The 220290-nt window shown below is 43.6% G+C and overlaps 2 protein-coding genes and 1 long non-coding RNA gene across 21 annotated transcripts; 1 reads left to right on the forward strand and 2 right to left on the reverse strand.

Annotated features, from left to right (window-relative positions):
* Positions 1-7235: 7235 nt before the first annotated feature.
* DNAH3 (dynein axonemal heavy chain 3) lies at positions 7236-186953 on the forward strand. 2 transcript variants are annotated; one of them, XM_051847854.3, is made up of 61 exons: positions 7236-7653; positions 12845-12949; positions 13446-13668; positions 17749-17821; positions 18492-18666; positions 20918-21107; positions 24106-24301; positions 30066-30191; positions 31754-31949; positions 34982-35161; positions 40044-40180; positions 43368-43473; positions 43672-43850; positions 49577-49761; positions 51005-51128; positions 57077-57230; positions 57952-58096; positions 60874-61085; positions 65843-65934; positions 71104-71218; positions 74673-74789; positions 75772-75951; positions 77659-77795; positions 81045-81246; positions 83128-83220; positions 84479-84589; positions 87346-87460; positions 89578-89776; positions 93764-93872; positions 94098-94211; positions 95755-95931; positions 98309-98400; positions 100425-100644; positions 101446-101580; positions 103940-104051; positions 106436-106677; positions 111660-111760; positions 114111-114216; positions 115477-115606; positions 119491-119736; positions 134993-135096; positions 136030-136324; positions 137864-138043; positions 140252-140375; positions 140466-140622; positions 140850-140993; positions 141727-142393; positions 145903-146068; positions 147749-147965; positions 151236-151418; positions 157016-157214; positions 159688-161829; positions 168332-168557; positions 172803-173047; positions 174590-174706; positions 178513-178667; positions 179951-180118; positions 182041-182183; positions 184235-184439; positions 185120-185257; positions 186574-186953. In XM_051847854.3, exons 1-61 carry the CDS (start codon positions 7624-7626, stop codon positions 186925-186927), a joined length of 12210 nt encoding a protein of 4069 aa, XP_051703814.3. In that variant the 5' UTR covers positions 7236-7623; the 3' UTR covers positions 186928-186953. The 2 variants fall into 2 exon arrangements, 1 of the variants encoding a protein (XP_051703814.3); XR_016226146.1 differs by lacking the exon at positions 184235-184439 and having other exon boundaries at positions 186574-186710.
* Positions 186954-190701: 3748 nt separating this feature from the next.
* Positions 190702-219204, reverse strand: LYRM1 (LYR motif containing 1). Of its 18 annotated transcripts, XM_089321591.1 has the most exons (7): positions 218718-218855; positions 217754-217882; positions 217362-217581; positions 214416-214467; positions 198344-198502; positions 193569-193661; positions 190702-191649 (listed from the first exon to the last, which is right to left on the reverse strand). In XM_089321591.1, exons 5-7 carry the CDS (start codon positions 198500-198502, stop codon positions 191533-191535), a joined length of 369 nt encoding a protein of 122 aa, XP_089177717.1. In that variant the 5' UTR covers positions 214416-214467; positions 217362-217581; positions 217754-217882; positions 218718-218855; the 3' UTR covers positions 190702-191532. The 18 variants fall into 18 exon arrangements, with proteins under 18 accessions (XP_089177717.1, XP_089177714.1, XP_089177721.1 ...); XM_089321588.1 differs by lacking the exons at positions 214416-214467; positions 218718-218855 and adding an exon at positions 219088-219204; XM_089321595.1 differs by lacking the exons at positions 217362-217581; positions 218718-218855 and adding an exon at positions 219012-219105.
* Positions 212011-213200, reverse strand: LOC149120599 (uncharacterized). The gene is made up of 2 exons (XR_016226159.1): positions 213069-213200; positions 212011-212067 (listed from the first exon to the last, which is right to left on the reverse strand). It is a non-coding gene; the product is annotated as an uncharacterized LOC149120599 (long non-coding RNA).
* Positions 219205-220290: the final 1086 nt, after the last annotated feature.

The raw sequence follows: 220290 nt of genomic DNA on the forward strand, positions 1-220290 counted from the left end.
CGGCCAGGGCTTGGAGTGAGAGTGCCCGGATCACCTCAGAGTGATGCTGAGGATGGGTTTTCGAAGGAACTTAGGGTTTCGCCTCCTAAATTCGCAGACTCGGCTCTTCTAGAAGCATCTGTGGCGCTGAAGACACAGGTGCAGGTGATGAGGTACCACCTTGGCTGGAAGTCTTTAGTCGTTACCCTCAGGGTCAAAGGTTATGAGTCACAGAGCCTTAGAGATGGATTTGATTAGTTTTTTTAAGTTGTTTGACAGGCAGAGTGACAAGGAGAGAACGACATAGACACATCTTCCAACTGCTGGTTCACTCCCTAAATGCGGGCAACAGCCAGGGCTAAGGCAGGCGCCAGGAAGTCCATCGCAGCCCTAAGTGCATGGGCCATTGTGGCCTGCCTTCCAGGCACGGTAGCAGGAATGCTGACTTGGCAGTGCGGAGTAGCCAGGACTCTCTCCCAGGTGGGATGCAGGTGTCCCAAACAGCAACTTAAACCGCTGGGCCACAGCGCCCACTGCTGGCATCTCCCTTGTACTTATGGTAAAGTTGTGAGCCAGAGCTACAGCACAGATAAACCCAAATCCCTCAGTTCTAAGGATCCAAATACGAGCAGGAACTCAGGTTTCCTGGCCCAAATCCACAACCTATTAGAGCAGACTTTCTCAACAGCAGGGTTGTTGACATTTTGGGGTGGTAGTTCTGTTTCTGGACTGTCCTGTGTGTTGTGGGATATTTAATAACAACCCTGGCCTCTACCCATTTCATACCAGTAACAAACCCCCTCCCAGAAGTGGTAACAGAATGTCCCCAAATATTGCCAAATGCACCCTTGGGAACACAGTTGGCCCCTGTTGAGAACCACTACCAAAGGGCATACTGGGAAAGACCATAGACTGGAGGTTCAACAGCCTTGGACTGTGGTCCCAGGACTGACTCTTAATCTGTGACCTGGGCTGAGCTACCTCTCTGAGCCATGGCTTCTTCTGTAAAATGGGGCCAGAGAGGCTTCCATGGTGGTGCAGTGGGTTAAGCTGACCCCTGTGACACCAGCATCCATATAAGCCCTGGTTCAAGTCCCAGCTGCTCCACTTCTGATCCAGCTCCCTGATAATGCACCTGAGGAAATAGTGGAAGATGGCCCAAGTACTTGGAATTCTGCCACCCACATTGGAGTTTTAGGCTTCTGGCTTTGGCTTCACTATTGTAGTCATTTGGGGAGTGAACCAGCAGATGGAAGCTCTCTTACTCTCTCTAACTCTGCCTTTCAAATAAGTAAATCTTTAAAACCAAACAAAACCTGGGACAGAGATAGGCCCAAGGGTTGGTCTCCAACTGCACAATTGTTGGGCACTTTCCATGTGCATGGGCCTTGTTGACTTACCTCTCCTCTGCAATCTGTGTCCATAGCAACCTGGAGAAAAACTCTATGCAAAGAGCAACAGTCACTGGACCATAATGAAGACTGATGCAATATTGGCTGTAAAGAAGTTATAACTTATATGGTACATAATAGGAGTTTAAGAACATTTGTTGCTATTATTAATTCTGCAACCCAATAATCCTGGAAATAATCAGGCTGGTGGATAGAGAAGTAAGCTTGGGGATAATGATAATGGTGATGATGAGGATGAAGGTGAGGAGGAGGAGGAGGAGAAGGGGGAGGATAAACTGAGGGCTTCTACTCTAACTCCTCCACACCTCCACACACACACAGGGAGCTAAGTGGAGAAAGGAGAGCATAGCCGGTGCCGCGGCTCAATAGGCTAATCCTCCACCTAGCGGCACCGGGACACCGGGTTCTAGTCCTGGTTGGGGCGCCGGATTCTGTCCCGGTTGCCCCTCTTCCAGGCCAGCTCTCTGCTGTGGCCAGGGAGTGCAGTGGAGGATGGCCCAAGTGCATGGGCCCTGCACCCCATGGGAGACCAGGAGAAGCACCTGGCTCCTGCCTTCGGATCAGTGCGGTGCGCCGGCCGCAGCGCACCAGCCATGGCGGCCATTGGAGGGTGAACCAACAGCAAAAAGGAAGACCTTTCTCTCTGTCTCTCTCTCTCACTATCCACTTTGCCTGTCAAAAAAAAAATTTTAAGAAAAAAAAAAAAAGAAAGGAGAGCATAAACGGACAAGTCTCCCTAAATTCTTAAGCTTCAGGCAGTATTATTTGGCTTCATGCATTTTCTTGGCTACAATTATAATGGGTCTCTTTCACTTCCCCTGCCCCCAAGGGAAAACATTTGTTTTTATTCTTGTTTCTGCCTTAGTATGACACACTGCAGCCATCATTCCTGGAATAGATGTTTCTTTGGGAAGCCAAATCGCCTGGGATTTTTGTTTAAGAGTGCCATCTAGGGGTGCTCTGTGAATCTTCCAATTTCTCCCATCTGTGAATCCTCTAATTCCTCCCACCTCTGGCATTTTTGTAGGACCAGTCAGGTTTTGTTTCTCCTTATGTGTTGACTGCCTCTTCCACTAGTAATATTCCAGGACTGCCAAGATCCTTAGAATCTCTCCTTAGCATCAGGACTTGGCTCTCAATGTACATTTGATAAGTTGATAAAAATAAGTCCACATAAATACTCTCCTGTGCCTTCCCACAACTACTTGCTGCAGTGGACTAAATGCCCCAGCCCCGCCCCCTCACCCCAAACTCTCATGTTGAAATCCTAAGGGAAGTATTTGTCACAGTGATTAAGATTAAGATACTTGTCAGAATACCAGCCTCCTGTAGGAGAGTGCCTAGATTCAAACTGGCTCTGCTCCCAATCTCACCTTCCTGTTAATGTGCAGCCTGGGAGGCTGTAGGACACCCAGCTAGAAGCTCTTTGCTTCAGCCCTGGGTTTTCAGCCCTAGCATTTGAGGAATGAACCAGCAGATGGAGACCTCTCTCTCCCTGTCTCTCTCTCTTTCTCCCTGTCTCTCTCCCTCTCTCTCCTTCTCTCTCCCTTTCTCTCCCTCTCTCTCCCCCTGTCGCTCCCTCCCCTTGTCCCTCTGTCTTTCAAAGTAATTAAATAAAGAAGAAATTCTAATGCCCAATTTGATAGTATTAAAAGGTGAGCCTTTGGGAGATGATTAGGTCATACAAATGGAGCCCTTATAAATGAGATCAGTGCCCATCTCGAAGGGAATTAGAGGTCCCTTCAGCCTCCTTTCTATCAGAAAAGGATGCAAGGAGAAGTTGGCAGTCTAGAACCCAGAAGAGTCCTCACTGGAACCCTACTATGCTGGCACCCTGATCTTAGACTGCCAGCCTCCAAAGCTGAGAAATGAATGTCTGTGGTCACCCAGGTTGTGGTACTTTGGTATAGCAGCCCCAACGGACTAAGATATTTGCGCCAGTTAAGCAATAATTTTAGGCTTCAGAAAAGATTTTCCAAGAGCATTGGGCTGTGAATTAAAAATATGTAAACTTCCCAGGAAGAGATAGAGACCCTAAAGTGTTAATGCTATAGAGATGGGGACAGCCTAGAACCTAGATGACCTTTCGCCTCCCCATCTTGCCAGCTGTAGGAAATAAACATGTAGCACACTTAGTCAAATATCAGTTTCAAGTACACAATTGATAGCTTTTTAGTGGAACTACGTCCAAATGTTGGGTGGGTTATACTTATACTAAAAGTTCTTTTACTTGAAAAAGTGTTTATCTGCAATTCTAATTTAACAGGGCATCCTGTATTTTATCTGGCAACCCTAGGCACTTGTAGTTGAGGGTGTTATAGAACTTGTAGTATACATCTTGTATTGGGAATTACCACATGAAGTTAAATCAGATGACAATACTGGTGTAGATGAGGTGGCTGGGGGCGGGGGGTGGGGTGGCACTTTCAGTCTCTTCTGCCAGGAATTTTATTTACTTTTCATCTTTCTCAAACTACACTTATGTAGGGTTTTGATGAAAGCTACAGAACAAATTCCACAAACAGGTTCAAGTTCCAGCTTTGCTGTTGACGTAACTGAGTGACCATAGACAGGTTATTTAGTGTTTTGTTTCCTCAACCATAAAACTTGGAATAATTATAATTATCTTTAGGGTTGTTGATGTGATTCAGAGATGTGATGTTCATTCGCTAAGAGCTTAGCACTACTGCTAATCAACAGAAGCCAGTAGTGTGGATTTGATGTTTTTGAACACAGATAAACTTAAAGGACACTAAATTTCAGATGGGGGCTCACACACAAAGTCACAGGGCTCCATGGCACTTACCTAGCCCATTCTAGTTCTTCAGCTCATTGAATTAATCACTTTTTTTTTTTTTTTTACAGAAAATGAGGTTTCACACCCAATAAAGCAAGCCTGAAAATAACCCTATTTCTGTCTAAAAGTCTCAAGCCCATGCCCTGGCTCATGTATTCCAAAATGTATACACTTTATGGGAGAGTGTGATAGTGTTAAGTGATGACAAGGCTCAGGGTTATTGTGACAGTGTGGATCAATTACAAGGAAAGGGTAAGAAAAGGGAGAAATAGAAGTACTCGGTGCTGTGCCAGTACTCTTCACCAAATATCTGAAGTGTTTGTGTTCTGAGCAGGGGCTCGGTGGTTTCCACAAAGCAACTGGACACAGTGTCTTCAGAAAAGAATTCAGATTGTATCGAAGCTACTTATGAGGCAGGTCAACTTGGGAATGTCATCTCTCTCAGTTTGGGTTTTCTTATTCATAAAATGGAGACATCATGGAGTTTGGGGAAAATTAAATTAAAAAAAAAAAACAGATATGCAAGCAAGGAACCTAAAAACAGTAAGTCAAGCTTTGTTTTGAGACGGCTCTGAAAGCAGCCATGTAATGTTTGCTTTGAACGTTGGAGCAGCAGCTACTATCATCCCTTGTGTGTGAGTACTTGTGTATGTGAATATGAGTGCTTGAATTGCTGTGTTTCTAATAATACTGATATTAGCCACAACATTTACAGAGTGCCTGCTGTGTCAGTTCACCAAACTATCCCAGGGTCCCCAGATGTAGCACTTGGTGGTGTTAAAACGCAGAAGGACATCTGCCATTCTATGAATCTGCTGTGTATCCCGCTTCCCATATTGGATGGTTCTCTCCTTAATTCTATCAGTTAGTATTAGCAGACACTAGTCTTGTTTATGTGATCTCTTTGACTCTTAGTCCTATCATTATGATCAATTGTGAGCTGAAATTGATCACTTGGACTAGTGAGATGGCATTGGTACATGCCACCTTGATGGGATTGAATTGGAATCCTCTGGCATGTTTCTAACTCTACCATTTGGGGCAAGTCAGCTTGAGCATGTTCCAAATTGTACATCTCCTCCCTCTCTTATTCCCACTCTTATATTTAACAGAGATCACTTTTCAGTTAAATTTAAACACCTAAGAATAATTGTGTGTTAGTTACAGAGTTCAACCAATAGTATTAAGTAGGATAAAAAAAAACTAAAAGGGATAAAGTATTAAGTTGTTCATCAACAGTCAGGACAAGGGCTGATCAAGTCACTGTTTCTCATAGTGTCCATTTCACTTCAACAGGTTTCCTTTTTGGTGCTCGGTTAGTTGTCACCCATCAGGGAGAACATATGAAATTTGTCCCTCTGGGACTGGCTTATTTCACTCAGCATGATGTTTTCCAGATTCCTCCATTTTGTTGTAAATGACCAGATTTCATTGTTTTTTATTGCTGTATAGTACAGCACTCTGGCCTCAGAATCAGCCCTTAAGGCATTCGGATCTGGCTGAAGAGTATATGAGAAAAACACTTATTTTTTTTTTTAAATTTTTTTTTGACAGGCAGAGTGGACAGTGAGAGAGAGAGACAGAGAGAAAGGTCTTCCTTTGCCGTTGGTTCACCCTCCAATGGCCGCCGCGGCCGGCGCGCTGCGACCGGCGCACTGCGCTGATCCGATGGCAGGAGCCAGGAGCCAGGTGCTTTTCCTGGTCTCCCATGGGGTGCAGGGCCCAAGCACCTGGGCCATCCTCCACTGCACTCCCTGGCCACAGCAGAGAGCTGGCCTGGAAGAGGGGCAACCGGGACAGAATCCGGCGCCCCAACCAGGACTAGAACCCGGTGTGCCGGCGCCGCTAGGCGGAGGATTAGCCTAGTGAGCCGCAGCGCCGGCCTGAGAAAAACACTTAAATGAAAGATCTCTGCGAGTGAGATCCCAGTAGAAAGAACGTGCCATCAAAGAAGGAGGTACCTTTCTCTGAAGGGAGGAGAGAACTTCCACTTTGAGTATGACCTTGTCTAAATAAGATCGGAGTCAGCAAACTCAAAAGGCTTCCATAGCCTTGGAAACTCATGACAAGAGCCTAGGGTGATTACTGATGCCATAAACAAGAGTGTCAGTTAGTTAAGTCAACAACAGGAGTCACTGTGCACTTACTCTTCATGTAGGATCTCTGTCCTTAATGTGTTGTTCAATATGAATTAATGCTATAACTAGTACTCAAACAGTATTTTACACTTTGTGTTTCTGTGTGGGTACAAACTGTTGAAATCTTTACTTAATATACACTAAATTGATCTTCTGTATATAAAGAGAATTGAAAATGAATCTTGATGTGAATGAAATGGGAGAGGGAGTGGGAGATGGGAGGGTTGCGGGTGGGAGGGAAGTTAAGGGGGGGGGGAGCCGTTGTAATCCATAAACTGTACTTTGGAAATTTATGTTTATTAAATAAAAGTTTAAAAAAAAACAGAAGGTTCCAGAAAGACTGGGATGAATTGTTAGTCATCCTTCTAGCATGTGCAGATTGCTGTGTAAGTATTGTCTTATTAAATCTTCAGAGACCAGCCCAGTGAGTTAGGTACTCACATTATTACAGATGGACTTGGAGAGATGCAGCAACTTGCCTAAAGGCATACAGCTAATTAATGGGAAGAGCAGGATCTGAAGCCAGAACTCCGAATTCTTGATCCCAAGAACTTCACCATCACACCCTGTGCTTTTAGACCTTTCTGGAGGCTCCATTTCTTGCTGCTATTGCAGAACTCCCTCCCATCTACCTTTCTATTGAAAACACTTCCTGCTGCCCAGCTGGATCTCCAGAAAAGGCAGACACCCAGACATGGAGCTAGGTCAAGCCCGGTCTTGTACGAAGGCTTAGCAGAAGTCCCTCCTCTCCTTAGCGACAGACGCTGAAGCTTGGTTACTGGCCCTGGGGGTACAACCTCCATCAGTGTTAAAACGGTCCAGGGAGGAGGAAGAAGAATGTAGGTTGCTGGGGGTTTGTTTAGAGTAGTGATTTCTCCCTGGTCTCTATATGGACCTGTAACTCTGCTTCAATTTTTCCTCTGCAGTGAACTCCACCCTGTGTGTTCCTGGAAAAGTTCCAAGCAAGGAGCCACACAAGGGAAAAGAAGAGGGACCATTGCTGGAAGAGTAGAAACCAGGGCAAAAAGCCTTCAAAATCCCAGTGCTGTGCCTTCTTTCTCCAGTTTCCCTTTCTCTCGTCTTCTAACACGGTTACTCCTCAGAGGACTGATGTCTATGACCTCATAGATGCAGCCCTGCGAACAGAACTTTCAGAAAGTTCCGTCATTGGTGTCATTCTCTTTGTGCTATAAGGAAATGTGAATTTCAGAGCAACTGGATAGGAGAGGATCCTGTTCCTGGAGAAGCTGAGAACTCAACATTTATTTTTTCCATAGGCACAATTAGAGTGGACACCATGAGCGACAGGAATTGCTCAATTCAGAAGGTAGGTGTGAGATTTATGGCGGACATGTCTATTTTTTTTTTTTTTTTGCCTGTATTTTCAACATGTAGGGAATAAGAGCACATATGGGAAAGGGGATTCTTTGATCACAGAGCAATTAACATGTTAAATTCCATTGACTGAGCAGGTATGTTAATCACATTTTTATGATGTGTGTTTTGAAATGTGATTTTTTTGCTGAAGTAGACTTTTAGGCATCTTCAAGTTTTGCTGTTAAAAATTCAGGAAGAGACACCTATTTGCTCTTTTTCCTTCTCTTCTGAGGCCATTCGGCCAAATATTCCAACCAACAAGTCCCAACTCTGGCTGCACACCAGAATATTCTGGAAATATCTTTAAAACATAGTTTTTTTTAAAAAAGATTTATTTTATTTATTTGAAAGACAGTTACAGAGAGAGGTAGAAACAGAGAGGTCTTCCATCTGCTGGTTCACTCCCCAGATGGTCGCAACAGCCAGAGCTTCACCAACCCGAAGCCAGGAGCCAGGAACTTCTTCCAGGTCTCCCAAGCAGGTGCAGGGGTCCAGGGACTTGGGCCATCTTCTACTGCTATCCCAGGCCATAGCAGAGAGCTGGATGGGAAGAGGAGCAGCCGGGACTAGAACTGGCGCCCATATGGGATGCTGGCGCTTCAGGCCAAGGCTTTAACCTGCTGCACCACAGCGCCGGCCCCCAAAACATAAGAGTTTTAGCCCCACCACAAAATATTTTTGATCCAAAAGATTTGAAGTGAAGCACTAGAATTTATATTTCAAACTAAGACCCAAGTGATTCTGGTGTAGGAGGTCCTCAGACAAGTATTTGGGATCTGCCTCCATGAATATGCAGACATCGCATGTAATAAAAAGTAAGTAGCCCATTCTACTCAATCTAGTACCATTCTACTCAATCTAGCCATAATAATCCTAATTGTAAAAACCAAAATCCACTAGATTACCATATAGAGAAATGCCCAGATGAGCACTTTACATTGAAATTTTATCAAATTAAAGTGGATTTGTTGATCATAACCAGGCTCATGCCCTAAAGTGAAAACTCCTTGTAATTTACTAAAGAGAAAACTTAGGGCCGGCGCCGCGGCTCACTAGGCTAATCCTCCGCCTAGCGGCGCCGGCACACCGGGTTCTAGTCCCGGTCGGGGCGCCGGATTCTGTCCCAGTTGCCCCTCTTCCAGGCCAGCCCTCTGCTGTGGCCAGGGAGTGCAGTGGAGGATGGCCCAGGTGCTTGGGCCCTGCACCCCATGGGAGACCAGGAAAAGCTCCTGGCTCCTGGCTCCTGCCATCGGATCAGCACGGTGCGCCAGCCGCAGCGCGCCGGCCACGGCGGCCATTGGAGGGTGAACCAATGGCAAAGGAAGACCTTTCTCTCTGTCTCTCTCTCTCACTGTCCACTCTGCCTGTCAAAAAAAAAAAAAAAAGAGAAAACTTAAACTTTAGTATTTTTTTTTTTGACAGGCAGAGTGGACAGTGAGAGTGAGAGACAGAGAGAAAGGTCTTCCTTTGCCATTGGTTCACCCTCCAATGGCCACCGCGGCCAGCGCACTGCGGCTGGCGCACCGCACTGATCCGAAGGCAGGAGCCAGGTGCTTCTCTTGGTCTCCCATAGGGTGCAGGGCCCAAGCACTTGGGCCATCCTCCACTGCACTCCCAGGCCACAGCAGAGAGCTGGCCTGGAAGAGGGGCAACCGGGACAGAATCCGGTGCCCCACCAGGACTAGAACCCAGTGTGCCGGCGCCGCAAGGCGGAGGATTAGCCTAGTGAGCCGCAGCGCCGGCTAAACTTTAGTATTTTTAACAAACCATTTTTCATTGCCAAGTGGACCTTACAAAAATCTTCATCTCCTCCCCTTGAAGGTGCCTCAGAGAATTCTTTGCCTGGTCAACAGAACTCCCTTTGCTGTGTCCTAGGATTGGTTTCTAGATCTGCCGGCCTTATGTGTGACTCAGGTGTTCTTGTCCCACGGACTGAGATGTTTTCTGCTTTTAGAATATGACTCTGTAGGCCAACGCTGCAGCTCACTAGGCTAATCCTCCGCCTTGCGGCGCCAGCACACCAGGTTCTAGTCCTGGTCGGGGTGCCGGATTCTGTCCCGGTTGCCCCTCTTCCAGGCCAGCTCTCTGTTATGGCCCGGGAGTGCAGTGGAGGATGGCCCAAGTCCTTGGGCCCTGCACCCCATGGGAGACCAGGAGAAGCACCTGGCTCCTGCCTTCGGATCAGCGCAGTGCGCCAGCCGCAGTGCACCGGCCGTGGCGGCCATTGGAGGGTGAACCAACAGCAAAAGGAAGACCTTTCTCTCTCTCTCTCTCACTGTCCACTCTGCCTGTCAAAAAAAAAAAAAAAAAAAAGAATATGACTCTGAATATTCAATGACTCAGTCTGTACCTCTGAACTACTTCAAAATTTTATTTATTTCTGCTGAGTTTCTGCTTCTCCTCATTGTGAACCACACAATTCTCATGGTTTTCTTTCTTTGTTATCCCAAGAATGAATTATCTGTTTGCATGATGTGGTGTGTCTGTTGTCTAGTCTGAGTGCTGTTACTGACTCAGCTGTCCTGCGTATAGCCCTTCAATAATCTTTTTCACTGTGAGGAGGCACAGTGCAATTCAGTCTGGCTCATTTCCCCCCAAAAAATCTAAGAGCTCAAATAATCAGAAAGTCCAAGTTGGAACCAGGCGTCCAATCGATGCCATTGAGGGTCTGTCTGTCTCCTTCTTGTGGCTCTGCTTTCATCTATGTTGGCTTTATTATAAGGCAGACTTTCCCCTCCGTAAGGCAAAGGTAGATGTTGGGAATACCAGTCATAAACATTCTCACAGTGACTAGTAAAAAGGGAGTGCCTCTTCCACACTAGGTCTAGAGAAAATGTTAGGGAACACTGTATCAACCCAGCTGGGGTCACTTACTTATCCCTGAACCAGTCAATCCTGTGTATGTAAGAATGGAGTATTCTTAATTGGTCAGGCCTGTTGCACATGCCTTGCCCTGGAGCCATGAGCTGTGATCCTCCACACATTACAACATAGATCACAATTGAAACAGAGCCAGTTCTGTCCATTGGGGTTAAATTCTTTTTTTTTTTTTTTTTTTTTTTTTTTTTTTTTTTTTTTGTGGGAAGAATAACTTCCCAGTTGGTATGAGGGCTGAAAATCAGGTTCACCCAACACTAAGCAGAAACATGAATGCCAAGATCCCTCCCAAGTAATGTTAATATTGTCCTTGACTGCTGAAGGTCAGGGTTCCACTCTCATTCTTATTGTAACTCACTCAGGATGTTTGAAGTTTGTGGTATTTGCTTGTTGCTTTTTTTTTTTTTTTTTTTTTTTTTTTTTGACAGGCAGAGTGGACAGTGAGAGAGAGAGACAGAGAGAGAAAGGTCTTCCTTTGCCGCTGGTTCACCCTCCAATGGCCGCCGCTGCAGCCGGCGCACCGCGCTGATCCTGGCAGGAGCCAGGAGCCAGGTGCTTTTCCTGGTCTCCCATGGGGTGCAGGGCCCAAGCACCTGGGCCATCCTCCACTGCACTCCCTGGCCATAGCAGAGAGCTGGCCTGGAAGAGGGGCAACCGGGACAGAATCCGGTGCCCCAACCGGGACTAGAACCCGGTGTGCCGGCGCCGCAAGGTGGAGGATTAGCCTATTGAGCCACGGCGCCGGCTCGCTTGTTGCTTTTTTAATGAAGATTTTTTATTTGAAACAGATTTAAAAGCTAGGCCAAAGGAAAGATTTTCTATTGACCACATAACATTCTTGCTTCCAAAGATGAAATACTGACAGCCTTAACTTTCAGTTTGTGAGCTCAGGCATTCCTATAGTTAATAAAGTGCCGTGAGTGAATCTGATTGGCCAAAACTTCTGAGAACCACTAACTTAGGCCATGAGATCAGCGAACCATTCTGTGTTTAAAAATCCCAGGCTGAGTATATATCTTTATGTGTTTACCTGTTTATGTTTAGTTTTAAGATCCACAACCTTCCTAAAGTGATTTTCCGTGTGACATTTGCTATTTCCAAAGTGTCGGCAGGATGCAGAGTAATATATATTTAGAAGCTACTGACTTAGAAAACAAATTGGCCTATTATGCGACTGGGAGGTTTTCCTACCTTCTCTGAATCTTGATTTCTTAAGCTAGAATATAGGCATAAGAAAATCTCATAATGTTGTGCCTGGCCCTTAGTAATTTGAAATAATGATAAATATTATTGCTGTTATTGTTATCTGATGAAGTAGATGTTCCAAGGGAGATAGTGGAGGTTAACTTGAGTCAGCAGTGAGGGGTTGGTGGGGCATGGGAGCTGGCACACTGCGAAAAGCTGAGTCATGTATCTGTCTTCCACCCCCACACCCACCAATTATTTTGAATGATTTTTTTCAAATAAATTGATGCAATAATGTTTCATCTTATGAGTTAAGACCAAAATCATTGCCAAAGGCGAAAGTCACAGAGAACCAAATTGCCCTTGAGAATCCCTCAAACCTTTGAAGTGCTGTACAGCAACACGTCTCAGGCCAGTGGTTGCTCCATCACAGTGCCAAGTAGTTGTCCTACATATAAGGGCTGAATCTTAAGACAAAAACACACATGATACCCTTCAACGCTGTAGTTGCTTTCAGCTCTGTTCAGGAGAAGTGGAAAGGCGCTCAGTGACTGAGGCTTGCTGTGGAAGATACAAGTTCACTCCCAAGTATATACTCCTTGAATGGAATAGTGGATTTAAATATCCACACTGTTTAAATGATGATTTTCCTTTTCACATGAAGCACAGAGAGTTGCTTATGTGTATTAAACACACATAAAATACAGTCAGTGCTGCTACCTGGTCAAATTTCTGTTCTATATGTGAGATGAAAGAGTCCATTTTTAAAAGTCAACCTCTTTTAATGACACCTTAAGATAGAGTGCCTGAGGATGCCCTCAGAATCTGAACACTTCCCAGTGAGAGGTGAATATCTGAGTTTGCTCATAGATGGGAAGCCAAGCAGAAGATGCTGAAGAAGAGGCAAACTGATGTTTAAAAAATGAACCATATATAATGGATGGGAAGAGAAGGGTGTTTTGTGGGGAACCCTCTGTACCTAAAACGTTTTGGGGGGAGCTCTTTAATCCTAACCAACTTCAAAGGCTTGAAAATATTTCCTAATTTCTGAGGATTGGCTTTCTTCCCATATCACACAGTTCACCAGAAGTGACTCAATACATCACATGAGCCACTCCCAGATGAGACCAGAGCTGCCCCCTCTGCCTGCTTCTGCTAATGAAGAACCCTCTGAACTCTATCAGGTATGTTTACCTGGCTGTCAGCTCTTCTCTTGAGGGTGACAAGGCAGAGAATGCACCTTGCCTCTCTAGGTATTCAACAGGTACTCGTGGCTAGTGGAGGACTGACGTCAGATTTGATAAAAGAAATTAGTTGCTTTGGTCATTTCTGTTACCAGGAGAGGCTGCAGCAAGTATGGGAGAAAGATCTATCTCTCATACAAAAGTGAGTTAGAATCTGGCCTTCCTGCTCACCTGCTGTGTTATCTAAACTCTGTGAACTTCAGCATCTTAATCGTAAAGTGAAGGTAAATATACCTACTTTATAGCCATGCTCATAAGGAATAAAGGCAAGGCTCAAAAAGTTATTTTTCATGCCCGCTGTTTCCCCTGACATCAGAAATTATGCTCACAGTAGTCAGAGAAGTGCAACTGATGTCCATTCAGAAGGTATTTCCACCGAGTGTGTAGGAAGTAGAGGTGTCCCTTGTCATGTTTCACTGTGCATTTCCTCCCTTAGACCATCATGTCACACAGCTTTTACCCTCCCTTGATGCAACGTACATCATGGACTCTGGCTGTGCCCTTCAAGGAGCAGCATCACCACCGTGGACCCAGTGACTCCATTGGCAACAACTACTCCTTGATGGCCCAAGACCTAAAGCTGAAAGACCTGCAGAAGATCTACCAGCCAGCTACCATCAGTGTCCCTAGGGTCAACACTGACCACCAGCTACCATCAGGTACTTGTGGCAGTGTACAATACCTGTGCAGAAGTGGGCTTTGGTGTGAAACTTTCTAACTCTGTGTTCTATTTGGATCGCAGCTAACTTTGGGATAATTTCATTGAGCTTTATTCTCTTCATCTATGCAATGGCAATGATTGTAGTATCTAACATTTATGGACAACTTACATACACCAAGCACAGTTTTGTGTACTTGTGCTATTGATTACTACACGACAAATTGCTCGCATAACTTTGTGGCTTAAAACAACTACTGTCTATCTTACAGTTTCTATGGGGCAGGAATTTGGACATTTGGGTTGTTTATGCTTAGGTTTTGTCACAAGCCTATAATCAAGGTGTCAACCAAGGCCACAGTCATATAAAGGCAACTAAGGAAACCTCTTCCAGACTTACTGAAAACCTCAGGTCCTTGCTGGCTGTTGGCCATAGATACCAGCTGCTTGTCATAAGGGCCTTTCCATAGGGCAGTTCACAGCATAGCTTCTGGCTTCCCTTATGGCAAGTGAGGGAAAGAGCAGGTAAGAGAAAGCCAGCAAGAAAGAATCCACTATGACTTTTGGAATTTAATATTAGAGGGATTAAGTGTCAAAGGGATCACATAAACAAGACTAGTGTCTGCTAATACTAACTGATAGAATAAAAAAAAGGGAGAGAATGATCCAACATGGGAAGCGGGATACACAGCAGACTCATAGAATGGCAGATGTCCTAAACAGCACTCTGGCCTCAGAATCAGCCCTTAAGGCATTTGGATCTGGCTAAAAAGCCCATGAGAGTATTTCAGGCATGGAAAGCCAAGACACTCTGGCAAAAAAAAAAAAAAAAAAAAAAAAAAAAACAACAACAACAACAACAAAAAAAAAACCCACCAAACCTAAATGAAAGATCTCTGTGAATGAGATCCCAGTGGAAAGAACAGGTCATCAAAGAAGGAGGTACCTTTCTCTGAAGGGAGGAGAGAACTTCCACTTTGACTATGACCTTGTCTAAATATGATCAGAGTCAGCGAACTCGAAAGGCCTCCATAGCCTTGGAAACTCAGGACAAGAGCCTAGGGTGATTACTGATGCCATAAACAAGAGTGTCAGTTTGTTAAGTCAGCAACAGGAGTCACTGTGCACTTACTCCTCATGTAGGATCTCTGTCCTTAATGTGCTGTACATTGTGATTTAATGCTATAACTAGTACTCAAACAGTATTTTACACTTTGTGTTTCTGTGTGGGTGCAAACTCTTGAAAGCTTTACTTACTATATGCTAAATTGATCTTCTGTATATAAAGATAATTGAAAGTGAATCTTGATGTGAATGGAAGAGGAGAGGGAGCAGGAGATGGGAGGGTTGTGGGTGGGAGGGAAGTTATGGGAGGGGTGGAAATCCATTGTAATCAATATTCTGTACTTTGGAAATTTATATTCATTAAATAAAAGTTTTTAAAAAAAATCAAAAAATATTAGAGGGGACACCTATCACTTCTGCCATATTCTGTTAGAATCGAATCACTGATCTAGCCAACATTCAAGGGAAGGAGGTTCCACAGAGGCATAATACCAGAAGTACTCTTAGAAACTGCTCTCCATGGTATCTTACATATACTGATGTACTTAATCCCACCAAGTTCATGTATGTATCAGGGCATGCTTTTGTAATTCTTCTTAGACATATTTTGGAAACCCTTAATCTCTCTCAAGCTCATTTTCATGTTTCATTCCTCTCTCTACTATATTTGGGTAAATTCCTCAATTACATCTTCTGGTTCACTAAGTTCTCTTCAGTTTTTTCAGTCTTGAATTTATCATGTCTAGTAAGTCTTATTTTTTTTTTTTTTAGTTTCAGATTTTCTATTGAATTCTACTTGTAGTCTCCTGCTCCCCCGTCCCCCCGACCTATTGCTTAGTCTGTTCTATGATCATAGTCCTTTCATCACACTTGGAGGATTTATGTTTCTCGTGGTTCTTGGCAATGCTATTTGTTTATTAAATACACGCATGGTCTCTAATATGTTATCTTCGCATGTTCCAATTTCAAGGATATACATCAAACATTCCCCAAATGCCCAAGATCATGATGTCCAGGAACTTATGTTTGAAAGTCAGAGTTACACAGAGAGAGGTGAGGCAGAGAGAGAGAAAGAAAGAGAGAGATCTTCCATCCGATGGTTCACTCCCCAATTGGCCATAATGGCTAGAGCTGTGCCAATCCGAAGCCAGGAGCCAGGCGCTTCTTCCAGGTCTCCCATGCTGGTGCAGGGGCCCAAGGACTTGGGCCATCTTCTACTGCTTTCCCAGGCCATAGCAGAGAGCTGGATGGGAAGTGGAGCAGCCAGGTCTCCAAACAGCGCCCATAGGGGATGCCAGCGCTTCAGGCCAGGGCTTTAACCTGCTGCTCCACAGTGCCAGCCCCCCTACTTCACTTTGAATCCAGCTACCTGCTAATACTCTTGGGAAGCAGCAAATGATGGCTCAGGTACTTGAGTCCCTAACAACCAGACAGGAGACCTAAATGCAGTTCTTGGTTCATGGCTTTGGCCTGACCCAGCCCCAGCTCCTGACTTCTACCTGCTTCTGCACCTAGGAGCTGAATTTATGACTTTCATTTCACACTACTTGTTTTTGAATCATATAGAAGGACATTTTGTTGAACAGTGAATACAGTGTCCTTTTATTTTTTAATGAGTATTTTGTCTGTTATTATTCTTTTTCGAGTATTTTGAGAACATGTAAATATGAACTCAAAATACATCTTAGCTTGGAGTGTTCAACTCACTTGATTCTCCCAAAGTATCGATTTTATATTAGTATGTCTTTAATACTTCTCTATTACTTATTAATTCCTCAGACTAGAGACTATAGCAAGTAAAGGTTAGTAGCTAGTCTAATAACATAGTTTTTATATTTTTATTGAATTTATTTGTAGTTACCTTCTATTTATTGCAAGTGATACTGGTTTTTCCATTTGGACTAGTCATGTGAAATTCCTTCCTTTAACAGCGGCAGCCATTTGGCATAGTGGTTATACCTGTTGGGGTACCTGTGTCCTGTATTGGAGTGTCTGGGATCAATACCTGGCTCCTGACTCCATCTTCCTACTAATGCAGACCCTGGAAGGTAGCAGTGATGACTCAAGTGATTGGGTTCTTGCCACCCAAGTGGGAGACCTGAATTAAGTTCCTGGATCCTGGCTTTGGCACAGGCCCAGCCCTAACTATTGCCAGTATTTGAACAGTGAACCAGTGGGTTCTGTGCATATGTGTGTGTCTTTCTGTCTCTCTCTGTCTCTTTGTCTTTCTGTGTGTCTCTCTGCCTCTCAAATAAATAATTTAAAAAATTTTTATTTTAATAAGAAACACACTAAGTTTAAAAGCCTGAGTCTATTTAATAAGAAATATTAAACAATAATATAACCACTAGTAGTTAGAAAATAGAGTATACAGTGCTGGGAAGTGAAATGACCAGGCAGTTAATACTTGTCCAGTGTATAGATGAAGAGAAGCTAGATTCATCCCCATTTTACAGTTGGGGAAGCCGAGGCCCAGCGTGATGGATTGGGGTCACACAGGTGATTAGTAATAGAAATGGGACTAGAGCCTGCACCTTCTTTTTTTTTTTTTTTTTTTTTTTTTTTTTTTTGACAGGCAGAGTGGACAGTGAGAGAGAGAGACAGAGAGAAAGGTCTTCCTTTTGCCGTTGGTTCACCCTCCAATGGCCGCCGCGGCCGGCGCACCGCGCTGATCCAATGGCAGGAGCCAGGTACTTATCCTGGTCTCCCATGGGGTGCAGGGCCCAAGCACTTGGGCCATCCTCCACTGCCTTCCCGGGCCACAGCAGAGAGCTGGCCTGGAAGAGGGGCAACCGAGACAGAATCCAGTGCCCCGACCGGGACTAGAACCCGGTGTGCCGGTGCCGCAAGACAGAGGATTAGCCTAGTGAGCTGCGGCGCCGGCCGAGCCTGCATCTTCTGCCTCATCTCACCACACCGTCTTTGGTCCCTGGCTTATTCCAAAAGTCACACGCCTGTGGACAGAATGGCCCAAGGCCTCTGCCAATCACTGATGCCTTCCTTCTCTATTTTCCAGCAAGTAAAAGCCCATCAGAGCCCATCAAGAAGAAAATGAAGTTTTCTTCCAGAGACAAAGAGGATTCCATTGGGTAAGATGTCACTGTGGGGATCAGAGAATCTGGGGACTTAGGATGAACCAACTCATTGAAGCTTGTGCTGCTGCTCGGCACCAAAGCAGTCACATACCCAGTGACTCATGGTTTTTCCACCAGTTGCTTAAACCTCCAAATGTTAGGCTCTAAACATAAATTAACTGGGCATGTGTTTGTCGCCCTGATAAGATAGCACTTGGGATGCCTTGCATCCCATATCAGAATGCCTGGGTTCATGTCTTGGCTCCCTTCCTAATTCCAGCCTCCTGCTCATGCATGCCCTGGGAGGCAGTGGTGATGGCTCGAGTGCTTGGGTCCCTGCCACCCAAATGGGAGACCCAGTTGAGTTCAGGTTCCAGGCCCAGCTCTAGCTGCTTATTGCAGGCATTTCGTGGAGTGAACAATGGATGGAGGACTTTTGTCTTTTTGTCTGTGTTTCTCTGCCTTTTAAATTAAAATAAGTAAATAAAAACACTCTTTAAAAATAACCAACTGAGCAAAGCCAGTACTAACACACACATGAGTTGTTGAGTATTAAGGGCATCTTTGAAGTATACACTCATACTGATAGATGACACAAGGCTGCTATTATAGAACCGCACTTCCTGGGTTGAAGAAAGTAGGCCTGACACCAAGCACCAATGGCTGAACTGTGTCTGCTTTTCAGGATCAGCTTGGCCTGCAGCACCTCCACCTCACTACCCATGAAGAAGGAAGTGGAACAATCTTTGACCCTCCCAGGAAGCAGACCTATGAGTCCAGAACAACAAATCAATGTGATGTTACAGCAGGAGATGGAAATAGAAAGTAAGGAAAGCAAACCATCTGAACTAGATCTGGAGGTAAGTTCTTGTTGGACCTTTTCTCTCAGTTTTTTAAGTCTTTCTCTTGGCATCTCAGTGAATCTACAACAGGAAAGAATAGCAGAGTCACCTGGGGAATGTTTTTAAAATACCAAAATCTGGACCCCATGACAGACTATGGAATGGAGGGTGTGCATGTTTGTGTGTGTGTGTGGGGGGGGGTGTACAGCAATGATGCCTAAGGGAGTTGGGTTTCTGCCATCTATGTGGGAGACCTGGATTGAGCTCCTGGCTCCAGCCTGGATCAGTCCTGGCTATTCCAGGCATTTGGGGAGTAAAACAGCCAAAGGGATAACACTCGCCCTGGCTCTGCCTCTGCCTCTGGCTCTGCCTCTGGCTCTGCCTCTGGCTCTGGTTCTTGTGCTTTCTTTCACTCTCTCCCTTCATTCCTCCCTCTCAGTCTTGCAAATAAGTTTTTTAAAAATTCTTTTAAACTCATGGAGACTGAGTATATGCAATTGGCAAAATTCCAGGCTAACCCCTCTTGCTATCAGACCCCATTCAAGAGCAAGGATTATTCTCATTGTCTAAACGTAGAAGTGGGGGTGTAGACTAATAAAGAGATCTTGTGGCTTGTAGCTGTCAGAGGAGGAAAATATCCCCGAAGCCTGAGTGAGACCTGTGTTAGTTCTTCTACTCCAGCCATGGGCTTTTGAGTTCAGAAAACAACATAAACACACCAGCTCAACAAAAATGGCCAGTTTGATCCAGTGACCTCAGCAAGCTTATTTATTTAGGGTTTTGCCTTGAAGCTGCTGAATGGCTCAGTGGCTTTGAGAACAAATCACTACAGCTGGGTGAGAAGCACAACATGTAGGAAAAGGGTTTCAAATCAGCTTTGACTTTCATTGCCAATGACCAGTGGGCAGATGAGACTGCTGCCAATACTTGCAGCTCACCTCTTTCCAAGTTAATGGAAGCAGCTTATTATAGGTGCTCCTTATGACGATGGCATTGCATTCCGACAAACCGATTGTACACTGAAAATAGCCCAAGTAAAACATATGCATTGAATCCACTTAACCGACAGAACATCCTAGCTTTGCCACACAGCCCACTGTAGAGGGGTGACTGGGAGCTGTGGCTGCTGTCCTGGCCAGCACTGTGAGAAAGCAATGTACTGCACAATGCTAGCTGGGCAAAAGACAAAAATTCAAAACTCAAAGTTTCTACTGAATGTGTACTGCTTTTGCACCATTATAAAGTAAAAAAAAAGAATCATAAATGGAGCCATCTTAAGTCAGAGACTGTCTTTTTAGGATAGAATTGCCAAAGTTCTCTGATTTTAAGAACTGTTTGGGTGTCATGTAGGGAGTAAAATTCTTGTTAAAATATAGATTCCCAGCCTGTTCCTCATGCAGATAGGTTTTATCACACATCTCCTCCAGGTGGTTCTTATCTTCATGCAAATTTGAAAATTTCTGTGTAGCTGTTTAGAGCAGAGATATTTTGTTATCAGCCAGACCTGGCCGAAGCCCTAGTTTTGTCTCAATGCTAGTGGCTTTTCCCAGGCCATTAGCAGGGAGCTGGGTTGGAAATGAAAAACCTAAGACTTGAACAGGCACTCATATGGGATACTGGTGTTGTAGGAGGCAGCTTTACCTGCTATACCACAATGCCAGCCCCAGGGGCATGGATTATTTTTAATATTTATTCATTTTCATTTATTTGAGAGAGCGAGAGAGAAATAGAAATCTTTCATCTTCTGGTTCACTCCCCAAAGGCCTAGAAGAGCTGGGGCTGAGCTAGGAACCCAGAATGTGGTCTGTGACTCCCTTGTGGGTGGCAAGGACCTAAGTACTTGAGCCATCACCTGCTGCCTCTCAGGATGCCCACTAGCAGATGGCTGGATTATTTGAGTCCACTTCAGGAGCTTGTCATTTCCCTTAATAAAAGTCATCAGACATACTGCCTTCATCCTTGGCTTCCATACTCATCCCACTGTTCCTAGCTGCAAATCCTTTGACAAATCCTTCCTAATATGTCTCTGTCTTCTGTTGAATCCTCTGGAGTCATGGGCAAAACTTGCCAGTGATGTCATTGCAGCGAAATCTGTAAGTGTGAAAAGCAACGGGCCCAGAAAGTGTGATTGTAGCAAGTGAAGGGTGAGGATGGGTGCTGTATGAACAGGCTCTCTTGGCACCTAATGGGTGGGACTGGTGGCCACAGTTGCCCAATCACAATTTTTTTTTTCTTTTTCTTTTTTTTCCTGGTGGTTTGTTAATGGAAGAGATACTATTACTACTTGAACAATGGAATACGAAAAGACATGATTGCCCCTGAGGAAGACAAAGTGATGGTTCGGATTTCAAAGCTGATTTCTAACTCACTGCTAACAAGTCCCTTCCTAGAACCCTTGCTTGTTGCACTCGTGGATGAGAAGGAAAATGACTATTATGGTAGCCTCATGAAAAGCATTGGTAAGGTTGAGCATAAATGGGGTTGGAGGTTTCTATGGGAAGGATGTCTTCTTTCTTTCCATTGTATCAGTTGCCACGTTGGTTCCACTAAATATGCCAAAACTCATCTAACATTTAATTCAAATGCCCCCACCATTAATGTCTACAACAGCACTTTCCTCACTTTAACGTGTACCCACATCATCTGGGGAACTTGTTAAATGCAGGTTCTGATTCAATAGATCTGAATGTAAGGCAGGGCCAAGATTCTATGTTTCTTTTTTTTTTTTTTAAGATTTTGGCTAAGATCAAGTATAGTATTTATTTATTTGAAAGAGTTGCACAGAAAGAGGAGAAGCAGAGAGAGATAGAGAGGTCTTCCATCTGATGGTTCACTCCCCAATTGGCCACAACAGCTGGCACTGTGCCGATCCAAAGCCAGGATCCAGGAGCTTTTTCCAGGTCTCCCCATGCGGGTGCAGGGGCCCAAGGACTTGGGCCATCTTCTACCGCTTTCCCAAGGCCATAGCAGAGAGCTGGATGGGAAGAGGAGCAGCGGGGACTAGAACTGGCACCCATATGGGATGCTGGTGCTTCAGGTCAGGGCGTTAACCCACTGTGCCATAGCATCGGCCCTGATTCTATGTTTCTTACAAGTTCTCAGGTGATGCAGATGTGACTGATCTTGGAGCAATGCTGTGTGTTAGCAATAGCTTACTCAAGCTTCATAAACTAACTCAAGGAGCAGGCACATGGCCTAGTGCATCCCATATCAGAGTACTTGGGTTCAACTCCCAGCTCTGGCTCCTGATTCCCGCTTCCTGCTAATGCAGATCTTGGGAAGCAGTGGTGATGGCTCAAGTGGTTGGCTTTCTGCCACCCACCAGTGAGACCTGGACTGAGTTCACAGCTCTCTTGTTTAGCCCTAGCCCACCCCAGCCGTTGCAAACATTTAGGGAATAAACCAGTCAATGGGAGTTCTCTCTCTCTCTCTCTGCTTCTCAAATAAGTGAATAAAAATTATAAATAAAATCTAGCTCAAACCAAATATTTTTGCCTGTCACTACATTCCACAGTGGTCACTCCATCCTCTGCATTCATTGCACTCGCTTGTCTCTACTTTCAATTCATCCTGCTTTAAAACTTTTCCCTTGCCTTTCTTTCTTTTTTTTTAAGATTTATTTTATTTATTTGAAAGACAGAGTTTCAGAGAGAGGTAGACAGAGAGAGAGAGGTCTTCCATCCGCTGATTCAGTCCCCAGATGGCTGCAACATCCAGAGCTGTGCCAATCCGAAGCCAGGAGCCAGGAGCTTCTTCCGGGTCTCCCACGCGAGTGCAGGGGCCTAAGGACTTTGGCCATCTTCTACTGCTTTCTCAGGCCATAGCAGAGAGCTGGATGGGAAGAGGAGCAGCCAGGACTAGAACCAGCGCCCATATGGGATGGTGGTGCTTCAGGCCAGGGTGTTAACCTGCTGCGCCACAGTGCCGGCCCCATCTTCCTTTCATCTTTAGCCTAGTGTCTTGTGCACACAGTAGGTCATTGGAAAATATTTGATGACTGGTCAGTAATATGAGAAACACATCAAAGAGCAGGGGTAATCCTACTAGTTACTCATGTTGCTATTCTGTGTGGACAACAGATAGCTCTAGTACATTGTCTAATTATCTTTATTTTTCTAACTAGCTTCTAATGGTGTCAGTGTATTGGCTTCTTGTATACCAAGGCTCCTAAAAATAAACATCTAAGATCCTTTCAATTCCAGTTCCAATTTATTTTTCCAATATTTTCACCTTTAACTTCACTACTGTACCTGAGCTTTCTGCTGGTACACAGCTCACAGCTCTCCATAAGCATGTCATACAAAGTGATGGCACTGCACCTCCTTACATGCTTTCCCTCTGCCACTGATGCTCTTCCCTTCTTTTTCTAACAAACTCCTACTCATTCTTTATGACCCAAAACAAATGTTACTTCCTCCATGAAGCGTTTACTACTCTTTCTCTCCTTAGCATGTAGAATATTTGGCCTCTAAATTTTCTTCCATAAGTATCTGGTGAAGTCTGTTGTGTTAATTTTTTTAAGATAGATTGATTTCTTATTTATTTGACAGGCTGAGTTACAGAGGGGGGTGTGGGAAAGAGAGAGAGACCTTCCATCTACTGAGTTACTCCCCAAATGGACAAAATGGCCAGAACTGGGCCAGGCTGAAACCAGGAGCCAAGAGCCTCATCTGGTGCAGGGGCCCATGTACTTGGGCCATCTTCCAGCAGGGAGCTGGATCAAAGTGGAACAGCCAGGACATGAACTGGTGGTTGCCGGCATCAAAGGCAACAGTTTAAACTGCTATGCCACAACACTGGCCTCTGTTGTATTGATATTTTTATGTAACTATTTTGGTGTGAGAAATTAATGACTTATTAAGGTATCAGAAAATACCAGTTCACTGTCAAGCATGGTGCTAGCTATCCTAACATGACTCAACTCCAGGTCCTAAGTGCCTAGAATATCTTCAAAAGAAAACACATACAACAATTGGGTTACACCCAGGATTGGCCATAATTGAAGGGGCATTTTTCAGTGCAAATGGACAGAGGATGATTTACATTTTAAATGTTTTATTTTGGGTGGGTATTTTTTTTCAGATTGTTGTGAAATTTTATTTTAGTCAGAGAGAAAGGGAAACAAACAAGATCTCCCATCCACTCTTTCACTTCTTAAATGCCCACAATATCCAGGGCTTGGCCAGTCCAAAGCCAAGGGCCAAGAACTCAATCCAGTTTGAGCAGAGACTCAATTACTTAAGCCATCACCTGCTGACTCCCAGGGTGCACACTAGCAGGAAGCTGGAATGGTAGTGGAGCTGGGAGTTGAACCAAGGTACTCAGATACGGGATATGGACACCCCAAGCAGTGTCTTAATTGCTGTGCCAGATACCAGTCCCATGTTTTAGGTGTTGAAGCTAAGAGCACCTTGAGATCCATGCTTAATAACAGGGTATTTTCCCTCTTGGTTCTAGTTGATTACATCCTCATGGACCCAATGGAGAGAAAAAGGCTCTTCATCGACAGTGTCCCCCGCATGTTTCCTCAAAGAGTTATCCGGGCCCCTGTGCCCTGGCACAGTGCCTACAGGAATGCCAAAAAGTGGAATGAGGAGCACCTGCACACAGTGAACCCCATGATGCTGAGCCTGAAAGACCTGTGGTTTACAGAGTAAGTGCCTCCCCTCCCCTTTCTTTGTTTGCATGTAAGACAGCCTGTCATACTGGGCACAGTGGGAACAGCCTTGACTTTGCAGTGAAATCAGAACAAAAATTCTAGATTGTGGAGAGGTTTTTGTTGTTGTTGTTTTTGTTTGTTTTTAATGGACCCCTCAAGAAAGAGTGTAGATCCTGGTGGGAAAATGAAGACATCAGACTTCACAGAAACACCAAGTTAATGAAATGATGAGCTGTTGCCATCTGGGTTGTTCTTTGGAAAATTAGAGGCAGATATGTTTACTTAATTTTGATTGGCTGAACTTATCAGTAGCTCGTATATTTTGTTTGAGGAGGACATCTAGCTTTGAACGTGTTTAGTCTTAAGGAAGCCTTGTTGCTTGGAGAGCAATCTTGTTTTTCTTATAATTTTCTCATTGTTTTGCTTTTATTTTAAAAAGGAGTTGAAGATTAAGTCAACCTAGGGCAAAGCTCACTGATAAGAAATAGGTGCATTTCCTTCCTTGAACTGAATTCAGTTTTTGAAAGCATCAGAGGTGCCAGTCAGGATACTGAAAAACTAAAAAAGTCATTTTCCAACTGGGCAGAAATGTATAGAGTGATATAGAATGAGCCCTGAAACTAGACTTCTTGGATTCTGGTTCTTGCTGTTACTAATTATGTTAGGTGGGATAAGTTAATCCCTCGGTGATCTTGTTTCTTTATATTCAAATGTGAATATTACAAGGGTATTTCAGAACAATCATAGGATTGTAGCTTAAAAATACATTTTTTAAAGATGTATTTATTTATGTGGGAGACAGGGTTACAGACAGAGAGGTGGGGAGACAGAGAGGTCTTCCATCTGCCGGTTCATTCCCCAAATGACCACAATGGCCAGAGCTGAGCCAATCCGAAGCCAAGAGCCAGGAGCTTCTTCTGGGTCTCCCATTCTAGTGCAGGTGCTCAAGCATTTGGGCCATCTTCCTCTGCTTTCCCAGGCCATTCGCAGGGAGCTGGATTCCTGCCCATATGGGATGCCAGCACTGCAGGCAGAGGTTTAACATACTCTGCCACAGTGCCATTCTCTAAAAATACATTTATTATGCTGAAAAAAAATTTTTAAGATTTAATTTTTTTTGAAAAGCAGAATTACAGTGAAAGAAGGGGAGGCAAAGAAAGGGGGAGAGAGAGATATCTTTCATCTGCTGGTTCACTCCCCCAGATGGCTGTAACAGCTAGGACTGGGCCAGTCCAAGTCCAGTGGGTGCAGGGCCCCAGGCACTTGGGCCATCCTTGGCTGCTTTCCCAGGTGCATTAGCAGGAAGCTGGATTGGAAGTAGAACAACCAGGATTAGAACTGGTGTCCATATGGGATGCTGGCACTGCAGGCAGTGGTTCAACCTGCTGTGCCATATCGCCAGCCCCTGAAAAACAAATTTTGAAATCCATACATAGTTTTTACATAATATACATTGTCCATGAACTCTTTGGAGACTCCTTATAACAATGCCTACCTCATGGAATTGTTTGGGTAAAGTGTTTAGAACCGTGTCTCGAATACAGTACTTGTTCAATAAAGGAAGGTATTACTTTAAATATAACCATGTTGGGACTGGCGCTGTGGCTCAGCAGGTTAAGCTGCTGCCTGGAGTGCAACCATCCCATATGGGATGGTTTGAGTCCTGGCTACTCCACCTTATCCAGCTCCCTGCTAATGCACCTGGGAAAGCAACAGAAGATGGCCCAAGTACTTGATTCCCTGCCACCCATGTGGGAGACCTGGAAGAAGTTCCTGGCTCCTGGCTTCAGCTGGCCCATTCCTGGTCTTTGCAGCAGATGAAAAATCTCTGCCTCTCTTTCCCTCTCTCAGTGTAACTCTGACTTTCAAATAAATAAATAAATCTTTAAAAATAAATAAATAAATACAACCATGTTTATGGACTTGAAAAAAAATTAACATGGAAATCAATGAGGGAATCTGTGTTAGAGTTAGTAAAATTGCCAGAAGCTCAGTGCTGAGCAGATAACAGATAAGCATGTGCTCTTGAGTTTAATTTGATCATGCAGCAGTGCAAATTAATGAATGGATAGCTTCTACTGAGAAGATTCATACCATTTGCTGTTCACGCTTTCCTGAGAAGGTTATTCAGGCAAGAGAGGCATGAGGGTGAACCAAAATCATTTAGAAGGTTTTTATCAGCTGAACACAAAAATACAAATGAGAAAGATTCATTAAGGAAAAACATGCATATCAAGAAATATTATGTGAATTGCATATCAAGAAATTCTTAGATCTGAAGAAATTCTTAGATCTTAGTGGTCAGTTAAGGGTAGTTAATTCAGAAGCTAGAATGAGGGTTGTGGTCTGAGGAAAGAGGAGAAACCTAGTCTGGCAAGTGTAGGAATTTTGTTAGGATTTGACTGAAGATGAGTAAGAATTATCAGGCGATGATAAGGGTTAGCTTCTAAGATTGCCTGCGAAACATGGACCGCAAGTGAGGTCCTCAGGGTTCTGTCCTTTCCTAGCAATGCTTTGTTCCTGGCCACATAACATAGAGGCTTAGTTCACCACCTCCACCAAAAAGAACTGGAAATTTAGGCTGCGGGAATTTTGGAAGATGAGAAAAATGTCCTGCAAGGTCATTAAAGTAGATGATGAAAATGAGATAAGAACTTAGACAACCTAAGAAATTGGGCCAAAATCTAGTTTGGGAAGTGATTAGTCAGTGAGTGTTGATTTAAAAGAGGACTTTATAAATAAATGAAATAAACTTCAGGAAGAACATTGGTGGACCTGTGTGCTAAAAGAGGCCTTGGGTAGTGTGGCAAAGAGGACAACATCCATTGATTTGGGAAGAACAGGCGAAGGTGAGAGCATCATAGGAAAGCAGAAGGAGTTTCATCCATTCATTCAACAAATATATATATATATAAACATTTAAAGATTTATTTATTTGAAAGTCAGAGTTACACAGAGAAGGAGAGGCAGAGAGAGAGAGAGAGAGAGAGACAGAGAGAGGTCTTCCATCTGCTGGTTCACTCCCCAATTGGCTGCAACTGCAGGAACTGTGCTGATCCAAAGCCAGGAGCTTCTTCTGGGTCTTCCTATGTGGGTAAAAGGGCATAAAGACTTGGGCCATCTTCTACTGCTTTCCCAGGCCATAGCAGAGAGCTGGATTGGAAGAGGAGCAGCCGGGACTCGAACTTGTGCCCACATGGGGTGCCAGCACTGCAGGCTGGGGCTTTAACCCACTGTGCCACAGTGCCGGCCCCAGAGCTGCTTTCATAAAGACCTTGGGCCGAGCTGCCCCATGGGCCCCTAAAGACAGGCATCAGCATGAGTTGGAGAAGTGTTGCATGAACAAGATGCAGGCAGCCCTTTTCTAGCTCTGTTTCCTTTTGCAGGATTGCCAAGTTGCCCAACTCCTCAGGGCACTCACTATTCATGTAGAATACAATAGGGATAGTACCCTTCATAATTGACCAGTACAACAACACTGCAAAGCCACATCCTTGGTTGATCAACATTTAGCTGCTAAACCCAAAGGGTAAATAGGAGGGGGAAAGAAGTGGAGTGGCCTTGAAGGGAGCTACTTGTTATTTCCTGCTCTTTGCTGTCCATCCCTACTATCCTACCCAGACACCCTGGAATTTTCAACCTCAGTAATAATTGGTGATGTTACTCATGTGAAAGAGGTAGAAATGAATGTATGTAAAGTCCAAATGTTCTTCTCTTTCTTGGCTTCCAAATGTTTCATAAAGATACTTACTTTTTCATTCATTCATTTAAAAAAAATAGATGTCTCCTGGTATGTGCTAAGCATTTAGTGCAGCGGATTCAGCAGTGAGTTCATTTTTGAGGGGGAAAACAGACAAAATTAACCCAATAGATAAGTAAGTTATATGTATGTTAGGAGGTGACAGGTGCTATGGAAAGAAAAATTAACCAGAGTCATGGGGATAGGGGGTGTGGCTTGTATGGGGGTAGAGTGGGCATGCCACCCCATAAAGTACTTTCATCTGAATCCCACCCTCTGCCTCTCCTGAGATGGACGCAGACTAACACTAGAATTCATTGCCTGGCAAGCAGCACACTCACTCATTCTGGCACCTTGGGCAGGGCACTGCCTGCACAACCATACGACAGCCATGGGTAACTTTCACTGTGAAGTTCCTATTTTATCAAAGTCTTGAAAGTGAGGAAGTTAGCCCTACGGACACAGGTTGGGGGTAGGGGTAGGGGGTGAATACTGTAGGCAGCAGGAACAGCCTGGGCAAAGGATCCAGACAGCAGCATACTGTTCTCGGAGCAGTAATGAGGTATATCTGGAGCAGAGAGAGCTGGGTAGTGGGAGAAGACGTCAGAGAGGAGATGGGGAGGAAGAAGAACAAGAGTTAAGGCACAGGCTGCAGAGGGCCTTGTAGGCTCCAGATAGGACTCTGACTTTTACTCTGCAATGGGAAGTCATTGGAAGGTGTCCAACACAATGGTATGATCTGACATTTTTTTTTTTTTTTTGACAGGCAGAGTGGACAGTGAGAGAGAGAGACAGAGAGAAAGGTCTTCCTTTGCCGTTGGTTCACCCTCCAATGGCCGCCGCGGCCGGTGCACTGCGGCCGGCACACCGTGCTGATCCGATGGCAGGAGCCAGGAGCCAGGTGCTTTTCCTGGTCTCCCATGGGGTGCAGGGCCCAAGCACCTGGGCCATCCTCCACTGCACTCCCGGGCCATAGCAGAGAGCTGGCCTGGAAGAGGGGCAACCGGGACAGAATCCGGCGCCCCAACCAGGACTAGAACCCGGTGTGCCGGCGCCGCTAGGCGGAGGATTAGCCTAGTGAACCGCGGCGCCGGCCCAATCTGACATATTTTTAAAAGATCCCCCTGATCATGAGGAGGACTCTCATTGCTTCTCACTGGCTAAACCTCCTTCACCTTCATGGTGATTTGAGGACCGAAAGAAGCAGGTGCATTTTGGTTCAGACCAAAGCAGTCCTCCACATTGTCTTGTGAGGCTCACCCAGAGGCCACACTGAGGTCTGGGTGAAACCTACTTGACAGTGAAAGATGGTGTTTTGCATGGCCCTTTCCTCTGTATCTTTAATGTTGTGAAGTACTTTGATTTGTCCATTTAATACCCAGAATTCTCAGCTAGCCAAATACCAGTCATTGCCAAAGTCTTGCTCCCCAAAGGGATTATCCAAATTGAGGTGTGCAGGAAGGGTCAGTAAACACCTACTGAGTTGATTGATTTATCTCCTCTTTGCAAGAGTTCTTTTGTCATGACACAGTAGGTTAAGCCAGAGCCTGCAACACCAATATTCCATATCAGAGCTCTACTTCAAAACCTGGCTGCTCTGCTTCCCATCAGCTCCCTGCAAATACACCTGGGAAAGTAGCAAAGATGGCCCAAGTACTTAGGCCTCTGCCACCAATGTGGGAGACCCAGATAGAGATTCAGGTTCCTGGTTTCAGCCTGGCCCAGATACGGCCATTGCGCCCATTTGGGGAATGAACCTGCAGATGAAGGATCCTTCCCTCTCTCTGTCCCTCCCTCTCACTCTGTAATTCTGCCTTTCAAATAAATAAAATACATATATTTTTTTAAAAGTTATTTTGGACTAAGCCATTCCTTCCTCAGACTTGTAGCTTGTCAGACATAATAGTTTTACTCAACTTTCTTCTCACTGAAAAAGGAAAACATATGCCCTCTGAAACTGCCCTACAAAATTCATTAGTGGTTATTTCTCATATTAGGATTTTTCCTCTCTTTTGGCAGATTTCAAGATCTCAGGTTTGTTCGAACAGCAGAATTACTGGCAGGAAAATTACCTCTGCAGCCTGATGAGTATTGGATCGCAATCCAGAACCACTGCCAGGAGGCACACCAAATTCTTCTCAACAAGTCAGTATCTGACCTCAGAAATGAGGCTGTGTCACAGTGTCATAAACACTGAGAACTGGCCGGCGCCGCGGCTCACTAGGCTAATGGCGCCGGCACACTGGGTTCTAGTCCCAGTCGGGGCGCCGGATTCTGTCCCGGTTGCCCCTCTTCCAGGCCAGCTCTCTGTTATGGCCCGGGAGTGCAGCGGAGGATGGCCCAAGTCCTTGGGCCCTGCACCTGCATGGGAGACCAGGAAAAGCACCTGGCTCCTAGCTTCGGATCAGCGCAATGCGCCGGCTGCAGCATGCCGGCCGCGGCGGCCATTGGAAGGTGAACCAAGGGCAAAAGGAAGACCTTTCTCTCTGTCTCTCTCTCACTGTCCACTCTGCCTGTCAAAACTTAAAAAAAAAAAAAAAAGACTGAAAACTCTCCAGAATGAAAACTGGTTCTCCGCCTGAGAGTGGCGCATAGTTTGTTGACTTGTGACTGCTAGCCTTCTCTGTCTTCTTCCTTCTGCATTCCCAAGCCCCTAAAGTCTAATGCCCAACTCACCCCTCGTCTCTAGGCTTCTCTGCCTCTTTGAAATGCCCTCATTGCCCTTCTTTGTGAGAGTACCATCCTCATTACCACCCTCTGGGATTCTGTCAGCCTTGATGCTGGGATGCAGGACAGTACATTTGAGTGACTTGTATTTGGATGGTCCAAATAAACAGCCTCAAATTTCCAAGGTTTTCAGATGCTTAAATAATTCCTTTCTCCTTTGTAAATGCTCTCAGGACTATATCTAGAGCCAGAGTAATTCCTTTATTTAAAATGGTAATGATAATAAGACCTACTAATGGGTTTTTATTGTCAGTAAAAAATGTGTATAATAGTTGGCACATATTAGCTGCTCAGTAAATGTCATACTTACTACCTCTGTAGCAATGACTCTCGCCAGCTATGACTATTACTATTACCTCTGCAGCTATGCCTATTAATAGTAATTCTCTGATTGCCAGAGACTCTCCAGCAGTTAGAGACAAGTCATGGTAGGATGAAATGGCCAATGGTTTCCTGTGGGAACTGGAAATTGGGGGGCATGGGAGGAAAGGAACAATGAGGCATCCGTTTCTTCTCTTAGTTGTCTAATTTCTACTCTCAACTTCTAAGCAGCCCCTGCCATATTAGAATTTCTCTTCCTAAATTTACTTCCTTGTCTCCTGTTTCTCTCTTTTCCCCTACAAAGTCTGAATCAGAGACCAGGAACTTGCCAGAAAGAAGTTGGGTGAAACATTCCCAGTTTCTTATGCCCCTTCACCCCAGTCTCTAATTATACTGAAGAAATTGTAGGCTCTTTAAGCAGAACATGCCATCAATACTCCCTGTCTTTTTGAATGAACAATCTCTCAATTCACATCTTACTGCTTTCTTCCCAGGAATGGGGTGTTGGCCGGTGATGTGGCCAGTATATGGGAGTCTCAGTGTGCAAGGCTGCTTAGTGGGAAGCAAGCTCATCTGCCTCATCACAGCAAGTGGACAGATGGCTGAGAGGGCCCCTCAGGACTTAGAAAGCTTACACAGATGCCTTTCTGTCTTCACAGGTGGATCCCCGCCTGTGCCCAGCTTTTTATCTCCCAGAAGAAACAGTGGGCCCATTTCGCTCCCAAAAGTGATTACGACTCCTCTCGAAACATTGAGGAATATTTTGCCTCTGTTGCATCCTTCATGTCCCTCCAGCTCAGGGAGTTGGTCATTAAATCCCTTGAGGACCTCGTTTCCTTTTTCATGATACACAAGGTATGGAGGGGAACCACAGTCAGCACTTTTGAAGAATGACCTAGTTAGTACTAGAATATCATCATGTGTATTCTCAGCTGTGAGCCAGGCCAAAGGTTAAAATCTTGACTTGCACACATCAGGTAATTATTAGTTTATACATATGATTTCTTTAAGTAGACAGCAAGCTTTCATGAGAAAATCACCCACTGTTACATTGGTAAAAATCTACATAAGTGGAGAAATTGTTAGGATTTTTAAAAAATTACCTAAAATGGAATCCATACCTCTTACAGTATATACAATAAAAAGATCACTTTTTCATATTCTGTGCTATAGGAATGAGTTGAAAAGGTTTCTTATCAATCTTTGCTTTGATGTTTAGAATGTTCTGTGTATTCATTGAAAATAATTGACTTTTTTGTCTTTTTGAAAGGGGCACCACTAAAGAAAGGCAGCTTTGTTGATCTAATAATTTTTTCATAAAATTACTTCAGTGTGAAGATATAGTAAAAGCTTAAAACACTAGTCCTAGTTTTCAAACCATCATAGTGTCCTCTAAATTTATAAAGCCTAGGGATCAAGGAGTTTATCCTTTGTCCATATTTTACCTTAGAAAGACTGACAAAAATTAAAAATTGATTGTAAAAGGTTAAAATATAAAGCATTTTTTTCAAATGAAGTAAATATGAACATCAAACAGCTGACTCTTTGCTCAAAAACATATAGAAAACAATGCTGCTGAGTTTTGACTGCAGTGTTAGCACTCCAGAGAGGACCACCGTACAGATGGCACTGTAATTAACTACTTTGCTAAACAGAAAAAACCCAGACATGGAAACAAATGTCACTAAAAGTTTCCATTCAAAAGGAAGAGTAAAGTCTTTATATTTCTGAAAGTGGGGGAAATTTGCAGATACTTGTTACACTGTAAATGTTCAACAAATGTCTATCACTCATCCTTAAACATATCTAGAAAACTCTAAAATCAGTTACTTACACAAGTCCTTTTTTTTTTTTTTTTTTTTGACAGGCAGAGTGGACAGTGAGAGAGAGAGACAGAGAAAGGTCTTCCTTTTTGCCATTGGTTCACCTTCCAATGGCCACCGCAGCCAGTGCACTGTAGCCGGCGCACCGCGCTGATCCGAAGCCAGGAGCCAGGTGCTTTTCCTGGTCTCCCATGGGGTGCAGGGCCCAAGGACTTGGGCCATCCTCCGCTGCACTCCCGGGCCATAGCAGAGAGCTGGCCTGGAAGAGGGGCAACCGGGACAGAATCCGGCGCCCCGACCGGGACTAGAACCCGGTGTGCCGGCACCGCAGGCAGAGGATTAGCCTATTGAGCCGTGGCGCCGGCCTAGACAAGTCCTTTATAGCTGCCCTATGGCAATTTCATTAGGCACTCTAGTTTATGAAAGATATCTTGTGTTACCTGCTTTTATAGGGAATTAGAAATACCTCTACATCAATTTTTTGTGGTAGGAAGGTTGACATTTTGAACGTCTGAATGCACATGCTCATAAGCAACTCCACCTGAGGGCCACAGGTAACTGTTTACAATTTTGTGTTCAGTCAACATGCTTATTGCACACATGCTGTGTGCTAAATGCTGCCATGGATATTTCTGGGGAGAAAGATGAGTCAGACATTGATCCTGCCCTCAAGTATAGTGTATAATGGAGAAAATTAGGTGCACATATAAATCCCTGCAAGACAGAAAGGAAGGAGAGGGAAATATGAGAGTGCAGAAGTAGAGGGATTCCCAGGGAAAAAGAATATTTTGAGCAAAATTTTGAAGGATGGGAAGGAATTAGAAGTTAAGGTGTGAGGCTGGCATTGTAGCATATAGCATGTAAAGCCACCACCTGCAATGCCTGGCATTCCATTTGGGCACTGATTCAAGACCCAGCTGCTCCAATTCTGATCCAGCATCCCTGCTGATGCACCTGGGAAAGCAGCAGAAGATGGCCCAAGAACTTGGGCCTCTGCACCCCTGCTCGTGGCTTCATATCAGCCCAGCTCTGGCCATTGCGGCCATTTGGGGAATGAACCAGCAGATGTAAGACATTCTCCACCCCCCACCTTTTTTTAAAAAAATATTTATTTCTGTATTTGAAAGTCAGAGTTACAGAGAGAGAGAGAGAGAGAGAGAGAGAGAGAGAGAGGTCTTCCATCTGATGGTTCACTCCCCAATTGGCTGCAACGGCCGGAGCTGTGCCAATCCAAATCCAGGAGCCAGGAGCTTCTTCCAGGTCTTCCACGCGGGTGCAGGGACCCAAGGACTTGGGCCATCTTCTACTGCTTTCCCGGGCCACAGCAGAGAGCTGGATTGGAAGTGGAGCAGCCAGGACTTACTTTCTCCCCCCCCCCCTTTACTCTCTCCCTTTACCTATCTCTCCTTGTAAACTCTCTCTTTCAAATAAATAAATAAACCTTTTTTAAAAAAAGAAGAAATTAAGCCGGCGCCGCGGCTCAATAGGCTAATCCTCCGCCTAGCGGCGCCGGCACACCGGGTTCTAGTCCCGGTCGGGGCGCCGGATTCTGTCCCGGTTGCCCCTCTTCCAGGCCAGCCCTCTGCTGTGGCCAGGGAGTGCAGTGGAGGATGGCCCAGGTGCTTGGGCCCTGCACCCCATGGGAGACCAGGAAAAGCACCTGGCTCCTGGCTCCTGCCATCGGATCAGCGCGGTGCGCCGGCCGCAGCGCGCCGGCCGCGGCGGCCATTGGAGGGTGAACCAACGGCAAAGGAAGACCTTTCTCTCTGTCTCTCTCTCTCACTGTCCACTCTGCCTGTCAAAAAAAAAAAAAAAAAAAAAAAAAAGAAGAAATTAAAGTGTGTCAACTACCAAGGAAAATAAATAATAAAGGCTTCGGAAAGGGAGAGAGCATTAGTCCAGAGTGGGCTATACTACTGCAGTCCATATTTTAAACTTGAACAAAACGTGGTAACCTTCATTTTCTTTTCATGGTGCTCATATGGCCCTATAAATGTATACAGTTCACTCTTTTGATTTTGGAAGGCCCAATTTTGAGATTGTCCTACCTTGTGTCTCCTGAAGGATGGGAATGATTTCAGTGAGCCCTACCAAGAGATGGAGTTCTTTATACCTCAGCTAATCATGATCAAACTTGAAGTCAGTGAGCCCAATATTATCTTTAACCCATCATTTGATGACTGCTGGGAGTTAATACATAACTCTTTCTTGGAGATTATTGACAACTCTAATGGGATTCCCAAGGTATAGTATTCACTTAATCATCCATTCATCTTTTTGTTCACTTACTATATAAATATATTTAAATAGTTGTGTGTACAAGATACAGTCAATGTGATATTCAGTTAGGGGAGTTTCACTTTGGGGATAGACTCTTTTTTTAAAGATGTATTTTGTTTATTTGAAAGACAGAGTTACAGAGAGAGGCAGAGACAGAGAGAGAGGTCTTCCATCCACTGGTTCACTCCCCAGATGGCCACAACAGCCAGAGCTGCGCTAACCCAAAGCCAGGAGCCAATAGCTTCTTCCAAGTCTCCCATGTGGGTGCAGGGGCCCAAGGATTTGGGCCATCCTCCACTGCTATACCAGGCCACAGCAGAGAGCTGGATGGGAAGAGGGGAAGCTGGGACTAGAACCAGCGCCCATATGGGATGCCAGCACTTCAGGCCAGGGCTTTATCCCACTGCGCCACAGTGCCAGCCCCAGGAATATATTCTTATATCCCCTTGAACTCAGAAAGATGATTAGGGTAATAAAGAAATCTCTGTGCATCCCAGAATTGTACTTCTAACAAAGGCATTAAGAGTTACTGCATGCATCCCTCTGTGATGCCAACTACAATGTGTCCCATGCTATACCCAGTGTGGGTTAATAATTCATTATGGCTTGGTGACCATGAAATTGCCACGGATTTTTATAAAATTATGTCTGATTGTGTTTATTTCCTTGTTTTAGTCACTCTAGATTTCTAGAGGAGAGAACAAATCTCTCCTTCCTGGCCTAGGCCCTTTCCAGGGCAGAGTTACTAACCAGATTCCAAATACTTGTTAGCAAACTTTCACTGCTAGGCAGGGTCATCCCTGTGGATGTGGCATTTCTTAGCTCTTCTGAGTCTCTCTGGATGGTTGATGTGGCAAGAAGGTGAGTGTCGGCCGGAGCCGCGGCTCACTAGGCTAATCCTCCGCCTTGCGGCGCCAGCACACCAGGTTCTAGTCCCGGTTGGGGCGCCGGATTCTGTCCCGGTTGCCCCTCTTCCAGGCCAGCTCTCTGCTGTGGCCCGGGAGTGCAGTGGAGGATGGCCCAGGTGCTTGGGCCCTGCACCCCATGGGAGACCAGGAAAAGCACCTGGCTCCCGGCTCCTGCCATCGGATCAGCGCGGTGCGCTGGCCGCAGTGCGCCGGCCGCGGCGGCCATTGGAGGTGAACCAATGCCAAAGGAAGACCTTTCTCTCTGTCTCTCTCTCTCACTGTCCACTCTGCCTGTCAAAAAATAAAATAAATAAAATAAAAAAAAGAAGGTGAGTGTCCAGTTCCATATGGAGAAGGGACCTGTGAGTCATTCAGGTTCTCTCTCTTCCTCTCTCTCTCTGTGTATATGTATTTCTCTCCCACCCCACCCCTATGCCTCTCTCAATGTTAGAAATACCTGGATGCTCTTGAGCATTGCATTCTTCATTTTTTTAAATTTTTTTATTTGACAGAGTTATAGACAATGAGAGAGAGAGACAGAGAGAAAGGTCTTCCTTTTGTTGGTTCACCCCACAAATGGCCGCTATGGCCAGAGCACTGCACCAATCCAAAGCCAGGAGCCAGGTGCTTCTTCCTGGTCTCCCATACTGGTGCAGGGGCCCAAGCACTTGGGCCATCCTCCACTGCCCTCCTGGGCCACAGCAGAGAGCTGGACTGGAAGAGGAGCAACCGGCACTAGAACCCAACGTCCATATGGGATGCCGACACCGCAGGCAGAGGATTAGCAAAGTGAGCCACGGCACTGGCCCTCTTGAGCATTCTTCTTTTTGTAACCCTATACCCAGAGGATTCTAAGAGATCAAGATAAAATTGGAGATTATGGGGAAACATGAGAAGTCAAATACTCCAGTTGATTTCACCAGAGAAACTTGTAGTTGGGATTTTGAACCCAAGCAAAACCATGTGGTATGTGGGTAGGGAAAAAACAGTGGGCAGTTCTGCAACCACAACATCCCTAGGAAGGAAATGACAGAGAAAATCTTATAATGGAAAAGGATAAACATGAGGCTTGGAGATAGACAGATGAAGCAACAACATTGGAGTTCTCCTTCACTGCTATTGATAGGCAATGTTTGCAAGCAGCTGGGGTAGGAGAGCCCAGGACTCCTGTGACTGCTTCCTCGAACAGCCCAGCAGGGGCTGGTCCTAGATTTATTGGATTATAATCCCAAGAAGGCATTCTTACAGGTCACAATTTTTCCCTAGGCCCAGGTGAATACCAATGACTTCATCAGAGTATGAGAAAAAACAACACAGGCTGAGTTCTCCATCTACTGATCTCCACACTAGCTCCCTGCTTGAGCCCCTCAGGTTACTTTATTTCTGAACTGAGTAGTGAAACCTCAAAAGAATGCTTCTTCCAGTTGAATATCTAACATCGAGCCGCAGATGGATAGTACTCCCATCCCTTTGCATTATTCATAATTAAACATGAATCGTAGAAGTTAGGGGAGAAAGTCAGCAAGAGACTTTTGAAAATGAATAGCATTCAAGGTACAGAAGGAAGGTTTGTTTGTCAGCGTTACTAAAGGAAACCAAAGGGGGCCAATGCTGTGGCATAGCTGGTAAAGCCACCTTCTGTAGTGCTAGCATTCCATATGGGCACCAGTTCAAGTTCCAGCTGCTCTGCTTCCAATGCAGCTCCCTACTAAAAGCTTGGGAAAAGCAGCGGAAGGCGTCCCATGTGTTTGGGCCCCTGCAACACACATGTGGGACCTTAAAGAAGCTCCTGGCTCCTGTCTTTGGCCTGGGTCATTGTGGCCATTTGGGGAGTGAACCAGTGGATGGAAGATATCTCTCTCTCTCACTCTGTAACTCTGGCTTTCAAATAAATAAACAAATCTTAAAAAAAAAAAAAGGAAACCAAAGTAAGTATTAAAAATAATTTGCCTTAGCAGTTTTATCCAGTAAAACAGTACTGACTGAATACTGAACATGAACACCGAATACTGAAAATAAGTGACTGAGACGCAGAAATAAAATGGAGTTAGATGAAATAAGGGAAAGGTTTCATAAAACTGGAAACACAATGAGTAAAATTTAAATCAACATTTTCAGTCATGTCAGTGCATTACTTTAATAATCAGGAGAAAAACATACATTACTACAGAAAAGGGCTACCAGGGCCCCTGTCTCTGTCCTGCTGGGAGAATTCTTTCACTCTGAGTGCCAGGGAAGGCAACAGTTAGAGAAGGGCACAATCTGGAGCTTTCAGGGTGATGACAAGACCAAGAAGTCCAGGATCAGAGTCTCAGGGAAATAAGGAGAAAGTAACATTTACCTGGAAAGGACATGATTGTTCCTATTTCAGTTTCACACATTGTGCTTTAAGGCATCAGAGAACATCCAGGTTGAAAGGTAAATGAAAGGTGTTTCTTCCTCTTTAAACAGAAGACTTCTTCCCAAGAGATAATCTGTTGTCCTGCTCACACGTGCTCTGTTGCATGGCCTGGGGCCTCCAGTTGTTTCTTCCTAAACCATTTCATCCCTGTGACTGACCAGTGCCAGTCCCTCCATCTCTCTGCCTTCAGCTACTGTCTGCAGCATAGCCGCAACAAAGAAACTGCACCTCCACTGGCTTAAAAATCTTTGCATTGGCCCAATAGGATACAGATCATTTGCAGTGGCTTTTCCCCCTTTCTGAATTAATGTGTTCTCATCAGAGGTACACAATTCATTTAATGCAGTAAAGCATTCTCAAGGTCTTTTCTGAAATCTGTCACTAAAAAGTTCCTCAGCAGAGAGGGCAATGGAAGACACCAGGTCCCTGGTAGTGACTGTGCGGCCTGCATAAGTCATACAAAGAACATTCTCGGACACACATTTAGGAGTTGGAGAGTTCAGCTCTTGGGAAAGATACACTTAGTGCCTCATGATTGTAAAGCTGTAGCTTTTTATTTCTTCATGAACTGAGAGAATAACTTAGTGTATCTCTTCGTTTTTGCATACGACAAAATGGAGGTTCACAGCAAAGTTCCTTCAGGTTGCATGGTCATTTAGTGGCAGAGTCAGAATTAGAACCTATATCTCCAATGACTGTTCATTAGAGAGGAAGGGGGGGCGGGAACCACTGTACTGAAAGTTTCCCTTGCAGGTGTTCTCCCTGCAAGTCCCAAAATCTGAGGATGCCCAAGTCCCATACATAAAATGGCATAGTACTTATGTATAGTCCACCTACATCTTCCTGTACATGTTAAATCATTTCTAGATTACTTATAATACCCAACACAATACAAATGCTGTATACATAATTGTTATGTAGTATTGTTTAGGGAATAATGATTTTTTAAAAAGTCTTTGCATGTTCTGTACAGAAGTAGGTTTTTTTTCCCAAATATTTTTTGCCATTGATTGAATCCACATGTGGTACATATATGGAAGGCCAACTGCATTGATTTACTTATACAATAAGCATTTACTAAGTGCCACACTCTAGCCTGGGCTCTACAGATGCAATAGTAAAGAAGTAAAAAAAAGAAATCCAGGCCCTCACGGTTTTATATTCTGTGATACACCTAAAACAGTGCTTTACACATTCACTTAATTAAAATTGTGATGAGCATTACGTACAAAAAGTTGATAAGGTAAGATTTGAACTGGGAAACCTAGTATACACTGGGGGACTAGGCGAACTCTCTAAGGAATAGTGACTCAGAAGGAGTAGGGGTTTGAAAGATGAATAATTCAGGCAAGAAGGAAAGAAGAAAGAATTGAGGGAGAGGGAAGAACAGGGTGTTTTCAGCTCCATCCAAGAGGAAACAGAGTTAAAATGCAGCTGATGTCCCTGGAAATGAATCCATTGAAGGAAATTTTTTGCGGTGTTGTGCTATCTCCTGTCTTATGTCTTGTGGCCAAACATGGTGGTTTCTCCTTTTCAGGTAGAATCTATCCTGTTCCCAGAGCTGAAAGGATATAATTTGATCCTTGGAACCATCAACTCTGAAGAAGAACTTGTTTCTAATTTTATGGATCAAACTTATGAGGTGTTTAAGAAAAATAAAGTTGGCCCTCACAAGTAAGTGGGTTCCACCATTACTTTATTGTTAGCTAGCCTTAAGGATTGTTTTACAGGTGTTTTCTTTTGTTTTTTGTTTTGTTTTGTTTTAAGGCAGAGTTACAGAGAGAGAATCTTCCATCTGCTGGGTCACCCCCAAAATGGCTGCAGAGATAGGCCAGTCTGAAGCCAGGAGCCAGGAGCTTCTTTTGGCTCTTCCACATGGGTGCAGGGGCCCAAGCACTTGGACCATTTTCCACTGTTTCCTAGGTACATCAGTAGGGAGCTGGAAAAGAAGTGGAGCAGCTGGGACTTGAACTGGTGCCCTAGGGATACAGGCATTGCAGGCAGTGGCTTTACCCACTATGCCACAATGCCAGCCCCTGTAATATAATTAACTGTCATCAAATGAGCAACCTTTGTTCCCACGCACCCAAAACGTAGACATAATAAGAATAACCAATAAAATGAGAATTATTGTTTTCTCCCATTTTCAGATGAAGAAATTGAAACTTTCCCAGTGTTACATAGCAGGTAAATCAGAAACTCAGCATTCAAATTTAATGATGGATCCATAGCCATTATCAAAGCTGTGGGGCCACATGAGTTTTGGGAGCATTTCTGGATTTTTGAAAAGTTCCATAGTGTATATATTATATATGAAGGTACTTCAAAAAGTTTGTGAGAAAATAGAATTAAAGGATGAATTTAGGAAACAAATCAGTTAAGATGCCATTGGGGCCGGCGCCGCAGCTCACTAGGCTAATCCTCCGCCTTGTGGCGCCGGCACACCGGGTTCTAGTCCCGGTCGGGGCGCCGGATACTGTCCCGGTTGCCCCTCTTCCAGGCCAGCTCTCTGCTGTGGCCAGGGAGTGCAGTGGAGGATGGCCCAAGTGCTTGGGCCCTGCACCCCATGGGAGACCAGGAGGAAGTACCTGGCTCCTGCCATCGGATCAGCGCGGTGCGCCGTCCGCAGCATGCCGGCCACGGCGGCCATTGGAGGGAAGGAAGACCTCTCTCTCTCTCTGTCTCTCTCTCTCACTGTCCACTCTGCCTGTCAAAAAAACAAACAAAAAAAAGGTGCCATTGGGGGCACCCGCATCCCATATGGAAGTGCGTGGGTTCAAATTCTGGCTCCACTTTGATTCCAGCTTTGTGGTAATACACACCATGGGAGGCAGCAAGTGATGGTTCAGTTTGTTGGGTCCTTATTGGCCGTGTGAGAGACATAAATTGAATTCCCAGCTCCTGGCTTCAGCCTGGCTCAGTCCCAACTTTTGGGGAGTGAACCAGCAGATAGGATATCTCTCTCTCTCTCTCTCTCTCTCTCTCTCTCACACACACACACACACACACATTCGCACTCTCACTTTCTGTGCCTTTCAATAAACAAATTTTTTAGGAAGATAAGTTCATTTTGGTTAAAAATTTTTTTGAAATCCATTTGTAGCTTTTTCTTTTTTTTAATTTTTTATTTAGTAAATATAAATTTTTGAAGTACAGTTAATGGATTACAATGGCTTTTTCATAACACATTTTCCATGAACTTTATGAAGACCACTCATTCTGGGACAGGCATTGTGATTTAACAGTTAATCTGCCACTTAGGATGCCCCCATCTCATTATCAAAGATCAGAGTGCCCGGATTCCAGTCCCACTGCTGCTTCTGATCAAGTTTCCTGCTGATCCATATGCTGGGATACAGCAGGTGACAGGCCAAGTACTTGGGTTTCTAGCACCACCTGGAGACCGTGATTGTCCTGGCTCCTGTTTTTGGGCTGGCTCAGCCCTTGTTGTTCAGGGCATTTGGAGAGTGATCCCTCAGATGGAAGACTTTGTCTGTCTGTCTGTCTATCTATCTATCTATTCACATCAATAGCCTCACATCAAGTTAGGCCAGCTTTTGCTTTGAAATGAATTTCTGTTTTTAGAGCTTTTTTGATTTATGGATTAAAGAGAAAGAATTGAAGACCAGTTATGTGAATCTATAGGCCATGCCTGTTAATCATCACAATGTAGACCATCTCACAGTTGCCCATGTAAGCGACCACTAGTAGGGTAACCATGTGATGTGGCTTTGAACCAAAGCCTTTTAAGAGCAAAAAGGGTGTTATTAACAATTATCATGGGATAACAGGTATAAACCTGAACTGTTCCAGGAAAACCAAGACATATGGTCACCCTAACCCAAAGTTTCTTGACTGTAGCTCTATTGATATTTTTAACCACCAAATTCTGTATTGTGCAGGGCTTTCCTATGTATGGTAGGATGTTTAGCCGCATCCCCTACCCACTAGATGTCAGTAGGAACCGTCCCTCACTCCCAAACCCATCCTTCCCAGCCTCCCACCCCCACCACCAGGTACAATACCAAAAATATCTCCAGAAAGGGCAAATGTGCACCTGGAGGCAAATTACCCTCAATTGAGAGCAACAGCTAACCTGGTCTGAAAATTATGGCCTCAAATTTGCAAGCCCTGCCCTTGTGAATTTGATTGGGGGCTTCTATTTGAAAATTCTGTTTTCTTTATTCATGAAATCATATGCATACTCCTTGTCTTTCTGGACCAACAGTTCCATGGATTTTTCTTTGCATCTCAGTTTCAGAATCTGAAGTTCTGGCCAACTCTTACAAGTGTAGCATTGGGCCCCATTGAGTTAATTTGCATACTTAGCATTGTCTTTATTTTAATTTAAGCTTATTTTAGGTTAGATCATCCCAAACACTCCCTCCAATTTTTGGAAAATCTGCCCAGCCATTTTTGCATGATCTGATAGCAGAGAAACTTAATTTTATTTAATACATTGTAAGCTCATTAATTCCAAATTCTCATGTTAAAATCAGAATTTTTGAGCTGGAATGAAGGATAGGAACTATTTATTTTGTACATTTATTTTATGTCAGCATAGTATTCATTGCTTTATATATACATTATAAAGATTTACAAAATCCTATCAAGTATTAATTACAATCTCTACTTAAAATTGAAGACAGTGATCTTTAAAAAAGTGAAATATCTTGTTTAAGTTCAGGGAGCTAAGAAGTGGCAAACTGGAATTGGCAAAATTTCTGAATTCAGTGGACCTTTAGCTACATTATATTTCTCTTTACTGGTTTAAGCTAATTGTTAAATGCTGTTATCTCTCCATGTGCCACTCTGACTCATCTAATTTGTGTGTTTAATTTTATGCTCTTCTATATGGAAGATATTTAAATGTATACAAAAAATACAGTGACTTACTGGATAACACAGCAGAGCAAGACATCACTGCATTCCTGCAAGAAAATCATGAAATTGAGGATTTTGTAACGGTAGGCAATACCACTTGATATTTCTCACCTTGGTGACATGTGCTACACCCACCCTAATGAGTAGTCAGTGTGTTTCATTAGAGAACATGTGATACTTACCATTGGTGTAGAGTTGGTGGTAGGGGGAGGTCAAGGCTGGGGACAAATGGGTAGAGGCTCAGAGGCAAGTCAAGGTACTAAATGTGCTTCTTTCTACAGAGTATCAATGGCATAAAAAAGCGGAGAGGTGAAATTGCCTCCATGCATGTTACTGTGCCTTTAGCCATGTTCTGCCTTGATGCCATGACCCTAAATTATGATCTCTGTGAGCGAGCCCAGAATCTGAAAGACCGTCTGATTCAGTTCCAAGTGGATGTAAACCGGGAGACCAATACCAGGTATCATAATTCTGTGCACAGACAGCAATGATATTTGGTGCCAGTGGGGGAATGGAAAGTGACCAAAATTTGTGCCTTCTGGCAGTAACTGGACTGAAATTCTAGTTCAACTTTTTTTCTGCCCCAAAGTGAGGGTAATATAAAGTTCAAGTTAGAAGACCTACAGTGAGGAGAAAACTCTGTGGAGTCTGGAGAAGAAAAGAAAGCATCCTTTGGCAGTTTCTGTCTGATCCTGCAGCCTTTGCTTTCCCACAGGCAACTTTAGGACAATGCAAGCTGCTTCCTAGGCTTGGCAGTTCATGGTCACAGGCCCTTCTCACAGTTCATCTAGAATATATTCTGAAACACAGGGTACTTACAGGTACCCCTTAGACTCACTGCAGGGCAGACTTCTGTTGTGTAGATCTTGGGATTGTGCTATTCAACCATAAACTCTATGGTAAATCAAGACATTTGTGGTTGTGAGGGAGAAAAACCCAAACAAACTTGCTTAGGTAAAAATAGGGAATTGGGGACTCACATGTTGTAAAGTTCAGGAATTTCTAACTTCAGGGTCTAAACATTTGAATTAGTGCATAATTCCCCTTTGTCAGCTCATCTTTCCTTTGTGTTGGCTCCATTGTCAGACTGGCTGTCTCCGGTTTGTAGGCCCAAGCAACACCAGGCTTTCTGCCTCCCAGAGGGGTGGAAGTTTCATTTTCTCCAACAGCCTCACAGAACTCATTACCCTTGAGACTTTGGACTGACTTGGGGCATTTATGTACTGTTGAACCAAATACTGTGCAAAGAGGGTGGCTTCAATCTGGCTGCTCTTCCCATCCCTGAACAGGGTGTCAACCCCATCTACACCCCATGCACTGAGAAATAAGAAGGGGGAATGAGAGCTCAGAGATGGACACAGAAATTATCTGCTACAATGCCTTTGTTTGAATGTTATAAAATAGTTAATCCGTGTTATCCTAATTTACTTCCTCAGAATACTTTATAGTTGTCCTGTATCCTTGAGGGATTAGTTCCAGGACCCTGCACAGAGACCAATATTCACAGATGCTCAAGTCCTTTAGATAAATGGGAGAAGTATTGGGATAAGACCTATCCACATCCTCCTAGATATACTTTTAGTTCTCTCTAGATTACTTAGACTACCTCATACAATGTACATTTATGTAAATAGTGGTTAAACTGTGTTGTTTAGGGAATAATGACAAGGGGAAAATTCTGCATATGTTCTGTACACATACAATGTTTTTTTCAAATATTTTCTGTCCAAGGTGAGTTAAATCCATAGATGCAGAACTCACGGAGTGCTGACTGTATGGACCAATGATTTAGAAATAGTGACCACTGTTATTTTATGTCATATCATGAACTGTTCATACATACACACATATATCCTTTTAGCATTATAAGGTTTATAAAATACATATCAGAAACATGCCAGCAAGTTAATGGCCATTTTAGCTACCATTTCCCTGGCACATTATAGCCCAGGCACTATATAAGCCTCCTGCATACTATAGATTTAATCAATCCTCTTGACAGCTCTAAGAGGTGGGGTTGTTGCTCTCCCCATTGTGTTGGTGAGAAAACTGACAGTCCAACAAGTAAGGCAGCAAGTGACCACCCATGGATTAATCTAGTGTCCATGTTTCCATCATCATGCTCAGCTTCCTGACTGAGTGATGAAGTGGTCTTTTCCTGGGTTTGGAGCCAGAAGACTTGGTTTTGAATCCAAGATCCTCTATTTACTAGAGTAGGACCCCTGGCTTTACCTCTTGGATCTTCAATTTCTCAGTAAAGGTTTGGGGGCAGCACAGTGAAAGGTTTTCAGCCTTCATAGTACTAAAACACTTTCTTGGGAAAGTTTTAGCCATCAGGTTTTTTTTTTTTTTTTTTTTTTTTTTTTTTTTTTTTTAAGCAATAGTCCATTTGTTCCTGTAAAATCAAAGCAACTTGGTGTCTTTTTTTTTTTAAGATTTGATTTATTTATTTGAAAGTTAAAGTTACAGACAGTGAGAGGGAGAGACAGAGAGAAAGGTCTTCCGTCCACTGGTTCACTCCCCAAGTGGCTGCAACGGCTAGAGCTGCGCCGACCCGAAGCCAGGAACCAAGAACTTCCTCCAGTCTCCCACACAGGTGCAGGGGCCCAAGGACTTGGGCCATCTTCTACTGCTATCCCAGGCCATAGCAGAGAGATGGATCAGAAGAGGAGCAGCCGGGACTAGAACCGGCACCCATATGGGATGCCAGCACCACAGGCAGAGGATTAACCTACTGCGCCACAGTGCCAGCCCCGCAACTTGGTGTCTTAATTGATCAATACATTCATCTTTATCAAAATAAGTGTATAACTTTGCTTTATTATAAGTGAAAATAATGACCCATGGACCCATGGATTTCAAAGAATGCAGAAACTCCAGGCTGATGGCCTATTTCTGAAATGTTTTTCTTCTTTAAAAATAGTGACTTTGATTCACTTTATCTTCTCATCAGCCTGAGTGATAAATAAGATCTCTTACATAATAGAAGAGAAAGTGATGCCCAAAAAGAAATCTAACTTGCTCAAGTGAGTTTAAGGCTTCTGCTGCTGAGCCCTATCCTTTCCATTTTACTACCATGTAACTGCTGAGCAGGTACTGTCCTGTTTGCAAAGAATGGATACGCCCCAGAATGGAATGTTCTGGGCGTAAGGGCAGGGGTGGTGTTACCTTGGAGTGCATCAGTGAGAAAATGGATGCGCAATCCATATCCACCATAGGTACATTTCTTGAGAAAAAATTGAAGGCCCTGAGGACCTATCCCTTTTGTCTGGCTGCTGCAGGGTGAGACGTTTTATCAAAACAATAACAATGGGGTAGAGAGGCCGCAGGTCAATATAGACTTATTTGTCTCCCCTATGCCAGAAGAAAGGCTTATGGGATCCTTGGCCTTTTATATTTTAAGTAGCTATCAATACATGTATAAAGCTGGGTTGTCCTCAGTTTGTCCCTGGATATTGTTAAGGTATTATGTTGGTCAGATTCCTGATATCATTGACCCATATGCATGATCTTTAAGAGGTCTAGGAGTTGGTACATCTGTTCCCAACCTTTTGGACTCTTTCAATAATAGCCAGTGGCCACATGCTACTTATTATGCATTCTTTTTTAAAAAAATTTATTTATTTATTTATTTGAAAGACAGAGTTAGTGGGAGAGACAGAGAGATCTTCCATCCAGTTCACTCACAAATAGCCACAACAGCTGGGGCTGTGCCAGGCCAGATCTAGGAGCCAGGAATTTCTTCCAGATCTCCCACATGGGTGGCAGGGGCTCAGCCTCTCGGGCCATCTTTGCTGCTTTCCCAGGCCATGAGCAAGGAGCTAGATCAGAAGTGAGGCAGCTAGGACTGAACCGGTGCCCATGTGGGATGCTGGCAACACAGGCAGCAGCTTAATGAGCTATGCCACAATGCCAGCCACTGATTACGCACTCTTACACAAAACAGAAGAAGGATGGATTCTGCTCAGATAGGAACCTATTAGACTTAGAGTTCTACCTGTATTATAGTAGGCCAGACTGCAACAAATAGATCAAACCCATCATGACTGGAACACAACAGAAGTTTCTTTCTTTCTCTGGGTAGTTCTAAATTGGCGGGAGAGAGTCTCTTTGTGCACTCAGAAACTCAGAGGGTGACTTTATAGCTTCAGCACATTAAGGTCACTGTTAGTATTGACGTCCTAGACCATCATGAGGAGGAAAGAGCAGGGAAGAGTAGGCAAGGACAATTTTATGCCCTTTTCTCATCACTACTTCCCATTTCCCCTGGCTAAAATTCAGTCATACACTGAGGACTAAATTGTGTCCTGCCCCTTCCCCTGCCGCCCACATCATATGTTAAATCTCTAAGCACTAATATGACCATGTTTGGAGATAGGGACTATAAGGAGGTCATAACAGTTACATGTGGTCATAAGAGTGGGCCCCTAATCCTGTAGGTGCTCGTATTAAAAAACAAAACAAAAAACAAACAGACAAACAAACAAACAAAAAAAACACCAGAGCTCTCTCTCCACCTTATGAGGACACAGCAAGGTGACCATCTGCAAGCCAGGAAGAAAGCCCTCACCAAGAATCCAATTGGCTGTCACATTGACCCGGGACTTCTTGCCTTCAGCACTGAGAGAAAAGTACATTTCTGTTGGTTAAGCCTCCTATTACAGCAGCCTGAGCTGACTAATATATTACCCAACTGAAATTACACAGGAGACTGGGAAATATAATACAGCTGGGAGTCCAAGAAGTGGAGAATGCACTGAGCCCATGTAGTGCATTAGATGATTTGTCTCCACAGTTTCTGAGTTGTGTGAAAGTTCTTTCCTAAAATTCAGGTATAATCTTCAAAACTGTTTTGATAATTTTCTCCTCAGTGCAACACAATTAGTGTTGCTTCATTATGGAGAAGTTTCCAAACATTAAAGATGGAAAATTGAGGAACAAAACATTAAGAGGAGTGATTTTCATCTGTGATGTGTGGCCATCAACACGTGCTGATCAATTAATGATAACAACAAGCTGTACTAGCTGTTATTGCCAACATTTTCTGAGGGCCATCCTGTGCTAGGCATGGATGTATTGCAGATAATTCACTAATATTGGAGTTTTATTACAGTTAAGATGCTGAAGACTGCCAGTCATTTGCTTTCATAAAACTAAAGCATATTCAAATTATCCCTGTTAATAATATCAGGTTTTTTTTTTTTTTTGACAGGCAGAGTGGACAGTTAGAGAGAGAGAGACAGAGAGAAAGGTCTTCCTTTTGCCATTGGTTCATCCTCCAATGGCCACCACGGCCGGCGCGCTGCGGCCGGCGCACCGCGCTGATACAACGGCAGGAGCCAGGTACTTATCCTGGTCTCCCATGGGGTGCAGGGCCCCAGTACTTGGGCCATCCTCCACTGCACTCCTGGGCCACAGCAAAGAGGGGCAACCGAGACAGAATCCGGTGCCCCGACCGGGACTAGAACCCCGTGTGCCGGCGCCGCAAGGCGGAGGATTAGCCTAGTGAGCTGCGGCGCTGGCTAATAATATCAGTTTTCATGGCCTTGTGTTTGAGAGAAGTGAGAAAATAGATCTAGTGATCAAGAACTTGAACATAACTTTCTCTGTGCCATTGGGCTCCACCTGCAACACATAAGGAAACTTGCTGATACATTGTTGAGATGATTACAATTTAATTTGGTGTTCCACTTCAACAACAGTTTTGAGGGATTGGTGACTAGTACTCTTACTGTTGTTTTGGTCTAAATCTAGACTCTACCCTGAGAGGGATTACAATGTGTTTATTAAGAGTTCGGGCTTTAGAGTCCATTTACCCAGGTTCAGATCTTGGCTCTGATCCTGTATACAATGTTACTTCGGATAAAGTTACTAAGCCTTAATTTCTTCTATAATAAATATAGGCAATATTACTAATACTACCTAACTCTTAGAATTGTTGTGAGTTAATATATATAAAATGATAAGCATGGTACCCAGCACCTAGTAAGAGCTTAGTGCATGTCAGATATTATTGCAGTTACTACCATTATTATGCATGTAGTGTGCTTGTGAATATTACTGTCAAGGATTTACAGATAGAGAAAAGTTGGAAATTGCTGTACAAGTCTTCAAATAAGAATCATGTCTGTTTTGATGAGTCTTAAAGTCATTTGAGATAATAATGATGGCTGTTTCTTTCTCTAGCATTTGTAATCAATATAGCACAATAGCAGACAAAGTTAGTGAGATCCCCGCCAATACTGAGGAGCTGGTATTCCTCATTGAATTCTTAAAGAAATCCAGTGATGTCACCGTGTTCAAACTGAGGAGGCAACTTAGAAATGCAATTGAACGGCTGCAGTTCCTGATGGACTACGCAGACTTGCCCCGTAAGTCCCATGCCATATGTGCACACATAAATGCATATGCACAGTAATATTTTTATGTTTTATATACATGAAATACATAAAAAATATTTTATGACCATATGTCTAGGGATAAGGAGTGTTATAGGAATCCTACCACTACATATAGGAAAAGCTGCTTTTGAAATATCCCCATATGTTAGAAGTACTAATTCCATGCTTTTAACCCACAGTAATTTGAATCATACCCAGGGAATCTTGTTAGCCAAAAAGAGGACATATATGGACACCTCTATTTCTTAGATGTTTGTCTTGGCATCTTGTGTTTGGTGTTCCTAGAAAAGTCACTTCCACATGTAGAGTCATTTTTATAAAAGGGTAGATTTCACTCATCCATAATCTGAATACAGTCCCACCTTTGGAGAGACCAGGACTCCTTCCCTCATGTTCCTGCATATCTACAAAGGACAGAGCTAGTTAGTGCTCCTTGAAGGCTTACTGGACATGTTAGAGATTCTGAAGGAAAAGTTGGTAAGCTCTCCACAAGCCATTTCCCATTTGAAAACACCTGTGCATTATCTCATGCTCATAATAGATGTTGGGGGCAAGGAGCAGGGGCATTGATGGGAGGGAGAGATGGAGACTGGGAGTGGGACGTGGGCCCCCAACCATTAACCTAAACTTCATGAGATGTGCCCTTGACCATGTGTATACACACTGGACACTCTCACTGTAGACTCTGCCTCCTAGATTCACTAGGAAACTTGGGGCATTTTAATTGGCCAAAGCCATAAGATGGGTAGGGCATCTAGCATTGATCCTATTACTACCACTGAACCAAAAGGAAAACCACGACTCAGATGAAGTGACAGAGTTTGAAGGGTGGAACCAGGATATCAATCCAAGTTTCTGACTCTACCCACACCTAGCCTGGAAATGCAATAAAATGGAGCGGTTAAAACATAGTTGATTAGAGTTGTGGAGTTGGTTAGACTTGGATTTGAATTCTTCAGTGCCGCATTCTAGCAGTGTGACCTTGACCTCTTAACTGCTTTGTTTCCCATCTGTAAAAACAGAGAGAATAGTATCATCTAGCCTGGTCCTTAGTAAATGCCTGATCAGTGTTGGCTATCCTTTATGCATAGTGGGCTTCTCTAGCCTCTGCCACCCCACATGTGTTTGTACTAACCTCTTATTCTGCTGAATTAATTTCCCACGTGTTGATCTGTGATGAGCAGTCCTGCAGCAGACTGTCTGTGTTTTGCAGAAGAGGATATCAAATTGAACAGCACTCTCTTCCTCTGGCCAGACCAGATTGAAGAAATCTTTGAAAACAGCCAAAACCTGCTCCTTAGCAAGAGGGACCAGGCAGAGATGGATCTGATTAAAAGGTACAGGGAGATTCTGGGGTTTGTTTTGGAAATGAGACTTGGCTTCATTACCCATGCTGCAGGTTCCCGCTCCTGTCTAGAGACCCCCACCCAGCAATGCGTGGGCAAAAGCTGAAGACAATCAGTGGAGATGGGATTTCCTTTTGCTTCCCACTAAGGGATGTTCTATTTAAGCCTGCTTCACTGTAGTAACCCCTGCCAGTATCTCCCCTCCCTGCCTGGAATAATTGGAATTTGGCAGTGCAGAGAGGAAAAAAAGGCAAAAATAGTGGCATGTAATAAGGACTTCTGCAATAATAATAGTGATACTGTCAGCCCTACATTGGAGACCACAGATCTGTGAGATATCAGGACAGGGATAATAAAGGCATGCTAGGGGGTTTAGAAATTGCCTACTTGGCAGCTTGTCTTTTCCAGTGTGAATGGGGCTGTAACCATTTATTCCTTCATTGTTTTTTTAAGACTTTTATTTATTTATTTATTTGAAAGTCAGAATTACACACAGAGAGAAAGAGAGGCAGAAATAGAGGTCTTCCATTCATTGGTTCACTCCCTAATTGGCTGCAAAGGCCGGAACTATGCCAATCCAAGGCCAGGAGCCAAGAGCTTCTTCCGGGTCTCCCATGCGAGTGCATGGGTCCAAGGACTTGGGCCATCTTCTACTGCTTTCCCAGGCCATACCAGAGAGCTGGATCAGAAGTGGAGCAGCCAGGACTCGAACTGGCACACATATGGGATACCAGCACTGCAGGCGGAGGTTTTACCTGCTACGCCACAGCGCCAGCCCCATATTCCTTCATTGTTTATCTATTCAGTTGGTATTGGTTATGAATTTTTACCATGTTCTGTGCTATATTCTAGATATGTATTGCATTTTACTGCTAAATAAATAGAGACAGAGAAAATAGAGACATGTTAGAAAATCCTACAGTGTCAAATGAAGTGGGTCAAGTGCCATACACAATGCTAAATACACACACACACACACACACACACACACACCAGTGTGCAACACCTGATTATGGACCACTGAGTCATACCAGTTACCCTGTCGCATTCATGCATAAAACTCCCACTGCCAAATTTTAGCTGCCACAATCCCTGCAAACACTTACAAGAAAGGAAAAGGTTAGATAAAAGTGTGGCTTTCTGCACAGAATGGAAGTTTGGGATCACGGGTGAACCCTTTTAGTTGCTCTCTTAAAAATATGACCTAGGTCTGCTCCCCTAAAGATATGAAACATTGTGTATATGTGTATGTTTACCTACAACCTTGTTCTTCCAAATGGATACTGTCCACTGAGAATAGAACTTAGCCTGGGAGATGAAACTAACTTCTTTTTAAGTGAACAGACTATATTTTTGGAGTGATTCTAAATGTACAACTAAATTGAGCAGAAAGTACAAAGATTTCCAATGTACCTCCCTACACCCCCATGAAACAAACTCACAGCCTGTCCCATGGAACTCATTTTCATGCTTAATCAGGAAGAAAATCATTCTTTGTTAGCTTGATGAATGAACAGGACCAGGTTTCTTCATCATTTTGAACCTTCTTGTTCCTCATTGGGAAAAAGGGATAACATTAGCACTGTCCTTACTGTTCTGAAGGATGAAATGGGACAGGCTGAGATTGGACTTACATGATACTCAGTGTGTGGTTGACATTCCAGAACATTAAGCTTCCTTCTTTGTTCCACAATGAGAAAAATGCTTCCCAACTTGCAAACCACTGCTTTACAAGCATACTTTTAGAATATTACTGTTAAGACTCATGGGTAAGAACAGGTGCTGTTGAAGAGAGTGAAGATCAGCCCTGGGAGAAGTGGAAACAGTTGTCGCTTGTGATGAGAGAATAGTGCTGGTTTCTTCCCTCTGTTGGGTGACTCTATGCAGGATCCCATCAACTGATATCCTGAGCTCTTGACAGCAGAGGTCAGCAGAGGAGCGGCGCTAGAGAAGGCTCAGTGAGGCATCCCTGGGCTGAGTCCTCCCTCTGCTGAACACTTAAGTCTCGTGTTCATTATTATGCATTAATCCTGAGAACAGTTTATGAGGGGGGTTGAGCAATAGTCACGCATTCATCCATCTTCTGTGAAAAACAATCCTGCTTCCTCTCCAAGAAACTTGGCCTTATTTTCCCAACCCACATTAATTTTTGGCTTCAGTGCCAATTATTCTCCATTTGCTGCTCCCACCCCACCCCAATCCCCCCTCCTCCCACTCTGTCTGTGAGCCTCCAATTCCCTTATCTGTCAGATCCAGGCAGATCTCTGCCATTGGAGATTCCTGCAGGAGATTGGAGAGTAACTGGGGGGCTTTTTCTCTTTTCTCTCCCTGCACAGCCCTAGGGGCAGCCCTCTGGATGATGATGTCCAGTACATTCAGTGCAGTTCTCCTTGTCACCTCAGCCCTAGCTCTTTTAGGGCTTCTCTTATGAGTCTAATTTCTGGGTGTTTTACTATCTACTGTTTGTTCCTTTAGCCCTTAATCCATTTCTGTAAGTAGTCATTTCATTGAACTCTCTTTGAACATTAGAGTGAAATCTGCTTCCTACCAGAATTTTGACCAACCCACTGTCTTTAAACTCCTCTCTTAGACTCCAGGTGGTTCCTCAAGTACAACTCATTTATTCAACCTCATTTCCCAACTGCACACTATTATATATAATATTTATGACATGAAAGGACTTTGCAGACTCTAATGTGCTAAGCAATTACAAGAAATTAAGAACAATAATAACATTAATATTGTAAGGTATACTGAGCTTATATACCATTGCCCTCTGGGAAGAATTCAAAACTGCTTTTATCAGAGATTTCTGTATGTGAGTACAGTATGTAGAGTCTCTAAAAGAATTTTAGCGATGTGAAAAGGCAACCTGCAGCCTCTAATTGAATAGGTAACAAAAGAATAATTGGCTTTGTCCCTTCATCCCCTCATTTTATCCAACTCAATAATGGGTTCCATCATCCTGAAAGCTCCAGGGAACATACATGATAGTTAGCGTTAGGATGTGAGCTGCTCTCTGCTATCAAAGTACAACAGAAAAGCCTTCTAACCTACAATGGAAAATGACTGTTCTTAAATTTCCATAGAATGTTTGCAAAACTTGGCCATATTTTAGGACTCAAAAAATATTCTAAGGGACTTGTGTTGTGGCAAGCAAATTAAGCCACAAGCTACGACACCAGCATCCTGTATGAGCACTGGTTCAAGTCCTGGCTGCTCTACTTCCAATTCCCTTCCCTGCTAATGAGCCTAGAAAAGCAGTGGAAGATGGCCCAAATACTTGGGAAACAGATGGGGTTGCTGGCTCCTGGCTACACAGAACCAGAGGATGGAAGATTCATTTCATTTTCATTCTCTCTCTTTCTCTCTCTCTCTCTTTCTCTCCACCCTCTTCCTCTTCCTCTCTCTCTGACTCCTTTCAGTAAATACAATAAATCTTTTTAAAAATGCTAAGAAGCAGAAATTATATAATAGTGTGTATTAGTTATCTGTTGCAGGATAAGAAACCATCCCAAAACACATAGCAGCCAAAAACAAAACAGAAATGTACTATTGCGCAATTTCTGTGGGCTGAAAGCCTAGGTGCAGCTTTGCTGTATGCCTCTGATTCATGGTCTCCCTTAAAGTTGGGGTCAGAATGGGTGAGCATTCTGGGTGAGCATCTGATTCTGGTCTCACTCATGTGATTATTAGTGGAGTTCAGTTCCTCATAAGCTCTTGGCCAGAAGCTGCCCTCTCTCCCTTGCCATGTAGTCTCTCTACAGAATAGCTCACAGCATGGCAGCTGGTTTCCCCCAGAGCAAGAGAGAGCCTGAGAAAAAGAGTGAGCAAACAAGATATAAGTCAATCTATTTGTAGCCTAATCTTAGAAGTGGCATCCCATCCCTTCTATTCATTATATGGGCTAGAAGTGAGTTACTGGACCTAGCTCAAACTCAAGGGGAGCCAACTACTATGGGTATGAATATCAAGAGGTGGTGTTGTTAGGGATCAAATCGAGGCTGCCTGACACACAGTATAATGAGAAATGAAACCCAAATCAAATCACTTGCAAAATTAACTCTCTTAAATTACTTCTCAGAAAAAAAATTAAAGTTCCATTACAGAATTGACTCAGATAAGAGCCAAATTTGTGGAATGTCACTGAAGCTATTCTCCTAACAAATTCCACTATTCACTCAGTGAAAATTGATTGTTTTCTGTGTGCCCAAAACTCTGTTGAGTGGTGAAGATGCTCAAAACTCTATTGAGTGCTGAAGACACAACAAGGAATTAAGGAGACAAATTTTACGTGTGTGTGTGTGTGTGTGTGTACTTTCTAGTGAATGTAAAAAAAACACTGTGTAGTCATTATTATGTACCAGACTAAGTTCTGAACATTTTTGATGTTAACCTTGACTTTAAGTAGATACTTTTACTATCCTCAAGTGACTTACCCAAGGCCACATAGCTACTAAATGGCAAAGTGGGGATTGTATCTAGTCTGTCTAGCTCCAGAACCCATCAATTTAACACTATATTATTTTTTTTTTATTTTTTGACAGGCAGAGTGGACAGTGAGAGAGAAAAACAGAGAGAAAGGTCTTCCTTTGCCGTTGGTTCACCCTCCAATGGCTGCCGCAGCCGGCACACCACGCTGATCCGAAGGCAGGAGCCAGGTGCTCCTCCTGGTCTCCCATGGGGTGCAGGGCCCAAGCACTTGGGCCATCCTCCACTGCACTCCCTTGGCCACAGCAGAGAGCTGGCCTGGAAGAGGGGCAACCGGGACAGAATCCGGCTCCCCAACCGGGACTAGAACCCAGTGTGCCAGCGCCGCAAAACGGAGGGTTAGCCTAGTGAGCCGCGGCTCCGGCCAACACTATATTATTTGACCTTATTAGGAAGAGGGAAAGGTAACTTTGAGACCCACTAATAATATAGCTGAATGGATAAATCTCTGGAAACATCTCTCCTGATCACTGTAGCTAAAGTAGCCTTCCACTTCCATCTGCCGGTCAGTCTACCCTGTTTTATTTTCTTCAGAACATTTATTGCCATCATAAGCATATCATTTCATCTTTATCTCCTCTGTAGACTTACCCATCCATCCATCCTTCCATCCTTCCATCCCATCCCTCCCTTCAAGTTTATTGTGTACAAGCACCACAAGGGTAGAGAGCTTGAAAACATACTTCACAACTATATTCCCAATGCCTAGGGCAGTTCTTGAATGTATTAATTTATTTTATTTTTTTTTTATTTTTTATTTTTGACAGGCAGAGTGGACAGTGAGAGAGAGAGACAGAGAGAAAGGTCTTCCTTTGCCGTTGGTTCACCCTCCAATGGCCGCCGCGGCTGGCGCGTTGCGGCTGGCGCACCGCGCTGATCCGGTGGCAGGAGCCAGGAGCCAGGTGCTTCTCCTGGTCTCCCATGGGGTGCAGGGCCCAAGCACTTGGGCCATCCTCCACTGCACTCCCTGGCCACAGCAGAGAGCTGGCCTGGAAGAGGGGCAACCGGGACAGAATCTGGCACCCCGACCGGGACTAGAACCCGGTGTGCCGGCGCCGCAAGGTGGAGGATTAGCCTAGTGAGCCACGGCGCCGGCAGTTCTTGAATGTATTAAGCACTCAGTAATAAATATCTAATGGGTGATGAATAAACTATATATAAACCTGCACACAGAAACATCTGGAAATGCTTAATCACCAATAGGCTCACAGCAGCCCCATCTCTGGGAGGTGAGTTTACATGCAGTTTAACTGATTTTTTACTCTTTATTTATTTTTAAATCAAAATACAGAGAGAGAGAGGCAGAGAAAGAGAAAAGGAGAGTGAGAGATCTGTAGGTACCAGAGGATCAAAACCTTCTCAGGCTTGAAAATCAGAGAGCAATGCTGCTGTTTCAAAAGAGCACAAAATGGGAAGTCCACACATGACTAGGCTGTTTTTACTTTCAGGTGTTCAGAATTTGAGTCAAAACTTGAGGGCTACAGCAAGGAACTGGACGGTTTCAGGAAGCGTGAAGTGATGACTACGGAAGAAATGAAGAACAATGTCGAAAAGCTTAGTGAGCTTTCGAAGAACCTAAACCAGGCGCTGGTGGAATTTGAGGTTTGGGATCTTAGGATGGGTGCTTATGACTCTGTACTGATCTGTTGTGTTTTTTTTATACTTTCCTAGTAGCAGTTTCAGGTGGATAGTATTGATTGGTAGATTGATCAACCAGTTTTGTCATTGGTACTTTTAACTACTTTCCACCCACTCTCATTAGACCAGACATTTTGTTAGGCATTGAATTCACAAAGAAATTATAATAGGATAATGGCTGCATGTTTACTGAGCGTTTATTATGTGTATGACAATGTGAAAAGGGCTTCCCATGCAATATTTCACCTAAGGCTTGTAACAAACCTCTGGGGGTAGGAACAGTTGCTATTCCATTTTCCTCTATGTAAAGTATGAGAACTAAGACTTGGAGATACAAAGTAACTTTCTCCAGAGGTCATCTAGTAGGTTCTTTAGCCATTAAAATTCTTAACCTCTGAGGCAAGTTTGTGTCAGAGGCTTGTAAACAGTTAACCAGCTAAAGTGTGCATGAAAATAGAGATAGGGCTGTGGAGGGTGATGGAGTAAGTAGCAAATTATCCTATAGTTGCCACCAGCTAGGTCTCAGTTACCCTGGTGCTCATTGCTTGAGTTCATGCCTTATTTTCCTCTCTTACTCTCCAGATGAATGACTGGCTCTTTAAAGTGCTAACGGCTCTGCCCTGGTGGCTTCTACAGTTTAGGAGAATCACCAACCCAATAAACAGAATCCTCTTTTGCCTTGCAGTTGATCAATAAGGAGGAAGAACTATTGGAAAAGGAAAAGAGTACCTTCCCTCTTCTGCAAACCTTGATAACCAACAAGATGCCTTATGAGCAGCTGTGGGTAACAGCCTATGAGTTCAGCACCAAGTCAGAAGAGTGGATGAATGGTAGGCCATGGTCTCCCTCTGCTGGGACAGATGGAGATGGGGGAGGGATCGTATCCACCCAGCTAATTCTGAAACAACCTTTGTTCTTCAAGTCATGGTTGGACTTTTCACTGGATTCTGACATGCCAGATTAAGATAGTCACAGTCAAATTTTTCGGATGTGATAATGAAGGAAGGAGGAGACCAAAGAGCCAGATATGTTTCCTGAGTAAAACTGAGTTGGCAAACACCCAGATCCATGGACTGGGCCCGTAACTCAGAGAGGCAGATGGTGGAAGGGTAAGATGGCAAGTCTACCATGGCACTGCTTCAAGAAATGCCAGAGTGCCGTAGGTTTCTGTAAGCTACCTTTTACTCTAAGCTCTGGCCTCTAAAGAAGTTCTGAGGAGGTAGAATCAATAGGACTTAATCATTAATCTGATATGGGATAAGGTGCAGGGAGGAACAGGGAAGAGCCTCAGGTGACTTCCAGATTATTGGCTAAGGCAATTTGGTGGATATCTCCATTGCTAAACAAGAAAAGTGACAAATATTGGTGGTATGGGAAGGACCCATCAACTTAAGTACATTGTGTTTGATATATCTGCAGATATCCAAATGGGAATATTCCCAAATGGGAATGATTACTATGTACATTACAGATAAAGCCATGGATAGCAGCATCTGTGGAGGATAAAATCAGAGACCCTTAGGGTGGACCCTTAGCTTATTCTAGTGCATCAGGATTTTAAACAACTGTGACAGACATCTGTATTGCCAGTTTTCTGGGTATAACTTTGATTGCTTTATGAGGATGAATTTCTAAAATTGAAATGCCTAGATAAAAAAGGATGTGTTATGCAAATTAGGACTTCTAAAAATCCTTTTGTTGTTTTCCAGAAAAGTTCTAAGTTCTAGTTTATTCTTCTGGAATTGTTTTTAGAATGTCCATTTCTCCACCCTCAACAAACATAGGAAATAATAGCTTTGAAAACACTTTTGTTACAAAATGGCATCATTTTTCACTTTTAAGAAGTACTCTTTGGCCAGCACTGTGGCTCACTAGGCTAATCCTCCACCTTGCGGCACCAGCACACTGGGTTCTAGTTCCAGTCGGGGCGCCAGATTCTGTCCCGGTTGCCCCTCTTCCAGGCCAGCTCTCTGCTGTGGCCCGGGAGTGCAGTGGAGGATGCCCAGGTGTTTGGGCCCTGCACCCGCATGGGAGACCAGGAAAAGCACCTGGCTCCTGCCATCGGATCAGCGCGGTGCACCGGCCGCAGCACACTGGCCGCGGCGGCCATTGGAGGGTGAACCAACGGCAAAGGAAGACCTCTCTGTCTCTCTCTCTCACTATCCACTCTGCCTGTCAAAAAAAAAAAAAAAAAGAAAAAGAAAAAAAAAAAGTACTCTTTTGCCTTAATTACCATTGAAGTTAAATGCATATTGAGAAGGTAGAGTCCTTGTTTCATAAAAGCCTGCTAATTTGCTCTCCTATGTTTTTCTATTTGTGTGTTACTAAACTCCCTTATTTAATGTTCAGTTTTAAATATTTCAGTTGATGCTCTTAATTGTTCTAGGTACTCAATCATACCTATATGATTAGAATATTTTACCTTATTTTAAGAATCATTTTCATACCTCCTCTTTAATTTACTTTTCTGAATTGACTAGCACTTCCAAAGTAAAGCAAATAGTGATGGTAGTTGGCACATTTGTCTTATTCTTGGTTCAGTTGAAATTCTCCCAGAGGGTCACCTTTATACATTTAACTTTTTGTTAGGCTAAGAAAGTGTTTATAATTTACCAGGTGTTTTCATTAGAAATAGATAACTATTTTTTTTAATTTTTCAAATGCTTAAAATTTATATGCAGTAAAATTGACATTTTGGTTCTAGAATTTTAGTACCATATAGATTTATGCAACTATCACTACAATCAATACTTTTACACAATACTTTTATTTTCTAAGAGTTTCCTTGTACCACCCCTTTGTAGTTATCTTTTCTCTCTCTCTCTCTTCCTCTCCCTTTCCCTCTCCCTGTACATGTAATGGCCTGTACATGTAATGTTAAATTTATACGTATGCATTTCTTTTTTGGGAGCTATTATAAATGACACATTTTTAAATATCAGTCTCTAGTTGGTCCTTGCTAATATACAGACATTTGGTTAATTTTTATTTTATATTTTGTGCTGTTCCTACATTCATGGATAGCCTTGCTTGGGATATTGATCAGGTCAGCAGATTCTTTTGACTGTGAGGCTTTTTTTTTTTTTTTTTTTTTTTTTTTTTTGACAGGCAGAGTTAGACAGTGAGAGAGAGAGCGAGACAGAGAGAAAGGTCTTCCCTCCGTTGGTTCACCCCCTAAATGGCCGCTACGGCCAGTGCGCTGTGCCGATCCAAAGCCAGGAGCCAGGTGCTTCCTCCTGGTCTCCCATGCGGGTGCAGGGCCCCAGGACTTGGGCCATCCTCCACTGCACTCCCAGGCCACAGCAGAGAGCTGGACTGGAAGAGGAGCAACCGGGACAGAATCTGGCGCCCTGACCGGGACTAGAACTTTGGGTGCTGGCGCCACAGGCGGAGGATTAGCCTAATGAGCTGCGGCACCGGCCTAACTGTGAGGATTTCTTCTTATCTCCCTAAGTTTGCAGGTCTATATGAGACTTATCCAGAAAGCTTGTGCTTCTCCCAATATCCATACAATTAACACAATTCTAAATCTAGGGAATTAAAGGTATGCACAGCTATCACCTGCCTGACAGTCTGACATTCCTTCACCCCATCTTTTCTATTTCAGGACCCCTCTATTTACTGAATGCTGATGAAATCGTAGAGGACATAGGGAATATGTGGAGGACAGCATATAAATTGACCAAGACCTTAGTTGATGTGCCTGCACCCAGACGCTTAGCAGAGAACTTGAAAATGAAGATTGAAAAGTTTAAGCAGCACATTCCTATCCTCAGTATTTCTTGCAACCCAGGAATGAAAGACCGGCACTGGCAGCAGGTTCTTATCACCACCCATTCTCAGGCAGCCCAGCCCACACCTGGTTCTGGCAGCCCTTTAGAAGGCAGGGTGTATTTCAGGGTCAAGCGTCTCCTTTTTGAAAGGAGAATTTGCTGGAGGCCAAGGGATAGTAATGAGAGTTACATCCTTTGGAAGGAGGAGGATGGGTGAGAGATGGCATGAACTGCCCTCTTTGTGAACAGTTGGCCCTTTTCTTTGGGATTCCATTGAGGGAGGTTGAGTATTTGCTGATCTAGCCAATGGCCACACAGGTTCTCCTTGTCTCCTTTCCTAAGCAAATGGCTGATTGAGGTCCTAGAGGATTATAGGAGTGTTAAATTACAGTGGGAGGGTCTTGATTCATTCTCCTTGACCTAAGATACACAAAAATGAAAGTCATACCTTTCTCTGGGGGCTGCTAATAATGCCAGATGATTCTTGCGCAGGCTAACTTTGGTGTGAAGTTTCATGGTCAAACAGTCTATGTTCAGAAGCAATTTTGCACTGTTCTTTCAGCTCCCTGAGCCTGCAATTGAGAATAATAAATACTCTTGCTAAAAATAGTTGGGATTTTTATAAGCAACCATGTGTGAAGGTGATAAGTGTGGTGTGAACACTAAGCAGAAAAAAGAAAACACTGTGCTTCTAAAATAATCATCACATTCAAGGGCTAGCAATCACCTTGAAACATCCTCTCCCAGGGTGTTGCTCTGTGTGGAGGTGATGAGACTGGCTTTCCGTGGGCTGATTCTTCTCTGACTTGGCCTGGAATCCTCTCTCGCAGAACCATGTATTAGACTGAGGATGGGAAAATGAAGATTGAAAAGTTTAAGCAGCACATTCCTGTCCTCACCATTTTCTGCAACCCAGGAATGATAGACTGGCACTGAAGCAGGCTCTCTGTTTCTGGAAGGAGCCAATCTGACAATACATGTATAAACTCCAAGAGAACAGAGCCCTTAATAGTGGCTGGGACCATTCTGATTTCCCCAGGAAGACAGAGACACAGGATTTTTCTATAGGGGGAAACTACTTTCAGTTTCCCAGAAAGTCTTGAAACTCGAGACCTAAGCAAAGAGCAGAGTGCCCTAAAGGAAGACAGGGAAAGTTCATCGGAGGAGACTTCTGATTTTGAGGGCTCTGCAGAGGATAGCTATCCTCACATGGTGCTCATAGGGTTCCTCTTCCTGTGGACCTTGCTTAACTAGAACCTTGACCCACTTGAAGGGTTAAAGAGGTTGGGTGGACAGGAGGCCTCTTTTAGTGCCAGGTTTCTCTGGGACATGGCACTACGAAAAATGGCCTCACCAATTTAAAGAATGCTGCAGAAGGACTGGGAAAGCCATCCTTTCTATCTAGTACTTCCTCTGTGATAACACTATTCTTGTGTGGGCACTTGACAAATTCATGCCATTCCTAGACATTAATAATTCCCATTTAAAGACCACTTGGACAGATTGGAAAAAATCCTTCAGAGTTATGAAAAACAATAATTACAATAATAGCTACAACTTACTGAGTACCAGCTTTGCACAGTCAGCTTTACAAAGTGATTTGCAGGGAACTAACCAACCATAGATTAGACATGTACAGACTTTTATTCATGTCATTACTCACTAAACAGTATAGTATAACAAATATTTACATGACATTGACATTGTATTGAGCATTATAAAGTGATTTGAAGTATATGGTCAGATGTAAATAGGTTATCTGCAAATACTATGCCTTTTATATAAAGGACTTAAGAACCCACGGATGGGAGGGAGGTGAATCCTGGAGCTAATCTTCCACAGACACCAAGGGACTTTATTGAGTACTATGTTGCATACTTTATTTGGATTCTCTCATTTCATTTGCCTGATAACCCTGTGAAATAGGGACTATGATTAGCTCCATTTCTTAGATAGGAGAACTGAGACTTGGGGAGATTAAGTAAGTTGTCACATGGCTACTCAGTGGTAGGGAAGTGAATTAGAATCTGGGTCTGTTTGAATCAACCTAAAAAGCCGAATAGAGGACGAGAAGTATCAGATCAGAGGGAAGGAGGGAGTGAACAGTAGGGAGCAGCAAACCTTAGGTAGAAGTGGAGCAGGGACCCAGGAAGGTGACTGCTAAAGACTGAGCCCCTGAACTGGAAGCCCATTAGACTGAGTGGTTGTAAGGCAGCTCAGAAAAGTCAAAGGTCACTGGATGCTCTTAGCCCATTTCTGCCTGCATTGAAGGTTATATCACTAGACACCCCAGTGACAGCCTCAGACCCAGGGAAGTCATTCTCTGCCCTAATGCCCAATTCAAGGGATCCATTTGTCCAGAAGCTGGTTTTGACAGGGGTCTGAGAAGGATAAAACACCTACAGCTCTGAAGTCTAGAAGATAGATCTTGTAAGGTCATGTGTTGACTATGCTGAAGTTTCTGGCCATTTGCCAGAACTTAAGCAGGAAAAACCAGTGCTCTATGCTTGGGACACAGACTTTACAGCTATCAGCAAAGGGTTTGCTATTGTGGTTTCAAAAGAGCTGGAACAGGGCCACACCTGACCTTAGGAAGAGACCACGCTGGTGTGTAGCAAAGCTGACCTCTAGGACAAGGATTGTGCTGTCCAATAAAAAGGCAATGACAGCCATATGTGTAATTTTGACATTTGTAGTAGTCACATCTTTAAAAAGAAATGGGTGAAATAAATTTTACAAATAGATTTTATTGTAATAGAATGTATCCAAAATATTATCATTTATAGATGCAATCAATATGAATGTGTTAATGTTTTTAGAGTTTAAGGAATATGGTTGGTGTGTCTTTAAACTGATAGCAATCTCAATTTAGAATGGCGACATTTCAGGTGCTCAACACAAGGGGCTAAGTGGCTAGATATCGGACAGTACAGGTCTAGGCTGTTGGAATTAGAGGAGGAGATGCATTATCAATCTCTGTAATTAGCAAAAGCAATTTAAATCATAAAATTGCCAATCTCCGAGTCTTTACTATGGGCTAAGTACTATGACAAATGCTTTTTATAGCTGTTTCATTTAAGTCCAGAGTCAGTGGGTTGTTCTAGGCTGTAACTTTATGTCTAAGAGGATAAATGAGGGCCCAAAGTCACCAGGAAACAGTTGTGCAGATTGCATACTGCTCAATTCCAGGGAATGGTGTTTTTGTGCGCTGAGTATGAATTTTGCTTTCTGGAGTTATGCAGTGTATCACTTGCTCAACTCTAAACTGAAGACCTGTGAGAAATGCTAGGTTACAATAGATAAGAGCTTTGGAGTCAGAATTGGATCCAAGCCCCAATTCTGTCATTTATTAACTGAGTGGTCTTGGACAAGATGCTTAATTTTTGAGTGTGTCAGTTTCCTTCTGTGTAAAATGGAATGGTAATACATTAGTACCCTACTCATTCCATAGTGAAAATGAAATGAATGCATAAAGTTCTTCAAATAGTGCCCATCACGTGGGAAGCTCTCAGTAAATGTTATTTTTATTTTTTCCATTACCTTAGCATTCCTCCAGGTGTCCTCAGAACTCAGATGGGAAGCCATTAAGTCACCTGGTTCATTCATGCTTTCACTCCATACATACTTACAGATGCCTACTAAAGGCCAGCACCCATGCTTCTTGAACTGGCACCCTTCAATACTACAAGGGCCAGACAGAAAGAAAATTGAACAATTGGTGAGGCTTTTCATACAGTCTCATTCCCATGCAGTCCCCATTCTCCTCTTAAACACATGAGACCCTCATATTGTCTAGATCCTTCAGTCCTTGAGTTTTCAAGTCATCAGCGCCTTCACTTAGGACCTTTCTCTGGGATACTTGCATTGGAAGTGCACTGGGGGCTGTCTTTACAGCAGAGGGATGAGGATTTACAACAAGTAGAATAACTGGGTGAAAAGGAAAGCATATTAAAGGGGATGCCTTTCCTCCTTCCCTGAGTCTTCAAATCACAGAGTGTGGGTGTCTGTCTGTCTTGTGTACTCATGACCTCCTCCCTTTATTCGGATTGTGAGCCTTCTCTCATGGCTGAGGTTTTGCATAGGCCTGGGAGCACATAAGCAAACCAGACCCAATCCCAACCTTCAGAGTGTTCACAAACTGATGGGGAGACCAGTCAACCCCAGTAAACCAGATGCAATGCAGTGTGGGCTCTAGGCTGCCTCCAGCCCTAGTCTTGTACTGTCCTATTCAGTAGCCACCAGCCACACATTTCTTTTTTTTTTTTTTTTTTTTTTTTTTTTTTTTTTTGACAGGCAGAGTGGACAGTGAGAGAGAGAGACAGAGAGAGAAAGGTCTTCCTTTGCCGTTGGTTCACCCTCCAATGGCCGCCGCTGCAGCCGGCTCACCGCGCTGATCCTGGCAGGAGCCAGGATCCAGGTGCTTTTCCTGGTCTCCCATGGGGTGCAGGGCCCAAGCACCTGGGCCATCCTCCACTGCACTCCCTGGCCATAGCAGAGAGCTGGCCTGGAAGAGGGGCAACCGGGACAGAATCCGGCGCCCCAACCGGGACTAGAACCCGGTGTGCCGGCGCCGCAAGGTGGAGGATTAGCCTATTGAGCCACGGCGCCGGCTCACACATTTCTGATTAGTTACATTTGAATGAATCAAAATTTAAAAAAAATATTTTTTTAAAGAGGTCTGGTCATACAAGCAACATGTCCTGTGCTCAACAGCACAGGTGAACATTTCCATCATCATGGGAAAGTGCGATGGGACCATGATACATTAGAGAGCGAGAACTTGTTTTTCTCTTTCCTTTGCAGATAAGTGACATCGTTGGCTATGAAATAAAACCAACTGAAACTACTTGCCTCTCGAATATGCTGGAATTTGGATTTGGCAAATACATTGAAAAGTAAGACTCACCTCTTCCTCCAAAAAGTGTTTTTTGGTTAAAGTATCTGTGGATCTTCGCCACAATATGATTGCCCTCCTATCAGACTGTATTTCTCCTAGTTTAGGATGACTTGAGACTTTAACAGCCTGAAGTTGGGCAGACTAGCTACTGGGGAAGCTTTCATTTTCAGCTATAAAAGCTGATGATGGGTTGTGACTAGAAAAGTAAAGACAGGGATTTTATTTCAAAGGGAAATTAAAAAAAAAAAAATCAAGGTCTTTGAACCTGAGCTTCAAACCCAACTTTCAGTGGCTTACAGCAAAAACCCATTTAGCCTCTGTGGGCCTGTTTCCTCTTCTATAACAAACAACAAACTAGGAGTGGCCTCCTGAGCTCTAAAATTCCATTAAACCTATTTTGTCACTTTGTTTCTCCCTTGAATGCCTTTGGAGATTGTGTGTGACAAGTGGTGTTATTTGAATTGCTGTTTTTAGAACCCAGTTCTCAGGATCCTGTTTGCTTTCCCACATGTCTTTCAGGGCAGAGCATGGGGAGATGTTGTGTGGCCTGGAGTGAGACCCTCTATTAGACGACTGGGCTCAGTAATAACTGGACACATGTTTCTCAGAATGTGGTACTCAGAGCCACTGTATCAGCATCACATGGAAACTCATTAGACATTCACATTCTTTTTTTTATTATTATTTTTTATTTTGACAGGCGGAGTGGACAGTGAGAGAGAGAGAGACAGAGAGAAAGGTCTTCCTTTGCCGTTGGTTCACCCTCCAATGGCCGCCGTGGCTGGTGTGCTGCGGCCGGTGCACCGCGCTGATCCAATGGCAGGAGCCAGGTGCTTTTCCTGGTCTCCCATGGGGTGCAGGGCCCAAGCACTTGGGCCATCCTCCACTGCACTCCCAGGCCACAGCAGAGAGCTGGCCTGGAAGAGGGGCAACCGGGACAAAATCCGGCGCCCCAACCGGGACTAGAACCCGGTGTGCCGGCGCCGCAAGGCGGAGGATTAGCCTAGTGAGCCACGGCGCCAGCGACATTCACATTCTCAGGCTCCTTCCCCTCCCTCTGAATCAAATTCTGAGTGGGCAGCCCTGCAATGTGTGTTTTAACAAACCGTCCAGGAGGGCACTGTCCAAGGAGGGGGAGCCACTTGCCACATGTGGCTATTGAGCCCTTAAAATGTAGCTAGTCTGAGTTCAACATGCTGTTAAACATAAGGGTTCTTCAAATAGTTTGTGGAAAATGGAATTAAAAAGTGTTTATTTTAGTGCAAAAATTTTTTGAAATCCATACATTGTTTTTCTTTTTTTTTTTTATTCTTTTTTTTTTTTTTTTGGACAGGCAGAGTGGATAGTGAGAAAGAGAGAAAGGTCTTCCTTTGCCATTGGTTCACCCTCCAATGGCCGCCGCGGCCAGAGCACTGCAGCTGGCGCATCACGCTGATCTGAAGCCAGGAGCCAGGTGCTCCTCCTGGTCTCCCATGCGGGTGCAGGGCCCAAGCACTTGGGCCATCCTCCACTGCACTCCCAGGCCACAGCAGAGAGCTGGTCTGGAAGAGGGGCAACCGGGACAGAATCTGGTGCCCTGACCGGGACTAGAACTTGGTGTGCTGGTGCCGCAGGTGGAGGATTAGCCTATTGAGCCACAGCGCCGGCCCATACATTGTTTTTCATAATATGTATTTTGTATATACTTTTTGAAGATTCCCTCATATGCATTCATTTAAAGCTTTTTTGCACAAAATTATCCTTGTCTTTTAATTCCATTTCCACAAACTTTATGAATACCCTTATATAAAATAAGGCTAGATGCCACGGCTCACTAGGCTATTCATCCGCCTGCGGCGCCGGCACCCTGAGTTCTAGTCCCGGTTGTGGTGCCAATTCTGTCCCGGTTGCCCCTCTTCCAGTCCAGCTCTCTGCTGTGGCCCGAGAGTGCAGTGCAGGATGGCCCAAGTCCTGGGGCCCTGCACCCGCATGGGAGACCAGGAGGAAGCACCTGCCTCCTGGCTTTGGATCAGCGCAGCATGCCGGCCATGTTGGCCATTTGCGGGGTGAACCAGTGGAAGGAAGACCTTTCTCTCTGTCTCTCTCTCTCTCACTGTCTAACTCTGCCTGTCAAAAATTTAAAAAAATAAAAAATAAATAAAAGGAAAAATTATGCAAAATATCTAATGATATTTAATATTATGTTGCAATGATATTTTGCATATGAGTTAAATAAAATAAATAACAAATTAACTTTACCTGTCTCTTCTTACATTTAAAAATGTGGCTACTAAAAACTAAAGTTATGTACATGGCTCATATTGTACTTCTAATGGACAGCACTGATCCAAATGATTCTGATACACAAGACAGGCTGAGAACCCCGCCTCCACTGGGGGCAGAGCAGTGTAACATAAGGTGCTTCCTAGCACACAAATCTCTGCACCTGAGTGCCCTGATCCCCTCTGATACCAGCCTTACTGTCCCTCATTAAAGAGTAGACCTAGGGGCCAGCGCCGTGGCACATTAGGCTTATCTTCCGCCTGTAGCACTGGCATCCCATATGGGTGCCGGTTCTAGTCCTGGTTGCTCCTCTTCCAGTCCAGCTCTCTGCTGTGGTCTGGGAGGGCAGTGCAGGAATGAATGCCCAGGTGCTTGAGCCCCTGCACCCGCATGGGAGACCAGGAGGAAGCACCTGGCTCCTGGCTTCGGATCAGCGCAGCATGCCAGCCGTGATGGCCATTTGGGGAGTGAACCAATGAAAGGAAGAACTCTCTCTCTCTCTCTCTCTCTCTCTCTCTCTCTGTAATTCTACTTGTCAAAGAAATAATTTTTTTTTTAAAAATCTTAAAAAAAAAAAAAAAAGAGTAGATCTAGAGGGGTAGATGCTTGACCTAGCAATTAAAACCTTGGTTGGGACACCAGTATCCCATCTGGGTGTGCTCGGGTTCTTTTTTTTTTTTTTTTTGCCATGCAGATTTACAGACAGTGAGAGAGAGAGGGACAGAGAGAAAGGTCTTCCTTCCATCCTTCCATTGGTTCACTCCCCAAGTGGCCATAACAGACAGAGCTGCGCCAATCTGAAGCCAGGAGCCAGGTGCTTCCTCCCAGTCTCCCATACAGGTGCAGGGGCCCAAGCACTTGGGCCATCCTCCACTGCTCTCCCAGGCCACAGCAGAGAGCTGGACTGGAAAGGGAGCAACTGGGACTAGAACCAGCACCCACATGGGATGCAGACACCGCAGGTGGAGGATTAACCTAGTGCGCCACGGCACTGGCCCCCAGTGCCCGGGTTCTATTCTCAGCTGTACTTGTGACTCCAGCTTCCTCCTAATGCTTACCCTGAGAAGCAGTGGTGACAAGTCAAATATATTAGGTTCCCGCCACCCATGTGGGAGATTTGGATTGAGTTTCTAGTTTCTGGCTTTGGCCAGGTCCATCCCCAGGTCTTAAAGGCCTTTTGAGAATGTTTCTCTCTCTCTCTCTCTCTCTCTCTCTCTCTCTCAATGTGTGTATGTATAAATAAATTCTTAAATATTAAAAAAAAAAGGAGTAGGCCTAGCTACATTTCTACTAGATGCAAGTTGCAGTTGGCCTTTCATGTCTATGGGTTTCGTATCTGTGGACTCAACCAACCACATATCAAAAACATTTGAAAAAGTTGCATCTGTACTAAATGCATTTAGACTTTTTCTTGTCATTATCCCCTAAACAATACAATTTAACAACTATTTTCATAGCATTTACATTGTTTTGGGTATTATAAGTCATGTGGAGATTATTTAAAGTAAACAGGAGGAGATACATAGTTTATATGCAAATTCTAAGCCATTTGGTATAAGAGACTTGAGGATCCATGGTTTTGTACCTGTGAAAGGTCCTGGAGCCAACACATGAGTTCCGGGAGGACAACATTCAGATTGTAGCAGGCAGGTAACCTGAACTGACTGCGTGTTCGGTACTCAGCCAGGAACCTGTTACTGAGTGTAGTGTTCCCTGTCTCCCACTCACTTAGTTAACACATCTTTATCACAGCACATAGTCAATGAGCTTCTCTAGCACATTTGGGTGAGGTCAGCTCTTGAAACACTTTAAGGAGTCCCTAACTGACTAATCCCACTTCTGTGCAGTTATTTACACTTTACATCGTACCCTAGGGTTAGTCATAAGGCACATTCCAAGCATTCTGTCTTAGTAAATTGTACCAACAACTCCTTGCCATGAGCAAATGGGGACTTGAGGTCTGTCACGAGACTTGGCCGCATGGCCACCTAGCCAGTGACTGCTGGAGGCTATTTGACTGCTTGTCTTATGCTTCCCTGGGTTGGCACATGCCTGTGTTAGTCATTCCCTATATGCTTACTCACTTTGGCCATTTTCCAAGGATCACATTTAGGATGATGGCTCATGTTGCTGAAGTCTGGGCCATTGTTTGGCATTGTCTGTGCTTAGTCTACCTCCCTTTGAGGCTAATGAGGCCTCTCAGCTCTATTTAGTTGGTCCTGTTTGGCTGACCACATGTTCTTCTTAACATGCAGAGGGGAGAAGGCACATAGTGGAGGCGGAGGAAATACCAGGTGAACAATCAGAGGAACTGGTTCCAGACTTGTTCCAGCACTGCCTAGCTGTGTGGGTTTGGTCATGTCACTTGCTTCCTCTGCACTTCAGTTTCTTAATGGCAAGTGAAGACCAAACAATCTCTTCTATAGTCTAGGATACAGTGGAAGACAGGGTTGGGGCAGAGAGGGTAATCCCTGGTTTCTCTTCTAAGAACTTTGTTTTTCAATCTTTGGCCATACCTGGGTTTTAAGACCCAGAACTCTGAGTGGGAACAAGAAGAAAGAAATTGTCTTCCCCTTCTCTCCCTCCATCTCCTTATCTATGGAATGGAGGAACTTAGATGAGTGGACCCAGAGTACCAGGAAAATAGCAGGTGTTTTTGAAAGGAGGAGAGAAGGGAAGAAGGGCAAAAGCCATCATATAAATTCACAGAAATTCAAAACCTGAACTTCAGGGTGAGCAACTCTACAAAACTTGGGAGGTAGCTGGCAAATTTTAGAGCAGGACAGCACACATTTTGGTAAAATTAAGGGCTTTCCACAGTTCTCTTAAGACAGCTGAAATGCCTCCTTCAACAAGTTTTCTCTGCCTCCTGTTCATGTTGCTGTTGCTAATTTTCTCTCTTTAGATTGGAGCCCATTGGTGCAGCCGCCAGCAAAGAATATTCCCTGGAGAAAAACTTGGAGAAAATGAAGTTAGAGTGGGCTAACATGACATTCAACTTCATGAAATACAGGGACACTGTGAGTTTCAGTGCAAGCACAGCCCCCTGAAAGCAGCCCGGTGTATTGCATTGTAGACGACAGAGGTGATTCATCCAGAGTAGTAATCCCTCTTAACCAGATTGCCTCCTCCTGTCGCCTTCCTATGCCCATCATCCTTCCTCTCAGGCACCACTGGAGGACGCACTTTCAAATCAGATCAGAGCAAGAGACTTTCTCAGATGAGATGTACTGAGGAAGCCTCCCAAATTAGGATCTCCCAGAGAGGGCGCAGGCTCCTGTGCAAGGGTCCTTCATGATGTTCCTGGAAAATGTGCAACATGAAAAAGCTATACCTGGATTTCAAAACAAATTTTCGCACCAGGGTAAACTTGTCTTTTCATTCCATTTTTCCATGGACATTTTGAGGTACTCATATAATTCCAAAGCTGCTCAGAGGTCTCAGAAGCATCCCAGGGGTGAACAGTGCCTCGAGTTTCTTGAATGTTAATATGTACAGGAATCACCTGAAGACCTTTAGTTAACGTGCAGGCTCAGATTCAGCTGGGCTGAAGCAGGGCCTGACGTGCTACAGTTCTAACTCCCAGGTAGGACTGACCACGTTTTGAATAGCAAGGGTGTAGATTTCCTTCTTTTTACTGACACAGAGAACTATAGGTTTGTGCATTGTGCATGGAGATACATAAATCTAAAGTATTTGCTCAGTTGTCTCTAGGGTATGGCTTGCTTGATATGGGTCATGAGGTGGGGATGGGGGCTGCTACTCTAAGTGAGCTGTAAATTACAGAGGCAACAGGCTGATACCCACATTCTGCAGACCATTGACTTAAAAAAAATATTTGTTTATTTGGAAGTCAGAGCTGCAGAGAAGCAGAGGCAGAGAGAAAGAGGTCTTCCATCTGCTGGTTCACTCCCCAAATGGCCACAACAGCCAGAGCTGAGCTGATCCAAAGCCAGGAGCCAGGAGCTTCTGCCAGGTCTCCCATGTGGGTGTAGGGGTTCAAACACTTGGGCCTTCTTCCACTGCTTTCCCAGGCCATAGCAGAGAGCTGGATTGGAAGTGGAGCAGCCAGTCTCAAACTGGTGCCCATATATGGGATGCCAACACTGCTGGTGGCGGCTTCACCCACTATGCCACAGCGACGGCCCTGACCATTGTTTTTTTTTTATTTTTTAAAAGATTTATTTTATTTATTTATTTGAAAGAGTTACAGAGGGAGGTAGAGACAGAGAGAGAGGTCTTTTATCTGTTGGTTCACTCCCCAGATGGCTGCAACAGCCAGAGATGTGCCAATCTGATTTCAGGAGCCAGGAGCTTCTTCCTGGTCTCATGGGTGCAGGGGCCCACGGACTTGGGCCATTTTCCACTGCTTTCCCAGGCCATAGCAGAGAGCTAGATTGGAAGAGGAGCCAGGACTAGAACTGGCGCCCACAGACCATTGGTTTTTAATGTGGTGCTTCCAACACTGCTGCACGGAAGAATCACTGGGATATTTTTAAAAATCCCAATTGATTTTTCCTAGGTTATTTGTCTTTGGGGTGCCTGGGAATCTTCATTTTTAAAGAACCCATAGTTTTTCTAATATGCAATGTGATTTAAGAACCAAAACACTGAAGGCTGCCCCCATACCTCCCTCCTCCCCTGGTATACATATCCTGTTTATGGGTTCTTTCCCTGCCTTTGGTTTCAGTAGTTAGGATGCCTTGATTTCACTTGGATAAGAACTGCCAAAGAGAGAGTAGGAGGGAGGAGAACCAAGGCACTGGGGCTTATCATTAGACCCTCTCTCAGCAAGACAAAGGCACTGTGGGTCCCAGAAGCGTGATGCTGCTCCATCTGATTGGATTGGATCCTGCTGTAGAGGCCATTGGGCTGATATGAGGAGTTAAGCTAGGGAACCTAGGAACAGCTCAGTGTCACCTGGACCATCTTCAGAGTTTTTGACTGAAATAGCTATAGTCCAGGATCAATGGCAAAATGAGAGTCAAGATACCATTTATTAATAGTTGGACATACTGGGGCCAGTGCTGTGGTGCAGTGGGTTAAAGCCCTGGCCTGAAGCAATGGCATCCCATATGGGTGCAGGTTCTAGTCCCAGCTGCTCCTCTTCTGATCCAGCTCTATCCTATGGCCTGGGAAAGCAGTAGAAGATGGCAAGTCCTTGGGCCCCTGCACCCATGTGGAAGACCCAGAAGAAACTCTTGGCTCCTGGCTTTGGATTGGCACATCTCTGGCTGTTGCAGCCATCTGGGGAGTGCACCAGTGGATGGAAGACCTCTCTCTCTATCTGTACCTCTCTGTAACTCTGTCTTTCAAATAAATAAAATAAATCTTAAAAAAAAATAGTTGGACATACTTCTCAGTGCAGAGCTTTTGGTAAAAAGTAGATGAGAGAATATGTCCTCAACCCAGATGTAGACTTGGAAGAAGTATAAACAGAGCGATAAAGATCAGACTCACTACTCTTTATTAACTTGTTTGCCACAGTGATTCAAGAGGAAAGTGCCATCCACAGGGGCTGACCTTTAAGGCCCAGTAACCTCACTTAGTAATAAAATATGACCCATCATATGTATAGGACAGAGCACTGCAAACTTAACTGGTTCAGGTGGCCTTTTGTGTCGTAAGTATTTCTTCATGGTGCCCCTAAGCCAAAACAAAGACAAAATGCAAAGCAGTTTTGTTTATAAGGTAATTAAGTCCAAACAACTTAATAAATATTTTTGTTCTGTCAATCTCTCAAATGTTTAAAAAATAACGTATAAATCAAACAAAAATACTTGTATTTCACTTTTAAGTAAGTGCAATAACTTACTGTGAGTTGATTGCAATGCATGGGTCTGGGTCTACCCAGTCACACTGGCAGCTGATTCTTCCTAAGGGAGAGGAGAAGCAGCCACAGGGAAGGAAGCAGCAGTCTTCCTCCCTCTATGGACTCTACTTGCAGGTCTGCTTTTTTTTTTTTTTTTTTTTTGACAGGCAGAGTGGACAGTGAGAGAGAGAAACAGAGAGAAAGGTCTTCCTTTTGCCATTGGTTCACCCTCCAGCACCGCGCTGATCCGATGGCAGGAGCCAGGTACTTATCCTGGTCTCCCATGCGGGTGCAGGGCCCAAGGACTTGGGCCATCCTCCACTGCCTTCCCGGGCCACAGCAGAGAGCTGGCCTGGAAGAGGGGCAACCAGGATAGAATCTGCTGCCCTGACCGGGACTAGAACCCGGTGTGCCAGCGCCACAAGGCGGAGGATTAGCCTAGTGAGCCGCGGCGCCGGCCAGGTCTGCATTTGATTTCTGCCAAGGTGGACAATGAGTGTCTTCAAGGAAGAACATAGAAATCCCCCCCTCTGGCAAGAAGTAGATTCCTGTCCCACTGGGATGGAGTTTGCTGTGTGAGGTCCTCAGGGATCAATATGAAAAATAGGAGGGTGGGTATTGTGATCCTGTGGATTGAGTGTCTTTATTTGTTTGGTTTGCAGGATACAAGCATCCTGTGTGCAGTTGATGACATTCAGGTGTTACTCGATGATCACGTGATAAAGACCCAGACCATGTGTGGTTCCCCATTCATCAAACCGATAGAAACAGAATGCCGGGTAAGAGGAAAGGAGTTGAAGGTTTTGTAATTTCGGTTAGCTCTGGGTGTCTCAGAGGAAGTATCTTTGTTAACTTTATGCTGATTGGAAAAAGGTAACAGAAGACTGAAAGCAGTAACCATCCAGGTAAGCATATGGCATGCCAAGCATTTGTAATGGTCTATCAAAAAGAGAACATGAGACTTGACTACACCAGATACAAATATATTTGGAAACGGCTTCTGGGCTATAGTACTTAAGAATGTAAATGGCCTGGGGGTAGGAGTTTAGCCCCCTTTGCTCTTTGTTTGGAGAAGTGGCCTAGGCCAAGGGCACAGAGTTGTTTAATTCAAACTCTTGTTTGTTTCATTCATTGCTGTATACACTTTGCCTGCAACAGTGGTCAGAATACAGAAGGTACTCAGTAAGTTTGAGGGCTTTTCAAAAAGTTCATGGAAAATGTGCATTATTTCAGAATTCTTTGCACCAATGTCAACTTACCTTTTTTTTTTTTCCCCACAGGCAAAGTTAGATAGTGAGAGAGAGAGAGACAGAAAGAAAGGTCTTCCTTCCATTGATTCACCCCCCAAATGGCTGCCACAGCTGGCGTGCTGCGCCGATCCAAAGCTAGGAGCCAGGTGTTTCTTCCTGGTCTCCCATACGGGTGCAGGGCCCAAGCACTTGGGCCATCCTCCACTGCCTTCCCGGGCCACAGCAGAGAGCTGGACTGGAAGAGGAGCAACCAGGACAGAACCGGCACCCCAACCGGGACTAGAACCCGGAGTGCCAGCGCCGCAGGCAGAGGATTAGCCTAGTGAGCCGCAGCACCGGCTCAACTTATCTTTAAATTTCATTTTCCATGAAATTTTTGAAGTAATCTCAAATTTGTTTTTTTAGATAAAGGAAATAAATAAATAAGTGAATCTATCCATTGTTCAGTCAGTGGGCCTGTGGTACAGAGGGGGCAGCTTAATGATTCAAATATAAAATGTTAAATTCACAGAGATGGGAAGAGAAGTTAGTGCGTGTGCAGGGAAGTTTGGATGCCTGGTTGAAATGCCAGGCCACTTGGCTATACCTGGAACCAATCTTCAGTTCAGAGGACATAATAGCCCAGATGCCAGAAGAGGGCAGGAAATTTACCACTGTGGACACTTACTGGAAATTACTTATGTCCCAAGCGGTAAGTATTATTCCCAGCACATCTTGCCCACAGGAATGTGGGATGCCATAAGATGTTCCTCATTGCACGTTATTGTCATCCTTCTTGAAACTTGTAAGTAAATTGGATTGTGGCAAATTTTATATTTTTGTATCTTTCCTCTAATGGATTAAAATTTCAAACATAGAAGCATGTAATATGGAAAGTAGAAGCCTTTTAAAATCCTGCCTCTGAGAGGTAAGTATTAGTAGGTTGTTTTATTTAACTACCATTTCTAATGAGATTTAAGACTTTATTATAAGATGATGCAATAACATTTTCATAGATTGAGAATCCTTTTAGCATTCAAGTAATTGACTGCATTGTTACTCAGTTATTTAACTAATTTTTTTGGTAGCCAATATGGCTCAGACATCCAGCTAAGATCCAGAAAATAGTTGAAGATGATAAGAGTTTGATTTCTGCCTATATAGAACTAACTATCTTGTGAAGAGACAGGTTTAAATAAATAAGAGCTGTCGTAGAAATATATGCAAATAATTTTTAGCACACAGAAGAGTGATTTAGTTGTCTGAAAGTGTCAAGGTAGGCCTCCAAAGCAGGTGACATTGGAATCAAGTTTTGAGGGTTGTACAGTTCACTGGAGCATCTAAGAGGTCATATCTTTTTCTTTGTTTAATTCACGCTTGCTGAAATTGGAATACACTTAGAAAGAATTTGTCTCAATGAAATTGATCTGCTCTGCCTGTTTGTGGGAGTGAGATAAATGGGAAGTAATGCTCAGTCATGGGAGCCAGTTTTATATGAACTACGGTTCTTTGGTTGCAAGTTACAGAAACCCACTCAGGGAAGTTCAAACAAAAAGACCAAGTGAGCGTCTCATATTCCCAAGGACAGAAAGTACATACAGGGGGCTGTGGCATAACAAGCTGCGGTCGGCAATGCCAGCATCCCATATGGGTGCCAGTTTGAGTCCTGGCTGCTCTACTTTCAAACCAGCTCTCTGCTAATGCACTTGGGAAAACAGTATAAGATGACCCAAGTGCTTGGGTGTCTGCACCCACGTGGGAGACCTGGAAGAAGCTCCGGGCTCCTGGCTTCAGCCTGGCCCACCCCTAGTCATTGTGGTCACTTAGATCCACCAGATGGAAGATTCATTCTCTCTCTCTCTCTCTCTCTTTCTCTCTTTCTCCCTTTCTCTCTCTGTAAATAAATGAATAAGCCTTTAAGAAAAGGAAAGAAAAGGCATAGACCTCAGTCTCCCCAAGGACAGGTCTAGAACTCAGAAACCTCTCAGAAAGTCAGAGTTCTCTTTCCATACATGCGCTCTGTGCCCCTCTTCCCACACCTGCTTCAGTCTCTCTGCAGACTGGCTTGCTCTGCCACTCAGTCTCAAGGCTGGAAATGAGACTCACACAGCTCCAAAACATGCTTGTTCAGGAGGCCAACCCTAACTCATACAGAATGTCATTGTCTGAGTTCTAACTCCCAGAAGTTAACGTGTAATTAACTTGGTTGATTTCAGGAGCCAGAACCCCACCTTACCATACTCATAGGGACAAGATCATGTTATAGCAGCATTCACCCCGGTGGGATTAGGAGGGAAATTAGGAGGCAGTTGGCCGAGCAGGAAGCAGAGTTCTTGAATTTGTCACACAGTCATTGCAATGATTAATCTCAGAAGTAGGGAGCTCCATGATGATTCTTGCCTTTTCTGATGGAATCCAGGTGAAAGATACTCGGGTTCTGGTGGCAGCAGACCAGCCACGGATGAATGAGAAGCTTCAAGAAGCCAACCTTTTGTTGGAGGACATCCAGAAAGGGCTGAATGAGTACCTGGAGAAGAAGAGACTGTTTTTCCCCAGGTATCCATCATTGTTCTTTTATTGAGAATTACCCTCTTGGCTCATACATTAGTAGAATTACATTTTTTCATACTTAGAGTTGGCTTGGACCAATCTATTCCTTATTCTTTGCTGGTTCTCCACTCTCCCAAAAGACAGCATTCAGAGTGGGATGTATGCTTGTGGTCTATGCAAGGGTGGGGAACTTTTATTCTGACAAGGACCATCTATATATTTTTTATATCATTTGCAGGCCATACAAAATTATTAACTTAAAAAATAACCTGCTATAGATTTATTAAATTTTGAGTCCTATCTGTGGTTGCCTTGGCAGGGCCAGACCAAATGATTTCACAGGCCTTATAAGGCCCTGAAGCTGGACATTCCCCACGCTTGACAGGGAGATTGAATGGACACAGTGAATCAAACCCACATTTTGGCCAAGAAGCATTGTCTTTTCTCCTGACTAAAAAAGTGTAGTGCCCAGGATTAAGAGCCTGGTCTTGGAAGTAAACAGTCCTGGATTTTCCTCTTGTTAGTCTTGAGACTTTCCGCAAATCTGTATGAGCTTCAAGTTCTCTACTGTGAAGTTGGGATATGATAAGGGCCCCTATTTTGCATATTTGTTGTAAGTTTCTGGGAGGTGTGTTTACATTTGACTGTTTTTTCCCCATGAGAACCATTGTTCTTCTGTGTAAAAGTCAAGGTAGTTTTAGAGGGCTAGTTCCAGAAAGGAAGGTCCTCAGTCCTAAAAATCCATCATTGTCTAGTTCATTGTGGGTGGCCATTCTGTCATTTGACTTTTGATTGGTATGCAGGCTTGATGCTAATTTGATTTTCAGAAAAGTAATTTTAATGTTCCTTTACAGGGAGACAAAGTCAGTTCCCTGCTCTCCACTGACCTCTGCTTCAAGCAAAAACAAAAAGGATTTGTTTGGAATTCATAAATGTCTTTGGTGTCTGTTCAATACAGTGTTGTCCAATATAACTTTCTGCAATGATAAGAATTTTTATATGTGTGCTAAGATGGTATCCAGTAGCTCCATATGGCTATTGAGCACTTTAATGTGGCTAGCATGATTGAGAACATGAATTTCTAATTTTATTTAATATTAAATTTTTCACATAATAACCACTTGTGGCTACTGGTTTCTGTATTGGACAACACAAATTTAATACAGAAGAAAAGTAGAGAAACCTTGATTTGGAAGCACAAAATATGAGAAGAGATTAAATTTAGGAAATACATGAGATTTGGCTTCTGATCCTGTATCCACTATTATTTCTAATAAAAATAGGAGTAGTCAACACTAAAATAACATTTTTCTTATGCTAGGATACTGCTCTAAGTGCTTTATACTTAATTAACTTATTTAATTCTCACAATAATCCTATTATGTTGAAAGCATTATTATTATCATCATTTTAGAAATGAGAAAATAATTTTCCTAAAAACACAAGACTGTTAAATGGCCAACCTGGAATTCAAACACAGGAGGTTTCGATAAGATAGTCATTTAAACTCTCTAAGCTACATTTTCTCACCAAGTTAAACACACACACACACACACACACACACAGTATCTCAAATTTCATTATAAAGTTTTATTTTATAAAATAAACACTGTCAGCAAACACTTTGAAAGTTATTGTCACATAAATTAATTTTATCTTGAAAATACAGCATACTAAATAATTATTTTAATCTACATAATTGTATTAATTATTATTTTATGACCATTTAGCCTATTCATAGTAACACATGATGGAGATAGAAGAAGTGTAAGCCCATGGAGAACACCCATTTGAATTTCACTGAGAGCGAGAGAAACTGACACCCCCTAAGATATTGGTTAATCAGCCAACAGTTAATTATTGGTCTCTGCCTTCTTGCTCTACACTGCAAAGTCAGTTTGACTTGATGTGTAACAAACACTCCAAAAGTTAGAGGCTTAATAAAACAACTGTTTGTTTAGCTCACAATCCTACAGGTTGGCAGATTGGATTTGTCTCAGCTGGGTGGTTCTTCTGGCCTCGTCAGAGCTCACATGTGACTATAGTCAGCTGTAAGCAGGGGTAACAAGAACAGTTGAACCATGTATCATCACCTTCTAGAAGGCTAGCCTAGGTTTGTTCACATGGTGGTGGTCACAGGATTCCTAAGAGCAGCAGGAATGGAAACTTCAAGGCCTCTTGTTAGGCTTGAAATTCGTGCAAACTCACGCTCACTATATTCGGTTGGCGGAAGCAAGACAGAGTGAGCCCAGGTTTAAGAGATGTGAAAATAGACTCTACTCTTGATGACAGGAGCTGCAAATACTGTGACCACTTTGGTAACCCACTAGATTCAGTGAAGATTGTAGTCACGTGGTCCCTCCATTGTGGAACTTTCAGCCTGGTTGTCGCAGTAGAGGGACACATTGTCTGAAGGATTGTTGTTGCTGCTTTTAGGGCCTAACGAAAGCAGCAAAGTTGTCTTTTTATCTGTAATTTAAGAGATGGCAGAAGCCTCTACATGTAAGTAGGGTGACTAGTAATATGCCCTTTCTGGTTTCATACCTGTACTGTTTTCTGGCATACTGGGAGAGAAGGAAAGACAAGTAAATCTTTCTGTTTCCTCTTACCAGTGAGTCTCAATACTGATTGCACATTAGAAACATCTGGAATTTTTGAAAAGCTGAGTTTCCCCAGACCCAACCGCAGATCAATTACATCAGAAGGCCTGGGCACTGGAATTTTTAGACAGTCCCCCAGGTGATTCTAAAATGCTGTCAAAGTTGAGACCACTGGGGGCCAGTGTTGTGGCCCAGCAGGTTAAGCAGCTGCTTGGGACACCAACATCCCATATGAGAGTCGGTTTAAGTTCTGGCTGCTCCACTTCCAATCCAGCTCCCTGCTAATGTGCCTGGAAAAGCAGCAGAAGATGGCCCAAGTGCTTGGGCCTCTGTCATTCATGTGGGAGACCTGGAAAGAATTTCAGGCTCCTGGATTCAGCCTGGCTCAGCCATCTGGGCACTGAGCCAGTGGATAGAAGACCTCTGTTCTGTATATATGTGTCTGTCTGTCTGTAACTCTGCCTTTCATGATCTCTGACCAAAACCATCTCCACCTTCTAAACCTCAAATAAAAATAAAAACAGTGGGCCTTAGAGAAGACCCTAGGACATAGCTGATATTCACCTGGGTGCGATCTGCCTGGTAGGGATATTATCTGGTTGGAGAAAGTGCTTGGGAGAGGTTCTAGCTACCCTCTTCTTTTACTTTGAAATAGGTTCTTCTTCCTGTCAAATGACGAGCTTCTGGAGATCTTGTCTGAAACAAAGGACCCCCTCCGCGTGCAACCACACTTGAAGAAGTGCTTTGAAGGAATTGCCAAGTTGGAGTTTACAGACAATCTGGCCATTGTGGGCATGATCAGCTCGGAAAAAGAAACTGTTCCATTCATACAGAATATCTATCCAGCTAACGCCAAAGTAACTTCCCTTACACATTTTTGGTTCTTTTTTCCATACAACAGCAGAGAAAGACAGAGAGAACACTGACTAGGCATTTGGACTATATTTCTAGATGGCCTGAGTATATAACACTTGGGTCCATCAATTAACCACTGGGAAATTTGGGGAAGTCATTTAATCTTTCCGGGTCTCAGTTTATACATCTCTAAAATGGGTATTATGCTACAGGCTGCATGACATAATTAAATTTGTAGAAGGATTTCAGGCTAACTTGACATAGAAGCAGTAGCAGGAATTAGACCCAAGTAACTGGTGCTGTTTCGATCTCCTTATGTAGAGGCCATTTAAAAGTGATCCTCTCAGAACATTAGTTTCCTGTGGCACTTGTTTGTAAAGGGTCATGGAATCACTAAGATGCTGCTTACCTCAGTTTTCATAAGATGTGTCCTTATATAATGAGTAAAGTGTGAATTCCACTGAACATGAAAACACACTCAAGTAGAAACACACACTCTTGTCCCTGCTTTTTTGACTGTTTTGCCACCTACACATGTAAACGGTTCACTTGGCTAATCCTCCGCCTGCAGCACCGGCACCCCGGGTTCTAGTCCTGGTCGGGGCGCTGGTTCTGTCCCGGTTGCTCCTCTTCCAGTCCAGCTCTCTGCTGTGGCCTGGGAGGGCAGTGGAGGATGGCCCAGGTGCTTGGGTCCTGCACCCGCATGGGAGACCAGGAAGAAGCACCTGGCTCCTGGCTTCGGATCAGCACAGCGTGCCAGCCGTAACAGCCATTTAGGGGGTGAACCAATGGAAGAAAGACCTTTGTCTCTCTCTCTCTCTCTCTCTCTCTCTGTGTCTAACTCTGCCTCTAAAAAAAAAAAAAAAAAAAAAAAAAAAAAAACAAAAAAAAACACCTGTAACAACCAGAAGTCACATCACTAACCCAGATACCAGCCAGCTACCTTACATGCTCCTAACATCAGCAGCTGCTGTTACCTGAAATTCTAAAACCAAATAATTTGCTGTACATTCAAATTACCTATGGAGCTTTAAATACAAATTTTGTATTTAAACAAAATACAAAAGCCTATGTTGCATCTCACATCAATTAAATAAAAAAATGTCTGGAGGTGGGAGTCAGACATCTGTGTTTTATAAAGAGCTCCAGATGATTTCAGCACACAGCAAAGTTTGGGAGCTACTGAAATAATGCATGAATCAAACCTGTTAAAAAATTATTGAGGCCGGCGCCGCGGCTCACTAGGCTAATCCTCCGCCTAGCGGCGCCGGCACACCGGGTTCTAGTCCCGGTCGAGGCGCCGGATTCTGTCCCGGTTGCCCCTCTTCCAGGCCAGCCCTCTGCTGTGGCCAGGGAGTGCAGTGGAGGATGGCCCAGGTGCTTGGGCCCTGCACCCCATGGGAGACCAGGAAAAGCACCTGGCTCCTGGCTCCTGCCATCGGATCAGCACGGTGCGCCAGCCGCAGCGCGCCAGCCGCGGCGGCCATTGGAGGGTGAACCAACGGCAAAGGAAGACCTTTCTCTCTGTCTCTCTCTCTCACTGTCCACTCTGCCTGTCAAAAAAAAAATAAAAATAAAAATAAATAAATAAATAAATAAATAAAAAATTATTAATTGAAATGTGAGTGTTTTATTTGCTTTCAGAGAACTTCTCTGTTTCAAAAAGTGACATGAAAGAAATCCTTATTGCCCTTTAAGGAGGCATACAGTTCTTAGAATACTAGAGATCAATGTAAAGCAAATGGTTAAAGAATATTGCATGGAAGACATGCAAAGCTTTTGGCTTCCCTCTAGCCCTGTCCAGAGAGAAAACTAGGTTCTGCCCATGGACCCTCCCTGTGGGCAGTACTTAACCTACTGCCTCTCTGTGTCTTGTCCTACAGGGCATGGTTGAAAAGTGGCTGCAGCAGGTAGAGCAGATGATGCTTGCCAGTATGCGGGATGTTATTGGACTTGGAATTGAAGCATACGTCAAGGTAAACAAGAATCAGCGTACACATGTCAGGATGTTGGTTTTATGAAGGGGGCTTTGGAGAGAAGGCTAAATGGATCAGCTCAATTACCCCCTATGCTCTTTACTTATAAATCCTAGGGCAATGAACATGTTTTAGTGAAAATATTTGCAGTTAGAAGCAAGTGAAACAACACAAGAGTGTTGACTGGTATTCTTGGGTTTCTACAGGCCAGTCCTTTTTGTCAGATAAAATTGATGGCACCAGTTCTATTTAGAGCCCCTTGCTATTAAGCATTTACTTGCATCATATAGCTGCTGGATGGCACAACTCATTGAGTTCCTAAAGCTTTAGTGGAAATTGGTGTAACATACAGCCTAAGAGAAAGTAACCTGTCATAGTGAACCTTTAGTTGTGCTTTATCGAGGTTCATGCTGGCAGAACCTAACTTTAGTCCATTCTCGTATTAGCCACACATTTTCTTACCTTCAGGCTCCTCCTTCATTCCCAGGACCCCGTCTGTGCATCAAACAAAGCACATGCAATTAACACCTTCACCTAAAGTATTGGGCACTGACCCTGCTGCCCCTCATACTGCAAGTCAAAGGCCAATCCTTGTTTTCTCTGATACATTGTAAATCAAAAAAGAAAACAGCATTGCTACTGGTATGAAATTGTTTCACCCAACTGAATCTATAGTAAGAGTCAGTAGACTTTTTCTGCAAAGGGCCATATGGCATTTTCAGCTCTGCAGGGCTGCACTCCCATTACAACTAGTTATCTTTGCCCTTATAGCACAAAAGCATCACAGACAATATGTAAAATGATAGGCAGGGCTGTGCTCCAGTGACCTTTTATGTACAAAAACAAGCATGGCCAGATCTGGTCCTCATGCCATAGCTTGCCCACTCCTGACCTATATTAAAAAAAAAAAAATGGGGAGCAAGGGGCATGGCTAAGAAAACTATTGCACAGTATTGCAATAAGATGTTGCCATTAAAAATAGTAGATTTTTTTCCCTGAACATCACCTTGATTATGTTTTTTAAAAAATTGCCAAATGGAAGCATAAAAAAAGAGTTGAAAAAATTGTTAGTGATTTTGTTTTTCATAAAATTCAGAGAGGAAGACACAAATCAATAAACCTAGAGATGTCAATCCTTATAGCATCTAAGGGTGGGGAGGGTTTTGTATTTGTTGTGTGGGTGAGGTGGTGGGGCGTGTTTTCAGATAGTTTAAACCACATGTGATAATCCTACAATAATCCCCCTTGCCTTTCTCAGGTCCCTCGTAACCAGTGGGTCTTGCAGTGGCCTGGTCAAGTGGTTATCTGTGTCTCCTGCATCTTTTGGACTCAGGAGGTGTCCGAAGCCATAGTCAAAAACACCCTACCGGTAAGTGAGCCTGCCTTGGAGCTTGCAGAGGGTATCCAAGCATTGACCAGGATTTGAATGATATATCTTTAGAATAGCCATGTTTTGTTTTTGAAACAAAAATCATTTTGGCTCACGGTGTCATAGAAGCCATGATTGTCTTGAAGACAGTGAGTTTGGAATTGGGGCTGTAGTAGAATTGTATAGTGTGAGACCCTGCACAGTCCTTCCCAGATACAAATTCTAAGACTTATCAGCCTTTGCCCCCGGGGATCCACCTGGCAGACTCTCCACCAACAAAGACCTATTTGTCTTCCTATGCCAAGAGACCACCACTGTTTTCCTCCTTTCCTACATTACAGCCCCCTCCTCACCATTCCTGGTCGCAAACAAACCCGTATCCAGCCCTTTCAAGTTTTAGAAACAACACTTTTGCCCTCTGTGACTGCATCTCTGGGATAATGTATGCTGAATGATATGCCTCTGTATTCTAAAAGTGGCAGGTGTTGGTGCAGGATGATCATCAGTCCAGCTGTCCATTATTCATTTAACAAATATTTGTTTGCTCGGTACTGTGACTGCTACTAGGTGAAGGAATCAGAGAGTTGAACAATACAGACATAGTCCCTGTCCTCATGGTTTTGTAGATTAGTGGCAAGATAAAATGACTCTTACATAGAACGATTATAAGGAAAGAACAGCAATACAGAAGTGTGGAGAGCAAGGAGGGAAATGAGAGAAGGAAAGATTTCACAGAAAAGCAGTATCTTTGAGGAGACCTAAAGTATGACTAGAAATTAGCAGAGAATGGGAACCAGAGTGTTCTAGAGAGTAGAACTGGAATATGCAAAAGTCTACAGATGAAAAACATGATGCATTGCACAACTGAAGGTACTGTGGTCTGGAATAGCTGTGGAATGGGCATAATTAAGAGAGACATGGGAGCAGCCCCTCCACCAAGGGCTTTACCAATACCCCAAGGGCAATGCAGAAGCATGGAGAAATTATTTTTTTATCTGTTCCAGGGACTTTGTTATTAATAACCATAACAACCACTGTTATTCACTGGATGTTTTATTCACATCAAACATTGTACCAAGTGCTTCATAGTACTCTCTCAATCCTCAAGCATCTTTTTTTTTTTTTGTCTTTTTTTTTTTTTTTTTTTTGACAGGAAGAGTTAGACAGTGAGAGAGAGAGACAGAGAGAAAGGTCTTCCTTTTTCCGTTGGTTCACCCCTCAAGTGGCCGCCACGGCCAGCACGTTGCGGCCGGCGCGCTGTGCCCATCTGAAGCCAGGAGCCAGGTGCTTCCTCCTGGTCTCCTGTGCGGGTGCAGGGCCCAAGGACCTGGACCATCCTCCACTGCACTCCCGAGCCACAGCAGAGAGCTGGACTGGAAGAGGAGCAACCGGGACAGAACCAGTACCCCAACCAGGACTAGAACCTGGGGTGCCAGCACCACAGGCAGAGGATTAGGCTAGTGAGCTGCAGCACTGGCCATCCTCAAGGCATCTTAAAGAAGTAGCTATAATGATCTAGATTTGATAGACTCAGAAGCTTAAAATCATGTTCTCAGAACTACATAGCTAGGAAGTAAGGAAGGTGAGATTTGAATCTAGGGTGCTCTTTTTCTTTTTTTTTAAATTCATTTTAAGGACAAGTGTTTAGGCATAGCATTTAAAATACTGCTTAGCATGCATACATCCCATATCAGAATACCTGGATTCAGGTCCCACCTCTATTCCCAGTTACAGCTTCCTGCTAATGTACACCCTAGCAGGCAGCAGAGAATGACTCCAGTAGTTGGATCCCTCCCACTTGGGAGGCCCAGATTGAGTTCCTGTTTCCAGGCTTTGACCTGGCTCAGCCCCAGCTGTTGTAGGCATCTGGGGAGTAAACCAGTAGGTGGAAGATCCCTGTCTGTTTTGTTTTTTTTTTTTTTTTTTTTTTTTGTCTCTGTGTCTGTCTCTATCTATGACTTTAAAATAAATTAAATAAATAACATTTTTAATTCATGTATATTTTTAACCTCTTCATTTTTCAGTAAATCAAGCCTACAAATAATGTTACAAAAATAATACAAAGAGTTCCAGTATACCCTTCATCCAGATTCCCTAGATATTAACATGTTCTATATCCACAGTGCAATTATCCAAATCACGGAATAAACAGTGATACAATAGTATGTTCTGTTCTATAGATCGTTTAGATTGCTAATTTAAATCTAGTCAATTGCCTCACTAACACATTTTTTTTCCTAGTCTAGGATTACAAGTTGCATTTCATTTTCAGATCTAAATTGTCTCCTTTAATCGGAAAAAGTTAATTCTGGCTTATAATACAGTAAAAGTCACCCTTTTTAGGATACAGTCCTGAGTTTTACCAAATGCAAACAGTCCATGTAGGCACCATCACAAGCAAGCTATAAAATAGCTCCAGACCACCGAACATCCCCTCCTGTACCTGTCATCAACTTCTGTCCCTACTCTAAGCGTCTGGAAATTACTAGTCTCTTTTCTGCCCCTGAAGTTTTATCTTCCACAATATCATAAACCTAAAACCGTACAGTCTTCTAAATCTGGCCTTTTTCAATTAGCACAGTGCATTTGAAATTCATCTAGACAGTATTGACTGGGGGAGAGGGAGAGGAAGCTTTGAGGCATAACATGCAGGAAGGAGTCTGGCCTAGGCCACTGGGTGGTTGATGATGTCATTCCCTGAAGGGATCACCAGAGAATCCAGTTTAACCACTTCTCCCCTCCTCTACTCCTGCCAGGATTTTCTGAAAAAGAGCAACGATCAGATTGCACAGATTGTGCAGCTGGTGCGAGGGAAGCTGAGCAGTGGAGCTCGACTCACTCTCGGGGCCCTCACGGTCATCGATGTCCATGGTAAGCAGCGAGACTTGTCTTAGCGTTACTGACTGTCCAGGATGGCAGCCAGGTTTGCTTCTTTCAGTTCTCCTGGGTGGAATGATGCAGGTTTTCCTTCCTATTAGGGCAAGGCCTCTCCAACTCAGAGAAGATGGCAGAGTAAGAGGTGAAGCCAAAGCCAGCTCATGTCTCCAGCCCATTTCCCCTCTCTTCTCATCCTTATTTCCAGGAGCCCTCCAAGCAGGACTCACTGATGGCCAAAGCCATTTGTGAGAGGCACCAGGCTGGAGTGGTTTCTGTGGGTTAGCCATCTAAGATTGTTGAATATTCACTAGGTGCCAAGCTTTGCACTACATTGTTTGATTTTCATATATAGTTCATTGCTTGAGAATCTGAGGCTTAGAAAGGTAAAGGACCTGCTGAGATGCTCACAGCATGTCAGTGGCAGAGGCTCCAATGTCTGATTTCAAACCCCAGGGACTAGAAACGGATGGTGATGTGGGGAGGAGGTGATTAGATATGATGATGCCCTCCATATCTTCCTTTAGAAAAAAAAAAAAAAGAAGGAGAAAAGGAGAGGGAATAACTAGGGTCTTTGAATAAAACAAACCACCCCCACACCCTCATTCCATCATCACCATGGAAACGAGGGCTGGACCAGGCTGGTTGCCAGGTGACAGCATCTCTCCTGCTCACACACCCAGCTTCCTAAGGCATTCGTGGCATCCATTTCCCCTCAAGGTTGATGCTCATTTCAGTTGAACTTCACCTGAATAGACTGGCATAATCAGAGAGGGAGGAGAGAATGTGTTCTTCAGTTGGCCACATACCCAGCTGGTAGGAGCAATGAATACAGCCATGGTATTGCCCAGAGTACTCCAGAGTGGTTGCTTTTACAAGCACAAACATGCACACACACATACACACTAGATAGTGAAAGTGTCCCCAGTACAATCCCTTTAGATTCACTTTCCTCTTGGATCTTTCATACAGAACCTACTCTTGCTACCATCCTATAGGTTCTCTCAGTGAACCTAGAAGGGAATTAAATTCTTCAGGAGAGATATTGGTGTAATCTTGTAGGACTCCTCTCTACAGGGCTCCAGATTTTACTCTAATAAAGATGGCCTTTCTCACAGAGAGGCAGGAGACTTGCAGAAGCATCCCTTTGTCAAGTTACATTTCTAAGATCCACATTCTGAGCCTGCTGTACCAGCTCTGAGATCTCAGTAACTCTCACCCTGTGAGTTATCTAAAGAGTAATTAGTGATTTTCATAAACCTATATAACTCTCGAGCATCAGAGCTTATGCCATTGTGAGAAAATTAAATTAGGCTCATAATCCTATGAGAGAAAGGAGGAAAACTAGAAACGTATGTCTCAGCTGGTTTCTCAGGCCCCCAGATGGAGAGGATGATCTCATGATGGATTCATGGGGATGCCTTCTGCTGCAAACTGCCTGGCTGTGTCAGAACAAGGGACTGCATCCTTCTTGGATACTCTAGAGACCTGGAACAGACAAAGGGTCATACTGAGGATATGACAGCATTTGGGGTCACTATATATTGCAAAGCCCTGTAAATCAGTCTCCCAAGATTTTAGCAATGATAACAATAGCTAATATATAATATTTTATTTGTCAGACACAATATTCTGTCTTTCTTGCTCTCACTCCACCCCGTGTGTGTGTGTATAATATATGTTGATCTAATCCTTATAATCATAAGTGGGTACAATGTTATCCCCATTCTACAGATTATACAACTGAGGGACAGAAAGGTTGAGTAACTTGCCCAGAGTCCCATAGGTAGTTCATGGTGGAACCAGAGTTCAAACTGAGGCAGTCTGATTTTGGAGTATGCACATTTAATACATCTACTGTGCTGCTTGAGAGAAGACAACTCAGGAGATTCTCTGCCTGAGTCTTTGGAAGGAAGCAAAGACCAGCTCTGATAGAATTTGCTGCCTGCAGTTGGGGCGGGGCAGGATGGGTAGGCAAGCAGAGTGGTACCACTTGAAACTGTTTGGAGAGTGAGGAATGGCCTTGAAAGCACCCACTTCTAACTGAGAAGCTGGAAGAGATGGGAGAATTCTGATGGCTGTGCATGTGTATTTCTGCCTCTGTGTCCCAACAGCTCGCGATGTAGTGGCCAAGTTAGCTAAGGACAACGTCTCTGATCTGAACGATTTCCAGTGGATCTCACAGCTGCGCTACTACTGGGTGGCAAAGGACGTGCAGGTGAAGATGATAACTACAGAAGCTTTGTATGGCTATGAGTACCTGGGAAACTCCCCCCGACTGGTGATTACGCCCCTCACTGACCGCTGCTACAGGTAACTCTGAGGCTCCGAAACCTGAAGAGGGAGTAGAGAACTCCAAAGGAAAAAGATTGGGAGAATGTTAAGGCATCCTGGGGGCATTACCTTTATCCTCTTCCTTTCAGATTCTTAAGTTTTTAGAGTTTTCCCATAGTCACCATGGTCCCAAAGATGGGCTCTTGGTAGGAGTCCTAGTGTAAATCAATGCATTTGAACCAGTAAGTGTAGGATTGATATGTGACCATGAACATGACATGGGACTGAAGTAGAAAGCTCTCCAATAACAAGAATCAAGATGGTGTCTGGAACTCTCATGGCCAAGAAATAGGCAAGGGGTCAGGTCAAGGATCGAAACAAGGAGTCTCTAAGCTCTGCCAGCCCTGCTAGCTCTGCCAGCTATCTGATGAAGAGATAGGATCATCTTGTGCTCAGCAAAGTACTTTTCCATTTCCCTTGAATTCATTGCAATAGAAATATGGATTTATAAACTTGTCAATTTTGTGTGATGTTTAGATATCTTTTATATATTTGCTTATAGTGAATTTTTTTAGATTGCAAAAATAATACTCGAGAATATTTTCTCATTCACAATCCCTTGTTTTCTGGGGGCAGCGTAGCGGCATGGCAGGTAGAGCTGCAGCCTTGCTTTGCTGGCATCCCATATGGGTGCTAGCTTGTGTCCCAGCTTGTTGCTGTGGATTCGTTCTGAGAGGAGGAGCATGGTGGGAGCAAGAGGCGGGGCGTCACCACACAGGCCCCAGGAGTTGGGTGAAAGCGGGCCAGAGGCAAGCAGCCTGCAGACTCCTTTATTTCAGCCGGTACAACAGCTTAAATAGCCAAGGCAGCCAATCCAGTCAAGGGGCGGTTTATTCCTTAACCAATCACAGCCTGTTGCCAGGCAGGCTCCGTTGCCAGGTGGATTTCGAAGCCATTCCTGAGTAACTGACACTCGCTTGCCAGCAGCCATCTTGGCATGGCCTTCTCATACCACCACACTAGCTGCTCCACTTCTGATCCAGTTCCTTGCTAATGCCTGGGAAAGGCAGCAAAAGATGGCCCAAGTACTTGGGTCTCTATCACCTATGTGGGAGAACCGGGAGAAGTGCCTGGCTTCTTCCTGGCCTAGCCTGAGTCTTTGCAGCCATCTGGGGAATAAACCAGCAGATGGAAGATCTCTCTTTTCTCTGTCTCTCCCTCTCTCTCTGTAATACTGCCTTTCAATAAATAAATAAATCTTTTTAAAAAAAATCACTTGTTTCTGTGTCCTATAAGTTTAACTTTTTAAAATTTTATTTATTTGAATAAGTAAGGCAGAGAAAGAAGAGAGACAGAGACAGTGAGTTACAGACCTATAAATAGAGCTCTCCCATCAGCTGGTTCACTTCCCAAATGCCCACAATCATCAGGACTTGGCCAGGCCAAAGCCAGGATCCCAGGTCTCAGTCTGGGTCTCCCATATTCATGGCTGGGACCCAACTACTTGAGTCATCACCTTCTGGCTCCCAGGGTGTGCATCAGCAGGAAGCTGGAATCAAGAGTGGAGCCAGGACTTGAACCCCAGCACTTGGATACAGGATGTGGACATCCCAAGAGGGATGGCAAATACCTACCCCTGTGGTTTTTCATTTATGCATTCACTTATTGCACTCATTGTTCAACAGCCATTTGTTTCTTTAAATAATTTGTATTGCATATATTTATGAAATGTAATATGTTATAAGGTACACAGGTAGTTAAATAACCACTATAATGGTATAAGTTAACCTATTTATCATCTTACGTAGATAGCTATCCCACAACCCCCCAACTCCTTGTGGCAAGAGCACCTATAATCTACTCATTTAGTAAAAATCCTGAAAATGATATATTATTATTAACTGTAGGCCTCTTGAACAATCACTTCTTTTTTAAAAAAAAGATTTATTTATTTATTCGAAAGGCAGAGTCACACACAGAGAGAGAAGAAGAGTCAGAGAGCGAGAGAGAGAGAGAGAGAGAGAGGTCTTCCATCCACTGGTTCAATCCCCAATTGGCTGCAACTGCCAGAGCTGCACCATTCTGAAGCCAGGAAACAGGAGCTTCTTCCGGGTCTCCCGCACTGGTGCAGTGGCCCAGGACTTGGGCCATCTTCTACTGCTTTCGCAGGCCATAGCAGAGAGCTAGATCGGAAGTGGAGCAGCTGGACTCAAACAAGCACCCATATGGGATGCTGGCACTGCAGGCACCAGCTTTACCTGCTATGCCACAGCACCACCCTGATCAACTAATTCTTGAAGTGCACATGTCAGATGCTGTATTAGTTTGCTGAGGGATGAGGAGAAGAATCAAATATGTCTCCTGAACTCAAAGTTCAGAGTGTAGTTGGAGAAATATATTTCTTTTCCCCATTCCATCAGCACTGATAATCTTTAGAATATGGAGTTTATGAGTATTTTTTACTTTTCTTTGATTAACTTATATATGGATTTTTATATAGAGAGATTCATTTGTTCATTTTTTCTTTATAATTTTTGATTTGTCACATTCACTTCAAATGTAGATATTATATACATAACCATATATGCTATTTTTCTTAAAATCAGAGATATTAATATTACAGAATGAGGGATTTATAACAGTGATCCTAACATGGTATGATTCAGTGAAGCAATATTTGTAACTAAATACAAAATGACATGACACCCACACAATTTTTATACTCCTTCTCTCTCTATATATATATATATATATGTGTGTGTGTGTGTGTGTGTGTGTGTGTGTGTGTATAGACAGGCAGAGTGGATAGTGAGAAAGAGACAGAGAGAAAGGTCTTCCTTTTGCCCTTGGTTCACCCTCCAATGGCCGCCACGGCTGGCGCGCTGCGGCCAGCGCACCGTGCTGATCCGAAGGCAGGAGCCAGGTGCTTCTCCTGGTCTCCCATGGGGTGCAGGGCCCAAGCACTTGGGCCATCCTCCACTGCCTTCCTGGGCCACAGCAGAGAGCTGGCCTAGAAGAGGGGCAACCGGGAAAGAATCCAGCGCCTTGACCGGGACTAGAACCCGGTGTGCCGGCGCCGCTAGGTGGAGGATTAGCCTATTGAGCCGTGGCGCCGGCCAATATATATATATTAACTTCCACAAATAAGAGAAAGCGTGTGATGTTTGTCCTTCCGGGTATGGCTTATTTCACTTAGCATAATGATATCCACTTCCATCCATTTTGTTGCAAATGTCAAGATTTCATTCTTTTTTATGGTAGAGTGATATTTTATGCTAGAATAATATTCCATCATGTGTATAAATCCCACATTTTCTTTACCAGTCATCAGTCATCAGTTAATGGACCTCTAGGTTGATTCCATGCCTTTGCTGTTGTGACTTAAGCTGCTATAAATGTGAATGAAGGGGCTAGAATTGGGGTGCAGTGAATTAAGCTGCCACCTGCAACAGTAGCATCCTGTATGAGTACCAGTTTGAGTCCTCTCTGCTCCACTTCCTATCCAGCTCACTGCTAAGGCTCCTGGAAAAGCAGCAGATGATGACCCAAGTACTTGGGACCCTGTCACCCATGTGGGAAACCCAGGTGGAGTTCCAGGCTTTGAGCTTCAGCCTGGCCCAGCCCTGGCCATTGCAGCCATTTGGGGAATGGACCAGCCAATGGTTCTCTCCCACTCTCTCTCTCTCTCTCTCTCTCTCTCTCTCTCTGTCAATCCTTCCCTCTGTAACTCTGCCTTTCAAATAGATAAAATCTTTTTTTTTTAAAAAAATGGATGTACATATTCCTTTATTCAATCATTCATCCAAACACATGTTTGTGGATACACCAGGCACTGTGCTAGGCTCTGAAGTTATGATTAGTAAAACAGAATTTTTTATGATGATGTGTTGGAAAAAAATGATGATGTGTTGGTTATATGACCAGAGGAAATTTTTAACTATTTGTATGAGTCAAAGTAAATAAAAAACTAGTTTCTTTCCTGTGTGTTAGCACTCATGCACTGAGTTCCTGTTTCCTTCCCCTTAGGACGCTGATGGGAGCTTTGAAGCTGAACCTTGGGGGAGCTCCTGAGGGTCCAGCTGGGACAGGAAAGACAGAAACTACCAAAGATCTAGCCAAAGCTTTGGCCAAGCAGGTAGGGAAAAGCCATCCAACCCACTCACTCTTCCTGTCCCTCTCTGGACTCCTCTTCAGGGAAGTGAGCATGCAGTTCAAGGTGGTTTGCTGTAACAGGCAGAGTGGGGCCCCAGCACTTCCAGTAGAACAAGGAGAGAGGAGCCCTACCCATGTCTGATGTTGCAAGGTAGTTTGGATGCAATGGATCCATCCTAAAGGGTAACCACATCCTCCCTCTTTCTAGTGTGTGGTCTTCAACTGCTCAGATGGTTTGGATTACAAAGCCATGGGGAAGTTCTTCAAGGGTCTCGCCCAGGCTGGAGCATGGGCCTGCTTTGATGAATTCAACAGGATTGAGGTAACTTTGGCTTTATGTTATAGAATGGAGGGGTTGAACATGGAGGGGCCTTTTTCTGGGCTCTTAAATCCACGATGACAGGGCCTTATGTCTTCTCTATGACCCTTGTAGAGAGTTTATACTCAATGAACTAAGCAAAAAACAGGAGATGGAATACATATGTTATACACATATCCCCACCTCCCTATTCATTCACTGGTTCATGTGCTTGCTTCGGCAGTACATATCCATTCACTGGCTCATTCAAAAATTAATTGAGCAGCTCCTAAGAGGGTACTTCAAGAAGCTTCTGGGAAAATGAAATTAACAGCTGAGTTTATTTTAGAATAAAACAATTTTTTAGAATAAAACAATTTTGAAATACATGCATAGTTTTTCATGAATTCACATTCTCCATGAACTTTTTAAAGACCTCTCCTATGTGTCACTGACGCTGCATATGTTTATGATACAAATTAAGAAATAGTCAGCTTAGAAAATATTACAATAGGCTGGCGCCACGGCTCATTAGGCTAATCCTCCACCTGTGGCACCGGCACCCCAGGTTCTAGTCCTGGTCGGGGCACCAGATTCTGTCCCGGTTGCTCCTCTTCCAGTCCAGCTCTCTGCTGTGGCCCAGGAAGGCAGTGGAGGATGGCCCAAGTGTTTGGGCCCTGCACCCATATGGGAGACCAAGAGGAAGCACCTGGCTCCTGGCTTCGGATCAGCGCAGCATGCTGGCCGTGGTAGCCATTTGGGGGGAGAACCAATGCAAGGAAGACCTTTATCTCTGTCTTTCTCTCTCTCACTGTCTGACTCTGCCTATTAAAAAATATTACAATAAAACAAAGGGTAACAAAAATTAAATGAAACAAATAGAATATGGTAAAGTCTATAGCGGTAATAGAAAAGAGGCATCAGAAAAACATGGGCGATTAATTCTATTTGAGTGGGGAATGAGATCAGAAAATATAAACATGCAATTTGAACCAATAATCACTCCTACTGTGTCAAGCACTATTCCAAGTATTGAAACAAAGTACTGTAGAAATTCCTTACACATGCACACACGCATACCAATTTTGTTGTTCTTTACCAAAAATCCCAAGTCATCCATCTAAGTTTTTTTTTTTTTTTTTCAAAAGGCAGGAAAACACAAAGAGACAAACAAGGCTCCCATCTACCAGTTCATTCTCCAAATGTCCACAATAGGCAGGGCTGAGCCAGGCTGAAGCCAGGAGCCAGGAATTCAATCCAGGTCTCCCACATGGGTGACAGGAACCCAACCACCTGAGGCATCATCTGCTACCTCCCAAAATCTGCATCAGCTGGAATTGGGAACTAGAGGCAGGACTCAAACCAAGACTCTCTGACATGGGGCGTGGGCACCCCAACCTGCATCTTAACCCCTAGGCCAAATGCTCATGACCTGCTCCTAATTTTGAATGTGAAGATCTGGTTTTCAGATGATTGGGTTCTCTCTCTGATAAGTGAAGGGGATTCTGACAGAGTGGTGTGGCTGTCCCAAGTAGGAGCTCACACCAGCCAGATATTCTCTCTCCAGGTAGAAGTGCTATCTGTGGTAGCCCAGCAGATTCTCAGCATTCAACAGGCCATTATTCGGAAGCTGAAGGTGTTCATCTTTGAAGGCACCGAGCTCTCTTTGAACCCCACCTGTGCTGTCTTTATCACCATGAACCCCGGGTACGCTGGCAGGGCTGAACTGCCAGATAACCTCAAGGTAAACATCAGTTTGTGTAAATGATGAATGTATGTGACAGAATAGAAACTTCTAGAGGTGGGGATCTCCTAGAGAAACTCAACAACAGGGCCAGGTGGCATTTTTTTCAGCTGTGAGAGTAGGAGAGTATCAGTGGTGCTAAGACAGTTCTTGGCCCCAAAACACAACCACCTCTTCAGCAAGGTCTCATGGAGGAGTGGGAGAATACATACATCATGACCAGTGGCAAATAGAAAACCTGAGCACTAGAGCAGCGATCACAGTTTGAGTTGTCTGCAGAGGTGAGACAGGTGATACAAACCAGAGAAGCAAGCTCGGCACAGTGAGTGAAACCCTACTGAATGCCCTTTCTAGAGGCAGCAGCCACCTCTTAGCTCCAGTGTGCTGTACAAAGCAGGAATTGTCAGATCTCAGTTTTTCAGAAAGAAACCAGAAATTTGGATTTTTAGATCCTGACTCTACTTTAAAAAAAAATCATTGTAAGCTAAAACAAAATAAATCTGTTTATAAAAGAGCATCAGGGCCGGTGCCGTGGCTCACTAGGCTAATCCTCCACCTAGCGGCGCCGGCACACCGGGTTCTAGTCCCAGTTGGGGCACTGGATTCTTTCCCGGTTGCCCCTCTTCCAGGCCAGCTCTCTGCTGTGGCCCAGGAAGGCAGTGGAGGATGGCCCAAGTGCTTGGGCCCTGCACCCCATGGGAGACCAGGAGAAGCACCTGGCTCCTGCCTTTGGATCAGCATGGTGCGCCGGCCGCAGCGCGCTGGCCGCGGCGGCCATTGGAGGGTGAACCAACGGCAAAGGAAGACCTTTCCCTCTGTCTCTCTCTCTCACTGTCCACTCTGCCTGTCAAAAAAAAAAAAAGCATCAGATTTCAATACAGAGAACTCTGGTAAACCTGGACTGGACCACATGGAGTGCCCCCTTCATTCCTAAGCTAAATAAACCTAAACTGGATAAGCCTGAGTAGTTTCCATACAAAGACAGGCAACTACAGAGATAACAAGACTGCATGTTTGTCCCCATTGTCTATGCTGAGCTGGCCTGAGTTATAACCAGGGCAATATCTATTGACTGGCCTTTCTGCTGGTAGAAGAAAAATGCCTCTGAAAGGGAAGAGAGCCAACAAGGCCATCTTCAGGGGAAGGTGTCCCTACATGCCCTTAGCATGCTGGTTTTACAAAAGGAACAATGACCCATGGGCACAAAATCACTAGGTCTTCTCATATGGGAAGAACATCTACCACCTGAGCTTCATGAGAGAAGGACCAGAGGAAACCTTCAGGCATGCTGCTTTATTGATTAAATTCTAATTTATTGTACTATCCTCTTGGGCAGAAGTCATAAGAGAGACCCACACACACCCAATCTGCTGACATGTACACAGCACTCCATCTGCTAGAAATCCATTCTGATTAGTGCCCTGGATTCTTAGACCACTTCTTCTTTCTGAAAATGGAAGAGAATCAGGGAGATCCTTTAAGTAGCTCCCCACCCACTCCAGGTCAACATTGACCATTGAGTGCCAAAGTACAATGTGGACTTAGATTTCTCAGTTTTTACTGCCCAGTTGTAACTATCCCCTGCACCCATCCCAGCCATCACCCATATTAGATCTGCACAAACAGCTTTCATGAAGTAATGTAATACAGAAGAAGTCACCAGGGGATGGTGTCAGGAGGCCTGGACTCTGGTCCCAACTCTTCTTCTAGCTAACTGCAGGACTCTGGCAAGTCACTTCTCCTCTAGGACCTAAGATAATTACCTGATACTTGATGTTTATGGAGCACCCCATGTGTACCACATACTTTTATAAGCACTTCATCTACATGATAGCTATCTATTCTTATAACAACTCTATGAAAGGGGACAAAGTTGTTAGTCCATTTTGAAATATAGATCTGAGTTCTAAGAGAGCTCATATAACTTGGGCACAGCTGTTAGATAGCAGGACAGGAACTCAGGATCTATCTGACATCTGGATTATTTTGATACATGTCGGTTCAATGTTCCTAATTGATTTCTAATGTCCATATTGAACACTGGGAAGCTCTCATATTTGGATTATGCTATTAGATATCCTTTTTTGGCACAGGATAATGAGCTGTCATTGGAATACCAGGACCTAAAGCTTTTCAACCATTGAGAGGCCCAATGTGACAGTATGTATCTGGACAGGACCATTGGAGGGGTTAGTTGAGCAGTGGATTCAACCATTAAAAATGGGCTCTCTGCACTAACACATCCTCCAACACTCTTTTCCAGGATTGTCAGTAGAGTGGCCTGAACAAACATGCTACTTACCTTTGCCTCTATAGATTCGCCTTTCGCCAGTACTCACCGTAGTGTTCAGGTTCTGATTAGTTGTTCCTTTTCTAGGCCTTGTTCCGTACGGTGGCCATGATGGTACCAGATTATGCCCTCATTGGAGAAATCTCCCTGTACTCTATGGGGTTTCTGGACTCCAGAAGGTATGGTACATTGGTTTTCAAGTGTATGCTAAAGTCTTTTAAATAGTATTTCTTTGTGTGGTGGATTGCTCTTTGTAAGGAAAGAGGGAAATGTAAAAAACTTGCTTCCACTCCCTCTCCCCTAGCTGATCTGGGAGCACATGAGTATAGCCCTCCACTTGTTTCTGACTCCATTCCTAACTGGGATATGTCCCAGATTCCCAAGAAAGAGCCTCCTCTCTGTTCACATATGCCTGGATTTCTATTGAAAAAAGCAGCCACTGATATCTCCCTCATCCTTCACTCTAACCCATCCACACCCACATTACTAAATGGCTTGAGGCAAGATAATAAAACAAATGAAATTATTCCAAGATTGGAGAGAAAAATTTAATATAATTTACTATTAAAGTATAATCAATACAACATTTATTGGCTGCAAGTCACTGGGTTATCGCTCATTCAAGTATTACCCAGGTTTTCAACACACACACACATACACACAGGCCAATGTGCACAAAGACACACAAAATGACACATGCAAGTAATCATTGTAAAATGGCTTTTCAGTCAATTGATTTTTTTTGTCGTTGTTAAAACAGATGTCTCCACAAAGCCCTAGGTGTCCTTGTAGCTTTGGTGCCCTCATTTGTGATGTCAGGGGCTACAGACATTTTCAAAATAGAATGTGTAATCAAGGAGGTGTAATTTGTCCTTCCCATAGTAGACCTGGATTACACTGATCTGCTCACTGATTTACTTACTCAACTGGCAAATCTTTATTGAGCTGCCTCCCTCATCCCCATCTGCTAGGTGCAGATGAACAACATAAAGTCTTTGTTTTGAAAGTGAACTGATTTTGTAAAGAAAATCTCCATAAGGGGAATGCATGTAAGTATATCAGTGAGGATAACCCTGACCCCCAAATATCAATTGATTAGCATAATGTAAGTTTATCTTTGATTCTCTGCAAACCTAAAATACGTGTTTATGATCAGGGTAGGTTTCTCCCAGGTATAGTTTACAAGCCCTCATCACTCACACCTCACCTCAAGGCTTTAGCACATGACATGGAGGTTCTTTTTTTTTTTTTTTTTCTTTTGACAGGCAGAGTGGTTAGTGAGAGAGAGAGACAGAGAGAAAGGTCTTTCTTTTGCCCTTGGTTCACCCTCCAATGGCCACCACGGCTGGCGCACTGCGGCCAGCGCACCACGCTGATCCGAAGGCAGGAGCCAGGTGCTTCTCCTGGTCTCCCATGGGGTGCAAGGCCCAAGCACTTGGGCCATCCTCCACTGCCTTCCTGGGCCACAGCAGAGAGCTGGCCTGGAAGAGGGGCAACTGGGACAGAATCCGGCGCCCCGACCGGGACTAGAACCCGGTGTGCCGGCGCCACTAGGTGGAGGATTAGCCTATTGAGCCGCGGCGCCTCTTACAGAAGAGGTTTCTCCAGGCCAGCCCTGGAGTTGGTGGTATCCATCAGTCACTTCTATTTAGATTTTACTAGCTGGAACTCAGTAGTGTGGCCTGCCCTAACTGCAGGCCAGGCTGGGAAATGTGGTCCAGCTGTATGTCCAAGAAGACTAAGAAAAGACCATGTGTACGAGTCTACATGTGTTGTGTGCTTAGTACATTACATTTTAAATGTTTTTCTTTTAAATTTTAAAAGTAATGTGGACATTGAAAAGAATTTATGATGTTACAGAAATAAAAAGTGTGATTTTCCCATCAGTAACCTTTTGTCTCACTTCTAAGGATTAACATTGTTAGCAGTTTGATATATTCTTCCCAAATTTGGTTGTGTGTGCATACATATAATCATACATATATACAGGTATATAACACATACTTTCACATAGAGTACATGTTATACATACATGTGTGTGTATGTGTGTGTGTGTGCTATATTTCATCTTAACTTTCAGAATCAAGTCCATGAGCAAGCCTATTACTGAAGGGGGAGGGGACGAAGATGTTGAGAATGCCTGTTAAGTGGGATACGGTCATCCCTAGGAATCTGCAAATGTGATGTATCTTTGTTCTCCCAGTCTTGCCCAGAAGATTGTTGCGACCTACCGCCTGTGCTCGGAACAACTGTCCTCCCAGCATCACTATGACTATGGTATGCGTGCTGTCAAGTCTGTGCTCACTGCCGCAGGCAACCTGAAGCTCAAGTATCCGGAGGAGAATGAAAGTGTCTTGCTGCTCCGGGCTTTGCTTGATGTCAACCTGGCCAAGTTCTTAGCTCAAGATGTCCCTCTGTTCCAGGTATGCACTGCCTTAGCACTTCGGCTTAGGACCAAGGTTCAACTTCTGAAGATGAAATGCTTTGTTTGATACCTCTTCCACCTCCTCTTATATCTCCTGACCTTCTTTCTTCTCTAGTCACCACACCTATTATCTGATACCTTCCCTGCAAAGGTTAAGTAACTATGGTGATAGCAAACATCCCTGTCTAGTCCTAATTTTATTTTTTAAAAAAGATTTATTTATTTATTTGAAGGACCCAGACCATCTTCCACTGCTTTCCCAGGCCATATCAGAGAGCTGGATAGGAAGTGGAGCAGCAGGGACTTGAACCAGCGCCCATATGGGATGCCGGCGCTTCAGGCCAGGGCATTAACCCGTTGTGCCACAGCACCGGCCCATAGTCCTGATTTTAATAAAAAGGATTTCATGGGTAGGATAATATTTGCTGTTGGGTTTCAGTAGTTGTTCTGATCCAATTTAATTAGTTTGCTTTTTTAATTATTTTAATACCTGTCTTCCTTACTGGAATGTGAGCTCTGTGAAGAAAGAAATCAGGGCTGTCTTGTTCATTCCTAGTATGATGACTGGAAGACAGTACAGCCACATTACTTGCTGACTTCTAAAATTATTTAGGAGGGAAATCATGTTTTACAGATAGTGTTGACATTTGTAATGTTGGATGAGTTTTGGCACAGGAAAAATGAAGTGTGGAACTTTTCAAGATTTCTGCTGTCTATATAGATCTCATTTTAGGAAAATGCTGAAATCTCGTATGTGATACTTCACCCTTTCCACCTTCTCTTGAATGCTTATTAACAGGGAATTATATCAGATTTGTTTCCTGGAGTTGTTCTTCCAAAGCCAGACTACGAAGTTTTTCTGGAAGTGCTGAATGAGAACATCAAAAACATGAAACTCCAGCCAGTACCTTGGTTTATTGGGAAAATCATCCAGGTTGGTTCCATGTATCCATATGGGGATGTCTGAGTTTCACTGTTTGCTGGAGTAAGAAATGAGAAAACTTACAGCATACTTAATGTGAACTGATAACAATCAGAGGTGCCTCAGTGGAGACAGAGGTAAAACAACAACAGAAACCACTTAATAATCTGTTGTTAAGTTTCTGTTTCTAGGAGTTTAAAAGCCCAAATTTAAAATCCAGTATTTTTTCTTTGACCATCTTCCTTAGGGTTTTTATTTTTTCTTTAATTTGAGAATAAAACAGACTTTTGAACTTTGAATTACTTAGAACTTTCTCAGTTCCAAATGATGGAAGCCCAACTCAAACTTCCTTAATAAACAAAAAGGAATTTATTCACTCAACTAACTCAAGTTCAGGAATATGGTACCCTCAGATATAGCAAGATCTAGGTTTTTAGTTAATATCCTTAGCAATCTACCTCTTTTCATTTCTGAGCTCTCTTGATTCGTATTTGATTCTCGGTTGGGCCTCCCAAAAAACTCAGACTTATATTGTCCCAAATAACAATCCCATAAGTAAGATGTGTATCACTCTGTAAGCACAATTCTCAGAAGTAGCTTTGAATGGTTCTGATGAGGTCACATGACCATATCTGAACCAATTACAGAGATAAGACCTGGACCAAAACTCCTCCCCTACCTCTGCCAGAAGTGAAGATGGAGTTGGCTCCACCCAAGTGAGGTCAACCAAATGATGGCTGCCCAGAAAAATTGGGGTGCTGCTATCAACAGTCAGGAGAAAGGATATTGAGCAGGGAAACTGTGCTGATAGGTCCTCCTCTACCACCTCCATGGTCACTACCTTCATTTATACCCTCCTTATAGCTTACCTCCAAAGTGAAAAATAATGAAAATTTATCTTTAGAACATAAAAAGCTTCAGGTGTTCCTTTTCTCCGAGAGACTCACAATCTAAGGGAAGAGGGGAAAAAACATAAAATTTTACATAAACATAAATGACCAAAATATTTGCGTTTCAACTATCACAGGCTACTTGTCACAGACAGAAAGGAACAATGAGAAAACTCACGAAATGGGCTTCCCCACAACTGTTGATTCCCAAGTGTAAGGAATGAAATTATGTGGAATGTTGTTTATATATTTTTTAAAAGATTTTGGCCGGCGCCGCGGCTCAATAGGCTAATCCTCCACCTAGTGGCGCCGGCACACTGGGTTCTAGTCCCAGTCGGGGCACTGGATTCTTTCCCAGTTGCCCCTCTTCCAGACCAGCTCTCTGCTGTGCCCCGGGAATGGCAGTGGAGGATGGCCCAAGTGCTTGGGCCCTGCACCCCATGGGAGACCAGGAGAAGCACCTGGCTCCTGCCTTCGGATCAGTATGGTGCGCCGGCCGCAGCGCGACAGCTGTGGCGGCCATTGGAGGGTGAACCAACGGCAAAAAAGGAAGACCTTTCTCTCTGTCTCTCTCTCTCACTGTCTACTCTGCCTGTCAAAAAAAAAAAAAAAAAAAAAAAAAGATTTGTTTATTTTATTTGAAAGGCAGAGTTTCAGAGAGAGGGAGGGGGAGACAGGAAGATTTTCCATCTGCTGGTTCACTCCCCAAATGGCCACAATGGCTGGATCTAGGCCTGTCTGAAGCCAGAAGCCTCTTTTGGGTCTCCCACCTGGGTGCAAGGACCCAGCACTTGGGCCATCCTCCGTTGCTTTCTCAGGCACATTAGTAGGGAGCTGGATCTGAAGTAGAGCAGCCAGGACATGAACTAGTGTCCATATGGGATGCAGCACTGAAGGCGGCCCCAAGAATGTCATTTATATTTTATAGCATAGAGCCTGGCTCAGAAAGAACATTTTCATTTACTGAAAGATCTAATCAAGTTAGAGCAGCAAGGAAGCCTCAGAAAGAGTGCTTCTGATAGAAATGCAGTTTGCTAAATGACCACCATTTTCTTTTCTTTTTAAAAAGTAAATGGCAACAATGTAATGAAAAGATTAAAGGTAATGAAGTCAGAGAGCTCTCTCTCCAAATCCTGTCTCCACCACTGAAGAGTTTGGGCAAGTGACTTAACCTGTTTTGGACTCAGAGTCTCCATCTGCAAAAGGTGGATTAAACGAAACAATTTGGGCAATCACTTGATACTTAACATATAATTAGCTATAAAGAATAGTAGTTTCCATCCTTTATGTAATCTGAGACACACATGTTTATTCACCCAAAAGATACTTAAACAATAAATCACAAAAAGGACTGCATTTCACCTGAGCTAGAAGTGGGAGTGATCTCCCTCTCCCACCACTGGTTCCTCACTAGCTTCTGACTCAGTTGTGGTGTGGGGAGATTTGCAATGAATAACTTCTTGTTTGACATCTCCTCCCAGATCTACGAGATGATGCTGGTAAGACATGGCTATATGATTGTTGGTGACCCCATGGGTGGCAAGACCTCTGCTTATAAAGTGTTGGCTGCAGCTCTGGGTGATTTATATGCAGGTAAAGCTCCCCTCCTTGGCTTCCAGGGAGGACCAGACTCCCCCCTCACTTGGCTGGCTCCATGGAGATAATGCCAGGCTGTTAGTTATGCCAGCCCTGGAGCGTGATGTCAGAGCTAGAAATAGAACATGGCGCACAGATGTCTACAGGCGGAAAATGAAGGGGGGGAGGGGACTTCTGGCAAGGAATTTTATGTGCACATTCTTAAGACTGCAGGAATTTTCTCAAATACTAAACAGTGGCTTCTCCAGAGATTCCTCAATGAAACTCCTGTCATTAGCCTAAGCAAAATCATTCTAAAAGCAGTCATTTCATGCTTCTTTTCTTTTCCTTTTTTTCTTTCCATCCATTCTTCCCTTCCCTTCTTCCCTTTCCCTTTCCTGCCTCACTTTTAAGGTAGAGGACATGAACTCAAACTTTTTTATTTTATTTATTTATTTTTTTGAGAACCAATCATTCCCCAGATGCCTGGAAGGATCCCTGTCTGAAGCCAGAGCCAGAAATTCAATCCAGGTCTCCCATTTAGGTGGTACAGACCCAATTATTTAAGATATTACTGCTGTTTCCCAGGGTGCACATCAGCCAGAATTCTGGAGTCAGGACCTGGAGGTGGGTATCATATACCCAGGTATTCCAAATAGAGGATGCCAGCATTTTATTTATTTGAAAGGCAGAGAGAGGAAGAGGAAGAGAAAAGGAAAGAGCTCTTTTACCTGCTGATTCACTCCCCATATGGCTGCAACAGCCAGAACTGGGTCAGGCCAAACCCAGAATCAGGAACTCCATCTGGGTATCTTATATGGGTGGCAGGGACTTAAGTACTTGGGCTGTCTTTTGCTGTCTTCCCAGGTGCATTAGCGGGGAGGTGGACTGGAAGTGGAACAGCAGAACTCTGACTGGCACTCTGAAATGGGAGTGCTGGCATCACAAGCAACTACTTAGCATGCTGTACCACAATCCCAGCTTCTTGGGACACCAGCATCTTAACTACTAGACTGCACTTCTGAATCTGACTCAGACTTGGACTAAACTTCTCTTATCCTCTGTTTTCCCAGCTATAAAATGGGATTATTGTGAGAATTAGATGAGATTATCCAAGTAAATAACCTAGTACAGCACCTACTCAACAAGTAGAAGTATTGGTAGGAAAATAGTTAGGGGTTTTCATTGGTATAAACCCAAACTTGTGGTTTTGAAAAGTAATTCCTTATTGTGCATGCATTTACATTATTGCTTCAAGTACTTCATTTAATAACATTGGATGACTGAGTTGCTGTCGGATTTTTGAGGTTTTGTTTTGGAGACTAACTCAGCAAGCGCAGTAATAATTTTGGCATTGAATTCTAGTTGAGAAAGAATACACCCCATTGTCTTTGCCTCAGAACTCTGCAGAAGTGATTATTTAATTCATGGTTCAGGCATTCCACCTTTTCCTTATTTTGAAGGGTATATAAAAGTGTCACTGTTTTCTGCTGTTAAATACATATGCTGTGCTGTCCATAAACCTGTGTATTCCATTCGGGTCCTAGTACTTCAACAGTATGCATTCCCCAGAGGACAGTTGATAGCTTGAGCAGTTGAGGAAAAGATTTCGGAGCTAAACTAGCCCTTCAGATGAAGAAGGGTAGCCATCACTTTCCAGAACCTTTTTTTATATGTCAGCTGTCCCTCATCTCTGCCAAAGTCAGAGTTCTTAGGGTGCCTGTGAGAGCCAGACATATAAAGAAGGCTGATAATTACATCTCGCCTTTATTGCTTCAGTTCTTTTAGACCCGATCATACTTACTTAGTCTTGGATTTGACTGGTACATTTACTGTATTTGAAATCCGAGTCAGAAGAAAGTATGGTGAGAGACTAATGTATGCTGTAACTCACAGTTTAAGGCATTGTATACTACTCAGTTGTATACTACTCAGATATCCTGATCTTCATAAGGATTGAACATACATTATATAAAGACTTTCCTTATAGAATGTAATCATTAAAGGTTCGTTGGTCTTTTTTTTTTTTTTTGAAAGGCAGAGAGATAAAGATCCACTATCCACTGATTCATTTCCCAAATGCCCACAACAATCAGCACGGGGCCAGGCCAAAGCCATGAGTCAGGAACTCAGTCTGGGTCTCCCACATGGGTGGTAAAGATTCAGCCACTTTTACCACCACCTACTGCCTCACTTCTTGTGCATTAGCAGGAAGCTGGAATTGAAACAAGAGCTGGGACTTGAATCTGGGGACTCCACCGTGGGATGTAGGCATCCCAAATGGCATCTTAACCACTCTGCTGAATGCCAGCCCCAGTTGGTCTTTGGAGTGGCATTGCCTCTTGTCTGATGTTCTGATTTCACCAGAGCCTTTGTAACTGATGTTGGACCTTCTTGCCCAGCTAACCAGATGGAGGAGTTTGCTGTAGATTACAAGATCATCAACCCCAAAGCTATCACAATGGGTCAACTGTATGGGTGCTTTGACCAGGTGAGCCATGAATGGACAGATGGTGTCCTAGCCAATGCTTTCCGGGAGCAAGCATCTTCAATGTCTGATGACCGCAAGTGGATTATATTTGATGGACCAGTGGATGCTGTTTGGATTGAAAATATGAACACTGTTCTGGATGACAATAAAAAGGTAGCTATTGATGCTGATATCACTTGTATGGGAGAGGTGTAAACTCTTATTGAAGTGAGTGATTGATCAAAACTGTATATATAGATTTTTTATTAAGAATAAATGCTCCTCAAGAGAATTAACAGTTAATTCATGTATTATGTTTCTGTTTGTACTTGAAGTCAGTAGAATAAGAGCATTTATAGACAATGTTTATAGTAGTTAAAATTGTTGATGCTACTGTCAGATTGAATTCCCACCTCTACCAGTGAGCTATATTGTATAGGGCAAGAGACATAACTTCTCTGGAGACATAACTTCTCTGAATCTCAATTTTCTCATTTGTAAAAAGCAAATAATAAAAGAGTTATGGATAAATAAATGAGATAATATACCCATAGTACCTGTACTAGTCAGTTTTTCATTGCTGTAGTGAAATACCTGAGGCAACTAACTTTATAAAGAGAAATATTTATTTAGCTCACTGTTGGGGAGATTCAAGTCCAAGATTAGCTTACCCCATTGGTTCTGCTTCTGAAAGGGGCAGTGACTGGCAATGATGGAGTGTATGTGGAGAAGGGGTTATACAATGAGCTAGGAAGCAGTTATAAGCTTATATAACTTAGGCTTACATAACTAACCCTTTTGTGAGAATTACCTTCTAAGGGCATGCCTCCAGTGATGTATGGCTTCCTATCGAGCCCATCTCCTAAACATCTTAATTGAACGAAGTTTCCACACTCTTAGTACCATTAAGTTATGACTTTGGAACTCAGATTCTACATGAATTTGGAAGTCAAATCATACTCCAACAATAGCAGTACCTAATGTACAGGATGTATTTTGGTCATCCATTACTGTATATCAAAGTAAGCTAATATTTAATAGCCTAGAATAACTTTGTATTTTTCTCATGATATTTGGGCTTGGAATTTTGAAAAGACTCTGCTGGGCAGTAGGTCTCTAATTATTGTGATTTCACTTGGGGCAACTAGGACTGGAGGAGCCACATGAAGATGGCTTTGTCACTTAATGCCTGGTGGAATCATTCCTCCCTTGCCCCTTTCTTTTGTTCTCCAAATAGCATCTCATCTTCCAGGCCCCTCTACATGGATTGGGCTACTGACTTGGTGGTCTTGGGGTAGTGACACTTATGCTGTGACTGACTTCCAATAAGCAGAAAGTGGAAGGTTCCAAGAAATTAAGGGCTGCATTTGCAACTGACATAGCATCACTCTCTCTGAATTCTAATGGTCACAGAAGTCACAGAGCCTGACCAAATTCAAAGGAGTAGAAAAATAGACTCTGCCTCTAGACAGAGTCAAACAAGGCTACACTGCAAAAGCACGTAAGGGAGGGGAGATACAGTACATCAATCTTTGAAAAAATACATTTTGCCACAGTACATAAAGTAGCTAAAGAGCTTGGACTTGAACCAGGTGATCTGTTGTTGGGCATTTGTGGAGACACTCATTGGTTTCTCCCCCTCCCCCTCCTCCTCCTTATTTATTTATTTATTTATTTATTTTTTGATGTCTGCTTTCAGTGAATCTCTAGAGGCTTATAGTGAGTGTACCCAGAGAGCTCTGTTCAGTTCTCCAGGGTTAAAGACCTGCCTAAGGTGACACACCCAGGTTTGGCATGGTAAATCTCTCTCTCTCTCTCTCTCTCTCTTTTTTTTTAATCAGAAAGGAGGTTTATTTTGCTCAGCTGAGTGCCTCTCCTCAATGGAAGCCAGTGCCTGAGCACTAGCCCCAGTGGGTAGAATATTTGCTTCTGTCCCAAGGACCAACAAGGGATCTGTGCAGTCCTCATTGTAAGTTCAGATTTCCCAACAATGTCTCTCACCAGGTAACCAGGAACCCCTGAGGTTGTGGAGTCCCCCCACTGAGACTGCTCACAGTCCCAGCCACAGCGTGAGTCCTCCCACACACCCTCGGTTTTTTTTCACAGTCTCAGTACAGAAGCTTCATACAGTCACAAGCTCCTGGCCCCCTGTTAGTTCTCCCCACCCGAGTCAGGGGTCTCCACTCAGATGGTTGCTGGGTGCAGACACGAGCTGGCGCAGCTGTTACGTATCTCCAAAATGGAGATATCGGCTTGGTACAGGACATCATTGTAAAGTGATCCGGAAGAGAGAACTGTGTCCATCCCGTGCTTTGTTTTTGTTTTTATTTTTTCTCCTGTAGTTTGACTGGTACACTTTCCCCTATGGTGCTCCAAGTCGGGTTTCCTCTAGGCTCTTGCTGGCCACTTTTTCACCAGTGGCTCGGGCTGCTGCGGTCTGGTCTCACCTCCCTATCCAGCAATGGTGTATAGCTCTCTGCTGCTGGAGTTCCTAGCTGTGGGCGCCCACGCCCTCCACGTAGGTCCACCAATTCTCTCTAATTTCGGTAGAGTTTCCTCTGCTGTTTTCTCCCTGACTCCTCCCTGAGACTACACTCTCTCCACTTTTTTAAAACTGTCTTCTCCTGAGCTAGAGCAGTAAGTTCCTTCTCTACTCCACCATCTTGGAACCTGCTGAACCAGGTGATCTGAGTTCAAATCCTGCCTCTGCTGTGTAACCTCATATGTAACCTCATACTGTCAGTGCCTCAATTTAATTATCTGTAAAATGAGGATAACAGTGACACCTCACAATGTTGTTAGGAAGATTAGATAAATTAATATTTGCAAATTGTTTATACTAATTCCTGGCATATAAGAAGTGCTATGTAACTATTTGATAAGGTAAAATAAGAGAAGATCACCATTTAAATAAAGAATTCCTACACTGAGAATGCATTGTTACCAAATCAAAATATATTTTCTAACTGTGTTTAAATGTCACGAGAGTAAAAATGAGTCGTGTTCAACAATAGAAGGCATAATTACCAAAATTATATACATACACTAATGATAGCATAATTTTGATTATATATATAACATATAAAAATAGAAATAACTTTCAGTACATGATTTGGACATTATTATTTAAATTCATTGTACAAATTTATCAGTTGGGGGAGTTGGCGCTGTGTGCTAAGCCTCTGCCTGTGCCACTGGCATCCCATATGGGCACCAGTTCTAGTCCTGGCTGCTCTTCTTCCAATCCAGCTCTCTGCTGTGGCCTGAGAAAGCAGTAGAAGATGGCCCCTGAACCCATGTGAGAGACCTGAAAGAAGCTCCTGGCTCCTGGCGTCAGATCAGTCCAGCTCTGGCCATTGCAGCCATTTGGGGGGTAAACCAGTGGACAGAAGACCTAACTCTGCTTCTCAAATAAGTAAATAAAATCTTAAAAAACAACAACAACAAACACAAATGTATCAGTTGGTCTTTAAACTAGAAGTATGAAGGGTGTCAAAATCAAGGAATTTCTTACCAGTTTTTCTCAGCTCTGGGTGTATATCCAACTATAGTCCCAGATGTGATTTGTGTTTTACTTTTCTGCATACTCAGAGATGACACAGCTGGTGATGTCAGCCCCATAGCAGCTGTTTGACATTCCTGGGAATGTCTGCAGTAACCTTTTTTAAGATGGGCTCGATATAGCCCAGGTAATGTGCAGGAAATTAAAAAAAAATTTTTTTTGTTTATTTATTTGAAAGCCACGGGGAGGGAGATCTTCTATCTACTAGTTTACTCGCTAAATGCCACAAAAGCTGAAGCTGGGTAAAGCCAAAGCCAGGACCTGGGAACTTAATCTGTATCTCCCATGTGAGTGGCAGGCTCCAAAGTATTTGAGCCATCATCCTGCCTTCCAGGGTGTGCATTATTAGGAAACTAGAATCCAGCACAGAACCAGAAACTTGAACCGCACTTCAATATGGGATATAGGCATCCCAAGTTACATCTTAACACCTAAGCCAAATGCCCACTTGGGAAAAATTTAAGTCACACTTTAGGATGAATAAAGGAATTGGTAGTGTTTTCTTCTCTGAGGATCAAGGCCTCAGGACTTGTCTTATGGGTTAAACAACTCACCTGAGCCCATGTAGGCAACTAGGAAGTGGTGCCATGTCTGAGTGTATATTGCAGGGCTCTTCTTTAAGGTTGTACTACTTTCTGTGAGGACATGCTTGCTAAACACTAGGACTTCCAATGGTTTTTCATTCCATTTCAAAAAAGACTTATGGAGACATTCTTGTCACTTTAGGCATGGACTACCACATGGGGAGGGTGGAGTGGAAGGAGGGTTGAAAAGGAGTCTTTTGTGAGAGAGCTGAGCAAATAAAACAGGATGAGGACAGACAAGTTCTATGTGTTTATTTTTTTTAAGATTTATTTATTTGAAAGGCAGAATTACAGAGAGGCAGAGGCAGAGAGAGAGAGAGAGAGAGAGAGAATCTTCCATCTGCTGGTTCACTCTCCAAATGGCTGTAGCTGCGGGAGCTGGGTCAATCCAAAACCAAGAGTCTGGCGCTGCTTCCAGGTCTCCCACGTAGGTGCAGGGCCCAAGGTCTTGGGCCATCTCCTGCTGCTTTCCCAGGCACATTAGCAGGGAGCTGGATGGGAAGTAGTGCAGCTGGGACTTGAACTGGTGCTTATATGGGATGCCAGCAACGCAGGCTGCAGCTTTACCTGCTACTCCACAGCACTGGCCCCATCAAGTTCTATGCTAAACACTGAAGAAGAAATCTGGACATATAATATGTCTTATAACATCTCTTCTTCATCTAAGGTTATAATTCAGTGATTTCCTGTATTTCCTATTTAAAATTAAAATTGGACCATGAGCATTCTGCAAAACTCTCTTCTAGTTTTTTTTTCCTTTTGCCATTTTATAGACTGTATATTTTTCTTTTCATCTGTCTCCTTTCTGTAGAAGTGAACCCTAAGAGAACAAGGACTTGTGTCTGTTTTATCCCATGCACCTAACACAGTGCCTGGCACATAGTAAATGCTCAAGAAATGTTTGTGGAATGAGTTCAAACCAGCTGTGTCTCCATGGAGGCCTTTCACTTGCAGATGGAATTTGACCCCTGTGCCTGCCCCCCACCCACCCCTCTGCTCTGCCTTTGCAGCTGTGTTTAATGAGTGGCGAGATTATCCAGATGAGTCCCAAGATGAGCCTGATCTTTGAGCCAGCTGACCTGGAGCAGGCCTCCCCAGCCACAGTGAGCAGGTAAGTCAGCTTGCAGTGATGCCCTGAGAGAAGATGTGGCCCCACTACCCCTAAGCAGGAGGACAGCTGTAAAGCCCCACAAATGGGATTGAGCCTCAGCAGATCACTTATGTCATTGGCTGTTCACTTTTGTTTGTCATGAAATCAGTCTTCAATCCACAGTGCTGGTGGAAGTCTGAAATTAAACAAGCAAGTGGAAAAAAGAGTGTGATATAATCTCCTAAAGCTGAACCCATGATGCAACAATTCTGCTCCTCAGTAACTTTTACTGATGTACAATAGGAGATTTACACAAAAATATTTGTAGTAGCACAACTCACATGAACAAACACTTGGAAGCAGCCTGAATTCCATTATCAGGAGGGAATTTTCAATAAAGTATAATATACTCATAAGTTATTAAATTGGTACATAGCCCTCAAATTTTTAGAAATTAAAATGAAGGCCTGCACTGATAATGCAACTATATGGATAAAACTTAGCCAATATGTTACAGATAAAATCATAGCAATGTTCCCAAAGTGTTTAAAAGCCCATTAGTGGGCCTGCGCCACGGCTCACTAGGCTAACCCTCCTCCTGTGGCGCTGGCATCCCAGGTTCTGGTCCCAGTTGGGGCGCCGGTTCTGTCCCAGTTGCTCCTCTTCCAGTCCAGCTCTCTTCTGTGGCCCAGGAAGGCAGTGGAGGATGGCCCAAGTGCTTGGGCCCTGCACCCACATGGGAGACCAGGAGGAAGCACCTGGCTCCTGGCTTCGGATCGGTGCAGCACGCTGTAGCAGCCATTTGGGGGGTGAACCAATGGAAGGAAGATCTTTCTCTCTGTCTCTCCCACTGTCTAACTCTGCCTGTCAAAAATAAATAAATAAATAAATAAATAAATAAAATCATAGCAATGTTAAAAATAAAAGCCTTGAAACATTAGCTGTAGCATGGTTCCCTTTTAAAATTATTTTAAAAACAGATAAAATCAAAATATATACATTTTAGGAATGTATAGAGATGCTGTAAAACTCTAAAAGGAAAGAAACCAAGGAGCAGGTGAACACGAGGTTCAGGTGGGAAAGCTCAAGGGAGTAGGATAAAGAAGTCCTTATGTCAGGATCTTGGCCTCTCTCCAGATGGCGGGTTCATGGGCCCTTAAAACATTATTGAAAACAATCAACTAAGAAAGGCCAAACATGGGCTAATGATCAGGGTCCCAAGGGTAATAATTAATCCAATTCTGTGCAGCTGAGATCCATGAAGAATAAAATTTGCTCCCATTCCCAAAGGCAATGTGAGACAGTAGGAAGAGCACATGGCACCTCAAGCTGGCTTGGGTTCCTACCCTCACTGTTACCACTTAACTAGCTGTGTGGTCTCTTGTAAGTCACTTAAGCTCTCTGAGCAACAGTCTCCTCATGTCTAAAATGCAGGCCACAAAGAGGACTATTCAGAGATGAAGGCTTTCAGGGCCTCGAAACGTGCCTGGCATGCAGCAGATGCTCAATAAATGTAAGCTGGTGTCAGAAGCCAGCAAGAGAGCGTCTAGTTTTAGCAAAACAGAGAAAATAGTACTACATTAAGTGTTGTGTGTCAGTATGTGAGTATTCGTGGTAATGATATTATTTGCCATTTATTAAGAGTTTCCTGTGTGCTGGGCATGGTGCTTAATTCTCTGTTGGCAGTTTCTTGTTTAATCTTTATGTTTTTTAAGATTTACTTATTTATCTATTTGAAAGGCAGAGTTACAGAGAGGCAGAGACAGAGCCAGAGAGGTCTTCCAACCACTGATTCACTCCCCAGATGGTCACAACGGCCAGAGCTGCGCCAATCCAAAGCCAGGAGCTTCTTCCAGGTCTCCCATGTGGGTGCAGGGGCCCAAGGACTTGGGCCAGCCTCTACTGCTTTCCCAGGCCATAGCAGAGAGCTGGATTGGAAGTGGAGCAGCCAGGTCTTGAACTAGCACCCATATAGGATGCCAGCACCACAGGCAGTGGCTTTACCCGTTGCACACAGCACCGGCCCCTTCTCATTGAATCTTTACAACATCCTTATGAACTACTTGTTTTTATGTTCCTCAGTTTACAGACAAAGACACAAGTTCAGAGACAGTGAACAATCTGCCTAAGGTCATTTGGTGGCCAGTAGGATGTGGGGCTGGGATTTGAATCCAGGCCCTCCTGGTTCTCAAGATCTTGCTCTTATCACTGGTTTCCACCCTTTCCTCACAAAATCTGTGTATCTTCCCCTTGGCCTGGAGCTAGGAATGTTCCAGCCCTTTGATCACCATCACTGCCTGCATAAACTTCACCCTTCCATGCTTGGGAGCCTGGATGTGAGCCAGGCTGGTCCTCTGTTTGTGCTTCCCAGGTGTGGGATGATCTACATGGAGCCCCATCAGCTCGGCTGGAAGCCCCTGAAGGATTCCTACATGGACACCTTGCCCCACAGCCTCAATGAGGAGCACAAGGAATTGGTGAGACCCATAGTTCCCCTTCCTCTCCATCCCATCCCACCTTCCTACTCCTCAACTCAAGGCCTCTTAGGAACCTTCATTGTTCCAGGATAAAAAAGGGGGCAGAAAATTCTGTGCCTGTCTCCAGTTTTTTCTTATTTCCTAGCTGTGTGCCATTTCTCCAGCTTCTTCACTTGGTGAGGATGGTGTGATGCAGTCAATGTCTCCTTTCTGTTCCATCTGCCCCATCATTTCTTGGCTCACTAGTGGGGAATTATGGTGCTGAGGAGCATTCTTTATGTGGCTGGCTGCAATGTTACCCCTTCTCCCGTTGACTCACTGGTAGAAGTTACTTTAGAAATGGGACCAAGTTAGGAAGAGATGTTTTCCTCTTTGTCCTGCCATTTCCTATCTGTGTCCTGAACTCCACTAGAACCAATTAGAAGTACGTGCTTTGCAGCTACTATGAGTGACCATTCCCTTCTTCCCTCCCTTCAAGATGTGGGAACATCTGGGCTAGATGGGTACCTGACCACACTCTGCAACAGGAGAAGCAGAAGGGAGAGCCTGTGTTTGTGGTGCCTCTTTTCCTTTTTCATGTTATAAAATTAGAAAAGTGAGTCAGGTGATTTTTAAAAAAGTATAAATGAGGTTGGGAGTAGATACAAGTAGATAAAAGAAGTAAGGATTACCCCAAATAAATATATATGTGCATCTAGTGAGTCCCTGAAACTCAGCCCCAAATTTAGCTCTGCATTTCTTATGGCTGCATTATATAGGAATCTCTCCTTTATAAACATTTAACATTTATTTGTAAATCAGCTATTTATAATTCATAATATTTTATAGAAACAAAATTAAATATGAGGGTATGTCGAAAGTTCATGGAAGTGGAATTAAAAGATGTTTATTTTGGCACAAAAAAATTGTAAACCACACATAACTTTTTCATAATACACATTTTCCATGAACTTTTTGAAGATTCCCTGTATAGTAGCTGGGACCTACGGCTACCTCCTGCATCCTGTAACTGACCCAGAGTAACTCTAAGCCTCCCTGAGTAGCCAGCTCTGGACAATGGAATGAGAATGGGAAACTGAGACAGCTGGGCCTTTGGAACTAGCAAGGAGGAAGCTGGAACAGGAGTCATGCTGCCTGTAGGCTTTTCCCAGTGTACCTCCACTCAAAAGTAATCAACAATCTTAGCCGCATCTCCAGCCTCCTGAAATGAACTCATTTTTTGGTAATGTCTCCCAATCTCACATAGCTTTCTATTCTCAGGTCAATGACATGTTCATGTGGCTTGTCCAGCCCTGCCTAGAATTTTGTCGCCTTCAGTGTAAATTTGTAGTGCAAACATCTCCCATCCACCTTGCCTTCTCGATGATGAGACTATACTCCTCTCTGCTTGGTAAGCGCTACCCAGAATTCCCTAAGCCACATGGGGGTTGGGAGTGTCTTGGCTATTTCTTCTGCTGCTACCTCTTTGGCTCCCTTTGAGTTACAGTAGGACAGCTCTTTGGTATAGTACATGCAAGCCTTTGAAGTATAGATAGTAGAGTCTGGTGAAGAGTCTGAGTATTTAATTTTGATCTAACATGACTTTTCTGGGTTTTCTTGTGCAAATTATCCCATCTTTCCTCAGTCTAAGATTCCTAATCCACATAACAGGGATGATAATTCCTGTTCCTCTCTATGTGAAAGGCATGTCCTACAAGATTAATTTAGGTGAAACATATGAACATCCCACAAAGAATGTCCTAATACATAGAAATGTATTTGTCATAATATATTATATATAATAAAATATAATGTATATGTACATATATATATATAAGAAATTTTCACACATTATCAAATACTTTTCCATGCTGCTGGGAGAACTAACAGCAGAAAGGCTAAAGAACTGACCAAAGCTGGAAGACCTAGGTGATAAAATACAGCAGGCTCCTGGGTATCTGTTGGCAGGATGGGTGTAAGAGAACAGCCTGATGGGAAGACAAGGGATGCCAAGGGGAAGGGAGAAATGCTTGAAAGATGAACTTTATCCAGTTCTCAATTTTCCACTCAAAGTAGCAAGACTCAGAAACAACCGTATCACCTAAGGGCTCATTAAAAAAAAAGAAGCACCTGAGACCCTGTCCAAACCAACTTAGCCATAAACTGCTTTTACAGATCCTGAATGATTTATGTGCACATTAAACCTTGAGAAGCACAAGGGAAATGGTAAAGAGTTTGACATTTTTGAGCCTTCATTGACTCATCTCTTACACAAGTATAACCATATCTCTTTAAGTTTGTTACGTAAGTTAAATAAAAATGAATGTAGATAGAGAATATTCTGGGAAGATCATGGCATAGAAAGCAGCAGGAACCTGTATCCCCATCTAGACAACAATTCTACTGGCATATTACATATGCCAGTATATATATAACTATTTTGAAATTCTGGCTTAGAGGACAAATTGAGATTAATTTTTATCAGTTTCAGCGTTCAGTGTGGAAGCTGCTACTCTGTCTTGATCCCTCGTTGCAATAGAAGGCAGTTATACATGTGTTCCAGCAGCAGCTTGTACACAGCGTACAGGAGCAAGAGTGGGCAATAAGGATCTGATTACTGGTCACTGCTTCTGGTTGCAGAAGCACAAGCACAGAGACAGGCTGTCATTTCTATGCCCTTTAACCCTCAGGATTGCAAGCTCTGCCACCTCAGGCTGAAACAACTTCTGAGAAATCCAAAAGGCCAGCACCTCCCTCACCCCTTAATTTCTCTCTTTTTCTACTTTTTGGTAGATAGACATTTAATAACTAGGGCATTCAAAAATAACCACATATACAGGAGAATTTAGAAAAGCAGCACAGATGGCCAACGAAAGATACAGTGTCGTAAAGGATCTGAAGAGACTTTAAGACTGTATCTTGGCTGGTGCACCGTGGCTCACTAGGCTAATCCTCTGCCTGCGGCACCGGCACCCCAGGTTCTAGACCCAGTTGGGGCGCTGGATTCTGTCCCAGTTGCTCCTTTTCCAGTCCAGCTCTCTGCTGTGGCCTGGAAGTGCAGTGGAGGATGGCCCAGGTCCTTGGGCCCTGCACCCGCATGGGAGACCAGGAAGAAGCACCTGGCTCCTGGCTTCGGATCAGCACAACACACCAGCCGTAGTGGCCACTTGGGGGGTGAACCAATGGAAAAAGGAAGACCTTTCTCTCTGTCTCTCTCTCTCACTGTCTAACTCTGCCTGTCAAAAAAAAAAAAAAAAAAAAAAAAAGACTGTATCTGGAATCTGATTTCCATAGTTACCACTTTGAACTATTAGATTCAAATGCCCAATATGCAACAACATCAAAAACCCAAGTGCACAAAAGAAACAGAAAAGCATGCTCCATTGAAACAAAAAAATAAACTGACAGAAATTGTACTGTAGAAAGAAAGGTTCAGATAGTGGACCTACTAGACACAGACTTTAAGACAACTATCTTAAATAGGCTCAAGAACTAAAGTAAGATGTGTCAGAAGACAGTAAAATGATGTGTGAACAAAATGGAAGTGTCGATGGAAAGATTAAAAAAAAAAAAAAACTAAAAGGGAACCGAAAAGAAATTCTGGAACTAAAAGATACAATGACTGAAATAAAGAAAAAAAAATACACTAGAAGGACTTAAGGCATAGTTGAGCAGGCCAAAGGAGGAAGCAGTAAACTTGAAGACAGGACAATTAAAATTGTCAAGTCTAAGGAACGCAAAGAGATTGAAGAAAAATGAACAGAAGCTAAGGGACCTGTGGGATGGACATTCAAGCAGCCCAACATACATATTGTGGGAGTCCCAGAAGAAGGAAAAGAGAAAAGTGGCAGAGAGAATATTTGAAGAAATAAGGGTTAGGCTGCTCCATCATGTTTATAGCACTGTTGACAATAGCTAAGATATGGAATCAACCCAGGTGTCCATCATCAGATGAACAATGAAAATGTGTGTACTCTGTGTGTGTGTGTGTGTGCGTAATGGAATATTATGTGGCTACTAAAAATGAAAACCTATCATTTGCAGCAAAATGGTTTGTACTGGAGGACATATTGTTGAGTAAATAAGCCGGATACAGAAACACAAATACTACATATTCTCCCTCCTATGTGAGAGCTAAATTTAAAAAAAAAAGATCAATCTGAACATAGAATGATGATTACTGAAGTCTAGGAGAGATGAGAGGGGTAAAACAAGTTTGGATTTAAAAAAATAGAAGCTGGGTGTACTTCATTTATTGTGACAAATATACTAATATGAAATGTTAATAGGGGAAATAGAGTGAGGGCTATATGGGAACTTATTGTATTACTACCTCATTATTTATGTTTTATACATTTAGAATTAATAATAAATATATAAATAATGGCTGGAAGCCAAAATTTGATTAGGCATGAATATAAATACCCTATCCCATATCATAGTGCCTGGGTTTAAGTTTCAACTTCTGTCTCATTCCAGCTTCCTTCTAACATACACCCTACCCTACTGCTTTCCCAGGCCATAGCAGAGAGCTGAATTGGAAGTGGAGCAGCCGGGACTCGAACCGGCACCCATATGGGATGCCGGCACTGCAGGTGGTGGCTTTACCTGCTACGCCATGGCGCCGGCCCCTAATTCTACTTCTTTGATGTACCTATGGTAGATCAAAGTAGAATGCTGGTTTATAAGGAGCATGGAGGGAGGATGGAAGAGAAGGTTATTGTTAGTAGGCACAGAACTTCAGTTCTGTACAGTTGAAAGAGTTCTGGATAGGAATGGTGGTGATGGTTGCACAACAATAAGAATGTACTTAATATCACTGAACTGGAATCTGAAAATGGTCACGATTGTTGGGGCCAGCATTATGGCACAATGGTTTAAGCTGTCTGTGATGCCAGCATCCCATATGAGCACCAGTTCAAGTACCTGCTGTTCTACTTCTGAGCCAGCTCCCTGGTAAGGTGTGCTTTCCATTGCAACCATTTGGGGAATGAACCAACAGATAGAAGGTCTCTCCGGCTCATTCAATCACTCTGTCTCTCCCTGCTCTCCCTCTTTCTGTAATTCTGCCTTAAATAAATAAATGAATCTTTTTAAAAAATGGTTACAGTGGTAAATTTTGTGTTATGTGTATTTTACTACCGTAAATAAAATGCAAAAGGATCTGACAAGTGACGGGCACTCTCAATATCAGTCACCTCTCCGATCCCTTCATAGAAAAAATTAGCCAGCTCACATGTTTTCTGTCTGTGCCACTCAGTGCCTTTTCCTGAGGTTCTCTTTTCTTACTGTTAGATGAAATCAAGCATATAGAGGAGGAGGAAATGGAGTTATATGAAGGTCTCTCAAGTCAACAGATCTTTCTCTGGCTACAAGGACTGTTCCTCTTCTCGTTGGTGTGGACCATAGCAGGCACCATCAATGCTGACAGCAGAAAGAAATTTGATTTATTTTTCCGCAACCTGATCATGGGCATGGATGATAATCACCCAAGACCCAAAAGTGTCAAGATCACCAAAAACAACATCTTTCCCGATAAAGGTATTTTAGCACTTGTTTGTTTTGTTCCACTATAATAGTTTGAATGATATGTTGCAAACCCAACCAAACTGTAGACCATAGGAGCCCTTTGCAAAAGCTAAGGAATATTGTAAAGTTTTCTGGGTGGGTTCACCTTTTCACAGCAGGATGGTCCTGATGTCAAGATTTTATAAGGGACTGGCACTGTAGTATAGTGGGTAAAACTGCCACCTACAGTGCCAGCATCCACATGGCACCAGTTCGAGTCCCTGCTGCTCCACTTCCTATCTAAATCTTCGCTATGACCTGGGAAAGCAGTGGAAGATGGCCCAAGTCCTTGGCCCCTGCACCCACATGGGAGACCCGGAAGAATGTCCTGGCTCCTGGCTTTGGATCGGCTCAGTTCCAGCCGTTGCGGCCTTCTGGGAAGTGAACCAGCGGACAGAAGATCTCTCTCTCTCTCTCTCTCTCTCTCTCTCTCTCTCTCGCTCTGTGTGTCTGCCTCTGCCTCTCAGTTACTCTGCCTTTCAAATAAATAAATAAATCTTTTAAAAAGATTTTATGGGATACTTAAATGCTTTTTATTTTTTAAAAAAGATTTATTTATTCAAAAGGCAGAGTTACACTCACGGAGAAGCAGAGACAGGGGCAAGGAGTATCTTCCATCCGCTGGTTCACTCCCGAAGTGGCCACAACAGCCAGAGCTGCGCTAATCCAAAGCCAGCAGCCAAGAGCTTTTCTTGGTCTCCCACGCAGGTTCAGCAGCCCAAGCACTTGGGCCTTCTTCTACTGCTTTCCCAGGCCATAGCTGAGATCTGGATAGGAAGTGGAGCAGTTGGGACTTGAACCAGTGTGCCCGTGTGGGACGCTAGCACTGCAGGTGGTGGCTTTACCCACTATTCCACAGCACTGGCCCTTAAATGCTTTTTAATTTTTAAAATTATGATTTTTTCAAAAATTATAACTGCGTTGCCAAATCAGAATGAGAAATAGAGCCATTTTTGTTTTTTTTAGTCCTTTCCAGTACTATTTTGTGTGTTTGCATGCTTCATATCATGGTGATAATGTTATTAATATTTCTTTAGTTTTGACATTATAATCTAATATATTGAAATGTTTTTATTTTGCTACATGATTTTCAAAAGAACTGCTCTAATGTCTGTGAATATTCTCCTATATGTGTGTGTGTTATCATTTACTAAAGTAAAGATGTTTCTTTAAAGTAGCTTTTACTGTTTTTTTCTGCCATCCAAGTAGCACATTAACTTAAAACTTAGAAAATACAGAGAAGAGAATACAAGAAAACTGAGATCAGTGGTAATCCCATTATTCACAAATGCCACTTTTTATGTTTTTTCTTTCAGTTTTTTAAACTATTTCTACAACAAAAAATAGGGTGATGCCATAAATATGTTCCAAGTAGCTGTAGTCTTTGTGATTGTTTACAAAAGTATATAAAGGGTTAGGACCTTGAGGGAACTTTCAGGAGTGAAAATAATGTATAGGCCGGTGCTGCGGCTCAATAGGCTAATCCTCCACCTGCGACGCAAGCACCCCAGGTTCTAGTCCTGGTCAGGGCACCGGATTCTGTCCCGGTTGCTCCTCTTCCAGTCCAGCTCTCTGCTGTGGCCCGGGAGGGCAGTGGAGGATGGCCCAAGTGCTTGGGCTCTGCACTCGTATGGGAGACCAGGAAGAAGCACCTGGCTCCTGGCTTTGGATCAGCACGGTGCGCTGGCCGCAACACGCCGGTCGCAGTGGCCATTGGGAGGTGAACCAACAGAAAAGGAAGACCTTTCTCTCTGTCTCTCTCTCTCTCTCTCACTGACTAACTCTGCCTGTCAAAAAAAGAAAGAAAGAAAGAAAGAAAGAAAGAAAGAAAGAAAGAAAGAAAGAAAGAGAGAGAGAGAAAGAGAGAGAGAGAGAGAGAGAAAGAAAGAAAGAAAGAAAGAAAGAAAGAAAGAAAGAAAGAAAGAAAGAAAGAAAGAAAGAAAGAAAGAAAGAAAGAAATGTATATATTAAGAAGGATTTGGGTTATGCAGATAGGTGCATTTGCTAGAACTTAGTGAATGTACACATAAGATGTGTGCATTTCATTGTAAATTTTATATAAAAAATAGCAGTGGGTATTTAACTTAATAGTTAGGATGCCTGCATCCCACCTGGAGTATCTGGATTCAGTTCTGGCTCTGTCTCTTAGTTACAGCTTCCTGCTGATGTAAAGCTCAGGAGGCAGTGGTGATGGCTCAAGTAATTGAGTTTCTGCCTTCTGCCTTCCACATGGGAGACCTGGGATTAGTTCCCAGCTTCTGGCTCCTGCTCTGGTGTAGCTCCAGCTGTTGCAAGCATTTGGGAAATGAACCAATGGGTGGGAGCATGCTCGCTTTCTTACTTGCTCTCTCTCTCTCTCTTTCTGTCCATCTCTCAATCACTGAGTTTCAAATAAGTGATTTTTAACTGGTTTTTTTTTACATTAGGTCTATGATCATTTTGAATTAATTTTTGTGAAAGCTATGATGTTTGTGTAACTTTGTTTTTGAAGGTAGATGTCTTAATTGTTCTAGGACCAGTTTCTTTTCTTTTTTATTTTTATTTTTATTTTTTTTGACAGGTAGAGATATAGACAGTGAGAGAGAGAGACAGAGAAAGGTCTTCCTTCCGTTGGTTCACCCCCCAAATGGCCACTACGGCCGGCGCTACGCCGACCTGAAGCCAGGAGCCAAGTGCCCCCTCCTGGTCTCCCATGTGGGTGCAGGGGCCCAAGCACTTGGGCTATCCTCCTCCACTGCCCTCCCGGGCCACAGCAGAGAACTGGACTGGAAGAAGAGCAACTGGGACTAGAACCTGGCGCCCATATGGGATGCCAGTGCCGACTCAGGCAGAGGATTAACCAAGTGAGCCACAGTGCCAGCCCCATAGGGCCAGTTTCTGAAAAGACTGTTAATCTCTGTTGAAATGTCTTGGCTCCTTTGTCAAAAATCATCTGACTGTATTTGTGTGGGTTTATTTATGGACTCTCTAGTTTGCTCCGTAAACCTGCTTGTCTAACTCTTTTATCAATGTCATACTCTTTTTATTGTTGTAGCTCATAATAAGACTTAAATTTGAGTAGTATCAGTAGTCCAACTTTGTTCTTTAATGTTGTGGTGGCCACCATGAGTCTTTTTCCTTTCCATATGAACTTTAGAATCAGTGTCTAACGTCCACAAAATAAGTTTCTGGGGTTTTTATTGGGGTTTTATTGACTCTAAGTCAAGTAAAGAACAGAGATCTTAATAGGCTTTGGTCTTCCTGTCCATAAAAATGGATTATTTGGACTTCATTGTTATTGTTTACCTCATAAGATCTTGTATATTTTACTTAGCTTTATACTTAAGTATTTTTCTCTCTTTTTTTAGTGATAATGTAAATGATAATGTGTTTTTAATTTGAAAGTCCACTGGTTCGTTGCTGGATTCAGGCTTTTGGGTATTACTCTTACATCTTGCAACCCTGCTAAAACCACTTATAAGTTCTAGCAGTTCCTGTTGATTCTTTGGGGATTTCCTACATAAATAATCATGTCATCTGCAAATGAAGATAAGGTTTATTTCCTCCTTCCCAGTATTTGTTCCCTTTTCTTGTCTTATTCCATTCGCTGGAATTTCCAGTGTGATATCCATTAAGAGTGATGAAAGGGAACATCTTTTTCTTGCTTCCAATCAGCATTGACCTCAAGTATGATGATAATTGTAAGGTTTTTGTTGATGTTCTTTATCAAATTGAGACAATTCCCTCTATTCTTCAAATTTACTGAGAGTTTTGAGCATAGATTTTGTATTTTATGAAATGCTATTTCTGAATCTGTTACTATGATCATATAATTTTTCTTCTTTAGCCTATCGATGTGATAGATTACATGAATTTGATTTTCAAATGCTGAGCCAGTATTGTACACCTAGGATAAATCCCACTTGATTGTGATGTGTAATGTTTTTCATACATTGTTGGTTTGATTTGTTAATATTTTGTTGACAGTTTTTCCATCATGTTGATTAGAGATAGTGGTCTGTTGTTTTCTTTTATTATAATGTTTTTAGTTTTGGTGTTAGGGTAACCCAGGCCTCATAGAGTGATTTAGATTCCCCATGTTTTTATTTTCTGGAAGATATCATAGAGAATTGCTATCAATTCTTCCTTGAATTGTTGGTAAAATTCCCCAGTGGAGCCCACCTGGGCCTGATGTTTTTCTCTTTTGAAAGGTTAATAATTGTGATTGAATTTCTTTAATAGATAAAGGCCTGTGTAACTTATCTGTTTGTTTTTATGTGAATTCTGGTAGAATGTATCTTTTAAGAAATTGGTGTGTTTTATTTGAATTACCAAAAGTTTGCACATAACAATTGTTTATAATGTGCCTTTATTATACCCTTAATGTCCATAGAATCTGTGGTGGTGGCCCATCTTTCATTCCTGATATTAGTACTTTGTTTCTTCTCTATTTTTTGCTGGTTATCCTGGATAGAGGCATATCAATTTTTTATAATTTTTTAAATGTATTTTGTTTTTATGAGAGACAGCCAGAGAAAGAGCTCCCATCTGCTGGTTTACTCCTGAGATGCCCAAAAGCTAGGAACTCAATCCAGGTCTCCCACATGGATGACAGGGACCCAACCACTTGAGCCATTACCTGTTGCTTCTCTAGGATGCATCCTCAGAAAACTGGAACCCAGAAACTCCGATATGGGATGTAACATCTTAACTGCTGCACCAAATGTTCTCTCCAAGGTTTATCAATTTTAAATCTTCTACCAGCTTTTGGTAGCGCTTGGGTAGTGTTTGGGCCATCATCCACTGCCTTCTCAGGTGCATTAGCAGGAAGCTGGATCAGAAACAGTACAGCAGAGACTTGAATTGGCACTCCAGTGTGGAATGCTAGCGTCACAACTGGCAGCTTACCTTGCTGCAACACAATGCCAGTCCTGTCATTCCACAAATTTTTAAAAAGCTGTGTTTTCATTTTCTTTAGTTCATAATTTAAATTTTCTTTTGTGATGTCTTCTTTGGTCCATGTATTGTTTTGAAATGTGTTGTTTAATCTCCAAGTATTTGGGGATTTTCCAGCTATCTTTCTCTTTTTGGTTTCTAGCTTGATTCCACTGTGACCTGTGGTTATTGTATTATGTCTATTCTTTTAAGTTGGCTAAAGTTTTTTATGGCCCAGAATACAGTCTGTCTTGGTAAATACCCCATGTAAGTTTGAGAAGAATATGTACTGTGCTGCTGTTGGATGAAGAAATCTATAAATGTCAACTAGATCCTGTTGTTAACTATATTCTTACTCTTTTACTGACTGCTTTATGAGAATTACTGTTACAGGCCTATTCAACTATATTATAAGGCTTGTCTATTTATTCTTAAAATTCTACCAGTTTTGCCTCATATATTTCAGCCTTCTGTTTACACTTGAAATTTGGAAATGTGCCTAATTTAAATTTCTTCTGTCTTTTTAAAATATTTTATTTATTTATTTGAGAGGTAGAGTTACAGACAGTGAGAGAGAGAGGAGACAGAAAGGTCTTCTTTCCGCTGGTTCGTTCACTCCCCAAATGGCTACAATGGCCAGAGCTGTGCCAATCCTAACTAGGAGCCAGGAGTTTCTTCCAGGTCTCCCATGTGGATGCAGGGGCCCAAGCACTTGGGCCATCTTCCACTGCTTTCCCAGGCTATAGCAGAGAGCTGGGTTGGAAGAGGAGCATCCAGGATTGGAACCAGTGCCCATATGGGATGCCGGTGCCACAGGCAGAGAATTAACCTACTGTGCTACAGCACCGGCCCCAGTTTCTTCTGTTTTTAATTAGAAGTAAAGTTATAAATGTATCATGGGAGTTTATTTTTCTTGTGCTCATTTAATGTTCTGTAGGTTTTGGATTTGTTTTTTGAAAACAAACATGTAGATATCCTTGTGTTTGCAAGTTTTTTGTCTGAAATGCAATGCATCCTCAGGCAGCAAGGGAAAATTTTTATTCTCTGGCTCCTGTATCTATTATCTCTTCTTCCTGTTCTTGTGTTTTTTTTTTTTTCCCTAATCAGGATAGACTTTTCATTTTAGTCTAAGTCACTCACAACTTCAATTATTCTTTTTATTGCCTTGGATGCCTTTAGTTTTGCTTTTGTATCTTTTGTCCACTTAGTGTAATGATTAAAAACACAGGCCATGGAATGAAATTGTCAGAATTTGAATACTGGCTCTAACAGGTATTAGTTGGGCAACCTTGTTTTTTAAGATTTTTTTTGTTTATTTAAAAGGCAGAGTAACACAGAGAGAGAGACAGGTTGAGAGGAAGCAGAAGAAGGAGAGAGGGAGAGGGAAGGAGGGAGAGAGAGAGAGATTGATTGATTGATTTTTCCATCTGCTGGTTCACTCCCCAAATGGGCTGGTCCAGAGCCAGCAGCCAGGAGCTTCTGGGGTCTCCCACGTGGGTGCAGGGGCCCAAGGACTTGGGCCATTCTCTGCTGCTTTCCCAGGCTCATTAGCAAGGAGCTGGATTGGAAGTGGAGCAGCTGGGACTCTAACCCACATCCACATGGGATGCAGGCACTTACCCACTATGCCATAAAGCCGGCCCCAACTTCTCAGTTTTGATTATAAAATTTGAACAATTATAGTAGGATTTCGCCATGATGCTCTTATAAAAATTAAATGAGTTAATATACATAAAAATACTTTGAATAAAGCATATGTTAAAAGAATTAAATATTAGCAATTTTTATTGCTGTTATCAATATTACCCATCTCACTTTTTATCTCATCTTGCCTTTTCCTCTTACCATGTTTTTTTGTATGAATTTCTGTACCTATTTCATTATAAATTATGCCTTTTTGTGTCTTGTTGAGGATACCAAACTCCTGAACTTTCTTTTTGAGTCATGCATTAAACAAGTTTTGGTGAGATGTTCTTGTAGCTAATCTCCACACTATATTCCTCTATGTTGCAATGTGTTTTCATGAATTCCATATGTTGTTTTCTGCCTTTCTCATCTTTCAGGATTGATCTGTTTAATGCTGTATTGTGCTTGATTCCATTCTTGGCCTGCTTCGTGACGACATCTTTGTTCCTTTTCCACAGCTAGCAGGCTATGGATGTGCCCAGGACCCACTCAGTTTCTGAGTAACTTTCCCCCATCCTGTCTCTGGTCTACCAGGATGGCCTTACCTCCTCCTCCATGTCCTACTCAACAGAAGCAGCATAAGACAAGCCATAATTCCCAGCATGCACTGCAGACTGGCTTCTTCATCTCTCCCAATAGCAGCTACTCTACTGAAAAGCAGGTTCAGTTTGGAAAAGGCTGTTGATAAGACTGAAATGACACTTTACAAGTGACCATTGTGAACGTATCCATAGAAAGTGAAGCTTTGCTTTGGTGTCTGTAGTAAACACACATTTCTATTTTCCTGCTAGTTTTCAAAATTCTCACTGTTTTTGGAGATGACCAGGGTAAATAATACTCATAAAAAATGCCTTTAAAAGGAACCCAAATGCTGCAGACTTTGCTCTAGATTAAGGAGCAATGGGGTGGCCAAGATCCAATGACCACATGTGATCAACTAATGCCATCTGTTGGAAGCAGCCTTGTCTTTCATCTGTGAACATTCAGTAAAAAGGGAAATTGCTCAACAGAGGGGCTGTCTAATTCTTCACATTGGATTCACTGATGTTAAGGTGCCATGGCTGTAATCTTCTTATTCATTGTAGACTCTGCTGTCTGCCATCTATAGGGAAATGGTCTGGTAACAGGAGGATCATGAGCCAGTCCTTGCAGACTAGTACTTGGCAAGCAGATGGACAGCCGCCTGCTTTTCTGTGCTTTATGTAACATGCATCTCTGAAGCCTGGGGCTGCCACTGAGGAGAAACCCAGTAGACTTTCCTGCATTTCCTCAAGCAAGCTCTTAAGATATTTCTCAGTCTAGCTCATCTGCTTTCTAATTAGAAGCAATTCTGCCCAGATTCTTTCCATTTTTGTTTCCAATGACACCATTCCTCTTTTTCCTTCCATGCCTTAATTTTTGGTAGAAAATTGGGAAGCTCCTAGCCAGAACTCATTTAAATCAAAATACATGTTTTTAATTATAAAGTATTTAAAGGTGCTGTCTTTTTAAATATAAGAATTTTATCAAGATTTACATACCATAACATTCACAAATTTAGGTGTACAAATCAGTGACTTTCAGTAAATTTACTTACTTGCGTAACAGTTTGAATACTGTCATCACCCCAGTAAGGTCTTTTATGACGATTTTCCATTAATCCTTGCTCCCATCCTCAACCCCAGGCAACAACTACTCTACTCTCTTGATTTACAGTTTCTGGATATTCTGTGTATGTGGAATTATGTAGTAGGTGTCCTCTTGTGTTTTACTTTGTTTCTGCTTTCTTTATTACCATTTTTAAAAGCTTAAAATGCCTTTTTATCCTTTTCTTTCTTTTTTTTTCCTTTTTATCCTTTTTACAGCAGCTCAGGGATAAAATTCTAAAGGGGAGACCTCCAGAAGACCTTTCCCAACTTCACAGGACATTGTTTTCTGGGTTTTACATGTTTTGGGAGCCATGGGGTAAATGACTCTCAAATAAATGCTGGAGGAACTATGCTGGGGAGTGTAAATTAAGGAAAGCAAGCAGGCCTTTAGAGGATTCTCTAAAGTTTGAATTCATATCATCTGGTGATACCTTGTGTGTCAACCCAGGGATTTGCTGGTCTAGAAAGTGCTAAATTTCCCTCTATTCACCAGTTCATTTTGTGACCTTTGAAAAATTGCTCACTTCTTGGCCGGTGCCGCGTCTCACTAGGCTAATCCTCCGCCTGTGGCGCCGGCATCCTGGATTCTAGTCCCAGTTGGGCCGCCGGATTCTGTCCCGGTTGCTCCTCTTCCAGTCCAGCTCTCTGCTGTGGCCTGGGAAGGCAGTGGAGGATGGCCCAAGTCCTCCCTGCATAGGAGACCAGGAGGAAGCACCTAGCTCCTGGCTTCAGGCCATTTGGGGGGTGAACCAATGGAAGGAAGATCTTTCTGTCTCTCTCACTGTCTATAACTCTACCTGTCAAATAAAAAAAGAAAAAGAAAAATTGCTCACTTCTAAGTTGAATCATCCACTGAAATATCCACTGAGGGGGGAGAGGGGTGAAGTTAGGCTAGAGGATGGCCAGAGGTAATAGAACTTCTTTCTGCTGTTCTCACCTTTCCACCTTTGCACCTGGACCATTGGTTGAGATATATAATCACAATGCAAAGGCAATGAGAGCCATTACTCTGAATGGAACCAAAGAAACCTAGAACTGTTACTAAGTGCCTTTCTGTGTGCCCAAAGCTATGCTAAATACTTGACACATAGAGTATCTTATTTACTCTCCACAGTGATTTTCTGAACTTGACATAAAATCAGGCCTGTTTTACAGATGTGCAATAGTAACCTCAGTCAAGGTCACACAGCTGGACAATCCACTTTAACTCCATTAAATATTTTTTCTTTGGCTTAAATGTTCTTAGCTCAACATCAGCAAGCAATGGGGGAAGAATGCTTTACTGATTCATGTTTTTAATGAATCCTTTTTTATTATGAAAGTAATTCAATTCTATTACAGGCAAATTATAAAAATGTATTTCTTTATTCATACCAACCTATTATAGGTTTTTTAGTTTTCAAAAACTCTTTTCTCTGCTTATGTACCTGCTTTCATCTCTCTACATGGCCACCATAATGGTTATATTCCATCTTTTATTCTATTTTTATCTGTCATTGTTTATTAAAAAGTTCCTATGTTAATAATTAGTTTTTGCAACAGTCATCTTAATGACTGAAAAGCATTCCATCCATCTTATGAGACATCATTTTCAGTGGTTTCCTAATATAAGACATGTAATTTATTTCTTTGTTATCACAGATGGTATTACATACTCATGTGTACAGATTATTGCCATATGATACATTATCAAAAATGGGATTTATGGCCAGCGCCCTGGCTCACTTGGCTAATCCTCCACCTGCGGCGCCGGCACCCGGTGTTCTAGTCCCATTTGGGGAGCCGGATTCAGTCCCAGTTTCTCCTCTTCCAGGCCAGCTCTCTGCTGTGGCCCTGCAGGGCAGTGGAGGATGGCCCAAGTGCTTGGGCTCTGTGCCCACATGGGAGACCTGGAGGGGGCACTGACTCCTGGCTTCAGATCAGCACAACCCGCCGGCCGTACTGGCCATTTAGGGGGTGAACCAACAGAAAGGAAGACCTTTCTCTCTCTCTCTCTCTCACTGTCTAACTCTGCCTGTCAAAAAAAAAAATGGAATTTCTGACTTAGAGATATTTCTCTGTATCTGTAAGCATCGTGCCAAATTGCTTTCTAAAAGTGATGTAGGTAACAAGAGTTGCAGAGTGGCGTAAAGCTGCAGAGTGATGTAGGATAACAGAAGTTCCTAATGAAATGCCTAATGAAATTAACAACAACCAATTTAATCCTAAAAATTTCCTAGCAATAACAAAGAAAGAGTTTCAACCTAAGTCTATAAACATTGAAAAGTGGTGGACAGGGAGATGGGGCAGATGTTTGGCGCAGGAGTTAAGACACCTCTTGGGACATCTACATCCCTTGTCAGAGTGACTGGATTAAAGTCCCTGCTCCACTGTCAATTCCAGCTTCTTGCTAATATGTACCCTTGGAGGCAGCAGGTGATGGCTCAAATACTTCCTGCTACCCACTTGGGAGTTCTGGATTGAATTCCTGGACCCTACCGTTGGCCTGGCCCAGCCCTGGCTGTTGCAGGCATTTGAGGAGTGAACCAGCAGATGGAGGACCTATCTCTTTCTCTCTTTCAAATAAGTAAAAATAAATTTTAAAAAGGGGTAGATGTAGTGGGCATTATGGCACAGCCAGTTAGCTGCCACCTGCAACACTCTCATCCCATATGAGCACTGGTTTGAGTCCCGGCTGCTCCACTTACAATCCAGCTCCCTGCTAGTGTGCCTGGCGAAGCAGTGGAAGATGGCTTAAGTATATGGGCTCCTGCCACCTGTGTGGGAGACCCAGAAGCAGTTCTAGACTCTTAGCTTTGGCCTGGCCTAGCCCTGGCCATTGTGACCATTTGTGAAGTAAACCAGAAGATGAAATCTCTCTCTCTCTCTCTCTCTCTCTCTCAGTCTCCCTGTCTCCCTCCCCCCCTCCCTCCCTCTCTCTTTCTGTGACTCTCTGCCTTTAAAATAAATAATCTAGGGGCTGGCACTGTGGCACAGTAAGTTAATCCTTTGCCTGCAGCGCTGGCATCCTATATAGGCGCTGGTTCTAGTCCCGGCTGCTCCACTTCCAATCCAGCTCTCTACTATGGCCTGGGAATCCAGTGGAAGATGCCAAGTCCTGGGGCCCCTGCACCTACATGGGAGACCTGGAAGAAGCTCCTGGCTCCTGGCTTTGGATTGGCGAAGCTCCGACTGTTGCAACCATTTGGGGAGTGAACCAGAGGATGGAAGACCTCTCTCTGTCTCTCCCTCTCATTGTCTGTAACTCTACCTATCAAATAAAATAAATAAAAATCTTTAAAATAAAATAAAATAAACAATCTATTTTAATAAGAAAGAGTAGAAGGAAGAGAAACAAAAGGTTCTGGTATGGTGCATCTTTTAATCTAGAACCTGCCACTCCACTGTCCTGTTAAAAATGATGTAGATGGAAAAGCAGATGAGTTGACAAAATTATGAAAATGCTCACTGGTAATAACTGATGTGGAGAAAAGTGGCTTATGATTGTTGCTGGGCAGTTGCAGAAAAGGTCTAAGCAAAACCCTCAATCATGGAAGCCCCTGCATAACGCTGGAAGACTTTAGTTGGCTCCAGGAAAACTACACGGATTTGTGTCTTCCAGAACCTCAGGGTGGATAGAGGTGCAAGCTGAATCCTACAAGAGCAGGACTTGTTACCAGTTGGGGTGTGAGAAGAATGGGCCCATGGTCAGGAAAGTTGACCAAATTTCAGAGTGTGGAGAGCCTAGGCCTCCCAGCAAGGGCAACTGAGTACTTCCCTTTCCTCAAACTACAGAAAAGAAAGCCACACCCCACTCCTTGTATTATGACTCAGAAAGCAGGGAAAGTAGTCCATTCCCAGATAACGTAGGGAAAGATAGCAGCAAGAATTTACCTTATTATATCAAAACAATAATGGCTGGTAATTGTCCAAATGTAAGAGAGAGACAGACACAGAGACTAATAGAAAGCATGATCCAAGAAATAAAATACTTCTGTTGAAAGAATTTAGCAGTAATAGGAATTTATTATTTTTTTAAGTTCATAGAGGAATTGTGGAGTGTACAGGAAAACAGATCTATAGATAAACTGAGTGGAATCAAAAATCTAGCAGCCAAACTCTCACATTTTCGTTGACTTGATTTCTGGTAGTGATGTCAAGACAATGGGGAAAGAATAGTCATTTTAAATAAATAATACTGAAACAATTTAATATATGACTGTAAAAGGATGGATTTGGATCTCTATCTCACATCCTTGTCAAAAATTAATGCAAAATAGATCAATCCCTTAAGTAAGAAATCCAATACATAGTATAGACTGTATATGCAAAGATATAAATGCATTTTCCCTAAAACAGTAGCAGTTTCTATAGAAAGTATGCTCTGTTCCTAGAAAAACTGATACAGAATAATTGACCAAAAGATACAATTTGATTAACTTATGGAGCCACTGAGGCAGACTTCGTGCCACAGTGGATTGGGATGCCCCATCTCATACTGGAGTGCTGAGTCTAGTCCTAGCATCTTCATTTTCCAATCCAGCTTTGTATTAATGCATCCTAGGAGGTGATTTCCCAAGTGATTGTGCCTCTGCCACCTATATGGGAAACCTGAATGGAATTCTTTGCCCCACCCTGGTTATTATGGGCATGTGAGAAGTGAACCAGTGGATTGAAGATCTCTCTCTCTCTCCCCTCCCCCAGCCTCCTTCCCTCCCTCCTTGTCACTCTGCCTTTCAAGTAGATGAAAATAAGCAAATAAACATTTTAATTTTTAGACTCCAGGATAAAAGAGATTCCATCAGGCAACTAGTTGGGGGTGGGGGGTTGATCAGGGAAATACCTGACAGACTTCAGATTCTGCACAGCAACTTAAAATACAGGAAAACAGAATAGAGCAAGGTCTGTATAATTCAGAGAGAACAAAAGTGGCACAAGAGTAGTATCCTCAGCCAAACATAGTTGAAATACAAAAGCAGCAGGCAGACATTCTTAAACATGCAAAAACTGAGAGAACTGGATATCTATATGTCCTTTCTTGGAAAAAAGAAAAGCAATTAACTAAGAGATGAACCGAAATAAAGAACTCTTAAGTGGTCTTTGTTAAAAGGCCTGACTTTGAGCATTGAGTTAAATATTGTACAGACCTAAGACTAAGGAATGAGAGAATTATGGTTGCAGAACAAAACACGAATGTTATAAACAACTGACAAAAGTTATGTCATCATCAACAACAAAAGGAGCTAGAAGGGAGGAGGTGGGAGGGGGAGTGAGAGTTAATCATCTGATCGTTCGTAAAGGCATTAATTAAATTGGTCTAAAATTGAATCACACTTGTATTTCCCAAAAAATGACGTGCTATTGGGACTTGTTTTAAAATATTCTAGACAGGGTTGGCATTTGGCACAGCAATTAACATACTGCTCGGGACACCTGCATACCACATCTGAGTGCCTCAGTTCACGTTTCTGCCTGCTTCCAATTCAAGTTTCCTGCTAATATGCATCTGGGAGGTAACAGATGATGGCTCAAATATCTGAGTCCCTGTTGCCCATCTGGAATTGAGTTCTAGGCTCCTGGCTTTGGCCTAGCCCAGCCCCAGGTGTCGCAAGCATTTAGGGAATAAACCAGCAGGCAGAATCTCTCTCTCTCTCTCTCTCTCTCTTTCTCCCTCTCTCTCTCTCTCTTTCTCTCTCTCTCTCTCTTCCCCTTTCAAATAAATAAGTACTCTTAAAAAAAAAAGGAAGAGGAGGGGAGGGGAAGAAGGAAAAGAGAGAGGAAAGAGGGAGAAAAAGTGGAAAGAAGCAAGGACAATTAGCATGATGGCAGCTGGTGATGGGAAATGGGTGAGGTAGGAATTGCAAAATGTGACAATTATTGAAGCTAGATGGTGAATAATTGATAGTTCATTATGCTATTCTCCCTACTGTGTTTTAACTTTTCACAACCACAGTAGCAAAACTAAAGTAAGTGGTTTTTAAAAAGCATAATGACTTAACTCTTTAAAGGCTTACAACTTTTTTTTCAAGATTTATTTATTTATTTGAAAGTCAGAGTGGGAGAGAGAGAGAGAGAGAGCAATGCAGTCTGCTGGCTCACTCCCCAAATGGCCACAACAGCCAAGACTGTGGGCAGGTGAAAGCCAGGAGCCTGGAACTTCATCCTGGTCTCCCACATGGGTAGCAAAGCTCAGGTATTTGGGCCATCTTCTTCTGCTTTCCCCAGCACATTAGCAGGGAGCTGGATCAGAAGTGGAGCATCTGGGACTCAAACCAGCACTCTGATATGGGATGTCAGCTTCATAAGCAAAATCTTAACCCCCTGTACCACAATGCCAGACCCAGGCTTACAGTTACATTTTTAAGTTAGGAAAAACCTCTTAGGACCCAGTATCTCTTGAAGTGAAATATGATGTTTCTACAGTTCAGTAGATTTTTTCATTTCATCCAGGTATTCTTTTCTTCTGCTATATTCAAGTAAAATTAAATTTCATGTTTCTGTTTAAAGACAGATGTCAGAATATTCCATTCTTATACAACCCTCTCATCTATCTTTCCTTCCATCTCCAAAATGTGTGTGTGCCTGGAAAGAGGTCTAGAAGCATTGCTGTCAAGTTGTTTGTGGATGTAGGATTTGAGTGATTTACTGAAATTTAAAAAAAAATTTATTAATATAAAGAGAACAGATTTCATGTTTTTCATAGATACAAGTCTAAGAAGATAGTATACTTCCCTCCTGAATTTTTAAAAATTATTTAAAAATACTAGTTATTTACATTATTAAAAACTAATTTGGTAACTTTTGTAATCAGCACTTATCATTTTTATACAAATAAAAAGGTCATTATTCCTTGAAAAGTGTTTCTTCAGTTTGTACAGTTACCAACAATGTGTAAGTTTCACAATATGCCAGTACTGTTAATTATACATGTTGGGTGCCTATAGAAGAGGTAGTCAAATACCTCAAATACAAAATGTAAACTCTTAATGTGCTAATGGCCTGTTCTGTTTCTTTGGGTCCAGGAAGCATCTATGATTTTTATTTTGTCAAACAAGGCAGTGGACATTGGGATACATGGACAGAGTATATCTCCAAGGAGGAAGAGCATATCCCTGCCGGCGCAAAGGTAACAGAGGAGCCTTGGCCATGGAAAGTACCCAGATATTTTCCCAGGTGAAGGAATTAAGAGTTCTCTGCTTCAGAAAAAGATTCAAACAGGAGCAAGAACCCTAGAATCAGAGAGACCCAGATTTCCCCACTAAGACTTCATTCTCTGCCTCAGTTTACTCAACCACAAAATGGAAGAAAAACACTTAAAGGATGGCTGCAGGTGGTATCCATAAACATCTGGAACATTCTAAAAGCTGATCAATGTGTGTTGATATTCTGATTAGTATCATTACAGTAATACCAGGAAGGTCATCGGTTCACCTCTTGATCATCTCAGAAAAAAAAAAAAAGATATTTTAAAATGCTCAGAGAAAGATTTCCTTGATCAAAATTCTCAGAAATGCTGTTTCTGATTAATGGGTTTTCTGGTTAGCAGATGATTCATCTATAATTTCTGTTCATTTCTGTCCTTCTGGAAAAATTTTCCAGATGTACTTCTATTGATAGAGTTTATTGGACATGATTTATCTTTGGTGGTGGAGGTGATTGTAAGTCTCTCAGGTCTGGGGTGGACTAGAAGCTGGTGGATGAGACAATGGGAATATCGACAGCCCAGTCAGACAGCAGGCACATAAGCCCCACACATAAGGACAGGTTAAGCAGAGGTGAGTGTGTGCTGACCTCAGGACACACCCTGGGGGCTGAATGCTATAAAGAAACCCTCAACCCTGAGGTCCTAAACTTTAATTCTTCTTAAAGACATAATTCAGCTGAAGCCAGGGGGTTGAAATCTTGCTAAATTCATGCAGATAAGAGAGTCCATTGTAGAATACGTTAAAGACTCAAGATCATGAAGATAGGGGAGAAGAATTTAAATCCAAGTTTCTTGACAGTTAACACCCAGCTCCTGGGCCCAGGACCAAGGCTCTCCCCTGTTTTTGTGGTACAGGTCTCAGAACTCATCATCCCTACAATGGAGACAGCCCGGCAGTCCTTCTTCTTGAAAACCTATCTGGACCATGAGATTCCGATGCTGTTCGTGGGTCCCACAGGCACTGGCAAATCAGCCATCACCAACAACTTCCTTCTACACCTTCCCAAAAATACCTATCTTCCCAACTGCATTAATTTCTCTGCCAGAACCTCAGCCAATCAGACCCAAGATATCATCATGTCCAAGCTAGATCGTCGGCGGAAGGGCCTTTTCGGTCCACCCTTAGGGAAGAAAGCAGTGGTGTTTGTGGGTAAGGCATTGTCCTGGGTCTGGATACAACCAGGTTTTACCTTCCACGCTGCAGGAAAGCAGAGCTTCCCACTGTAGGGCCACTACACTGTTCTTTTACTCTCTCTGGGAGGTAAAATATTTCTGGTTAATATAATTTAGTATTTATTCCCTGTCTTTCCTTTTTTCCTTTCCATTTAATGAGTAGAAGTTCTAGAAGGAGACTATGATATGTGGCCTCTGGCATCTCCAAAAGCAACAACACTTTGAAATGAACCCCTTATGCCATTCTATGTCAGATAAATATGTTGTCAGTAAATGAAGGAGCCCAATAATTGCTCGAGTATTTGCGAAGCACACATCATTTTCTCAGGACTTTGCCTGTTTACAAAGCACTTCATTCATTTCACTGGAGCCTCACAATCTATGAGGTTGTTAATCACCATTATATTTTTACTAGACAGTTAATTGAGGCTCCAGAAGGTTAAGTTCCCTGTTTAAGATGAAAGATCTAGAAAATTCTGGAGTCATGACAAAAACCTAGGTTTCTCAGCCAAATACACTGCATTTTCTACTGTCTTACTACTGATCCATGGAGTTCTCACTAAGTACAGTGATGTCCCACTCTTCTGGATGATCTCATGCCCTGTCTTTAAAACCCACACATTAATAGTAAGTTACATCTATCAATAATCTTGCCAACTAACATCAGTTCCTTAAAGCCCAGGATCCTATTTTATTTTATTTTCCCTTTCTTTTCTTCCTTTCATCTTCTCTAACATCCTGCTCTTCCTCTATATTTTTATGGGATGTTGAAAGCCAATTTAATCTTTGCAGCAAATATATCTATTAAAAATCTTGATTTTTTAACTCTAGGTATATTTTGGCTTAATATCACTTACCTTTAGTTCCTCATCTTTAACATAGAAGTAATTCTATCTTGCTTATAAAGTCATTATTAAATGAGATAATTTGTATAAAATTCCTAAAATGTTATCTGACGCAGATTGAGCACTCAATAAATGTAGGTTGAAGAAAATTAAAGGGCCCTCCATTGTATTGAGTGTCTCTTATATGCCAGGACTGTGGGGAAATGCAGTCTCTACCCTCAGGGAAGTCATTATCTTTTTTGCCATTTTGGTTTTGCTCGTATAAAGCCTTGCCCCCATTGTAGTTCAACTGTTACCTTCTAGCTGAATTAAATATTCTGTTGGCTGGGAGCTTGATGGTCTTACTCATTGTCATATCTCCAACAATTTACAAAATATCTAATACATAGTAGACAATCAGTCAGTATATGTTGGTTAAGGGAAATGGGAAAAACTTAAATGCCTGTTTGTTGATGTTAATCTGTGTATCTTATATCACAAGGGGCAGAGATCCCATTAAGGCAAGAGAGTTCCAGAACCCAGGAAAACCCCTTCTACTGACTGAGCCCTGCATGGAGCAGGGAGGGGACGGCTAGACTCTCCCACAAAGAAAATTATCTCCTGTTACTTCCTGTGACAGCAGAGGAGTCCATGGAGTTAAAAAAAGTGTGCGGTTTGGCTTCTTTCCCTAGATGACCTCAACATGCCAGCCAAAGAGGTATATGGGGCACAGCCCCCCATCGAGCTCCTGAGACAATGGATTGACCATGGTTACTGGTTTGACAAGAAAGACACAAGCCGGCTGGACATCATGGATGTGCTACTTGTGACAGCCATGGGACCTCCTGGGGGAGGAAGGAATGACATCACTGGTATGTGAAAGAGAGAGCTCCTTCCTCTTGTCCCCTCTACCCTAGCAGAGCTGAGCTACCTTCATGAGTGGGAGTTTGGTGCAAGGCACATTATCTAGAAAGAGCATGGAGCAGAAGTGTGTCGAGGATACAGCCTAGGTGTGGCTGAGCTCCAGAATTAATATTGCAAGCTGTGTGAAATGGGATGGGAAGATGAAAAGAGGAAGTAAGGAGTCTTTAGCTAGGTCTTAGAGAAACAGAGCCTATTTGAAAGGAAAGTTCAGTGTAGCCAGCATGTATCCCGGGAGAGAGGCTAGATTAAGGTCAACTGGGGGCACATGACAAAGTCACCCATTGTATTGTTACACTTCCATGATGGCCATGGACAATCACCTAAACCAAAGTGGCCTAAGCAAAATAATCATAATAGTAAAATAAACAGGAGTTCTCACCTATTATTAAAAATTCAAGAAGTTACTTTTCTTCAGATACAACTTGATCTATCCAGTTCTTAGGCATCTGTTTATTCTATATTCATTTATTCTTGGGCATCTATTTATTCTATATTCATTTATTCTATATAAATATTTGGTTAAGAGTCTTCAAACCATTCCTAGACTTGGGTTCTGTGACCTTGAACAAATATCTCCTCTCTGGCACTTAGTTTTTAATCTATAAAATAAGGAAAGTGGTCAGGATGATCTCAGGTGTCCAAATCATCACCTTCCACTTAAGTATTGAGTTGAAGAGTGTCTTTGCATTGGATTTAAATAAAGCAGTATCTCAGGTACTTAGCATCCATAAACTCAACATCTCTGTCACCAGTGAGAGAGAGAGAAGCTTGGTCTGTTACTTTTCTCTGTTCTAGCTATTCAAAGGAGAATATCTGTTTCCAGCACACATCACAAAAGAGTAGTTAATAACTATTATTTGCACAGCAGTGGACAGTTTTCAAGCTAGATTTAAAAAAAAATCTTTGAAAAGAGCCTATAATAAAGCCCAATGCCCAAAGACAGCCAAAACCACAGATGAAGTCAGGTGTATTAAGATGTGGCAGCCAGAGTGTCTACACACCATGGAGTGCTATGTGATTCCTGCTGATGAGCTAAATAGACTTGTCCTGGGTGATTTCAGGGAAGACTTAGGGAAGCAAGAGCTCTGTTCTGGACTGGATACTCTCAAGGAGTGGAGACAATCTGATGAATGTGTACCTTTATCATTTTTATCCAGGAGTCAGAAGGAATGAAGTGAGGTAGAACTGTCACTTGGTAAAGCAGAGACACTCACATTGGCTGAGAAGAAAGAAGTTTGGTCATTTTCAAGGTTGCAGAGCAGTCTTGTTTCTGTACTGTCCCTTCACAGCCATAGAATTCTCACATATGATGAATTTAAAGAAATTAAATGTAGGGGTCAGCACTGTGGCACAGTGGTGTTTTCAGAGAGAAAGATATGCAGGCAAATATATAAAGACAGAAGGTAGATTATTAGTTGCCAAGGACTGTGATAAAATGGGGGAAAGATTGTTAATTGTTACACTATTTCCTTTAGAAATGACAAAAATGTTCTAATATTATAATAATGGTTGCATAACTTTGAATTTACTAAAAATCATTGAATTGTGTACTTTAATGAAGTGAATTGTGTGGTATGTGACTTACTGAAATATCAGTATGACATATGTGTATATATATATATATACATATATATGTATAACTTCTTCTTATACCAAATTTCATATATGTAACAGTAGGTAGATATGGAAGAGAGACCCTGAATTAATAGTGGTTGATTTGAGCAGGGAAAGAATGGATTTGAGAGGTATGTGAAAAAAGGAAATATTCATTTTCTACAAAAGTATTTCTCATTTATGTGACTATTTATGCATTGCCTTTATCTTTTAAAAACAATCTTGGACACCAGACTAATTCTGTTAGCTAAAATTTCTTCAATCATAGAGACACTTCATAGCTATACTGACCCATGCAATAGCCACTTGCCACATGTGGCCCTTGACCACTCGAACTGTGGCTGAGAGTGAGGAAAGCCATTTTAATGTTATTTAATATTAATTAAGCTCAAATAGCTGCATGTGGTAGGAGGCTGGCATGTTGGTAAGCACAGCTCTCAAACGTGAAGGCAGAAGGAAAACGAACTCTCCTCTATCTCAGAGCCACTGGGTCCAGGAAGTGTGAGTGTGTATTCACACTTACATGTGTGTGTGTTTTCCAGGACGATTCACCCGCCATCTGAATATCATTTCCATCAGTGCCTTTGAAGATGACATTTTAACCAAGATTTTCACTTCTATCGTTGACTGGCACTTCGGGAAAGGGTTTGATGTGGTATTCTTAAGGTGAGAGGTTCCATGTCTTCCCAGATATTGGCTGGGAGTTTCTCAGGTCTGGCAGCTCCTTGACTTGTCTGCCTTCTCCTTCCTCCCAAGGTCTGGAAAGATGCTGGTACAAGCCACTAGGACAATTTATAGAGCTGCCGTGGAGAACTTCTTACCAACCCCCTCCAAGTCACATTACGTCTTTAACCTGCGGGACTTCTCACGGGTCATCCAAGGGGTGCTGCTTTGCCCTCACACCCACCTGCAGGTGAACTGCTATCATTTCTATTACAAAGATCATTCAGCAGTTTCCTTGATGTGTGGAATATATCATGATAGTAATAACCTTTATTAAGTACTTTGTCTCAGTATCATGCTGAGTATTTTATAAGCATTATCTCACTTAATCCTCACATTGGGTTCAGGATACTACTTGAGAATACCACTTCAGGTACCACCTTCCAATCATTCAAATAATTAACTGTGGATTTTTAGGATGTAGAAAAACTTATCCGGCTTTGGATCCATGAGGTTTATCGGGTCTTCTATGACCGGCTGATTGACAAGGAAGACAGACAGGTCTTCTTCAACATGGTGAAAGAAACCACCTCCAATTGCTTCAAGCAGACCGTAGAGAAGGTGAGTGGATTCCGTGATCATTCGGCCTCAGAAGTGGTCCCAGATGTTGGAACATACTACCCTCAGCTTCCACTGTAGACTGAGGACCCTGCTCTCTGAATCTTGGGGAGCAGTATTACATCAGCTAGTCATTTGATTTGTGATGTTTTACTCTGTGCGATTTTGCTTCCCTTGCATAGTAACATGTAAGTTTGGATCCATTCACAGTGGTTTAATATATGATGTTGTTTGTTTATAATTAACTTAAAATTTAACTGAACCAGCAAATGAGAGACACAGACCTCCTCATCCTTCAAATAAATAAAATAAAATAATCATTTTTATTTTAAAACAGAAAGAGAAAGCATCTAAAACATTTCTACTCTGGCACAAAGTAGGGACCAGGGCCAGGACCTGTACCTCTCTCTGGGGAAGGAGCAAGCTTATAGAAAAAAATGTCATCCTTTGACTGCCTCCTTGGGGGCCTTCAAAACAGACCACCAATATTTTAACCATTTGGTAAATAGACCTTCATCTTCATATTCTCTTTAATTTCCTTTCATCATAGTCCCTACAACCATCAGATCCACATACTATTTTTAAAAAATAAAACGAGAAACACTTGATGAACCATGACTCTGAAGGATGTACTCAGGAGGAACAAGCACATCTGTTCCCCTCCCTCCACACCACCCCCTGCCAGCCTGGCTGGGTCACTGGCCAAAGGTCCAGCTGAGGCTTATCTTTCTCACAGGTCCTCATCCACTTGTCACCCACTGGAAAGATCGTCGATGATAACATCCGTAGTCTTTTCTTTGGAGATTTCCTCAAGCCAGAAAGTGACCCCAGAATCTATGATGAGATCACTGACCTGAAACAGCTCACAGCAGTCATGGAGTACTACCTAGAAGAGTTCAACAACATCAGCAAGGCCCCCATGTCCTTGGTCATGTTCAGGTTCGCCATTGAGCACATCTCCAGGATCTGCAGGGTCCTGAAGCAAGACAAAGGTCACTTGCTCCTGGTGGGCATTGGGGGCAGTGGGCGGCAAAGTGCCACCAAACTGTCCACATTTATGAACACATACGAGCTATATCAGATCGAGATCACTAAGAACTACACGAGCAACGACTGGCGGGAAGACCTAAAGAAGATCATGCTGCAGGCCGGGGTGACCAACAAGAGCACTGTGTTCCTCTTTGCCGATAACCAGATCAAGGACGAGTCATTTGTCGAGGACATCAACATGCTGCTGAACACAGGTGACGTGCCCAATATCTTCCCAGCTGACGAGAAGGCTGACATTGTGGAAAAGATGCAAACGACAGCGAGGACAGAAGGAGAGAAGATGGAAATCACTCCTCTTTCTATGTACAACTTCTTTATTGAGAAGGTGAAAAAGAATCTTCATATTGTGCTTGGTAAGAAGACACAAACTCACTTGGCCCCTTTTTCCTGGGGATTTCAAGGTCTTTTCAGCACCCTAAGTCTAGTTTCCTTGTAAAGAGTCCCAGGGTGTATCCATCCAAGGGGTCAGGGTCTGGACTTCCTTTGGCAACTTCTCCCACTCTCCTGAACAGGTATTTTCAAACCTGTACCACTGTCTTCCATTCTCTAAATTCTCCTCTGAGAAAGATCATGTATTACCCTTGCACATAGCAAAGTCCCTGTCTCTGTGAATGACATCCCCAATCCATCCAGAAATCTCATAGCTGTAAAATCTTTTGTATTTAAAAGCAAGATTTATTTAAGTCAGAGAATTCCTGGTGGAGTGGCCAGGAGGGCGTTCCAAGAGAGGAAAACCCAAAGGGACTTGTGATACTGGGGTTTTTAAGCACAATTTTGGGGAAAAATAATCTGCCAATCAATAGAAAGCAAGAACAAACCGATCAAAAGACCTGATTTATAATCTTTTTACCCTGTCTGGCTTGCTCATGATAAAACAAAAGAGCCAGCCGGTACCACAGCTCACTTGGCTAATCCTCTACCTGCGGTGCTGGCACCCCAGGGTTCTAGTCCTGGTTGGGGTGCCAGATTCTGTCCCAGTTGCTCCTCTTCCAGTCCAGCTCTCTGCTGTGGCCTGAGAGGGCAGTGGAGGATGGCCCAAGTGCTTGGGCCCAGCACCCGCATGGGAGACCAGGAGGAAGCACCTGGCTCCTGGCTTCAGATAGGCGCAGCGCATCAGCCGTAGCGGCCATTTTGGGGGTGAATCAATGAAAGGAAGACCTTTCTCTCTCTCTCTCTCTCTCTCTCTCTCTCTCTCTCTCACTGTCTAACTCTGCCTGTCAAAAAAAAAAAAAAAAGCCATCAGAAGGGTGGGGTGGGATATCTAATTTGTTTTACAGTAAACTGGGAGCTCAGAAAAGTGGAGTCACCACCCCTTTGCTATTCTCATGATGAGCTTAGAAGCTCCCAAGGAGTGGGACAGGGGCTTTTGACCTTGCTAAAGATAACTTTTCAGGGAAGAAAGCACTTTGCACTCTAACTTTCCACTGGGACCAACCTGACTGCCCGCTAACCCGTCTGACTCCTCACATTCCCTCCCCCAGGAGAATAGACCCTAACTTCTGTTAGGAGGTATGGGAGGACAACCACCTGGCTTCTTCAAGCTGAGTAGGGGTGGAGTAGGGAACTGGAGTCAAGATAGGGTTCCAGCAGGAGGTGGCCTCTCTAAGGGGATGCAGTGCCAGCTGGAAGAAACTGCTTCCATCCGAGGTTTCATGTGCATGGCCATCTAGAATTTCACTGTTTCATGTCTGGAGAAAATGAATCTAATAAGCAGATTAAACTCACAGGGTCTAAAACAAAGGACAGAGTTATTATTAGAGGATCTAAGAAAGGTACTTTCCAAACCATGAGAAATTTTTCCCATTCGGAAGCAAAAATAGAGACTGAGAGAAGGGTCTTGATAGTAACCAGGTGGGTATTAAGGCCTAGCCAGGTATAAGGCCCAGACCTATCTATCTCTTCACATGGGGTACCAGAAGAGACATCATAAAGGAGGTGTGAACCTCCTTAGGGAAGGCACCCTGTTGACTTTCATTACCTAGCTGACCTGGGACAAGAGCTGGCCTGAATAAGGTAGATGGCATTCCTAAAAGGAAATTTACAATTCTGCCTGCAATGTTACTGACCCTACTTGGCCGTCCCTTCACCAGCAGTGGATACTTTGGAAGACGGGCCGAGTGAAAGACTTTTTTTCAGCTTAGAGCCAACAGGGTCTGCAGCTCTGACCCAGGAGTCCTTCAACCCCCAAGACAGTTCCTTTTCCAGTGATCCAGCTCTTGGCTAGCAGAGCTGCCAGGGCTCTTGATAAGCTGACTTCTATGTCCATCTAAAGATCTGCCTATCCACAACAAAAATCTATGCTATTTGAGGTGGACTGGCTTGTTGGGTCTCCTTGATGGCGTATCACTATGTAAAGCAGCCATTAATTGGCCTACCACCTATCTTTATGTTGCTCTTGGTGCCTAGCTTGCTCCTCTTCCTCCTGGTTTCTGGTAAAGTAGACCATGGAAGCAGCCTTTAATGTCAGCCAAGCAGGTGCTCAGTCCCATCCCCTATCTGGTGGACTGAGCTAGAAATCTAGTCACAGACGTGTTCTGATAGTGGTTTTTCTGTGAGGTAGTGAGGTAGTGAGGGCACTCATGTGAGTGCCCATGAGGAAAGCTATGTCCTCACTTTAAGATGACCACCTTATCTATAAATTTTGAAGTCATTAGTAAAACTTTTCTCTCCCTTAGTTTGATTTGAAAAGGGGGGTTTTGCCTGTTAACTATGCCAATGGCAAAATAAATCTAGCTACAAAATCCCAATTTAAGTTCTCATATTGGCTAGGCTATTTGGTCTCTATGTGACCAGGCTATTATTACAGAAAATTGTTAGCCATCCCTTTTATAAGGTATAAAGATCAAACTGTGCATCCTGGAGAGTCCTTCAGAATAGAATCAGTTTCCCATCTTGAAGAGAATAGAAAAATGAAGGAACAAGTCAAGCTTTCATAGCTGTATTTAATACTTCTCTTTCATTACCAAGTCTTATCCATTTTTACCTTCTCTCTCTTCTGTCTATCCTCTTATCTTCATCTCTTCCACCTTCACATTAGCTGAGCCTCCATCCTCTCTCCCAGACCTCACTTCTGTGGCCTTCTCACTATTCTCTCTACCTCCACTCTTTCCCATTCCAGACCTTTCTGTTCCACTGAGCCAAGGTGATTTTCTTCTTCACATGTTGAAAACATAATCATTGTGTACATTCACAAGTACATACACACAGAGAGAGATTAATTTCCATTAGAATAAGGAACAAAATTCCTAACCTGTGATCTTTTAAGGCCACTTGCTGGACTGTCCCCTATATCTTCTCCACCTTTGTCTCCAACCAAAGTGTTCTTCTCTCTGGTCTTCAGCCATACTGACCTCCTCACACTTCCACCTATGCATCTTGCTTCCTCCTCTCACACTGAGTCTAAATAAACAGTGGATAGAATTTGGGGTATAGAACCCAGAATTTGTGATTGGACAGATATGAGGTCAGAAACAACTTGATGGCCCACAACTTCCATGTGGGGCATCCCTGGCTCCCTTGTATCTATGAGTCAGTATACATGGAGTAAGTGGATCAAAAGGCTCCAGTCACTGGCTGAGCGACCTGAGGGATGCTGAAGGGGACAATATGAGAAGTGTACGGGAGATTACTCTGAGAGCTATAATAATTTATATCACATCATAAAGTTACATGCAAATGCCCCATGATTTCCCTAGACTTCTCAGATACTCCTCATGGCTGATCACAGTTATATCCCTGGAGCACCAAAGGGAATCATGAGCTCCATGCCCTTACCCTATCCGAATCCTTGGAAATATCTGCCTGCCCCCCTGGGTCTCCCTGCCTTGCAGGAAGGACATTAACAATGTCTACTTTTTATTAGCCATGAGTCCAATTGGAGATGCCTTCAGAAACCGCCTGCGGATGTTCCCTTCTCTGATCAACTGCTGTACAATTGATTGGTTCCAGTCCTGGCCCACAGATGCTCTGGAGTTGGTGGCCAACAAATTTCTAGAAGATGTAGAACTTGATGACAACATTCGTACAGAGTAAGCATTAGCTGCATTTTTGTACCCCAAAGATTCCAAATGGAAAATCCAGATGCTGGCTTAATTTTTGTCATTATTTTAAAGATTTCTCAGTTTGCACTTTGAAAATGTAGTAACACTTTTAAATCGAATCACATTTAGATATTTAATAAAGAAATTTTCCTGAAAGGAAGAATAAAATCTCATTGTTCTGAATCATCCTAGAGATTAACTGTTGCCATAGCTATGAGGACCTGTATATAATAATATAGCTATTTCAGTAGTCTCCAAACTCACATTCACCACAAAACAATATTGCTATCGAGGGCATGAAAATCAGTAAATATGAAAAAACATGTTCTATTCTGGGTAAATCACACATATGCCCCCCAAGAAAGGCACTTAATTTTGGCTAAAGTAACAGAAGAGATGAGAATGATGACCAGACTGATTGCTCCATGAAAGTAGACATTGGGTAACCCACCTTGTCTGCCTCAATATCCTTACTGGCGAGCAGGTACCTGGTGCTAAGTAAATTCAATTACTATGTATTAAATGAATGAATGAAAAATTAAGAAGTAAAGTAGGCATGGATCAGAGTGTTGATAGACTTAAATTTCATTTTGAGAATTATAAACTTTATTCTCTAAGCCAGAAGGCCTTTAACTTGGGTACACAGGCACAAGCGTAGAATTTAGTGGATTATATTCGATGGATATGAGTGGAGATAAATCCCATCTTCATTTTACTGGCATCCAACTGGTATTTTGCATTTTCTTCAATGACAAACATAGGCAATGAATCTCAGTTAGCAGGGCCTGTGACTGTCACCAGTGGGAGCCACAGTTTTTTTTCATAACTCATTTGGTCATTGCAAATACTTGGGGATATAATTTTCTTCAAAGTTACAGTAGTTTTTAGACCTGATACCCAGTCTTGTTATTTATTACAGAGGTTAGCAAACTATGATCAAGTTCAATTTGCAGTCTGGTTTTATAAATCAACTTTTACTGGAACAAAACCATGTACATCCACTTACATATGAGGGATCTTCATTCAACACATTCAAGGGATATGCATATTACATATCTTTTAATTCTACTTTTTTGAAGACTCTTTAAAGGAAGTGCCTTTATTTACAGCTGCTTTTGCAGTCAGTGGCAGGGTTGAGTTGTTGCAATATATACCACATGGCTCCCAAAGACAAAAATAATTACTACATGACTCTTTGCAGAAAAATTTTGCTGACCCTTGATTTAATGCATCAATAATGAAGCACATATATTGCTATGTCACAAATTTGGTTTTGAAAATATTTTTAAGTCTATTTCAGTGCAGTTGCTTTCATTGATAATCCTGTGTATTTTACTATATGTATTTTATTTTTAAAATATTTATTTGAAAGAGTTACAGAGAGAGAGAGAAAGAATTTCATTTACTGGTTCACTCCCCAAATGGCCACAGCAGTAGGGCTGGGCAGCCATGCAACTGGGCCATCTTCCACTTCTTTCTCAGGCACATTAGTAGGGAGCTGGTGTACACGCCCTCTATCCTGTTAACTTATCTTCAGATAATTTTGGATTCTGGTGGGCCATAGCTAGTGTGTATGCCTTCTCATGTCCTCACATCTGTAATCAAATTTGGGCTAGACCTCCCTGGAGGAAGTTGGGTCGTGCCTAACTGCTTTGATATCCTTGGCAGGGTCGTTTCCATGTGCAAATATTTTCAGGAGAGTGTAAAGAAGCTGTCGCTCGATTATTACAACACACTTCGCAGACACAACTATGTTACCCCCACATCCTACCTTGAACTGATTCTGACCTTCAAGACACTCCTGAATAGCAAGAGGCAAGAGGTGGATATGATGAGAAACCGCTACCTGACCGGTTTGCAGAAACTTGACTTTGCAGCTTCACAAGTGAGTACTGCCAAAATAGAACCAGAAACATAAGGGCCTAGGACAAGCTGGATGTGGTGGGGCTACTTGTTCAGGTGCAGAATTTAAGAGGACACCAGATACAAACAGTATCTGACCCTGTATTTGCAGAGCTCACTTAATTTAGCTCATTCCAATCCTGGCCCCCAAGGGATCATGACTGTGTTTAAGATTTTGCTGTTAGGTTCATCAAATATTTTTTGCATTAATTTTTATTTCTTAAAATTTGCAATTCAAGTACAATTTATCTTGAGTGTTGATGGGGTAGGGTTGGTGCCATCTTAAATTTTGTGCCCAAGGATGGTGCCTCACTTTGTCTCATTGTTGGGAAGAACTGGGCAGGAAAAGGCAGTGGTTATGAGCAGGGCTTTGTGAAGTCAAACCTGGCTCAACTATAGCTCTGTGACTTATCAGCTGTAGAACCCTGAACACAATGATTTCACCTCTTTGGACGTTAGTTTTCTCTTTTATTAAAAAGGTGATAATAACTTTGACTGCACAGAGCTGTTACGAAGATTAAATGAACTGACCCAAGTATAGCCCTTAGCAAAGTGCATAGCATATAAGTTATTAACTGATCTGTTCTTGGAGCCACTTGACAAACCAGCAAAAATTATAGCGATATTAAAAGATGAACTTTGAGCATCAACAAAGAACTGAGGCAACAGATTGATTTATAGTAGGCAGACCTGTTTTGTGTACAGAAAATCTACCAACAGTACATCAGAGGCAGCCTCTATTGCTTCGCTTCTGGAGGTATTGGGTTCAGCTTTGGGCCTTGGCTTTTAGAGAGGTGTTGAAAACAAGAGTCTGTCCAGATAAGGGTGAGCAAAGTGTATAATTGGAGGAGCAGAAAAAAAAAATCTTTTCTAGATAGTCTAGACCAGAAAGGAGAATGGCAGTGCTGGTTAAGGTGCCTCAAGCCCTCCTACATTCCTGGGTTGGTGTCTGAGAAAAGTATTGTTATCGTCACCACATTACAAACACACACACACACACAGAGAGGCCAGATGAGTTGCCTGTGATGACACAGCCTGCCATATGGCTGAGCCAGGCCTGAAACTCAGACCTGTGTGATGCCAGGGCCTGTGGGACACCGGCTACTGTGCTTTACCTCACACAGGTTTGATGAGAGCAGTGGGTACAAGGATAAGAAAACACTCTTTTAATTTGAAATCCAGTCTGTGTGTCTGAGCTGCCTTGAAAGGCAGAATCAGGACCAGTTAGGAAAACTGCATGGGGTAAACTCCAGCTCTTCAACAGAAATATCTAATGGATGTACTTGTCTGAAAAGTGGCACATCTTACTCTCCTAAGTGGTAAGCTGTACATCATTAGGCACCGGCACCACAGGTTCTAGTCCCAGTTGGGGTGCCAGATTCTGTCCCTGTTGCTCCTCTTCCAGTCCAGCTCTGTGCTGTGGCCCGGGAAGGCAGTGGAGGATGGCCCAAGTGTTTGGGCCCTATACCCGCATGGGAGACCAGGAGGAAGCACTTGGCTCCTGGCTTTGGATGGGCACAGCGCGCCATCGCGCAGCCATTTGGGAGGTGAACCAATGGAAAAAGGAAGATCTTTCTCTCTGTCTCTCTCTCTCACTGTCTAACTCTGCCTGTCAAAAAGAAAAAGAAAAAAAAGTAGTAAAGCAAACTAGCTCTATCACTAGTTAAAACTAAAAAAAAAAAAAAAAAAAAAAAAAAAAAAGAAGAAGAAGTATACAAACAGAGGCCAGGAAACCACTTGGGAAGAATGTTTTAGAAGGCATCAGACAGTCTGAGTTGGCTCAGGCAGCTAAACAAAATACCATACACTGGGTGGCTTCAACAGTAAACCTTTATTTCTCAGTTCTAGAGGCTGGGAAGACCAAGATCAAGGCAGCAACAGATCACTGGTGGGTGGTGGGGGTCCCTCCCTGGTTTGCAGCCACCTTCTTGCTATGTCTTCACGTGGTAGAAAGAGATCTTCACATCTCTTCCTTTTTTATAAGGGCATTTATCCCATCATAAGTCCTACCCCCACCCCACCCCACCATGACCTCATCAAACGCTAATTATCTCCAAAGGCCCTAGCTCTACTGCCTTCAAGTTGGGGGTTAGACTTCAACATAGGAATCTAGAGGGGACAAAAGCATTCTGTCAGCAGCGTTGTTGGAAAGAATAGCTTTGAAACTTTCTTCTATATCAGATGTCTCAGCTATGTACATTTATTTCACAGTCTTTAAAAAAATGTATCCTTTTAAAAAAAATTCTTAACTTGATTTTGCTTTATCTCTCCCTGCCCCCGACACTAAAATCTAGGTTCAGTGAAAGAAGCTGTGATTTCTTTTTTTTTTTTTTTTCTTCTGACAGGCAGAGTGGACAGTGCGAGAGAGAGACAGAAGAAAGGTCTTCCTTTGCCGTTGGTTCACCCTCCAATGGCCACCGCGGCCGGTGCGCTGCGGCCGGCACACTGCGCTGATCCGATGGCAGGAGCCAGGTACTTATCCTGGTCTCCCATGGGGTGCAGGGCCCAAGCGCTTGGGCCATCCTCCACTGCACTCCCTGGCCACAGCAGAGAGCTGGCCTGGAAGAGGGGCAACCGGGACAGAATCCGACGCCCTGACCGGGACTAGAACCCGGTGTGCTGGCGCCTCAAGGCAGAGGATTAGCCTAGTGAGCAATGGTGCTGGCCTGTGATTTCTTTTAATTTTTCATTTACCATGATGTTTAGTGCCTAGCATAGTGCTTGTTTACAGCACACAGTATGAACTTAACTCAGTGTTGAAAAAAATCAAAGATAAGCACTTGTCAATACATACCTGATCCAAATGTCTGAATCATTATTACCCATTTTCTACACACATTGTAGATTAGAGAAGCATTTCAAAATGAAGTGATTTTTGCTATTTATTTTAAAGATTTATAGTCAGAGTTACACAGAGAGAGAAGGAGAGGCAGAGAGAGAGAGGTCCTCCATCCAATTGTTCACTCCCGAATTGGCCTCAACTGCCAGAGCTGTGCTGATCCAAAGCCAGGAGCCAGGAGCTTCTTCTGGGTCTTCCCACGTGGATGCAGGGGCCAAGGACTTGGGCCATCTTCTACTGCTTTCCCAAGCCATAGCAGAGAGCTGGATTGGAAGTAGAGCAGCTGGGACTTGAACTGGCATGCATATGGAATGCTGGCTGTGTCCACTGTACCACAGCCCCAGCCCCAAGTGTTGCCATTTTTGACGCTGACATAGCTAACCTGGATTCCTTCCACTCCTTATCCCTTGGTAGGTGGCAGTCATGCAAGTGGAACTGACTGCCCTTCAACCTCAGCTCATCCAAACCTCTGAGGAGACTGCTAAAATGATGGTGAAAATTGAAGAGGAGACCAAAGAAGCTGATGCCAAGAAACTTCTGGTGCAGGCAGATGAGAAAGAAGCCAATGCCGCTGCTGCCATTGCTCAAGGAATCAAGGTATAAAGACCCAAGGGGAAGGCAGGTGACTTGTCCTGCAGAATGTGTATCATCATGCCCATCTTGCAGATGAGACAACTGAGGCTCAGAGTGGGTAGGTGACTTTCCCAGCCTCACATGGCTAAAAAGTGATGAAACAAGTCTTTCTGATATCTAGCTCTCTCCAGGAAAACTTTCATGTTTTTCCAAATATTTTCCATCTCATTCAGAGTCAAAGCCTACAAGATTCAACATGCTATGACCTGGTCTCTTACTACTTTCCTCTTACTCTGCTCTGGTCTATTCCTTAATAAACTATCTATCTATTGCTATCTATCTATTCCTTAAATAAACACATGACACACTTCTACCCCAGGGCCTTTGTACTGACTGTTTTCCCTGCCTGGAATGCTCTTCCTTTGGAGATGTACATGACTGTCTTCTTCACCTTCATCACATTTTTGCTTAGTTGTTCCTAGCAAGTTATAGGAATGGAACAAATATTTGTTTAAGACAGAATGTTGAATCTAGACAATCCTTTTAAAAATATTCCTGTACCAAACAAGAAATAGTTCCCCAAAAGATTTGACCTACATTCAGGTTTTAGAAGAAAATCTGAAATACCATGATGTGATGTTACCTATTTCTCAAAGCACTTTGGAGTACATGATTGCATTTGAGTATCATAACTACATGGAGACTTAGAAATGGCAGGTATCAGTTTCTGAGGGCTGATGGCATCGAGATTCAGTGGTAAAATGACTTTCCAGAGCCACACAGCTGGTTAGTGGGATTAAAATCAAGGTTTATGGCCCTTAGTTTAAGATAATCGCCCCATGCCTCTTCTTATCAGTTGAAAAATTATTTTGACTGTTCTTCAAAGAAGGGCTTGAACAAGAAGTAGCCTGTGTCCAGCTTCTATTATAATAGGTCACAGGACATTTTCTCAAAAGGGATAAGCCTTCCAGACTAGCCCATCTCCAATGAGTCCTGAGATGTGGCCCCTAGAAGATTCCTTTGGAATCCAGTCCCTAGTCTCAGAATCAGACAGTAGATACCTGATTTGTGATTGCTGTTTACTCCTAGGCCTAGTGGCTTGAACAGGAGGCAAATGGAAACCATAAAAGATAGCGGACACGAGGTACCAAGAACCATGATCTATGACAGGGTGACAGTAATAGCAACTTCCTGTCTGCACCATGGTGATTTCTTTGGCATTGTATCATTTAACAAGTATTTATTGAACACTTGCTATTTGTTGGCACTTTTCTAGGTTGTAGGGAAATAGGAGTGAACAGGAGAGAAAATTCTCTTCTTCATAGAGATTGTATTCTCTTCCATTTCTACTTGATTTATCTCACCTTTTATCACCCTAACAGCCCTACAAGGAAAATAGTATCATACCTAGTTTATAGATAAAAAATCATGATATAAGAGCTTTAGTGGCTTGTCCAAGGCCACACAGCTACCAAGAGATGGAATCAGCATTCAAACCCAGAGTGGTTTGACTCCAGACTCCTTGCATCTGACCATTATTCCAAAAGTTGCAAACAGACAGCCAGGGAGTACAATGTATACTTTTATGCATGGTATATGTTTTTTAATCAGAAATAGTTTTCAACTTGTAACAATAATGAAATTTAAACTAAAAACACCTAAATTTTCAGCTTTGCTTTAAAAAGTAATCAGTCATTCTGGCAGCGCTGGACTTGCCTTCTTGTGTCTCACCCATCAGTAGCATTGAGTAGGTAGTGCTTCTGGTGTGTTCCCGGTCAGCAAAGCCCCATACTCAGACCGCTGGCCTGGCCCCTGCTTGCTCTTTTTGGTCCAGACTAGAATAAGGCATATCAAGCTTCAGTTTTGCTTTTCCCTTTCCTAGCCTTAGTTTTTTCATCTATAAAATGGGGGTACTAAAAGAAAACATGTAAAGCTTACGGCATTTGTCAGAGCTTACTGGTGCATGGTGGTTATTCTCCAAAACCCTTGTCCTGTTCTCTGTAGCAAGTGGACTTGCCAGTGTGGTGAAGGCCAGCCTCCTGCACATGTGGGGATTATGGGGAGGAGAAGCATCACACCCAGCATTCTGCCCCATAATGTCAGGTAAAACAGCAACTTCCTGAAGCAGGACTGAGGTGAAGAATGACAAAAGATTTATAAGGAGATGACCAGGCTCCCCACCACACCCTTTCCCAGGGAATTAGGTGCCACCTCAGGTTTCAATGTAACAGGGAATGACATCCTGGAGGTGAGCCAGGAGATGGAAGAAACCATCCAGGGAGGGGGGAAAATCTATATCGACTCTGCAATTCCCCTGAGGCTCTGGTATGAACAGAATCCCTTCCTGACTCTTCCAGGACCACAGACCTTCTCTGCACAAGGTCTGCTAATCTCCTCTAATCTCCTCACAGCCCTAGAAATGACAGAACATAGGAGAGCACCAACATAGTGCCCAGAGTGCGGTAGGGGTGTGGTAGAGGCTCAACATTGCAAACGGCCTCCTTGCTGGGAAGATGAGAGTGCAAAGGAAGTCAGGTCTCCAACACTTGGTTCCCAAGTACAGTGGTTCTCTTTAATTGGTTGCTTCTCTTCAAGTTAATGAATCATTTATTCTCCCCTTAATGAGAGCAGTGAGTGATGCCAGAATTGCCGCAGATCTAATTACGTTGCATCAGAGTGTACTGTGCTTCAGACGTCTCAGATGGCCCTGTTGCTCCTTGCATGGCTTAGACACAAGGCCATTTGTAATTATAATGTTTTCCTCATAGAAACAAACGCTGTAGCAACACTTAGAAGGAATTTTTAAGAATACAATTGTAATGCCTTTTTCCATTTTCAACCTCAAATAGAAATGTCCTTCCAGTCCCTGCCCATACACATGGTATTTTTGTTATTGCAATTATAGCTTAATGGTGATTTTTCATCATGCTTTGTCCCCCACTTAACAACTTACCAGAAGGTTTTTCAAAAATGTCGTAATCATTTTAGTGATCATTTTGTGTAGGCGCATTGCACATCAAGTGGCTGTTCCCCTCCTGTGAATTGAAATCTACTTCTTCTTGCCCTTTGCTTTCAGTGTTTTATTAGTATAAACTGGAATTTTGCAACAGAGCTTTGCATTAGAATCAGCTTTGGAATTTTAAAAATACAGGTGCCTAGACCCCACCTAGACTGAATGAATCAGAATCTCTGGGTGTGGGGCCTGACTAGGGAGATGTTTTAAATAGTGCTCAATGACTTCTGTGCATAGCCAGGGTCGAGAATCACTGTTACAGTTAATGTCCCAATGAGGGGCCTTTTTGGGTCACTTGACAAATCAGCTTGCTGCAAGACTGAGCTGGAAGCCATGCCTTGCCCCTTAGGAGAGGCAGCAGAGCTGTTAGACCACAGGAAGCCGTGAAGCATGTGTAGGTCACTAGTTGTCTGGAGATGCTTGGGATTATTAAATCTATCAAGTACCCAAACCTGTGGCTGAGCCTTTGGCCTCCTCTGCCACTAGACGACTTCCAAAGTTGACAGAGAAACAGCAGGACCAGCTTTGGTTCTTCTTCCTCTTTTCCTTATCACCGTCTGAAACAGGACAGTCCGTTTTGATCAGGGCATAGGATGTGGCCCATTTTGGGGGCGGGTGTGGGGAGATGTGTTTTTTGTTTTTGTTTTTGTTTTTGTTTTTGTTTTTTATTCGACAGGTAGAGTTACACACAGTGAGAGAGAGATAGAGAGAAAGGTCTTCCTTCCATTGGTTCACTCCCCAAATGGCCGCTACGGCTGGCACTGCGCCAATCCGAAGCCAGGAGCCAGGTGCCTCCCCCCAGGTCTCCCAAACGGGTGCAGGGGCCCAAGCACTTGGGCCATCCTCCACTGCCTTCCCAGGCCACAGCAGAGAGCTGGACTGGAAGAGGAGCAACCGGGACTAGAACCTGGTGCCCATATGGGATGCCGGCACTGCAGGTGGAGGATTAACCAAGTGAGCCACTGTGCCAGCCCCAGGAGATGTGTTTTAATATGGTGAAGCAAAGAGTTGCCATACATTCATAAAGAAAAGCAAGAAAGCTAAAATGAAGAATACACACAGAGAGACATAATACATGCTAGTGTTCACATGTAGGAAACAAATTTTGCTTTGTTTGCCTTCACAGTAAACACATGGGATAGAAAGACTTCGCTCATTTTACCTCTTGGGACTTTTTTTTTTTTTTTTAAAGGCAGAGTGGACAGTGAGAGAGAGAGACAGAGAGAAAGGTCTTCCTTTTGCAGTTGGTTCACCCTCCAATGGCTGCCGCGGCTGGCGCACCACGCTGATCCGAAGCCAGGAGCCAGGTACTTATCCTGGTCTCCCATGGGGTACGGGGCCCAAGTACTTGGGCCATTCTCCACTGCACTCCCTGGCCACAGCAGAGAGCTGGCCTGGAAGGGGGGCAACCAGGACAGAATCCGGCGCCCCGACCGGGACTAGAACCCGGTGTGCCAGCGCCGCATTAGCCTAGTGAGCTGCGGCGCCGGCCTTGGGACCTTTTTTTTTTTTAGGTAGAATTTGGTAATTCTATTACTGACTAATCTATAAGGTCCCTTCCAGTTCTAAAATGCTATGTTAAATTTTGTGGGTTTTTTTTTTCAATGAAAACATAGTTCACATACCTTTAATATTTACCTTCTTAGATGCTTAGTTTTGAGTGTATTCTGTTCACACAATGATGCAACCATCACCACTATCTAATTCCTGAATATGCTTATGATCCTAAAAGAAGTCTATATTCATTAGCAGTCACTCACCATTCCCCACCCCTCTGCAGTCCCTGACAACTATTCACCTACTCTCTGCCTCTATGGATTTCCCCATTCTGCACATTTCACATAAATGGAATCATATAACAGGTAGTGTTTAGTACCTGGCTTCCTATGTGCTTACTTCTACTTACAGTGTTTTCAGCATTCATCTATGTTGTGGTGGGGACCAGGCTTTCATTTTGTTATGGGTGAATAATATTCCACTGTATTAAATTTATGTTTCAGTGAACCAATGAGGGACAAAACATATACTCCCTCATCTTCCCTGAGCCCCACCCTATCTCTGACCCCTTACCCAGCTCTAATCTATCCCCATTTTCCATCCTTATGTTGTCCTAGACTGTACCCTGTCCACAAGCTTCATCCTGTCCCCAACTCCACCACCCACCTCCCCATCTCTGATACATTCCAGATCCTCACCCCATTCCAAACCTTCTTCCACTCCTCATGCTTTATTTCTTCCCTCAACTTGATCCCACCTTCTTCTGAGTGTTGAACTCCGTCCCTAAGCCTCATCCTTCACTCCATCCCTAATCAGTGAGTTTGAAGCCACCCTATTTATATGTATCTTGGGAGTCTGTTAAAAGTCAATATTCAAATGTCTGAGACATGCAAACCCTGGACCCAAAGGTCACATGCGTATCTCTATTGGTCATCAATGGTTAGAGCCAAGCTTGAGTAAGGAGTTCAGGAGGAGGCACCCTTCTTGAGGGGCACTGGCAGGAAGTGCTTCTTCCTGGTTCCTCTGCTTCCTCCAGGAGCAGAGCTCCACCTCGCCCCCATGTTTCAGGCACCAGGCAACTCATCCCTTTTTGTTCCTGCACTGCCCGTAGAACGAATGCGAGGGGGACCTGGCCGAGGCAATGCCAGCACTGGAGGCCGCTCTTGCTGCACTGGACACCTTGAACCCAACTGACATTTCACTGGTGAAGTCGATGCAGAACCCACCAGGCCCTGTCAAGCTGGTCATGGAGAGCATCTGTGTCATGAAGGGGCTGAAACCAGAGAGGAAGCCAGATCCCAGTGGCTCCGGTAAATGCCATCCCACCCACCCCTGGCAGGAAGGGGACCAGTGCCCTGTCCCCCACCCCCACAACCACCCAGGCCTGCTGACTGACACATTGAGGTGGTTTTTGTTTTGTTTTGTTTTTTTAAGAATTAAGAAAGATACTCAGGTGTGTACCTAAAGATTTCTCTGAGCTTCTTTGCCAGCCTTTGTCCTCCCAGTTAGGGGGAAAACACAGGAGGCTGTAGCTGAAGCTGAGCTTAGGCAAGGGCCTGCCTGAAAATCATTACAAAGGTGATGGTCACGCAGAAAAAAGGTCTGGTATGAAGCAAACACACACAGAGTTGTGTGGGGGTGAGAGACAGAGACAGAAAGGTAAGACAGAGGGAGGTAGAAAAGAGCTAACCAGACAAAGAGAATGGAACATAGACAAAGAAAGTGACAGAGAAAAAGAAACTGAGACTGAAAAATAGATAGCAAGACCCAGACCCTAGTCATGCACATGTGCATGTATGAGCATTGTGCCTGCACACTCATACACATACATACACACAAACTTACAGACACACACTGAAGAGGGAGAATCTAGGAGTGAAAAATCAGGAGGGAGAAAGACAGGCACAGGAAAATTGGCAGAGAGAGGCAGGAAGGGAGAGATTCTCAGACACAGACAGGAGAGAAAGACATTGGGGGAAAGAAAAAATGTAAAGAAACTGAGAGACAAAAATGCTGAGAGAAAGAGAAAAAAAATGGAGACGTACACATGGAGACCCAGACACCAAAATGGAAAGACTTGTGGGAAGAAAAGAGACCAGAAAGAACAGAGACTGAGACAAAGATACACAGATTCCTGTCTTCTGAGGCCCCCTGTGCTGGGAGCACTCCTACTGTTTCTTCTGGTTGAGATGTTAGACACCCCTGATCCCTCATCTAGGACCCTCAGGCTCCTACTTTTGCTTAGCATTCCCCCTTTCTGGCCAGTTTCAGACCAACACCACATTAAGAAGATGCAAAGGTGATCAGGAATGGCCAGCCAAGAAGTGACCTTTACAAGAGAATCCTGTAGTGATTCAGCTGACATATAAGTTGGCCTAAGTAAGGAGACACTAGCCAGGACTTCTGTCCCCTAGAATCACTCAGGAGACTAAAGAATGCTGAAGCCCATGTGCCACTTCTAGAGAGACTTATGTTATTGGTTCAGGGTGTGACTTGAGCACTAGTTTTGTTTTTGTTTAAAATCCCCCGAGAGATTCAAAGGCATAGCCAGGTTGAAACCTGCTGAGAGATCCACAAATGAAGTGATATGGCTAGATCATGAATGTCAGTTCTCACTTTAGATCATAGACAGTCACAGCAGAATCCATTGTTATATTAAAATTAAAGCCAATTGTATATACTATTTGTCCAGCCTGTAGAATTCCATGAATATATCTGGAATGGAACAAAAGCGCGACTGAGCTAGCTTTGGTTACCTGAAAATTAAATGAAGCAGATTGTCGTCCATAATGCAAACAGAAATGTTCATGGGAAGTGTTTGGCTGATTGCTGGGCTTGCAATTAGGAATGGGACATATTGTATTCAACACGATGTCTCAAAGTATAACTTTTTTGACAAGCCTCAGCCTGGCAAGTACCATGGGCCAAAAAGACTCCCAAATTCTTTCCAACCCATCAACAAAAGGAGCACTGTTCTGGGATGGGATCACGGCTCACTTGATTCGTTTTAGACAGCATGATGGGTACTGAGGAGAATAAACGTGTCGTGTCTGGGTAAGCCACACCTACGAGCTGCTTTCCCGGGACCACTGCCTCCTACCCTCACTGTTGCCTCATAAGAAGGACCAATTGGGTTCCATCCAACCTACCTCCAAAATTGGGAAAAAATATTCCAATCACATGCCTATGAGCTGTGGCTCCTGTTGCCCTCTCCATCTATGAAAGGGATAATGGGGTTACATTCAAATTTACTGGTAACTATCAAGTACTGTTCTGGAATCTCATAAATATAGCATTAACTTACAGCTTACAGGGAGAAGTAGACAATAGAAAGTAAGCAAAAAATTACAGATTGCAATTGATGCAATCAAGGGAATGGACCTTGTAGTAGGCAAGATGAAAAAAATACTGGCAGAGGTAAGACGGAGCACACACACACACACACAAGAGAAGTCTAGAGAAACCCCTCTATGGAGATGGCTTCTGAAGTGAGCCCTGAAGTCTGGTCAGAAGCCAACCAGGTGCCATTTACAATAAAGACAAAGGACTCACGGTTGAGAAACCATTAGGATCACAGAGAATTGAAGGATGATTCTGTATGACCCAAGTCCAAGGAGCAAGGCAGAGATGAAGTAAGTGAGGTCAACTGAATCTGCCAGACCATGATGAGGATCTTGAGGGTTTTTTCCTCCAGTACAACCAGGCAGTAGCCACTGCAGGATTTTAAATCTCAGCCAGAATGTCTTAATACAGCCTGTTTTGTCTATTTCTTGTACCAAACAGGTAAGATGATTGAAGATTACTGGGGAGTGTCAAGAAAGATCCTTGGGGATTTGAAATTCTTGGAGAGTCTTAAGATGTATGACAAAGACAACATCCCCCCAGTGATCATGAAGCGGATACGGGAAAGATTCATTGATCACCCAGAGTTCCAGCCAAACGTGATTAAAAATGTGTCATCTGCCTGCGAGGGCCTGTGCAAGTGGGTGAGGGCCATGGAGGTGTATGATCGTGTGGCCAAGGTTGTAGCTCCCAAGCGGGAGCGACTGAGGGAGGCCGAGGGAAAGCTGGACATACAGATGCAGAAACTGAACCAGAAACGAGCGGAGCTGAAGCTGGTGGAAGACCGGCTCCAGGCCCTGAATGATGACTTTGAAGATAAGAACAACAAGAAAAAGAACTTGGAGGAAAACATTGAAATCTGCTCCCAAAAGCTGATCAGGGCAGAGAAGCTAATCAGCGGCCTTGGGGGAGAGAAGAACAGATGGACAGAAGCTGCCCGGCAGCTGGGCATCCGCTATACTAATCTGACGGGGGACGTGTTGTTGTCCTCAGGAACTGTGGCTTACCTGGGCGCCTTCACAGTGGATTACAGGGCCGAGTGCCAAAAGCAGTGGTTGGCCAACTGTAAGGACAAGGTTATCCCTGGCTCCAGTGACTTCAGCCTCAGCAACACACTAGGGGACCCTGTAAAAATCCGTGCCTGGCAGATTGCCGGGCTTCCCATTGACTCCTTCTCCATTGACAATGGCATCATTGTGTCCAATTCCAGACGCTGGGCCTTAATGATTGACCCTCAAGGGCAGGCCAATAAGTGGATCAAGAACATGGAGAAAGCAAATAAACTGTCCGTCATCAAGTTCTCTGATAGCAACTATGTGAGGACCTTGGAAAATGCACTGCAGCTTGGCACCCCAGTCTTACTCGAAAATGTTGGAGAGGAACTGGATGCCTTTATTGAGCCCATCCTGCTCAAAGCAACATTCAAGCAGCAAGGGGTTGAGTACATGCGGCTGGGTGAAAATATCGTCGAATACTCCAAGGATTTTAAGTTGTACATCACCACCCGTTTGAGGAACCCACATTACCTCCCTGAAGTAGCTGTTAAAGTCTGTCTCCTCAACTTCATGATCACCCCCTTGGGTCTCCAAGACCAACTCCTTGGCATTGTGGCCGCCAAGGAGAAGCCAGAACTGGAAGATAAAAAGAACAAGTTGATTGTTGAAAGTGCCCAGAATAAGAAACAGCTAAAGGATATTGAAGATAAGATCTTAGAGGTCCTCTCCATGTCTGAGGGCAACATCCTTGAGGATGAAACTGCCATCAAGGTCTTGTCCTCCTCCAAAGTCCTCTCTGAAGAAATCTCTGAAAAACAGGAAATAGCTTCAGTGACAGAAATGCAGATTGATGAGACCCGGATGGGCTACAAGCCAGTGGCCATCCACTCTGCCACCATCTTCTTTTGTATCTCTGACCTGGCCAACATCGAGCCCATGTACCAGTACTCCCTGACGTGGTTCATCAACCTCTACATGCATTCGCTAGCCCATAGCACAAAGAGTGAGGATCTGCAGCTGCGAATCAGCTACATCATTGAGCACTTCACCCTGAGCATCTATAAAAACGTGTGCCGCTCCCTGTTTGAGAAGGACAAGCTGCTCTTCTCCCTCCTCCTGACCATCGGCATCTTGAAAGAGAAAAAGCTAATCAGTGAGGACATTTGGTGCTTCCTGTTAACCGGAGGCATTGCCCTGGATAACCCCTACCCCAACCCAGCTTCTGATTGGCTGTCTGAGAAGGCGTGGGCCGAAGTTGTTCGTGCATCTGCATTACCAAAACTGAAAGGCCTGATGGAACATTTTGACCAACATTTGGATGAATGGAAAATGATCTATGATTCAGCCTGGCCCCATGAAGAGAAATTTCCTGGACCTTGGAAGTTCCTTCAAGGATTGGAGAGGATGGTGATCCTCCGATGTTTGCGGCCTGACAAAATGATCCCAGCTGTTCGAGAGTTCATTGCTGAACACATGGGGAAGGTATACATCGAAACACCTACATTTGATCTCCAGGGATCCTACAATGATTCCAATTGTTGTGCACCACTGATTTTCGTATTGTCTCCAGGCGCAGACCCAATGGCAGGTAAGGACAGAGTATTATGTGAGCAACGGACAACACCAGCCCGTCCCTTACAGCAGGGATCTCTAACTCAGATGGCAGTAAAGGCCAGACAGTGAGGAGGCTAAGGCAGAGGGGTGGAGTGAGGGGTGGAATAACTGGAAGCTTCTTTTGCCACCTAAAGTGGGCAGCAGCTACTCAGCACCCGACAAATTGCACCATCGGCAAATGTGAGCCCAGCATCGCCAGCCATCTGGTTTCCCAAGAGAAACCAGAAATGCAGAACTGACCCATTCAATCTTGATCATTCATTTCATTTTTTTTTTCCTTAAAAACCTGTGAGGGCCAAGGTCAAGATTGGATGCAGCCCACTGGCTGCTAGTTTTTCACTTTTGTCTTAAACCATTTTTTCTGACTCTTACTTCTTTAATTTTAAAGATTGGGAATTCCTTTGAATAATTAATAGCATAGGAAGTTAAAAAATATCAAACCAGACAAAAAGATACAGCATTGTTGCTTAAGCAGGGGTAATTTTGCCCCCTTGGGCAAGGGCTGAGAAAGCTTGGTAGAATGTGAGGTATATCCTCTTTCTCACTCTGTCAGAGGTAACCACTCTTAATAGCTTGTATATCTTTTCAGAAATTGTGCATCTAGAGGGGTGTGTATTGTTGACAGGAAGAGATGAGCTTCCTGTTCTGATCTTGATGCTTCGGTTTTCTCTTGTTGCTGAATGAAGAAAGAGTCCCGAAAATGCAAGGGGCGAGAATGCCTTCTGAGAGAGCTCAGGAGTTTGGTCAGAAAGCCAGCACTCCTTGCCCCTTGGAGGATAGCAGAGGAAGAAGCTGTGGTGGACTGATGATTTTGCAGGATCCTGAAAACACCAAAATTTATTGTCAAGGAGCCATTCATCACCCTTTGCGGTTTACCCTTAGGTCCTTGTTGTGGCAGATTTGTAAAAGAGAAGCTAGGGGGAAACAAGAAAGGTAAAGCAGAGCTTTTCCGGGACTGGGATGCTAAGAAGATCCCTGCCAAGGTTGTTGGATTCCATTCAGTCCCAGCATGTCTTTGGGTCCCCCCCTCCCAAGCTCCTCAATAAATTCTTTGATTCTGCCCCCCTTCCCCCATAAAAAAAAAAAAAAGAAAGAAAGGTAAAGCACAGAAGTGGAGAAAGGTCAGACTAGGAGCTCATTATGCTAATGATGATAAATGAATGTGATAAAATGGTGAGTTGGGGCAAGTGTTGTGGTGCAGTGGGTTAAGCCTCCACTTGGGATGCCCACATCCCATATTGGAGTGCCTAGGATTAAGTTCTGCCTCTCCTTCCAATTGGTGCTAATATCCTTGAGAGGGAGAGATAATGGTCCAAGACCTTGGGTCCCTGTCACCTATGTGGGAGACCTTCATGGAGTTCTGGCTCCCAGATTCCACCTGGCCAAGTTCTAGCTGTTGCCAGCATGTGGGGAGTGAACCAGTAGATGGAAGATCTCTGTCTCTTCCCCGCCCCCCATTACTTTGACTTAAAAAAAAAAAAAAAAAAAAAAAAAACTTTAAAAAATGGTGATGTATCGGTAGAGAATGGGCTGGTGAAGACTGGGCTCCCACAGTCCAGGCTCCAGGGGTGGGGAACCTGTGTACTGCCAAGGGCCACTTGGATATTCATAACATCATTTGTGAGCCATACACAATTATAAGCTTAAAAATGAGGCTACTTTATATGTATTGAATTTTTTAAAAGATTTATTTATTTTTATTTGAAATGCAGAGTTACAGAGAGGCAGAGAGAGAGAGAGAGAAGTTTTCCATCCACTGGTTTACTCCCCAGATGGCCACAATGGCCAAAGTTGCACCAATCTGAAGGCAAGAGCCAAGAAGCTTCTTCTGGGTCTCCCGTGTGGGTGCAGGGGCCCAAGTACTTGGGCCATTTCTGCTGTTTTCCCAGGCCATAGCAGAGAGCTGCATCAGAAGTGGAGCAGCCGGGACTCAAACTGGTGCCTATTTGGGATGCCAGCACTGCAGGTGGCTGCTTTACCTGCTGTGCCACAGTGCCGGGCCCAGATTTATTGAATTTTGAGTCCCACGTGCAGTTGCCTTGGCAGGGCCAGACCAAATGATTTTGCAGGCCATATATAGCATACAATCTGGAAGTCACACCCCTGCCCCACAAGCTTGATCAGATTCAGCTTGAATGACTTCATAGGAAACTTAATTCCTCATAGTGCCTAACATCAAGAGGTACACGCCAGTACTGTCTGGTTGTCTTCCCTTTTCTGACTAGGACTGGTGAGTGGGGTCAGGCATGGTCCATATGAGCCAGCCCTCCACTCCTCCACCTTCCCTTACAAAGCAACCCATTGGTCTTTCATTTAATGTAATGGTTCTCAATATTGGCTTCACATTAGAATCAATTTGGGGAGCTTAAAAAAAAATCAATGCACAGGCCACACCCCAGACCAATTAAATGAAAAATCTTTGGAGTGAGATCCAGGCATCATGTTTTATAGAGCTTTTCAGGTAATTCCAATATGCATTCAGTATTGGCAACCACTGATTTTAATGGCTTTTTTGCTGTCTTTGAAAATTATTACCAAGATCCATTATGTCATTATGTTGTTTGGGAATGCAAAATGGTAATATTTTAATTCTATCCTTCCTTGTGCATTTATTAGCTAGAACTCTTTTATAATGAAGAATTTTCCTTTGTCATCTCTTGTTTACTCTGAGTATGGTTTGAATAGAATAGGTTAAAAAGGTGCTTGATTTTTACTTTTCATTTGCTGGCATTTAGAATATTCAGTTGGTGCCCTGTAACCTACATAGTGAACCAATAAGATATTTTTCACACCTTTGTGAGTGTGTGGATTTTCACATAATGAATATTTTAAATATGATAGTGTTTGACTCTACTGAATTCATTATTCTTTTTGATGCTCAGATTATTCACTCCATTACTTTGGGATTTTCTTCATGCCTGTGCCTGTAGGATTTTTTTCCCCTTAATTTCCATTTTTATTCAAAAGGCATAGACAGACAGAGATCTTCCATCTGCTGGTTCACTCCTCAAATGCCCACAACATCTAAGACTGGGCCAGGCTGAAAGTAGTAGCCCAGAACGCAATCCAGGAACTTACATGGGTGGCAAGGACCCAAGTACTTCAGCCATCACATTAGCAAGAAACTGGAACTGGAAGTGGAGCCAAGACTCCATCCCATTGACTCCAATATGGGGTACGGCTGTCCCAAGGACCAAATGCTGGCTCCTTCTAGAACTGTGTTTCAGGCTCATGTTGTATATTTCTTGCCTCAGACCTCGTAGTAAACATTTATTGAAGGAACCCCAGTTCTTTTAGCAAATAGTGGTGTTTGAGGACCACAATCTGTGTGCTAGGAGTGCCCAGTACTACTGGGTAGATCACTGATCGCAGACCATACTGTGACTCATTATCTCTCTGGCTGTATCTAACCTGCAGTGGTTTGAGTTTTTATCTTCAATGACTATATGTTTTTCTAAAAATTATATATATTTTTTCCAAGTCTGTGTATTTGAATAGAATTCTGAATGTTATACTTTGTATTTTTTCTTCAGTGATGTTTAAATGTTTCTTTTATGAAGACTGTATTCGTTTTTAAGGGCTGCTGTAACAAAGTGGCTTAGAAGGGGCTGGCACCATGGCTCACTTGGTTAATCCTCCACCTGCAGCGCCAGCATCCCATATGGGCGCCAGGTTCTAGTCCCGGTTGCTCCTCTTCCAGCCCAGCTCTCTGCTGTGGCCCAGGAAGGCAGTGGAGGATGGCCCAAGTGCTTAGGCCCCTGCACCCACATGGGAGACCAGGAGGAAGCACCTGGCCCCTGGCTTTGGATTGGTGCAGCACCGGCTGTGGTGGCCATTTGGGGTGTAAGCCAACAGAAGGAAGACTTCTCTCTCTCTCTCTCTCTCTCTCTCTCTCTCTCTCTCTCTCTGTCTATAACTCTACCTGTCAAATTAAAAAAACAAACAAACAAACAAACAAAGTGGCTTAGAAAACAGAAAATTGTTTTCTCACAATTCTGCTGCCTACAGGCCCAAATCAGGGGGTCAGAAAGCTTGATGTTATCTGAGGCTTCTCTCCTTGGCTTGTTGATGTCTGTCTTCTCCCTGCGGAACTTCCTCTGGGTGTGTGTCTTTCTTTTTTTCTCCTTTCCTTTCAAGGACAGTAGTCATATTGGACTAGGGCCCACCCTAGTGACTTTATTTTATTTTTTAATTTATTTTTCAGAGTGTGTATTTATTTATATTTATTTGAAAGGCAGAGAGGAACACAGAAACAGAAATCAATCTTCCATCCACTGGTTCCCTCCCTATGTGCCTACAATAACAACCTGAGCCAGGCCCAAGCCAGAAGCTGTGAACTCAATCTGGGTTTCTCACATGGGTGGCAGGGACTCAAGTACTTGAGCCATCACCTGCTGCCTTCAGGGCACACAGTAGCAAAAAGCTGGATCAGAATTAGAGTAGCCAGGGCTTGATCTCAGACACTTCGAAGTGGTGTCTTAGTGCTTCACCAATGCCTGTCTCAAGGCCTCATTTTAGTGTAAATGGCTCCATAAAGACCCTGTCTTCAGTTGTAGTCACTTTCTTAGATATTACAGGAGTTCAATATATGAATTTAGGAGGAACACAATTCATCCTCAGATGGCGACCATATACAATCCTTAAGTTATTAATTCTGATTATCCTATTGCTGAATGTCCCCTATAGTGATGTACATCCTCTTGTGGTTTTGTATTTTTTCATATAGTTTCACAATAAGCAAGTTTTTGTTATTATGTGAAAGTCTCATATACCTTGTGTTTTAGGGATATTCTAACAGAACAGCTTTGTATATCCCAGCACTGGTGCCCCAGGGAGTATGCCAGTCTAGATCAGTTTTATGGAGAATTTCTCATCTTGGGAATCCCACACCATGGGGTACTTTGAATTCACACCCTTCATCTGCATGTGGCATAAGCTTAGTGCTTTGATTTCTAATGGGAGAGTTATTTTTTTCCAGCCAGGCTCTAGGCCAGTGACAAGTTGTGCGCTGCTTCTATGAGTCAGCAGTTACCTCTCTGGCCTTCTTAACATGAAGGTGCAGCCCTCTGAGAATCCTGAGACGGAAGTCTCAGTTCCAGCCCCACTTCTTATGAGTGTAAAGCTGTGTATCCCATGATCTTTAAAACCCCCACATTTAGGGACAGGCATTTGGCACAGTGGCTTAATTCATTGCTTGGGGTGCCTGGTTTGAGTGCCCACCACTCTGTTTCTTGCTGTCATTCAGCCTTGGAGGTAGCTGATGAAGACTCAGGTATTTGAGTTCCTGCCACCAACTAGGGAGATCTGGATGGACAATAGAGTTCTGGGCTCTTGGCCTCAGCCTGACCCAGCCCTGGCTGCTGTAAGCATTTAAGGAGTGAGACAGCAGATGAGAGATAGAGATAAATCTCTCTCTCTCTCTCTCTCTCTCTCTCTCTCTCTTATTCTATTCCTTCTCTCTTTGTCATTCTGATTTTCAAACAAATAAATCTGTTGACTGGTTAAATATAGTATTTTCTAATGGTGAAGCATGACATAGCCATGAAGGGCATGTATGGGTGTGGGAAAGATCTGTAAGATACATTGTTAAGTGAAAAAAAAAAGCAAATGCTATATGTACATTTCATATAAGTTTTTTTTATTTCATATATGTTTAATAGTGTATAGCTGTGGATGGATCTGCGCATCTAATAACATTGACTACCTCTGGGGAAGAGAGAAGTGAAAGAGCCTCACTTATTTCATTGATCAAATGCATTTCCTACTAAAATAAATTTATACAAACCCAGTTCCTAGTTATTTAGTTATGTGTTTTCCTCTCTAGTTTTGAGTTTCCTCTTCATTTTTTGCACCTGAGAATTTCCCTTTCTTTCAAACTCTGATTTTTTTTATTTCCACTTTGTATAATTTTGTCTATGAAAAAAAATGTCTGTATGTTGAGAGCAAAAATGCAGCTTCATCTGCTCTCTCACTGGATATCTAAATTTCCTAGGAAGATTTTTATTTCATGATTAACAGGAACCAATTGAGTTTTCTTTTTTTAAAATATTTATTTATTTATTTATTTATTTATTTATTTAAAAGGCAAAGCAAGAGAGAGTGAACGAGCAAGCTTACATCTGCTGGTTTACTCCCTAAATGGCCTCAACAGCCAGGTCTGTGCCAGGCCAAAGACAGGAACCAGGAACTCTATCCTGGTCTTCCACGTGGGTAGCAGGGGTCCAAGTACTCGGACCATCATCCACTGCCTTCCCAAGTGCATTATCAGGGAACTGGATAGGAAGCAGAGCAGCTGAGACTTGAACTGGCAGTCTGATATGTGATGCCTGTGTCACAGGAGTCAGATTAACCTGGCATGCCACAACACAGGTCCTGAGTTTCTCAGTTTAAAAACTTAATGTAAGTGTTCCTTTGTGTTGCTATTGTGTCAGCTAGCCTATCTTGTCTCAAAAAGCCCTCTTTCTTCTTGGTCTCAGGCCTGCTGAAATTTGCTGATGATCTAGGCATGGGAGGTACCAAAACACAGACCATCTCCCTTGGCCAAGGGCAAGGGCCTATTGCTGCCAAAATGATCAGCAATGCTATCAAAGATGGGACCTGGGTAGTCCTACAGAACTGCCACCTGGCCACAAGCTGGATGCCTGCACTTGAGAAAATCTGTGAGGAGGTGATTATTCCTGAGAGTACCAATGTCCGATTTAGGTGAGTTGCTGTTCCCAACACTGCATGTCTCTGGAACCCAACCTCTAGCTTCAGACTTGATGCTGATGACTGGGAATCAAAGACTAACATGACAGTCCTGCCCCTAAGAAGCTCTCAGTCGAGCAGAAGGCAGCCCACAGATGAATAATGTCAATACTGGATACTACCTGGTGTGGTTTTTGGTCTGAACAGGAACTATGGAGCACAGAAAAGGGTTGGGAAACTTGGGGCATGCCTGTAGATCTGACAAGTCCCTGGAGTTTTGAAAGGTGACTAGGAGTTTGCCAGGAAGGACATTCCAGGCAGCAGGAACATTTGTAAAAGCAGAGAGCCATACAAAGGGAATGCTGAGAAGTTATCCTATGGTTCTGGGGTATATGCTGTGAGAAATGTTTGGGAGAGGTGTCTAAGAAGGTAGGTTGAATGCCAAAAAACTTGATTTTTAAAAATTATTATTTACCTGAAAAAAATTATTTATCTGTGGTCCACATACCATTTGTTTAACTCTATCTGATGTTTTTGGAGCTCCATGGAATTTTAATCAAAATTGAAAATAGATATTTGGCTTTTGTGAATTTTAAAGCCAAGCAAGGCTGGGCCCCAGCTTTTGCATTGGTAGAGTGACAAGATGAACCAGGTAGACTTTTTAGTCCCTGTCATCATAAACATTCAAGTTTCTCTTATTCCAGGCCAGGGGTCAGCAAACTATCGCCTAACGGCCAATTCTAGCCTACTACCTATATTTGGTATATCTTGCAGGCTAATGTTTAAATAGTTGAAAACACTAAAGAGTAATATTTTGCAGCACATGGAAATTATACAAAGCTTAAATTTCAGTATACATAAATGTTATTGAAGAAAATCTGTACTTATTTGTCTATTATCTTAGGCTGCTTTTGTGCTGCGAGTGGTTGCAACAGAAACCATGTGGGTTCGCAAAGTCTAAAATATTTACTATTTGTTCCTTTACAGGAAAATTCTGCTAACCACTATTCTAGGCAAAAGGCTTGCTAGTTGTTTTCATTTTAGTCATGTCTGCCTGAAGATAGAAATGTGTTTGGTGCTTATTTACAAAGTCAGATTGAACCACAGTTGATTTATATTCATATAAGACTTCCAAAGGAGAGTTTAAGAAAGGCCCAGTCATTTCAAAAAGTCTGGTTTTGAGTGGATTCACTGAACATCAATGGCATTCTCACTGAAGAAAAAATTATACATGCTGATTTTTGAGGTCTTCTAAAATATGATCCTAGCCCAAAAGGCATGAACTCAAGTGCCTGCAGAGGCCAGGGATATAAAAAAAATTAGTGAAGAGCACTGGGGACATAAGAAATAGTCCACTTTCCACGGTGCAGCAGCATCATCATGGGCAGTTGGTCAACAGGGAATGGTGGGGACTATGGTGAGCTGGGGGCACATGCGCTTTGGAAAGGGCAGTGACTACTTACTATTAGCCAGCTGTTGTACGCAGGAATGCAGGCTTCTTGTGAGCAAATTTTCTGATGATTTTAAAGGGATTGTGGGAATCTAGAGTTTTAAAAGAATGTCCTAGATTTTTTTTTTTTGACAGGCAGAGTGGACAGTGAGAGAGAGAGACAGAAAGGTCTTCCTTTGCCGTTGGTTCACCCTCCAATGGCCGCCGCGGCCAGCGCGCTGCGGCCAGCGCACCGCGCTGATCCGATGGCAGGAGCCAGGAGCCAGGTGCTTTTTCTGGTCTCCCATGGGGTGCAGGGCCCAAGCACTTGGGCCATCCTCTACTGCACTCTCTGGCCACAGCAGAGGGCTGGCCTGGAAGAGGGGCAACCGGGACAGAATCCGGCGCCCCGACCGGGACTAGAACCCGGTGTGCCGGTGCCACTAGGTGGAGGATTAGCCTAGTGAGCCGTGGCGCCGGCCAGAATGTCCTAGATTTTTAAAAGTAAGTCATAGATTGTTAAAAATTGACAATGTATTCAAAGATACATTACAGCATTGTGTGGATTTAAATGTTAGGAGCCAAGTGACACTCACACATCTGCAGCCTGAATCAGGTCTTAATGCTACCAATTTATGATCCCTTGTCTCCCCTCTCAGACATGTGTTTGGACCACAGCCAACTGTACAACCAGCCCAGCTACATATCCCCTGTTCTCCTTTCCTCCACATGGTTGCTCAGCTTGTGTCCTCTGTCTCTAATGACCTCCCACCCAATTCCACCTGCTGGAAATCTCCCAAATGTCTAGCAAAACAACAAATAAAACAAGCTATCACAGTGTATATGTAACTTGAGCTTGGGTAGGAAAAGCAAATTAATGAAAGCCTGAAATGCAATATGCCAAAATGTTAACCTATACGTAAAAAACTTTTAAATCTCATTTCCTTCTAAACACCACTACATAAGCTCTCATTTTGTGTGTGTGTGTGTGTGTACATGTTTTAAGAGGCAGAGTGAGGAACAAGAGCTGTGGAATAGTAAGTTAAGCCTCTGCCTGTGGTGCTGGCATCCCATACAGGTGCCAGTTCGAATCCTGGCTGCTCTACTTCTGATCCAGCTTGCTGATGGCCTAGGAAAGCCGTGGAAGATGACCTACATGCTTGGGCCCCTGTACCCATGTGGGAGACCTGGAAGAAGCTCCTGGCTCCTGGCTTTAGATCAGCCTAGCTCCAGCTGTTGCAGCCATTTGGGGCATGAACCAGTGGATGCAAGACCTCTCTCTTCTTCTTCTCTTCCTCTCTCTAACTCTGCCTCTCAAACAAACAAATAAATCTTAAAAAATAAAAAGAGGCAAAGAGAAAATCTTCCATCACTGGTTCACTCCACAAATGGTCACAACAGTCAGGGCTAAGCCAGGCTGAAGCCAAGAGCCAGGATCTTCTTCTGGGTCTCCCATGTGGGCACAGGCATCCAAGTACTTGAGCCATCTTCTGCTGCTTTTCCAGGAACATTAGCAGGGAGCTGAATCAGGAGTGGAGCAACTGAGACTCGAACCAGCACCCATATGGCCACAGTGAATTTTTTTGTTTTTTTCTTAAAATTTTAAGTAAGATTTATTTATTTATTTACTTGAAAGGTGGAGTTACACAGAGAGAGGACTGACAGAGAGAGAGAGCAGAAACAGAGAGGTAGAGAGATCTTCTCTCTGTTGGTTCATTCCCCAGATGGCTACAACAGCCATGGCTGGGTCAGATTGAAGCCAGGAGCCAGGAACTCCATCCAGATCTCCCACATGGGTGTCAGGGGCTCAAGCACTTGGGTCATTTTCTGCTGCAGAAAATTTCCCAGGTGCGTCAGCAGTTAGCTGGATTGGAAGTAGAACATCCAGGACTTGAATTGGCACTCCAGTATGAGACGGAGGCATTTGCAAGCAGTGACTTAGCCTGCTGTGCCATGATGCCAGCTCCAACTTCTGTATTTTAAAGAAATAAATTCTCCATATTTTCAAGGCTCATTTCAAATACCATGTCCTTTATGACAGGTCTCAGCACATTTTCTATAAAGGGCCAGATAGTTTATATGTTAAGCTTTGCACACCAGGTGTCTCTGTTCCTGCTATTCAACTCTGTTGTTGTAGGATGAAAGCAGCCATAGACAATATATAAATGAAGAGTCATTGTGTTCCAATAAAACCATTTACAAAAATGGGCTGGGCTGGATTAAGCTCCCTGGCCATAATTTGCCAACTTTTGCTCTTCTGCATGCTTGGCAGTCTCCAGCCCATTAAAACCTCTTCTTCCTTTAGACCCCTCACAGCCTATTATTTTCTTCCCTCCCTGTGGTTTTGATTTTCTAAAGCCTTGTGTCATAGCATCCCATGGGCTTGTCTTTTATCCCTTGCCTATCTCCCATTTCCTTTCTTGCAACAGGGCTGTGAGTAGCTGGGAAGCTGGAACAATGCTTTGTTCCCTTCAGTCACTTCTGTGGTGCCTGATATAGTATTTTGCCCATAGTGCTAAGACAAGCTGACAGGGGCTAAAGAGCAGGGGCTTTGAAGTCAGAGAATCCTGAATTCACTTCTAAGTGATGTGTCCTTGAAAAGGCCTACCTGACCTCTCCATGTCCCTTTTTCCTCACTGGCAAAAGGGGATAGTGAATCCCTTCTCCTAGGGTAGCTATAAGGATTAAGGGAAATGAGAAAACATATATTAAATTCTTAGCATGGGTTTTGCATTTAGTATGCTTAATAAATCGTAGCTGTTTTTGTCTATTACTATTTTGTAATATAACTTTGCATTTGCTATACATGTTTGAATCCATTGTTCTTCCAGACTCTGGTTAACCAGCTATCCATCAGAGAAGTTTCCAGTCAGCATTCTTCAGAATGGGATCAAAATGACCAATGAGCCCCCCAAGGCGCTCCGGGCCAACCTTTTACGTTCCTACCTCAATGATCCCATCTCAGACCCTGTGTTTTTCCAAAGCTGTACAAAGCCAGTAATGTGGCAAAAGCTATTGTTTGGCCTTTGCTTCTTCCATGCCATTGTTCAGGAGAGAAGAAACTTTGGACCTCTGGGTGAGCCATGACGGTACACCTGGGTTGCCTGGGGGAGGGATCACAGACAGATGGAGGGAGGTGAGTTTACAAGTGTGTGCTATCTGGCACTCAGATACAGTTGTTGGTAAAATACAATATAAGTAGATTCTTTGCAATATTTGGTATATGTTTAGACTAAATGTGACTTGTCATTTATCTGAAATAAAAATTCCACTGAGTATCCTGTATTTTTACTTGCTAAATCTGGCAACCCTACAACCAGGTCAGTGTCAATGTCAGGAAAATCAGAGGTCCCCTAATTACTGAAGTAATGTGATAATGAGAGGACTGGAGGCACTTCCCCACTTCCCCTTGGCATGTATTTGCCTGTGTCACACACAATGACAATTCTCCAGGGAGTTGTCACCAGGCGTTTTTCAGGTAGCTCTCTTTACATGTGCATAATAATGAAAGACAGAAATACACCTGGGGCATTAGTCTGTGCTGCTTCTCAAAAAAAATTTTTTTTAATGTATTACTGTTACCTCTGTGTGGCCTAACTTAACATTGTTTTTAGAGCAGATCATCAAACTGCCAAATAAAAATCCCAAATCACCCAGGTGTTCTGGTTATATTACCTTTCTGTCACCTGTGGTGATATCTGATTCTGTTTAATAGCCTTTAGGTGACCACTGCAGGGAATTCTTACCAGTTCTTTTGGGTTAGGTTGGGGGTTTCTTTCTGGTCGTCTTCTTCCTTCCTTCTGCCTCCACACCCAGTTAGCTCCACTGAGCATGGAGGATGAGATAGCCTCTGGGAACACTCCCTCTGCACCTGCATTTCATACATCACATTCTCTTCTACCATTCTTCTCTCCATACCAGACTTCTAGAAATCCATGCAAATAGTTTGGCTTACAGCCAACTGTGCAGTTGTGCTTTGTTTTCCAGCACACGAGTTTTATTATTTTAGCTGTATTTTTAATTTGAATATGAATGTTTAGGAGGAAATGAAACTCTGTGGGTCACAGGTCCCAACTATACCCTTACTTATGTCTGCTGTATCATGCTTGGCTCACACATTTATGTCACTTGTCTGGCCCCCTGTGCATTTATCATTACACTCTTGGAAATGCAAATGGAAGTTCCTTTAAGGCTGGCCATCCAGTTCTCCCATGATCCCACAGAGGAGATTTCTCAAAACAAACATTTCTGTTGTTCAGTCATAACTACTGCTTCCTAGCTATGCTTTGGTGTTATTTTTGGAACTCTGTGCATTACCACAGTATTCCAGCCAGGCTGAATAATTCTCATTCCATAAATCCCAGGATGTTAACATCTTCCTTAACAAATGGGGAGACCCATTGGAAATTGATTTTAGGATGGATGTTTTCTCGGGCAGAATGGCTCCCACATTGGCAATAAACGTCAAGGCTAATAGTAGGCCTGATGCATGATCATATTCATGCGGCTGAAAGAGGCTCTTGATCCATAATGATGCTTAACTCCACTGGCTCAGTCTCTGCGTGGAATTTAAGAGCTCTCAGCACTGATGCCTCTAATTCTTCTCTGTCTCATGTAGGTTGGAATATTCCTTATGAATTCAATGAATCCGACCTAAGGATTAGTATGCGGCAGATTCAGATGTTTCTCAATGACTACAAGGAGGTGCCATTTGATGCCCTGACCTACCTGACAGGTATTTATTGGAGAAGCCTTGTTGCTGTAAACTTCCAGCGTTATATTCCACTCCTGTCTCCATTCACTCATTTAACAAACACTGAGCTCTTATGAATGCTGATCATCATGCTGGGTATTGTAAAAAAAAAAAAAAATTAAGACCTAATCCCTATGTAAGAAATAAATGATAACGCAAGTGATAAGTTCAGCAATAAAAATATTTATAAAGTAGAAAGACAGCATATGTAAATCTTGGGGTGGAAGGGATATGGCCAATGGAAAATTTTGTGATTGTATGAGAAAGGTTTTGAGGGATGAGTAGGTTTTTTACAAATAGAAGAAGAAAGGGGTGAGCAAAAAAAAAAAAAAAAAAAAAAAAAGCTAGTTTTTGCACTACAGCAATCAACCAGCAACCTTTTATTAGTCACACAATATGTACTAGTGCATAATACAGAAGAATGCAAATGTGTACAACTTGCTTGATGCTGTCAAGGACCACCTCATGCAGACCCAGAGGCAGGAGACAGAATAGGGATGTGATAAATGAATGGAATACCCTGGTTAAAGGTAAAAATGTAGCCCAGTAGAAACACAGAGGCATCCTCAAGATCACACACAAATCCATGTGTTGGGATGAATCCTTTCCTTAGGTGTGTGGCAGGCACTTTATGCACGTGATCAGTGCAGTGCGTCTTTAAACAATCCTATGAACTTTGTGTTGCAAACTTTGATTTCCAGAGAAGAAACTAGCTCTCAGCTGTGGGTGATTGTGTCGCCTAAGGGATAGGTGGCCATGTCTGGAGATGTTTTTGGTTGTTACAATTAAAAGGGATCGCTGCTGGCATCTGGTGAACAGAGGTCAGGGATGCTGCGAAACTCCTTCAATGCACAGCCTCCACAACATGGAATTGTGCAGCCCACATGCTAATAGTGCCAAGTTATAGAAGTCACACTGACCTTATCACAGTACAGTGTTCCCCAAAACAAAACCCATGGACAGACAGTACAAGTTCAGTGGATCTTAGTCTGGTGCAAGACATTCTTCAAAGAAGTGGGCCAAATTGCCATCATTCCAGGCCATGAGAGGACTCCTCTTCAGCCCGGGGAATGCATGCCTAATTTGTCTGTGATGTGGTCTTCATAGAGGACTAGCTGCAGATCATAAAGCAACCCACCCCTGCTGTATGTACCAGCCAAGGATAGTCCCTTTCCAACTCTGCCATCAGCATGGTGTAACAAATAGTTAAGTTAAGCTGAGGTAAAAATAGTTCCCTGATCTCATTAATGTAAGACAGCAAAGGTCCATTTCTTTTCTTTATATTTTTAAGATTTATTTTACTTATTTGAAGGCCAGAGTTATAGAGAGATGGAGAGCAAGAGAAAGATCTTCATCTGCTTGTTCACTCCCCAAATGGCTGCAATGAGCAGGGCTAGGCCAGGCCTAAGCCAGAAGCCTGGAAACTTCATCTGGGTCTCTCACATGGTGGCAGAAGCCCAGCTGCTTGGGCCATCTTCTGCTGCCCTCCCAGATCCACCAGCAGGGGACCAGATCAGAAGCAGAGCAGCCAGGATCAAACCAATGCTCATATGGGATGCTGGCATTACAGGTGGAGGCTTAACCCACTGCACAACAACACTGGCCCCACAAGTCCATTTCTAGTTGACTGCAAAAGATCAATATGAATTGACGGGGATCTCTGCTCATTGTAGCTATCCTCAGGAGAACAGTTAGCAAAGGTTCACCATCTCAACATACACTTACGTAGTCATGGCCAGAGGGAGAGGGATTGCACTGAAGGGCTCACACTAGACATAAATGTGTAAGAACTTGTCTCATAGCTCCACTATAAGAGGCACAGAGAAGTCTAACCTTTCTATATGTACCTGGAAGGAAAGAAGAACCAGATATAAGTGGTCATCAGAACTCGCTACTAACACTAACCAAAGAAATAGATACAATTTACAGAGTGGTTATGGAGTCAGATGCACTTAAGTCATCCATTCATCATCTGGTTCTTAGTGCTGTAGCAGGGACAATAGAGAATTTAGTAAAGGTATAAGGCATATCCTGGCCACTCCAGGAACTTGCACTCTTGCTATAAAAATACAGATGTAAAGGGGCAGGCATTTGGCATGGCAGCCAAGACACCACTTGGGATACCCATGTCACATGTCAGAGTACCTAGGTTCGAATCCTGGCTCCATTCCTGATTCTAGCTTCCTGCTAATGCACACCTTGGGTGCCAGCACGTAATGGCTCAAGTTGAGTCCCTGCCTCCCATGTAGGAGATCCAGATTTAGTTCCAGACTCCTGGCTTTTGCCTAGCCCAGTCCTAGCTGTTGCAAGCCCTTGAGGAGTGAACCAGCAGATGGGAGATCTCTGTCCATCTATCTGTCTCTCTATGCCTTTCAAATAAGTTAATGGAAAAAAAATTAAATTAACATATATGTAGCTATAAAGAAATGAAATTTCCTCCATCAACATTAAACTGAGAAGGGTATCCCCTGAAGGAAAACTTGCTGATGAGGGAGTGGTGTGGGACCTGTACCACTGCTGTGTGCTTGAAATCTACCCTCACCTGGAGTTCCTCTTGAATGCCCTCTAGCACTGTGTTGCTGAATTCTTGGGAGAGGAGACAACTCTTTCTTTAATATTGTTATTCAGGTACTGTCATAAACCCACTTACAGCTGAAACAAGCTGTAATGTTCAATCCAAACATTGCTAAAAGTCCAGAGACATCAACAGGGAGAGTTCCAGATCTCTAGATGGTCTGGCTCAAGGTAGCAGCTTCTGAAGAGCTTAGTTAATTAAAATGGGCTTTCTGTTAGTCCTTTCATTCTCTCTTAAGTGGATACAAGGATCCACTCCAAGACAATGGAGACTCTTCCAAGTCAAGAGCAAGAGAACCCCAGGTCCCTTGTCTCCGCAGCTTGGGTATTTCTGCCTCCTGTCTGTAGACCTGCCTCTTCCTGGAATGGTTGAAACTGAGAACAAGTCTACCCTTTAGGGAACCCTGGTACATGAGCACATGCACACATTTTTTTTTCCTTGCACACCTAGTGTGTTGACCCCAACTATCAAATACTAGGCATCACCTAAATGCACTAATACTATGAAATCTGGACCAGCTAGCAAGTGTGTCAGAGTTGATGAGCTGGATGTGATATCCTCTCCCAAAATTGTTTGTGTAGAGATCTGATTTAGAAACCCCAGTCTCAGAGAGTGGTTTTATTGATGAGCAGGTAGAATGGGATGAGGAAAGTCATATGCCAAAGCACTGCATATAGGATGGCCTCAATCTTCTTGACGTGTATGTAGTCACAGTTGTAATTAATTGAGTACTCTATGTGCTAAACATCATGCTCAATGCTTTAGAAGCATTATCTTGGTTTTAGCCACAACCTTATAAGCTGGGTACTTCAATTATCTACACGTACTGGCCAATGAAAAGCTGCTATTAAGTGGTAGAGCTAGAATTGGAGCAAGAATTCTGTCATATCAAAGTCCTTTCCCTAAACCACATTTTTGTAATGCTTTTAACATATATGTACACATATATACAGAAAAAATGTGTCAAATATAGCTACATATTAATAGCTATCCTTGGTGGAATTCTTGATTATCATATAGTTTTAGTTTGTCTTTTCTAATTTCAAATATTGTGCATGTACATTATTTTTGTAGCAACACAATGCCAAAAGGCCTTCTCATCCCAGCTAAGCTTGACTTCAGCAACCCTGCATCCCAGCAGAGCTCCTCATCCCAGCAGAGTTTATTATGACCTTCCCTGGGCTCAACTTCTTTCTCTGTTGGTTGTCCCCAGGGGAATGTAATTATGGAGGCAGAGTGACTGATGACAAAGACAGGCGTCTCCTGCTGTCCCTTCTGTCCACATTCTACTGCAAGGAGATTGAGCAGGACCATTACTACCTTGCTCCTGGAGAAACCTACTACGTTCCTCCTCATGGCTCCTACCAGGTGAAGGGGGGCTGCCTCCTACCAGGAGAGGGGCTCAGTGGTCTCTATCAGGCTACAGGCTACAGGGTAGCCAAGGAGAGCACAGGAACCTTGGGCTTCCTGACTTGGATCCGTAAGTTATTTCCAAAATTCCAGAAAGCCCACAAGGGAGACATTGTTACTGTTTAATGAATACTGAGTGTTTGTTAGACAAGGTCTTTAAATATTGGGTCCATGGTATCAGTGGAAGAAGGATGGTTAAGATGAAGCTTTGGTAAAAAAAAAAAAAAAGGCTCAGAAAGTGGGAAAAGGGGTGGTGACAGGGGCCGGTGTTGTGGCACAGCAGGTTAAGCTGCCACTTGCAATGCAGGTGTCTCATATGGTACCAATTTGAGTCCCAGCTTCTCTACTTCCAGTCTAGCTCCTTGCTAATGAGCCTGGAAATGCAGCAGAAGAAGGCTCAGGTGCTTGGGCTCTTGTCACCCATGTGGGAGACCCAGATGGAGTTCCAGGCTCCCAGCTTGGACCTGGTCCAGCTGTGGCTGTTGCTGCCATTTGGGGAGTAAACCAGAATGAGTGGAAGATATCTTTCTCTCTGTCTCTTTCTTTCTCTGTCCGTTTTTTCTCTCTCTCGGTATCCCACTTTTAAATAAATAAATAAATCTTTGAAGGAAAAAAAAAAAAAAGGAGGGTGGGTGGGTGGGTGGGGACAGAATACCTGGAATGAGAAAGGGAAGATGAAAACAAGAAATCTGGAGGGAGGATGAGAAATAGCTAACCTTCAATAATCCTGTTATATATCAAAACCTTGCTCCTTTTTTTTCTTTTTTAAAATTGTATTTAAGTTATACAAGTTTCATGCATTTCATATATATATAGATTTAGGAACATAGTGACACTTCCTACCCTACAACCTTATTCCTTTCTAACCCCTTTTGTCTTCTCGTTGGCAGATAGGGAACCTGGGGCCCCAGATGACCTGCTCAAGCTCATACTTACTTTGCCATGGAGCCAGTATCTAAATCTAGTGCTGCTTGACTCCAAAGCCAACAGTACTGGGAGAACAGAAAGGAAGCCCGGGGTGGTAGGGGAGATGTTCAGCCCTGTCCACCTTCACACCACACTCACTTCCCTGAAAACTATATGAGGAAGAACTTGGGATGTGTTCACTTAGTCTGGGTGTGTGTGTTGGGAAGTGGCTGTGACACTGTGACTCCTGTTTGGGTTGGATCCAGCTAAGCCCCGAGCCATCTGTGGGACCCCAGGGATGCTGTGCCTATGTCAACTGAAGATTTCTTTTCTAGTCTTATATCGAATATCTCAGGACCCTCCCCATCACAGCCCATCCGGAAGTGTTTGGCCTCCACGAGAATGCTGACATCACCAAGGACAACCAGGAAACCAACCAGCTCTTTCAAGGGGTGCTGCTGACCCTCCCTAGACAGTCAGGAGGGAGTGGCAAATCCCCTCAGGTAACCAACTTGGGGCAGGAGACATCATTCAGTCTCTGGGAGTTTTCTATCTTGTGGGCACCCAGGATTGTGGGTGGTGACCAAGAAGGCAGAAAAGCAGAGGCCTGGCAGACCCCTGGTGGGGGGTGGTGGGGAGTGGGGGGAGCAGGTGTTCTAGTCTTACTGCCTAGAGTCCTTAAATAAGACTGAAAGGGAACCAGTATTCCCAATATGTCCACCATTTGTGTATAACCTTCATGGTTTATTCTGTTAATGTATTTTAAAACTAGCTCTATTTTGCTTTGAAACATTTATTGAAAGAAAAAATCTGCACATTAGAGCTGTAAGTAGAAAGCCAATGTCATTTCCATAAAGTCATGATATCACAAAAGAAAATCAAAGCTAAGCAGTTATGGAATTCTTCTCAGATGCTGCTGCTGGCCAAAGCCCCTGAGCTGACCTCAGCCTTGCTGGCTTCCTGTTCAAAGGAGAAAGATAAGGAGTGTCTCAGAACGGTTCATTAGCACTGACTTGAGACTCCCTCTCTGAGTGGCATGAAAAGGGAAAAAGGAGAGTCAAAACTTGAAGATAGTAACTTTCTCACTGTGTGATTCAATCTTATTTATTCCATGTCCTGGAAATACCTAAAATTATTCTGAGTACTTCTAGTGGTCCCAGACCACACTTTGTGAAGGTTTAGATGCAGCCTGCCTTCCTCAGTCTACAAATGAGAGAAATAAACCTTGAGAGAGGAAGGACCAGCTTCAAGTTCTTCAGAAAATCGGAGGCAGAGCCAGCCCCTAAACCGTGTCTCCTGACTCCACTACCCCCTTTTTCTCCCACCCTTTTTCTCATGGTCAGCCCTTCTCAGGTGCAGATCTTGCTAACTGGGTTTCTTGGTTTGGTTCACAGTGTCCTAAGTGGTAACTGGTATGATGTTAAACTGGCCTGGTTGGTGTGCCTCAATGTAGGGGTGGACCCCTCTCAGTGGGAAGAGGAAAAGAAGTATATGTTCCGGGGCCAACGCTGCGGCTCACAAGGCTAATCCTCCACCTTGCGGCGCCGGCACACCGGGTTCTAGTCCCGGTCAGGGCGCTGGATTCTGTCCCAGTTGCCCCTCTTCCAGGCCAGCTCTCTGCTGTGGCCCGGGAGTGCAGTGGAGGATGGCCCAAGTGCTTGGGCCCTGCACCCCATGGGAGACCAGGATAAGTACCTGGCTCCTGCCTTCGGATCAGAGCGGTGCGCGCCGGCCGCGGCGGCCATTGGAGGGTGAACCAACGGCAAAGGAAGACCTTTCTCTCTGTCTCTCTCTCACTGTCCACTCTGCCTGTCAAAAAAAAAAAAAAGAAAAAAGAAAAAAAAAAGAAGAAGTATATGTTCCGGTTTTCCAGATCCTCAGGATGGCAGAGTGGTTTGGACCCCTTCGGTCCTCTGAACCTATCCCCCTTCCTAGATGGCTAAGCTGGGGCTTTTCTTGTTCCTTGCTGAGGAATGTTCTCTGCTGCCTTCCCCAGTGTCACTGGCACTGAGAAAGTCTGTCCACACCAGGAGTTGGTTCTAAGGGGCGGGCTGAGAACAGACCTTGAAGGACTGACCTTGAAGACTGGAGGCATTTTGCAGAGTTCAGTGCTACCCTGAGGCTATTTACTTGAGCAGGAATTTCCTGCCTGCTCCCCAGGCCTTTGCTCCAGGGGCGAAAGCAGGGCTCTCATCGCTGAGCGTTTTCACTTTCTGGGCCAAGGAGGTACTGTCCTCAAGTAAGTGCTCTCCTTCTACCCGACCCCCACCTCCAAAGGCAGAATCGGCATCTGTAGGGAGAGTTCTCAGGAAAGCCCAGCAGCATGTTGACAAAGATAGATGCTCACTACTTCAGGTTTACCCAGACAAAGCCAGGGCCTCTAGGTCTTGTTTCTCATTTGCATTTCTACTGCCTGCACTTTAAGGAAGTGGTTGAGGAGCTGGCCCAGGACATACTCTCCAAGCTTCCTAACGACTTTAACCTGGAAGAGATCATGAGGTTGTACCCGGTGGTCTATGAGGAATCTATGAACACAGTCCTGAGGCAGGAAATCATCAGATTCAACAGGTGCGCTGGTGATCTTGCCTGGATCCTGGGAGTTGGGAGTGTGAGGGGTAGGAGCTCATGGGCAGTGGTTGAGATGGATGCTTGATAAAGGGTTGCTATGGAGTGGAAGTGGTTTGCCCAGCCCATGGGGAGAGACATAAAGAGGGCCACCCCAGAATGTGTTGGCTCACAGTGAAACCGCTCCCTCTATTCATTCTCTCGCACTCACTCATGTGACATCTGTAAAGTCAGGTTTAAACCCGTGCCAAGCACAGGCTCATGGTAAAAGTTGTTATTAGAGCCATGGTTACTGAGCCTTTTGTGCCACACAGGGATTCTTGCACTACGCATGGTTCTCATTCAGAACACACAATTTTGCAGTTGAGAAAACTCATCCTGGCTTGAGGGGCTGTAGTTCCCCCTCGTCAATCACACGCTGGGCCTAGTGGCTTCCCTCCTCTGCTACCCATTCTCCCTTGTGGCCCCTGGAGCTCTTCCCTTGGTAGTTGCAGGCCTCTTCACTAGCCTTCCACAGGCCACTGAAATACGAGAGAACAGGGTAATAGCAATCTTATTTTCCAGTGATGGTCAAAGTTAATCATCATGAGCAATACTCTGACATTCTCCCCTATTACCTTTTCTTGCCTGTTCTTCCACTGGGGTGGGAAGCCCAGGATGATTATGTGACCATTCTAATTAAGGAGAATGTGTTCCTTCTTTGGATATTAAAACCTAGAAAAGTTGTTCATAGTTTATCGTTTTAAGAATAGAAAAAAAAATTTTTGCAAGTAGGAGCTTAGGTGTGAAAGAGCTGTGGGGTGTGATCCCTCAAGATGGTGGCTTTGCTCCATGACTCATCAGCACACATGCAGAAGATGTTTCAACCTGAACTTAACTCTGTGTGAAGGTTCTATGGATGCACATCCAGGGACTCCTTTTTAAAATTTTTTATTTTTTGCATTTGGTCCTTCCTGTGTCCATTCAGTTGCTATTCTGTGGGCCTTCAGAAATGACAGGCTGTCTCTGCTGGAAGATTCTTTGGCACCCTCAGGTGACTTCCCTCGGGGCTTGGCTAAACCTCAAACCACAGAGGCCAGAAAAGAGAGGCAGATAATCTTGGCATCTCCCAGACTGCCCTTCAGTTGCCTTTTCTTGGGTGTTGCACCTCATGGTCTATAAAAAGAATAACTCTGGCAATGTGCACCAACAGCCCCAACACTGTGCATGCCCTTTGACCCAGAAATTCATTAAATAGGAAAATATTTAAAATTTGTTCAAAGTTTGATATGGACCAGTGTTCCTAGAAATGTTGCTTCTAATGACAACAATACAGAAATTATACATTCCAACATTAGGGAGATAGTAAAATAAATGAAACACTTTATAGTCGTTAAATAGGACAGTTTAGGTCTTTAGTTATTGAATTGGAAAGATATTCCCTAAGTGCTAAAAGAAACACATTCAAAAAGTTAATATAGCATGATCCCATTAAAAATATTTGTGTTTACAAAGGGAAAAGTCTTATGTTACCTTAAAGTTATCTTTAGGTAGTAAGGTAATGGGTGATTTAACTTTTCCTCACTTAATAGTTGTACACTAATTGTCTGACCTTTTAAAAGGGGGAAGTTAAAGGAGTCACTACTTGGAGTCCATGTACTTGGGTAGAAAGAGGCCCCTGGAGGGGCAGGCATTTGGTACAGACATTAAGACCTGGAATGCCCACATTTCCCTAGCAGAGTGTCTGGTTCAGATCTTCACTTCACTCCTGATTTCAGCTTCCTCATAACGCCCTAGAAGGCAGCAGGTGATGGCTCAAGTGTTTGGGTCCCTGCCAGACATAGGAGATCTGGACTGAGTTCTTGGCTCTTCACTTCAGCCAGGCTCAGCCCTGTTGTGAGCATTTGGGAAGTGAACCAGTAGATAGAAGATATCTCTGTCTCTCTCTGTCTCTCTCTCTGTCTCTCTCTCTCTCCTTCAAATAGGAATAAATAAATATGTAAGAAACAAAAAAAGTGGAAAGAAAGAAGGGTAGTCCCAGGAGCCAGGCTCAGCCAGCTCCTTTATTCTTGTAGGCTGACCAAAGTGGTTCGCAGAAGCCTCATCAATCTTGGCCGAGCCATCAAAGGGCAGGTCTTGATGTCCTCGGAGCTGGAGGAAGTCTTCAACAGCATGCTTGTGGGTAAAGTTCCAGCCATGTGGGCGTCCAAGTCCTACCCATCACTGAAGCCACTGGGGGGCTACGTGGCTGACCTGCTGGCCCGCCTGGCCTTCTTCCAGGTACCTGGGAGTCAGGGTAACTGGGCACTTGGTATGCTCATTCAGGTGAAGAGGACATTCTGAAATGGCAGATTAGAGGCAAGGGGAGTAGGGCAGGCAGCCATCCAGCATCCCAGACCAAGCACCTGGTCACAGTCTTCCCTAGGGGCAGGAGAGAGACTTATCAAAGCCTCAGGAAAGATTCTAGCCCAGCAAGACAGGAGCAAGAACCAGAATAAGTGTTATAAGCCAGTGTCTCACGGGCTTGGACCGGTAGACCAGTAGTTTGGTTTGGCTGTCTGGTAATTTAAAAAATTTTTGAGCTAGTATGTAAACATTGGATTTTTACACACAAAAACTCAGATGCTTATCGTGCAAAAAATGAAAAATCTAAAACATTGGGTCTACATTCTTGCATGGCAGCTGTTTCTGGAGCTATGTGGCTATTGCTCAGTTCAGACAGACATGTAATTCCCCACCACTGTCTGTTGTGTCCCTGACACCAGCTTGAACCTGTGCTTCTATTAAACTAGAAATATATTTCTTTCTACCTTTTATCAAAAATAGAAAGAAAGAAGGTACATTAAGAGGGCTCTGCCTGTTTCAGGAAAAATGAGAAAAGCTTATTTCTTTATGGGACTCGTTTACATTACTTGACTTGTGTTCTTGATATTCGAATTTTGATTTCTGTGGCTCTCCAGGAATGGATTGACAGTGGGCCCCCTGTGGTCTTTTGGATCTCTGGATTCTACTTCACACAGTCTTTTTTGACCGGTGTCTCTCAGAATTATGCTCGGAAATACACCATCCCCATTGACCACATTGGATTTGAATTTGAGGTAGGGGTGCTTTGGGCGAGGCCAGCTCAAGGGGCCAACCAGATAAAGCAGTGTTGCCTATTTCCTTATCAGTTCAAACATTTAGATGTGTTAAGGCCCAAATGATTCTGAGTTGGTATACATGCCATAATTAGTATGGCTTACAGAGGCTTCAAAAAGCTATTCCCTGCAGAAATAGAGGATTCCCAAGACTTTGTTTTTGTATATATAAAAAGGAATCTTTCCAGAGAAAACTACCACCATTGTACCAAAAAAAAAAAAAAAAAAAAAAGGCATCTACCCATGCTATCTATTCAACATGGTAGACTCTTCCTCTAGAATGCTAGTGCCTTCAGGTAGTCCTTTGCTTGGAGTAAGGTCAAAGGAAAAGACAACATTCAAATTATCACTCTGTCTGCATATGGAGAGGAAGGTAAAATGGACTATAGTCCAGTTTTCTAGGTTTTTTAAATTCTGTGTATCCTTTGAGATCTAGTCCAGAGATCACAAACTGGTTGGCCAAGGTCTTAATTTAGTTTATGAATGATCTTGATGGGACTTGGAGGACTATGTTCAGACAAAGTGAATACCATAATAAAACTAAATAACTAAGAGACTCTAAAACACACCTATCAAAATCAACAGAAGAGTCTGTAGGGTAATGGATATTGAGTAAAAATACAAAAATTGGGGGAGGCATTTGGCATAATAGTAAATACATGCTTGGGATACCAAATACGCACTTGGGATTGTCTTACTCCAGCCCATTGTCTGCATTTACCTGAAGGAATTTTAGTATATGAATGCTTGAATCTAGATAGTAATATGCTGGAACTCACTCACACAGCTCATCAGAGACACTTTTTGTATTTCTAGGAATTTTTTGAGCTGGCTGTGGGTTAGTGGTTTGAAATCAAACACAATAGAAGCCTTTTATACCTCAGAATTCGACAGAAACCACAAGTCAAGGCTTTCTTTCCCCTACTCCCATCCCCAGCCTGCCTCTGAATATGAATCTAACCCCTCACTTTATAGATCAGATCCAGAAAGGGAGGGGTTTGTGCAAGGTCACTAGGTAGTTATAGTGAATGTAGCCTCCTGGCTCCTATAGCACATTTTTGTGCCTGCCTTATAGAGGGGCAGCATGACGACTAGGGATCAGAGCTGGCCTGTGAATGGCAGCCAGAGATATTATCACAGAAGCTCCACTGTCCTTGGAGATGCATTCTGGCAGAAGTAGACATTGCAGCCAGGTTGCACTTTGGGTATCAGAGGATTCCAAACTCCTAATACTGCCCTTTGCAGGCAACGGAACTCATAGCTTTCCACTCTTCCAGGTAACCACACAAGAAACTGTCATGGAGAATAACCCAGAAGATGGGGCCTACATAAAAGGGCTCTTCCTAGAAGGTGCTCGTTGGGACAGGAAAACAATGCAGATTGGAGAGTCTCTCCCCAAAATCCTCTATGACCCATTGCCTATCATTTGGCTGAAACCTGGGAAGAGTGCATTGTTTCTGCATCAGAACATTTACGTGTGTCCTGTCTACAAAACTAGTGCCCGGAGGGGCACCCTGTCTACCACTGGCCACTCCACCAACTACGTCCTCTCAATTGAGCTCCCTACAGATCTGCCGCAGAAGCACTGGATAAACCGTGGGGTGGCCTCACTGTGCCAGCTGGATAACTGATGCCTTTTGTCTCAAAATGAATAGTAAAAAGCATTTCATTTTCCACTACAGCCTCACTTTCTTTTCCTGAGAGTCACATGATATGATGATGATGACAATGATGAATACATTGGTAGACCAACTGCTGTGAGCCAGGTATTTCACGGCGGCCCTATAAAGTGGGGGTCGTCATTATTATCCTTATTTTATGGCTATAGAAAAAGTGATACAAGAAGGTAAGCAATTCTCCCAAAGCAAGTAGCTACCAAAGTAGAATTTAACACTGGCAGTGGCATTATTCAACTTAGAGTGTAGTCGTTTGGCTCAGCTCCCCTGTGATAAGTTTCTTCCTATTAATTGTCACAGTATTTCAGTCACTTCCTAGTCTAGCTACATGGACTAATGGCAAAAAGCTTAGGCCATGCTGATTTGTGATACACTGTGGAAGTACTTCTCACAACATGCTTATGCAGTAGGTATTATCATGATCTCCAAAATGCAAAAATGGAGATTTGAAAAATTAAGTACCATTTTACAACTAATCAGTGGTGGCACTGGGTGGGACCCAGTTGCTTTTCTGTTAACCCACACAGATGGGCTGTCATTTCAGGAAGAAAGGAGAGGTAAGAGAGGCATATTTGTTGTATGCATACTGTGTTAGCATTTGTGTCAGCATGCCTTTAGATAGCTCAGTTCATCCTGTGTTGGGAATGGCTGTCTCGCCCTCTGGAGGCTCAAAGCAACTAAGCAACTTGCTTAAGATCCCCTACCTCCGTCTGATTCCAGAGCCAGGTTTTGAACTGAGATCTGTCTGGCTCTTGAACTCGTGCATTTTTCGCTGCCACATGCTGCCTTCCTGCCAAAGCCTTGGCTATGTTGTGATGCAGAATCTTAGAAGAGATATGTAGCTCCAACTACGCAACCGAGTCCAAGAACTTTTCAGTCCCTGGGGCCAGCTGGAAGAGAATCCTGAGGGAGATAAAAATCAACCGCTCGATGAGTTACTTCTCTGCTGTCTGTCTCGCTCCAGGTGGCTTCTTTCAGGGCATGCCATTGGTCCCCTCACAGCTGAACAGCCATGAGGCTATCTGAGAGTCAGTGTGCCTGCCCCAGCTTTTCTGCCTTGAAGAAATTTCTTCAAGGAGAAATGTCTCGACTGAGGGTCTCTAATTTTTTTCCTAAATGTGGGAAGCTTCTGTGAACCAAATAAACATATTCAGAGACCTTTACTTTCAGTTTCCTCGTGGTGCCTTCTGACTGAAGGCTCTGAATTCTGAGATTAGCAAACCATCCAAGTGATCCTAGAGATAAAGCGGAAGAAGTTCTTCTAGTCTTGCTGGGGCCATGAAAATACAGTAAGGAGGAGCCAGTCTCCTTCAGCTCGAAGTAGGTAGCTTAATAGTTATTTTTTTTTAAATAATTTTTAAAATATTTAGTTAATTAGTTATTTTACAGAAAGAGGACAGAGAGAGAGAGAGAGAGCTCTTCCATCCACTATTTCATTCCCCCAAATGGCAGCAATGACAGCCTATGCCAGTCTAAAGGCAGGAGCCAGGAGCTTCTTCAGGTTTTCCCACATGGATGCAGGGACCCAAGCACTTGGGCCATCTTCTGCTGCTTTCTCAGGTGCATTAGCAGGGAGCTGGATCAGAAGTGGAACAGCTGGGATTGAACCGACACCCATAAGAGATGTTGATATTGCATTACCCTCTGTGCCACAAAGCTGGCCCCTATTTTTTTCCTTCTAGAAATAAACAACATTTTCCGATGGGGTTAAAGAAATCAAAACGAACAGATAACTGGGACTGGCACACTGTTCCAAGTAAGACTATTAGTCACATGAGATGGAAAGATGGTTGGGACCCCATATCTCTGAATTTTGGACTGGTAGGTAAGTCATATTGCAAGCTATAAAAGAGCTGGCAGTGAGGGGGTTGCTAAGAGAACAACCGAATTTTAATTACAGTTCTCTAACCCCAGCTCCAGCAACAAAAAGCTGAGTGAGGCAGGGAGTGTCTGTATTCTTCCTCAGGGGTCAAGGGACAGAATGTTTTCGTATGATGGATTGAATTTTTGTAATTTAAAAAATTCCCTCTGCTTTGAAGAGATTGCCCTACATTTAAGGTCATTTTCTGCTGGGGCCAATGTGGTAATGTCTCCTCCTGGGAAAAAGCAATATGCTCTTCAGAAATCATGGGGAGTTAGAGGCTGGAGTCCTGGGGCAGAGATGGCCAGAAATCAGCTTGGTGAGACACTGCAGGCTTTGCCTATAAATAGCTCAGCAGATGACATCAGACAAACCTTGTCACCAAGCTATTCCTTGCTCTTTACAAATCTAGCTGTTGGGTAAACAGTTGTGCTCAGTCCTTGTCAGCACTGGAAGAAAATTGCATTGACAGAGGGACTGTAGGGAAGGCAGGTTCTACCTTTTAAAGACAGAAGATGGGGATTTTATAGTTTGGAGGAAAACACAGAGTGGGAGTGGTGGCACAATAGTTTTTAAGATGCTGGCTGGAATGCTGCATCCTGAGTCCCCACTCTGGCTTTCAGTCCAGCTTCCTGGTGATGTGTATCCTGGGAGGCAGCAAATGACAGCTCCCGTGCTTGGGTCTCTGCCCCCCATGTGGGACAGGGATGGCATTCTGGGATTCTGGCTTCACCCTGGCCCGGCTCTACATATTGTGGGCTTTTTATTGTTCTGCTGTGCAAATATATATAAATAAAAAAAAAAAACTTTTAAAAACCAGGTTATATGAAAGGTTTGGTAGTAAATTAACTGTATTTTTGTGTGAGAGTATATACATCTTTGCAAAGGGAGTATATAAAACTCATATTTAGGTAGGATCACTGACATATAGAAGATATTGAAAGGCTGGCTAGCAATTAGATGGACCTCCACCATGGAGGAGTTTGGGTAAGAAGGGTGACTACTCCTCTTAGTAGAGTGAAGCAAACATTGCACCTTGAGGGAGGAGCGTTTGGTGCAGCTGTTGAGATGTGTCTTGAGCCACCTGCATCCCATGTCAGAATGCCTGGGTTCCAGTCCCAGCTCCATTTCTGATCCAGCTTCTTGATATTTTGCACCCTGGGATGCAACAGGTGATGGCTCAAGTAGTTAGGTCCCTGCACTCACATGGGAGATCCAGATAGAATTCCTAGCTCCTGGCTTCAGCCTGGCCTACCCCCAGCCCTTTTTTGGCATTTGGGAAGTGCACCAGTAGATGGAGATAACTGTCTCTCTGCCTTTCAAATAAATTTAAAATGCTATCTTGAGTTACTTAGAAAGGCACCATTGTGGAGATGGGCAAGCCATATCTCACCCTGTCCAGCACAACCAGTTTTTCCTCCTGTGCAGGAACAGATCACTGTTTCACTCCCGACCACCAGATAAAGTCATTGGTTTGCGTTCACAGAACCTATATTACATGGGAAATACTTAACTTTAAATATTAGAATCATCTGTAGGCAGAAAAATGCTTCCATTAAAAGATGGGCTGGAAGTGGAGTAGCTGAAGAAGCAGATTCATGCCTTCCAGTTCAAACAAGGCTGGGATATGTGCTCATATTTACATTTACATCTCTGTCTCTTCACCAAAGGCCTACAGCTCCATTTGTGTTAACTGCATATGCTGTTGCTCCGCTGACAACAGTATATTTATTCTCCTTGTCATTGCCCAAACCCGGTAATATTTGCCCTGGCATTAAAAAAAGCATGCTCCCGTTTATACAAGTAGGATACAAGTGCTGCTTCTGAGAGTCCCAAGCCCATTTTGGAAAAGAAGACAAAGAGCAAAATTAATAGAGATTTGTCTTTATTGGTGATGCCCATCCTCTTTGGAGGTAAGAGGAAATGACACTGATGCACAAATGACTCGACAAGGGACTCTGACTCCATACATGCAGGGCTGTAAATTCTTTGTGTTTTGATCTATCTGTCTCACTTGTGTTTAGACATAATCTGAAAGCCAACTGGGGCCTTGTATTTTTAATTATGTTAAGGTAAAACATTCAGAATGAATGCAGTATGAGTTTCAAGTGAGCTTTACAGATCTTAAGTGCATCTTTAAGATAACCATATGCAATTTAACTATGACATGTACTTTTCTTTATGTGTATGGGGGAGGAATGGTTCATATAAAAATTCTTTGAGAAACTACAGTCAATTCAGTGATGCCCCTTTTAAGGGGAATCAAAGAGCACACTCAGAAAACCCTACTTTTACGCAAATCTTTAACTTGGAAAAAAAAAAAGTTTAAAAACATTCCGAGGGTGGCATGCAGTTTTATAGCAGTCATGAGGACTTTCAGCAGTTTGCATCAGCTGGTCTGTCGGTGAACAGCATTCCCGTGAGAAGCTCCATCACTCTCATCCTTCCTCCCACAGGACTTAGTCTTATCTCCAACAGTGTTTTCAGGGCGCTTAAGGCCCCTGACCTCCAGGTTAATGTCATCCACTCAGGCAGCAAGACTCTGACAAACTCTATGGATGTATAATAAGCACAAAGTTTTACACATCTTAAGAAGACACTTGGATTTTTGCCCCTGGTTAAGGAGATGGGTTTTGACATCTGGTTTACATTCAAGATCATGTTGGCTCATCATTCTCAGAAATAAACTTCCTTCTGGATTAGGAAACTTCATCATAAGACTTGAGATACACTGGTTTGGAGAGTTTCCTCAGTTTCTCTTGGCTTCGAAGTCCCCGGCCTCGAAGGGAGGTGAGGCCCATTGGAGGTAGGTGAATCTGAATAATAAGAATGACGGTGATATTAAAGATTATATCCATTGCAGAATCTTACATTGTTCACTGTGGATTTACTAAGTACCATAGATTTACCACACTAAATCTATACTGACTCATTAATCTTCATGGTTTTTGCCCAAATTAAGTCTTACAATCTCACATAAATCACTCCACTATTTATAGATAAGAAAATAGAGGCTCAGAAAAGTTAAATAACTTGCAAATTAAGTGTTGGAACCAGGATTTGAACCCAGACCTATCATGCCGGAGCATGTGCTCTTCTTTGTTAATTGCCTAAAATAGAAAATAACCACAGATCATACAGCAGCAAGGGATTCCGGTGAAGGAGGAGGGTGGGGGGAAGAGGGTAGATACAAAGATGTTCAGTGCATAGTGGAAAATTGGGTCCAACCTAAATGCCTACTAATAGAGAGCTAGTTAAATCACGGCTGTGGGGGCTGGCATGGTGGCACAGCAGGTTCAGCTGCCATCTGTGACGCCAGCATCCCATATGAGGTCAGTGTGAATACTGGCTGCTCCACTTCCAATCCAGCTCCTTGCTCATGTGCCTGGGAAAGCAGCGGCAGATGGCCCAAGGGCTTGGGACTCTGTACCTGTGTGAGAGAGCTGGATGGAGTTCCAGGCTCCTGGTCTTGGCCTGGGCTAGCCCTGGCTGTTGTAGCCATTTGAGGAGTGAAGCAACAATGGAAGATCTCTCTCTCTTTCTCTGTCTTTAACTCTTTCATATAAAGAAATCTTTTTAAAACAAATCATGGCTGTGGTAGTTAATTTCATGTATCAATCCTACAGGCCATGGGGTGCCACTCAACATTATTCCTGGTTGTGTCTGTGAGAGTGTTCCTGGCTGAGATTCGTGCTGGGAGTGGTCTCAGTGAAGTATGCAGACTGCCCTTCCCAAGGTGGATGGGCATCATCCAATCCACAAAGAGCCCAAATAGAACAAAAAGGCAGAGGAAGGAGGAGTTCTCCTTCTTGCTTCCTGCCTGCCTGTTTGAGCTGGGACATTTCATCTTGGACTGGGATTCTTAGCACTGCCTCCCCTGGTTCTCAGATCTTCAGACTCAGGCTGAATTACATTACTAGCTTTCTCCTGGGTCTCCACCCTGCAGATCATGGGACTTTGCAGCCTCCATAATCAGGGGAGCCAGTGCCTGATAATGTATCTCTTTTCATGTATCTAGCCATACCTCTATCTACATGCACGTTCTATCCTACTAGTCCTGCTTTTCTGAAGAACTCTAATACAATGGCAGTCTTAGAACAGAAAACAGTGCAGTCATTTTAAAAGATTGGGGTTGAACTACATACAAAGATGTCCAAAAGAGATGAAGTAAATAAGTAGGCAGTAAAAACAATATGTCCTGAATCCCATATATGTAAAGAAAAGACAAGTACATCAATACAGAAAACAAGAATAAAGGGATATATTACCAAGCTATTATGTTGCAGCAACATAATAAAGAACTGTTTTAGGAGGTCTTAGGGTTAAATATTGGCAATTTTACATGGTCCCATCTAATGGGCCTGGTGGTAACCTCCATAGGATGTTGACAATTTACTTTCTACTTTAAGCATTCCTTTAATATATGAACTTTTACTTTTTTTACAATAAAGAAAAAAATATTTTCATAAAAACTAAAACAGTCAAAAGAGAAAGTTATAAAAAAAAGCACAAGCTGGTTCTCCCTTCCATATGTGGCAAACCTATAGAAGTAGATGATATCAGGCATTCATTGACATCTTTGCTATGATGGGTTAGTGGCACACAGGGTGGCTTATTTCTAACATACCCTCTGTTGTGGTTCTGTGCTTCTTCACGAGCCCACTGGGTAGATTCTTGAAAATGATCAAGCTAATAGGACAAGTACCCACCACCTGTTAACTGGAGTCACACTTACTGGCCTTGGGTAAGGAATCTGGTAATGAAGTCCAATTTCAATCCTGGCTGTGCATTCATCTATACATTGTTTAATCAGGTCTGGGTCCGTGAGCTATTGAAAGGGGAAAATAAGTGAGGCTTTTAGCAATTTTCTGAGCATATGTGAGGTACAGGGATACATTCTCTTAAATTTTTTTTCCATTTATTAGTCAATAAATTAAATATTGATCACTGAAAAGTCAAATTCAATCTAATGTTAAAATTTACTGTAGTTTAAGCATTCAAAATTGTTGAAATAGGTACTACAAGCAAATGCTAAAAATAATTCCAAAAGGAGATAATGTAAAAACTGGATCTCCCTGTTGCCTGTGTCTCCAGTCCCCCCTCTAGAAACAAGTATCAGCAGTTTCTTGTGTGTTCCTCCAAGGCTATTCTAAGCACATAAGCACATATGTACATACAGAATTTTTTTTTTTTTACACAAATGATAGCTTACTTTGCTCTGAGCCTTTTTCACTAATGTAACTTGAAGCTTGTCTATATTCACATGCATACATATGCTTCATTCTTTCTAAAAACTATACCCAATTCCAACAAAAGGCCTTATAATTTAATCAATCTCTTACTAATAGGTTGTTTCCAATCTTTTGCCATTATAAACAGTTCTGCTATAGCTCCCTCTGAATTTTTTTTTTACTTTCATTCAAATATATCTGAAAGAGAACAGCTAAGACAAAGTATATAAGTTCATGCACTTTTAATTCTCACAGATATTCCCAAATTACACTCTAGAGTCTGTACCAATTTATATTCCTACCAACACTAAATGAGGATCTTCTTCAAACCCTCCCCACAATGATTAAACTTTAACCCAAGAGTTTCAGCAAGTGCTGTGCAAAAACCCCCTAAAAAACTGCAGAATGATCCACTTCTTAAACTGTAAATGCCTTGCTCATTAGAGAGAGGAACAAGACTTTTGAAACCCTGAAGTAGTCAAATTGTGGTAGTCCATTTTCAAGTACAGGATGAAAAGTCCATTTGGAAACAGAAAGCCGAGTAGGAGGATGGAAAGCAAATCAATACATGTCCTCAAAGTAGAGCTAGGATTACATCAGCACCAGATGACACCCACAGAGTCGTCTGGGTCCATGTGGCTTGGAAATTCTAAGGGCGTTCCTGCCCTATGGTGCCTCTTGGAGGGTAGGGGAGGAGTTCCAGGAACAGCAGTGCACAGAACCACAGCTGAGTCCCTTGGGGCAGGGGCTCAACTTCCTGACCCCTGTGTTTCTCAGAAACTATTGCTCGGCATTCCACATTGGGAATAATTTCCATGTTCCCTTTGGCCCACTGGGAGTCAGAGCAATTCATAAGATACCTTAGGATTATTAAGCTCTTAAGAGCAACTCAAATTACAAGAAACTGCTTATGGCCGGCGCCGCGGCTCACTAGGCTAATCCTCCGCCTTGCGGCGCCGGCACACCGGGTTCTAGTCCCGGTCGGGGCGCCGGATTCTGTCCCGGTTGCCCCTCTTCCAGGCCAGCTCTCTGCTGTGGCCTGAGAGTGCAGTGGAGGATGGCCCAAGTGCTTGGGCCCTGTACCCCATGGGAGACCAGGATAAGTACCTGGCTCCTTCCATCTGATCAGCGCGGTGCGCCGGCCACAGCGCGCTGGCCACGGTGGCCATTGGAGGGTGAACCAACGGCAGAGGGAGACCTTTCTCTCTGTCTCTCTCTCTCACTGTCCACTCTGCCTGTAAAAAAAAAAAAAAAAGAAAGAAAGAAAGAAAAAGAAAAGAAACTGCTTATATCTGTAGGAGGCATTGGGGAGAAAGGAAAAGGCCCTCCCAAAGATAAGGTTTATGGGGCTAGAGCTGCTGGGCTGCAGCTGTCCATCTGATAAAGCTTAGGCTACAGGACTCCAAAGTCAGTCATTCTTAGGCTATTTGCATGATTGTGCCATGTCCTCTACCACCTATGCTAATGGTAAAATTCTCTAAATGGACTCTCCTAAGCAACAGCATTTCTGAAAGTGTGATCTGATACTCTTTCTAATTCATGCTAAACCAAAGACATTTTAAAATTAAAAATCCATGTACTTCCTTCTTTCTGCCCCCCAGCAGGCACATAACACCCTCCCTGTGGCTCACCCCTTGGGCCAATACAAGCAGAGGCAAAGGAAGAATTACTTCAATAACAGAAAACCTGGAGAGTCAGTCAGGTGAGCTTGCAACATTTCACTGAGCACACACTAGGATATCCCCAGCACCAAGGCTGGACACTGTGGGGCCATGGTCTCTGCTTTCAACAGAAGCTATGCTGGTCAGAACAACTCTGATACATGAAGCAGCAGCAGAGGCACAACGACATGTAATCAATCAGTGTGGCAGTGACTGCCACAGCCTGCTAAAGAAATCCAGAAGAGGTGGCTACCATGGAGCTGGGAGTGGGGAGCAGAAAAATTAAGGGTTTCCTGGAGATGATCAGTGAATCAAAGTGTTTGTAAATGCTCATTAATTTAGTGACAACCACGAGCAGGTCCCATGGGATATACTGAAAAAGTATAAGACGGGCCGGCGCCGCGGCTCACTAGGCTAATCCTCCGCCTAGCGGCGCCGGCACACCGGGTTCTAGTCCCGGTCGGGGCGCCGGATTCTGTCCCGGTTGCCCCTCTTCCAGGCCAGCTCTCTGCTGTGGCCCGGGAGTGCAGTGGAGGATGGCCCAGGTGCTTGGGCCCTGCACCCCATGGGAGACCAGGAAAAGCACCTGGCTCCTGGCTCCTGCCATCGGATCGGTACGGTGCGCCGGCCGCAGCGGCCATTGGAGGGTGAACCAACGGCAAAGGAAGACCTTTCTCTCTGTCTCTCTCTCTCTCACTGTCCACTCTGCCTGTCAAAAAAAAAAAAAAAAAAAAAAAAAAGAAAAAGTATAAGACATTATCTGTGTACTCAAGGAACTGAAAATCTGGTTTGGTCAACATAAACGATACGAGGAAAAAGAAAATCAACTGCTTGAGGGGTCTCCACACTTTTTATCATCTCCTTCCAATAAAATTTTTCTGAGCCCACAACTCCCATATTATGTATTTATAAATATATTAATTTAGAAATTACAGATGCTTCTCAACTTAGGGTGGAGTTATGTCCCATTAAACTCATAGCAAGTTGAAAATACTGCTAGTCAATAAAGCATTTAATACTAGACAACTAACCCACCACACATCGTAGCTCAGCCCTGCCTACCTTGAACATGCTCGGAACACTTACATCACCCTACCGTCATGCAAAATCATCTAACACAAAGCCTGTTTATAACAGAGTGCCGAATACTTCAAAATTTATCGTTTCTACTAAATGCGTATCACTTTTGTACCAGCATAGAGTTGAGAAACTGTAAATCAAACCATCCTAAGTCAGGGACTGTATAAATAGACATTTTTAACAGATGAAGTACAAAAATAGAGATAGCAGTTTTATTTCTATTCTACAGTGGCTTGTTCAAGGACTCCATGGGGTACAGGCTCTCTAGTTTGGCAAGCATGGTCTATGCTAAGAGCAAGTCTGGAGAAGTTGGAGAAAGGTCAGCAGCATAGAGAGAAGCTTCAGCAATTCAGTCTTAAAAAGCAGGGAGGCTCCAGGGATCCCAAGAATGGGAAGGTACTATACATTAGGAGGGTTTCTTTGGAAGCATTTATCTCAACTATAATTTTATATTTCTTTCTGTTCAACTTTGAAATATCTTTGAAGGACTCTGTCTTGGCTTTATATCCTGGTGTGCAGCATGTGGTGGCCACTTAAATACTTGATGAGAACAAAGCCTTGCAGAGTGGTCACAGCAACTTTGAAAGACATGGGCATGCTGGGAGGGCAGGTGCTCGTGTAGAAAGCTCAGCTGTGCCGCGCTAAGGCCCTTCGGTGGCTGGCCAGTGGCTAAGGCTGAGTATTCAGATGTGAGAGCTGGGACCATAAGGCAGTGGCATGTTCCATGGCCTAGCACAGAGGGCAACCTTTGTTGCCAGCACAGTGGACCAAAAAGAAACAGAGTCAGGAGTCAGAGAGGGAAAAGCCATGACAATAAATTATTAGGAAGTTCCATGATGGGAATAAGATGGCACTGAATCCACTAATCAGTGAGAAGGAAGCTAATGAAAAAGTAGGCGCTGAAAGCCTCTTTCCATGCTAAGGCTAATGCCTTATGATTTGCTGGGATGGGTCAAATCTGGCTCCCTGGTGTCTGGGTGTGCAGTTCCATTACACTAGCTACTGTAAGGACTATTTTACTCAATTCTGTGGTCCCAGAGGGTGAGCTCACTCCGCTATCCAAGGAGGCTTGAGTTCAAGGCTAAGTTATAAAGGGAACCTTGTGTCTTAATCCTATTCTCTCCTTTCTGAATGGGTCTATATGTGGAGGCTCTGACTAGTTTATGAATTGAAAAAAGCATTTCACTGCGCACCTCCTGTGGGAGTGGCGGGCAGTGGGACAGTGTAAGGAATGGCTTCTCCTTGGAAAACTCATCTGCCTGACTCACGTCACCTGGCTTGTGGGGTCTGCTGAGGACACTGAGCTACTTACCGGCTGGACTGAAAGCTGGAACAAGAGAAGACAGTAACACAGGCTGCACTTGACTTCCCAGTGGCTGGACAAGCAAACCAGGCTTGCGCCTGCAGCCCCTTCCTGCCCCATGCTCTGCCACTGTCATTTGAGTTGCTGAGTCCTTTCAATGTAGGACAGGAAAGAAAGGAATAAACACCGTAAGAAACTCCCCCCTCCTTGCAATCTCCAATCGAAGCTGACTTACATTTTTGTTTTTCTGGAACAGCGTTCTGGCTTCATTTAGTATGTACTGTTTTTCCTTAATGGTGTCTTCCATCTGCCCTGATGCCGCCTGCCACTTCCTCGCGAGCCTGAAAATGCTGCGGTAGAGGCCAAGAACTTCTTGTCGTGTTGCTGTTGTCATCTTCAGACCCACCAAAATAGAAGAGGGAAAATTTGCATAAAAATGCAATTTGACAGAAGGCAGCTAGGCAGATGTACATTTTTTTAATCAAGATCTTTAATTAGTCTAGAAATAACTGCTCTTTCAGAACAGATCTGTTGGGCAGCACTGCCAGAGTACACCAGCTCTCTCTGAACTGGCGCTGTACGTCATCCCATGGTTGAAGGCCATTTCTACAAACATGTCAAAACCAAAAATCACGTTTAGCGTTCTTCAAACTGGCCTTTACAGAAGACTTTAGAAATGATGCTTTTCGTACGTACTCAGGTAAAATTACCTCACTAACCTGAGTGCCTAGGAGAAGGCAGGCACATTCTGGATAACCTAATTTGCTAGTTAAGTGAAAACAGGAATTTAATGCACAGGTTGTAAACTGAAGTGCCTCTGTGCCTGGCAGGCAACACAAATAAGGGAACCTGATGGATTAGGATGGTGGCCAACTAGATAAGACATGGTCCCTTAGAAGGGGACAATTGCTAGTCAGCTCTAGCTGACCAACTGTCACTATGTAGAAAGGAGAGACTAGGAATACCAGATATACCAAGAATCTAAGAGTAGGTGTGTTTTTTTTTTTTTTTTTTATTTTTTTTGACAGGCAGAGTGGACAGTGAGAGAGAGAGAGAGAGAAAGGTCTTCCTTTGCCGTTGGTTCACCCTCCAATGGCCGCCACGGCTGGCGCACCGCGCTGATCCGATGGCAGGAGCCAGGAGCCAGGTGCTTTTCCTGGTCTCCCATGGGGTGCAGGGCCCAAGCACCTGGGCCATCCTCCACTGTACTCCCGGGCCACAGCAGAGAGCTGGCCTGGAAGAGGGGCAACCGGGACAGAATCCGGCGCCCCGACCGGGACTAGAACCCGGTGTGCCGGCGCCGCTAGGCGGAGGATTAGCCTAGTGAGCCGCGGCGCCGGCCAAGTAGGTGTGTATTTTAAGACAATGAAATCTCGGCCGGCGCCGCGGCTCACTAGGCTAATCCTCCGCCTAGCGGCGCCGGCACACCGGGTTCTAGTCCCGGTCGGGGCGCCGGATTCTGTCCCGGTTGCCCCTCTTCCAGGCCAGCCCTCTGCTGTGGCCAGGGAGTGCAGTGGAGGATGGCCCAGGTGCTTGGGCCCTGCACCCCATGGGAGACCAGGAAAAGCACCTGGCTCCTGGCTCCTGCCATCGGATCAGCGCGGTGCGCCGGCCGCAGCGCGCCGTCCGCGGCGGCCATTGGAGGGTGAACCAACGGCAAAAGGAAGACCTTTCTCTCTGTCTCTCTCTCTCACTGTCCACTCTGCCTGTCAAAAAATAAAAAAAAAAAAAAATAAATAAAAAAAAAAAAAAAAAAAAAGACAATGAAATCTCAGGGCTGGCATTGTGGTGCAGCAGGTTAAGCCACAGCCTGCAATGCCGGTATCCTGTATGAGTGCCAGTTTAAGTCCTGGTCACTTGGCTTCTCATCCAACTCCCTGTTGGTGTGACTGGGAAAGCAGGGTATTATGGCTCAAGTACTTGGGCCCCTGTTGCACCCAGGAGTTTTAGGCTCCTAGTTTCTGCCTGGCCCAGCCCAGCCACTGTGTCCATTTGGGGAGTGTACCAGCAGATGGATGATCTCTTTCTTTCTCCCCTTCTCTCTTCTCTCTTTGTAACCTGCCTTTCAAACAAATTTTAAAAAAATGAAATCTCAAAGAAGACACTAAATCACTAGTTTTGAAATGTGGTTACCATGAAGATCAAACACAATGAGTCTGTAGGTTCCACATAGAGGCTGTCAGATGGAAACCTCTCTTTACATTCATCATACCCGATTTAAAAATGCTTCTCAAAACTTTCGGCCTGCTTTCTTGTCCAGTAAGAACTGTACAGTAAATATGCTGAAAATCTTTCTAATAACCAAACATTCTATGGCCCCTCTGGGGTTCTACTCTACAACATCAGTTTTAATTTCTGAAGACTTGGCTGAATGAGAACCAAACTAAGTATATTCCCTAAAGCTAGCTGTATTTTTAAAGTACAATTCTTGTCATCATATTTTGGATAGAAAAAGAAATAGAGAATAACAGCCATATATTCTCAATAGATCTTAAATAATAAGTTATGGGGCAGGTATTGGGTTTAGTGTTTAAGACACAGCTTGGGATGCCCAAATCCCATATCAAAGTGCCTGAGTTGAAGTTTTGTTTCCACTTCTGATTCCAGCTTCCTGCTACTTCACTCCCTGAGATAGAGCAGGTGATGGTCCAAGTACTTGGATCTCTGCAACCACATGGGAGACACAAGTTGAGTTCTTGGTTCCTGGCTTCAGCCTGGCCTAGTCCCAGCTGTTACAGTCATTTGAGGAATGAACCAACAGAAGATCTGTCTTTCAAATAAACAAAATATTAAAAATTTAAAAATTATGAATATAATTGAAACCTCCATGTTATTTCTTCCATATAGTTCTCCTTTTGTAGAAGGAGTCACTATCTTGAATTTGTTGTGTATCATCCATATCTTTACACTTAACACTAGATAGTATTTCTTTGCAAGTTTAAAAACATGATATATAAAGTTCCTAAATATATATAGACATAGATATAAGTAAGTTCTGCAACTTGCTTTTTATGCCCATCATATTTCTGGATTTTTTTTTTTTGACAGGCAGAGTTAGACAGTGAGAGAGAGAGAGACAGAGAGAAAGGTCTTCCTTCCGTTGGTTCACTCCCCAAATGGCCACTGCAGCTGGCATGCTGTGCCGATCGGAAGCCAGAAGCCAGGCACTTCCTCCTAGTCTCCCATGCGGGTGCAGGGCCCAAGCACTTGGGCCATCCTCCACTGCCTTCCCGGGCCACAGCAGAGAGCTGGACTGGAAGAGGAGCAACTGGGACAGCACCGGTGCCCCAACCGGGACTAGAACCTGGGGTGCCGGTGCCGCAGGCGGAGGATTACCCTAGTGAGCCGTGGCGCTGGCTGGTATGCCCATCATATTTCTAAGATTCATTCATGTTGTTTGTTACATGTAGCTCTAGTTCAGACATTCTCTCTGTTGCAGTTCATTCTATTGCATGAAGTCATCCAGTACTTCAGGGACTTCAAAAATTTCGTGGAAAAAATGGAATTAAAAACTTACCTTAGTGCAAAAAAAATTTAAAAAATCTGTGTAGTTTTTTCATAGTATATAATTCCATGAACTTTTTCCCCCATTATTTGAGAGACAGAAAGAGAGATATCCCATCTATGGGTTCAGTCCCCAAATTTCTGCAACAGCGTGGCCCTGGCCAAAGTCAGGAACCCATTTTAGTTCTCCTATATGGGTGGCAGGGACATAATTACTTGGAGCATCACCTGTTGCCTCCCAGGATCTACATTAGCAGGAAACTGGAATGGAGAGCAGAGCAGAGACTTGAATCCAGGCACTCCAATATGGGATGTGGGCATCTAAACCTCTAGGACAAATACCTATCCCTTCATGAACTTTTGAAGACTCCCTTATACATAAATGTCTATTTTGCTGGTAGGCATTAGATGTCCCCATTTTATTTTATTTTTAGATTTATTTATTTATTTGAAAGTCAGAGTTACACAGAGAGAGGAGAGGCAGAGAGAGAGAGAGAAAGAGAAAGAGAGGTCTTCCATCCAATGGTTCACTCCCCAGATGGCCGCAATGGCCGGAGCTGGGCTGATCCAAATCCAGGAGCTTCTTCCCGGTCTCCCATGTGGGTGCAGGGGCCCAAGGACTTGGACCATCTTCTACTGCTTTCCCAGGCCATGGCAGAGTGCTGGATAGGAAGTGGAGCAGCCGGGTCTCGAACCGGCGCCCATATGGGATGCAGGTGGTTCAGGCCAGGGTTTTAATCCACTGCACCACAGCGCCAGCCCCAGAAGTCCCCATTTTAAAAAATTATTTAATAATAAGTTCTTTTCTGCATCTTAATAAAGTTCAGGGAAGATGGGGTTAAAAAGTCCTACTATTAGAGGATTTTGGTTGGTCAGAAGAGTAACTATTGTGATACCTTTAACCAGGAGACAGGATGGGAAGACAAGGACAGAGGTAGAGAGTAAGTAGCAGGGCCTGGTACTTCGACGCCTCATTATGACTTCTGAGTTTTCCTCAAACAGGCTCATCTACATTAGCAAAGAGGATGCTCACTGCCATTTAGGAGCATGATCCATTTCAAGCCTCTAGGGGAGGCATGATATGCCTTAGGGTAGTCCTGAGCTTACGAGAATTTAGGTAACTAAAGAATGATGGAGGCTAGGCAGGTGCATATCTATCTGGAAACTCCAAATACTTGCAAGGAATTCACCTTACAGAGAATTTCTCTTTTGAACATGATGGTCCTTCCTACGTGTCCTGACCCTGATGACCTTTCACAAGCAATGAGGAATGAACCAAGGCTTAACCATTTGATGAAAAGCTTGAAAGCACTACTTCACCCAATTCAAAGGTTAAAAGGATCAAAGTTATAGCCAACACCAACTCTGAACTCCTTGATGCTTCACAGAGAAAAAAAAATGCTTAAAAGGAATTCATAAAAACCAAGAGAGAACATCATGCATAATAAAAACCCAGATGAGATGATGACATTTTTCCTGGTAAGGAAACAGGTTTCTGAGTTTCTGGCTTTCCCTAAAACTCCATGGTTTCACATGAAAATACGTGAGTCAGTTCCTTTGAGGGGAAAGGGAGTCTGTAACTAACATCTAGTAATGATTACTTCACTTCCCTGTCATTAGCAGACAAAACTTCCTTGACTTCCTGACACTTGAGGAGGAAAGTGTCAACCTTCTCCAAAGTCTGACTTTAATTGGTTTCCTTCTCCTACTCTTAAAGACATGGCTTCCAACTCTAATTGATCATATACCATAATCTGATGCACAAGCCCTGCAATTAGCTTACTCAAGGTAATAAGCAGTCCTAACAATTGGTACTTAATAGAACTATTTTTAAAACACTTTAATTAATGTTTAAGTTTAATCTTGAAATGGAGATAAGTGACGTCTCCCTCTCCAACATCAGGAAAAATCCAAGTTCCAAAGGTTTTTCAGAGACAAGGGTCTAAAACTGTGTCTACTATTGTGTACTTTTTATTATTACTTTAAGGCAGAGTTACAGAGGGAGAAACAGAGAGAAAGGCATTTTCCATCTGCTGGTTCACTTGCCAAATGTTTGCATCAGCTGGGGCTGGGCCAGGGCCAAAGCCAGGAGGCCAAAACTCCATCTGGGTCTCCCACATGCATAGAAGGGGCCCATGCACTTAGGCTGCCTTTGTGTTCCCAGGTACATTAGCAAGGAGTTGGATTGGAAGTGGAGCAGCTGAGACTCACTTATGTGGGCTGGTGGCATTGCAGGCTGCAGCTTAACCTGCTGCACCAAAACGCAGGTCCCAATGTGTACTATTAACAAATTTGGCCTGCCACTTCCTTCCAAGTCTCAAGAAAAGGATAAGGGACCAGAATGGAAGGGAAGGGAAGAAAAAATGCTTTACTGGCTTTGTTTCAGTTTGGGGGAACCATGTTCTTCCTTACCTTAAGAGCACAGGCCCATGAAGTTCCTTTTCTAGAAGACTCCCTTGACCCCTTCTCTTTTACCTGGTCAATCCCTACTCATCTGTAAGCTCCCAGTGAAAACATGGATGTGTCAGAAAATCCTCCACTGCTCCTCTGCCTCCCAACCACACACACTGGGTTAGGTCTCTCTGCTGAACCTTCCCCATAGCTCTTGGTATTTCTTCTTTGTAGCACGCATCAAGTCATGGTTTGTTGATGTCTGTCTTCCCCCAGTAGAAGCTAACCTTTATGGGGTAGTGACCACATCCATCTTATTTACTGCTCAATTCTCAAGCACCTAGAAAGGTGAGTGATCAGGGGAACAAATCAAAGTATTTCATGCTACCGAAAGCTTGTGATTCTAGAAACAATCAAAAGAAAATAATTTAAAAAGCTCTCTTATTCTTTGCTATTAGAAAGCAACTCATTTATACTGCCTGTTCTCAAACAGTTTTCTTCCCTATGGATTGAATGGCTTGAAACCAACATTTAATCCTCTGACACTATGAATCACCTCTTGACTTGAGACCAAGAAAGCAGACCTTTCTGACCCCACCAGTATTACCAGATCTCATGTTCTGCTGAGATTGTCACATGAGCAACATCAAAAGTATTTATTTATTTAGAGGACCACCTTGAACTACAGTCTCACTTGGCTATGAAGTCTGTTTTCAAAGAATATTCATAGTTCAAGTTTTATAAACTTTACTGGTAGTGACACTTCCTGAAACTTTTTACTCCCTTTCATCCCCTGTCCCCAAATCCCAGAATGAGCAAAGACAGAAGAGAAGGGGTGTGCTTGGAAAGAAGTGTGACCGAAAACTGGTCCCTTGACCGAATCCCACACCTCAGGTACAAAGTGCTAGGAAGAAATTCATTACCAAGTGCCTACTATGCACGGGCCTATATGTGCTGCTGCTTGTGTGTTTTGGTCTCTAGTCCTATTTGGGAGAAGTTTCTCCTAATGCAGGTATCCCAAAGATTGGGTTAGGAGGTAAATTTAAGATATATTATTAATTGTGATTACCTCTGATTATTATTTGTGATAATTTTAATGTATATTAGAATAACTCATCAAACCATGATATAGAACAATTTAGACTTTGTGTGATATACAGCTTCTTCAAAACTACAAAATTTTAAGCTGGTTTAAAATACAAGGAAGTGGGATAGGCATTGTGGCACATTAGGTCAAGCTACCACTTGGGACACCTACCTGCATCTTGTATTGGACTGCCTGAGGTCAACTCCCGCCTCTGCTTCTGATCCAGTTTTCTGCTAATATGCCCAGGAGGCAGTAGATGATGGCCCAAGTACTTGGGTTCCAGTCACCTCTGTGGGAGGCCTAGATGGAACTTATGGTTCCTGGCTTTTACTTGGCCCCACACTGGCTGTTGAGAGTATTTGGGGAAGTGAACCAGCAGATGGAAAATCTGTCTTTCAAATAAATAAATAAATCTTAAAAAAAAAAACAAAAACAAAAACAAAAACAATAGAGGGCCGGTGCTGTAGGGTAGCAGGTAAAGCCACCTCCTGCAATGCCAGTATCCCATGTGGGCTGCTCCACCTCCAAACCAGCTTCCTGTTAATGCACCTAGGAAAGCAGCAGAGGATGGCCCAAGTCCTTGGGCCCCTGCACTCACTTGGGAGACCTGAAAGAAGCTCCAGGATCCTGGCTTCGGCCTGGCCCAGTCTCGGCTGTTGCATTTTTTCTCTCTCTTCCCCCCTCCTCTTCCTCCTCCTCTGTTTGTGATACTGGCATCCCATATTTTGGAGTCCCTGCTACTCTGCTCCAATTCAGCTTCCTGCTAATGTGTCTGGGAAGGCAGCAGAAGATGACCCAATGCTTGGGCCCTGCCACCCATGTGGGAGATCTGCATGGAATTTATGGAGGTCCTGGCTACTGACTTCAGCCCAGCTCAGTCCTGGTCAATAAAGCCATTTGGGGAGTAAACCAGCAAATGGAAGATCTCTTTCTGTCTTTGTCTGATATTCTGCCTTTTAAATAAATAAATCTTTAAATATATATAGAGAGAGCAAGATAGATAGGTATGTAAATAATAGCAAAAAATGTGAGGTAGACTATGAGTAAGAAAAGTTTGGGAGCTGCTGGCCTTAGGCACCCTGCTTTGGCATGCCTGTTTGTCCTGGCTGAGCCTTCCATTGACAGTGCCTCTTTTCAGCTGCCACCAAGTGAACACCTACTTACTATCAAGCTTTTCTGGAGTACCTTTTCCCCAGCTCCTAACACAGCCAGGTATTTCTCATTTGTAGTTATTATTATTAGTGTTTTCTTCATAGAGTCTCTGAATTCCCAGAGGGCAGGATAGATATCTTGATAATTACAGTAATAATAATAGTAATAATAATGATAATAGCTGTATTTGCTTTTTGCACTTACAGTGTGCCAGACACTTTACTAGGTGCTTTACATTTATTAAGTCCCACAATCACAATTCTATAATGTAGATGGCTACCATCACCTCCATTTTACAAAAGAGGAACCTGATGCAAAAACAGATTAAGTAATTTGTCCAAAGTCACACAGTAATAGGCAGGGCCAGGATTCAATCCCAGACAGTGTATAGTCAGAGTCCATGCTTTTAATCACTAAATAGGCTCCTCAACCTCAATAAATGTTGATTTGCCTCAAAAGCTTAGCCAGTGTGACAAAGGGAAGTAAAAAATTCTATTCCCTTTATGTAACAAGAGCAAAGGAAAGATTTTTTGGTACCTTGATACAGATTATATTAACATTTTTTTAAGATTTATTTATTTGAAAGAGTTACAGAGAGAGGTAGAGCCAAAGAGAGAGAGAGGTCTTCCATCCACTGGTTCACTCCCCAAATGACCGCAATGGCCAGCGCTGAGCTGATCCGAAGCCAGGAGCCAAGAGCTTCTGGGTCTCCCACATGGGTACAGGGGCCCAAGAACTTGGGCCATCTTCTACTTCTTTGCCAGGCCATAGCAGGGAGCTGGACTGGAAGTAGAACAGCCAAGACTGGAACCGGCGCCTATATGGGATGCCAGTGCTGCAGGCCAGGGATTTAACCTATTGTGCCACAGTGCTGACCCCTACAATGTTTTTTTTTTTTTTTTTGACAGGCAGAGTGGACAGTGAGAGAGAGAGACAGACAGACAGAAAGAAAGGTCTTCCTTTGCCGTTGGTTCACCCTCCAATGGCCGCCGCGGCTGGCACACCGCGCTGATCCGATGGCAGGAGCCAGGTGCTTCTTCTGGTCTCCCATGGGGTGCAGGGCCCAAGCACTTGGGCCATCCTCCACTGCACTCCCTGGCCACAGCAGAGAGCTGGCCTGGAAGAGGGGCAACTGGGACAGAATCCGGCGCCCCGACCGGGACTAGAACCCGGTGTGCCGGCGCCGCTAGGCAGAGGATTAGCCTGTTGAGCCGCAGCGCCAGCCACAATAACGTTTTATAAAACTTCTCATATCAGAAGTTTCTGTATGGTAAAAGAAACAGGAAAGTGAACAGAATGGGAGAAATTACTTGCAAACTATGCAACTAATAAAAGATTAATAACCAGAATCGACAAAGAGATCAAGAAACTCTACAACAACAAAACAAACAACCCACTTAAGAGATGGGCCAAGGACTTAAATAGACATTTTTCAAAAGAGGAAATCCAAATGGCCAACAGGCACATGAAAAAATGTTCAGGATCAGCAGTCAAGGAAATGCAAATCAAAACCAGAATGAGGTTTCACCTCACTCCAGTTAGAATGGCTTTCATACAGAAATCAATAAACAACAAATGCTGATGAGGATGTGGGGAAAAAAGTACCCTAATCCACTGTTGGTGGGAATGTAAACTGGTAAAGCCACTATGGAAGTCAGTTTGGAGATACCTCAAAAATCTGAATATAGCCCTACCATACGACCTAGCTATACCACTCCTTGGAATCCAGCCAGGGGAAATTTAATTGGCAAATAAAAGAACTATCTTCACCTCAATGTTTATTGCAGCTCAATTCACAATAGCTAAGACATGGAATCAACCTAAATGCCCATCAACGGAAGACTGGATAAAGAAATTATGGGATATGTCGTCTATGGAACACTACACAGTGGTAAAAAAAAAAAAAAAAAAAAGATGAAATCTGGTCATTTGCCACAAAATGGAGCAATCTGGAAAGCATACTGAGCGAAATAAGCCAGTCACAAAGGGAGAAATATCATATGTTCTCCCTGATTTGTGACAACTAACTGAGCACCTAAAAGGAAGTAGAAGTGAAATTGACACTATGAGAATCAATGACTTGATCAGCCCTTGTTCTGACTATCAAGGAACAGTTTGCTATTTTATTCTTTTTAGTATTTTCTTTTTCTACTTAATATCATTGGTTGATCTCTTTAATTAACACAGAATTATTCTTAGGCATTTAAATCCAATTGAAAATTGATCCCTTTAAAAAATAAGGAGTGGGAATAAGAGAGCGAGGAGATGTACAGTTCAGCATATGTTCCTATGGACTTACACTTAAGGGTAAAGCTAAAAACTTGTCATGGGACAACAAATCCCATTAAGTGGGCAGGTACTAATGCCATCTTACTAGTTAAAATAATTGTTTGAAGTGCATAACTGATCGTAAAGATAGGAATAAGTGTCAAAGAGATCACATAAATAAGACCAAGTGTTGGGGCTGGCACTGTGGTGCAGCGGGTTAACGCCCTGGCCTTTAGTGCCGGCATCCCATATGGGCACTGGTTCTAGTCCTGGCTGCTCCTCTTCCAATCCAGCTCTCTCCTATGGCCTGGAATAGCAGTGGAAGATGGCCTAAATGCTTGGACCCTGCACCTGTGTGGGAGACCTGGAAGAAGCTCCTGGCTCCTGGCTTCAGATCGGCGCAGCTCTGGCCATCTGGGGAGTGAACCATCGGACAGAAGACCTCTCTCTCTCTCTCTCTGCCTCTCTTCTCTCTGTGTCTAACTCTGACTTTCAAATAAATAAATAAATCTTTAAAAAAAAAAAAAAAAGACCAAGTGTCTGCTAATAACAATAGATAGAATTAAAAAAGAAAAACAATAGATAGAGTATGATCCAACATGGGAAGCCAACTCCTAGAATGACAAATGCCCTAAATAGCACCCTGGCCTCAGAATTAGCCCTTAAGGCATTCGGATTTGGCTAAAAGGCCCATGAGAGTATTTCAGGCTTGAAAACTTGACACTTGGAAAGCCAAGACACTGTGATAAAAAATGACCTACATAAAGGATCTCTGTGGGTGAGATCCCAGAGGAAAGAAGAGGCCATCAAAGAAGGAGGTGCCTTTCTCTGAAGGGAGGAGAGAACTTCCACTTTGATTGTGGCCCTAAGTAAAGTCGAAGTTTGTTTATCAAAAGGCTTCCAAAGCCTTTGAAGCTCAGGACAAGAGCCTTGGGTAATCACTGATGTCATGAATAGAGTGTCAATTGTTAAATCAACAACAGGAGTCACTGTGCACTTGTTCTCCATGTAGGACCTCTGTCCTTAAAGAGTTGTACTATAAGAATTAACGGTAAAAATAGTCTCCAAACAGTACTTTATACTTTTTGTGTCTGTATGGGTGCAAACTGTTGAAATCTTTACTTAGTATAGAATTAATCTTCTGTATATAAAGATAATTAAAAATGAATCTTAATGAAGAATGGGATGGGAGAGGGAATAGGAGGTGGGATGGGAGTGGGGGTGGGAGGGTAGATATGGGGGGGAAGAACTGCTATATTCCAAAAGCTGTACCTATAAAATTTATATTTATTACATAAAAGCTTTCTAAAAAACAAACAGAAAAGACTTCTCATATTGGCTCCTGTTATCCTACAGATACCTTTAAAGCGGTTGTGACATTTGGCTGGACTGCTCTGCTTTTCTGTTCCTCACAGCAACCCTATCCCTTCTGACCCCAAAAGGAGCTAGGAGCTGACATCATAGAACAGACTCTTGGGCAGGAGTTCCTTACGTTGCAACCACTCTGTAGGCCTTACTCTTCACTCCTAAGGATCCATCCATTCACGCAACATTTCCTGATTGCTTACCATATGCCAGGAACACGTGGTTCTGGGGATAGAGTGATAAACAAGCACTGGGGTAGGTGCTTCGCACAGTAGTTAAGATGTTGTCTGGGACTCTGTAGTCCACACCAGGGTGCCTGGGTTCAAGTCCCAGCTCTGTTACTGATTCAAGCTTTCTGTTAATTTGCACCTTGGAGGCCGCAAGTGATAGATCAAGCAGTTGGGTACCTCCTACCCACTCAGGAGACCCAGACATTTCTTGGCTCAACCTGAGCTGTTGCAGCTATTTGGAAAATAAACCAGAGGATGGAAGATCTCTTTCGACCTCCCTGCCTTTGAAATAAATAAAAATTAAAAAACAAAACACAAGCAGCAGCCATGATCCCTGCACTCCTAGAACTTATAGTGGCAGAGGCAGATAACATATACAAAAAAGAACTTTAGATGATGATACCTATTCTGAAAGAGTGAAACAAGATAGCACAAATGAGCATAGATAGGAATTATTTTAGTTTGGATGGTCATCAACATTTGTGTTCAGTCCTGAACGATGTGAAGGAGCCTAATAATGGGAAGAGTTAAGTCGAGGGCTGTCCAGGAAGAAGGAGCAGTAGGAACAATGGCTCCAAGGCAGGAATCCACTTCAAAGATGAATGTGACTGTTGCGGGAGCCTTTGGGGCAACAGGTCAATACAATCCAGCTCTGGTCGGGAAGGCAGATTTTTGGATTATGAGCAAAAGGAAGACAGTGGCAGACTTAAGCAAGTTGGAATAACATGGTATGACTTACATCTTTTATTATTTATTATTACATATTTGAGAAGCAAAAGAGAGAACTATACCATAACTACTCATGATTCTACCTCTCTTACAGATGGAGAAACACAAGTCTTGCCTAATACCGCCTAATTAATTGACAGGAAAGTTGTGATCAAGGACTCAAAAAGCTACATGATTGTTTACCTGTCTGGCCAAAAGCTTTCCCTTGTTTTTATTTTGGAATCAGTAATAGGAACTCATAATGAACAATAATCAATTTAGAAAGAAACAATCAAATATCCACTCCTTTCACTCACTGCTAAGAGTACATGAAAGTATCTAAGGAGGCTCTGGGAACCAAGTACACCCAGGTATACCAGAGTATACCCAGGTACTCTGTGTATCCAGACCTACTTTTGCAGAAGGCCTTTATCTTCTAGTACCAAGGCCTCATCCCTGTCACATTTCCCCCACATTTGGAACAATCTTCCCCACCCCCCACCACATACCTCTGTAAAGTCCATCATAGCATGAACTCTTAGAAGTTTAAGAGCAGACATGAAAATTCCCTTCCCCTAGATGAAATTTATAGAAGTATGACTCTGGTCTCAGGAATGCCAAAATTCCAAATGTTGGACTCTCATGAGGCTTTGCCTACTGCTGGAAGTGTTGCAGTGCAAACAAGAGAAGGGACAAAAAAGGCAAAAAGAATTAGCTGATTTTCAAGCTGCAGGTGAAGGGAAGGACTTCTCTCAAGAAAGATCTGGCCGTTCGTGGATTTCTTTTCCTCATCATAATTAATGACTGTAATATAGTCAAATTTCTCTCCTAAATGCTTTATGATTCTTTAGGGGGCTGTTGAGGCCATTGTGAAATCTAACTGAACTGAATCAGTCTTACATCCTCACTGTGCACCAACAGTGATGTATCCTGTGTCCTGCTGCCCTATATCCTTAGATCTGGGATCCCTTTGTTGTCCTATGAACGCCCAGTTCACATAACTGAGATATTCTTTTTTTTCTTGCCCATCTGCTGCCTCTCATCCTCTGGCTTCCGTTACCTACAGGGGTGCCCCTTTCACAGGGACACTGGACCACTGCTCTGCTCTGGGCAGTGCTGGCATTTACCCCCATCATAACATTCACCCTACTCTATAGGAATTTTCTGTTTGACTCACCTTTCTTTTTTCACTATGTGTGTATGTGGTAGAAGGTGATGGGAAGAAGGTTGGAACTGTGTCTCATTCACTTCACTCTTAGGCCAGGCAGAGTTGCAGCATAAAAAAACATAATAAATTCAGACACACGAAGAATGGTCACCAGTATGTCCATTCTCCTACTGAGAGATCCATGACGGTGTTTGGATCCGGTTTCCAAAATGATATTCACAGCCAATTTAAAATACTAATCCCAATGATGTTTTCCAAAGAGTGGGTAACAGGATAAAGAAGTGAAAACTCAGTGTTTCTTCAGGAGTGGGGAGGGACTTCTTAATTCTATCTAGGGCAGCCTAAGTTACAGTTATGATGTAACCCTTACTTTAAAGTTTTTAAAAGTCCAGTTACAGTTGGTCCACTGGAGTGAAATGCTTTACAATGTTTCTGTGAAACTTCAAACACAGAAAAATGGGTTTTGATACCTTTTTTTTAAGAATTTATTTGAGAGGTAGAGCTACAGACAGTGAGAAGGAGAGACACAAAGGTCTTTGGTCTGCTGGTTCACTCCCCAGATGGTCCCAACAGCCGGAGCTGCGCCAATCTGAACCTAGGAGCCAGGAACCTCCTCCAGGTCTCCCACATGGGTGCAGAGGCCCAAGGACCTGGGCAATCCTCCACTGCTTTCCCAGGCCACAGCAGAGAGCTGACTGGAAGAGGAGCTGCCGGGACTAGAACCGGCACCCACAAGGGATGCTGGCGCCGCAGGTGGAGGATTAACTTACTGTGCCACAGCGCCAGCCCTGATAGATTTTTCTTGAAAAGCAATCATTTTGAGAAATAAGGTTCAGTTCCTTGCACCCAACTGATCATTAAGGTTAAAACAAACCCAGAAAATTTTAGTTTAAAGCTTTTGTCATTCTGAAAACCTCTAGGGAACTGAGATGCTCTTGGAAAGACCAAAGCACTCAGGCTTTCTAGTCCTGGATAGCAAAACAGAGGATGCTAGTCTGGGTTTTAGACGTTTACATTTTTTTTCTTCATTTGTAAAGAATATCAGATATAATACAAAAGAATGGATGTAAGCTATGAGGGGACAAACCTGGGTTTGAATCCTGACTTCTTTACATTGAGAAATTAGCAAATTATAAACTTCCCACACCTCAGTTTCTTGAAATGTAAAATCTTCTTCAAAGTGTTTTAAGGATTATTCATGAGATAATCCACGTAAAACATTTAGCATGAGTTCACAGAGGCACAAGTTACCTGAATAGGAGGAAATAAAAGAGTAACAATGAAGCCTCTTTTATCTACTGTAAGCTTTGTCTGCAGAGAACGGAAAAGAAATGTGTGGCCTGTTGGTGAATTTATTACTGTGTGCAAGTAATGGATTTTCCTAAAGCTGTTTCCCTCTGATCATTAATAATCCCTGTGCAGTAAAGGGCTATTGTTCTTCAGTATGAGTAAATAACCCTGTTGGAGACACCGCTTATCTTCAGAGCACAGCTCATACTTCTTACTGGAAATATAATGCAGGTGCCAACACCAAAGGCATGATCAGGCTTCCCATCTTATTTTTCTTCCTTTATATCTTACACCTTGTTTACCCTTCTAGATCTGTTATTGTCCCTACCTTTTGGCATGCACCATACCCTATACAATATCATCCTACTGGGCCGAATAACCTTCAAGAGAATCTGTGCCCCCTCATATCCCTAGAATCCAAAAAGGGAAGTGTAAGGCTACACGCTGTTTCGCAAACCTCACAATATGCTTATGTGGTGTACTGAATCATACCACAGCTATTCTCTGAAGCTGCATCTTTTTACACAGAAAGTGATAAGAATGTGGTATGGCAGAGATAGAGTACAGGAAGAAGGTAGATCACATTTTTATTTTATTTAAGGAAAAAAATTAGGTTAGATCTTATAATTTGGAAAGTTTTCAAAAACAAAGGGCAAAAACAACTATCAGGGAGTAGGCATTGTGGCACAGTTGGGTTAAACCGTCACTTGGGACACTGCATCCTGTATCAGAGCGTCCCAGCTATGGCTAACTCAGCTTCCAATGCAGCTCCCTGCTAATGTACCTGGGAAGGCAACAGATGATGACGCAAGTATTTGGGTTCCTGTCACTCGCGTAGGAGACCTGGACAGAGTTCCTGACTCCTGGCTCCAGCCTAGCCCAGCCCAGCCCCAACTGTTGCATGCATTTGGTGAGTGAATCAGCATGGCCCAGCCCTGGCTGTTGCATGTGCTGGGGGAGTGAATCAGCAGATGGAATCAATCTGTCTCTCCCCTTCTCTTTCATTCTGCCTTTCAAATAAATAAATAAGCTTGTGTAAAAACAGATTTAAAAGAGAAGTATTAAAAAAAATGAAAACAAGTTTCAGTGTCTGAAAGACTTCTAAAATAACTATCCCAAACAAGATCAGAGGAGGCAGACTTACCCATTCTAATGATTCCCACAGATGTTCTTCAATTTACCATGGAGTTATGTCCCTAAAAATCCATTGCAAGTTGAAAATACTGTAAGCTGAAAATGTACTTAATACAACTACCTTACTGAACATGCAGAACTTAGCTTAGAAGCCCAGTGCAATGCAGTGCAGAGTATTAGCTGTTCACACTCTGTCGCTGCCACTGCCCAGCATCACCAGAGAACGGTATTGCACGTTGCCAACCCAGGAAAAGACCAAAATGAAAGTGTACTTTCCACTGAACGTATAGTGCTTTCTCACCTTTGTAAAGTCAAGAAATCCTAAGTTGAGCCATCTTAAGTTGGGAACTGTATGTATATGATCACAGCACTGGCACACAACACAAGATGATACTTGTATAGGGGAACTACAGTGGGGCTATTATAACCAAGATTAGAAGTTATGAATAGAAATCAAGTAATGGGTCCTTCAATTCAAATGAAACGGAAGTATATGTTTCCTTATCAGCATATTTTAGGAGACAACGACAAGGTAAGGATAAGGATTAGAGGTGGTGAAAACCAGTTACCAGAAGTAGGAGGCAGAGTTAGAGACGGAAGGGGCAGAAAAATAGAAGACAAACGCTAAAGATCAACCAGTCACTCATTCATAACTCCCCAGCCAGGATCTTCAAGCCTTCCTAGCAACTAGGGAAATCAGAGAACACAAAACACTGAAGATGCTAATTCTGATCTGGGGCAGGTATTTTAGTCTAGTGGTTGTGGCCTTCATCCCATGTGGGAGTGACTGGGTTTAAGTCCCAGGTCTGCCAACCCCTCCCACTCCACCATCCCAGCTTTCTGCTAATGCACACCCTATGAGGCAGCAGGTGATAGCTCAAATAGTTGAGGCCCTGACACCCACATGGGAGACTCAGGCTGAGGTCCAAGCTCCTGGATTCCTCTGGTCCCATCCCTTGATGGTGCAGGCATTTGGGGAGTGTACCAGCTGATGAGAAGTATGTCTACCTTTGTACCTTTCAAATAAATAAATATATACACCTGCTTTGATACTTGCTCAAGTAATTGGATTAGGAAACTGACAAAAGGGCTTTGGTTCCAGTAGATACAGCTGGAGCTTTCTAGCTCCTGATCCTAGATCCAACTATAAGTAACTGCACTTTGTTGCAGACTCTCTTCCCATTAAATAACAAGTGAACCAGAGCTTCTTCCTAGCCCAAGTCCCTTGCGAGCAGGTGCAATGATTTTCCATTTTTACATATGGGGAATGATTAGCACCCACTGTATCCTCAAATTCCTCCCATCCTGTGCTGACCAAAAGTTATGTAATAGAACGACTTTATGTCTGCCCTGTCCAACAGGGTAGACACTGATTACGTGTAGTTACTGAATACTTGAAATATGATTAGTCTGAGGAACTTTTTATTTAAATAGTCACATGTGGCTGTGGACCACAGGAATTGTAAATGAAATGCCTACAGGGGTCAGCCAGGTAAGTGGGAGGGGACACTTGGGCACACTTGGCATGTGCCACATAAAAAGGGGGAAGCAACTCTTCACCTCTAGCTGACTGTTGCTGTTAAGAATCTCTAGGAACTCTAGGCTGGTGCTGCCAGATTTCCCAAAGGAAACTGAAAATCTGGATTCTGATGTTCAATTCCTATCTATTTTTTTAAATTTACTTTGTTTAAAGAATACAACTTCATGCATTTAATCTATACAGATTTGGGAACATGATGCTTCTTCCCCCCATCTCGCTCTCACCCATATTCCCATCACTCTTCCTCCTCCCTCTTCATTTCTCTTTTCTAAAAATATTATTTATTTGAAAGGCAGAGTTACAGTGAGAGAGATTACATCCACTGGTTTGCTCCCCAAACAACCCCAACGGCCCATCTGGGCTGATCCAAAGCCAGGGGCCAGGAACTTTGTTGTCACCCACGTGGACACAGGGGCTCAAGTACTTAGGCCATCCTCTGCTGCCTTCCCAGGCACATAAGCGGAAAGCTGGAGGTGCAGCAGCCAGGACTCAAACTGGTACTCCAATACGAGATGCCATTTTTGCAAATGGTGGGTTAACCTGCTACACCACAATGCCAGTCCCTACTGTCCAATTTTTAAATGTTGGCAAGTAAAAAAAACAACAACAGAATCTAAGTCACTTTGTGGGCTGACCAGTATGTTTGCAGGTGGTAGCTGTCTTGCCAGTCTGCAACCTCCAATCTAGGCCAACTCTTTCAACTCAAAAAGGGGCTGGGCCTGGCCCAGCGTTGTGGCTCACTTGGTTAATCCTCCACCTGCGGCGCCAGCATCCCATATGGGTGCCAGGTTCTAGTCCCGGTTGCTCCTCTTCCAGTCCAGCTCTCGGCTGTGGCCCAGGAGGGCAGTGGAGGATGGCCCAAATGCTTGGGCCCCTGTACCCGCATGGGAGACCAGAAGAAAGCGCCTGGCTCCTGGCTTCGGATTGGCACAGCACTGGATATAGAAGCCATTTGGGGGGTGAACCAACGGAAGGAAGACCTTTCTCTTTGTCTCTCTCTCACTGTCTGTAACTCTACCTGTCAAATAAATTGAAAAAATCTTAAAAAAAAAAAAAAAAAGAAGGGGCTTACCCAAGGCCAATCTGCTGGTCACCAGCTAGTCCAAAATTGAAACTCAGGTATTCTCATTATTCTTCTGATATCCTTTCTGCTATATTATTGGCCATAATTAAGACTGTACTAGTAGCATGCCAGTGACAAGCCCCTTTGTCAGAGGTATTAAAATTCCATGGCTGCTACCTTATGAACAGTGTTCCTATCCAACCACAACCACTTGCTGGGATGTATAGGCAAGGCTCTGTACTAGGAGTCATTTAGACACAAAGAAGAAATAGTCCACGGAGGAGATGGACATGCAAATATATATACATATATATATTTATATAATCAGGTTTTCTATAATGGACAGAAATTACCTGTTCAAAGCCCAAAACCACTGACTGCTGGAAACAGGGAGGCAGGGAAGAGATTTGAGCCAAGCCTCCGAGGATGAGTAAATGCTGGCAAGTGGGTGGATGAGCCTCATGGATTCTCAGGGTGGGTCCCATTATTCCAGGTCATGGTGGGGGGTGGTGGTGGTGTTTCTTTCCTTTTATCTTTCATGTCTTGGCCAACTCCTTTGGTGGCTTCCCCTTTCTGGGTAAAGGGTAAAGGTTAAGTGCCCCAAGGGGTTTAGGAACATTCTTTCATTATCCTCTCCCTAGATGATCTTGGAATAAACTCTCATCTTCACTGGGGCTGTGACTCCCCCCCCCCCCCACCGGCTTATCCAACTTGACATCTTCATGTGGATTGCTAATAAACTTACCCAACTTAGTCTGTTCAAAAGACAACTCCGGATGTTACTTTCCAAACTATCTTCCTTTAGTAAGTCCTTGGTTCCTCCTTCTCCCAAACACTTCGCCTCCAACTCAGCACTAAGTCCTGCAAGCTCTACCTGCAAAATTCATTCATTCTGAACCTAATTTTCTTCATTTCCACTGTGGGGACACTCCCTTGGCCTACTGCAACAGCCCCTAACAAGTCAACTTCCACCCTTCTCCATCTAGTAATTTTTTTTGAAAATGTAAACGAGGTAAGGTAAAAAAAAATCCTGCAGTAACACAACAGCCAAGCGCTCGCCTTGGGCAAAAAGGCTCCAATCTATGAGCTCTGCCGCGGCTTTCACCACAGAGCGCTGTGCCCCTTTCTGCTTCAGCCACATGGCCTTAGCTGTTTCCTACCTTAAACTCCTTGCCATTGGCTCCCTTCTCCACCTAGAAAGCCTATATCCTGTATTTGTGGCCTCCTCCGAACAACAGCCCTCGGCCCATCGTCTGTCCCGTCACCTGGTCTTTGCGGTCTGATTTACATGCTAACTCCTGCACGCGAACTAGAAAGAACAATGCTTCATTCATGTTCTCAAATCCGGCTCTCACTGTCCTAGAAAGCCTCCACTTCCCCACGGGGTCTTCTCTGGGTCTCGCTTCCCCTCTCGTCTGACCGGAATGGCCCCTACTTTCTCCAACCTACATCTGCGAGTCCCAGAGATTCAAAATAAAGCCTCAGAGAGACTCCAAAGCAGGCCTCCCCTTCCTGGCACGCGGGCCACTGGTGTGGCAGGTTCCCGAGGCCAGCTGCGTAGACACCGAGCCGCCCCCAGCGAGGCTGGGGTCTCACAAGCGCGTCTCCTAGCAACGCCGCACCCCCACCCCATCCCTGCTCCTGGGGAGCCAACCCCCTCCCCCCAGTCTCCCGCGCCAGGAGTCCGCGTCTCCAGCCCTTGCACTCACTCTGCGTCAGTTCTGCCTTCCCCCACCCACAGAAGCGCGGCAGCCCCCGGCGGGCTGGGAGGAGGCGGTACCAAGAGCCTTGCTGAGCGGTGGCCGACGGAGCTAGGACAGGTCCGGTAGGCCAGGCCGGACGAGACCACCGGCGGACCTCTGTGGGAGCATTCGTCCCAGGTCAGGAGTAGTGTGGAGCCTCCCTAAACATCAACTCCTACCCCGTTCTCTGCCCCATCCAACAATATAGCCAACCTCATCCTCTCCCTGTTCTCCCTCTACCCCTTTCGTGATCCTTCCCACCTTATTCCAGCTCCCAAAATGGTCCAGCCCAGTTCCTCCCACCTCTCCCGCCCAGTCGCTACGTCCTTGCCCTTACTTGGCGACGGCTTCGTACGTCCTCGCCGACGTCATGACGCGATTTTCCACCCGCTCCCTCCCCGCCCCTCTCTCATTCTCCCTCCTGGAGCAGGCGGCCGGCGGGGTTACCGGAAGTGATGATGCAGGAGGCGATGGAGGGGGTGGGGCTTCGGGGCGGCAGCCGCCGGTGGGCCGCAGATGAAGAGGAGGCGGTGGCAGTGGTGGAAGAAGAGGCGGCGGCGGCGGGGGTAGGGATCCTGGAAACGCGAGCGGGGATGGTAGGTGGTTTGGACCCGCCGGGCCGCCGTCGTTTCCAGAAAGGGTTTGACTGGAGGAACCTCTGGAGCAGCTGTGAGTTTGGGGGGGGAGTTAAGGAAAAGGGGGGGGCACTGAGAGATGAAGGGGCGGGGGTTGGGTTCTTCGAGAAAGGGGGGGTTGGAAGGGGTGGAGTGGAAATCAGCGCCTTGTCTGGACTGGTCCCTCTAAAGGAAGAGGCTGTGAGGGGAGCCTGTGGCGTGTCAGCCGCAGGGCTCTGAAAACTTACCTACTGCCCCTGCTCCCCACCGCCAGCACCTCCCAGCCCGGGGCGTGGGGGTCTGAGGCCGGAGGTGCCCCGGAGGGGGTGCAGACTCTGGTCCTAAGTCCCGGCTAAGCGCTGTGAGGTAGGACCCCGAGGGGGAGGTGGTGGGTGAATCTCCAGCTCCCTCCGCCCTTATTTCCCTCCCCACCCCCATCCTTCTCTTTAATCGTTAACAGCCCTGGAATTAAGGGGCTCAGACCTGAAGGCCTTTCTGTGCACCTTTGCTATAAACGATAACCATCTGTGTCTGAGGTAATGGGGCTGGAGGCTTTGCCTGTATCCTGTATAGGAAGTGGGACGGGGTGACAAATGTATTGTTTTTTCCACTCTCCCCTCCTACTCCCCCCCACCCCTCATTTCCACTTTAATATTCCGTGGCTGAGTGACAATCGTGTGTGGGGTTTTTTTTTTTTCTTTCGTTTTTTCCTTACGGCATGTAATACCTTGGTTACCTCTTTTGAATTTGGTGTTCAGCCTCTATCCCAGATCTTAACTGCAAGCTTTGTAATACTTGAGTTTCAGGCTGTGTCACATTGGGAGGACCTCTCCGTGTTACCCTGAGCATTTTCTTTCATGAGCAATCCTAAATGGCAGCATAGCCCAGGAATCAAGGTCCCTGGCTCTGAATAGTTTATGTGTGAG

This window comes from Oryctolagus cuniculus, chromosome 19, assembly GCF_051225735.1.
Source record: "Oryctolagus cuniculus isolate XC-2025 breed Fujian yellow rabbit chromosome 19, ASM5122573v1, whole genome shotgun sequence".
NCBI lineage: Eukaryota > Metazoa > Chordata > Mammalia > Lagomorpha > Leporidae > Oryctolagus > Oryctolagus cuniculus.

Excerpts from the sequence above, each read along its gene's own strand:
- DNAH3 (XM_051847854.3), top strand. The coding sequence starts at position 7,624 with ATGAGCGACAGGAATTGCTCAATTCAGAAG. Across the intron at positions 35,162-40,043 it reads ACTCTAATGGGATTCCCAAG|GTAGAATCTATCCTGTTCCC; the intron begins GTATAGTATTCA and ends TCTCCTTTTCAG. Across the intron at positions 135,097-136,029 it reads ATATCCCTGCCGGCGCAAAG|GTCTCAGAACTCATCATCCC; the intron begins GTAACAGAGGAG and ends TTTGTGGTACAG.
- LYRM1 (XM_089321588.1), bottom strand. The coding sequence starts at position 217,493 with ATGGGACCCACCCTGAGAATCCATGAGGCTCATCCACCCACTTGCCAG. Across the intron at positions 198,503-217,361 it reads TGGTTTTGGGCTTTGAACAG|ATGACAACAGCAACACGACA; the intron begins GTAATTTCTGTC and ends GTGGGTCTGAAG. Across the intron at positions 193,662-198,343 it reads TGTTCCAGAAAAACAAAAAT|CTCACGGACCCAGACCTGAT; the intron begins GTAAGTCAGCTT and ends CCCTTTCAATAG.